The sequence below is a fragment of the Oryzias latipes genome, chromosome 20 (assembly GCF_002234675.1).
Source record: "Oryzias latipes chromosome 20, ASM223467v1".
Lineage (NCBI taxonomy): Eukaryota > Metazoa > Chordata > Actinopteri > Beloniformes > Adrianichthyidae > Oryzias > Oryzias latipes.
Window position 1 is genome coordinate 11,376,226 of NC_019878.2, and position 272,490 is coordinate 11,648,715.

The 272,490-nt window shown below is 40.0% G+C and overlaps 2 protein-coding genes and 2 long non-coding RNA genes across 13 annotated transcripts; all 4 read left to right on the plus strand.

Annotated features, from left to right (window-relative positions):
- Positions 1 to 57,187: 57,187 nt before the first annotated feature.
- LOC111946681 lies at positions 57,188 to 59,792 on the plus strand. The gene is made up of 5 exons (XR_002872416.1): positions 57,188 to 57,489; positions 58,287 to 58,355; positions 58,878 to 58,952; positions 59,262 to 59,315; positions 59,393 to 59,792. It is a non-coding gene; the product is annotated as an uncharacterized LOC111946681 (long non-coding RNA).
- A 7,929-nt stretch (positions 59,793 to 67,721) lies between these two features.
- prmt6 (protein arginine methyltransferase 6) lies at positions 67,722 to 69,037 on the plus strand. Its single transcript, XM_004080931.4, has one exon. The coding sequence runs from the start codon at positions 67,803 to 67,805 to the stop codon at positions 68,850 to 68,852; it is 1,050 nt and encodes a 349-aa protein (XP_004080979.1). The 5' UTR covers positions 67,722 to 67,802; the 3' UTR covers positions 68,853 to 69,037.
- A 17,614-nt stretch (positions 69,038 to 86,651) lies between these two features.
- On the plus strand, positions 86,652 to 235,763 carry ntng1 (netrin G1). 9 transcript variants are annotated; one of them, XM_023950091.1, is made up of 8 exons: positions 86,652 to 87,211; positions 105,888 to 106,519; positions 156,366 to 157,009; positions 188,944 to 189,116; positions 210,809 to 210,835; positions 220,637 to 220,804; positions 224,409 to 224,543; positions 234,061 to 235,763. In XM_023950091.1, the coding sequence occupies exons 2-8, from the start codon at positions 106,271 to 106,273 to the stop codon at positions 234,315 to 234,317; spliced, it is 1,653 nt and encodes a 550-aa protein (XP_023805859.1). In that variant the 5' UTR covers positions 86,652 to 87,211; positions 105,888 to 106,270; the 3' UTR covers positions 234,318 to 235,763. The 9 variants fall into 9 exon arrangements, with proteins under 9 accessions (XP_023805859.1, XP_023805863.1, XP_023805858.1 ...); XM_023950095.1 differs by lacking the exons at positions 86,652 to 87,211; positions 220,637 to 220,804; positions 224,409 to 224,543 and adding exons at positions 88,102 to 89,040; positions 217,302 to 217,346; positions 219,244 to 219,303; XM_023950090.1 differs by lacking the exon at positions 86,652 to 87,211 and adding an exon at positions 88,102 to 89,040.
- A 13,021-nt stretch (positions 235,764 to 248,784) lies between these two features.
- On the plus strand, positions 248,785 to 252,332 carry LOC111946673. 2 transcript variants are annotated; one of them, XR_002872401.1, is made up of 6 exons: positions 248,785 to 249,054; positions 249,789 to 250,014; positions 250,143 to 250,302; positions 250,389 to 250,596; positions 250,694 to 250,850; positions 251,862 to 252,332. It is a non-coding gene; the product is annotated as an uncharacterized LOC111946673 (long non-coding RNA). The 2 variants fall into 2 exon arrangements; XR_002872402.1 differs by lacking the exon at positions 251,862 to 252,332 and adding an exon at positions 250,955 to 250,995.
- The last annotated feature ends 20,158 nt before the right edge of the window (positions 252,333 to 272,490 follow it).

The window sequence follows — 272,490 nt, forward strand, 5'->3', positions numbered from 1 at the left end:
ACTATCTATCCCAGCTGTGATGATTCGGCTTGTGTTATTTAAACTGCAGAGGTGCTGCCACATGCTTGCCCGCTGCAAGACACCAGCAAAGCTGCGCAAGTGGAGGGAATGTTTTTTTTTCTTTTCCTAAATCACCATGCTTCTCCAAAGGCCAAATGCCATGAAAAGGGAGTGACCACTATTGAGATGCTAAATGAATACATACAGTAGAAATCAGTCGTTTTAGCCACGTTTCAGTTGTCCATTATGTGATGTTTGTGGTCAAACATACCAATGTTCTACAAAGTGTAGCAAAGGTTTTAAATTTGATTTTTTTTTATTACAATTAAAACTATTGACCTATGCATTCTGATTTTTTAGATCTGAAAGTATTCAATTATTGATTAACAAATGTGTTTTAAAACACAATTATCTTCTGAGGTCATGGGGTTGTCATTTCCCGTCAGTTTTACCTTATGGGTAACACTTTATATTAAGATTCCTTAACAAGCTTTGTTAACACATTAACAAGCATTATAAATGAATTTATAGGGTGTTAGTAAGACATTTATTAGTACAATAAGTCTAATAAGGTTTATTAAATTACTTAGTTAACACATTTACAAGCATTATTATTAGGATGTTTTTAAGATGCTAATGATGCATTTACTGATATTATAGGTGCCTAACAAATGTGTCAGTGTTAATAAGCTTAATAAGATTTATTAACAACCTTTGTTAACAAATTAAGAAGTATTATTATTGTTTGGGGTTCTAGTAAGATATTTATTAGCATTATAGATGCCTCACACAAGCCTAAGTGTTCATAAGCTTAATACGTTTTATTGACTAACTTAACAAATTAATAGGCTTTATTAATGTGTCAGATGCTAGTAAGATATTTAATAGCATTATAGATGTCTTGCAAATACCTGAAAGTGTTAATAAGATTTATTAACATTTAAAGTCAGACCATTGTCTTCTAAATCCATATTACTAAACTGCTTATAAGCTTTACAAATGTATTAATTAACTTTGTTAATAGTTTATTAATTGTTTTGCAGCACCTCATCTAAAGTGTGGACGTATTTTACCACAAACAACCACAAAGCATAAAGATTGTAAAAAGAACTTTATGACATTAAAACAGACTAAACATACACAAATCGTTCTGTAAAAGATATATAATAATTTAATTCAGACAAATGATTTTTTTTGTTAAAAACATATAAACTGGTGTTGGATGACTAGCATCATAGCTATAAGGATAAAGTATTAGCATCTATCCTGAGTGAAACATTCATTGCAAATCCCATCACCAGGAGACAGTTCTCTGCATTCACTGCAACTGCATCCAACCACTGTTGCCTTGCTTCAAAGTCCACAAGAAAGTTTCACAAGCCAGTCATTTTTGAAGAACGAAGACAATAAACCTACAGGAGCCATGCTAAAGCTAACACGCTAACGACCGACCGGTACAGAATCAAAAATGGGCGGGGCTTTTTCCGTCACCTGTGTGAAAGCAAAGTCTAAGAGGCCATTCAATTGGCTGAAAGCAAGCACGCCTGTTTTGCTGATGAGTTTGATTGACAGATTCATTAGCCAATGGGGACATTAGTTAACCTGCCCATCTTTGATTCCTTTCATAATCAAAGATGGGCAGGTTAGCGTGTTAGCTTTAGCATGGCTCCTGTAGGTTTATTGTCTTCGTTCTTCAAAAATTACTGGCTTGTGCAACTTTCTTGTGGACTTTGAAGCAAGGCAACAGTGGTTGAATGCAGTTGGCATTGAATGCAGAGAACTGTCTCCTGGTGATGGGATTTGCAATGAATGTTTCACTCAGGATAGATGCTAATACTTTATCCTATTACTAGCTATGATGCTAGAGTCATCCAACACCAGCCTATATGTTTTTTAATATTTTTTATTTGTCTAAATTAAATTATTATATATCTTTTACAGAACGATTTGTGTATGTTTAGTCTGTTTTAATGTCATAAAGTTCTTTTTACAATCTTTATGCTTTGTGGTTGTTTGTGGTAAAATACGTCCACACTTTAGATGAGGTGCTGCAAAACAATTAATAAACTATTAACAAAGTTAATTAATACATTTGTAAAGCTTATAAGCAGTTTAGTAATATGGATTTAGAAGACAATGGTCTGACTTTAAATGTTAATAAATCTTATTAACACTTTCAGGTATTTGCAAGACATCTATATTGCTAATAAATATCTTACTAGCATCTGACACATTAATAAAGCCTATTAATTTGTTAAGTTAGTCAATAAAACTTATTAAGCTTATGAACACTTAGGCTTGTGTGAGGCATCTATAATGCTAATAAATATCTTACTAGAACCCCAAACAATAATAATACTTCTTAATTTGTTAACAAAGGTTATTAATACATCTTATTAAGCTTATTAACACTGACACATTTGTTAGGCACCTATAATATCAGTAAAGGCATCATTAGCATCTTGAAAACATCCTAATAATAATGCTTGTAAATGTGTTAACTAAGTAATTTAATAAACCTTATTAGACTTATTGTACTAATAAATGTCTTACTAACACCCTATAAATTCATTTATAATGCTTGTTAATGTGTTAACAAAGCTTGTTAAGGAATCTTAATATAAAGTGTTACCGTTTTATGTTTTGTCCTGAGTTGTGCACTCTTGGTAAATATATGTCACTTGGTGTTGTCTCAAATTGCACTTCCTGATTTATTTTAAAAAACACTAACTCGCCTCTTGTTTCAGGACTCTTTACTTCCTGCCCTGGTGTGTTTCCCTACAGGTGTGATTGTCCTCCCTGATTGTTTCCACCTGTGATTCCCTCATGTCTTAACTAGTCTGAGTCTCCCTTTGTCCTGTGCCAGTGTGTTTGGTCTTATCCCTTGCCACAGCAAAACCTTTAAAAGCTCTGAACTTTGCATCTGAGTCCAGCCCGTTGTTCTGACCTGACATGGGTTGCTGGAGCCTATCCTAGCTACTGTTGTCTAAAACACAATTATCCATACATACATACATCTTTTAAATCCACTGAATCCATTTTGGGGTTGCAGAGCCTATCCTAGCTACTGTAGGGGGCAAGGTGCAGTACAATCTGGACAGGTCGCCAGTCTGTCGCAGGGCAAAATCACAATCAGTAAATGTTTAGTTTCCCTGGCTGACTTCTCAATGCTCTGCTAACACCTTGATAGATATCTAGCTTTGAATTTCTACAACGCAACAGATCTTACAAGAAAAGGCTGGTGTTTATCCACGTTGTGCTTTCAGTTTGCTTCACATTGGCATAGGATTTAGATAGAAAAGATAAAAATAATTAAAGTTGAAAATGTTTCGTAGACAACCTCTTGGTTTTAATCTAACGTATTAGCAGTGCATTTCTTGCTGCAACTGCTGTATTTTTTCTCTTCAGAACTGGCTTTTAAAAATTACAAATAGGCTTTTTTTGAAGCTGTTTTCCTATCAATCCAGATAAACTCTCACAAACCTGTTCTGTGATTCAGCTGTGACTTTGGGTCTGTCAGACCCTCTTCCCCAGTTTCAAAGCCCCTTTAGATGGTGGAGGAAACTGTTCTCACTGACACCTTGGCTTTCTTTGCCATTTTTCTGTAAGCGAAGCATTGACTCTTTAAGTTTCCGTCTGTTTCTCTTCCGTTGTCAGTTGTCTTTTTTTTCCCATTTTTCTCAAACCAACATACAACTTTCAGCTGTACATTACTGCCCAACTATACCCCAGGAGAATTGGGCAAAAATGGTGTGTTCCAGCATTGCTTTTAGGCAGACAAAGCAAGTTGTAAGTACCCTATTTTTGGCATTACAAGGGCACATAAAAGCCTTAATTTTCGTCAGAAAACGACTGCGCTTTATAATTCAGTACGCCCTATATATTGATTAATTCTGGTTGTGTTTACTGATGTCAAAGCGATTTTTAAGAGGTAAACAACACTCTGTCAGCTGTTAATTTTATGAGTTTTAAACCAGGTTGGATGTCATTGTGAATGTGCCAACGTATAGAAGTGTCGGACTGTGTTTTTTTTATGTTGTTTTTTTTATGTTTCCAAAAATGTTGGGAGTTAGTGTAGTCATAGTAACATTTGTTTTAGCTGTACCAGTCTGTTTTTTAACGTGTTGTAAACAAGGTTGGGAGTTACAGGTGAATACACTGATGTGGCTAACATGTAGCGTGTTACAAACAAGTTCTTGAACTACTGTGAATGCAGTTAATAAAATCGGACTGACTGATGGACTTTTCTCTGATTCTTTTGTCTCCCCTAATGCGCTTTATAGTTGGATCTGCCTTATATGTTACATATGTTTGCAAAATAGACCATTCAATGATGGTGTGCCCTAAAGCACGAAAAATACAGATATCAGGAAAAGTTGGAACCCCCATAGGAATGAATTTATAGCCTTGATAAAGCTGTATAGCTGTTTCATGTTTCTGTAAAAATTACCTTTTAGTGGAATTCTGAGAGGTAAACTTTTAGGTAACCTTATTTTATTGTTGAATTTTTAGCTTCGTTTTTTTTTTTTAAATCAATTTTAACTATATTAGACTTGATCTGGAAAATACTGTAAAACCTCAGTCTATTGAGGTGTTCTAAACGTTTGACTGGTACTATGTGACAACTTAAAATGAGGTATATCTTTTTATTTGAATTGAGTGACGCAACATTTTCTTGGACATTTCCATTTTTTTTTTATTTCAGCACATCACCAAAATTAGTCAAGTCAGGAGAGTGCATCATGCTGGAAACATGAATATCTGTTTAAAAATTTATGCCAGTCCATACACTGCATCCATTATCAAACTATTATCTATTTTTACCTCTTTTACTTATTCTGATCACTGCAAAAAGAAAAAAAAAAAAAAACAACAAAAAAACAGGTAAACACCATGTTTATTAATGTTTATCCTAGGGGTGCATATCTGAAAATGAAGCGGTTCAGCTTGGAATTAAATGGTGCTGTTCTTGTAACGTTGCCATAATTGCTGCTTTGAACCTTTTAATGCATCAAAAATTATTTATATCAAATCTAATTGGGATTCCGGTATTGTAAACACTTTATTGTCAGTCACTCATGAAAGTATTGCTCAGAGACACCATTTGGAGTTTCATCAAATGTGTTCGCGTTTGTATTCAAAATTTGAGTTATTAAATGAGCTGAGCCTAAGAGCCACTGGGAGAAAAAAATTCAAATAACCTCGTAATTGGTGGTTCATATCCTTATTGTGCCTCTTTTATCTCCTGTGACATTTTGCACCTGGAGGACAGATGGAGTTAGTTTAAATTTAAAGACCAACCTGTAATTTGGGGGAAAAACTGTTTCCTTTTAGCCCTTTAAAGCTCACTACATCTGAAAATTTACAGAAATTTTTCAGTCTTTCGTATCAAGATTTTTCTTTTAATCCTTTGATTAAATCCAGGAAAAATGTGCAATTTCATGTTTATGAGATAGAGTTTATGATACATTGGGTGATGTGGTAGGTTTCTGCTCACAACTAGGCTAGTTTAAGATGTAAAAAAGCGCCTTATCTGCCCACTGTCTCAAATTTGATTCACACATTTGTAACATGGTGTAAATGTATTATAAATAATAAATTATCAAGAATTTTTGCTTTTTTAAAAATACAGCTAGTAGTCATTTTTTAAATGACTAACAATAGATGAGTCAATCTCACCATAAAGTTTTAAAAACTAAACTATTTTCTGCCAAGCCCCTCTACTGCCCCTAGTGGATTGCAGATTAACTACATGTCGGAAAACATGGACCAAGTTTGGTTTTTAAGGGAAGTTTTGAATTTGCTAATGAGATGTGGTGATGTATTTGATAATGATAATGCCAAAAAGATAATTAAGGGGGGAAAAATCTAACATGTTTTAGGAACAAAGAAGGCAATGGAGCTGGGTCAGATTTGCAAATATAAAATTAAATGCCAAGTTAACAAAGAGTTTGCTGGGTTTCTTTTTTTTTTTTTTTTTTTCTCATGTGACAGATCCAAAATGTGCCTGCACCCAAAACCACACAGTGGAACTGTTCCTGCCACCTGTCCTGTCTAAAATGCAGATGCACAGTGGCACCGTTTGTGACAGCTGTAAAGTTTCTCCGCTTGCTCAGAACTCAGCCAGGCACAGCACCAACTCCATTGATATTTTCTGTGTGAGAAGGATGTGGAGCGAGTTTTTGCAGACTGCACAAATGGCAATTAATATGATAAAAATGTCCATCAGGAAACCACAGTGGGAAATGAGAATTCCATGTCTTTTTTTTTTCTTCCATATTGTAAAATTACACCTAGCAGAGCTTTTAAAGCAATGTTCTAGGCCGTTTCTTTCACACACATACCAGATTTGTGCTGATAGCGAGTTTTGCATTTATCCCTTGACTACCAGAATAAAGAACAGATAATGTGCATGCCAACAGGAAGGGGTTTATTTTAATGCACAACATGAAGCTCCCCCTAATCGCCACCTCGTTAAACTTAAATGTAGGTTTTGATGCCAAGTGTTTATGTGATCCTGTTTTATCACATTTGGAATCTATACAGTCTCTTACTCTTTAAATTAGGATTGGATAAGAATTGCTAACTGTTTTTAATGATTAAAAATGCCCTAGAATCTCTACTTTGAAATTATAAACAGGAAAAAAAGTAAAGATGTTAGATCCCAGCATAAATGTGGGACAAATGTTTGCATGGATTCATCGAGCTATTTCAAAATAAAAGCCTAAAAAAACACAGTTAAATAGTTTGCATTATTTTCAGAAACTGCTTAATGAGTTATATTACATTTTAATAAAACAGCTTTATCTCTAAACAAAGTTTAACCTTAATAGCTTGGCACCACAGCCAAAGGTTTTGAAGTTTTACAATCCTACGTTTTCACCTTCCAGGCCAGATCCCAAAGCTGGAAATGTTTTGAAACCAAAAGGTTACATGAGCCCAAAATGAGGAAGATCACATCCGAAAGAAACCATCTCTTGAAAGCATCTTCTTGTCCACTCTCTTGAGGCGTTTCTTTAGTCACCTAAACCTGCAGTCCATCTTCCTGCAGCGGTGCTTTCATTTATTTATTCCAGCATGACAAGAAGGAAAGACTGTGCCAAAAGACAAGCAGGATTTAGGAAACAAGGACATCTTTTGTTTTTAAATTTTTCACTTCCAGGAAAACCAGTACAGCAGTTAAAAAAAGTAAGATTAATCAACATATTTTTGTGGTTATATATATGTGTGTGTGTGTGTGGTTATATATATATGTGGTAGAAACCATATATGGTTTCTAATATATATATATATATATATATATATATATATATATATATATATATATATATATATATATATATATATATATATATATATATATATATATATATATATATATATATATGGTGTTTGGTTTCAAATCCATGAAAAGATTTATTCTTTCATTTTCTTTAGATAAAAAAGAACTTTCAAATTCTTTATTACAATTCTTTAAACAAATGTTCCACCTAAATTGATTTAATATCTCTCATTATGTAAAAAGTATTCTCCAAAGCCCAGCAAAATTGTTCTTGAATGAATATATTTTTTAAAAATTATATCTAATCAAATCAAACTATAAACTTATTTTTAATCATTCTGTTTTTGTGGCAAGACCCAATTTAACACGCTTTTTGTAATCTGCAAACTGTGTTTGGTATTTAGGGTAATGTTTCTACAGAAGGTCCATATATAGTGAAATCAAACCAAAAAATAAATAAAGATCTCTATTCCCGTGTTTTTGACCGGGAACGATAAACTGCATCCACTGCTGCTTAAATGAAATATTCTTAAGACTGTGATATTGTTAATTTTAGTATAGGCTATTGCATTTTTTCTTTAATTTTATTTTTGTTTGTCTTTTGGCGTTTAGTTTAATCTTCAATTTAGCCTTTCATTCTACATCACATCTTATGGATTGACTTTATGATGGGTATTTTTGTCTCTTATTACCCAAACTATCTTTTTAAGCATCTTACTATACAAAACTATACAACTTACCTTGACCCAGAAGTTAAAGTCCAATTAGTTGTCACCCAACTAGGTGTCTGAAATTTGTTCTCTTCATTTGACCATCCCTCTGGGGACACCCATGCACAGGGCAAACTCAGCTGCTCTTGGGAACCATTTGGTGGTTTGACACCCCCCCCCCCCCCCCCCCAATCCAATCCCTTGATGCGAAATGTCAAGCAAGAAGGCATTGGGTCCAATTTTCAGAGTCATTGATATGACTTGGCCTGGATTTGAACTCATGACCTTCCACTCTCAGGGGCACTTGTTCACAATGCACCTGAGCTCATAAATGAAAAAAAAACTTTTATTAAAGCTTAAAACAGGAAAACCCATGACTGTAAGAGTGGCCAGTTAAAATGAAAAATGTTTTGAGCGATACGGGAAACTTCCGGTTCCGGTCGTTTATGTCTGCAGACAGGTCCTCTTGACTAACTTTGATGCACACAATGCTAACCTGCTTTGTTTCACATGGTATATCATATCTTAAAATCTCCCAACCTTAAAGCAGGAATGGTGCTGTTGTGTCTGTATGACTTCCAGATATTCATGTTCTACTTTTGGCTGATTACTTGGATCAGGTGTGCATGGCCAATTGGGACAAGGCTCCTGAGGGTTATAGGTTGGCGCCTGTCAGAAGTAAGACCTCTGTCTCCCCCTCTGGTCTGGAGCTGTCCCCAGACTTCTTACCACACTACAGCTCCCAGCAGCCCTAGCGCACACTTCCTGGATGCTGCACACCTGACTCATTCATTCATCAACCACATTATACTTAAACACTGCACTGAGTTGAGCTCAGTGCGAGGTATTGTTTGTGCCACTCTGCCTTCCTTACCGAGCGTTGTATTTGGACCTGATCTTCTGTTTCTTGCCCCTGTTTCTGACTCTGTTTGCCTGCTGCCTGCCCCGACTCTCGCCTGGATCTTGACCAACCTGTCCCTCCTCTGATGATCTTATGTCTGTTATAGACCTCCATCTGCCTGACCCTGATTCAGCTTTGTGGACTTTTAGCTGAGCTAATAAACCTGGCTGCATTTGGATCCAGTCGTCTACCTGTTCTTGTGACAGCATCAGTGTGTGAATGTGTGGGTGAAAAGGACTGTGACTTTAAAGCGCTGTGGGCCTTCAAAGAAGACAATAAAACTCTATATCAGTATTTGTCATTTACCATGGCAGAGCAGGTTACGTTGGAAATCTGGTCCTCCTCTACTGGGAGATTCTGAATGTCATAGGAAGGTGAAAACAATGAAACACGGTACATGGATTGTACTCATGCTTTCTTTGATCTTGCCACGATGGCCCATATTTCCATGTATTCCAACTCACCCTTCAAGAATCAGCACTAAAAGAGAAAGTTTGGAAATGAATGTGTTACACTTTTCTGTTGTGAAGTTTGGTATAATTTGCACGTATTTTGAAGTCCCTCCCAGCTTTTAATGCCTTCCACAACATGCAGATTCCTAACATCCTCACCCTCCATCCTTGTGTCAATACAATTTCCTTCCACTTGTCCTGCTCGCCAACTTCTCTCTGCAGTGGCTTAGAAATTTGATTGCTTGTTGCATTGTGACTTTCCCTGCCGCTGCCTCCCAGTCGCTCACACGCACACACACTTTGTTCTATTGTACCCTAAGGTCCCTTGCCTCCGTTGCTTTTTTCCGCCTACACCCCTCTCCCACCCCCTGTGCTTCCTCTTGCTCTTCCTCTCCATCCTCCACTCACTTCAGTGCCTTTGTGATCGGAGTGACAGGCTTTACAATATGTCTGTGTGGATCTACCTCACCTTTAATATTTCAATATAATGCCAATGTGAGGTGGTGTTAGACCTGGGGGATTCACCGGTGTAAGCCTGTTCTGTCTTTTTTCTCACTGTCTGAATTCTATTCTCTCACATCTGCCCTTTTCAGCAAAGACAAAAGGCTAAACAAACAGCCCCAACTGGTAATTATCACGGACAAAAATGAGCAGGGAGGAATCTATTTTTGTCGTTGCCAAAGCTGAGAAAAATCACAACGTCTGCCATCTGAGTCATTGTTGGGAAAATCCAGTAATATGATAAATCAATTAGGAAATTTCTATTTTTTTTTTTTAATTAGTCAGCTCTGGAGGCTTATGGGAACTTTTTTTTAAAGGTTGACTTTCAAGCTACCAATAATTGAGGTGATGAAGGAAATGTGAAAGCAATACCAAATAGCATGAATCACTATTGTGTATGAACATGAGTAAGAAATAACTGGCTTTAGTTGCTAAACCTCCTACGGGTGGATACAGGCTGCCTGCGTACCTGTATCCACCTGTATAAGGTACGCAGGTGGCTCATGAATATTTGCCTCTCGGTAGACTGCTCGGTAAGCCCGTAGACCGATAAATGTTCATGCCCATTACCCCGGTTGTGGCAAACACTTGGACAAACATGGGTGAATAAGAGTGAAGTATGTGAGATACAGGTGTGTCATTTGTATTTTTGCTTTTTGTTTTTCTACATCCCTAACTAACACTCTTCCTGCGTTAGTGCTGTTTATGCTCATTGCAAGCATCGTGCACATTCCTTGTGTGCAGCATGACTGTTAGAAATGAGAATATTAGACAGAGAGTATTTTGTCTGGGCATCGTAGAGCATTTGTGCTGTAACTTACTAACAACAACTGCACTCCAAGACAGCGAAAAAGAATTAAACAAAGCCCTCATAACTGTGTTTTGTAGTTGTGAATAATATAACTGTGTCCATTCTTTTACAACTGTCAAGAAACGATATTGCTATCCTTCAGATCCAAACCTTTTAAGCATTCTGGATAAACCCCAAAAAGTTGTGATGTTTCGTCTGACGCAGTCTGAAAAAATGACCTACTAAAACAATTTAATCTTCAGAGATGTTGTTGCAGAGTTAAAAACACACAATGCATTTTTATTGTATATTTATACCCCAATAGATAGACAATTGGCTTAAAAACGTGCGTTTCTTTTGTTCTTTTAAGGATTTGTGCCTCACATCTGTGAACAGATGATGCCATAAGTTGTTTCTGGAACTACAAATCAATCACTGGACTCTATGAAAATGCCTTTCTTATATTACTCCTGGAAGCCTGTGTTCCTGTTAAACTAAACATGTAGAGCTTCACTAAAGAATGTTGCATTATCTGCACTTTTCTCCCTTTTACCTCTGACAAATCTGCTTTGAAATCCCACTAACGTAGATTCCCTCTGGGATTAATCCAGGCCTCTTGTTTTTGTGGATTAAAAAATGGACATGCCTCAATGCTAACCATCATCTTCGGGCCATGTTCTGGAGCTTTAGCGTGGAGCATTGTGCTGGATTCCTGTTCTGACCCTCATTCTTGTCCTTCTAACGCACAGGCATGCCATGCAACCCTAAAAGGGAAAAGATTTTTCTGCAGAATACTTATTATTATACAGAGTTTAAAAAACTGTTAATATGAAGCAAAGCAAAAAAATGTTTGCAGTGCCAAGACATTAAAACTTTCATAACATAGATTAGTCTTTGTTTTCACAACTTCCTCTGCTTTGTTTCTGAAAACACTTATTTTAGCTACATTATGGTGTTTTGAACATAATAATCATTATTAAAAATACGTTTTTGAATGATTTTGTGAGTGACAAATGCAGCAGGAGTATAACAGTTGAGCAAAAACAGCTTTAAAGGGTAAAACGCTTAAGTCGTTCATCTGGATAGATGGATTTCTCACAACTCAAGCTCCTTTGGTGTATTATACAACATCTAAAAACACTTAAAAATCAATTTTGTTTTTAAAAATTGTTTTAGTCAATCTACTGAGCACATTTTAACTAAGGTTTAAACTGCCTTAGTAAACTGGGTTAGCCTCTTGTATACATACAAATATATATATATATATATATATATATATATATATATATATATATATATATATATATATATATATATATATATATATATATATATATATATATATATATATAAAAAAACGCCCCTCTCACCCTCCGCGGGTGGTTTCTCCTCCAAGCTCGGGTCCTCTACCAGAGGCCTGGGAGCTTGAGGGTCCTGCGCAGTATCTTAGCTGTTCCTAGCACTGCGCTTTTCTGGACTGAGAGGTCTGAGGTCTTTCCAGGTATCTGTTGTAGCCACTCCTCCAGCTTGGGGGTTACTGCCCCGAGTGCTCCAATTACCACAGGCACCACTGTCACCTTCATTTTCCAGGCTTTCTCCAGTTCTTCTCTGAGTCCCTGGTATTTCTCCAGTTTCTCATGTTCCTTCTTCCTGATGTTCCCAACGCTTGGTACTGCCATATCCACCACAACGGCTTTCCTCTGTTCTTTATCCACCACTACAATGTCTGGTTGGTTTGCCATTACCATCCTATCAGTCTGGATCTGGAAGTCCCACAGGATCTTTGCCCTCTCATTCTCTACCACCTTCGGAGGTGTTTCCCATTTTGACCTTGGGGTTTCCAGTTCATATTCTGCACACATGTTCCTGTATATTATTCCAGCCACTTGATTGTGGCGCTCCATGTATGCTTTACCTGCCAGCATCTTACATCCTGCAGTTATGTGCTGGATTGTTTCAGGCGCCTCTTTGCACAGCCTACACCTTGGGTCTTGTCTGGTGTGGTAGATCTGAGCCTCTATCGCTCTGGTGCTCAGGGCTTGTTCCTGAGCTGCCAGGATGAGCGCTTCAGTGCTGTCCTGTAGGCCAGCCCTTTCTAGCCATTTGTAGGACTTCTTGATATCAGCCACTTCAGTTATGGTCCGGTGGTACATCCCATGCAGGAGTTTGTCCTCCCATGAGCATCTGTCCTCCAGCACTGTGTCCTCTGCTCTCCATTGCCTGAGACATTCACTGAGCACACTGTCATTTGGGGCCTTGAGCTTGATGTACTCATGCATCTTGGATGTTTCATCCTGGATAGTGGCTTCTACACTCACTAGTCCCCGGCCTCCTTCCTTGCGGCTAGCATACAGTCTCAGTGTGCTGGATTTGGGATGGAACCCTCCATGCATGGTGAGGAGCTTTCGTGTTTTAACATCCGTGGTCTGTATCTCTTCCTTTGGTCATCTTATTATTCCTGCAGGGTATCTGATAACTGGCAGTGCGTAGCTGTTTATTGCCCGGGTCTTATTTTTGCCATTGAGCTGGCTTCTCAGGACTTGCCTTACTCGTTGGAGGTATTTAGCTGTTGCAGCTTTCCTTGTTGCCTGCTCCAGGTTGCCATTTGCCTGGGGAATTCCAAGGTACTTGTAACTGTCCTCGATGTCTGTTATTGTTCCTTCTGGGAGTGAGACCCCTCCTGTGTGGACTACCTTGCCTCTCTTTGTCACCATCCGGCTGCATTTCTCGAGCCCGAATGACATCCCAATGTCAGTACTGTAGATCCTGGTGGTGTGGATCAGGGAGTCAATGTCACGCTCGCTCTTAGCATATAGCTTGATGTCATCCATGTAGAGGAGGTAACTGATGTTGGCCCCATTTCTGAGTCGGTATCCATAGCCAGTCTTGTTGATTATTTGGCTGAGGGGGTTCAGACCTATGCAGAACAGCAGTGGGGACAGAGCATCACCTTGGTATATCCCACATTTGATGGACACTTGTGCAAGTGGCTTCCCATTGGCTTCAAGGGTGGTTTTCCACAGCTTCATCGAGTTTCCTATGAAGGCTCTTAGAGTCCTGTTGATGTTGTACAGCTCCAAGCATTCAGTGATCCATGTGTGTGGCATTGAGTCATAGGCCTTCATGTAATCAATCCAGGCTGTGCACAGGTTGGTGTGTCGTGACTTGCAGTCTTGGGCGACTGTTCTGTCGACCAGGAGTTGGTGTTTGGCTCCTCTGGAGTCTCTACCAATGCCCTTCTGTGTGTTACTCATGAATTGATCCATGTGCCTGTTTATCTTGGTTGCAATGATGCCTGACATGAGCTTCCATGTTGTGGACAGACAGGTTATTGGCCGGTAGTTGGATGGGATTGCACCCTTTGAGGGATCCTTCTGGATCAGGATCGTTCACCCTTCCGTTAGCCATTCGGGGTGAGTCCCATCCCTAAGCAGCTGGTTCATTTGTGCTGCCAGGTGCTCGTGGAGTGCGGTAAGCTTCTTTAGCCAGTAGGCATGTATCATGTCAGGGCCCGGTGCTGTCCAGTTCTTCATACCTGAGACTCTTTCTTGGACGTCAGCCACTGTGATGGTTACTGGATTCTGTTCAGGGAGGTTGCTATGTTCTTTTCTCAGAGAGACCAGCCACTGGGCATTGCTGTTATGTGCTGTTTATATATATATATATATATATATATATATATATATATATATATATATATATATATATCGCCGGATCTTGACTGCAGAGGTGGTGCGGCGCCTGACTTCTTTTTTTGAGTGATCCAAATAGGGGGGGGGGGGGATTAATTAAGGACTAAAAAGGGGTTAATATTTATTTCTTTTGTAAGTGGTATGGTATGGTATAAGCGGGTTAGTGGTTTTCGAAGTATGCGTAATCACTTTTTAACGCACTTTGCCGAAGCGGGCGGTTCAGGCTTCCACGGCGTGCTTTAAAAAGTGATAATGCATACTTTGTTAGCCATTAACCTTTACTTAATCCACACCCAACAGCCAATCAGAATCGAGTATTTACCCGGACCATGGTATAATAGAAATTAATGGACAGCGTAGAAGTCTGGATCATCCAACACAAACCGTCTGTAAAGTCCATTAATTTCTAATGCACACCTCGTTGGGCATTTTCCCGCTTATACCATGGTCACTTACAAAAGAAATAAATAAATATTATATGAATCTTGTTACCTTTTAGGTATAAATACTCATTTCACTATAAGCTGACTATTTGATACAAAGTCTGCATTGTCATGGTAACCAGAAATTGCATCGAACTCGCACTGCATAAATTGTTGGGCTATGTATTGTAAACAACAAAAGTGATGCAAAGCATGGCTTCAGAGAGAAAGTTCCCGTCTTGCTTTTGTCAAGACGATTTAGTTTCTTTAAAAATTCAGAGTATTTAAGTTTCTCCGATGTTCCCTCCTCGTGATCCATCTCCTCCTTCTTAGATTCTCTTTTCTCTTTCTCTCCAAAATGATCGAATTAAGCAAACAGGTTAAAGCTAACTATGAAATCACTCTAATGCGTTGGTGTTGTGATCAACTATGGAGGAACGTAAAGAAACAACATAGGTTGTCATTGACAACCTATTTGTTTAAAAGATAATAATTGGAATAGAATCTTTATGATACAAATTTATAGAAATTAATATAAGTAATTTTGTGCATTGATATAGAACATTTGTGCTACGTGACTGGAAGTCCTTTTTAGGTGCACATCATTACTATGGATTATCACTTTTAATGGACACCTTGTAGCCAATCAGAATCAAGTATTTTCCTTGGTGTGTCTATCTATCTATCTATCTATCTATCTATCTATCTATCTATCTATCTATCTATCTATCTATCTATCTATCTATCTATCTATCTATCTATCTATCTATCTATCTATCTATCTATCTATCTATCTATCTATCTATCTATCTATCTATCTATCTATCTATCTATCTATCTATCTATAGATAGATAGATATACATACCTCATTCAAATGAATGAGGTGTGTCCAAACTTTTGGTCTGTACTGTACTGTATGTATGTTATGTAATATATATAATAATTTGCTTTATTTGTGTGTCCATATATATATATATATATATAGAGAGAGAGAGAGAGAGAGAGAGAGAGAGAGAGAGAGAGAGAGAGAGAGAGAGAGAGAGAGAGAGAGAGAGAGAGAGAGAGAGAGAGAGAGAGAGAGAGAGCAGCATATTATTGTCTTTCAAAATTACATTAGGGGAAAAAAAATAGTTCAGTGTTTTATTGCTTCACTATAAGATGTTTAATGTACCTAAGACTGAGTCTTTGAGTTGGTTACTATTACAGCAAACTCAGTCTTATATGCTAAGGTATCCTCAGGTAAACATTAACAAACGAATGCTTGAATTTTAAAGTCAAACTTTTCTTTTCAACATCCATTAGCAGCTTGCTCCTGAGCCCTTGCTAATTCAGACATGTAGTGAGTCTACTTTCTGCAGTTAACTCCAAAGAAGAAAGGCGATACCCCTGTCGCCCTTCTTTCACTTCATTTAGAGGAGCCTGATCAATGTTTCGGCTCTGTATGGACTGGCATTGTTGTAGCAAGGCGTCACTGCACTCGTTTGTGTAGACTATCCCTCCCTCCTGCCAGCCCAATCACGCCACAGAGCCTTTTTGAACCGTGGTTAAAAGACTTACCTGCTCCTGATGATGACATCTCCTCTTCCTTTCCTCACTTCTGTTTAGCTCTTTGTTGTTCCTCCCCTGTTTCTTATTCCACAATCAATGTTCGCTGGTGCTTTCTGTTCCACTGTGTCTGACCTTGATGACAAGATAAGTAGCAGCAACATCACTCAATAGTTAGGTGATCAAGCTTTGAGATGACATCATTATCAACTGGAATATTAGCCAAGCTGGACACTATCTGCCCATTCCCACGTCTCTGTCACTTCTCCTTGGTGCCTCTATTGCATATTCATCGCCGATGTAATCTCCTTGACGTGTAGCCAGGGGAATCGAGAGGATAACCTCAAGAGTTCATCTGTGGCGGTGTTTATCTGGGCCACAGCATGGGAGCGGGTGTAAGGGTGCGGCGTGGACGAGCCAGGGCTCAGCCAAGTGTGTGCATCCATGATTTATGTAGCTTATGCATAGAAGGATAGGAGGATGAGGATGACCTTCCTTCAAGTGAAATTTTTTGCTCTTTGCATCTCGGAACACGCAAGCACTGAAGGAACACAACGACAACAATGACGTTTGTTGCAACTTCTCTACCAGTCCAAACAGGAGCAAACCTCTAATCTTGAGCACAGAAAATTAAGGTGGTAACAATTCATTCTCCGATTTGATTCATATCATAATTAGTGGTTGCTGGTACGACTCCTAGTCCATATTGGTTCATTTGAAACGATCCAATTCACTAACCTAAAATCGATCAAAAATAAACCTAAGACTCAATCAAAATGGCATTTTCCAGTCTCGATATAATCAATTTAAAATTGTTTCATCGATCATGAAGGATAGGTGGGTAGGGCCATCAAAGATAAATAAACAAAAGAATTAGTGATATAGTTTTTAAACATCCAGTCAGTGAATAATCAGACTCACAGATAAGTACGTGACTTGATTGACATGCAGATTGGTCAATCAAACATCCTCTGAGACATATGTCACTGCACATGCGTGTTTAGATACATTGAACGCAAATTCTTTCCACCATCAGAAAGCTGCTACCGGCCCTGCTGTCTTGGAACTTTATAATCAGAGCTGCTCCCTTAGAGCCCAATGGAAATGTTTTCCTTTGTTGTTTTAGCCACTTTACTCTATGCTGTAGTCACTTTGAAACTATTTTGTGCAATTTTATCACCCCTGGTGCAATTCTCTCTGTAAGATTTGTAATTATGCGATATATTAATGTCTTCTTTTGAACCTTACATACTTTTCCTGCTCTATTATTTAAATTTTTAATCCTACAACATTGAAATGTCACCATTGTGGGATGAATAAAGGGGTTATCTTATCTTTCAGATTGTGGTCTCCATGCCAAAAAGGGAGTATTGGTTTTTTTTATAAGCGTATTATTTGGAGTATATCTTGTTTTTTTGCAGATCTTTGCCAGGGGTGCGATTTATATTCAAGAACGACTTGTGTGTGATTTTTCTTTTAAAATTGGCTCATACAATTGTAATTTTCCCACTAACAACCACCAGAGGGCACTGTAGTTGGGTGTATCATTATTTGCTACTGACAGCAACGCAGAACAAGAAGCACATGTCCAAAAGAAACATTAAAAAGAATTTGATTGTTCTCCTTCTGAACTTTAATATATTTTTTATCTATTGTTTTATTTTTTCCTTCCTCAGACTAATGCAAACTGGACTACCGAGACACAGAAGTACCACTGAAAGCGCCATCATTCGGACCCAGTCAATGCTTCCATGAAGCGATGAGGCTAAAAACGTAAACGTGGCTTCTTCCACGCGTTCTTAGTTTAGCGAGGAATTTTGGACTAGCATTGAGCATTGACTTTGACATGCATCAAAAAAGAAGCAGGGGATGCAAAATTGACTCGGGAATCCCATTCAGTGTGAACGCAGCATTATGCCAGGCTTGGTGAATTTTATCAAAAGCATCAAACATTTCTCCAAAAAGAGCAACTTATACTCCAGCGCGACTTATATATGGTTCTTTTTTCCATATTGTAAATTTTTTTGCTCCTGTGACTTATACTCCGTAAAATAGTTCAAGCCTACATTTTTGCTATTGTGATGTTTCTTTCTGGTATAAAGACATTTTTCAAGGTTTTGTCCAACGTCTATTGAAAATAAACTCAACACAAGTCCTCTTCTGCAATTGCCATGAAAGCTTAAACCCACACCATGATTAAGTACAAATGTGAATGACATCATCTTGTAGATTAAAGTCCTCCTCCACGCGGATTTCTTCTGTTGAGATAAATACGTGGGGAAAAAAAGACAGTGTTTACCTGCCTTTATTAGGGACAGAAGTAAAAATTCTATTGCTTTTAAAAACCAAATTGGTCACACGGAATGATGTCGCTTTTCATGTGACAGCTCTGTACCGGCTGTCAAACATGGGCAAGCTGAAAGACTGGGAGAAAAAAAAATGAAATCACAGGCGGCCTCTTTTATTTATTTATTTATTTATTTTTTGTGGCCAAGACATGATTGCTGTGCAGAGGTGGTAGGTGACATGTTTGTCCTTAATTTATGTGTGCATGTGTGATCCTTTACAAGCCCTGCTGGGTCACAGCTGGCATTAAAACATTGGGCATCACACACACACCAGACTGACATTTTTATGATGTAGCTATGAATTGTCCAAGGTTTTTGAAGCGGCGATTGCGTGCAGCAAACGGCATCCATGGTTTCAATAATGCATCCTTGGGCTTTCAGTCCAAAGTTTGCTGACTTTCTTTTTTTTGTTGCTTAGATTCTTCTAAAAGCATATGATCGATGGGGAAAAAAGTATTGCATTTCAACTGCATCCTTTTTTTTCTTACATCTGCTGAAACATGCTTTTAATTCCAAATACAGAGTGTGCTTTGTAACACTACATGTGATAAAACAAATCAGCATGGTGTCATAACATCATGAACACCTCTCTAATGCCCTGGTCCCACAGAATGTGGTTTAACAGATTAAAAGTGGCTTGAAGAAGCAATGTTTAGCCCTGTTTGACTGAGCTTTGAGACCTAGAGACTCACATTGAATAGTTTACATCGTAACATCACACTGTAGTAGGGATATAAAAGATTAAGATGCATATTGAAAAATCTATGGAGTTCTGGGAAAAGTATCAGTTAGGAATGTAAAAGTTAGAAAAAGTATCAAAAAACCAATTGAGCAATGGCAGTATCAATTGGAAACAACAAAATAACTTACCAAAGAGAATCAAATCAACTATTAGTACTCAGTTCACATTTCGGCATATCCCTGCAGGGGTCGCCACATGCAATCAGCTTTCGCACATTTTGGCAGAGATTTTTATCCCAGATTCCCTTCTTGGCACAATTATTTATTTTTTCCAGGCTGGGGACCGTCACAGGCAGACCCAGATTTGGGCCTCCTTGTGGCTACATAGTTAGGCAGTAGTGGGAAGGGTCTTAATTAAGGACAAAAAAATATAAAAAATAGTACTTTAATGTTGTTGGGTTTTTTTGTTTTTTTGTTTAAACCCTTTTTTCACAAGAAGCGGACTATTTGATACCAAGTGCAACATTTCATGGGTACCAAGCCAGCACCAACCTTGCTTTTCTGCAGTGGAGGGAATGTGTATAAATACTAAATGTCATGCTAAATGGTACAAAGCATTATTTCATAATGAAATTTTGTTACAAAGAAACAAATTCCACATGCTGGTTCCTAGATCCCTTTTCTAGAAAGAAATATCCACTTTTAACTCTGATCATAAAATGTGTATCAACCAAACAAAATATTCATTTCATTACTTAATACATTTTTTTGCAGATTTAATTTGTATCAATAAAATAGGTACCAGAAAGATAGACAAAAAACTGTATAAAACAACAGGTAACTTTACCGTTGATGGTAAAATTTGATAGCGATACCGGCATGTCATTCATAGAGCCACTTGAAGAACAGAGATCTGTTCTACTGTTTTTGCTGTTGTTATAAAAAATATGTCTACCTATGTTCCAAGCCTCAACATATAATTTTTGTGACTGTTTCATAAGTACGTGAGCAACTTTTACTGTTTACCGTGGTTACTATTTGAAGAGCCTGGTTTTCAATCTGAGCTGCGTCTGCTGTGAAAACACAGTTAGTATCTTGGGTTTAATATTGTGTTGCTAAAACAACCCAATTCTGTTTTAGGCATTCAATTGACCAGATTTCCAAAACAATACCATTTTTACTGCTACTAATAGAGCAAAAAGCTCTTGAAAAGTAGACCTTAAATGAGTATACTAGTTTGTTAAGTACGTCCCACAGATGCTCCACTAGTTCGATACATAAGGAACTTAGATGCCAGGTCAACACTTGTAACTCATTTCAAATTTCCTAGAACCCAAGCTTGATTTTGCTTTTGATGCTGGGCGCTTTGCCCTGCTAAAAGAGCAAAGACACCAGGGTTTAGTGTCTTCACAAAGAGATGTACATCATCTGCAAAAATGCTGATGTAGGCAGTGTGGGTCAAAGGCATACCTGCATGGTTGGCCGGACACCAGGTTTTCCAGCATAACATTACCCATAGCCTTCCTACAGTTGATTCAAGACACTGTGTGTCTTTCGGACATATGAAACACACACACATGTAACTAGGGCTGGGTTTATAAAATTGATTAATCAATATGAATCGATCCGAAATCAATAATGGATCCATTAAAGGAGAGATTAATCTTTTATGCATTTTTATTTCTGAAGACCTAAAGTATGACAGCAGTTAACCCAAAGTCTGCTAGCTTGTTGCTAGCGTATAATGTAATTTCCCATTGGACGGCTAATGCTAACGCTCATTTTACCTAAACATACATTGTTGATTAAATGAACTGCTTTATATAATCACAGACATGAACCTTTTTTTGAAGTAAGATTTTGTGGTCTAAACCTCAGTCTTTTTAACAATTCTTCTAGAATAAAGTGCAATGCTATAACATGAGCTCCACAGTGGTCAAACTGAAACACCCTCCAGGAGAGGCGGAACACAAGGATCTTCACATTTTAGTTAAAACTTCTCTTTTTAAGAAACCAAGTAACACTGTAAGGTATTAACAATCTCAATGGTTTATTATTTCATTCATTAATTTTTACATTATGTGAACTGTATCAGATTAATATGAATATATTCAAAACATGCATAGATTATTAATGTACGTCTATACAAATATGTCCAAATGTTTAAACCGTATAAATTCAAAATTGCATCAAATCGAATCAAATGGATCAAAAGCATCGAAAACCCTAACCTTGAGCCGTAAGGCGAAGGAAGTGCCTACAACTACGTAGGGGGCCAAGAAGGAGAAATTACACGTCCAGAACGAACTGAAGGTTTGTGGATACCCCAAATGATCCGTCACTAAGGCACGTAAGCGACCCACCACCAGCAACAGGGAGGAACCAGAAACAACAGGAAAAAAACACTGTCATCCCACATGTGGCTGGGCTATGAGAGAAACTGAAAAGGATCTTCCACAACCACAACATCCAGGTAGACTTGAAACCAGGAAACACCTTGAGGGAAAGACTGATCCACCCAAAGGACTAAACACCCAGACACAACCTGAGCAGCATGGTTTATACCGTTAAGTGTAGTCAGGAATGTAACAACTTGTTCATCGGGGAAATAAAACACCCACTGCACAAACGCATAGGCCGACACAGGAGACCCAATTCCAGTGGACCAGAGTCAGCCGTCCACAAAGGACTGAAATTTCAGCTATGTACATATTAATTTGTTTATTCATTCCTCCCCTGGTTTCTTGCGTGACAGTCCTGCCAACCTTACCAACACCTTACCTACTGAGCTACCCAGCCGCTACTACCACATATATATATATATATATATATATATATATATATATATATATATATATATATATATATATATATATATATATATATATATATAAAATGGGGTTAATTACCATAACAATGGTAAGGGGGCAATTATCTTAATGCTACTGCGTGAGAGACAATTAACCACATGTCATGCTGGCTCAGACATTGCCTGGCCAAACAAGGCATTAGGTGCTGGGGGACCAGAGCACCTTGATGGAAAGTGGGCTACTGGAACAAGACGGAAATGGACTAGATGTGAGAACAAGGTTCTGTTAGAATGCTACTACTCAAGTGATCCCACCCAGAGGGGTTACATGCAGAGAATGTGGAATCAATGGATGCTTCGAAACCCACAATCAAGGCTAACTCCCAAACACTGGTACACTGGTAGCCCAATGCTCTAACATCTACAAACGGCAATTCATATCACAACTTGAGATTGAAGCGGTACAATACAATTGCAACACCACGGGAGAGCCAGAACAGCAGGTCAGAGAGGAGGCTATACCACACTGTCACCCTGAGCTTGGGTACACAGCCCCAACAACCACAGATACGCTGAGCGAGGCAGCAACTGACCTGAAAGACAAGATCATGTCTAGAATGAACACTAGGCAACCCCGACACCAGCTACAACGGTTAAGTACTGCCTGAAAGTCTCCTGGAAACTATGAATGAGGCATTGAGGGCAATTCCTACCACAACAATCACAGAAACCAATGAACTGGTTTACACTTCAGCAGCAGTGATCCTTCAGATGCTTGTGGATAAGAGCAACCATGGGAGAATACAATACCCACCATGGAGGCAACAGTTAGAGGCCAAAATCAAGGCAACCCGGAGGGATGTGAGTAAGCTGACAGAGGCTCAAAGAGGTACAATGAGAAACCAAGTCCCTAAGAGATACAGCCAGATGCCCATACCTGAAGCACTGGAAACTGCCAAACAAAGGCTCCTAGCCTTGAGCAGCCGCCTAAAGAGGTACACAAGAGATAATGAAGCCAGACAGATAAACAGGCTGTTTGCAACTCAACCTGTGAAAGTGTACACCCAGTGGCAGGGTCAAAACAGCCGAGCAGACCCACCAAGGCTAGAAACTGAACAGTACTGGAAAAGTATATGGGAGAAAGAGACAGCACATAACTGCAATGCCCAGTGGCTGGTCTCTCTGAGAAAAGAAAATAGCAACCTACCTGAATAGAATCCAGTAACCATCACAGTGGCAGACATCCAAGAAAGAGTCTCAGGTATGAAGAACTGGACAGCACCGGGCCCTGACGGAATACATGCCTACTGGCCAAAAAAGCTCACCGCACTCCACGAGCGCCTGGCAGCACAAATGAACCAGCTGCTAAGAGATGGGACTCACTCCGAATGGCTAACGGAAAGGCGAACAATCCTGATCCAGAAGGATCCTTCAAAGGGTGCAGTCCCATCCAACTACCGGCCAATAACCTGTCTCTCCACAACATGGAAGCTCATGTCAGGCGTAATTGCAACCAAGATAAACAGGCACATGGATCAATACATGACCAACACACAGAAGGGCATTGAACAGTCGCTCAAGACTGCAGGTCACGACACTCCAACCTGTGCACAGCCTGGATTGATTACAAGAAAGCCTATGACTCAATGCCACACACGTGGATCACTGAATGCTTGGAGCTGTACAACATCAACAGGACTCTAAGAGTCTTCATAGGAATTTCGATGAAGCTGTGGAAAACCACCCTTAAAGCTAATGGCAAGCCACATGCTCAAGTGTCCATCAAATTTGGGATATACCAAGGTGATGCTCTGTCCCCACCGCTGTTCTGCATAGGTCTGAACCCCCTTAGCCAAAGAATCAAAAAGACTGGCTATGGATTCCGACTCAGAAATGGTGACATTGACTCCCTGATCCACACCACCAGGATTTATAGTACTAACCTTGGGATATCATTCGGGCTCGAAAAATGCAGCCAGATGGTGACAAAGAGAGGCAAGGTAGTTAACACAGGAGGGGACTCACTCCCAGAAGGAACAATAGCAGACATTGAGGACAGTTACAAGTACCTTGGAATTCTGCAGGCAAATGGCAACCTGGAGCAGGCAACAAGGAAAGCTGCAACAGCTAAATACCTCCAACGAGTGAGGCACGTCCTGAGAAGCCAGCTCAACGGCAAGAATAAGACCCGGGCAATAAACAGCTACGCACTGCCAGTTATCAGATACCCTGCAGGAATAATAAGATGACCAAAGGAAGAGATATAGACCAAGGATGTTAAGACACAAAAGCTCTTTACCATGCATGGAGGGTTCCATCCAAATCCAGCACCCTGAGACTGTATGCTAGCCACAAGGAAGGAGGCCGAGGACTAGTGAGCGTAGTAGCCACTATCCAGGATGAAACATCCAAGATGCATGAGTACATCAAGCTCAAGGTCCCAACTGACAGTGTGCTCAGTGAATGTCTCAGACAATGGAGAGTAGAGGATACAGTGCTGGAGGACAGATTCTCATGGGAGGACAAACCCCTGCATGGGATGTACCACCGGACCATAACTGAAGTGGCTGATATCAAGAAGTCCTACCAATGGCTAGAAAAGGCTGGCCTACAGGACAGCTCTTAAGCACTCATCCTGACAGCTCAGGAACAAACCCTGAGCACCAGAGTAACAGAGGCTAAGATCTACCACACCAGACAAGACCCAAGGTGTAGGCTGTGCAAAGAGGCGCCTGAAACAATCCAGCACATAACTGCAGGGTGTAAGATGTTAGCATGTAAAGCATACATGGAGCGCCACAATCAAGTGGCTGGAATAATATACAGGAACCAACCAGACATTGTAGTGGTGGATAAAGAACAGAGGAAAGCTGTTGTGGTGGATGTGGCAGTGCCAAGCGATGGGAACATCAGGAAAAAGGAACATGAGAAACTGGAGAAATACCAAAGACTAAGAGAAGAACTGGAGCACTCGGAGCAGTAACCCCCAAGTTGAAGGAGTGGCTACAACAGATACCTGGAAAGACATCAGACTTCTCAGTCCAGAAAAGCGCAGTGCTAGGAACAGCTAAGATACTGCGCAGGACCCTCAAGCTCCCAGGCCTCTGGTAGAGGACCTGAGCATGTGTGAGTAACCAGGGTGAGAGGGGCGTTTAAAAAAAAATAAATAAATAAAAAATACACACACACACACATATATATATATATATATATATATATATATATATATATATATATATATATATATATATATATATATATATATATATATATATATATATGTGTGTATGTATATATATATATATATATATATATATATATATATATATATATATATATATATATATATATATATATATATATATATATATATATATATATATCAACACCAATTGGACAAAACTGAAGTAGCTGCTCGGATGAAAGGTGAAACATCTTAAACCAGATTTTTGTCCAGCTGAACCTTTTAGAAATTCATTTTTTTTAGAGTAGTTTTTTCAATATGTTGTCGTCCAAAATTAGTTTGGCAAAAAAAGGATTGTTTTCAAATCAGACCACAGTTAGAATTTAAAAATTTTGAAAAGAAGAAACATTTCTCTCAAAGTATAAAGACAAACTACTCCGCTCAAAGAAAAGCCCTTGCTCACATGTCCTGCAGCTAAAAGCTATTATGAGCTGGAGCTCCCCGACAGTGGGGTTTAATGTGATGCTGGGTCATGTTCCTGAGACCTTCCTGCCATTCTAAAAGGGCTCTCATCCCCTATTTATTCACTGCTGTCCCTCTGGCAGCACCTGCCTATGTCCTACACACGCGTCATTTTAATAAGGGGCATAAACAGCCTGCTATTATTCATCCACAAGAGGCTGACTACATGTAATCATGTTTGCGGTTTATATTCACAGTCACACTCGGGTCCACAGGCTTTTCTGCGATTTTTGGTCAAATGGGTCCTGGCAGTGGGAACCTTGAGCTGGAGAACTGAGAGCGCAGCTTTTGATTTTTTTGATTTTTTGTCTTTTGATGCTTCAAATGCAAGAAGTGTCAGCATTACATGCTAGCTTATTATCTTTTTGAATTTCCTTGAAATCTGTCATCTGACTGTGTCATCAGCCGCAGATTCTATTTACTGTAAGTTCACTCGTTGGTTGGAAAAGAAAAATGAATTCAAATAACTTCTCTTTTTTTCCCTTCTAAACTAATTTTCTGTATAAAAGAATGTCGACGGATGCCTTCAGGGGTTTCAAATTAAAGCTTTTATAAAGTGTTGCAGTTTTTTTCCCCGACACAACAAACACATTCAGGGATTTTTCTTTCTGTACTTTCCTGGCATTCTTAAAAAAGCCTCTGAGACAGCATGAAGACCGTGATATGACAGTCAATTCCTTCCCTGAAGCTAATTAGTTCTAGTTTGGATCTTCCTTGATGGACAATTCTGCTCATTTTTAATAGCAAAATCTGCCCCAACATCCTCTGCCACTTAAAGGCAGAACTGTGATCTCAGAGCAGCAGTTAAGCTTGGCTACAAACCCTGGTGGGTTGCTGTACACAGCACGATCCGATCACAATGGCAGCTCCGTGGGCTGTGGGCTCCGGTTTGACTTGTTCCCTGCCAAGGCGCAGGGTGCTCTGGAATAAAGCTGTTCCTTTCAGGAGAAATTCTAAATTCTGTCGCAGGACAAGTAGTTTAGCATTTTGAAGCCACTTTATCACGACCCAGAACTTACTTCTATTGCAGCAGAGAAGGAAAAACTTCATCTGAGGAAGAAAACATGAACATTAATGATTTAGACATGATGCATGTTGTTTAATGGTTCTTGTTTTTTATCTATAGAACTATTAACCAACGTTGCAGGAGTTTTTAAGCATAGATTAAATTATAATATTATATATTTTATATCATCAGTGGATTAACCTGGTTATTTAGTAAATTCAGGTAGTCAAGTAAAGTAATGCAATGTTGCCTCAACCTAGCAACCCCTTCCCACAACACTCCCACCACATGTTGTATGGTGGGCCCTATAGACTAGAGCAGCAATTCCCCAACCCCCGGGGCGCGGACCAGTACCGGTGGGTCATCTGGTACCGGGCCACAGAAAGAAGAAATAACTTACATTACTTCTGTTTTATTTATTTCGGAATCTGAAAGGTGTTTTATTTTGAAAAATTGCCCGATTCTCTGTTACATCCGTCTATGCCACTCTTGACGCAGGCCAAGGCGCTCTTCTCGGTCACGTGATAGGATACCGCTAAAATAAAAACCCAGGAGCTAGCAACATGATTAAAAAACAAACGTCTTTGGAAAGTTTCTTTGCTAAGGGGAAAACGCCCAACGAGGAGACAGAAGAGGAGCCTTCGACTTCCAAAAAAGAGAAAGCTACATTTAATAGACTTTTGAAAGACCGGTCCGTGAAAACTTTGTGTGACGTTATACCAGTCCGTGGCGTTAAAAAGGTTGGGGACCACTGGACTAGAGCATTGCCCTTCTTCTCATCCTTATGTGCTCATCACTTTGGTACAGGGTAATGAGACTAATGTGACTGTCTTCCATAGGGTGGGATTGTAAACATTTAGAACATTTGGAAATTGGACTTTGGGCAAAAACAGCAAACAATTTCGGGTTCTTTTTTTCTTTTCTTTTTTTTTAACTTGTCCTGTCCAACAGCTGGGCAGACAGATGAGAGCTGAAGGCCTCTTGTGTTGGACATATTTTACTTTAACAACAGGGTTTATTAATCTTCAAACAAACCATAGGTATGTGAAATGAATAAACCCCTTTTGTAATCGAGGCCAAGCTTTATTTATTTTAATCATATTTGAAAATCTTGGTGTTGGACCAGACGGAAAAGGAAAGAAAGTTGGAAGAGAGAGGGATGTTAGGGGGGGGATAGGAGGATGATCGTAGGAGGGGGGGGGGGGGGGGATAAAACCATGAAGCAGCATAAAGCAACAAGCTACTGGATGTTTATCATTATGGTAAGGTTCAGATGTAATACAAATCTCAAAGGGTGGGGCCTGTCCACACACACACTCAAATGTTATAAACACACCTGCTAGCAGCAAAAATGTCCACGTCAACATGTACATAAAACAGATAGTGTTCACACACGCATACTTAAGCCTTCAGACCAACTAGTGTGAAATATTTCATTCAATCAATCACGCAAACTATAAGTGCAAAGGTGGGCTAACACCTGTGCTTAAGTGAGTTTTTATGTTCTTCTAAAATGGATGGTTGAAGGTGAAAAGCAGGAGGGAGAATGCCCAGCCACCCCCACACCAAGACCCCCGCCGCAGTAGCCGCGGCAGCCAGAACCCCCAAAGCCCACACGGCAGCAGGCAGAGAACGACCGCCCCCCGGGCGATCTCACCCGCTACCCAGGTCAGGGCCAGCAGGACCGCCGCGAGGCCCCCAGAGCCAGAGAACAAGGAAGCATGGGGGGAAAGAGAGTGCTGCCCCAGCCCAACCAGGAGAGCAGTCCCCCCGCCGCGCCAGGAGGGCCCAACGCCGGGCCCCACCCGAGAAGGGTGTCCACAGCCCCAGACGAGCACCTCATCACCACCCAGGAATTCTGGGCATCCCCCCGCCCCAACCCCAGGTACAAGCCAGGACCCCCAAGGGAGACCCGCTCCGCGCTCCAGGCAGCCACCCCCCCCGGCCCACGGCTGGTCCAGAAAGGAGCAAGTCAGGGGCCAGCCACCCCCACGCAGGAGGGGGGAACCCCGGGGAAAAGGGGGACCCACGAGGGTTGTTGTAAGCATGGCCCGACCAGGCTCGGCCACAGTTGGAAATTTGGCGAGGCCCAGCACCCGGGGGCAAGGACCAGAACCCACTCCTCAGGGACACGGACACCCCCGGCTCAGGTGTGATGTGATTCCCGGCTTCTGGCCTTGCCAGAAAGCTCAGGGAACCCTCTCCCTGCATGGAGAGAGGGCCACCAGGCCTAGGAAACCAGCACCCAGGGGACACGGCCCCATTGCCAAGGGTCCAGTACCCCTACCAGGGATGGGGAACAAATTCGGGTTCTAATACAATCAAAAGTAATAGTTTTGAAATACACTCCCTCCCTCAAAGCTGTCATGAATAGAATAGAAAATTAAGGAGCATATATATATATGTGTGTGTGTGTGTGTGTGTGTGTGTGTGTGTGTGTGTGTGTGTGTGTGTGTGTGTGTGTGTGTGTGTTTTAGCCTTTAAGTTATTTATTAAACCTATGTATTCACAGACTCTGGTCGAGAGAACAAATTCTTTACATTCTGAAGAAAAATATCTATTCCAAATACTTTCTTTGTTTCCACCATTCAGGCTTCAACATTTGAAGCAAATGAAGAGCAGCAGCATAAAGACTACTGTGCTGCATGCAAGCTAGAAATGATTATACATATAACCTTCCTTCTCTGAGCCATATTAAATCACCTGGCATTCTGCAGCCACGTCGCTGAAACCCTTCATAGGCCGGGGCAACTCATAATGCTGCACGCTCTCAGGCTCCAAACCTCCAACCTGACAACACTTTAATAGTCTGCGTGCTGACATTCACAGGGAACTGGAGAGCTCTCTTAGGGGAAAGACACATCACTCTCCCTAAAAAGGTGAGTGAGCGACGCATTTATGAAAAATGAGCCACACGCAGTGGCATTCGCAGGAGGCGAAATCCCATGATTTTCAAAGAGGTGTCAACATTCATGCAGATGACAGCCGAGTTTGGGGAACCAGTGTTGTGTGTTTACATTATACATACTTAGAATTTGAATTGCAAGTGGGTTATTTTGTTAAAGAAAGAGTGTATAGAAAATCTCCTACTTTTCTCTTTTAGGATTCAGAGATAGTTTTGTTTAATAGGAATTCATTACTAATACTCAAGGAAAATATTTCTCCTCCTGTTGAGCATCTGTGCAATCAAAACAAGCAGAGAGTCTTTTGTTGTTAAAATAAATTAAATATAATCTTAAGTAGGATTATTATTATCAGCTGCAAGAAAGAAAACCCAACTAAGCTTTGAAAATAATGTACTTTAAAGCAACTGCTAGGAAGAGTAGAAAATAGAGAAAAGTTCCATACAAATAATTTTTGATTTCATTTCAAGACTGTCAGAGGACAGCCAAAATGTGATGCCAAGTCAGCGGTTGGTAAAATTTTGTCTTAATGTAACACTTCGAACATAACTATATTGTTTTTTTACGTTAAATCTTCAATATTTGTTGTATTAAATAATGATATTGTAATGGCTACTGGTTTCTTTTATGTTTATTTGTTTTCTTGGTTTGGTAAGATAGATAGATAGATAGATAGATAGATAGATAGATAGATAGATAGATAGATAGATAGATAGATAGATAGATAGATAGATAGATAGATAGATAGATAGATAGATAGATAGATAGATAGATAGATAGATAGATAGATAGATAGATAGATAGATAGATAGATAGATAGATAGATAGATAGATAGATAGATAGATAGATAGATAGATAGATAGATAGATAGATAGATAGATAGATAGATAGATGACTTTATTAATCCCACAATGGGGAAATTTCATTTCTGTGGCAGCAACACGACATTCAGAAATAATCTATATAATATAACATCAATAAAGGACATCACAAATGACATTTATATTAGATAATTAAAAATATTACTAAAATTATTATGAAAAATTATTATCAAAAATGAGATTCTTATTAAATAAAGAAATAAATATTAAATAAATAATAATAATGAAAGCGTATTTGCCAATTACCTCTTGTTACGCAGAGAAAGTGGATGTTACAGCTGTGGCCGTATTTAGTTGAGGTTTTTTCTGTTCTGTGTGTTTTGTATTTTCTTTCTGTGTCAGAGTGGGACTTCTGTGTTTTTGCATATCTTTGTGTGTCTGTCGGATTACTTTCAGGTGTGGTGCTGGAAAGGGCGTGGCTCCCATTGGACCAAAGCTGATGGAGGCAGTCTTTTAAAGCACCGTGTGGACCTCCAGCGTGCGAGAAAGGAAGCTTTTATGCAAATTGGTGCTCTTCTCCACCTGTGTTTTAGTTGGTGTTTTGTTATTTAACCCTTGTGCCTTGGAGGCGTGTTAACGTTGGGAGTGGGGTCATCTGGACCCACTAGACAGTGCACTGAACCTCTTTGCTTCAATGTAGGGATGGGAACAGAAGCCCCATGAAGCCTCATTGAGGTTCATGTAATTGTGCCGGAAAAATGAACCACCCATTCAGGGCTTCGAAACCACACAGAACAGCGGCATCTGGTGGCGGACTGGACGTATATCGACATATGTTTCAACAAAGCTCCTTGCAACACTTCAATGTGGAAATGATGATGAAAAAAATTAAAACAGAACAATGATGTTAATGATGATAAAAGAAAACATATAAAACAACACAACATGTGACGTTTTATTTGAGAAGTGCTTGACACAGCAAAATACACATCACATGAAGAAAATAATAAACGCAAAAAATAAAGGTATAAGGCTAGGCTCGAACGTAGGACCTCTAAAATTAAGTACCACTGACTATTCCACTGAGCTATCTGTACTGACATGGCAAACGACATGCCTTTAACATTCATTGCAGTGTTTTTTTTTTTTTTTCAATATACAACCTTCTTAGTGTATTGTTTTATTAGGAAAAACCGAGTTAAAATGATCCTGAGCCACAGAACGTTTTTTACCAGGAGCCATGGTAAAGTGCAATGAACTGACGATTCCAATACAAGCGAAACAATAGAACTGGTTTGGAAACGTTCAGGATTCATTTCGCATTTCTAGAGAATAGCGCTCCCAACTGTTTTAAACGCAAGTGACATCTGAAGCGTGGTTCGACCAAGCGAAGCATTTGGCGCGTCATACGTCATCAACCACGTGATCTGCGCTAGTTGACACACGCCCCGAAACATTGTGCCGAAACACTCTGTTTCATTAAGGTGAACCGCGCGCCGAAGCCCCGTGTCGAACGGGCCATCCCTACTTCAATGATTTGTGATCTTCACTGGTGTCCATGGATTACATGAAATCCTCTTCACCTTTATCCAACTTTGTCATGGTAGGGAGAACACGTCAAAGTAAGGGTGGGGTCATCTGGACCCCATAGGATAGCACGAGAGTTAAAGTTAGGGCAAAAAAACATTACTTTTATGTTATGCTCCTCTAGGTTCCCCTAGACACAAAAAGGGGCACGACGGTTGGTATGTGTGTTAGTCTGGGGGCGGTGCTGGCAGCACAGACTTCCTGGAAGGGGCTGTTCTCGCTCATCTACGTCACAATGTGAGAACCCGCTCGTTTTTGTGCGTTTTGCGGGGCTGGTGTTCAGAGAGACGGTTTTTAGAGGAATACGCAGAAACGCATGAACAGATTAAAATACTGCTTTGGGCTTGTTTTTCGCGAGGAAATAACAGAATTCAACGTAATTTTATTATAAAGCCTGATGTCACAACACAGTTGTCTTAATAGGCTTCACGCCAATAGTTGTACAAAAACATTTAGTCAGTCATAAAATATGAACAAAAACTACACTTAAAAGCTCAAAGTTTGCATGATATAGGCCCTTTAACAGTTGTCAGGTTTGTTTGTTTCTCCTATTTGCCATTTTTCATTAAAGGCCAGGTTCTGGTGAGATTATTATTGTTATTTTTTTTCCCCCCACTATGATTCGGACAAATGCAGACTTAAAATCTGACTTCCAACCTGCTTTGAGTGTTGAACCACAGAAGACACATAATGCTTGAATATGTGCTTCCTCAGAAATCCTCTGGATAAACTTTGAGCTCGAGGTAACTGATCCGTTCTGGGCTGATCCGGCAGCAGCAGGCGACTGGAACCGGACCGTGACTCTTGATCTGACCGATCAACTTTTAGATCAAGATTGAGGAAGCTTTATTCTCATTTCAGTCTTTGCTCTCATGAGACAACATGAGATGCACAACGAAAACTAGAGAGTTAAAGATTGTAAAAAACAAATTAAAAAAATGAAGGTAAAGTCTTAAATACAATATAGAAACTGTATAAAACAGAAGATATGAATCATTTGTTTGGGAAGAGGGACTGAGCCACAGTCCTGCATGTGTAAACCTGCAGACTGGAGGTCATGGCGCCTGCAGAGCATCGCCACTGTTCAGCAGTCCAACAGCTGCAGGACAAGAACTTCTCCTCAGTCGGATGGTTCTGCTTTTTTATGCTGCACAGTCTCCTGGCTGACCAGAGGATGCTCTCCACCTTACATCTGAAGGAAGTAGAGAGCGCTTCTCTGACTCCCATCAGCCCACAGCGTCCTGAGAAAACAAAGGTGCTGATGAGCCTTTTAACACAAGACTTTTGCTTTTTCTAAATATGTATTTTTAAAGTTTAGATCAGGATGACAGTTCAGGGCAAAGCACTCTGGGGAATTCCAGCCACACATGAAATCATGGTACCAGTGACTTCTCTTTCCAGACAAAATTCTTATTTTGTACTAATGTAGTCAATCCCAACATACCTTTTATTTTGCACAAATCACTTGAAGAAAGTGGGACAACATGTAAAAGTCCTACAATCTCATTTCCTGAATGAGTTTGGTGCGTTGGCTCCTAAACTGTGGAATCAGTTGCTCAGTTGCCTTGTTATTTTGCTGCTTTTAATCTCGGTTTTCAATTGGTTTTATGCTTTTCATGCGTTTATGTTCTATGATTATGTATAATGTTGTGTGTTTATGCTGCCTGTGTGCAGCACTTTGGGTGGAAGGTGCTTTATGACTAAAGGAATGACTGAATGAATGAAATATCATCTTTAATCACACAGTTCTAAAAACCCTTCAAACAAATGAGAAAATTTTATTTAAAAATCATCAAATACACACAAATGTTTTTATTTTAATTTTCAACAAGTGTGTGAAGATCGTGCTTCTGGATTTGGTTTTCTTGGTTTTGCTCATGCTTTTGGTTCATGTTAATAATCCTCCATAGCTGTTTTCATGTCTGTTAATGATCCTCTGTGTATTCAAGCGTCTGGTTTTCAGTTCTTCGTTGTTGGGTCGTCTGTTTGTCACTCTTTTTTGTTTCTCCGTGGGTTTTTATCGTGTTTAAGTTCATTGAATGTTTACACTTTTGCCACCAAGCCCAACCTCTTGACATATCATGTCCAAGGACGGCTTAGAGCTGCAAAAAAAAAATGTCCAATCCGTTCAGAAGCTACCGATTATAGTAGAACCACAAGTGAACATTTTCAGTTTCAAATAATTTGGAAAAAAAACAAAGAAAAACGTGTAAACCTTAACAGCCACACCTTTTGAGATTTGAGAAGACATCACAAAGTCCATAAGCACCTGTTGCTGCTTCTTTAGAACAGGGGTGGGCAAACCTTTTGACGTGTGAGCCACAAAGGGTTCTGAAATTTGATTTAAGGGCCGGACCAGGAGCAGATACATGCAGTGGTTTGGTAACCCAACTCATAAGAGGAAGAAATAACTGGACAAAACATGTCTTACTTTTGATTATAAATAGCTAAATACATATATTTTCAAAGCAGAATGTTTTTATTTTATTTGAAAACTGTGATTTTGTTCTTATTTTTTGTGCCAATTCCACCAATGGGTTGATGTCCCCTTTAGAAAAATACAAATTTGAGAAATGCTGCTTTCATGTGGTGTTGGAAAGATCGGAAAACCAAAGTGAATGTCCGACTCACATTGACGTCAGAAAAACAACAAATTTTCCAACAGCTTATGAATACAGACTAACCTTCTGCACCTAGACCAAGATCAATGTTTCTAGAGTGCAGAATCTGTGGGTAGCCACTAAAATGGCACGGAAAATAAACATTATAAATATATTTGATTCCAGTTTGGCCGGCCAGATTAGTAGGTTTAACGGGTCACATGTGGCCACAGCCCCTGCTTTAGAACATCATCTTAAATTCAGAGGATCTCAGCTTTTTTTAATCCAGCAAACACGTTGCCAGTTCCTTATTTCATTGACAACAGTTGAGATGTTTGTAAAGCTGTTCAACAGGCAGCAAAGTCGCCACATTAGTTTCACTGTTCATAACACTTGGTCGTTTTTATCATTTGTTGGTGGTTTTTGTTAATTAATTAATTTTTTTGTGCTTGAGTTGTTTGAATTTTAGTGATCTGTTTGAATAACTTTATTTAAACGACTATCAATTTCAGCAAAATTGACATTTAGTAGTTCTGACATGCTCTTATTCTTTTTAACTGAACTAAATGTGATGCAAAATCAGAGTTAGAGTCAACAAGTGCTGCGCTTTTTTATTTTATTTTTTGTTTTTCAGTATTTAAATGCACAAATAGTGTGATTTAAGACGAGCAATATGTGTTGTTGTTGCTGGCGGTATTGTTTTGAGGGCAACAGATTTCATACTTGGCCACCTGTGTGAGTTTTATTTAATTTTTTCTATACCCACACGTCATTTGAGGTTGGAGGGGGCTTCCTGTGCAGAGCTCTCTTCTTTACATGACTGCTCATGTGAATGCATTCAAACTCTGACAGCAGCCTGACTGCACTGTCACTCACGACTTGTTCAGGCACTCAGTGAACCAGACAGCACAGTGGAAACTAATTATGCATCAAATCAGAGAAGGCTTTTACGTGCGGCGTGGCCTGGTGAACCCGCTCAACGTGGCGCACTTCAACAGAAAAGGAATTCCATGGAATGGGATTCCAGGAAGCTACCTGTGCTGGTGCTTTGGATGGAGGAAGGAAGTGTCCTATAGACGTTCTCAATCTGTTGGTCCAAGGCTTCTCCATTTTTCACATGGGTGGCTTCTTGGACTCCTCTTTGACAGCATCTGCACCTGCCTCATACCAACACATTGCACACAGCACATTTGCAGAATTTTCAATTCAATAAATTACCAACTTTTCCCCAACGTTCTTACATATTTGAGCAAAATTCACTTCAATGGCCACTTTTAGGACGGGGCAACTTTTTATGAGAACTGGACTGAGTGACTCATCCTCCCCCCCCCCTGCTGGTCCAAACAGGAAGTACCTGCTGGCTCCAAGAAAGTAAAATTCCATCGACTTCTATAGAAATTGACCAATCAGACACCTCAAAAGTCTACCTGCTACTGTTTTTAGCCCAATTTCAAGTTCACACCTGATTGGCAAGAATGGTTGCCATAGAAACATTGACTCAGACCATGGCAGCGTCTGTATTAACAAAAAAAAGGCAAATGATTCGGTATCATTATTCATTTGCTATTGATGATGTCATACTCACTCAATGCAGTTCTCATGTACAGTCAATGGCTGCTCTTCTATCGCTGCAGATGAAGGAAAAGTTCACTCATACCTCAACTGCTTTATTTACTACTTCAGCCCTTTTTTTTTGCCTCAGAGTTGCTTTATACTTTTTATTTACTTTCTCTGTCTGGTAATAGTATAAATTACTGCTGGAGTCTACTTTACCAAGACAAGTATGTGGTCATTCCATGATTTAGTGTCATTTTAATGCTCCAGTCGTTTATTGATCAGCATCAACAGGCCGAGCTAACAGCCTAGAAACCAACAAATCTGTGAAAGTGATGAAGAATTAGAAAACAGATGAAGAAAAACCTTTTGAAAGACTTAAATCCAAGTGTCTTCATACCACATTTACATTTTCAAGACTTTCCCCCTAAAAGTTTCTCTTGATCACTGATGCTTTTGTGGATCCGTCACATTTTAGGAAATGGTTGAGAGGTGTTTCTATTGTTCATTTACCCATTAAAACTCCTTTTTTGAAGCATCAACATAAAAGCGTATTGCATAAAAAAAGGGTGATCTTCATTCTAATATTTTATTGAATAAAAAAAAAGAGGATTTTTGTTATTTTTAAGAACTACAAACTAACTAACCTGATCTGCTCATGAAAACTATAAGATGAACTGCAATTAAGAGTTAAAAAGTCCCAATGTGTCCGTGTCGTAGACATGACCCATTTTGTTTATACGTGCTCGTATTCACAAACATGACAGAGCAAATACGTTGGGATAGTATGAAATATTGACCAGCTTGAACTGTTTCGTTTTGTTTGTGAGTCAATCGCGACGACAATATTGGGCACAAAGTAACAAAGTCGGTGGGTCCTGCTGGACGCTCATGTTGTGGGTGTGGTCAACTCTGTGGCTTCCAGTCTGGTTTGCAAGATATTTTTAAGGATTTTTGATGCAATTTTTCATTCTGTTTTTTGAGTTTTTATTTTGTCTTTCAAATATGTGCGTCTACAACTTGCATTACTTTAACGTGCTGGTTCAGTTTTGGAGATTGTTTATGATAAATAACTGAGAAATTGATCATGATTGGGGCGTTTCTGTTTAACTTATCGCCTCTGCAGGTTCACGTGCCGCATTAAGGCAAACTCCAACCTCTTCTTTGTAGTTCAGGTCAAAAAATTCGAATGATCACTCGTTTTTATCTTATTTTAATGCAATGGGCGTCCATAAAATGACGAAAAAATAAAGTATAATACACTGTATGTAAAGTCTGTTAAAACAACTGTTGTAACCTATTCGCGTGTCAGACGTTGAGTTAAATTTCCCCAAAATTTTAAGAATATTTATTTTGCAGTCAGAAAAAGAAAATGATTCTGTAAAGCAACCACTAATAAAAAAAAATGTCTGAAGACTCCCAAACTCATCAACAGGAGTTTTTTTTAAGAGCCTCCATATACTGTTCCAGAAAACAATTTGTGTGTCCCTGAGTTGCACACAGGGATCTCTTTACAGCTCACTTCACATTTAATCTGAGAGGCAGGAACATAAAACAGACTGTTACACTTGCTGTTTGCTGCGGCGACTGAGGCATGGGGACAGGAAATCGTTGCCATCAAAACAGCTCTGGCAAAGGTCAGTCAAATCAGTGAAATTAAATTAGTCACCTTGAAGAAAAGCAGCCTGTCACACATGTGGAGCGGAGAGAGAGCAATCCCTCACATGGGCGGACGGGCCTGTTTGATTGTTTGTGTACTTGCTGATGAAGGTGTGCAACTCGGTCAATCCTGATGTTCAATTAGCTATGACAATAAAAGTGATCCAACATGACTAATATGACAGGAAGTGGCCAAAACAACAGCAGGAATATGAAGCAATGAGTGACTTATCTTATCTTTTTTTGCCTCATTAAACCTGTTTAAACTCACAAATAATCTTTAATAAGAGATTTGCATACAGACTTTGGAAATGGGATCATCAGAACATCCCAATCTACACTTTTTTTTGTCGAATTTTTTTTCTGGAGAACACACAAATATAAAAAAAATGAACAATGCCTCATGCTGGATTTATGCTGGTCTGCTGCATCCCTGTTGAGTTACACCGGGAGTGTTGACTCTGCTGGCATCTCTGGTCCGTCCCACCTCCTCCCCTAACTTTAGCAATCGGGTCCCATGCTCTGTCCTTTCTTAATCAATTTTCTGTTCAGTTAAGAAAATGAAAAAGACGCTTTGTTTTAAGAAAAACAGTCTTATTTTTGGTCTTACAAGAAAAATTACTGTATGAAAAAATGCTTTCGAAAGCAAATTAATCTTAGTTTGAGAACACATATCTTAGTGACTAGAGTTAATTCGAAAAAAAAAAAATTCATTGTGAGAAAAAAAATTTCTTGTCCCATTGACATTTTTTTTTTACTTAAAAAAATCTGCCAATAGGTTAAGAACTTTTGACTAATTTTAAGGGCCCTGTTTTTGTAGTCTAAAACTGCAAAAAAAAGTCAGATAAACTTAGACACATGCTGGGAAATATCACCTTTTTTCAGGAGAAATCTTCATATCCAACTGTGATTTCTCATTATAACTGCCAATATTGGGGGGAAATAATAACACCAGATTGTCCTGTTTACATGGCCAATCTGGAAATCACATGACGACTGGAAATTTGATTTGGGTCAACAGTGAAGGAAACGTGAAGTTCTATGGAGCTAACTCTTATGAATTATTGCAAATAATACACTTACTAAAAAGGTTATTACAATTTATTTTAATTCTTTAATATGTAACATAAATTTAGTCTTGCCAAAATGACTGCCTTTTTATGTTTAATGATTAAATTTAAAGAAAAAAAAGCTTGGGAAGAACAAGGAACATTGAATTTTGGTCATAAATATTCTGGTAATTAATTGGGTTTACATTAAAAACAAAACTAATAGAATGAGAATTTTATTTGACAAAAATGCAAAATATCTAAATTAATTTGTTTAGTCTGATTATTTGGGCTCCCCGGCCATACTTTGGACATGCCCCTTCCTAAGAGTTCCACTTATTTAAGTTTGGTGCTACAAAAAAATTAAAGATCTTTCAATCCCAAGACAGTATCATTTTGAGAATGTTGTTTTACTCGCATGGTTTTGTCAACAATCTTATCCTAGCTATGAAAGAAAAAGAAAGAAAGAGGTGGAAAAGGTCATGGCTAGTAAATGTGTATCTATTGTTAGGAACACACAGGACCTGCAGAATCTTTTCAGCTTGGGGATTCATTAAACTCGCAATTCATTTGGTTACTGCTGGGGTCTCATTATGTGCGGAAACAAAGACCAGTGCATAATTTTGTTGAATTCAAAATTCCCCTTCTTGTTAAACAAGCAGCTGAGAGGAGGTCCAGATTCTGATTTTTATTTTTTATTTTATTTTTTTTATTAAATCTCTGTATTTGTTTTAAACGAACAAAACTACAGGAAGACAGTACCAATGAAGCCTCGTCATTTCACTGGTGTGATATTCTACTGTGTCATCGCATAGATCTGTGACTTCACAGTGCTTTGAGTTGAACTCTGACCCCAGCCTGCTGCAACAATTCCCGCCGATAAACACAGCCGATCTATCCATGCACCGAAGACACTTTAGAAAGCACATGTCACAGTTCTGCCTACAGCTGGTTGAAAAGCAAAACCCAAAGTAAATAAAAATGGATGAGATTGTTTTTTAAAAGTCTATTCAGTATGGAATTGGATGACTTTTTCATCCAATTAAAAAACAACTGTTCATAATGGTCAACAGAACTACACCCAGCATTTTACTTTGTTTTGTTCTTTCTTCTGACTTTATCCACAAACATTACAGACTGGTGATATCATGACAAACACATAAACAAAACGGATCATGTTGTCATGGTGCCTCTGGCAGTCCCCCCCCCTCTTCCCCCATCTGCTCAGCCTTCCAGATTGGACCCAGCTGTCAGCACTCACCTCGTTAGCCTGCCTGCCTACATTACCTTACATTGACGTGTTCTCCCTACCATGACAAAGGTGGAAAGATTTCATGTAATCCATGGACACCAGTGAAGATCACAAATCATTAAAGAAAAAAGGTTCAGCGGGTCTAGATGACCCAACTCCCAATGTTAAAGTGTCTAGGATAGCACAAGGATTACATAGGCTCCTAGGTTCATTTCTCCTCTATGGTGCTTATATCTGGTCACTACGTCATGCTCTCTGGTCTACGCTTTACTGACCTTTTGACTAATCCAAGTTCTATGCCTCATCTACAGGACAGTTTCCCATGTGTGCTGACCTGGGTCCTCCCTGCTCACAAGCCTGTTGAAAATTCTACGCTGTCTCTCACGACTCCAAGCCACGTCAAGTCTCTGAGCTTCGCTAATACTCCAAGCCACGCCACGCAACTCCTTTCTACCGCTCCACACGAGCTGCTACACCTCAGGAAGAAAACAACAACCTGACTTACCTGCCGATCCTGACTCGACCTTGGAGAAATCATTTAAGTCAACTCGATCTCCTGTTATCCTTCCGGGTTCCAGCAATTGGGTCTTCTCACCTCTGCTGACCGTGACACATGTGGCTGTTTGAATTCCATCAGCAGTTCATCTTATAGTTTTCATGAGCAGATGAGGTTGGTTAGTATAGTTCTTTGCTTTGCAGTTATGGAAAAATAAGAATAAAAATCACAGAAAAGATTTAAATGAAGTTCCCCTATTTTTTTTTTTATTGAATCAATAGATTTCCATATTCAAAGGCCAGTGTACTTTTTATTTATTTATTTTTTTCAGCAGATTCTCTTTTTTTTTTTTACTGCATTTTAAACAGACCCTCACCAACAAAATCTAAAAGATCAAATGTCAAAGTTTTTCAGATGACCTTTGGTGGCTGGTTTCCATCCAGCCCCATCCCGTTTCGGGGTCACAGGGTTGATGGAATGTATCCCATCCATCCCATTGTTGGACGACGGCGCCAAATGAAGTGAATTAGTTCATGGCTGAAAGGCTGGTTTCCAAAAGACTCTCAGGTAAAAAATTCAAGCTTGACACTAGAAAAAAGCCAAGTTCAGTCTGATGCCTAAATAGTTTTCTATGTTTATTGCTTAACTTTCCATGACAAATGTGTTTGCGTCTGTTTAGTTTTAGTAGTGTTTTAATTTGTAAAGGTGAAGAGCATGTTAATATGATTGGCAAGTGAATGGACCACCCAACTTTGACTTTGTCCCATTTTTGCCCTTATTTCTGCCTTTTTAAAAACTTTTGGATGACATCAGACATCAATGGTTTAGTTAACATCAGTTTATGTTGGTAAAGAATCAAATGTAAAAAGACAACTTTTTCACAAATGAGAGGATGAATGTATTATAGATGTTTTTTATGCAATATCTGTTGACAAAATCTGCTTATGCAATCACACATTTAACCCTAAATGATAAAAAAGGTTAAAAAATAAGCAAACTGGAGAGCCATCATAGGTGTGGCTTATATCATACCTTATTTAACCTTGTTTTTCTAAGCTGGAAAAAAAAGACAGTTTGCATTAATAAAAAAAAAAAAAAACATGGGAGTTTTCCCAAACCCAGTTTGCAATTCTCACCTTCATGTCATCTTATAGCTGGAAAACAAGGAAGGTTCCACGCTATTCCTGTGCGTTTATGAATATCATTAATCCAACAGAATGTTTCTTCATTACGGTGGAAGGACACAAGAAAAGTGGCGGTGAGGCTCAGCCTCTTATTTACAGCTTATTAGCCAGATACAGTGGGGCATGACTTAGCTGCACGCTGGGTGGTTTGCCATCTTGACGGCACCCGGGGGCCAGAGAGCAGAATCCTGTAATCCACAGCACAGTTTGTATCTTTGCACTTTTCTTGTGACCAACTCCTTACTGGCTCCTCAGGGAAAAAGAAGCTTCAGCTAAATGTCTAGTTCTGTGGGCCGGAGTTGCCTCCTAACGTCCCCTTTGGCACACGGTGTCTCGCCAATTAGGATGGAGGCACCTGTGTGGAGCAAGGCACCTTATAGATGATGTCAGCACCTGAAAGGATCCTTTATATGAAGAAAATGGAATGTCGCAGGCGGGACAATCATACACTGCCGGAGGCTTGTGGGTTTTTTGTTGCCTGAGGGCTCACACATGGACTGCCACATGGACTGCCAATGGAACTTAGGGCTGATGGACAGAGTTGACCTACTGAGCAACAAAACAAACAAAAAGTGGTTCACTTTCCTTGTTAATAGAGATTTTGATGGAGGAGAATCAATTCAATTCAATTTTATTTATAAAGCTCAATATTTACAACAACTGTCATTTCAAGGGGCTTCGTGACGGTAATTGTGTAATAAACCTGAATCATAAAGAACATATAGTCATAGGATTTAATAGCTGATTACTAAAATAAACCAGACAGACTAAACTAAACTGGGCATCCATTTTTTACAAATCCACTCCAATCATCCTTTGAGCTCCCGATTTTTCCTACATAGGGCGTAAGGTGTACCATCAATGAACTGATGTCATGTACTAGACGCACTGAACTATAAAGCGCATTTATTAAGACAAGAGCATGAGAGATAAGTCTGTACATCAGTCAGACTTTATTATCTGCGTTCAAAGCAATGTCAGAACGTGTTTGTAACATGCTACACGTTAGCCATGTTAGCATCTTCACAACAGCTGTAACACCCAGCCCTGTTTGCAACACATGAAAAAAAACAGGCCGATATTTCAAAAACTAAGGTCAATACCGCTACAGGTTAGCCATATTTGTATTTTTACAAATACCTGTAGCTACCAATCTTGTTAGGGTTACGGCTGTGGTCATATTTGGTTTTGTTTGTTCTGTTTATTCTGTGTTTCGTGTATTTTATTTCTATCAGAGTGGGACTTTGTTGTTTTTGTGGATCTTTGTATGTATGTTTGTCTGATTATTTTCAGGTGTGGTGCATGAAGGCGTGGCTCCCATTGGACCCAAACTGATAGAGGCAGCCTTCGAAAGCACCATGTGGACCTCCAGCCTGTGAGAAGGGAGCTTTGACTCAACCTGTCTCCACTGTAGCTTGGCACTCTTCTCCATTTGTTATGTAGTTCTCCACCTGTTTTAGTTTGTTCTGCACTTTGTAATTCTTTGTGGTTTTGTGTTTAGGCCCACTCTGTAGTTTTGTTTGGTCTAGTTGTGCTTAATTTGGCTGTCGGGTTGAACTGCCATTTTCTTTAGTACTTGTGTCCTCCTGTTTATGTTAGTCCAGGAAGGTTAGTGTTTGTCTTTGTTTTCCCTTTCCTTTTAGTTCAGGTAAGATTTCAGATTACAGTTAGGTGGGTTTTGTTTGTTATTTTGGCCTTGGTCTACCCTGAAAGTCTTTTTGCTTCACTTTTAGTTCTTGTTGGTTGTCATGTATGTAAATACTTTTGTCATATTTGTACGGAGTCAACCTTTGGTGTTTTTGTTACAGTCGGGGCAAACACTTTACTTTTATGTTATGCCCCTCTAGGCACCCCTAGACCAAAAAAGGCGCATAACATTAGTAAGGTAAAAAACAAACAAACACCAAACACCAAAACACATTAGCGTGTTAGAGTATTTACATAACCTGTAAGTCCTAATCTTGTTTGCAACACATGTAAAAAACAGACTGATACCACTAAAACAAATGTGACTCTGACTAAAGCTAACTACCAATACTTTTTTTAAATTTATCATTTATTTTATTGTTGCTTTTTCTCTTAAACAGCAGGTAACTAACTTCCCTATAGGTGAAATAATCATATTTGCAGAAGTGTGTGTGTTCAACTCTGTTTCACAAGAAGGTGGAGGTGGAGCCCTTGGGGGAAACCGACTATCTTTGCGTCTTACCAGTAACATCCTCCTGAGAACTTGTGTGTTAGCTGTGTCTAGAATAATTCGAAGGACGCTCTGTGTTTGCAGGTCCGAAGATGATGCGGGAAGGCTGTGAAAAGATAGACATGTCGTAATTAATGTTTTCTAATCGTGCTGCAGCTGTGCGTTCTTGTTCCCCCCTTTAGAGCACAGCGCATGTGTAACTTGTGGAAAACCCAAAACAACTTAATAAAGGCCAGGGCCATTGGTCCAGAATAAGCCCCTCCCCTATTTTCCATCCCCCATCTGTTTTTAGATGCTCATCCGCTCGTTTACAGCCCTTCACAACCTAACATTAGCGGTGCAAAAACAAAATGGCGAGCAATATTGGAGCTATCCAGCTGTACAGTTTTGATCTAGATACCGGCTCAGATGAGGAAAACAAAGACGTACACGGATGTATTTGTCTGCAAGTGGATGCAGCAGAATGGAGTGGAGGAGGTATCTTGTGGCCAGTCCATTGTATTTTCAAAATACGCTTAAAAAAACAACATTTGCCTATTTTAAAGATAATGTCCTCCATTGTCAGAAAATTGCCACAAGGAGTGGCCCTTTAGGGATAAAAAAAAATACCTCCAAATGTGCCATTACTTCCCATTGTTTGTGCATGATTTCCTTTTTTTTCTTTTACTCATGAAGTGTAATGATAGATGCACAAAAATAAAATTGAAAAAAAAAATAGAAAGCAAAACAAGTCTCTGATTTGATTTTGTTTGGGGAGGATCTGTTTGGATTGAAAGGTCATCTTGCTTATCAAACCCAGCCATTTTCATTAGCATGGTGCCCGTCCCTCCTCATCCTCGGAGCGCCGGCAATTGATGTGTCCGGCTCCGAACAATCAAACCGTCATCATGAAGGCTGATTTCACAGTCGTTCTGTTATGCGGCGCCTGACGAGGGCAACTGAGAGGCAAAATAAAAAAACAAGCAGAGGTATAAATCGATGCAGCAAAAACAACTGAAGCACCTCCAAACATATGAAAAACATTTTAAGGGGGTTTCCCATTAAAAATGAATTTTTATAACATTTTTGATCATCCTAGCATGAGTAATTTTTGATTTAGAAGAATCTAGAATTATTATGTATCATAGCAGCTGTGTGACAGCAGATCATATCTGTAGCGAAGTTGTTGTGCTCGTCTTAATCCTATATCAATAGTTGTGCGTGAACATCCTTTAACTGTCCACTTGCGATCTTTAATTTCACAATTCCATCTCTAGCGGGTGGGGAGGTTGTGGATGGATCAATGTGTGCAATTAGACACACAGAGCATTGCAATTAGCAGTTGTGCTAATGTGCTTTAATGGATTTTCTGATTCGGGTGGAGGAAAGCAATACTGTACAGCTAAATCTCTCGCCATAGGCCCCCAGTCAGCTCCTCCCAGACGGAGCAGTCAGGATGGAGAACAGCAAAAAGACCCACTCGTATGAAAATCCTGTTTTTTCTGTTTCTAACATGTTCTTTTGGAATTTTTCTGATGGAGAACATACACTCACCGGCCACTTTATTAGGTCCAAACTGCTAGTACTAGGTTGGACCCCCTGTTGTCTCCAGAACGGCCGTAATCCTTGGTGGCAAACGTTCAACAAAGTACTGGAAACATTCCTCAGAGAGTTTGGTTCATATCGACATGACAGCATCACACATTTGCTGCAGATTTGTCAGCTGCACATCTATGATGCCAATCTCCCGTTCATCCCAAATGTTCTCCATTGGGTTGACATCTGGTGACTGTGGAGGACATTTGAGTCCAGTCATATTCACAACAGACTCATTGTCCTGTTCAAGAAACCAGTCTGAGATGATTCCAGCTTTATGACATGCTATCCTGCTGGAAGTAGCCATCAGGAGATGGTACACTGTGGTCATAAAGTGGTTAACATGGTCAGCAACAATACTCAGGTAGACTGTGGTGTTGTAACCATGATCAATTGGTACTAAGTAGCCCAATGTGTGCCAAGACAACATACCCCACATCATTATACCACCACCACCAACCTGAACCATTGATACAAGGCAGGATGGATCCATGCTTTCACGTTGTAAATTCTGACCCTACCATCTGAATGTCACAACGCAAATAGAGACTCATCAGATCAGGCAACGTTATCCAATTTTCTACTGTCCAGTTTTGGTGAGCCCGTATGATTTTAGCCTCGGTTTTCTGTTCTTATCTCAGTGGAACCCGGTGTGGTCTTCTGCTGCTGCCTCAAGGTTGGACGTGTTGTGCCTTCAGAGATGCTCTTCTGCAGACCTCGGTTGTAACAAGTGGTTATTTGAGTTCCTGTCTTGTCTTTCTATTAGCTAGAACCAGTCTGACCCTTCTCCTCTGACCTCTAGTTTCAACAAGACATTTCCCGCAATATTTTCTCTTTTTGGACCATTCACTGTAAACCCTAGAGATGGTTATGGGTGTAAATCCCAGTAGATCAGAAGTTTCTGAAATACTCAGACCTACAACCATACCATGTCCAAAGTCACTTAAATCATCCTTCTGCTCCATTCTGACGCTTGGTTTGAACTGCAGCAGGTCGTCTTGACAATGTCTACATGTCTAAGTGCATTGAGTTGCTGTCATGTGATTGGCTGATTACAAACTTGTGTTCATGAGCAGTTGGACAGGTGTTCCTAATAAAGTGGCCAGTGAGTGTATAAAGAAAATTAAGCTTCAAACTACATTTTTGAGTAGGTTTTTTTTTCCCAAATCGTAAATCAGAAGCAGACAAGAAAAGATTGTGTTTATAACGTAGAAAATACGCTTGGTGGGCCAGAAGCTCCTTGTGCCACTTCCTTCTGATGCATCCACTTGCAGACTAATAGATCTTTTGTTTTCCTCATCTGAGCTGACATCTGGCTCTAAACTGTACGTCTGGATAGCTTTAATATTGGTCGCCTTTTTTGTCACACCATATATGTTCGGTTGGGGGTGTGAGGGGCTGTAAGCTGGCGGGAGAGAGTGTAAACAGAGAACTCTCAGCTATGGGGAGGGGAAGTGGGGGCGGGGTTGCTTTGCACCAATGGCCCTGCCCACAACTCAGAGAGAAAGTTCTAATGAACTACTGCCACACTGCAGAAACTGTCCTAACAGATTTTTCATTGTTATTGTTAAAACCACAAAATGTAATAATAAATATAAAAGGAAAAACCACATGATCACATTATCGGTATTTATTAAAAAAAATCTGCTATCAAACTCAATCTAAGCAGCTCCGCTGAGACCAGAAATCGTTATGTTCCAAGTTTGTGAAAGCTTGGATAAAGACTGACAAAATACGTTTAAAGATGAACAAGGTCGCCTAAAGGTACAGACAGAAGAGGAAGAAGGTCGACCTTTTTCATTTTTCTCCACATTCCCTCCTCCCCCTCCTTCAGCAGGTAAAGCTTTTTTCAGGTCTGACCTCTTGCTGTGAGCAAATGTACAAAAAAACTCTAAAAGATTGCTGCAAACTAGAACAGATATTCTCAAAAGTGAAGATGATACAGCCCAAAAAAAAAAAAAAAACAGCAGATGTGTTTCATCAGGGAGGAGAGAGAAGGAATAAAAAGCTGTGTGCAGAGAACTCTGGACTTTTGAGGTCTTGTTTTTTTTTTCTTTTTCTTTTTATCTGCCTTGCTGTTGTTGAATTTCTGCTCCTGGACAGAGCACACAGGCATCTCTTTACAGATTCAGATTCATAAGAATAAACCTGAACAGTCCTCCTGGTAGTGAGACGGAGGGAAAAGGAGGAACAAAAGGAGGAACAGAAGGAGTCTATTTGGTTTTCCAAAACGCTCCCTGTCAAAATGTTTCGCCGCATGCAGGTTCATTTTGCTGCAGCTCTGCAAACCTCAAAGATAACTGGTGTTGACAGTGTTATTCAGTAGATGGTATATAGATGTATATACGATATAAGAGGAGTTAAGGATCAACAGGTGTGTAGATAATTCCAAATACATGTGTGAACTTGATTGTGGTTAAATAAACAAAGCTCTTTTAAATACAGTAAATGAGTATTGCATGGTGTAACGTGCAATAATGATTACTGAAATGTTTGAATAACAATCAATAAGCTTTTGCTTTTCTTTACTTGAAATGCAATGTGTAGCAATATTAACTGGTTTGATTTGTTCTAATAATAATGTCATTAAATTGGTTACCGTAACTGATTACTGAAATCATGAATAAATGTTTTCTGAAGATATTCAATCAACAATTAGCACCTGATTTTGTTACCTGAAAAGAATCCGATCCAAACCGGATTACAAAAACTATGTAAAACTATTAAATTAATGAACTCAGTAGGGGATGGATTATATAAACTCGCTTCTTCCCACTCCTTTTCAAGCAATAAATCAAGCCCTACATAAATTTAGTTAATGATCACTTTATTTATTTAAGCAAATGTGATTTAAGTGTGTCCTATTTTGTTTTATTTTCTGTTTCTTTTTTTTGTATCTACGCATGTCATCATTTCTGTAATTAGTTTGATAAATCTGTGTAAATTCTTTATTGACTACAATGCTCAAACAATCAATCAATCAATCACTATGAGTGTCATTTTAAATTATTGAAACACACCTGGCACATTTTAGAAGTTACTTTTTGGTCTTATCCAAAAAACATGGAAACGCCACTTTTGCGAATTCGCCCCACTGACACTGTTAAAAATCTACAAACTTTATAAATAAAATGTTTTCCCTAAAAAGCTTTGCAATGATTCCCAAAGGCGGTAGAGCAAAGTCTATAAGACATTGCACCGTGTAGACTGTCCCTTGGTAGCACAGAGAGCGTCATTCTCCTTAGAAAGAAACAGAAATACTATCTTTTTTTTATTTCGAAACGCTTTTGTAGGTTGTTGTTTTGCCATCTAGTGTCCAGTTCTTTTGCGTTTTATAATAATAAAATGTTGTAAACCATTCATAATATGCAGACTTCTACTGGAGTCTGTAATATTTACCTTGAAGTATGCAGCGCTGAACATAATGAGAATAAAATAAGTGTCTGATCCCTGATTGGGATGTAACATCAGATTTCGATCAAGCCTGAAACCATATGATCAGGCCTGATTTAGGATCTTTTTCAACAAAATATGTGAAGGTATCTTGTCATATACCGTATTTGGCGCAATGGGTTATAGGGCGCGGTCTCAGTTATGGGTGATTTTTCAGTATTTGACACATACACATGGGTGTTAAGGCACGGACACGTTAACACATACCGGTAAAACATGCATGCTAGTGTTGAACCTTTCCTGCGATGACGATTCTGACCGCAGGGGAGATCCGCTCCAGGGGTTCGTCTTCGGGGTTCACTTCCCCAGTTGGACCCTTAGAGCCTCCAGAGCGGGCGGGTTAATAAAAGAACCAGTCTCCGTTCTTTTAGAAGAAACTTTTTTTTAATTACTGTTCTCCGTAACTGAGTAATACAAACTGAATGCGCGCTCAAACACTGCGCTCTGCCCCCCCCCCCCCCCCCCCCCCTTTCCTGCACACGCGCGAGTGCAGACACACCGGCTTCAGCTCATTCTACAACACTAGCGTGTGTTTAAAAAGGCATCGAGAGCAAAACTCAGTTGGTTTTGATGTGGCACCTCATAGGGCGCCCCTTAGATTTTGGAGAAAATATAAGACTCTATGAAGACTCTCATTCATCCAGATTCCTCCAGTTTCAGGTCTGACTCCTCCCCCATGGACGCATATATATACCAGCTCTTAGACCAGCTTATTCAGAATTGACAAAGCCTCTTGGATAAGAGGCGAAACGTCTTCTAACTTTAAAAACCAAGTCCAGATGACATCCCCTAAACCTACTACAATCAACCGTTTATGCAATAAACGTAATTCCAACGGATACTGAAACGTTGTATCGGTGCAAAGCCGATATAAAACGTCACTCTTCTACCCATCAGAATCAGCTGATTCATTCATGTTGGGTGCGGTACATCAAAGAGCGTGTGCTATTTCGGTGTCGCTGGTGACATCTCAGGTGTTCTCAGAGGGTGGATACCTCTTTAACATTCCCAGCTGTGCCGTTGTCGGTTCAGACAAACCCTCCGTCAACCAACAGCTTCTCCAACTGGTAAATAGAGAGCACTTATACAGAAATGGTAACGAAACGTTCTCTGTCCCTGTGAAAAAGACCATTGATTTCTTCTTTTTTTTTAGCTTTGCCTCACTCAAGGTGAACCTGAAGAACAAGACGGCAGGATCTTATCACCTCAAAGGCACAAGCCTTCCTCTCAGTGTGTTTATCAAAAGGGAAAATGAACACAAATGAGGTAGCGAAGACTGCTGTCTGGTTACCTTTGACCTCTACAGGGCATAACAGAATGTTTTAGCTCGACTGCGCTTTCAGCTAAAGAACGTTACGCAACTTACTTTGATGTCACCTCAAGATGGGTTCCTTGAAGCCTTTGGCTTTTTCAGACAAAATGCGTCACAAACCTTTTCTGTGGCAATATTTTCCAGTTACGTCGCACTTGAACGACGATCACAGCCACAAACATCGCCTTTAAGGCACATCTTATGTAGCACTTTTTCTTTTTGAAAATATTTTTTTAAATATTAAGGTATAAAATGATTAAGCAAAAAAATCTTATTTTTTGTTTTTGTGCAAAGTTATTAGTTGGAAATGTAAATTGTTTGTTTTGTAAATTTGTAATGGAAATTTATTTGTCTAATTTCCAGTGTTTTTATTGCCACAAAACGTGTTGGCTCCATCTCACTGCAGATTCTCTTGCCTCTTTAGGAAAAAGAAAAAGAATTTGCATCTACAATTTCATTTCAAGTGGATTTTGAATGGTTTAAAATCAAATCAGGGATGATCCAGACCCACTGTCGAGCTTTTAACTATTCAAGTTATGTTTCAATTATTAGAAATTCCCCCCAAAATTCAATTTTCCATCTAAATATAAAATCATATAAAGTCTGCACACTCCCTGCTCATTAAAAAATGTTTCATTATAAAAGAAACCAGGAAAAGTGTTGTACTGTATGTTAATTGAAAAACCTTTTATTTTTGCAAATTAAGGGAAAGTATGCCCATTTTTTACATTAAGAGTTACACTTTCTTTCCTGATGCCAGAAACCAAACCCTGAAAAAATAAAAAATATATAACATTTTCTGTCCGTCATTTTTTTGCCTAAATCGTCCCTTTATCTATCCACAAATAGGCTATATAATAATCCCTTAACGATAATTATGTCCAGTGTTGTGAGTAGTCCCATTCAAAATCATGATTGGTTGAGAAGTCAAGTGGGCGGGTGAATGTTGACGCCTATTCAAACCTAATGAAACGCAGAACCCCCGAAACTGCCAAAGTACGCCTGAGTGGATTTACAGCCCAGTAACTCACACAGAACTGAACATGATTAATGTAAACAGTCCTGTGGAAGACCTGCTCCCACTGTCCAGTCCAGTCATTCAGGGATCCTGGAACAAAGATCCAGCAGAGCCGGACTTTCCCCTCAGTGCTGAAAAACTTTCATGAAGTACACTGATGTCGAGAACACACAAATGAATAAGCGGTAAAAGACGTCATGAATTTCATCTCATTATTCTCATTTTTTAGTGTAAAAATATAACATTTTTCTTGTAAAATATAAACTCTGGTACTCATAATTCCACAAGTTTATTCTTGTAAAATACTGACTTTTGTTCTCACATTTTACTACTATTTTTTGTAAAAATTGACTGTTTCTCATAATGCAATAATTTTATTCTAGTAATAGTTTCACTTTTTTCCTATAATTTTACTACTTTATTTTCTTAAAAATCACGACTATTTCGTAAAACGTTGACTTTTTTTCTCATAATTTTTACAACTTTATTCTTATAAAATGATGACCTGTTCTCTAAATTTTACGATTTTACTCTCCTAAAATAGCAATTATTTTTTAACTTATTTCTCATAATTTTGACTATATTCGTATAAAATTATGATCATTTCTCATAATTTTTTACTTTATTCTCAGAATTTTACGACTTAACTCTTGTAAAATTACAATTATTTCTCACAGTTTTATGATTTCTTTTCTCATAAAATATTGACTTTTTCACATAATTTTATGACGTCATTAATGTAAAATTACGATCATTTCTCATAGTTTTATGAATTTTTTCCTCACAATTCTTTAGAGTTTATTCCCGTAGATTTTAGACTTTTTTGTACCGCTTTATAATTGTACTATTGTACATAAATGTATTATTTCTCTTTCATGGTGGCCGTAGTTCTTTGCTAAAAATGTGAGGTATAATTTAAATAAAGTTTTACTTTTGCCTTTTTTTTTCCTAAATGCCAGAAAACAAATATCTTGCTTACAAATGTTCTCTCCTCTTTCTTTCCCTGCATTCTCTCCACAAACTAGCTTTATAGTAATCCTTAAACAAACACAGATAGATATCTTGAGGCCGCCGATCAATCGTACTGCAGCAAAAATCTAAATAACATTGGGCCAAAACGAAATAATGAAAAAAAACTTGTAATGAGCTCGTCCTCCGTCTGATTTTCAGCTGTTAGCAGAATGTCTATCAGATGAGATTAATGTCAGGATTTCTCACTCGGGACTTGTTTTGTTTTGGGGTTTTTTTTTTCGAACATTTCGAAAAAATCAAACAACCAGAAGAACCTGCATAACAATCTATAGATTCACAATACAGTTACCTCCAATAGCCGTTCAGATGAATCCACTGGGGCGTTTCTGCAATGTCAGTGCAATTTTCTCATTTAAGTCTCGGTTAGATGAAGCAGAGGTGTGCTTTTCAGTAAATGTCAAGTATCCCTCTGAAGGCTGGCTGATCAATGAATGTTTTTCAGCTGTTTTACTCTTTACTCTTCTTAAAACAGTATTTCCAGATTGTTCAATTCTTCACTTTTTAAGTTTTGGGAGGATATTTATTAAAAAGAAAAGTAAAAACCTTTTGTTTAGTTGAGGAAACTATTAATGGAGTCAGTCATCCCTCACTCCTGCTGTCGCATACAGGGTGTACTTAGTAATTTAATCTAATTGCAGTGTAATATTACTGAAACTGTCAATGCATGAGAGAAGTGAGCAAACAGGGAAAGGGGGTGTAATTATTAAGTAGATTACAAGCACTCAAGGATGACAGGCCGGGATCATGTGCAGAAACGGGCTCAAAGTAAAAAGCTTTGGAAAAGAAAAAAGGTGTGTGAAAAGAAAAGAAAGAAAGAGAAATCAGTTGTGGGTTTCCCGTTAGAACTTTTCCAGTGATAAGCACAGTGTGTCTATATAGGGAGATGTCAGCGCATGAAACCAGATAGCACACACTCAGAAAAGGCATCCGAATGGATCCATGCGTGAAAACGAATTTTTTGGATGAGATGAGTCGTCCTTGCTTAAAAAAAAAGAGGGGGTATAAAAAAAAAAATCGAACGGGTCTTATGACAAACCATCATTTACAGATGAGGAGCTGTTTCTTGAGGAGGGAGATATCAAAGTATCCTGGTATTGATCCCTGAGACGAGGGATCAATAGGAGGCCATTGCAGCTTGGTATTTGTTGCTCAGCCTGCCTTCCTCTGGAATGGCTGATCATGACATCAAAACGGATGGTCTGCTGTGTGAATGTGTTTCTGCAGAATCTCCGTTAGATTCAAAAAGTAAAGTCGAACCCTATTTGGGGTGTTTTCAGACTGAACTGTAAAAGTGCTGATTTCTTACCACTATATAGGATAGCATGAGTTGCATGCACTTATAAGGGACGTCCTATGACCTTATGCCTTCAAAAATGCCCTGAATGTGGGATCTTGAACGCGGTGTCACACTGGACTGTTTCTACCCAATACTAGCCCATGTACGTACAATTGGAAGAGGCTTGATGCGAAACGTCAAAGCGGTGTAAATCTTTTCCTTTCACAGGTCTATTCCAAAATACGAACGACTTGGGGTCATGGAATTGCACCCGGGCACAAGCCACAAACATTTGTCCTTTTATGATCAAGTTTTTAAACGGTTGGTAGTTCCATTAATTGAAAAAACGCCCCTATCCATATGTCACTACCAAATCCACGTCCCTGAAAGGTTAAAGTTCAACTGCTTAAACTTTCAACGTGTGTTCGATGGCCAAATGTTTGTACATAGAGCCCCTAAACGGTCCCAAAAAACATGTGTAGCTACACGAGAGTTTTGAATTAAAAAATACACAACGTGTGTTTACGTAGACTTTCTTTTTTGGAAGTACGCGCTTTGCTGAGCCCGGTGTGAACATAGCATTATGCCACACTGTAGTCATTAGGAACTGCTTTAGTAACTAGTGACTGCATGCAAATGTTACAAGTTGTGTGAAGTGCTCTAAAAAAGAGAAACACTGTAATCACGCAGGGTAATAGCCTTACCACATTTTCATCCTCCGTCCCCAGCTGACCATGGCCAGCCAGCTAGAGACCATGCTCGTAGGATTTCCACGCAAACCACACTTCAATAAGGAGAGATCTTAGGATAATTAAGATTAATTTGTGATACAAAATGAGTCTTTTGGCAGTTAGACTCTGGGCAGATGATGTCTTTATTCTAAGCTTGGACCATAGATGGATAAACCCTAGAGTCTAGACTCTGATGGCGGTTGCGGCCAATCCATGACAGTATTGGTCCAGGTGGAGAACAGCGTGGAGGAGGACCAGCAAAACCATCTGAAATGTAGAGAGATAAACGTCCATAAAGGGAAATAGCACCAATGGGCTCCTTGCTTAGTGAGGCAGTTTCAGAGGAGGTTAGAAAAAGGAATAATCTGTATGACACGCCTGCATGTCACCTAGCGTGTCCGTTACAGCCCTTGGCCGTGTGGGTGTGTTCCTGGCGCCAGCCCTTTTCCTCCTCCTCCTCCTGTCACAGGTGCATGGGATGATGAGGGGGGGGTAAAGGTGCTCTTCACGCTTTCTCCCCCGGGTCCCTCCACAGGCGCTCATGCACCACCACACCTTCATGTTTCGTGTTATTTTGTGGATGATTGTTCTTTATTCTTTTGTGCATGATAGAATCAGTTTGGTCTCCCTTCTTCCTTGTTATGGTTACGAGCCAACCATAAGGTCGTAGCGAACACTAGCACAACGTTCTGTTGCCTGCAGCACGCCCATCGAGAAAACATTTTCGCTCTACAGGCTCGATTTGCCAATCGAGTAAGTGTCGATACACACATTCTGCAGAGACTTCTGGGAAAAATTCTAGTATTTTGGATTTGTAGACGATGCTCCCACTGTGGTTGATGGATAAGGCAGATAACTTTTTCACTCCTATGGAATGCCTTTTTCATACATTTCTTGTGTATTTTTGCCATTTTTGTTTTGTATCTGAGTGAAAATGCAGTCATGGCTATTAAAGTTTGATCTTTTTTAGGTTTATTACGTATTAACCACCAACCAGCTGTTTCAATATGCAAATGTTTCAAGTTAAAGAGAGGTTTTGGGTTTTCTGGTTGCGTTTTTTCCAAGCGCTTTTGTAAACTCTGCTGCGTTACTGTCTGTTGGTACGTCTGTTTGTATTTGTCTGTAAAAGCTGACAGGACGCAGCCAGCTCCCATCAGGCACTGCATGCTGACAGAGCCTGGCCAAGAAAAAGAACAGCTGCTGATTTGCTTCCAGGACAGAAAGCTCACACAGCACTTCCTCCCCCGTCTCTTCATCCCAACGTACATGTTCTAATTTCTTTAAATGCCCAGAGGAGCACAGAGTAAAACCGCTATGTTGAGAGAAGCCAGCTGAGGTGGCTTGGGGGTCTCTTCCGGATGCTTCCTGGATATCTCCTTAAGAAAATGTTCCTGGGAAGACCTTGGATGTGCTGGAAGGACTGTGGCCGGGCAGAACCAGAGGAAGTTTCTTTGCAGCAGGAAGTTTGGACATCTCGAATGAGACTGCCGCCTCTGCGACCCGGCTGCAGATCCGAGGGATAAGATGGATGGATATATTTTTATTTTATTTCTGTTTTACAACAATGTTAGTTTGCAATAAATGTTAGAAAGCTGGTTTATTTCTTTTTGAATGACGTTGATATGATAAAACATTTGTGAGGAACATGCACTTTGTGGCACAAGCAGCTGAGTATTGGAGTTATTGGTTTAAAAAATATGCCTAATCTTCTCAGCTTATCAACGGTTGTTTGATAAATTAGATGATTAAAGATTGAAGTAACAAAACAAAATGCCAATTGAATAATAGATCCATCCATGGAGGGATGGGACCGCCTCCTCATCCAGGTTCAGCTGCTGAAGGTCAGTCAGCTTGAACACAGGCAACACACCCAAGATGGTAAATGGCCTGTACCTGTATAGAGCTTCACTGTGTTCCTTGAATGTCCAAAGTCTGTACAGTCACAGTCCCATCCACACACATTCACACCCTGCCAAACACAACCAGGAACTACCAGAACCAATGTGGGGCTCAGTGTCTTGACCACTTCAACACATAGGTGGGTAAGGCGGGAACCTAACCTGTAATCTTCAACTGGCCTACCTCTTCACCACAGCCACCCCACTGACAGCACCTGGTATTCCCAGGCGGTCTCCCATCCAAGTACTACCTAGGACCCCAAGATCAGATGAGACAGGATGTGTTCAGGGTGGTAAATAAGATGACGTCACTGGTGTCAAATAGCGTTGGGGTCAGGACCCCTGGCAAGTCATGTCACCCTCCCCTCTCTCCCAAAATCTGGATGGTCTCTGAAAGACACCACCGTGTGATGGTGGAGGTGTGCATCAGTTATGGTGAGGTTTGTGGAATTGTCAGAATCAGGGGTGTTTAATCCAGACCTCCAGGGCAACTCTCCTGCTTTTCATTGGTGGAGCACACCTGATCCAGGTCCAATCAGTAGCAGGTGGAGCCAGGATGAATAAAAGAAAAAAGCTAGACTGTATATGAGAACTGGACCGAGTAAGTGTGACGTCACTTATGGAAAATGCCTTACTTCCGGCTCCAACAAAATAGTCACTTTAGTTGCCATTTTTTCGCGATACGGACGCCGCCAGGTTGGAACAAGAAATTGTTAAGAAGCAGTCAATGTTTCTACACTGAAAAAACGGGAAAAGTGGGGTTGTTCAATTTACAAATACTAAACATGTTTGTTTAATATGAACAAATTATGTTTACCTTCGAAACATAATATAATCTTGAAAATCACACATAATTTCTTGCTGTGTTACTTTTATATATTTAAATCATGTTGACAAAACATGAAATAGTTATGCTTGATCCTTTGCCCCTTAATTTTGGATAAGTAAACCCCATCGGTGAAGAAGCATTCCAGGAGGAGAAACATTGCAGTCAGCCATTTTAGAGAAGCTGCAAGCACCTGCTGGCCGGAGGAGCTTAAAAAAGGTAAATTAATTTAATCTAACAAATTGATTTAAGGAAATGAACGGCGTTCATTTATCATTACTGTTATTTTTTCACGGGGAAGAGCTTTGTAACCCACTTTTGTCGTAGTTATCAAAGTTAAGGCTCTGCGCGCCACTTTTGTCGCTGGCGGCCGCAGCCCTCTGACGGCAGGTAGGGGGAGGTGAGCGCGGTAAATTCTTTCACGTCGAAGACAGATTCAGCGGTAAACACGGTGATTTCAAACGATGTGCGGGGAAGAGTGGCGAGTAGTTATGCCGTAGGAATTCGCTTTCGACAAAGGGGCAGTGGGCGCTCGCGGGCATGGCGGTTTATTTTTTTCCCACAGGCGAAAACCTTTGCCATGGGGGTTCATCGTCACTAAGTGGATTTCTTTTTGCTAAATTCTGCGTTGAGACCGAAATTGAAGGAAAATGTGAGAAGCTATCATTACTATCATTATTTCGTTTTTCCATACCGTTCCACCATGAGCTAGCTTAAGGACGGCATTATTTGACCAGCAAACAGCACCGCACTTCTGTCTCAGTCAGCTGTCAATCATTCTCCGTGCGCGTCTCGTGCACAGAATGCGTTCGGTTTGTCCAGTTTACATAGATCTTTGGTTTCAATCAGAGCTTTGTTTTCATTCTATGATGCTGAACATATTTTTCTATGGAGATTTTAGCTTTGAGAGTTTAAAATGGAGTGAAAATATTTATGTCCTTTTGGAACAAGTGTATAATGTGTAGTAAAAAGTTTACAGCCTTGGTTATAATAATGTCTGTAATACTACTTCACAGATTCCCCCTATTTGATAAATTAATATGGTGTGACGGGGTCCCGCCGAGAAAGGATGCAGAGGAGCCAAGGTGAGGAGGATCTGTTCTTTATTGCCGACACTGATGACACTGATGACGCAGGGCCACGCAGCATACAGCACACACTGTCACTCCTCTCCTTCACCACCTGCAGTGCTCACCTTTAAGTGGGATGCCACGCCCACGGGGCGTTGCTCTCAATCCCAGCCAGGCGGCACCACAGGTGGTAATCATAGCATACAAAATACAAACAATAAAACCCGGTGTGGCCCCCCCTCGGCATCTGACGGTGCCACACCGTCACATATGGGAATCCTTTATGGGTGGGGGGATTAGCTACTCCCGATCTGCTAGTTTAGTTTTGCAGTTTCCATCTCAAAATTCGCGGGTTCTCATTAAGCGTGGTTTGAATCCTGTGGTGGGAGGGGGGTGTCAAATGTTCTTTCTGGTCTAATTTCTTCAGAATATTTTTGCAGCTATTGATTTCAAACCAATGCATGTTTAGTTAGTAAAATTACACAACAAAGCTGTGGAAGTGTCACTCTCTATATTTATTTCCTGATTAATTTACAGTGCTCCTCACACAACACTTCCAACTGCTCCTCCCTGATCATGCTGGGGTCCATGCTCCAGTCTTCACTGAGTCAGGTGGGTCACCATGCATTTACCATATATTATTGGAATTATTGTCTCCTGGATTGTCATCGAATCCTGAGGTAATCAAGATTGCCAGCCCTACTCTTTACACACAACTTTTATGCAGAAAGATACATACATAATAAATAATGAAATTGATGATTGATCAGTTATCCCACTACCTCTGTTAACATGACACTAAGGATATAATGATTTTGTTAACCCAGTAACTATAACATTTATTGATGAGCCAAGGGTAAGAATTGTATTTTTCTGAAGTTTTCATGTGAATTTAAAATTTGTTGTCTCTTTGTATTTCAGACTGCTGACCTTCTCGCCAATATAAGCAAGTTCAGAGGTTTATTCAAAGTACAGGTGAGTTGTGTAATCTAGACGTTTTAACTAAACTTCAAATGTAAACTGTGCACACAAATATTTTCTGTTTTCTTTAGAATGAAGACCATGCAGCACTCCAGGAGGCAATCGAGGACACCACGGTGGGAATTTCCCTCCTAATGGAAAGTGGCGAGGAAGAGGACATTCTCATGGTCCACATCTCCCAGGCTGTGGTGGTCGACCCACCAAGTGTCAAGAGTGGCAGTTGCCAAGGCTTTTTTGACCTTATTTACAGCACAAATCTGATTACCATCCTCATCTCAGAAACACCTTTGAGGTAATTCAAAGAAAAACTGTAATAGAGTTGTAGGGCAAAGTTGTGTCTAAGGTTTCAGGCTTAAAGAGCCGACTCTTTTAATAAAAATGACCTTTAAAAAGTTTTTCCTAAGAAGGGATTCCAGCTGTCTGCTTTGGCTCTGTTATCTTCTGTTTAATAAAAATAGCAAGCCCAATTTATATTGATTTGTACTTTTTGCTACACTGTAAACATATTTTTCAAGTTTAGATAATAAAAAAGTTATATCTGAAATTTGTGTTCAGTGTCATATGTTCATTGGACTGTAATAATGCACAAGAAAGTATTTGCTTTAAATAATAATCTGCAATTGCAATTTTATTTTTCAATTTAAATTTTATTAAAATAATTTATAAATTAAAATGAACTATGTAGGTAATTTCAAAATAATAGTTTTGCTAAATTTTTATTGTCTTTTAAATTTTTGAAAAAATTATGGTAAATGACATAATAAAATCTTGTTTGTTTCTGTAAAATTATTAGGTGCAGAAACAAAGAAGCATTCATTACGGTAGAACATGATTTTATTATGTGCAATAATTATATTGGTTCAACATGATCTTTTTGCGCGCAACCGATGTCCATGATTTTTTTATGTCAATCCAACAGGTCTTTTTTTTCAGTGTATGGAAACAACTCTCACCAATTAGGGGTGAGCTTGTTGGAAGTCCACGTCCCTACCACTTGAAAGCAGTCAACACAAACTCTATCAAAAGTTTCAAACATTTAACGCAAAACTAAACACTTATTATGGCATCTAATTGGCCAGTTTATAATGTAAATGACTTAAAAAAAAAATATCACGAAAAAAATTTGGATTATCAAGAACATGTAAAAAATATGTTATTATAAAAAGAATAGTTATTCTGACAAATAGAATGACTTAACAATGGCTGTTTAGAAATCTATGGGATTTTGGCTGCTTGGAACCAGTGGGTACTTTCTGTTTGGAAAGCGAGGGGCAGGAGTAACTCAGTCCACTTCTTTTATACAGTCAATGGTTTAGACACCCCTGATCCAAATCCTTTGTTATGGTGGATGTCACTTTTCACAAAGCAAGTTCCTCAGAACGCCTTCAGTAAAAAAAAAAAAAAATGAAAAGAAAAAATGATTTCCTGGCTGCAGTTCAGTCATGTTAGTCCTGCAAAACCAAGCATACTGAAGCACAACTTGTTTCCCACAAATCCATCTTTGGAGATTATAGTGAGCCGAGCTGCTATTTTGGGATTTTTTTATATTTTTTTTGTTAATATGACCTCGCTGTGTTCACTGGATGGCCTAAACCTGCATCACTCAGGCCTAACCAGGACCAGACACACACTCAGCTGATGGATAAAGGGAAGTCCTGGCAGACATCTACTAAGGGGCGGGTGGGGGGGGGGGGGGGGGGGTGTGCTGGCTGTGTCTGGGGTTGGCACTGCGACTGCCTCAAGCTTGTGTCTAACAGAGCACAACCAACAGCTGCTTGTCTGTCTGTTCTGCCTACCGAATACAGCACCTGCAAACCTTCCTGCCAAGTGCATGAAATCCGCAATCCCTCCGTCTGCATTAACACTAATTTCCTCCATTGTATGTTTCTCCTTAGTCCTTTTTCCAACTTGGATTTTTACCAGTCAATTATGAAAGACAAACTCTAAACTTTTGGCCCGAGTACAGATCGAACTGCATATTCAGACGTTGAGTTTTTTGACTGTCAAAAAACAAATAAATAAATCAAATCCAACAAAAAAAGGGAAAAGCTGGAGATTTAAAAAAAATTGTCTGGGTTTAACACAAAACTTCAGTGCAGTCAGAAAACAGGAGTTTTTGCAAAACTATTATTTTTCTTCCACGAGGCAGATGAACGAGCAATGCTTTGAATCTGAATGTGATGATCAGACATCCAGTCAAGCTCCTGGCAAATTTCTCACATTTTCAAATGTGAATAAAAGCTCCAAATTACTTTCACAGAGTAGCCTCTTGTTTTTCTCGTCTTATATTCTTATTACCTGACACCTGAGCCATTTCCAATCAAAAAAAGACTTTGCTGGTTGAACAAAAGTAACTTTAAGTCAAAACATTTGCCAGCAACAAGAAAGAATTTTGCCTTTTGTGCCTCATCTTAGTCCTCAGCAGGTCAGTGATTGGAGCAGCGATGAAATGATTGTACAGATCCGCCTATAAATAACCCACCATTATAGATAGATAGATAGATAGATAGATAGATAGATAGATAGATAGATAGATAGATAGATAGATAGATAGATAGATAGATAGATAGATAGATAGATAGATAGATAGATAGATAGATAGATAGATAGATAGATAGATAGATAGATAGATAGATAGATAGATAGATAGATGATTGCCCAAAATCTGGACAATGTCCATTGTTCGGCCACCTCTTCCACTGAGACCAGCTTCAGTCCCACTACAGAGCTCGCCCTCCTGATGATCTTCTTTAACCCTTGTGCTATCCTATGACCCCACCCTTAAGGCCCGGACACACCGGGACGAATATTCGCCAGGCGTTATTCACTAGCGTTTTTAACCACGTTTTTTGTGTTCACACCCAGGCGATTTTCGCTGACGATGAGCCCAGCGAACATGCAATTTCATTCCCTGACATTAGATGGCGCTTAATGTAAACAGAAATACTCCTGTACACAAGGTGGCGCTGCGCAACTTTACGCTTCTTAAAGTCGCTTTTCACTCAGAACAAGAGAGCAAGTATTTAGGCGCTTGTCAGAATCATACAAAGAAAACATGAATATTTCAAGCACCAGTTGCTCCAACTGGTGCTTGGTTCGGGGATATTTTAGAATGTCCGTCATTATTTCTTCGCGGCAGTGTAGATGCTACTTGGCATCTATCTTCTTCGCTGGTATGTGTGCTCAGAAAGGCAGTTTTGTGTTTGAGCGCCCCCAAGTTGTGTTTTACTAACTTGGGGGCGTAACTGTAACTTCAGAAGCTCCAGACACGTGTGCAAAAGCGCCATTCTTATTGGTCGAATAGATTTTGACGCCGCGCGTCAAACCCAAAAAACGAACCCGAGGCATTTTATAAAAAGTGACGCTTTGACGCGTGGCGTTTTTTCGCGTCGGTGTGCACACTCACATTGGTGCCCTTTGTTTAGTCACGAGGCGTTAAACGTCGGCGAATATCGCGAGCGAAATTCGTCCCGGTGTGAACAGGCCTTTACATTGACGTGTTATCCCTACCATGACAAGGGTGGATAAAGGTGGAAAGATTTCATGTAATCCATGGACACCAGTGACCATCAAAAATCATTGAAGAAAAAAGGTTCAGCGCACTGTCTTGTGGGGTCCAGATGACCCCACTCCCAATGTTAAAGTCCCCTTGGACGGCACAAGGGTTAAGGTTTCTCTTGCTTGTCCCGCACCAGCACACCACAGCGTACAGCAGGGCCCTCTTGATGCCTGTATGATACTGAGAAGCTGCATGCACCTCAGAAGAAGCATAAAGAAAAAATCTCCTCATAGCATGTGTGGACAATGGGTTGTGTGCTGCAAAATGATCAGCAGATTGCATAATGGGGGCTGTATGGTAACCAGATCTTTCTGTCAGGAAAGGGGTTTGTAGGACCAAAATGCAGAAGAGTAGAAAACTGAAATTTCAATTTATTTGTTTAGAGGATAAGCCCCTTGAGATGTGTCATCTCGTTTTCAAGGGGGTCCTCAAATCATTTGAAAGAAACTAAAAAATGTCTTGGAATTCAAATGAATGCACCCCAGGGGGAAAACTGGAGTGAGGTGAGTTTAAAGGGTAATAAAACCGGAGGATCTGACATGAAATTTAGGGGGGGGGGGGGGGGGGGGGGGGGGGGGGTTGGAGCTAATTGAAGGGAAATCAAAGCCAAAAAAGTCAATTACTTTTAACACATATAATTATGTATTTTCTGCACCAGATTACAGGGCGCACCGTCAATAAATGGTCTATTTTTGAACTTATGTCATATTAGGCGAGCTATAAGGCACATTAAATGAAACAAGAGATAGGGGTAAGTACATCAGTCAGTAATAACTGCAATCACAGTAATTCTAGGACTTATTTGTGACAATTTATACGTTAGCCGTGTTACCGTAACATATGTTCAAAAAAACAGACCGATACTGCTAAAACAAACGTTACTGTGGCTATGCTAACTCACAACTTTGAAACATGTGAAAAGAAACATAGTCCGACACCCAACACATTAGCTGCGTTTGCGTATTTCCAATACATGTCACTCCAAAAAAGGTACACTAAGACCTCTTAAACAAATGTTACTGTGGATGCATAAACTCCCAACCTTGTTAGTAACATGTAAAAAAAATAAAATAAAAAATCCAATACAGCCACGCGTTAGCTGCATTAGCATCGTTTGCAACACATAAAAACACAGACTGATACTGGTAAAACAAATGTTACGTGTCTACGCTAACTCTCAATCTTATTAGCAACACCTAAAAAAACAGTCTAAATACGCAAACCATTAGCCGCGTTTACCACATTAGCTTACTCCCAACCCTGTTTGCAATTGCAGAACATGAAGAAAAAAGAAAAAAAAAACGCTAAAACAAATGTTACTGACTACGCTAACTTCCAACCAACGCACTGTCGTTTTTTAAAAAACATTACGATTTTTAAGTGCGCCTTATAGTGCGTAAAATACGGTCAACTAAATCAATAAGAAATGAAGCAAAGACACTGGTTCCTGACAGAAACACAAACATTGACCTACATGTTTACACATTTTCCTTTTCTGTCAATAATGCTGCTCTTCCATTTCAGTGTGGAATTGCGCTGTCTTGAAAACAGAAAACAAACCAGTCGGCATCTCACTTCTTCTTTCGACACAACTGCTTCCTCCGCTCACTTCTCATCTTCATGAAATGGGATACAGTTCCCTCTCATTTGTCAGAGATCTCTGAAACAGAGTGCAGAGCGTCCCACAGGGGCTGAGTCGAGAAACAAACAGCTGTGCTCTGCCTGATGTGTCGCCGAGGAAGGCTCGGAAATGATAATGACCGTGTTGTGTTGTGCAGTTGCAAAATAGGAGCTGTAAATTGTGCTTTAAGTGCTCAGTGCTTCTTTCTTTTATTTTAAATGAAGACTGAAATCCTCCAGATGATGTTTCCCTTTTTTATCAGCAAAATAAGGGCATACACAATTCCAAGAAAATGTAGAAAGGAAGGATCTGATAATGACTTTTTGGTATTATGTAACAGCCGGATTTCTTTTCTGCAACCTTTGAGTTCTCTACCAAGAAGTCCTTCAGCCTGAGACGGTGGGACCTGCTTGCCGGTGCAGTCACAGAAAAAGAATAAAAAATAAATTGGCAGCAGACTGATTGTGACTGAACAAATCATCCAAAGGAAATTAGATTTGCTTCAAGAAACAACAAAACCCTTATTGAGAGAAACCAGAAGCAGAAGAAAACAAGGTTACAGTGGGCTAATGAGAGGCAGTCATAACCTGCATGAAAGTGGTATTGAGCATTAGATGTGAATATGGAGAGAAGGTGATGTTAAAGAAAATGTATTGCGGGTCTAGTAAAAGATACTCAGAAAAGACATTTCAGGTTTTAGTCATGTTTGTTTGGTTAGATGCACACAGGTCCCAGTTTGCAAATTAAAGTCAAGTCCAGAGTCTTTCTAGTTCAAGTCTGCATACCATAAAGTTTTTTCATTGGCACAAATGATCATTTATCAGGTTGGACATTATAACAGGCAGTTAAGGTTTCCACATTCTCAAAGTAAAAGCTTCGTGAAGAAAAACATCGTTTAGACATGAAAGCCAAGCAGTCTGTTTTATTCTTATGTTGAAAACAATGTTGGGAGTTACCGGTTTTATGAAAACGCTAACGCAGCTAATGTGTAACAGTGTTGAATTGTGTTTTCTGTAAGAGTTACTAACAAGGTTAGGAGTTAGTGTAGTCACAGTAACGTTTGTTTTTGTGTGGTTAGTCGGTTTTACATGTTAACGCTTGAATAGTGAAGTAGAAATGTTTACCGTGTACAAACAAGTTCTAGAGTTACTGTGAACACAGTTAATAGAGTCAGACCGATTGGTGGACTTATCTGTAACTCTTCTGTCTCGATTAATGTGCCTTATGAAAATGAGAAAAGTTCAAAAATAGACAATTCATTGACGATGCGCCCTATAGTGAGGAAAATATGGTACCAAGACTTTTTTAACACTTTATTTCATTTATTTATTTATATAAGTATTTATTTGTTAATTATGATGGAAAAGATGTATTTGGTCAATAACAAAAGTTTAAATAAATACTTTGTTATATACCCTTTGCTGGCAATTACAGCAATCAAACGTTTTCTGTAAGTCTTCACAAACTGTTGCTAGTATTTTGGCCCATTCCTCCATGCAGATCTCCTCTAGAGCAGTGATGTTTTGGTTGTCGCTGGGTAACACAGACTTTCAACTCCTTCCTTGGAGGGACTTTGGAAAGATTTTCTATGGCGTTGAGATCTGGAGACTGGCTAGGCCACTCCAGGATCTTGAAATGCTTCTTACGAAGCCACTCCTTCGTTACTCGGGCAGAGTGTTTGGGATCGTTGTCTTGCTTAAAGACCCAGCTGCATTTCACCTTCAATGATGTAAGGTGGTTTTCACTCCAAATCTGACGATACATGGCTCCATTTATTCTTTCCTTTACACGGATCAGTTGTCTTAGTCCCTTTGCTGAAAAACAGCCCCAAATGGTTATGTTTCCACCTCCGTGCTTTACAGTAGGTATGGTGTTCTTTGGATGCAACTCTGCATTCTTTCTCCTCCAAACACGATGAGTAGAGTTCTTACCAGAAGGTTCTATTTTTCTTTCGTCTGACCATAGAATATTCTCCCAATCCTCTTTTGGATCATCCAAATGCTCTCTAGCAAACTTTAGACGGGCCTGTATATGTCCTGTCTTAGCAGGGGGACATGACTGGCACTGCAGGATTTGAGTCACTGGTGGCATAGTGTGTTACTGATGGTAGTCCTTGTTATTTTGGTCCCAGCTCACTGCAGGTCATTCACCAGGTCCCCCAGTGTGGTTCTGGGACACCGTTCCTGTGATCATTTTGACCCCATAAGGTGAAATCTTGGAGGGAGGGAGATTATCAGTAGTCTTGTAAGTCTTCCATTTACAAATAATTGCTCCTGCAGTTGATTTCTTGACACCAAGCTGCTTACCCATAGCAGATTCAGTCTTCCCAGCCTGGTGCAGGTCAACAATTTGGTTCCTGGTGTCCTTAGACAGCTCTTTGGTCTTGGCAACAGTGGAGTTTAGAGTGTGACTGTTTGAGGTTGTGGACAGGTGTCTTTTATATAAATAAGAAGTTCAAACAGGTGCCATTATTATATTATTACAGGACAGATGATCCTCTTACAGAAAAGGTTACAGGTCTGTGAGAACCAGAAATCTTGCTTGTTTGTAGCTGACCAAAGCCTTGTTTTTTACCACAAGTTACAAATTAAGTCTTTTAAAGTCAGACAATGTGATTTTATTTTTCCTGACTTGGTCTCTAAATACCCCCCACACACACACACTCACACACACACAAATAAGAGTGCTATAAACAGATGGCTCAAGCAACATTTAAAAACAATAAATTGGAAGAAAATATTTAAAAACATGTCTCAGTTTAAAAGAATAAATCTATTAAAAAAAAAACAATGTAATATTACCTAACACAACACTTTCCTAAACTCTGTTTAAAGAAATGATGGTGATATTCCCCACTTAACCACTTGGAAATTTAAAGTAATACAAATAACAGGATAAAAATGAATATTTTAAAAAAAAGTGACCCAATTGTATGCAATACACTGAAGAAACAAATATTTGTCAAATAATTTAGTGTTTGTGCTGTCAATGTGAGTGGCTTTGACACCTGGAAATAGTTTTAGAGAAATTACGATTTTTTTTTTCTTTAAGTCCCCCTTTTCCATTATTATCCCTATTTTTTAGTCAATCCCAACATTCCACAAACATTTTGAAAGAAAAATGTGTAAACTCAAATTCTCAAATGTCAGAATTGTCCCGTTGGTTTGTGGGTATTGTAGTAGCTTGTCGTGAATATTAACTTCAAAGTCTCTCCTCTGCACTACAAATCCCAGATTCACCAACGCGGAAGTAGCAAACAAAAACACCGCCAGCTCGTAGCACGCTGCAGGAGAGGAAAAAGATGTCTTACGCAGGAAAAAAGAGAAAACTGGATAAAACCCGCCAGGATAGACTTTATTTTGACAGCTACGCGGATGTCACCATTCACGAAGAAATGATAGCGGACCACGTCCGGACCAACACTTATCGGACGGCGATTCTTTTGAACACCGAGTGCATTCGGGGTAAAGTGGTGCTGGATGTCGGCGCAGGAACGGGCGTGTTAAGCATCTTCTGTGCCCAGGCGGGAGCCAGGAAAGTCTACGCCGTGGAGGCCTGCTCTATATCCGAGCAGGCTGAGAAAATAGTCCGACAAAACAACATGGACGATCGAATTGAGGTCATTCGGGGGACCGTGGAAAGCGTGGAGCTCCCCGAGAAGGTGGACGTGATTGTGAGTGAGTGGATGGGTTACGCTCTGCTTCACGAGTCCATGCTCAACTCGGTGCTCTGTGCCCGGGATAGGTGGCTTCGGCCCGGCGGCATCATCCTGCCGAGCAGAGCCGAACTCTACATCGCGCCCATCTGTGACCCGGTGGTCGAAGACCGCCTACACTTCTGGTACACCGTCAAAGAGCAGTACGGCGTCGATATGTCGTGTATGTCCGACTTTGCCCGGAAGTGCATTATGAACTCTGACATCACGGTGAACACCGTGACCGTGGAGGACGTGCTTTCCCACCCGGCGCGCTTCGCGGAGCTGGACCTATATTCTGTGACGGCGGAGGAACTCCGCTCGGTGAAGGGCCGGTTCAGCTGCGGCTCGTTCGGCTCGGCGGCAGTCAATGGCTTCTGCGTGTACTTCACGGTCAGCTTCCCGTGTTCGGACAAACCGCAGACGCTCGTGCTCTCCACGTCGCCGTTCAAACCCGAGACCCACTGGAAGCAGGCGGTGCTGTACCTCGACTCCCCGGCGGAGGTGAAGCAGGACACGCTGGTCTCCGGGGAGGTGTGCATGTATCCCTCAGAGGAAAGCGACAGACATATATGTATCCACCTGGAGTATGCTATAGGAGAAGAGAAAAGACAGTCCAAGACTTTCTCCATGCCTGACTGGAGCTCTGACGCCTAGACTTAGAATTACTAAATGACCCTAAACATCACACAGAAGTAGTGTTATGATAAATAATTCAGATGATCAATTAATAGCACTTTAGTAGGAAAAAAACACCTGGTCTCTACATCTGCACTTATTTGATCAAGTTTTACTGCTTTTAAATTGGTATTTAAAAATAAAAGTTTAAATTCACTCTAAAATTGAGTTTGCTGTGTTTTTTCTTGTTTGTGAATCTAATACATCTTTTTTTATGTTTAGGAATAACCATAAAAATTCTTAAGTTACATTTGTTTCAGTGTATTTTTTCAATGTAAATGCTTCTTTACTCTAGTGAACAATGTTTTTTTATTTTATTTTCAATTTTATATTTAAATATTTATTTTTATAGACTGCAACAATATAAAATGGTATAATCATAAATTTCATTCATCCATGTAAAAAACAAAAATGGATTCTCACACCAGATATTTTAGGTTTTTGTTAATAATAAAAAGCAAACTTCTAAATTTACTAATTGTTCTTAGGTATTTGTTGTTCATAATGTCTTTCTTACCTTTTTTTTTTTAAAGCCGAGCTTAGATTTATAGATATATTGCTAACAAAAGAAAGTAGTACAAAAAAATTGACAACTAAGAACTTTTATGTTTTCTGAGAAAAACTGCTAAATAAGATCATTTTATATAACATTTTCCAGAATAAAAAAGTAATGTAAAAACTGATACAAGGATACTGTGAGGCATAAAGTGGCATTTTATGGTTTCTCTGAAAGCTGACAATGCTCTGTAAAAACGTGGAAAAAACAAACTTAGTAGTCAAAAATGATTTAGTTTTACAAAAGAAAAATGTTTTTTCTCTACTGGATCAGACAGAATTGGAAAGAATTTATTAAGCAGTAGATAAAAAAACAAAAACATATTCCATATTTATTTGAATTTTGGGGATAACATATAAACCAATGTATGCATTTGTGGACCACCTTTCATCAACATGCGTAGAATACGAGGTGCATGACATAAAAATATATATAGAAAAACATGGGTTAAAACAATAAGAAGTCATAAAACTCAACTGAAAACATAAGATGGTAGCTCTGGCTAATCGTTTAAGAACATTTGTAATATTAAGGGGATTCAAATGTACAAAAATACAATCAAATTAAAAACAGAGTAAGCCAATTTGTATTATTTTAACATAGATTTGATTAAAAAAAAACAGTTTTCCATTTTTTTTTTGCATACTAAAACACTTGCAACCCTTGTGCTATCCTAACGTTGGGAGTTGGGTCATCTAGACCCACTAGACAGGACTCTGAACCTTTTTTCTTCAATGATTTGTGATCTTCACTGGTGTCCATGGATTACATGAAATCTTTCCGCCTTTATTTCACCTTTGTCATGGTAGGGAGAACACGTCAATGTCACGGTAGGGTCATCTGGACCCCACAAGATAGCACAAACTTCTAAGTCGCGAGCAGCGTTGTAAGGCTTGCAAGCGCCACCTGCCCCGCCACCCCCTTTGACCTGCCTACACTGCTAATTTTGGTGACTTTGAGCATGTGCAAGGGGCCAAATGGTTGCTCAAAAACGCAGTACCAAAGAAGAATTCTGGTTCAAGACCGTTAATACCAGGACTGATTGCAAGTTACATTTTTCCGTCTAAAAACTGGCATTTTTCCACACAGGGACTTGACTTTAACAAGACTACAACCTAAAGAAATGTTTTGCATTCCAGTATATGAAATGTTCTTCCAATAATAACGTGCGTTGGCGCTTTGATACCGAAGCGTGCTCGACGAGTTCGGATCAAACCCAGAACTCCAGAGTCCAGATACCGATGGTGGCCTGATCCTTCCTGCTGGAAAGCATCGAATTATAAGCAGTGAGCTTGGACATTCTAAATCTACACATCTAATCATCGGTTTGGACCATTTCTTCCTCTATTTCATAGGTTTTTGTTATTTTTAGTTAAAGGTCTGAGTGGGCTCAATTAAACATTAAAACTCTACATTTTGTGTTTGCGGAGGATCTGAAATTAAATGTTCATTTTCTTTGTTCAACTACAAAATTCAACACCAGTTCCACTCCGATTATCTTTTGATCTATTTTCAAAGTGTTCCCAGTGGTCTTTTTAGCTAAAATCCCCAAATATGTTGTTGCAGAGCAACAGGAATTCAACAGAAATTTAACTCTGAGTTGTGGCCGGGACCATTGAAGTGGAGGAATCCCACCCCCTTTACTCGTTGCTGCGAGCTCTCTGTTTACAGCAGTGACCCAGAAAAGGGTTTCAGAAGATTGATGGACGGATAGAAAGACATGATTGGTTGAGGCCTAAAATGTCCTTCTTTCCCACTACAAAGATCCAACAGGGATGTTTTTAGCCATCCTGAGAAATATCTGTAGAAAAATGGACTTGAATCACTTTTTTCAATCCTCTTTTCTCTGACGTCGATGAAAAACTGTGACGACGGGGGAGAAATGATTCTAAAAAGATCACAAGGAAACATCCAATTCTTCTTCTAGGAAGTTTACTTTCTCATTACAGTAAAGCAGTTTGACTGAAAAGGATGTGAAGTGCTGAAAAGTGCTGAAAAGTTTCCCACTATTGTGTTAGCTTCCTTTACTTTGCCGGACCAAGACACCTGGTAACGTCGGACTTAAGGGACACGACAGCACTCCAAGATGGCGGCTTATGTTTGTCCTTAAAGAAAAACAACATCAAGTCGGGTTTTACCTCCACTTTGTTTGACTTTTTCAATTATTAATTGAGAAGATAGAAGAAAATGACGACAGTCTGAAGAGAAACTTGCTATTACGTCTTGCATTGTTTTGCCTTTTTTTTTTCTTGCTGTGCGTTTGCGCAAAAAATTTCCAGAAAAATAATTTTTTTGTGTCTAAAACCCCAACTTAAGGTTCGTTGACCTTTGAACTCAGCAAGAAGCTGCCATCTTGAATAAAAAAAAAAACACATAAAAAACACCTTTAGTACCAGTTCTATATATATATATATATATATATATATATTTTTTTTTTTTTTTTTTTTAACTTGTCCTGTCCAACAGCTGGGCAGTCAGATGAGAGCTGAGGGCCTCTTGGGTTGGACATATTTTACTTTAACAAGAGGGGTTATTAATCTTCAGACAAACCAAAGGTATGTCTGAATAAACCCCTTTTGTAATTGAGGCCAAACTTTATTAATTTCAAACATGTCTGAAAATCTTTGGTGTTGGACCGGACGGAAAAGGAAAGAGGGGAAGAAGAGAGAGGGACGTTAGAGAGAGGGGGGGTAGGGGGTGATAATAGGAGGGGAAGGGGGATAAGACCATGAAGCAGCATAAAGCAACAAGTTTACTGGTTGTTAATCATTATGGTAAGGTTTAAATGTAAAAAAAGAAAAAAAAAAAAAAAGGGCGGAGCCTGTCCACACTCACACTCAAATGTTATAAACACACCTGTTAGTTGCAAAAATGTCCACCTGTCGACATGTACACAAAACAGATAGTGTTCACACGCATACTTATGCCTTAAAACCAACTAGTGTGAAATATTTCAGTCATTCAGTCTGTTGAGCTAACACCTGTGCTCAGGTGAGTGTTTATGTTCTTCTAAAATGGATGGTGGAACGTGAAAAGAAGGAGGGAGAGTGCCCAGCCATCCCCACCCCAAGACCCCCACCTCACCAGCAGCGGCAGCCGGAATCCCCCCAACGCCACATGGGAACCGGCAGGGAACAACCGCCGCCCGGGCGACCAAGCCCGCCACCCAGGCCAGGGCCAGCAGGGCCGCCGCAAGGCCCCCAGAGCCAGAGAGCAGGGAGGCACGGAGGGAAAGAGAGTGCCGCCCCAGCCCAACCAGGAGAGCAGCCCCCCCACCGCGCCGGGAGAACCCAACGCAGGGCCCCACCGGAGAAGGACGCCCACAGCCCCAGACGAGCACCCCACCACCACCCAGGAGTTCCGGGCATCCCCCCGCCCCAACCCCAGGTACGAGCCAGGACCCCCCAAGGGAGACCCGCTCCGCACTCCAGGCAGCCATCCGCCCGGCCCACGGTTGGTCCAGGGAGGAGCGAGGCAGGGGCCCGCCGCCCCCGCCCAGGAGGGGGGAACCCCGGGGAAAAAAGAGGGCCCACAAGGGGTGTTGTAAATATGGCCCGACCAGGCTCGGCCACAGTTGGAAATTTGGCGGGGCCCAGCACTCAGGAGCAAGGACCAGAACCCACCCCCCAGGGACACGAACACCCCCGGCTCAGATGTAATGTGAACCCCCCCACCGTGCGGAGAGAGCACCGCCAGGCCCAGGAAGCCGGCACCCCGGGGACACGGCCGCCGTTGCAAAGGGGCCCGTACCCCCCACCAGGGAAGAGGCAGGGGTCAGATGGTCCTAGGTCCCACCTTCCTTGCAAAATGTGTGTGCGTGTATGTGTGTTTGAGAGAGTGTGTGTGTGCATGTGTGTGTGTTTATGTTGGGATGTATATATTGAGGGGGGGAGGGGTGTATGTACTAAGGGGGGTGCAGTTAAAATTGGCGGGTAGGGCACTAAGGGGACATCTCCTGATTACTCACAGTGAAGTCCCCTCACCCTCCCCACCAAGGGGCCCTAAATGTCTAAGGTGCGGTTAAAATTGGCGGGTAGGGTGCTAGGAGGACATCTGCTGCTTGCTGGCAGTGATGTCCAAGCACCCCCCCTACCAAGGGCCCTACATGTTTAAGGTGCAAATAAAACCGAAAGAGGGGGGGCCCACTCCATACGGCAACCATAGGAGGGGGGCCACTGCCTAGTAAACCCCCCCCCAAGGCTCATCGCAGGCTAAGCCCCCCACCCCCTCACCCTATTATGAGGTTATATGAGGAAGGGGGCAAGTTGGGGACAGCTGATAGACTGTCCCCCGGTGGTCAAACAGCTGTCCCCCGCCCCCCCCCCAACAAGGGGGCCAGGCCCAAACAGCCCAGGGGCCCCACCCCCGGAGGCGCCGACACCCCAGGCCCAGCACCACCCCCCCCCCACACAGAGAGAGAGGAGCCAGAAAGCGTTGGCCCCCCCCGGAGCAAGCCCAGGCCCCCACCCCCAAACGCCGGCCCTAGAAGAGCTCTGGTCAGGCCTCGACGGGACCGAGGCAGCCAACCAGCCGGGGAAACCGCCGATGGCCTCAGCGGAGACCCCGAACCGTCAACCCCCCCTGCCCCGTTCCAATAGTGCCCCCCCCCCCCCCTCCCCCAGAATGCCCCCCCACAGGACAGGGCCGACAAGCCCCCCCCCCCCAGACCCCGCAGCCGAAGCGGATGACACCCAGAGCGACCGGGGGCCCCAAGAGGGTTGTCCCGTCCCGTCCCGCCCCAGAGCCAGGGAAGGGCCGATCCCAGCCAGTTCTATATATTTAAACGCCGCCTAGAAATTTCAACTCCTCGCCTTCTAACTCTTCAAACGTCATTGGGAAGCTACTGAGAGCTCGCAATTCCACTACTCACACAATTTAACCAGAATTTGGGGAAAATATATTATATGAATCTCCCGTTCAAGCTGGTCAAAACGATATGAAATACAATATGAACATTTTAGGAATGCGGGCGTTGTTAACGAATACTGCCGTTGCCAAGGATATTCAATATTTTACTTTTCCTGATTTGTCTAAAATTTACATTGTTGTGTTCGTGTCCCCGAGGCGACCAAAACATTTAATGGTTGCCATGGAGATAAGATTTACAGAAAGTTGCCTTATTGAAAAAAAGAAAGTGGTTGTTTTACTCAAATTGACAGGAGCAGGTCTGTCCATAGGGGGAGGGGGGCAGGTATGCCTGTAAGTCATACAACCCCACACGCAGCTTAAATGTGTAGTTTATTCTTTCTTTTATTTTTGCATTTTCTTCTACTTCTTTTGAGGGTGGAAGGGATTTTTGATCCACATTTCTTCACATATTTACTTCACTATTGAAGTGAATCCATTCAACTCTGAGACTTCCAGTGTCCTAGAGTTTTGTCCAAACTTGTGGTTAGTGAAGTAACCACCCTTTTCCCCGTGTAAGTGGGCTAATGTGCATCAGCTCAATATCTTCACTCCATCCACAGGTGCCTGAAAACACAGGCGGGAGGAGAACCGGCGTCTAGAGAACGCCAGGAATGTCAAATGCACCCCGGAATGCCGCATGCACGGCCATTCTCCGCGGGCTAGATTCCAAACTAATTGTGATCGGTTTCTGCCCGGAATGATCTGGAAAGCCACAGAAACAAGCGCCGCGAGTTGAAATGGGATTATTTGTGTTGTTTCACACAGCAATTTGGGAGCCAATCAATAAGCCGGTGTGCTTAATCTAACTGATTTGAAGAGTCTTTGTTCAGGGGAGGCTGGCGGGCAGGCGGGAGGAAAGCGGGATGCAGCGAGGAGCTCTCTTTAGATTTCAGCCTCCGTGACTTGAAGCAATGCGTTCACCTCTGCTGTTCTCGCCGGTGTTGCATTGTAGAAGTGACGGGCCACAGAATGACACTTAGAATACACTTTCTAATTTGTCAGTGAACCACAAACAAACAAAAGTCTTCTGATACTTCATTTCCTCATGATTCAATCATTTTTATTTTACTTTTCTTTTATCAGATAAGGATGTAGACGTACCAATTATAGTATTTTGTTATTATTTTGCAAGTATTTTTCTCATTTTTTCCAAACAAGCATTATTTTGTACTGTTTTACTATAAAAATAATCTTTTTTTTTCATTATTTAACAATTTCTAAAATTATTTTCCCATATTTTTACCACGCAGCTCTCCAACAAATGGCTGGCTGACAGATTTAGAGGAAAACGAAATAATGTTAATTTTTTTATTTACATTAAACCAGATATGTTCACCAATTTATCCTTTTTGAGCATCCATATAAGGCAACCTTTTGATTTTTTTCTGCAGCCTATCATAATAAACTTTTCATACGTAACCCTTTGCTTTTTATTGGCCCGTTCTGAGAGCTTGTGGCCAGTCCAGCATATTTTCCACATCACAAGTACAACCTGGATTCTCTCACCTGTTCCTGATTTTCAAACAATTTGAATACATAAATAAACATAAATGCAATTTAAAGCGTAATTTTTTTCATATATATCCTCCATCATCAGAAAAATGTTAAAACCACCATTATCATCAGAGTGGGTCTTTTAGGCCGTTTTGGAGCTCCAGATGCAATATCACTTGCCAATCAAAAGACCAAACCCTCACTTCAATGTCATATTTAAACTAAATTAATGAGCTGTATAAAGATATACTAGAGACTAACATACTATAGAAACTTTACTGTGTGTATGTTTATTTTTCTTATAAAGTTTTCACAGAAGCTGTAAACCTATTTGTTCTCCTGAACATAATTGCACTACTTTAATAATATGAGCATTAGATGAAAATAGAAGTGTTTGTTTATGGCCTCATTGGGACTTTAACAGTCAATATTTTTAGGCTTTTCTTTCAATAATGGTGAGTTTTTCTCAGAATCAACAACAAATTCTTGATCTGTGCTGAAGTGAATCCAGAGTTCTCCTTTTTTTTATTAAGTCATACATTGGTCAAGTATTTATGCTCCAATTTTCTCTTAAGGATAGATTTCGTCCTCCATTCTTGTGACGATCGCATCAGATTTCAATCATGCCAGCTGAGTTCATCATGTGCAGCACATTTAGGCTGATGGTTCCAGGTATAAGGGCGGCCCGGTGGTGCTCAGGTTCAAATCCCAGCTGAGACTTTGCTGTGTGGATTTTCTTTGAGCGCTCCAGCTTCCTCCCACAGACATGCTGCATAGGTAATTGAAGATTCGAACTTGTCCCTCGTGTGGCCCTTGGAGAAACTGGCAACCCGAGGAGGACACGTCCCGCCTTTACCCAGCAGTAACTGGGACAGGCTTCAGCAAATGGATTCAGGGGGTTCAGGAGATGGATGGATGGTTCCAGGTAAGCTCATTCAAGTTGGCTTGATTGTCTGTGTTGTGTCTTTACTCCACAGTCAGAATATTTAAGTTAGTGCAAATGTATTTCACTGAAGTTGTTTTGTTTTAAGGATTAGTATTTTCTAGATATTTTTTTCTAAATCACATATACTAGGAATTGTAATAAACTAGTATGGATTTTTTCATTTTCATTCATTCATTGAAAAAACCCAAATACACCTGGGGCTACAGAGCCTCATGCATCTCTTTTATCTCTCCATTGTGACTCTCTGGATTTGAAAAAAAAAACAGTTTGAGTCAATAATGGGTTTGTAATTTTAGTAAATTAAACTTCCACTCTGGGGGCTGCACGGTGGCGCAGTGGTTAGCGCTCTTGCCTCACAGCAAGAAGGCCCCCGGTTCAAGTCCCGGCTGGGGGACATGAAAAACAGAACATCAGTGGGGGACCTTTCTGTGTGGAGTTTGCATGTTCTCCCCGTGCATGCGTGGGTTTTCTCCGGGATCTCCGGCTTCCTCCCACCATCCAAAAACATGCTTCATAGGTTAATTGGCAACTCAAAATTGACCATAGGTGTGAGTGCGGGAGTGAATGGGTGTGTGAGTGAGGACATTCTACCCTGCAACAAACTGGCGACTTGTTCAGGGTGTCCCCCCTGCCTTCGCCCACAAGTGGCCGGGATAGGCTCCGGCAGCCCCGTGACCCCGAAAGGGATAAAACGGTTAAGAAAATGAATGAATGAATGAATGAATAAACTTCCACTCCAATCATCTCTTGATCTATTTTTTTAAATGGTTCCTAGCGCTCTTTTGATTATGACAATGCTGTTTTTAGTCATTTTCGAGGACATACAGTAGTTTCTGCAGAGCGGCAGGAGTTCATTAAAAAGTTGGTGCAGAGCAACCCCGCCCCCCTTTCCCCTTCATGTTACTGAGAGCTCTCTGTTTACATCATCTCCTGATGGTTTATAATTCCATTTTTAGCATGTCAGCTAACTGAGCAAAAATGATTGCCCAATGTTTAATCTGCTGTTTGTAATTAAAATCAATGTCTCAAAGTCTGTGTTTAGCTGCAGTTCAGAGTAAGTTTTTAAAGTATGTAAATGTATTTACATGTATAGATTTTTTAAAAATTAGATTTGACACCCGTGTTAGATTTTTTATATATTTTTTTTAATAGTAAAGGATGACGGTACATCAAAGTCATAATGATGGCTGTGACTTTCTTGCACTCTTTTTAAAGTAAATCTGCTGTTTGTTTAACACAGGGTGTACTTTATTTTGGAAGGAACTTGTATGTGCACTATTAAAAGTAAAATAAGTTAAATTTGTTGTATATAGAAAAATTTAACAATGTTAGAATTCAATTCTTGTACATATTAAATATTTAAAAGCTACATTTTATAAATTAATGAGCACAAAAACATCCATTTTTCCAAATGGTAAAGTAGGACTTCTTTGGTCTGTAAGAAACTGGACCAAATGCCTCTTGAAGAGTTAAAGGTTGCCGACCTTTGAGTGAAATCCTCATATAAAAGTCCTTCCTTTCCTTAGTGATTGTGTGTTTTGCTCCTTAAGCCTGAATGGCTGCTGCATTCAGCATCTAATCATAGCTTCTCATTCATCCTTTGCATGCTAATGATGCCCCAACGGACCAATAGGATTCAATTCCCACTGTCGGTTACAGTAACCAATATTTCTGTCAGCATATCCTGAGAGGACAAATTGGGAACGTGTTATTGACAAAAGTTAATTTGGTGGAACAGCAGGTCAGAGCATTTGTCATCGTTATCATTAGCAACAGGATCTGACTCCCAGGGCCACTGATAAACCACCGAATCCTTCCATCCCAGTGTGCCGTTTGTCCTCACATGGTCGTTCCTGGGCAGCGGCGGAAGGAAACGTAAACCAGAAGCGGCATTTATTCTGGCTTTCATCTGAAAAATCCTGGGTCGAGACGGCTAAATGATTCCATCTGAAAGCTTTGAGGCGCCACGCTCGCGTGCACCAACGCAAACAGCGCAACAAGGACGATTCTCGGTGGCGTAAATCCCAAAACGCTCACAGGAGCAGGGAAATATGAACGGGATGGCCCTGATTCACCAGAGGGACTCTCAGCCTTTAAGCAGAGTACAACCCCCTCCCAAACATCCTATACCCCCCCTCCTCCACCCCACTAATCCATTTTCAATCATGCACTTTTGGATTATACCTCAGTGTTTTTTCTTCTCAGGTATTGTTTCATAACTTAATATTATATTTCAATTTTGGTGTGATGGGTAATGGCTTTAGGAGGCGGTGCGGGGATTGGATAAGCAGAGGTCTGCGTGGAGCAGATTGGAGCGGGGGGTGTTAGTGGCAGGCTGAGATAAACCTTTGACTCAAAGTCCAAACTGAACAGGTGCACAAAGTTAGCGCGGCTGACCTGGATCCGTCTCTCAGAGGCATCGCGATATGAAGCCCGGCTTCTGTCCTGACGCCCCTGAAGGATCTCACCTTCAGAAAGAAGTCTGAATGTTTTGCAGAGTTCACTTCCTTTGGATATGATGTTCCGTATTTTCCACACTATAAGACTGACTTAAAAGCCAAAATAAAAAAAAAGACAGTGCACTTTTCATAAATGAATTCTGGTGGTGTTTACTGATGCCAAAGCGATAAACGCTGACATGGCTAGCCCTTGTGATGTCCAGATGACCCCACCCTTACATTGACTTGTTCTTCCTACCATGACAAAGGTGGAAAGATTTCATGTAATCCATGGACACCAGTGAGGATCACAAATCATTGAAGAAAAAAGGTTCTGAGCACTGTCTAGTGGGTCTAGATGACCCACAAGACAGCACAAGGGTTAATGTGTGTTCGCCATTTCGTCATGGTGGATATAACACGTCAATGTAAGGGTGGGGTCATCTGGACCCCACAAGATAGCACAAGGGTTAAATCCGATTGAGCAACAGTATGAACCACTTTGATTAAAAGCAAATGATAATTAGTTTTCAGTAAATATAGTTATAAGGAATAATGACAAATGTAATTGAGTTATACAGGTTGCTGTTTGTGTAGGTGCTAGTTTATATGAATGAGTTACTATGTTGTTTGAATTGTTTATTATTGGTGAGGATGACAGGGTTAGGTGTCGAGGTCCCAGTGGAAAGAAGGCATGGATAGGGAAAGTATACAAATGGTAAATCTGGTATGCATGTAAACACGTGTGTGTTTGTGTGTAGATCTTTGTGTGTTTATGTTGATGTGGTCAGATGTTGACGACAATGAAAGATATGTAATGCTGATGTAGATTATACTGTATAAACTTTTGGTACATTGTTTGGGGTAGGGGGTGGAACTATATATTGATGTTTTTAATTTAAATTTATAATCTATATAAACTTTTCCTCTGCTGTTTTCTTTTGTTTTCTATTTATTGTTCGAAATAAATGTACACACACAAAAAAGATGTTTCTCCCTAAAATGCTTGTAAATGGTATCTTTTTTCTTTTTTTGCATTTTTTAAATTTTTTTTATTTATTTTTTTGCTGGTTATTACGACGGAGTATTAGGGCCACCAAAAAAAAAAAAAAAAAAGCCACCAAAAAAAAAAGTGAAATTATGAGTTTTTATCTCGAAAATTTAGGAGATAAAAACTCGTAAATTTATGAGAAAAAACTTGTAATTTTACAAGATTTTAAGTCGTAAATTTATGAGAAAAAAACTCGTAAATTTACGATATTAAGTGGAAGTGAGCATGCAGAGCAGCAGGTGAACGCCGTGCAGCAACAGAGCAGACCGACTAAACTTTGTTGAACAGGTGATCTGAATGAGCTTGAACGTTCCAAATATCTGCAAGCTCATTTGTTTGATTTAAAATTTATTAAAGTTTTATTTATTGATGGTTGGTTTGCAGGATCCCTGCAGCCCGATGAAACCATCGGTGTCCCTGCAGCTTTCCACTTAGATCCTTTCTTCCTCCTTCCTTTGTGTGACGCTTCCGTCTGAGGAGGAGGATCACTTTTTTTGGCATTTTCAACGTTCTAATGCTAATATAATAGACTATTTTCATTCATCTTTGTTGTTTGATGATATAACGGGACGTTTACTTCCGCATTGGTGTTCGGATCTGATGACAGGTTCATGACGTAAGGTGACAGATGAACTTCAGGGTTTGTGAATGAAAAGGAGAATAAAGGCTGCAGCGATCCTCTGCACGAAAACGTGTCTCTGAGCTCCTTATTTCACAGATGAAACTCCGCTTTACCGACACTGAACCCCGGAAAACCGGCTCCACTGACAATAATCTGATTTTGAGTCGCCAAAGGTTCAGAATCTCTTTGTTTTAAACCTATAATAAACCTGGAAATAAAGTTTCACAAAAGGCTCCAAATCTTTCATCTTCAAGCGATGCTCCGATGAACGGACAACTTCTGTGTTTTTTCCTTGTTAATCTATGACTTTTTTCTCGTAAATTTACGAGATAAAATGTCGTAATTTTACTTTTTTATTTTTTATTTTTTGGTGGCCCTAATACTCCGTTGTAGGTTATACTCCGTAGCAACGTATATAGTTCCAAAACTACAGTACTCCCTGATTTTTGAGATTCTTTTTTGAATACCCTGGAAAAAAAAAAAACTGGAACAAAGAATCATGCTCCCCAAAGGCTTGGCATTGTTTTGCTCAGCAGTACCACCTGGGTCCCACATGTGTTGGGAAGCATGCTTAAATGCCACTGCAGCTCAGAAACTGACACACAATTATCTGCCTGTAAGAACCTAGTTTGCAGTTTTTCCAGCAAGCTGTCATGAGCCAGTGATCATTGACCTCCGTCGGATGAAAAAAAAACAAAAAAACAGTCATGCTTGGTGGTGAAAACACACAGTGCATGAACGATAAATATATAATATGTTACATTTTAAATCCAGTCACTTTGCATTACTGAAAAGCCCCCTCTTTTGCAGGTTGATAAGCTTTATGTAATGAAACCGTCAGTTACTGCATGATTAGAAAAAAAGTGCCCTGTAGGTATGCGTCACCAAGGCAACTGATAACGGGGGGGAAAAATCGGCGGCTTACTGCCAGTCTCCATTAGTTATTTGAAAATTTCATCTCTAGACTATTGGGTTTTGTGACCATCTAATATACATGCAGCTGCTGGGCGATGTCTGTAGGGGAAAATAAAAGACCTCCAATATGAAAGATTCATGTCGCGGAAAGAAAAATAATAATGGAAGTCGACGTGATAAAATGTCCATTTGTAAGCTAGGACCACACAACAGCAACAGTTGAAAAGTTTCCCGATTGAATGCAAATTGGGAATGACGACTGGGAATTCTACCGGACTGTCTGCATGTGTTGGTCTGGAGAGCCAGTGTGTGGGTTCGATGTCCCGTCTTGAGGAATTTGCTCTGACAGCTGACCCAGACTGGGGAGGGAATGGCGGGATCAAGAGATCATAGGGGGAAGGGAAGATGGATAAAAGGATGAATATAGAAAGAGTACTTTATTAATCCCGAGGGAACTCGCATATCCATCCATTGCTCCTCAAATACACAAACATTCAATAGAAATTTAAAAAGTAGTTGAGTAATAAATAGTCATAAAATAATCAAACTCACTAAAAACAGAGTAAAAAGAAATAGGGGTAGATTCCCGTTTAGTGACTCCTCTTCATGCTCTCTCCCCTCCCAGCGGTATTTAACCGTCTAATTGCACTCGGTGCAAAGGACTTCCTGAGTCTTTCTTGGTCAGTGTAGAGTCCGTGTTGGGGATGATCAGTGTTCTTCATGATGCTGTCCAGTTTGGACCGCATCCTCCGCTCTGCCACCACCTCCACTGTCTCCAGGTTCCGCCCTCCTGATCAGACGATTCAGCTTTTTTATGTCCTTTTAGTTTGCGCACCCAACCCAAACACACCACCGCATAAGACAGGGCACCTAAAACAACATGAATATGGATAATAAATGAATGATACGATGGTGACAATATACTGACAGGAAAAATGGTTGGATGGAGGGGCGTGTTCATGAGAAAAAATATTGATTAAAAACCCCATTTTTGAAAGAAAAGATGGAATAAAAAGATAAAGAGTGAGTGAATCGGTTAATGAATAACAAGAGCAGACTGTTTCTATTCCTGAACTTAAATAACAAACATTAACCTGTAGATTTGATAAGGGTTTGATCAACCATCTACCTACTTCATTATGTATCCACACAGAGCAGCTGTGCCAAAGTGACCAGTCTGAGTCCTTTTGGAGTTCAAAGGGTTTTATTTTCACCAGCCAGTGTTTCCGATAGTCAGCTCCATTCACAACCACCGTCCTTCTACTGGACAAACACTATTAGGGCTTTCCATGTATTGGTCCACAGGGTTGGTTTTTTTTTTTTTTTTTTGGTTTAATTAAACATTAACCAAACAACCAGAGGAAAAACACCCCTGTCAATCAAAATGGTTCCATCTGATTATCCAAAATGGCTACCAAGCAGGTTGACAAACATTTGTCCAATCTTGACCGGAGCAGGAAGTACGTAAGTAGAACATAAATAAAAAAATGTAAGTCGACACAAAAGTAACAAACTTTCCTTTTTGTCAGTTGAAATAATTTATCTCTACATTCATGATTTTTTTATGACATTCAATTGATTTTGTTTTTTCTACCATCACTTGTTTTAAACAATAGTAAACAGAAAAATAACTTGGAATTCAGGACTTGGACTAGAGTTAAATGCATTATTATTATGTTTCTGTCATGCAGAAAACACTGAATTCCCGTTTAGGGTCAGTTCGGAAAAACAGACATATTTGGAACCAGATCAGTTTACTATGCGGCCACTAGGTGTCCATGTTAAATCTAAAATGAAAAGCGTCCTTTCTGCGTTACAGGTGACCATTGGACCTTCACCCCTAAAAGCTTTAATATAACTATTTTGTTTTAATCTTTTGTTATGGTGTTTGATAAGAATTCATAAAACATCATAAAAATAAGTTGTTGCTTGTATAAAAATATTTTTAACTGCAACTATAATAAAAATAAACCTAGATTAGGCTAAAAAAAAAGTTGTACTTTTATAGTTCTAGAACTCTTCTGTAGTACTGATACTTTTTTCCTGTCATTGCAGCATTAGTTTGGATTTGAATGCTTTGTACATTGCCATTTGTATGCCTTGTATGGGTTTCCTTGAATTAGCAGAGCCTGTTCTGCATTCCACCACTTAAAAAGCCTATTGAGCTCCCTTCCGTCTGATTAATCCAGCCTCCGCTTATTCTCCCACCTCCTTGACTAACAAACTCCTTCCTTCGAATAAAGGTGGCATTAGCCTTTGCTGAACAGGTGGAGGAAACTCTACACCCCATGTCTGGTGTTTGGCTCGTTTTCCGATCGCCGTCAAAAATAACAAGACTGGGGGAAAAAAATGTGACGAAGGAGGTGAGAACTTTCAGAGAAATTGCCCTGGAATGGTGGTTTCAGCGGGTCGCTCTGCATTCAGGTGCATAAAGGCGCTTTCATTCACCTTGCTGACCTCCAGGACGTCTCCTCCTTCACATTTTAATACGTTGGTTATCTAACTGTGCTCAAGTGCTTTAGCCTTTTTATTGCTCCCTTCATTTCAGTAACCTCTGTGTGAGGGCACGATCTAGCATTTTGGAGGGGTTTTTCCATTTTCCACAAAAAAAAAGCTTAACGGACGGAGGACGAGCTTCAGTCGCATATTGTGAGGGAACTTTTTATTCCGGCTCTTTTTGTGGAGTTCATAAAAGGGAATTAAATGTGCTCTTTGGCAGCTTTCAACCGGGCGCTCCTCTTTCTTGTCTCTCGAGTGAGTTGGCAGGAGAGAAAAAAACAAAAAAAAAGGCGTTCATGTCAAAGGAGTTGCCCTTGGGCCTCAAAAAGGAGAGGCAGCTGTCTCCACTGAACTCTGTCCTTAACCTTTCCACCAAACACAGGTAGAATGGAATCAATCAGATGTCACCTCTTTCACAGAATTGGGCGGGGTTTGGGCCACTTGGAGCCTCATGGGCTTTATCCAGTTTTAAAGATTGATACCAACGACACCATCCAACCATCCAACCGTTAGGGGGACTTTTGCCTCCCAGTCTGGATGCTTACTAAACCCATTATCAGTTCTCTAACAGCTCAGATACTAAATGAGTCAATGAGCGACACCATACTGCAAGCTCTAGTACTGTATTTTCTGGACTAAAGCGCGCCACAGACGTGCACCGAACTATTACCCCCAGATTTATAATGATCCGCCTCCACTGCGTCTCCCTTAATTGCGTGAGGAGTCCGTCTCCCGACCGTCAGTGAAGCTGTGTCCGAAGTCCCACACTAATCCCTAACTACTAAAAAACTACGTAGTGTGTGATTATCGAGTGCCCTGGATTTTAACAGCGAATATGAAATTACTGATTTCACAAAGTGGAAATCTAATCAATGTGACTGTTTTATGGCAACTATTTATGAATCTATTGTGTTCTAATGATGAAAAGGTAGATGGTTTAAAAAAATATATGTTTTTTTGTCCTGCAAAAATTGTTAAAATGCAATGCATTCTGGTCTATATTCACCAATCTAGTGAGCATTTGATGCATACTGATTTTTTTTTTTTTGCAGAGACTAGTGGGAAATTCTAGCACTGGATATTGGAATTGTGGATTCAGACAGCACTGCAAAATGGCGAACGCACTTTAACCCAAGGCACGTTAGCATTGGGAGTGGGGTCATCTGGACCTTTTTTCTTCAATGATTTGTGATCTTCACTGGTGTCCATGGATGACATAAAATCCTCTCCACCTTTATCATGGTAGGGATAACACGTCGATGTGAGGGTGGGGTCATTTTGATCCCACAAGATAGCACAAGGGATATAGTGCACTGCGTAGTGAGTAGTGAAAGAATTTGGACATAGCCATTGTTTCCTCATCTCCGTTGCCTCTCCAGTCCGTCGCCCCCCCCTCCTCCCCGGCTCCCAGAGGAGTGGTTTGTCCGCTCCTCGCTCATCCGAAACCTCAGCACGCAATTTAGCCGCATTAGCGTCATTGCAATACCTCTAACTTCCAACCTTGTTTGCAACTCATGAAAAACCTACTGATGCCGCTAAAGCAAACATTACTGGGACTACGCTGACTCCCGGCCTTGTTGGCAACACGTGAAATAAATAAATAAATAAATAGATAAAACAGTTCGACACCGCTACTGTTAGCAGCATTAGCGTATTCTCAGTAACGGCTAACCTTGTTTGAAGAAGAAAGAATCCAGATATGAGGTGATGTTTTTTTTTTGTTTAAATTACGGTTTTTAGGTGCACTTTATAGTGAGGAAAATCCAGCAATCCCATAAAGGATGTTTTAACACTACGTATATAAAAGGAGGAACACCTTTTTAAAAATAATAGTATGCATTTCCCAGTAAAAAATAAAAAAACCCAACAAAGTTTCTTAGTTGATACTTGGAGCGTCTTCCTTCCGAGAAAGTGTTTGGGGACTTTAAAGACCCACTCCAATGAAATCACGGTGTTTTTAAACATCTGCTTGTGGCATTTACTGATGATGGAGGACATTTATAAAAAAAAATAAAAAAAACACAGCTTAAAATTCTATTTCTGACTATTTCTTTATTTAAATGGTCTTGAATCAGAAACAAACAAAATGTTGGGAGAGAACAGAGAACTAACTCTCAGCAATTGGGAGGGGATGGGGGGGGGGGGGGGGGGGTTGCTGTGCACTAACAGTTCTGCCCACAACTAAGAGGTGAATTTCTAATGAACTACTGCCGCTCTGCAGCAACTATGTCCTAGAAAACGGCATAGATTAAATAAAAAAATAAAATGAAATAAAAACATCTATTTGGAATGTATGTCTACCAGATAAATTACCTCAGGAAAAAGGTTTCCGATCGTGTTTGTGATAGATTTATGTTAAATTAGTGTTAAAGTATACCTGAGAAATATTTGTCTGTGAGAACTGCCTCTAACTGCAAAATAATACCCTTAATCTAATTTTATGGTTCCTTTATGATTATCTATTCTTTTTACCTCATAATTTTGGGTTAAAAAAAGATGTTTAACTGTTTTTGGTCATTGTTGTCCTCAGCTCGGGGGAAAAAATAATCTAACTTTACTTGAAAGTCAATGGTGGAAGTCTCTCCGCCTCATTGCGCCCCAGAGCAGCGCGCCTGTGGTCACTCTCTAGTCTAGTGTCTTTCAGCAGATTCCCAATTGTTTAACACATTTCCCCCCTCCAGTCCTTCCTGGGAGGATTTTGAGGCACCTGCAACAGTCTCCACCCGTGCGTTCTGGATGAGGTGACGTGGCGCTGGCGCCGGTGACCGGGAGCTTTCCTCCATTCCCCGGGAGCGACCAAGACGAGGAGCGAGGATGTCCCGTTTCAAAGCGGATGGATTCGGCTGCACCACGCTTCCACTTCCAGTTGGAGGGTCCCCCTCTCCCGGAGAGACGCACTAAAACTCAAGGTGAGAGCTTAAGCGCGCAAAAAAAAAAAAAAAAAAAAAAACGGTCTTGAGGTTTCATTCATCCACAGCTGGAGGGCGCGGCGCGTAAACTTTTGAAGATTCCCCGCGACGCGCGCCGATTGGGCGGGAAAAATCGTCGTGATTAGAGTGGAAAAGTACGTGGTGTGTGAACAAGTGGTATTTTAGGCACCGTCGTGTGTCCTGTAAGTTGCGCGCTTCCCGCTGTCACGGCACAGTTCCACGCGCACTCAATTTGGAGAATTGTGCGCGTTAAAAACCACAAAAAGAGGTTTGCAGCGAATCCCACCATTGTGAAAACAAAAACATTTCATTAAAAAAATGCGGTTTTTTCTATTTTATTTTATGCATAAATATTGCAAAAATTCTTGCGCATCTGATCGCGGTGCCCTCCCCTCCCCTCCATACACACAACCTCTTGTTTTCTCGCCTCTGTGCTCTTTAGCTCAGGTGTGAGTACATCCAAACGCTCCTTCTCTGAAAGAAAAAGGGGACAAACTCTTCGCTTCCTGAGAATTTCGAGGGCGCGCGTCGGTTTGACTCGAGAAAACACGTTGGCTCATGTGAGAAGGTGGTTGTTCAACACACACATTAACCACACAAACACCCATTTACCAAACACACAACACACATTTTCAGAGCGCATGTCTTTTCTGCCCAATTATAGGAGTGAACTTTGGAGCGCCACTGTTGGCACATCATAAGGCGCCTTTACGCTTTTCCCCGATCAAATCTCCTGAAAAATGAAAGTATTTTTAAAAATACTTAAAATATATAATTGTTTATGGACATCTAAAGTTTAATTGACTTTAAAAAAAGGGGGGTGTGGAGAACTCCTCCCTCCGGACTCTCCTCCAGCGTGTCCCGACAGAGGATGAGGAGGCTGCGCGCGTGTGGGTGGGTGTGTTTGAGCTAGAGCTGAAGGGGTGGGGAGGGTAACAAAATAAGAAGAAAAAGAGAGATAGAGAGGGAGAGTGGGAGTGAGCATAGGTGTGCGCGCCCGTGTGGGTGTGTGCGTGTCATCTAATAGCGCCTCGGAGCGCATTATCTTCCCTGTCATCTGCGCGGTTGGTGCTGCGCGCCGTGCCACGGAGACGGGTCCAGGAGAGAGGATGCGTCGATGCAGGCGGATATTCCCGGCATTCGAGACTAATTGGCGTGAATCGTGTCACCACTGAGTGGCTAACACCAAAAAAACAGAAGAGGAGAGTGAAGAAGAAGAGGAGGAGGAGGAGGAGAGCCGCGCGCCGGATTCCAAGGAAATGACGGACTTATAACAAAAATTCAAAGGAGGAGAACGCACGGGTGGCGGGTCAAAGTTAGGCTTCAAGACAACTCCGACGCGCACGCTGACGCCGTGATGGGACGCCACTTAGACAGAGATGATGATGGACACTTTGGCACGGCGGCTCTAGTCCAGAAATCCCCCCGTCTCCCGCAGGAGCGCTGCTGACTGAGCCCCCAGGTCGACGATCAGTCATTTGTTTTGAAGTGGCAGGAACCCCCCCCCCCCCCCCCCCCCCACCGCCTCTCCTAACCCCCCACCTCTCTTGATTGGAACTGGAGTGAGAGAGGATGGTGCGCGCAGCGATTCCTGAGAGACCGGCGTGCGTACTCATCACATTCCCGTTAAGGAGTGCATCTTAAAGAGCTTCGCTCTCCTTTGCCACTTCATTCCGCTGCTTTGAGCCTGTCTGGGTGGCTTGAAAGAGCACCAAAAAATAAAAAAAAGGAAAAAAGAAAAGAGAAAAAAATTGGGGGAGGGGGTTGCTCAAAGGAATATTCGACCCAAGAGGGACGTCCGAAGAAATGTAAGTTTTCTCCTTGTTTGAAAAGTTGGCGTTAAAGTTTTGGAAGTTTCTCCTCAAACTCTGCCAGACTTGAATGGATGAGTGTGAAGAACCTGTTATCATTAAGCAATAATTGAGATGTATCCCAAACCATGACTTGAGGGAGGGTCTGAAAAGGCGCCCCCTTGTGGTTGTGTCAACTTCAATCTGCGTAAAAGCGCGGTGGGAAGGCTCTCCTGGCAGATCCAGCTTCAGATTAAGGCGCTTCATCCAGCTCAGAAGTAGCAATTATTACACCTCAGGCTGATATTTGGCCTTTAATCTTGCTTGGCCCCAGCGGCGGCGGCGTTGGTGGGGGGTCTGTTAATAGCTCCCAACTGCTTCTGGTTTCTTCACTGAATGAGATCAATCTGGAGATTAAAGCGAAAACCAGAGAGGTCTACGCTTACAGTTGTGTGGCGAACCGCCAAAACACGCCACCGAGGTCACAGAATAATGTGGCTAAAGGCCTTTTTTTTTTTTTTTTTAAGGAAAAGTGGCGTTAATAATGCAGAAGGCGTCCCCCTCCCCTGCGTCGCGCAGAGGAGCAACACTTTGGCGGTGAAGGAGAGTAGGGGGATGCTCCCCTGCTGCAACTGACAAGTGCAGGGGTGGTGGTGATGGTGTTTGGCTGGGGTTGAGGGCATCGCCGTCACCCCGTCAGGGTGGACGCAGCTCAAACGAGGAGGTTGTGGTAGTTGGTGGAGGCCTCTCACATGTGAGACTTCTGAATTTGGGGGGGGGGGGGGGGGGGTTATCACCAATTTGCTGTCTGTCCCTGTTTTCCAAAGATCACACGCCTTCCAGGGAAAGAAAACAGTGGAGATAGTCCGAGGAAAACCCCTTGGGATGCATTAAATCTGTTCCCCGACAGCTACGGTCTGTCATGCTCCCCATCTATATTCATGAAAACACCAAGAAGCCATATTGGCAGGCTGTTAACGGACAAATCCTACAGAGACAATCAGTTGATTGAAGCAGTCAGGAAGCCCCCTTTTTTTAAGGTTTCTGAAACTAGATTCTATCTATATTTCCCTTTTATTTCTTGTCTGACTGTCTGGCCTCCTGTCTCCCTCCTTGCGGTCTTGTTCTCGCCTTCACCGAGGCGCTGGTGGGGAATACGAAACAGCCGGAGTCAGGGAAGATGAAAGTAGGAATAGACAGGACAGAGGCAGGTTCGCATGCTGCCCTTGAAAGAGCATAAAATGCATGAAATTCGGAATGAAAAGCGAGAAAACAGTCCGGATCCTAAGCTTGCAATTATCCAACCTCGCTCTGCCCGGAGCAAAAAGGTTAAATTTAGGGGGCACTTTTCATTTTTTGGTACTGCTATGCAAACTAGAAGATGGGCCCCATCATTTTAGAGATTAGGATGTGACTTTTATTTATTTATTGATTTATTTTTTAGTGGGGTAAAAATAGTTTTTTGTTGACAAATGCACCAAAAAGCCCTCAGCATGGTAAGGCGCTGAGTCCACAACATCAAGAAAAACAATCAATGTGGGTAAAACTTTGACTGAATAGGACAGAAAATCAAAATCAAAACTTTGGTAAAAAGTACAAATGAAGCAGAAAAAAAAGGATTTGATCCGTTTCTTTGATACGGTGAAAGTCTGTTGGAAAGAAGTCTCTTTGGAGAAACACTAAGTCATGCTCGAGTGGCCTTAGGGATGAAATGGAAGCGGACGCCGGGGGTTTCTCAGCCCCGGAGGCGTGTGAGCGGTCTGATGCGGAGTCTGGCTGCCTGAGTGAGTGGTGACCTCAGCAGTCCCTGTTCCAGCGCCCCCCCCCCTTAAAAGATTCATGCGTTTAAACATAGAAGCTCGCAGGTTGCAGCGCCGGCAGGTTGATACCTGCGGTGGGTCGACTGTCGTTCCACTCTGTTTGGTCTTTTCAAGCATTAACACAATGGCAGCGCATTTCACCTGAATCTACTGGAGGTTTTCTTTTTTTCCCCTTTTTGTTGATTAGCAATATAAAAAAACACTGTAATGATCTATGCTTAAAACCATTTTGGGCATGAAAACACTAAGACTGAACTCAAATGCACGACACAAAACTTTTTAGCTAGCTTGTATGTCGATATTTTTACATGACACCATCCTTCTGTAGCTAGCTAGTTAGCAAAATTAAAGGAAATCCCTCAAATAGTCAATTTTAAAAAACTAAGAATTAACTCAAATGTATGTTACATTATTTTAACTAGCTTGCATGTCGATATTTTTCATGACACCTTTTTTTTTTTCTTTTTGCTAGTCTGCTGAATAAATAGAAAACACTCAAATAGTCGATGGCTGAATCCAAACTGCTTCCCTGCTACAGCTTTCCCCATCACTATTTATCCCTCCAAGCTGAGATGGAAAGCAAAAACAGTGGTTGGGTCCGAATTCCCACCCTACTCCCCAACTACTAAAAAAACCGATATAGTGTGGGACTATGTAGTGCCCTGGATTTTACACAGCATCTATTACTATTAGGTTGTGTTCAAATTCCTTTCCTACTCACTACATAGTGCACTATATAGTGAGTTGGCTATTTTGTAGTGCTGTCCGAATCTACAATTCCAAAATCCAGTGCCCTGGAAATTTCCCAGATGTCTCTGCGAAACACCAGTGCGCATCGATGCTCACCAGATTGGTGGATATAGACCACAATGCATTGCGTCGGAACAATTTCTGCCAAATAAAGTATTAAAATGTATTTTTCCAATAAACCATCAACCTTTTTATCTTCACAAGATATTGGACTCATAAATAATCGCCGCAAAACGCTCATATCAACTAGAAAGAGCTGCATTTCCAGAAGAAAATGCAGGGTTGAATGCTGTACTGCTGAAAGAAAGCTAAATTTGCTGAAGAAATGGCTGAACTGTACTGGAAAAACCTTGAAAAGTTAAAGGATCAGAAGTCCTAGCAGGAATAAGCTGAAAAGGTGGAAAATTGTAATAGTAGAATAGCTAAAATAGGTCAAAATTTGTAGAAGGAGTTAAGCATTAAAGCTGAAATTGTTGAAAAAATGCCTGAACTGTTGAAAATTTGAAGATGCTAAATTGGCTAAAAGTGCGAGCATTGGAATCAGCATCATCAAATGACTCAAAAAAACACATTGTTTGAGAGTATCATATTGGTAAAAGCTACATGTTCTAAGTTGATAGAAAATCCACTTTTTTTCAAAATGGCGGCTTTTCTATTAATTTTATCTCCATAGCAACCATTTTATGTTTGGGTCGCCTGGGGATGACGAACAAATCGACGTCAGTTTCAGACAAATCGGAAAAAGTAAACCTTTGGACGTCCTTAGCAACAAAGTTTGTTTGCTAACCACGCCCACATTCCTTATATGTCCAGATCCATTGAATTTCAATATGTTCAGTTCCAGCCATGGATGAAGTTTATTGCAATATTTGCTTCAGATTTTGTCAAAAAATGGCTACCAAACAGTAGGTTGTGTCGACATCCCATAATGATTTCTAAACCTATTTTATAGTCCAAAGCCTTGTGATCAATTAAACGTTTGAACGGTGTCTCTAGCTAAAGGCATGTTGAAGTTACAATGGTTGAAAAAACCAAAGGTTTTCAAGGATTCTCAATGTATTTAAATGGAGCGAAAATCTTGGAAAATCCTGGAATATCTTGAAAAGTTCAAAGATTTGAAAGACTAAAAGTCGTAGCTGAAAGGAATAAGCTGAAAGGGTTGAACATTTTAATAGTGGAATGGTTACAATAGGTGAAAGTTTGAAGAAGTTTAAAATTGCCTCACATTTTGGGACAAAATGGCCACCAAACTGTAGGTGGTGTTGCCATCCCATAATAATTTTGAGCCTTATATTGAAGTCCAAAGCCTTGTGAACATTTCAATGTTTGAACGGTGTCTCTAGCCAAAAGAATGTTAAAGTTACAATTGTTTAAAGAAGCAAAGGTTTGGCCAATGGAGCAAAAATATTGGAAAATCCGGGAATATCCGGGAATCTCTGGAAAAGTTCAAGGATTTGAAAGACAAAATGTCATAGCTGAATAAGATGAAAGAGCTGAACATTTTAATAGTTGAATGGTTAAAATAGGTTAAAAATTGTAGAAGAAGTTTAACTGTAAACTTCTGAACGAAAAATTCTCCATGTATTTCAATGGAGAAAAAATCCTGGAAAATCCTGGAATATCTTAAAAAGTACAAGGATTTGAAAAACCAAAAGTCATAGCTGGAATAAGCTGAAGGAGCTGAACATTTTAAAAGTTGAATGGTTAAAATAGGTTAAAAATTGTAGAAGTAGTTAAGTGTCAAAAAACGGCGGAAGATAGTGTAAATAATAAAGAAATAAAGAGAAACAGGAAAACAAAGGGTTGAATGCTTTACAGCATTCAACCAATTAGATTTTAACTTAGTGAAATCGATGACGTCATATCCACCATTTAAAAAAAAAAAAGTAGTGAGCATGATGTCTAAATTGCTTTTAAAATCCAGGGCACTACATGGATTCAGATAGCACTACAAAATAGAGAACGCACTAGTGGCCTCTATATTGCACTAAATAGTGAGAAGGAAGGAATTCGGACATAGCCAGTGTCTTCAAATTTGGACGTTACTACCACTTGATGATGTCATCACTAGTCGCCGGTCATCTACGATCAGCCAGCACTCAAAAAATATATAGCAACATCAGTTTTATAACTTTAAATACCTCATACAAAAACAAAAAGTCAACATTTACATTTAAGTGTACACTTCTATGCTTCAGAGCACACCCATGAGTGCTCTGAAGCACACATGGGTGTTCAGTAGGGAGGAACCAGGGAGGAGCCAGAGGGGCTGGGAATGAATTCAGATTCGGCCTAAATTTCAAAAACATTTTGGTATGAAAAAAGCTCTAAAACTGAACTCAGATGTATGATACACAACTTTTTAGGTGGCCTGCGTGTTGCTATTTTACATGATGACTCCTTACTTTAGCTAGCTATAAAGCTAATGCTAATTTAGGAAATAGCATCCACAAGCCAATTTATATCTTAGTAATAATCCTGCTTTTTATTTTTATAACGTGCAATTCTATACGTTTCTACTATGCCTCAGATTAGGTTAACAATGGGTTAGGAGAAAAAAAGTATTCCGGTATAATAAAAGTACCGTAATTTCTGCATCATATGGCGCACCAGATTACAAGGTGAATTAAGCGAGACAAGAGTCGGAGATGAGTCAGTCAGTCCGACTATTTTCCCAGTAATTCCAGAACTTGTTTGTAGCATTTTAGCCATGTTATAAACATTAGCATTTTCACAATACCTGTAACTCCCCCAAAAAACTGATACCGCTAAAACAAATGTTACTATGAAGACGCTAACTCCCAACCTGGTTGGTAAAAAATAAAATAAAAAGCATATGGCATTGCCACGTAATCCATGTTAGTGTATTAGCAATAACACCCAACCTAACATTTTGACAGAGCGGCTTGTACCTCTTAAAATTGCTTTGACATCAGTAAACACAAGCAGAATTAATCCATACACAAGGCGCTGTGGATTATAATGCGCTATGTGGTTTTTTGAATAATAGGCTTTTACGTGCGCCTTATAGTGTAGAAAATGCGTTAGGTTGCTTTTAAAATCAACTTTATTTCAGAAAATGTTCTCCAGAATATACGAACAAAATACCTAATGGCTAAAAGTGCAAAAGCTTGTGTAGTCCAACAAACAGCTGTGTTCTCTCCCTTCTTTCAATAATTCATTTGGCTTGAAAAAAAAAAGGAGAGAATCTGCTGAAGTTGCCTCATTGATTCGTGAGATTCAACTCGCTGACAGTCATTGGTTATTTAAGTGTCACTATGAAATGCTCTTGGCCATAAGTGGGGTTAGGAGTTCAACCAAACTGTACAGAAGTGCATCATCTATATTGCAGTAATCTTTTCTGATGAGTTCAAAGGAACGCTGTATTTTTGTTTGTTTTTTCAGATGGACCACACGTCTGACCTAATTGCTAAGGCAACCTGTGCTGGCTAAGCAGTTGACTAAAATGTTTTTGGAACGATTGCTGTGGGATCAGCACAGAAAAGCTGCTCGACTGTGTGGACACTTTTTTAAGGAAGTATGTGTTAACCTACTTTGGCTAGTTCTTCACAGAGTTTGAGGTAGAATTTATTCAGACTTTCTAGACTTGGGTGAAGTTTCATTAATGTCGAATCATATTTACATTAATATTCTTGTATTCTTTACTGTATAATGCCAGTTCTGAGATTTAGGTGACAGTGGTGGATTATTTGCTGTAGCTGGAGCTGATGTAACATATTAGTGTATAGTCAACTGGAATAGTCTACTGCAAAATGACTTGGTTTGAGGAAGGACAGTAACGATACATGATTGGGTGTCTGTCATTTGACAGTTGTGTCCAAATTTAGTGCACAATTACGCTCTCCTGGATCAATACAGTTTTGTCTGAAAGGTCTTCAAAACCTGGATGTTTGATTTTCTTTAAATATTTCATTAAGATTTCTTGCAGCCAAACTATTCTATTTCTTTTCACAAGTTCACAAACTGATCCAAAATCTGAATCAATTTATTCAAATTGATTAATTCAAATATTGTCAACTTTTACTTTTAAAACTACTATTTAATAAAAATGAGCGTTAACACAATCAATGATTTAGAAAGGGAATTTTTCATGAATAAGACAACAATTATAAATAATTCAACCAAATAACGGATAGATTTCACAAGTCAATATTGCATTTTCAAAGTGAATTTTCTTCCTCTTTCGGCTTCTCCCATCAGGGGTCGCCACAGCGAACAAGTCGCATGGTAAACTTGGCAATGTTTTACGCCGGCAACCTTCTCAAACCGGGCTTGGGACCGGCAAAGAGGTAGAGAAGGGAACAGGGAGCAGCCCGGGGTCAAACCATGGTTTCACGGATGGAAGGCGCCACAAACCAGCACGAGCTAAACCGGCTCCCTACATTTTCCACAGTGAATATGGGTTGAATTTGATTAGTTTGATCGTTGAGATGAATACTGCTTAATTCTGCTTGCATAAGGGCAGAGTTGTTGGATGTTTTTTTCATAAAACAGATCAGATCAGAAGTACAACACACATTTACTAAATGTGTTTTGAACTTTTTATTCAGAAAATGATTACAATCTTGTTAAAAGATACTAGATAATGAAAGTAGTTTCCTCTTTGTGCTCATCAGTTCCACCAAATGCTGTGGCAGTCGCTCCTACTGACCCATGCCAAAGGCCTTAGCTCACCTGTGGTGTAATATCGTCTTTTGTTTTCCAATTATTCTCCTCGTTCCCATCTTTAGCACTGTGTTGCGTGTTGCTGTGTCTTTAGAAGTTTTGATTCCGTATCTCGCCTGCTTATCCGCACAGCGGGGAGGGGCCTTTCTGTTCTGAGGACTGGTACATGTTTGCGGGTTATGGAGAATCCTCGCAGGCTCCTCTCCCTGACTTTTCTCTTGACTGTTGACAAGCAGACGTTCAGCAAAAATCCTTGACTTAACGGGACGTTGAAAAGGGGATTTTCCTCACCGTCAACAAAACCCATGGTTATGAAATCCAGCCAGCTCCTTATTACGCTTTTTTTTCTCAGAAAAGTCCCATCTGTTGGTTTGATTAAACCTTCACATTTTGTTTTATCATTTTAGTTCTACAGCTTCAAATTTGACATAAGAAAGGAAAAAGAAAAACAAGAATGATCAATTTATTATTGTCTCACTGAAAATAAGAAAAATATCATAACATTTAGGATGCCCAAGCTTGTGCTTTGCCATACCGCAGTGACTCTCCGGATAGCTCCTAGCTCAGCCGCAGAGCTCTTTTGCTTGTCATGCCGGCATTCAGGCAGCTGGCTGGCCGGTTGACAGACCGCCAGCTGATATGGTATTTTAGGGTCGAATAGGAATAATAATATTCAGGACTTGTCTTTTATTAACAAACTCTTTAGCAGACGCTTTACATTCAAAGGCTATTAGGCTACATGCTAACTAGCCGATCATTTATCCTGTTACTCACGTCATAGATTTACAGCAGATACCTTCACATTTCTGTCTGTGTGTGTCTCATTACATTGCATTGAAGACACGGAGGATGTTTAGAGATCAGATTTATTTATTTTAAAAAGCACAAAAGCATCGGTAATCACGTTCATTTAAATACTGGTGGTACGCTCCCGGTCCATCTTGCTGCAAAAGCCGCTTTCTTCCGTTACTTCCGTGTTTCTGTGAGCATTCAATAGGGGTAAAAATAAAACCAAGAATGATCGATCTAGTATTGTCTTGATGAAAATCAGAAAAATGTCGCCTACCGGACTTAGCACTTAGCTAAGTGTGTGCAACATTTGAGCAATGTCTCGACGTCATGCATCACGCATACCCAAGATGCAATTCGACCAGCCAATCATTGGTCTTGTTGTTTCACTTCAGTTACAGGGACACAGTGATTGATCAAAATGCAGCTTGGATAAGTGTAATGCATGACTGGATGTTGCTCACATCCATGTTTGTAATGCTAGGAGCTGCGTCCAGTGAATCGTAATGGCAAAGCAGCAAGCCTAGGTATCATAAATCTTATGTTATTTTTCCTATATTCATTGAGACAATAATAAATTGATCATTCTTGTTTTTCTTTCTTGTACAAATGTGGGTCACAGAGACACAGAAGTTACTGCTGAAAGCGGCTTTTGCGGCCAGATGGAGAGCATATCCGTGTTTATGAATGACTTATGACGTGAATAATTATTTGGTTCGCACTAATTAATTATTTCGAGGGAACGAGATAGTATTTTTAGGGAACAGAATATTATCTTGTGGGAATGAAATATTAATTTGTGGTTAGAAGATATTAATTTGTGGGAACGAGATGTATTTTAGTGTTTTAATGTCAGGACACGGGCTCCGTACATTCTCATATATGACATACTTTCAAAAAAGACCATTTATTGACATTGCGCCTTATAGCGCGAAAAATATGTAAGTTTTATGGGACCAGGACACTACTTTTTTTCTAATCATTGATAATCCAATCTAAGATGTAGATATGGAAAAAAAATTGTATGTTGTAAAATTAAGCAAGGTATAATTACCAAGGTCTAAACTACCTTGTGTATGCTTGAATTAGCATTCATTCACTAGCCAGCTAAAGAAAGAAGGCTTTGTATAAAATGTCAACATTCAAATTAGCGAAGGTTTGTTTTAGGGTTATCATTCTGTTTTTGTTTGTTTTTTCTCGCGTTACTAACGAGTTTAGGAATTAGCGTAGTCACTAACTGCGTTTCCATTCCACATGTGCGCAAAACTTTATCAAAATTCTAGAAATGTAAAAAAAACCACAATGTCGCAATTACAAACTTTCCGTTAAATCCTATTTTTGCAAATAAACACAAACCAATTCTTACGATACGTTATTCAGAAACAAGGATGTGTACAATACTTGGATTTAAAGCATAGATTCATAGTTCTGCCACGACACGAGCGCTCATCATCATCTATCAAAGGAGACATCTGCGTCTTATCCAGGCCATGGAGCGGTGAGCTCCTTACATGTGGGAGCGGCTACGGATGAAGCGATTCAGGGAAATCCTGACACGTTCAACTTTTCATGAGCTGTGTGACACTGTGGTCCTCTCCAAGGTTGTTGGTCACGTGACCCAATTAAAAAAAAGTGTTTCCATTGCACTTTTGGTAAATATGTTCATTTCAAAGATCACCTCCTCCAAGTGCAAAAACCTTTTTTTTGATAAATACGATTTTGTTTGAAATTGTGGTGTTTCCATTAGGCCTATTTATTAATGCAAATTCAATTTGCGAAATCTTATGGTAAACGGAAATGGAAACATAGCTACAGTAACCCTTTAAAAAAATTATATATATATATATATATATATATATATATATATATATATATATAAACACACACACACACACACACACACACACACACACACACACACACACACACACACACACACACACACATATATATATTTTGAATATGCTAACATAGCTATATTCTAACAGGCTTATTGGCATTACTGTTTGGTGCACCTTTTACTTGTCATAAGTTTGAAAATAGACCATTCATTGACGATGCGCCCTTCTTAACTTTATCTGACCTCTTTCTATAATCTCTTCCTATTACTGAACCTGTTTACTGCTCTTTGCCGACAAAGTGATATATATTTTTGTGCGTTAGAGAACTTTCGACTTCCCGCAAACCCACCTCGTCTGATTTCCTCAGACCTTGATCGATGCTTGGAGCGAGCAGCCTGCCCTAAAATAAACCTCTTTCTCACTTAAAATGCACCTCCGCACTCCATCCATCTGCTCCCCTTTACTCTCCCCTCACCTCGTCTCCTCGGGGCGACAGAGGGTTATGAGCAGGGAGTAATGAGAGGAAGGGGCGGCGGTGTCCGGGGTAGCGGAGCAGCGACGGCCCGGCTTTTGTGATCGCACCGCTTGTTATGGAAGCCCTCGCACGAGCTTGTTGTCTCATTACCCGTGACTTCAGCCGTTTTTTAACCACCCGCTTGCGTGTGTGGAATGCACACAGACGCACGCCGCCACCCACTCTTTCGTGTCCTCCTCAACGTGCCGATATTATGTCCGTTAATGGGAACAGGGAGCTCTGTGCCAAGAGTTCCTCTGGATAATTGGCATCTTCCTCACCTGGTGACTTCTCCCCCCCATTGACATTCTTACATTTTACATTTAAGGTGCTTCATTCGCTCTTCCCACCTGAACTGCTTCTTCCTCTTTCTGTCTTTTCTCATAAAACAGATATTTGCCTATTTTTCCCCACTGATTTCGGAAACTTTATTTCATGGATTTAATAAGTCGAAACTACGGTGGCCCTGAAGTGCAAAACACATCACCAGATCACTCAATGCAGAAACATATTGAGGACAACTATTTAAAAAAGCAAAACAAACTATTCAAAAACGCAAAATTACATGAAACCGAAACATAATTCCACAAAAAACAAAACTAAACTCCAAAGAATAAAACTACATATTTCAGAAGGCAAAAATAATTTCCAGTAATCAAATTAAAACATTAAAATTCAAACAATATATGAAACAGGAAAAGGTTGGTATTATGGGATGTCACTGATTGATTAATTTCTGAAAATTAATTTTTGCTTATCAAAATGTTTTTTTTTATGTTTGGAATTTTGTTTTTGTATTTTTAAAATGTAATTTTGTTTTTTGTTATGATCCTTTGTTTTTGCATTAGTTGATGTGATTTGGACTTCAGGGTCTCCGTAGCTAACAGAGGAATTTGCTGATTCATGCAATACTTTGTATTTTGCTGTGTGGCTGAAACAATTGTATTAAATCGTCCTTTTTTCTATTAGTGTGAATTATTTAACAAGTTGGCAAAGATAAGGATTGAACTTTTTCCCTTTTTTTGCGTTCTTTTCCCATCAGACCCTAAAAGTTGCCCTCCAATTTTTGTCAAATCTATTGTAAAAGCTTCCCAGTGGCCTTTTAATTATGGTTACGCTGTTTTTAGCTGTTTTCTTGGACATAGTCGCACATCTGACTTTTTTGCAGAACTGTTGGGACAAAGCAACCCTGCCCCCTCTTCCCTAATAATAAGAGATCTTTGTTTCCACTCTCTCCCACTAGGTTACAGCATCAAACAGCCCCAACCTAACATTACCGGTGCATGTGGATGCATCAGAATTGAGCGGAGCAGGGAGCTTGAGGCCCGCTGAGCATTATTTTCTACATCACAAATACGTTATTTTTTCAAACCGCATTTTTTTGTCTGCTCCTTATTCACAAAAATTGAATAGAGAAATACTCAGAAATGCAATTTTGAGCTTAATTTTCTGAATTTATGTCCTCCATCATCAGAATAATGCCACAAGAACAAAATAAAACACAATTATTATCAGAGGGCGTCATAAAAGCTCTATTTGACCTCAGTAGATCTGTAAAGGAGGCTTTAAATTACACCAAATTGAAGTTAAGGCCAAATAAAAACACTGAAATCCTATAAATAACCTATAAATTGTTTGACTCTGTCACAATACTTCTGATTAGCATAAGGCAAGGCAAACAAAAATAGCAATCTTTCTTCAGAGGTCCCCTATGTGCATCACAGCTCGTCATCTGCATACATTCTCTCTCTTTCTATTACAAGGCTTTGGCTTTATTGTTTGGAGCTCTCATTAGGACTCAGGTAGATCATATGTAAATGCAAAGCTACAGCAGGTTTACAGTTGTCAGTCTCACACTCATGTTGCACATTTGTCATCCGGCAGCTTGTGCTCGGCAGCTTTTCATCACACGCTTTCACCTCGGAGGGTATTTGAACCGCTCTCTGCATAATAAACGGGAAGTGTTTCGTGAATATGATCTCATTTTATTTGAACGCGGCTGCACACGCCACCAATCTGATCCCAACGGATCAAAGTTTGGAGATTTGAAGGCGATCCGCGGCGTAAAACCCCCAACAGATGTGTGGAGGTGTCGGTCAGACTTTCATCTGGAGCAGGAAATTTCCCATCATCCCTCTGGCTCACTGTTGGGACATCATTGTTAAGTCATCTGATCACACATGTCTGTGTTAAAACTAATCAAAAGCAAGCATGTGTCACTGTTGATGACAGGTAAAAATGGTGATTAGAGATCATCAAACTGAGGCCGAATCCAAATGAAATACAAAGTGAAGAAAATATTAGATTATTTTCTTACAGCTTTGATGTTGCTGAAAAACATTTAGTCACAGCTTTACTGAAATATTTATAGGTTTGTTTTAACTGATTTAAAAATCATTCTTTAAAGACCAATTTATCAATAACAAACTCACTTAAACCTGTATGATGCTTTATATAATAATTTGATATAAAATGTGCCTTTTTTTGTTTCTTGTAATCAAAATGACCAAAAAAGAAAATACACCTTTTCATATTTTAAATTTGAAATTTATCATCAACAACAACAATTTATAAAGTTTATACATATCTTATTTACATTCTTTTACTTATTTATTACAAGCTCTTTATGCTTCATTAAGCAGATAATCTGAAAATATCATTTTACAGAGTAAAAGTTTTGCAAACTTTGACTCTGGAGTGACCGGAATTTTCTTTCTTTGTTATGCATTTTTTTGCAGCTGCAATTTCTAAGCCAGAGCGACTTTTACAGTCTGAAAAGTACAGTTCTGTTTGCCAATCAAAGGTCATTGCCTTTATGAATTTATGTGAAAAATAAACAAATGACTGATTATTATTTATCAGTTTAAGTTTTCTCACAGTCTTCTTACAAAATGTTGTTTATTAACATTCCAAAATCTGACAAAAATGAATGTTTTATTGTTTTAAATGTTGCTCATTTAAAGGAATTAATTTAAAGATTATAAACTGATCTAAAAGAAGAGTCTGTAAACATTACTTTGGGTGTTTTCATTTATAAAATATATTTTAATATCAATTTATTTCATGGAAACTAGGCCTGCACAATAAACCGAAAGTATACAGCATAGAAATCGGCGTATAACAAAGACGATGTATACTGCGATAAATGGTTATCTTGTTTTTAAAAAGCCCAAGTAAACACTCTACCTACATTGTTCGTAATGTAGGTCAGCACTACCAAAATGGTAAATAGTTGTTGTTTGACGCGTTTCTCCAACACACAAGTTCCTACCTGTTTCCTATTGAAATAACCTGAGCCTTGTTTCCACCAAGCAGTCGTGTCTGGTTTAGCATGGTCCAGGCAATGCAGGTCAGCCTTTTCAATCACAGTTGGACTGTCATGGCCAATGTGAGCTGTACACCCATTTTGTAGCTTGCGTCATAGTAGTGCGACTTCAGTAAAAGCGAAGCTATTAGGAACAACAATGGAGGCCATCCAGCAGCTCTTTTTTTCCCCCGCTAGTTTTTCGGTACTTCGTATAAACAAGTCATTTTATCTTGTTTGAGAGAAGATTGCGGGCGGCAACGACGAATACATCCGGAGATGTTTGGCACTTTTTCTTTGTCATAATGACCTTACGCTGATCAACGGGTTTCATCATGTGACAACAGTTGCTCTGCCCTAAGTTTGGGGGCAGCCGTGGTGCAGCGGTAGGGCGGTCGACCCATGACCGTGAGATTGCAGGTTCAATTCCCTCCTTGCACACCCATGTGTCAAAGTGTCCTTGGGCAAGACACTGAACCTTATTGTTCTGTTCCATTTTTCTATGGATCTACAGCCAACAGGGAACAAAAATTGAATGCTTTCGTACAGTTTAATAGGTCAATTTTAAAATGAAAACACTCAAAATACTGGACCACAGTGTACCGCAACATACTGTATCATACCGTACTTTGCACTATTATTTAAGTTGACTTTTATTGAAATGAGAGTGTTGCAGGGAATTAGAAGGGATGTCTTAGCTGTGCTTCTTTTTGTTCATCTACAACAAGTCATATCATCAACGCAATATTGATCACTTATATCGCAAGTTCTCCTCATATCGCATAACCCTAATGGAAACTTAATCGGAAAACCTTTTTTTTTTTAAACTCATTTTCTGGCTTTTGTCTTGCTTCCATCACCTGATTCTGCTGCACAGATTTTTCCTCAACTGTCTGGACCCTTCTGTGGCGTAACACTTAATGTTTGAATAGATTGGAAGACGGAACAGTTAATGATCTTAAAGACGTGGAGGTATCTTATAGCAAATTACCAGCGAATGTAATGAATATTGCATAGGGGCTTGTCTACGTTCAGTCACAGAGAGCGTTGGATGCTGCCTCATGCTCTCTGTCTCTGCTGCAGAACTCTGGACCGCACTCTCAGAGAGCACCGCCGTATTTCACGGCTGAACAAGTTTCAGCGTTTGATTTGGTCGAGCAACTTGACTCATAAAAGTCTGTTGGATCCATAACGCTTCAATTTTGGCACTTTAAAGAAAATGTCTTCGATCTCACAGACGAGCATCAGAGAATCTATTTGAGCCGCCCTCCCGCCTCAGCTTGGCCTTTACTTAAAAAACATTAGCTGTGAGAGTTTCTAACGATATCTGGACGCTTTTTTAATTGTGGTGGACAGGTCAGATTACAGGGCTGCTGATAGAATTTGGGGCACTTCTGTGAAATTAAGATATGTAATCAAAAGGAATGCTTTTTTGTGCAAGATAAGAGTAAATATTTATAGGCAAGATATAAAAATGACACACTGGTAAAAAACATTTGCATAATAAGTAATGGGATATGTTGCTGTAAACATAATATATATTTTAAAAATCTGTTTCCTTACATTTTGCTACACATGCAAAAGAAATAAATCCTACCTGTAATAATAAATTATTAACAGACTGCTGTGAAAGAGGACTTGGTGTTTCTACTTTGACTTTTATATCCATTGTTTAAAGAAAATCCCAATAGTTATTGCTGAATTGTTTGTAACATTGTTGACTTTGTGGATTGTGAAATAGCTAATAAGAAAACTTAATCACTGAAAGCAAAAAAAAAACAATTTGCATTATTTATTAGAAAATCCGAGGCAATAATTGGACAAATCTGTCATAAATGCAGTTTTTGGGGGGGCCTAAGTGCAGAAAAACTGGAGGGAAATCATCTATTTCCTGTACCCAATTAATCCCTTTCAAGGTAACTGGGTTGCTGGAGCCTATCCCAACCACAGTTTGGTGAAGGCAGCATATACTTTAGATCAGCGGTCCCCAACCTTGTTTGTGCCACGGACCGGTTTGACGTCAGAAAAAGTTTTCACGGACCAGCCTTTGAACATGAACCCAGGCAGAGAGACGTGACAAGACAAATCCTGAGCTTTTATTTTGACACGCATAACATTGTACAGGTGTCATCATCCTCTCCCCTTCCCACACTCATGGTACAAATGTAGCTTTCTTGTTTTTGGAAGTCAAAGGCTCCTCTTCTGTCTCCTGTCTCTTTTCCCCTTGACAAAGAAACTTTCCAAAGACGTTTGCTTCTTACTCATTTTGCTAGCTCCTGGGTTTTATTTTTGCGGTAACCTATCACATGACCGAGAAGAGCGCCTTGGCCTGCGTCAAGAGTGACATAGACGGATGTAACAGAGATTCTGGCAATTTTTCAAAATAAAACATCTTTCAGATTCCAAAATAAAAAAAAACAGAAGTAATGTCAGTTATTTCTTCTTTCTGTGTGGCCCGGTACCAAATGACCCACCGGTACCGGTCCGCGCCCCGGGGGTTTTGGATCGGTGATCTAGTCTGTAGGGCCCACCATACAACATAAAAAAATTTCTTTCAGATTCCGAAATAAATGAAACGGAAACGGTCCGGGTTGGGGACCGCTGCTCTAGATGGTCCAGTCCATCAGACCCCTTGTCTCCTTTAAAATACGGTTTACTCTTCAGTGCAGAAAATACAATGAAAGGAATCTTAAAGAAAGAAACCTAGCTTAAAAAACGCTACACTCAAGAAAACTGGTCCTAAACCATGCATCTCCACAAACTAAGAGTTTAAGACTTCAGCATAATGCTAAAAATAGCGGTGTCTGTACCAAATATTGGATTTGGTAAATAGAATATCAGAGCAGTCGGGGTGCGAGAGAAAGCTGTAAGAAAGAGAACCTGATATCCTTGAGTGCCCTGGTGTTGTGTCAAAGCTGCAGGATGCAGCTCACACTGATGGCTTCACTCACTGACTTTTTCTTTTTTATACTGTTTTGATGGACAACAAATACCAACACGGCACCTCTCTCTCGCATCCATCCCACTTTCTGTTCACGAACGCAGCTCCTCCTGACGCAGTAAACTCAAGCTAATGTGTTCCTTGTGTCAGTTTATCTTCCCATAAGGGAGGTTTTCTCACCACCACCGCTCCCCCCCCTTCTTCTTCTGTTTCTCCGCAGTGCCGGATCACCAAGCGGGACGATGACCGTGATTGACAGCCGGGCAAGCTGAGGAGGCCTGCCACTCATCTTCCCATCAGCTTGTCAGAGGGTTATCTCTTTGTTGCCCCCACCCCCATACCACCACCTTTTCCTCCGCCATCCTCTTATCTTCTCAGTGGACCAGTAACCTCGCTGTCTCTCAGAGTTACCTACCTTTTAGGATAACTTGGAAGTGACAGGGAAAGCCAACAGCAGCCCGCTTGGAAAAACCGCCTTTTGCCTCACTTGAAGGGACATGCCTCTTCACCTCATTTAGGTGAATAACAGGAAGAGCGAACTCTTATTTGACCCCCCTGTCAGGAGGAGACGGCTCCATTAGAGGGAGCTACGCAGGAACAGCCATGCATTTCCAGCTCGCGTTAACGCTGCAAGCGATATGGACCGCCGTTTGCCACGCAGCCATGCAGCACTACCCCGCGGCTTGGGGCCACTACGACGTGTGCAAGTCCCAGGTTTACTCAGAAGACGGTCTAACCTGGGACTACATGGCTTGCCAACCAGAGGCAGCGGACATGACCCAGTACTTGAAGGTTAGCCTGGATCCGCCCAACATCACCTGTGGAGACCCTCCAGAGACCTACTGTGCACTGGTGAGTACAAAACCTGTCAAGAAAAAATCTGTTGTCTTATCTGTTGGTGAGTGTTGACTCGCTCTGACCTCAGAGGCGTGAGAGACTAAGCCTCTGTGACTCAGATAGGAGTCGCCGTGGCAGCAGAAGCAGGTTTGTGACCGTTGACGTCACATTGTGCCGTCTAAGGGGCTGGCTTGGTGTGTATGTGTGTCCTGCAAAGACTGATGTAGACGTCCCAAACAACACACAACGATGAGACGCTACATTGTGCGCTCATCAGTCACTTTGAACAGCTGTTTCTCAGTTGTTGGGTTTCAAAAGTAGAGGTAGTCCCAGCGCAGCTTCCCTGTTGAGCCAGTGTTTGTCTTTGGACGAGTCAGCGGCCTATAAATAGGATAAGTAGTGCACAGGTCAACTGAAAATACTGCAGCTCCTATAAAACCTCACCTGAAGCCTTTTCTTTTACCTCATAGTTACGGCCCGCAGAAATCTAGAACTGTAAGAACCGTTTATGCAATTTTTTTTCTTAGCAAAGATTTGGCCCCCACCACTTTCTCAAAAAATAAGCAAAATTTGCACGCACTCAGTATCAGGCCAAATGAATTTTACTCATGATGTCATTGACAAAATATCTTATGGGGCTCAAAAAAGTATTTCAAAATCCACTAATGAAACCAAAACACCAGAATCCAAAGGAAGTTTTGAAGCTGTTGGTATGGCCACAGGACCTACCGCTTGGCAGCCATTGTGTGGCAAAGTGTGAAATCAGCAGATTTTCACATTTTCGCACAATATGGGATAAAACTTTTATCTGAGGCAATTTCACACAAACGCCACCAGCTGAAGTCTACAACCATAACCAATGTTTCATTGACCTTTGACCTACAAAAGAGGCAGCCGTCTTTCCAATAATATTACCTTTAGTAACAAATGTAAACTCCTCCTAGCGATTTTGATCTATGGCGTCCTAACTACTTGGACATCATTGGGAAGCTACATGGGAAAAAATGTGGGAAAAAATGTGGGAATCTTGAATGGCGTTAATGTGGCGAGCTCGCAATGTGGCGTCACCCTGTTGCTCGTTCATTTTTCGAACTGTCGTGAAAACTTTATATATAAATCGCTGGCTCAAACTGAACAATATGATACAAATTGGGAACGTGGGCGTGGTTAACAAAAAAAAACTCAGTCCAAAAACCAGAAGTCCAAAAGGTTACTTTCGCCGATTCTGCTACAATTTACATAGACTGGTTTGTCAGCCCCAGGCGACCCAGGTGGCACAGGTGTAGAGTGAGGGGCGTGTAGTAGCTGCTAAGCCAGTGGGGGGGGAGGGTCGAAAGGAAGGGGGTGATGGGGTGGTAGCAAGGGCAATTGCGGCCCACACACTGCTTTAATTTATGTCTGTGCAATCAGCCTTAATCAGTCAACATTATTACAGTTTTCTAATCTAATTTTCTTACTTCAACAATATTTATTATTAATTGGCATGTATTTCTGCCTTTTTTTTACCGAAAAAATACCAAAAATGTACCAATTGAGGTTTTAGTGTACCGTTACACACCTAGTTAAAAGCCTCTTCTTTGCGTTGGAATCAGCTGATTCACGTTGATCGCATAAACAGTCCAAAATTTACGGTAGGTCAAAGGGCGTGTGTTATTTAGATGTCACTGCCGACGGCTCAGATGCTGAATGGTTAAAGTTGACCTTTTCTATGTTGTTGAAAATCTTTAGCACTTTAGCTAAAAATAAGAGGTCCAAATTATTGTGACAGAAAAAGAAAGTTACATTTTTCCTATTCTGCCTTGTTAGAAGGCTCCATTGTTTCTGGATTTGTTTGGGTTCAAATGATGCTTTTGACTGGAAACCAATCGAGCAAATGATTCAGATTAGGTCAAGTGTGTCATTATCACCCCCCCACCCCCCTTCACTCGTTTGTCTTTTGTTTCTCCTTCAAATTCACAGCCGCTTTAGCCTCAGATTATCGGTAAATGATGAATTCATTTGGAGGCGCCGTGGGTTCATGAGTCATCAAAGATTCTCTCAGAACAAACGCGCTCCTCACAATCTTCCAGAGCTCTTTAGATAAATACTGAGATATCTCGGGGAACAAAAAAAAAAAAAAGTGACTTGAGAAGTATAAATAGACAGTTGCCATCAGCGGAAAGTCAGCTGAGAGGAGATTCAGAGGGAACAGAGAGGGATTAACAAAACACAGATGACAAAAACAGTGAGCTGATGATCAGAGCAGCGAGACGGAGCGTACATGAGGGAGACGGAGGCTCTGAGGAGTCTGTGCGAACGCCTCTGATCACTGAAGAACTAATGTCGGGGGGGGAGGGAGGCTCTGAAATGTGAATAATTCAACGTGTTTGTAGCTAATGTGTTTTATTCATAGGACGCATTATTCAGCATGACATCTCTCAGGCTCTCCTGAAAAGTGCTGACTCCTCGGATCGGTTGACTCCGAGGTTGGTTGGAGGCAGAGGAGCGTGGGGGGTCCCACCACTGACCGAGTGAGAAAAGGGCTTACTTCTGCCTCCAACGAAATATGGACGCCGCCATGTTGGAGCCAGATGTCGTCAATAAGCAGTGATTGGTCAGAATCGTTTGGAGTCATTGCCTGTATATGAAAACTGGAAGTAGCCCCTCCCCCTTTGCATTCCAAATGTAAAGTACCCAACCGGCTCCCAGACGCCAAAATCCCAAAGACTTCTGTTGAAATATATGTAAATATAATCATATGTTGAATATGTTTTCTATATTGCCAGTTATTCAAGTTATAAACTGACCAATCAGATGCCTCACTAAACATAGGTGGTGTCCCGTTTAGCGTTCTAAATGTTTGATATAAAATAGTTAAATAGTTGCCATAGAAACAATGGCTCACACTAAATCGGACCAATCACTGCTTACTGACCTTGTCTGGTCTGACTTAAATTTTTTTGGAGCCAGAAGTGAGCGTTCCAAATGTTTGACAGATTTAGTCTAGTCTGTTTTTAATGGAATGTGTGTGGACTTCCAACAAGGTCACTCCTGATTTGCAAGAGTGGTTGCTATAGAAACGATGACTCAGACTGACTTGGACCAATCACTGTTCATTACTCTTGCCAATCAGGAGTGAGCATGTCCGAAGACCACACCCCTACCACTTGAAATTAGGCTACACGAAATCTGTCAAGTGTTTTGAACGTTTAACAGAAGACTACATTTGATTGGGGCTTCTGATTGGTCAGTTTACAACTTTAATAAATTGCACTACGGAAAAAATATGAAAAGAATTAGGATTATCAAGAACATGTTGAAACAATAAATTGACTGAGTAATTGCTGTTTATTTCTCTAAGGGATTTTAGCAGGTACTTCCTGTATGGAATGCAGTGGGGGGGGGGGGGGGCACTCAGTCCAGTTCTCATATACAGTCAATTGTCCCACATGTGTGCGTTAGTGGTGGGAGGGTCCTAATCTGTGCGGCCTTGCTTGATTGACAGTTGTCTTGCTGCCCCGACTCTGGAGGGGACGACTGCCGTCCGTGACCAATTCACCACAGGACGAGTGGGTGTGTGTTCGTGTGTGTTTGTGTATTTTAGCAACCTGAGACCAAACGGAGCTTTAATTTTTATTGCCAGCATTTGATGAACGCTCATTAAATTGGCCAAAGTTTGTGCTGCACCGCTGCCCCTGCGTCTGCTGCAGCCGTTGTGCTGGGGAGGGCCTCAATGAAACAGGAAGTGGGCGGGCCCCCACAAGAGTGTCGGTGCGATTGCGCAATCATGAGCGAAGGATGGCACCCATGCGAGCTCCTTCGTTGTCCAACCGCTCTGCAGCTTCATTCTCACCTTGGGCGAAGATGCATCTCCAAATAAACATCAAAGCGACTCTGAATCATGTTGCAGCTGCGGTGCCAGGAGCTGTTTGTACCAGGAGTCAGATTTATTCCGATTTGGGGGGGGGCAATTATCATTAGCCCTCGTTATCGTTGGGATTTATTCCTCTCACGATTGATTTTCGCGCTCAGGTGGGTTTTAAAGCGTCGCCCTCCTGGTGTTGCTGAAGGTAACACACCCCAAGTGTGACAGGAGCAGGGAGAGGCACAGTTGGGGGCAGCGGATGGCAGCCAGCGCCGCTCCTTTGAGCACGGCAGATAAAGAAAGACAGCATCAAATACAATGGAGACACACACACACAAAAACTGCTAAAGATTTTTTTTATTCTCCTTCTAGCTCAGTGACCTTTTCAGGAGCAATAAGCTGGCATTCTCTGAACTCTGGCACATGAGTTTGCCATCATGAGATTTCACCCCCCCAGTTAGAATCACACTGGCCTTTTAAAAAAGATTGGACTGTTCCCACCGCCACAACCAGCTGATGGCTGAGGTGTGCAGAACCACCCATTTCCTCCCTCGTTGCTTGAACGTTGAAACAAAAAAAACACGATGGTCTCCAATTCTGTGTTTTAATCTATGCTGCTTCAACGAAGCAATGTCCAAGCACTTACAGTCATTTGTTTGCTTTCTATCAGGAATTACTATAATATTTCATGCTAACTTATTGTAAATCCACCTTTTTTGTCTGATGCTTTGTTCATTCAAAAACGGGTTATACCCATTGACTGTACATGAGACCTGGACTGATTGGACGTTCCAAACAGGAAGTACCCACTGGTTCCAACAAGCCAACATAATGAAAATTGTTTTTTGCACAGTGTGGAGTTTTGTATTTGGTATTTTGTATTTGCAGTGTTTGTTAATAAAAAAAAAAAGAACCCAACATAAACAGCTTTCTGTTTGTCAGAATAACCATTCTTACTTTTTGTTTAACGTGCTCTTGTTAATACTAAATTTTTATATATTTTTTCTCTGGTGCAACTTATTTATGTTTTACACCATGGTTCGAGTAAATACTCAATTCCGATTGGCTGTATGGTTAAAAATGATCATCCTCACAGAAAAAAGGAGTTCCTGTCATTTATCCTGAACGGTCTATATTTTTGTGCTGGTTTAAACACCAGTTAATTATTGGAGCAATAGAAACTTTCAATATAGGTACATATCGATACCTTATTCCACAGTTTATCACAACAGTTAGAAAGTAGAAAAGACATGAGGGACTTTATATTTCCTTCAAGCTGTCTGGTGAATTTGATCACTTTGAAGCAGCAGAATGAGACACGACTAGGAACTGAAACATTTAGATTTTGTTTTATTGTTGTGACTAGACACAAACAAAAGGTAAGAGGGGAACTTTCCGTCGGAAATTATGCTTTCTTTAACTTATCATGATGTATAGAATACAGTATATTCCTCTTTCCTCTACTACTGCAGAGCGAGGTCGTGCAGGCTCAGTAATGGTTGAAATAGTCCACTTTTTGTGAAAAACAATTTAAAATTGTGATTGAATATTTATTTCTTTTGTAGGTGACCATGGTGTACACGGGATAATGCCTGACGAGGAGTGCGTGATCAGAAATGAACGAGCAGAAGTAATCAGACAATTCAGACTTCCGCCTCATCTATCAATTTCTGATCATGCAGACCTCGTAGGGTGTCATCCCTTACGTAAACTGACCAATCAGATGCCTCCATTACAATAAAGTGGTCTCACATTGAGTGTTCGAAACTTCATAAATGGCAACTTAATTGGAATCATTTTGTTGGAGCCGGTAGTAAACAATATTCTATGGGTGACATCACACTCACTCGGTCCAGCTCTCATAAACAGTCAATGATTAAAGACAAGCATTGATGTCAGTGAGTACACATATTGGTATGGGTCGGATGAGCTTTTATATAAATATAACCTGTAAAAACATTTAAGTCAAAATACATCATTATAAGGTTTATTCACTTTTTAAAAAATGTAATTAAAAAAAATAAAATAAAATAATACCTGATGTGGGTCACAGCCTCGCATTGGGCGCCAAAATGACTTCCTTTCACCATCTTTTACTCTAATATTCTGCATTATTTTGATAGTAATTAGCTGGTATTTTTATTAAAAAAAAAAAAAAAACGGTTTGCACCTTAAACAGAATCCAGCAAATTACATTACTCAATAAATGAGATGACAGTTTTTTCATTAATTGACAACATTAAAACTTTAAATATTAAGTATCCTAGCTCCATCTACAAGGAAAGTTGAAATATTTAAATAAATAAATCAATTTCTAAGCCTTCAGACTTTATCTTTTGTGTTTTGGGATACTTGGTTGCACACAAAAAACAAATCAAACATATGTGGCTAAGATTAGAAAGTCATATTTGAGGCCTGTGTATATATATATAAAGGATTTATATTACCCTGGTGTTTCTTAAAGACGACACTGTAGTTTATATTGATGCTATTGTGCTCCGACACATCAAATAAAGCCAACATGTGTTGCTTTTTCCGCCCTTTGATGTTACTTAAGGCTTTTATTTCAATAATATTTAAAAAAGTATTTATTAAAATGAATGTTTGTCTGTTTTCTTGTAATTAGCTCTCAGTTGTTGCAGTTATTAACAGGAATCAAAGTCTGAGGTGTAAAGAAAGAAAAGACTTTGTGTATTTTTAGGTCATTTTTCTGAGTCACAAAGTCAGTATGAGATATTACAGTCCAATTCTTTGTTTTTTAAATTTGTTTTTGTTAAATGAAATTGGCTCCTTAGTCAGATAGTCATTTCATATTCTGAAAGTCAGTTTTTTTTTAGCTTTGGATACTGCAATAAAATTTTCGGAGTCCCCAAAAAATCCTTTATTTTTACTCCTGGGACCTTTTTAATAGGTAGTCTGGAATACAATGAAAAAAACTGCTGCTACTAATGGATTTAATGATTGTCATAGTACTGAAAAAAATACTTGAAACCAGTACAACTAAGTCTAAATTTACATGTCTGTAAGTTTTGACTTGACCTTTTTCAATCGGGGCTATTTTAATTTCTATTTTAATTTTCATCTTTACAAGACCTCCTCACATTAACATGTCTAAAGCATGACCGGACCAAACACTCGATCCACTGTAACTTTGGTAGTACTTCATTCATTTACTAACGTTTTCCAGACAAACAAATCTAGATATTATCTAATATTATAAGCATGTGTGAAAAAAAAGTGGTTCCAGTGTAGAACCCTGTGGAACACCAAAATTAATAAAACACAAGGCGAAGATTCAAGCATTTTATGCTTATTATCTAAACTCGACAAAGCAGAATGCTTAAACTCATGTACATGTGTATGTCTTTGAGAACCTGCTAAGGGCAGTGAGATAAAATACAGCTGTGAGTTTTAATGCCGGTAACTTAACCTTAGCTCGTAGATCATCAATCATGCCCTGCTGACTGACTGTCATGTTACTTCAGCATTCCCATCTGGGACGTGTTTCTCTTCCAACCATAGAAAGTTCAAGGCAGGAAGATGTTGCCTAAGGGAGGTACAAGCACGTGGCAGAACTGCAGATTTTACGTCTTTAAAACCAAAAAAAAAAAAAAGGAGTCGTTCAGGTCTGGGCTCATTGTAAGCCTTTTGTGAATGTGTGCTCCAAGGCAGGGTACTGTAAAATCCCCCATATGGGATTTCAAGGTAATTAATTTTTTCAGAATTGTGTCTGTCTGCATCGCCGTGACACACTTTCTGTCTGCCACACGGTGTGAGATCCTCGTTAGAAGTTTCGAGGAAGTTTGACGTTCGGGTGTTTTGAACTTCCGTACCTTTTCGCGGCTCTGCTTTTACGACGAGGTGCCACCTTTTGGATGAACTCCGTGCCGACGTTTCCATGAGGGTGCTGTCAACGGCAATATGTCTGGTTCCATGCAGCACTCAGGGCACGGGGGAGAGGCAAGTGGTGCAGTTTTACAGTAAGGCTCCGAAATAAATTGTGTTTCTCCATTCCCAAAACAGTCACTCATTATTTTTGATCAGATGTTTGAGGAAAAAAATGGTTCATTTTTACAAAAATGTAAACATTGAACTGTGTTTTAATCTGTTCTCAGACTGAAGCGGAAGGTTTGCTTTGGGATTGAGGGAAACCATGAAACCAGGAAGAGTAATTTATTAAGTCACAGCTGCTTTGCTTGATAGATTACCGCTATCTGTAGTCCCAAATAAAAGGTGCACTTATTATTTCTGCATAATTCACCATCGTGCATTGTTTGAGACTCGGCTTCATTTGTCACGCAAGATTTTAATCTTTGCTCCAGGGAATTCTGTCTCTTTTTCGTGTGATTTAATTAGGCTAATCAACTCTCGGCAAGCATTTAAAGTTGAGGTTAAACACACCGGAGTGTACGTCCCTGATTATTCCTGACTTGATGGATCGCGCACTCCGCTTTATGGGTTAGGGCTCGTTTCATCATCTAAGAGCCGTTAAAAAGACGTGCCGCGGCATCTCATTAACCTTAAGGCTGTGGATGCATCATCACTGCCGGTAAATATGCCTTTCATTTGCCATCAGAAAGAAAATTTGCAGCACTTTACTGTACGTTTTTCCCTACTGTAACAACTGAAAACAAATCACTTATCCAACTAGATAATTGGCAAAAATATAACACGGTAATTGCAAGAGTTGGCTGCAACCAAAACAGTTGTCACCTTTAAAAAAAATAAGAAAAACGGTCTGTTGTGAGTTTAGTGTATTACACGACAATTAGCGTTCAATTATCGGAACAGAGTGGAGCAGAAGATCTCTTTGGCTCCCATCTTTTAAACAGCTGTTGTATGCAGTCGGGTCAAGAAGCCGGTTCATGTATACAGTTAGAGTGCATTGACACGCTTGTGTTTGTTTGTGTGAGTAGGAATAAAAATATAAAAAAAAGGCTTTCCAGGTCCTGATTTAGTGATTATTCGTGCCTCATTTGCTTCACTTCTCACTTTTTATTTGGCTCCATACTGAAATGACTTCTGCTCTCAGTTGCATCTGTTGCTGTGCTGCTCATTTCAGAGCAAACTCATGAAAACTTGACGAGGTTTCAAGAAATGTGTGCAGTAGAATTTCTCCAGCACACATACTAATTGCCAGGCTGTTTTCGTAAATGCAAGCAGGGAAATCCAATCGGACATTTGTACTAAAATAGAACGTCTCATTTGGAAAACAGCAGATAAAAGACGCTGATGTTGTCGTTGTTTTTTCCCATTTTTTATTTAGCTGGAGCTGCCTAAATGGAATTTTGGTCACATTTTTATCAAGGCTATCCTTGGTCTGAATCTGTCCTTGATCCAAGGTTTTTACTCCACACTTGCAAAAATCTCTTCTACCAAAATACCCGTCTACCAGACTCTCCAACCCTGATAAAATTACAGCATTTGTCAGTAATTTCAGATGAGAGTGCACAGGTTGACACATAAATTTGGCTGTTAGCCTTTGTGGGGGTCATTTCTGACACTGATCAACTCAGTAATGGTGTCAGGTGTTTTTAAACACAAGTCAGGGCTGTCTTTACGGGTGGATACCGTTGAAAAACCAGCAAACTTGTCTGGGGCAGGAAAAATCAGGAAAGCTGTTGACCGTCCGGTGAGTCTGTAGAGCCAAAACGTCAGATTGTAGTTTGTGTGGTCATCCTACAGGTGTCCTACAGGTACTTCCGTATTATCTGCATATGCCATGCATGCAGCATTTGTGCGTGGTCAGAAGGAAGCCAGTTCGTGTACCTCACCAACGAGTAGAGTCACGACACGGTACGACAACATCACTCCTACGTCATAAGCGAGTGCAACTTCTATTAGCCTATCGAACACTTCACGATACACTTACCATACATACGACAATCCTACGTTCCATTTTCATGATGTCCCTTAAGGTGGCCGTATGAGCATCAACTCAACTGCAAGATGCAGTTAAGATGAGGCCACTGCTATCTACGACCCCCGAACAACCCAAAAACCCACAGCACCCACAGGGGTCAACCTCCCTACCAGTACATGTGACTAAGGCCTTAGAGTGACGATTGCAGCTGGTTGACTTGTTAGCAAACAATCAGGTTAGTAAGTAACAATGATGTCACTAAGCAGGGATTGGTCCAAATCAGTCGGCATTATTGTTTCTATAGCAACCACTCTGCAGTCAGGAGTGAGCTTGTTGGAAAGCCACACCCCTACCACTTGAAAGCAGGCTACAGAAAAACCTGTCACACGTTACGAGCATTCGACGTGAGACCACAAACTTTTTTGAAGCATCTGATTGGCCGTTTTATAACATTAACACAAACTATACAGTTTTTAAAAAAAAAATTTCCTTTATATTTTGACAAATAGAACAACTAACTAACAGCTGTTTATTTCTCAATCAAAATCTATGGGATTTCGGCTTCTTGGAGCAGCAGCTACTTCCTGTTTGGAATGCCAATGGGATGGGTGGGGCCACTACAGACAAAAATCAAAACACACATTTCTCATCTGAAAATCAGAGATAGCGACACTGATTAATAATTAAATTAGGCGGAAAAGTTTCTTTACCCCCTTTTTACCAATTGGTTTTTAAGGAATCGTGCAAAAACTCTGCGTCATTTATCACCACAGACGTTTATCACCCCATCATTATCACGTGATTATTTCTAGTTTAGGCCCGAGTGCAAAGGAGCGACTTTAAAAGGGGAAGCAGGAGGGAGTGCTTCCTTGCAGGAAAGAAAAAGAGAAAAAAGTTTTTTGAAAGAAAAGTCAGAGAAAAGTTGGTGTGCGAGCGGCGCGAGGAGCTGCCGTGTGATGTAGCGTGTCAGTGTGACTCGTCTATCTGGGCTCCCATCAAGGCTGTCGGTGCCGCCTCACGTTTACACTGTCAAAACAAGATAACAAGAAGCCCCCTTGACTCCAGTCTCCTACAGGCTTTGCTCTTTTTTTTCTCTCTAAAAAATGGAAGAGAAAGTTTCCCCATTTCCCATAAACACAGATGAGCAACAAAAAAAAGGAAAATTCTAAGTTTTTTAAAGTTTAAAGTCGTTTTGGACTAAGAAAGAGAGTCTTTGAATGCAGCCAGCAGGAGAGACGGTTTCACTTCCAGCATCCTAAATATTGTAGCTCACTTTTCTCTAGATGCAGATGCAAAAAAGATTAATTCTCTGGAAATTAATATTGAGAATAAGTAATCAAAGGAAGAATCTCTCATAGCTCAGGTTTAGTCTGGGCCTCTAAGAGATGTTCGCTCTTGTCACACAATGCTCTCTGGAACCGAGGCGACATATGTGTTATGAACACGTATGACAGTCAGGGTCTGACTTCTGCATCCACGAGAGCCATCACTGATGACTTGGCGGCGGTGGAGCAGCTGGAGACTTCCGCCGTCTTTTATGTGCTCTTTGAACCTCCGAGGTGGATTTCCCCTCAGAGCTCACAAAGTTTAACACAGATTTTTGCGATAACCAACATCCGTCTTTGGCACATGAGTGACAAATGTCGAGGGTTCAGCTCAGAGCAGAAGACGTTTGTTTTGACTGTTATCATGTATTTGTGTTAAGGGCTTGTAATGCCGATGGGAAGGTTGCCCTGCGATGAAGACTTACTCCTAGCTAGGGGGTGCGACTTATACTTGGGTGTGACTTATACAGTACAGACCAAAAGTAGATTATTTTTGTTTTTAAATAACAGGATGAAGGATTTAGTGATGTGAAGTGATAGAGTTTTGCTGACTTGAATGTTTTTTTTGAATGTTTTTTATCGTTATTTGAATAATTCTTCGTTTGTTAGACTCATATACTAGATTTCTCCAACGAAGCTAAACAAAGCATCAATTTGTTACGGTGGTGAAGCGTGCAGATCTCCTGATTTTGTTGTCATCTCTTCCATTATCATGATTAGCCTTTTGAGATGGAATATGTGTTTTGAGGAAAATGTTTCTCCCAAAAGTGCGACTTAAACATGATTTATTTTCTTCTTTATTATAGATTTCTGCAAAGTTTCCTTAATATATGTCCTCATTCCAAAGCAGGATATAAAGTTCCCAGGTCGTTATTGTAAATAAGAACATTACCTGGTTAAATAAAGGTTAAAATAAATGACAAAAAATGAAGGGTAGATGGAAAAAACAGATGGACGAATAGACAGAGAAATCAAATGAAAAATATCAGCAGAGCAGGAAGCGTGTTGTATTTTCTACGTAACAAATGTAATATTTTTCAAACTGCATTTTTTTTGGTCTCCTCCTGATCCCACAACGATATGAATGAATAACTTCAAGATGAATTGTCTTTATGAATGTCCTCCATCATCAGAAAAAAGAACTTGATGAAATCACAAAAAACACTATTTTTTTTATTTTTTATCAGAGTGGCTCTTTAAGTAATCTTAGTGATTTATTATATATATATATATTATTTTACCATGGTGGAAGGTCAGATGTGGCGGCTGATGTTCTACGCAGGATTTCAAAGTCTCATAAGGAATACTGGACCTGCTTGGAGTGGCGTTTAGTGTGTGTGTATGTGTGTGTGGGTGTGGGTGTGTGTGTGTGTGTGTGTAGCTGTTTCTGCCACACCATCAGCTTCTATTTGTGTCTTTTTGCCACACCACAGGCTTTTATGAAACTTGAACCGGCGTACGTATCTTATTATTACAGGTGACTGTTCGCATCTATTTTCGGATCTGAGTTGCATTATAAGCCATATTAATATCTTGGGGGTTGTGTGTGTTTTTATTTTTTTTAAGTTGCACATTACAGAGCAGCATGTCTGCAACGTGTCGGAATCGATTCCATCGAACCCGTTTGGGTCTCCACTCACCATTAGATGTGTCAGTCAAACTACAGAGCTGCAGATACAATAGGCCCTTCATCTGGGATTAACATAATTTGCTCTCCTCCTCTCCCTCCTCCATCAGGAGGCTGTTCAAACATGTGTGCACATTCTAAAGAAATGCTGCGGCGGTGCAACAATTATGTTTATGGAAAGCATAATCACTGGCTGGATTCGGTTCAGAGGCAGAGCTTTTCCGACTGAATTAAGAGCTGCGTTTGTTTTTTATTTGACTAGAAATGGTCTCAGTCAGATGGAGGTGGATGCAGATCCTGCTGCATGACTGACTCATGCTCCTTTTTTTCTTACGCAAATGTTTCAGGAAAGTGTTCTGAAAGAAATTGCAAATCAAGAGGGAAAACAACACAAATGCAGGCCAGAGTGTTGCAAAAGTGCCTTTTTCCCCCCCCTATCCTCGTACAGTGTTCATTTATCACCGAGGTTACGTCCTAAAAATAACTCGCAATAGGTGAAATAAGTAGGATTGCAGATGTTTAAGGCTGCAGGACTCCTCACTACACACTTTGTACATTTTTCTTTCTTGTTTAAACTCTAAAACTTTCAAACCTTCACCGGAAAATAAGTCCAGGATCATAAAATAAAAAGAAAGATCTGATTGCGATCAAAGACTTGGCAAACGCGTTCTGTGCAGAAGAGACAGTTTGGAGGAAGTTGACTGACAATGTGTACAGCCAATCAGGATGGAGAACACAATGCGCTGTAAAAAAGTGCAAACAGCAAGAGAGAGCTCTCTGCAGAGCTCAAATGCAAATGATTTATCTCACAAACCACCTGCTTTTGTGTCTAAACTAAATCACAACCACGCATTGTTTTTGTGTAGCTGTAATGAACTCTAAGCCTTTGTTGGAAAATATGTTAATTTTACTGACTGATGTATAGAAAATCAATACAATTTTTGAGGCACAAGTCCTTAAATACCCACTCTAATGGTGTTGTTAACATGTTCTTGTGGAATTTTTCTCATGATGGAGGAAATTTACAGAGAAAATAAAGTTTAGGAATGTATGTTGGATGAGCCACAAACTCCCTGGTCTGCTCCATTCATCCACTTGCAGACGACTAGATCCATGTACATCTTTGTTTTCCTCGTCTGAGCTGACATCTCCATGCCAACAGTTCTACTTGATTTTGTCTAAAAACAGCATAATCGGAGTGGGACTTGAGTAAATCTTTTCTCGTTTGCAAAGAAATGATCACAAAACAGGAAGAAATACGAAGAATTTGAGGACGTTTTGATTGATTTTGATTTTGTTTGGGAAATAGTCATAGACCAGCAGGAAAGATAAGGCTGACCAAATATTAGATCATTGGAAGAAAAGTTCAGCATAAAAACTCAAGTCAAAGAACTTCCTTTTTGTGAAGAAATTTGTTATTTAGATCAATTTTCAGCAAATACTATTTTTCGAGTGTGCATGTTGGGCCCCTGTTACTATGCTTGTAAAATGCTTTCTAAATAAAGTTGGATGGAACCGAACGGCAGCCTCCGACTGAGAGTCCCAGATTACTTTGAACGACAACCTCTGCATTACATCTCTTCTGTCTGCCCTGCTCAGAGCGCGGGGCAATCAATAGGCATGCTAACAGTGATGGAATGGAATGTGTAATGTGAATGGAAAATCACCCACGTATGAACTGTGCCAGAGCGTCTCACTGCTGCTCCTCTCAGACGAGAGCTACAGTAAAGGGGAAAAAGAAGTCACATTTATAACAGAAAAAAGAAAAAGAACGTAGCCTAGAAAACAGCCGGAGATGAGAAACACGGAGACTGTGGAGGAGTAGTGATGAAATTGTCCTTGAAGTATAATGTTGGCAGTCTGTCAAAACGATATTCCCCATTAACGAGTAGATCTTAACTTTCCCTTTCATTTGGATTGAAACCCTAACGAAGAACCAAGATTATATTCCAGACCCAAAATAGGTGATTTCTCTTCAAAAATTTCAATTTGTTTTTGCCACACCTAGCAAATTCTATTGAAAAAAGACGATTTGTTTTACTTCTTTTACTGTAGAATACAACATGTTTCCTTCTGAAGTTCCAATGTTATTCTTCTTGGTTGGTGCTCTTGCCTCACAGCAAAAAAGGTCCCCGGTTCAAGTCCTGGGGGACCTGAAACAGAACATCAATGGGGGACCTTCCTGTGTGGAGTTTGCGTGTTCTCCCCGTGCATGCGTGGGTCTTCTCTGGGGACACCGGCTTCCTCCCACCGTCCAAAAACAGGCTTTATAGGTTAATTGTTGACTCTAAATTTTCCCTAGGTGTGCTTGGGTGTCTGATTGTGGCCTTGGGACATACTGGCAACCTCTCCGGGATGTGTCCTACCTTTGCCCACGAGTGGCCAGGATAGGCTCCAGCAGCCCTGTGACCCCGAAAGGGACAAAACGGGTTTATAAGATGAATGAAGGAATGTGGATTAATACTTCATGACGATTTGTTTTGTTTTAGTGTAAAGCACTTTGTGTTGTGTTTTATATGAAAAGTGCTATATAAGCAAAGATTGATTTGATTTGTAATCGCTCGGGTCACATTGGTCGCAAGGCCATCGGAACGGAATCGCCCCAATCATTTTAAGATGAGACACAAGATGATGATATCATCTGTGATTGGAATTTGTCTCCCACAGTACAATTGTGTGCGGATCACGGCATTTAACCTGCACTTATCTGGACTGATGAGACTACACAATGGCGGAGAAAATTTGATCCAGAAAAAAGTAGTTTTTACATCCCAGGATTTCAGAGACGAGGCTGAAATCACTGGATTCTAAATAGACGAGGGGTTGGATTTCAGTCAGACTTAGTTCTTAAAAAAACGATGGTCATAATTAGGCGTCAGTGCCCCTGTAGAGACACAATATGATTGAAGCGGTGGATGGTCACTGAAGTATAAAATTCCTTTTATCGGACACTGGGAAGTCGTTTGAGGTCTACTGCCATCGTTGCCTCCACCAACTTTTTGTCGATGGTTAAAAAAAGGCGTCAGTGCCCCTGTAGGGATACAATATGATTAATGCTATTGCCGATTGCCATAAAATATAAACAAGCCTTTAATTCAACGCTGGGAAGTCGTTTGACGTCCGCTGCCATGTGTCGCCTCCACCAACTCCTTGTCGATGGTTAGAAAAACAGGCGTCAGTGACAATGCTGCTGTGATCTTCTATTAACTCAACACAGGAGGGTGCACAGACTGAAACAAAACCCTGCCGATTTTAATGATTCCTACGTGCACCGTCCCACACACGGCCGACTTGCCTTGTAAGCTAAGCGTCCGTCCCGCCGGGGGATCTGGAGAGGTCGGCGCACAAGACAAAGACCCGTAAAAAAAAAGTGCTGGCTTAATTAAAGAAGCCAAACAACCAGTTCAGCTATTTACACCTAACTCTGACATAAATCTGCAGTTATCGCACAGGCGAGACTGTCCTCACACCAATTTGGGAAGCACCCGAGAGCTTTTCCTTAATAAGCAGACCTCCTGATTAAGCAGAGAAGTCTCTTTCCGTAAGGGAACAACAGGACATGAGAAGCAGGCTCTAACTAGAGGGAAGATAGTTAGTAAAATGCCATCATGGACACAGAAAATGGTTAAACTTTTTTATCTTCCTGATTTAGGACGGAAAGAGCAACTAGCAAATTGGGTTCAGGGTTGTGGTGTCTGATGGGCATTGGCCTAAAGGTGCAAGGACACGGACATTTGGCATTTGGAGTTCTCCATCTGCCTCCGCCTCATTGCTCCTCCAATTAGTAAATTGTTTTATTTCCTTTGGCTGCAGACGTGTTTTTCAGGCCTTTATTTAGCTCTTTCTGTCTGGGTTGTAGGGAAATCTCTCCTGAGAGGCGCCTGGCTCTCGATCCAGACATGTGATGTGACCAGTGTGCTAAGAGTTATCTGCTCATTACATTTGCCAACGAGCGATTAGAAAAGCATCACTGTGAACGTGTGGGACTTAAAAGCGACGCTGTTAAGTGTTAAAGAAAAACATAAACTGATATTTTAGGGGTATAAACTACTGTTACGTTGAAGGCCCCCTCGTAATCTTCAGGGCTTAAAAAAATTGTCCCACTTGGGCAATAATTCAACCCGTTAACATTGGAGTTGTAGCTCCAATGTTAACGTTCTTTGAGTTACCTGAAACGCTTCAAACCTTTACAGAACCAACATAACTGTAACAGATTCTGAAAGCTAAGAAAAGTAGCTCTGCGTTGATATGCGACACTCTAAGATTCTTTTCGCATATTTTAGAATTCGTAAAATTTTTCATTAGTTGCGCAAAAGGTCGAAGAGTTACGATAATTAAACGAGCGTGTGTTATTTCCTGTCGTCAACAGCCCACAGGTTAAAGGTCTAAAAACAGAATTGGACGGTGGGAGCACTGACGTGACCCTGCTGTTTTGTTTTTGTCTTAATGCCTTAAACAAAGCCTAGCTATGCCAGCATCGCTCATCACAAGACGACTTTGTAAAGAGCTACTATCAGCATCAACACTTATCCATCCTGGAAATGTGGTGGAGGGTTTACTGCTTGTTGTCCCCAAATACTTTACCATTCCCACCCTGGCACAGTTACCATGTAGTCCGGTACGGTTGCTGATGGCTGAGAGTCATGCCTTAGCTTTCTTTGTTGTCTTTGTCTTATTCTGTACCCACAACATAACCAGATTAGTGATTTCACAATTTGTGGTATAAAACCGAACCGTATGTTACATAATTGAACCGTATCATGGGGAAAGTAACTCGTTGAATCGGTGCTGCATACCAATATGTTTACATTGAAACTGTCAAACACGTGGTGTGCTAAGAAGAATTCAGTATTTATTGATTTATTACATTACATTAGGATTTGCATAAAACAACTGGGGGTTCTATCTTCATTTTTACTCGCTTATAATCGAATAAAAAAGAAGATTTTGATCTTTTATTCATTTATTTATTTTTTGTTTTGCAATTCATAAATCGCATAGTAAACCAAAAACAAAACCGTGACCCAAATTCGAGGTTTGAACCAAATCCTGGGGAAAGTGAATCGCTGAATTGTGCAATTACTGCAACCGAACGACCTGTACCTAAAGGTTAAATGTACTAGAACCAGGGGTGTGAAAAGACACAAAGACGTCAGGATTGTTTGACCCCGATCATAGTTTGTTGGTGAAAATGTCATCTGCAGTCTGTTGTGGACTCTGGTCCATCTGTAAACGAGGGTCTCCGTTTCCTATGAATTTGCCTGCTGTGGATCCCTGCAGTAAACCAGACCAAGGAGTGAAGGTAAGCTAGGAATCCGAGGGAGCACGATTCAAGAACAAGTGGTCCAGCAGATTTGGTGAAAACTGCCCAAAAAGTGGACATTCTGCAATAGGGTTGTAAATCATGCGTCCATTTTGGTTTTCTTACCCGTTTGCCTTTTTGCATGTGAACTAAAGGATCAATTGAAAATCCTAAAGTACTTTGGTAACACTTTATATTAAGATTCCTTAACAAGCTTTGCTAACACATTAACAAGCATTATAAATGAATTTATAGGGTGCTAGTAAGACATTTATTAGGACAATAAGTCTAATAAGGTTTATTAAATTACTTAGTTAACACATTTACAAGCATTATTATTAGGATGTTTTCAAGATGCTAATGATGCATTTATTGATATTATAGGTGCCTAACAAATGTGTCAGTGTTCATAAGCTTAATAAGTTTTATTAACTAACTTAACAAATTAATAGGCTTTATTAATGTGTCAAATGCTAGTAAGATATTTAATAGCATTATAGATGTCTTGCAAATACCTGAAAGTGTTAATAAGATTTATTAACATCTAAAGTCAGACCATTGTCTTCTAAATCCATATTACTAAACTGCTTATAAGCTTTACAAATGTATTAATTAACTTTGTTAATAGTTTATTAATTGTTTTGCAGCACCTCATCTAAAGTGTGGACATATTTTTACCACAAACAACCACAAAGCATAAAGATTGTAAAAAGAAATTTATGACATTAAAACAGATTAAACATACACAAATCGTTCTGTAAAAGATATAATTTAATTCAGACAAATGAATTTTTAAAAAAAAACATATAGACTGGTGTTGGATGACTAGCATCATAGCTAATAGGATAAAGTATTAGCATCTATCCTGAGTGAAACATTCATTGCAAATCCCATCACCAGGAGACAGTTCTCTGCATTCAATGCCAACTGCATTCAACCACTGTTGCCTTGCTTCAAAGTCCACAAGAAAGTTGCACAAGCCAGTGATTTTTGAAGAACGAAGACAATAAACCTACAGGAGCCATGCTAAAGCTAGCATGCTAACGACCGACCGGTAAAGAATCAAAAATGGGCGGGGCTTTTTTCGTCACCTGTGTGAAAGCAAAGTCCAAGAGGCCATTCAATTGGCTGAAAGCGAGCACGCCTGTTTTGCTGATGAGTTTGATTGACAGATTTATTAGCCAATGGGGACATTAGTTAACCTGCCCATCTTTGATTCCTTTCATAATCAAAGGTGGGCAGGTTAGCGTGTTAGCTTTAGCACGGCTCCTGTAGGTTTATTGTCTTCGTTCTTCAAAAATCACTGGCTTGTGCAACTTTCTTGTGGACTTTGAAGCAAGGCAACAGTGGTTGAATGCAGTTGGCATTGAATGCAGAGAACTGTCTCCTGGTGATGGGATTTGCAATGAATGTTTCACTCAGGATAGATGCTAATACTTTATCCTATTAGCTATGATGCTAGTCATCCAACACCAGTCTATATGTTTTTTTTTAAAAATTCATTTGTGTTAATAAATCTTATTAACACTTTCAGGTATTTGCAAGACATCTATAATGCTAATAAATATCTTACTAGCATTTGACACATTAATAAAGCCTATTAATTTGTTAAGTTAGTTAATAAAACTTATTAAGCTTATGAACACTTAGGCTTGTGTGAGACATCTATAATGCTAATAAATATCTTACTTGAACCCCAAACAATAATAATACTTCTTAATTTGTTAACAAAGGTTGTTAATAAATCTTATTAAGCTTATTAACACTGACACATTTGTTAGGCACCTATAATATCAATAAATGCATCATTAGCATCTTGAAAACATCCTAATAATAATGCTTGTAAATGTGTTAACTAAGTAATTTAATAAACCTTATTAGACTTATTGTCCTAATAAATGTCTTACTAGGGGAGCCAGTTTAGCTCGTGCTGGTTTGCGGCGCCTTCCGTCCGTGAAACCCAGGTTCGACTCCAGGCTGCTCCCTGTTCCCTTCTCTACCTCTGCCGGTTCCAAGCTCGGTTAGAGAAGGTTGCGTCAGGAAGGGCATCCGGCGTAAAACATTGCCAAATTTACCATGCGACTTGTTCGCTGTGGCGACCCCTGATGGGAGAAGCCGAAAGTGGAAGAAGAAGAAATGTCTTACTAGCACCCTATAAATTCATTTATAATGCTTGTTAATGTGTTAACAAAGCTTGTTAAGGAATCTTAATATAAAGTGTTACCAGTACTTTGAGCTCAGCAGATGAAGCAGAGACCCCCATTTGTCAAAAACGGCTGTCAAACTTGAGGGAGCCTTTTGTTATAATAATAATCCATTTTATTTAAAAGCGCCTTTCAAGAAACTCAAGGACACTGTACAATTTAGAGGTCTATAGTTTAAAAAATACTCAATTAAAAACACAATGAATAATGAATTAAAATCAAAAGTGAAGCTCAAAGATACTGTACAAAACTTTGGTCAATAAATTCAAAAAGTCATTAAAAACACAGTAAGCAATAACTGACAGAGAATCAAAAGTGAATCAGACCTGAAGTGTATCAATCTCCAGCTAAATGAGTCTGGAAGGATTGATTGTGGAAGTGAAATGTTTTGCACTGTTTCTGTGTTTTCTTTTCTTTTTTATAACCGCAAGTTTTTTTTGTAAATCAACTAAGAATGAGACTACACTGCTGGTTGAGCAGTCGACTCGCGGGTCAAATCGCCCATTTGCTGAAGTGTCTTTGGGCAAGACACTGACCCCCATGTTGCTATTGATGGTTACAGGTTGGTGCCAGTGTGTGAGTGTGTGTGTGAATGGGACTGTAAGTGCTTTCTAAAAAGGTAGTAAAGCGCAATAGAAATAAACATTATTTAAGAATGGTATAAATGAATAGCTATTGGGTGGCAAAATATAACTCTAAAGCACAGAGGTGGACTAATTATGGTGCGTGGTTGTTAGACTAAAGACAGAGAAGTGATCAAAAGACTGATGACGTCAACAATAATGTGAGTTGTAAACAAAAACAAATATCAGAAACACTGCACATCTATTGTGTTTTAAAACAAAAAGCACATTTTTTTTAGAGATTTTTTTTGCAAATTGTTGGATCGTGCATCTTTTCAATTATGGAATAAACCTGTAGATTGAATTACTTTTTTTTTTAAATTTAGACCCATTCTCTGTAATCATCCATGCTAGAACTGTTCTAACCTTCACAGTCATACAAACTATTTAATGAAATGCATCTGACACAAGCCCCCGCACGCCGACCCATTTCCTTTAGATGTTAAGGAAAAAACAAGGGAAGCGGGTTTACTGAACAAAATCACACACAGAGGGGAGCAGAAAGCAAATAACAAAAGCAGAAGAACATATTCAGACTCCCAGCATTTTATATGTTCATGGTATAAATGAACACAATTTGGCTTAAGCCCTTGATTATTTTTGTTTTCTTTTTTTCGTGGCTGACTCTTTTGAACCTCTGCGATTGCTTTAGGAAATATGTCAAAAAAAAGAGAAATAAAAAAAAGAAAAGCCAATGTTTCTGTGTTTGTTGTTGTGCGACTGTGTCTGGCTGTGTATCCAGGATGCCGTGTGGCACAGAGCAACTCAGCTTTGCACTGCCAAGAGATAAGAACACAGGGTAAGCTGTTCGCTGCGCCCGCCTACTGGATTGCACGGCGCAATCGTCTTTGCTGGGAGTAGTTAGTGCACTTTTCTTTTTTTTTTTTCTAATGTGACATTTTTAACTGATGCTATTTGCTAACAATATTTACCCATTTAAACTATTCTGTTTTAGTCGATTTACAGCAACAACAAAAAGCAGATTTTTATAATCCCTGGAATTATCTTTTATGATCATTCCAAACCGATTATCTGTCATTATGCGCTCGATCGGCATCTTCGATCGGGTTAAGATGCTCTAAAATAAAGGTGGTCTGCCTCCTGAAGCTAGACTGTTGTGCTGACTGGACGCATTTTTGGAGGGAGATTAGTGCCAGGAAATGTTGGCTGCAGACGGCAAACAGGTCTGCAACAATGGGGCAATGCCTGCTGGGAAGTGTAGGTGGATGCTGGCAAATGGCAGTGGTGTTCACAGGCTTCTGCTTAGCCTTGTTTATCAGCGCTATTCAAGTGTGCACAACTGAGATAATTCCATCCCATAGTGGTAATTCGGGTTCTGGTGCTGTGGGGCTAAAGGGGTCAGAATCCATACAGAGTTGAGTCGGATTCTTTCCAATAAACTTTGATCATTAACTCCTCTTGCTAATGCTCAGATTAATCCCTAAGTAAAGGCTATGGGCCACATTAGATTCAATAACCGCCATATTTGGAGTCTTTTATAATCAATAATCCCCGTTTTGTCTTTGTGCTTCCGTTAGCTCTTTTTCTGCTTTAACATTTTCAGTAATGGCTCCATAAAAGCTGAAATTAATACCGAGAAGAACCCGACTTACAGCTTTTAAAGGAGCGCTGCCATTAGTCCTGCCCTATTTACTGCTCTCGCAAAGCACAACAATACGTGCTGCTATAGGATGACACGTCCTGGCAGTGCTGCCTTTACTGTACATTTCTGTTTCGTGTGCAGGAGGTCAGAACTAAACCAGAACTCTCTGACTTATTTGGTCAATTTATACAAAAAGGTGTGACTTCTGAATTTTGTTACTCAAACTAAAGGCTTTGATGTTTTATGTTAAGCTAAAACCGTAAAAACTGTGAAAAAAAGCAGCCAAAGAAGTCTGTCCAAGCAGTCGCTGACTGTATATGTGACATCATCCGGACCAAATCCAACTGCAACAAAATCAAGTCATTTCAGTCAATTCGAATACCGACATCACTACGTTGGACGTCAGTGACTGATGGATTATAAAAGCAATTCAGTCACCATCCTCACTACTTTTTTTTGGTTTGTTTTCAACGGCGAATATGACATTATTGATTTCACGAAATTAAAATCTAATTCATATGAGTGTATTGTGTTCTGAAGAGGAAATTGTTGATTATTAAAAAAAAAATTCGCAAAAATTGGTTAAACACAATGCATTGTGGTCTATATTCCCCCAATCTAGTGACCATAGACTGCACACTGATTTTTCGCAGAGACTTCTGGGAAATATCCAGAGCACTGGATTTTGGAATTGTAGATTTGGACAGCACTGAGGGAATTCGGACACAGTTATCGTTTCTATGGCAACCGGACCAAAAGCTAGCTTGTTCTTTTTCCCGTTGGCCAAAACACAGAGGTGAATTTCTCATGAACCCCTGCCGCCCTGCAGAGACTTTCTCCTAGAAAACGACATAGGGTTTTTGGATTTTGGCAAAAAATGGCATAATCATAATAAAAAGACCACTGGGAATGTTTTTCAAAATAGGACGAGGGTGGGTCTTTAACATCAACCACTTGGTCCTCTTCTCTGCTTCCCCCTTAAAGCAACGAGCGTTCATCGGGGTATTCAACTCTTTTCTGCAACTAAACAAACATCCTGGATTCAGCCCTACTGGCTTTGTTTTTTACATTCGTGGTATTTAGTTTTAGCTATGAATATTATATGTATTTATTTATATTCCTTTTCTAATATTTTTGTGCCGTTTTTGAGTGGCAGCCACTAACCCCCCCCCCCCCCCCCATTAATCCCCTCTGGACAATGGCCGACTGCCTGGAGCAGGAAAAAGGTCAATCCCACCTGATAATACGTCCCGTCACTGACAGCTGTCGTCCACATCAGCTGCGTTCACTGCTTTCCTTTGTTTGTCAAATTAGCCTGTGGATCCTTCCCAATAAACATAAAAAAAAAATAAGGAAAAGCCCCCTGATGGGGATTGAAAAAAACAAAACAAAAAACAAGGCGTTGACATTTGCAGCAATAGTGACAGAAGTTGTGTCGCGGTTGTGGCTTCGTCTGCTGGACGTTGGACGTACCTATAATCTCTTTCACAGCACGCCGTCCGAACTCGCTGCTGTTGTGCGCAATAATCTGTTGGATGCAAAAGCTTTCAGTCTCATAAACAGAAACAAAATCCAGTGAAAGATGACCGTCTGATCTCCTTCTATACCTTCATATTTTCTGCGAGTAGGAATTTCCCACACCTTGTTTAACTATGAGATGTGTTTTGATTTATGCAAAACAGATGCAACTTTGCTTTCAAATAAATAAATAAATAAACAATAAACTTGGCTGTTAAATTAGCTGCATGATGGCATGTCGGCGTCTATTAAGCATGGGGATGTTAGCGCGTCTCAGCTGCATGTGAAATGGCAGAACAATTAGGTGAAATTGGACAGCATTATGGCGATGATTTAGATTATTGTCTGCAATAAAACAAGGCTTAACTGAAGCCCGCGGAGTAATCAGCTAATGCTCCGAAAACAACAAACCATCATTTTAAATCGGCTGACAGAGCTGCAGGGGGTTAGAGGCCCGCCCAGCCGGGAGTGGCTCCCCCGGTTCCATGTGGAAAACGGCGTCCTGGACCGGTGGGCTTTTGTGGGGCTAATGAAGGGCCTAAGGAGTCCAGCTTTTTGCAAAGCTGAGATGCTGCTTTGAGCTGGTTTGTGTGGAGCAGGCTGAGGTGAGGAACAGACCAGCCTGAATTATTGAGAACCACGCTGGCTGCAGATCCCACCCTTTTTCCTTCCCTGCTGTAAGGATTCTGCAGCGATCTGCTTTTGGTTCTTGTTAAAAATGTTGCTGCCATTTTGAGCCAAAAAAAACAAAAAAAAATGTTTTGATCTGAAAAGCTTGAACAAATGGACTAAAACACAGTTTTTACCCAAAACTATTGTCAAAATAAAAGCATATTTTTTGCTGAATATTTATGCCGCAATAAGTCGAGGCTTTTAACGCAGAAACCTGCGCCTGACTGTCGTCTCTCACGACAGATGTTTACCCTCCTTGTGTTTCTACATCACAATTCCTCCTGAGCACTGTAGTCGCTTTTTTTTTTTTTTTTTCAATTATTGTGCAGTCGGGGGGGGGGGGGGGTGCAAACTCTATGAGATTTAAAAAAGAAATAGGATTACGTGCTCATTATTTTCCCACCAACAACCACTAGAGGGCACTGCAGGTGCGCGTATCAGTAGTTGCTACTGACAACAATACAAAGGAAGCAGCGCCGTCCTCAGTGGAGTGGTTTTAAAGCGATACAAACGATGAAGAATTCAAAGTATTTAGTGATTTAAAGTGATATAAGGCGTTTCGTTGACTTGTTAACATGTTTTCCATGCTATCAGAATAATTCTTCATATGTTGCGCTAGTATGCTAGATTTCTGCGATGATTCATAAGCTAAATGTGTTTGCATACATATATTCACTCTATTGTCTATTCCGTTTATTTGATTTGCGTTCACGAGTTGAAATGTCCATTTTTGGTCCTGTATTTTGTATCTTTTTCATCTTTATTATGCATTTTTTGGCATCTGTGACTTGAAGATGTATTCAGACTGGAAAAGTCTGTTGGTCCGGACCGAGTACGCTTAATTTAGGCCTGAATCTTGCGTTTGGTCTGTATTCAGACTGGACATTTCTGATTCAAACCCAAGCTAGTAAACAAAATCATGCGATTAAAGATCTCTTCAGTCATTGGTCAGGAATTAAGAGGGCGGGCCAAAGCAACTAGAGACAGAAAGTCCTGCGCTTTGCAGTCCTTGTCTGGACAGTTTATTCATTCAAACTTTATAGTTTGCTGACCAATTCTGAACATCTGTATCAACGGCAGGTACAACACTCTTTACTGCTGCTTTGGTCCAGCGGAGATATTCTGGAGGCCGGTTACTGATGATGATGGCTGGTTACTGAAGATGATGGCTAAGACAATACGCTGAGAAGTGTTTATGACACATAGATTGTTGGCAAAACAGTGTGAAAAGCAATGTGTATTATGTTAAATGTTGTTTTAATGAGCCTGCCTTCATCCGACCACATTTCAATCAGTTGTTGTGTCTCATCGTTGCTCCACTACGGTTTTTACATCCCGTAAAGGCAATGGCCATTTTGGTTCAGTTGTTCCGACTGACGAAACGCAGTCCAATTGTAATCGAACTCAGACCACCTTGAAAAAGGGTCTGAGAGTGGTTACTGGTCCCTCACCAGGGTCCCTGATTGTCGAGGGAAACCAAATCTTGGTTTACAAATGTGTCCAGCCTGATTGCACCCTTGTACTCCGAAGCGACTTATATACAGAAAAATTGGGTAGTCCATCCAAGGACTCTCCTGCTTGAAGAGGAGCTTAGGATTCATATCATGCCTCCAAAAGGCTTTTTTTTTCACAACTTTAGTTATTGCTGCTTTGTCTCGCAGAGACAGAATTAGACTGCATATGGTTTTTAAAAAAAGTGTAAAAGGATTCACACTTTTCGATCATCCCTGAACGAAGAATAGAACTTTCAAAATAGATGCCTGCATGTTAATAAAAATGACGGGTAATTATATAGTTTACATTTATGGCTCCATCTGCTTTGTTGGTTCATGTTAACTGGCTGCCATGGTTCTATTGTGACGTTAGATGAAGGTTAGGCGCCATGTTTGCCACCAGGCTCTCTGAGGGGTTTTGCTCTGCAGCAGCAGAAACACACAGACAGACTCACACAGCAGAGGCAGCGGAACGAGACGGCTTAACAATGCATGGAAATGACTGTAATCATGTGCTGAGACTTCATTTAGTACAATATGTTATTAATAACACAACCTCACAATTTTGTTAAACTGTCGATAATTGTTAATTTGACGTAGTATTGATCCCTCTGGGGTATGACTAATTTCTGGACGCACTGTTAGCGTCTAGAGAATAAACCTAGTATTTACATATTGGAGCTACAAGGTTTTCATTTTTTCTTAAAGCTGAGTTCATAAGTTTAAACATGTAATTTCCATCCAACATAATGTGACAAAATTTTGTATATTACCATATTTTGCCCACCAAAATGTGCTTAAAAGCCTTTAAAAAAAGCTTTAAAAATCGACCTTTTGTGTGCACCTTATATATAGGTTAGTTCTGGTTGTGTTTACCGATGTTAAAGTGATTTTGAGAAGTAAACGGCGCTCTGTCTAAATGTCCATCAGTTTTGCCAGCACGGTTTGGTAATGTTGTGAGTATGCTAATGCAGCTAATATATAGTGGTATTTCTTGTGTGTTGGTAACAAGATTGGGAGTTAGTGTGGTCACAGTAATATTTGTTTTAGCAATATTAGTTTATTTTTTACGTGTTGCAAAAAAAGGTTGGTAGACACAGGTATTGGGAATTTGCTAATGCATATAATGCGTAGCGGTGTCGGACTGTGTTTTTTGTTTTTATATTACGTGTCACTAGTAAGGGTGGGAGTTTGCGTAGTCACAATAGTATTTGTTTTAGTGTTATTAGTCGGTTTTTACATGTTACAAAGGAATTGCGTATACAGTTAAATAATCTATCAGTGACTGGCTTGTCTCTTTGTAAATAAATAAAGTAATAAATAAATTAAGTCAATTTGAACAAATGCAGATTTACATTTTGAAAGAAACCTCTGCAAAGCTCTTTTACTTTCATTAATGATATACAAACCTGTAAAGATTTATTTCTAATGTCACCTTTTCCAAAAGGTAAAAAGGGGCAATGTTACGCAAAATCCACTTTTTGAGCTTGTAAGAGTATAATAATGTTAACTTGTCATGAAAAGCAACCCTAAAGCGGTATTTTGATCTGTTCATTTCTGAGTATTCCTCTAAAAACCCTCCAGATCCACAAAAATGAGCGGATTCTCACGTTGTGACATCACAAAGTGGGGGACAGCCTCTTCCAGGAAGAGTCTGCACTGCCAACCCCGCCTCTGGGCTAACACACACACACACTTTCTCTTTGGAGCTAGTGATGATCAGCTAAACACTTGTATTTTATAAATACAACCTTCACATCCATCTTTGCAAAAGTTCGGATGTTGTCCGTTTTCGTGGGACAATGGCAGACATGCTGCCAATGCCCGCTCTAGGATGACGCAATAAAATGGGCGGCACCCACAAGAAAGGCGGAGCCTCAGAAATCGAGTCGTCTTACTTCTGGGTAGGAAAATGAACTGGGAAAATAACTTGTATTTCATTACAAAACTTGTTCTTTAGTGTACCAATTGTTATAATATATTATAATTTCTTGTTATAATATTTATTGATATAATTCACTCTTAAAGGCTTAAGAACACATGATATAGACCCTTTAAGAATCAGACGAGCCTGTTTTAGTGGCTGCAACTTATTCAGACAGTCAGGTCTGACTTGGACCAGTGTTCTGTCACTTGGCTGCAGGGATCCTATCAGCTTTTAATGATATATTGAGTTTGCCAGCAGAAACACAACAATCTCAATGAGCTGCAGAAAAAAAGGTCCAGCATGTTTCATTACCATGTTTAATCCATTATCACACAGCAATGCCTCAAGTTCTGCTTTTGATTTTGCATCCAGAGCAAGTATTGCATTTCCAATGAGATGGTGTCTTAAGGCTTGAATGTGCGAGCGCTGGTCATGTTGTTCTGCATTAAATTCCCATTGAAATGCCTATATGGAATTTAAATCAAGCACATACTAGATGGGGTAATGCTGCTATCAAACACTATCAATATTAAATTGACATTAAATGAGCTTTTTTACATTGCAGTAGTCCAGAAAAAAAGATCCTTGAAGGTTATTTTTTATATTAAATACAAACACATTAAAACACAATATTTATTATTCTTAACCAACCCTGTAAAGACCAGTACATCAAATAATTTATGGAAAATGACATTTTTTATCTATCCATCTATCTATCTTTGGCATATTTATGGTCACAACAATGTTAGTTTAGAATATTGACATAAGCATTGAAGAAAAAAGCACCTTATTTACCCATTGTCACCAATATGATCCACACATTTTTAACATGTAATGTATTATACAACCATACTTATTAACAAATTCAGCATTTTTAACACAGAAAGTAGTAGTAAAAAAGAATAACAAAAGATGAGTTATCCTTACCGTGAAGATTAGAAAATTAGCTTAACTTTTTCCCGCAAAAAGTGTTTTTGAGATTTACTTTAGGAAGCTGATTGAAATGAGCAGGTAAACCCTTTCTGTTGCCCCTAGTGGAGTGATGATGAACTGCAGGGCAGACAAAATGAACCAAAGCAATTACAATTGATTTTTTTAGGAGATTTTTAATCACGCTAATAGGCTAAAGGGTCTCACAAATGCATGTACCAAGCATGATACAGGTTAATACTCCTAAAATGATCAAAGATTAGCTTGACGCTATATGTGGTTTTAAAACATAAAGATTACCTCATGTCTGTTTCCCTTTCGGCTTTTCCCATCAGGGGTCGCCACAGCGAACGAGTCGCACGGTAAACTTGGCAATGTTTTACGCCGGATGCCCTTCCTGACGCAACCTTCTCAAAGCAACCGGGCTTGGGACCGGCACAGAAGTAGAGAAGGGAACAGGGAGAAGCCCGGAGTCGAACCCTGGTTTCACGGACGGAAGGCGCCGCAAACCAGCACAAGCTAAACCAGCTCCCACTATAAAGATTACCTCATAAAAAATATTTTTTAATGAAAAAATCTTTATTTTTGGAGAGAAGTTTGATGGTTTTCATTGACATTTAGTCAACTAATTTCTGCTTTTGGATCTGAATGAAATGTCTGCGGCTTTGTAATCCAAAAGAAAATCCTGCAATTTGCCTCCAGCCTGATAGCTTCTAATGCTAATGTTTCACTGCATTATGTCACACACACAAACAGTCTCTTCCGACTGTTGGAACAATGAACTACTTCTGCTTTGTGTGCGCTTTACTCCAACCAAGAATGATCCCCATCAGCATCAATTACCTCGCCTCTTTCTATACCGCCATTTTTTCTGACAGAAGTTTCTCCGTCGTCTGGGTAAAACTAGGCTAACTGAACAGAGAACACGCTGAGCACTTTTTATTTTTTTGGTGCTATAGTTGAAATAAAACATAAAGGGTAAAGTCAAACAGGCCAAAGCTAGGCAGTCGTCACTGGTTTCCCGGGCCGCATCCAAGACCTGTCGAGGCGTTAGCTTCCTGCCATGTTCAGGGTTGTGACAGAGCATTTGTAACACCTCTTCTCTTGGCTTCCACAACTCTGTCATGTCAGATGAAATCAACTTTCAGAGAAAAGAAGCTGGTGAGAGGAAGACGAGGGAAGGGGCGCTGCTGATGGAGCAGTAGGAGCAATATCTTTTTTTTTTTTTTGCTTTGTAAGGCAGGATTTGAAATGTACCCCATGCTGAAAACACAAGCATTGCACTGTAGTTTGAAGTATTGTTACCGCTGTCAGTCACAAGGAAACCATTCCAGTCTTGGCTGGCCCAATGTGCGAGCAAAGACGCAGGGGTAACAAATACGCAGAGAACCGGCCCGACTGTTGGGAAAAAAAAATGACCCTGAACTGAGTGGGGATTAAAAATGAATGGTGTTAATTTATATTTCCTTATGTGGTAGAGCTCTGACTTTTAAAAAGCAGCTGTGACATATTGTTGTGGTGGAAAAGTTCTAGTTTTTAAATTAGTTATGTGGTTAAAAACAGACAGAAAGTTGTTGTTGTTTTTTTTATATGGGGGACAGGACTGGGGCAGAAGACTTGGAAGGGTGGCAAATGAGAAGAGTAGAGTGTAAAGACAAATGAAAGGATCGAAAAACTGTTTTATTGTTGCTCTTAATAAGAAAACAGGTTAATTTTTTTTTTAGTTGAAGTGCTATTTCTAATGCTTGAAAAAACTTGTATTGATGATTTATTTGCTTTTTTATTTTTTGTTGGAGGGGCAGCTGCCCCCCCTTGTCCCCCTGTAGCTCCGCCCCTCACCAAACCTTAAGGTAAATTTGGGAAATGTTCCCAAAATAATAAAAAAACAGTGTAAATGATTTTTGAACTCACAGTGGTAGTCAAAACTCTATTATTAACCCTAGTTGAATAAGAATCCAACATGGTAGCAACCTGCAGAGAAGCTGTATCAGTGTGGTATCATCTACATCAGGGGTCGGGAACCTTTTTGGCCGAGAGAGCCATAAACGCCACATATTCTAAATGTAATTTTGAAAGAGCCATACAATAATGTGGTGTCCCTTTCCCACACTGAGGCACGGAGACTTAACCTCTTTTAAGGTTCTTTATTCTGGTGACTGCAGACCGCAACGAACGCCGTACAATTAATTCATCAACTCCTGAATCTCTGCCGCCGGGACGAGAGCGCTTCTCCAAACTTTATATTCGCTCCTGCCGCGTCAGCCCTCCCATTTCCCTTATTCGGCCCATAGCTGAACCCCATTGGTCCAAACTACCTAACGACAGGCTGACCGACAGAACTGAGGGCCAATCAGATCTCTGCTTGATGCGTTCATGAACTCCAGAACTTTTAACGCGGCCCAACAGCCATCCAACTCAGTCCGCAACAATATGTTTAAAACTAAATATACAAGTGAATGAGTGCATTTGATGTAATTTCAACATTTTTAAAGTACAATAAGTCTGTGGATTCTTTTTATTAACATTTTTATGCTGTTGCTGATAAATGATGAGTATTTCTCGTGGTAGTTTTTTGCTGATGGTCTAGACTAGTCTGGTTGATACGTGGTGAGTTTCTGCTTCATGCAGGCGTTGAGAATTTAAACGTGATCGTAGGTTAGTATGAATGTTCTGTAGATGTGAGAAAGACTGATCACATGCAGACGTGGAGCCAAACACACACACCCACGCTGCAGTGAGTGACGGGCGGCGGGTTTTACGTTTTTATAATCCCTGCGCGATTCACCTGCTGCCTGTCCCCACAACCCCCCCACCCCCACCCCCTGTTTTCTTCCTCACACATCCCGTCCCCGCAGCTGCGCGCTCTTTCTCAGAGACGGGAGCGCGCAGTTTTAGGCACGGCAATTCACAGGTTTCAGGCTGTTACAAACTCTGTGAAATAATAGATAATATTAAACTGAAAGTGCTGGCGCACATTTTTCTCTCCAAGCACCGCTACTACTGCGCGCCTCTGGCATCGCATCGCGCCCGAGAAGGACTGGTCTAATGAAAAAAAAAGTATAATTAAAGATTTGTCTGCGAGCCACATGTGACCATCAAAAGAGCCATATATGGCTCGCGAGCCATAGGTTCCCGACCCCTGGTCTACATGTTTGCTAGCCTGTTGTTTGATGTTTTACTATTTGTTCATGTGTCGCAAGTTATATCTTCATCCCAATATTCATCACTGATATTGTTAATTACAAGTTTTCCTCATATCTTGTAACCCTAGCATGATCCTTACAATTACGTGTCACTAAAATTGAACACTTAAAATTCTTCCTGATAACTTAAACCACGTGTGAAAATGGTACGTTCCATTTTCACGATGTCCCAAGCCTCAATGGAACTGCAAGACACAGGTGTCTTTGTTAAAACATTTAAAAGCAAAATGTATCATTTATTTCTTAGTAAAGTAAACTTTTTTCTTATCAAATTAAATTTTTTTTCCTGTAAATTGTTGATTTTTTTTTTTCAAAATTGCAGGATTTTTCTTGAAACTTCTTAATTCTTTTCTCATACAACTTTTTCACATAATTTTCGATTTTATTCTTGTACAATTTTGATGTTTTTCTCATAATTGTACAAGATTTTCTCAAAATTGTTTGAATATTCTTGTAGAATTTGATTCTAAATAATTGTATAGCATTTCTTCCATATTTGTATGAATTTTTTCATTTTTTTACGACTATTTTTGTAGTATTTTAACTTTTATTATAATAATTTTACAACTTTTTTTCTCATACATATTTGTTTTTTTTCTCTTGTTCGACTTTTTTCTATGGATCTATGACTTTATTCTTGTAAATGTTTTACTGTTTTCTCGTAAATGTGCGACTTTTTTTCAATAACTGTACAAATCTTTTCTTGTAAATTTACAACTTTTTTTATTGTAAAACCTTATTCTTATAATTTTATGACTTCTTTATAGGTGGAAATACTGATTTTACCCAATAACACCGTAAAAAAAAAACCTTCTGCAGCTGCCAGAAAGCAAGAAAAGTTCCGTGCAGGTGGAACAATTCCTCTGTGACCTACATCCCATTCTGCACTGTCAGAAGACATTTCAGCAGTTTGTTTGTGCTATAAATTCTCTTATGATGGAGTGGTGACCTATTCAAAGTGTAGCCTGCCTCTCGCTCGCTGACAGCCGTGATAGGCAACAGCCCCTCGCAACCACACAATTGCAGTTTTTTTCTGAAAACAGAGCAAAGCTCCGTGCGTGTGGCATGTTTCTCAAATGACGACAACATATTTAACTTTTAGATGGCGCTCAATAATAAAGAGGAAGACGTTTGCTCAGGTCATGAGGAGAATAAGGATGCTGGTTATTTATTGGCTGTCTCATTGAAAGTAGGCAAAAGCTATTTTTGAAAAACAAAATAGTGCTACCCGCCAGTAAAGTATTACTTGCTGGTCAGTAGGGATGGGTACCGAGCCCCGATATTGAACGAGCCCCGGGGCAACATTCTTGAAGACTCCTAGACTAAGACCACCCATTTCCGCGTAATATGAATTAAATTTGCGTCAGGGCGCCCCCACTATCCTGTCACCTTGCTGCTACGATGACCATATGATGCGGGAGAGAGGCGGGGGCGGGGCTTAGACTCACCGCTTATGATTCCAGACCCGAAACAAACTAACAGCTGCTTCCTAATAAAAATACTTGTCATCCATAAAATTAATATAATGTATTGGGTTTAATGGATTTAAAGAAAAAAAATAGAAAGGTGCATCAGAGTGAATTTGTTTCCATCATATCATTCATCTGAACTCTGGTGTTTGTCAGACGGAAAAGTCTATTCAAGGTTGTGGAAAGTGGACAAAAGATCAAAGGAAACATCACACTCATGAAGAATACAAATAACTAAATAAATACGAATCAATACAAACAAGTATAGCCAAATGAACTATCACGATATATCGGCAAAAACATTTTTTGTAGTGTTGCAGCTCCCTGTGCTTTCATCTCAGTGGGAAACTGATCCAAATGGCTCTTTGAGAGGTTCAGGTTAGCGACCCCTAGTCTAGCACATCCACGTGCATTCCAGGTTTGTACTGTAACATTATCATGTATAAAGTAAAATGTATTGTTAAAAAAACAATGCTGTTGTGTAATGAGGAAATAAGACACTTTATGTTCCTAATTTGTTATTTATTTATTTTTCTTTCTCAAAAAGTATCGATAAGAGTACCGTTAAAATACCGGATCGATAAGCAGTATCAAGAGTAGTAGTACCGTTAAAACCTTAACAATACCCATCCCTACAGAGTGTAAATCATTTATGAAATTGTGAATCCTGTAAAAATACATGTTTTTCAAAGACAAAATTAAGTTTAGTGGCAAAAGAACTCAAGACAATAGGAGCGTTGAAACAAATCCATATTTTTTTATTTTAGCCATAGTGAGCAGCTTACTTGTTGCTAATTTACATTGATTACGTTGTTTAGAAAATGTAGCCAATTAACCCAGTTGTTCTGAGCCAAAAATATATGCTTTTGTTTGGAAAAAACACTAAACAACAGTAAACTGTGTGACATGCCAAGAGATTGACAGCAAATTCCATTTTGTAAAAATTAATATATTTTTTTAATTTTAATATATGAAAGCTAGAAAAAATGTTTGGAATATCATTTTTTAATATATATATATATACATATATATGTATGTATATATATACATACACGCACACACAGAGTTTGTGATTTGGTACATTTTTGCTCATACCAATGTTAGTTTAAAATATTTACATGAATGTTCACGAAAAAACACTTTAACTCCTTTTTAAATAACTGATTCTCAACTTGTTTTTTTCTTTTCAAAACAACAGTCATTAAAAAAAGAGAATAACAATAGATAAGTTTAGAAAACGTTTAGAAAATTGGCTCAACTTTTTCCCGCCAAAAGTGTTTTTGAGGTTTCCCGGAGGCAGCCATTTTGAAATGTGCAGGAAAAGTCCTTCTACTGCCCCTAGTGGGAGGATAATGAACTACAGGGTAGATGACATGGACCAAGTTGTACACCAACAAAGCGCTTACTTTTACGATTCAGGCTTCATTCATTTAAGTCCAACGGGGGTAGCATCAGCGATGCCTGCATGTCTATTGTTTCCTGCTCCACTTTTAGCTCGACAAATTGTTGCTAAATTAAATCAACTGCTAAATAAAAAAGAGAATCTTTAAACCATAATTCACTGTATTTTGATCAAGTATTTGCGTGCTAGCCTGCAGAACAAAGATGCGCCCATGCACATTACTCTGTGTGGTGTCATTAGTTTGAATCCCTTGCTTCAATTAATCACTTGTAGAGAGCTTAATTCATCTATCATTTTAGCTGAGTGCAGTTGATTAGTGTAGCAATTCCCTTTGGCCCTGTTAAAGTTTTTGATTTCCTTTTCTGTAGGATTTTTTTTTTATCCCCTCCTCCCTTCAGTTTGTCTCTCATCTTTTCTAACAGCACCTCATCAGGAGCTCAACAAGCAGAGCACCCTTGACTCCCTTCTGAGAGCCGTGATTACAGCGGCAGCAGATGCTTGACGCTATTGTTGTTGAATAAAGTGGATCCACTTGTGTTTTCCTGTTGCCAACTGTGTGTTACTAGTCCTTAATCTGGTTTCGTTTTGGTGCCAACTATTTTGAGGAATGATGGGGAAGAGCGAGACAAGTTTCCTCTTGCCACTTGCTTTGTATTTTATTGAGTGTTGAAGCTTATTTGTTTCTCCTTATTTCCCTGAGTTTGATTTTCAAATCTGATTAAGTCATAACGGAAGCAACTAAAGGCCGTGTCACAAAACCATGACGAACATTTTGCGCATATTGCACAGACGTGAATATACCTGGAAAAAGTGAGAAAAGAATAACGAATAAACCTCGGAAAGAACACGTTAATCAACGTAGAACATGATCCATGCATGATTTTAACATTTTTTGTATGCATTTCATTAGTGATTTGGGCATCAGTTATGTAATTTTTACATGATATGTGTGCCTTATGCGCAATAAGGCGCACATATGATGTTTCATAATCCAGTGTTTCCTCTTGGGGATCCATTGTTCTGGGGCACTACCAGCTCCGCCTGTAGAGGGTGCTGTTTCTGCGGTGCTCGTTCTCATTGGGCTGGCTGGGGTCCAGTTCTCGGGTCTAATAGCAATGGAGTGGGCCCTAGGCTGCTCTGTGTTGGGCGGGCGCTTGGGTAATGACCCACGGGGTCGGGCTGGGCCTTTGAATAAACGGATCCTCATTATAACGTTTCCTCACAGCAGTACTAAGCCAGACCCTTTCTTTGTGCTGCAGTTCTCTGTTTTTGTTCAGGATTCTACTGGGGGAACTGGGTGGGTGGGGGGAGGAATCTGGCGAGGGAGGGGTCCCATCTGTGTGTGATTGTCCTGTGTTTTCAATTTGAAATAATTGTCATATTTATGACTATTTTATCTGCTTGTACGTTGAGCGCTTTGTGTTTTTCACCAAACTGAAAGGCGCTTTATAAATAAGTAAAGTTTGACTATAAAAGTGGTGGTACATGCATAAAAAGGTCCGTTTCACATATGTGGGATGGTCTTGGAAAGCCGCAAATTTGCGTGAATATCTCGCAAAAGTTCCAGCTGCGTAAATTTTACGTCATAATTGCGTACAATACGCATAAACTGCGTAATTCTCAACTGGCCCAAAATTTTGAACAGCTCAAAACCAAATTCAAGTAAAGACCTGTCGACCGAAACCCTTGATGGAAATCTGCACACATCGACGAACGGAGGAAACACTTCTGAATTACGTAGATCATGCACGTATCACGAAAGACCAAAATTTCATATGTGGAAATTGTGCAAAATTTATGTAGAGACTGTGTGACACAGTCTTAAGGTTGTACCATCATACATTTGTAAGGATAATGGGAGTTCCACGCATGGGTGATGCCACATACTTCCAAAAAACAATTATATTGTTTCTAGAAGAATAACAATAAGTGCTATTCCTCGCACATGCATTAAAAACTGTCAGCATTAAAAAGCAAAATATATGTAAATAAACACTTTTGAGTGATTTTCTATTTGATCAAAAAACATTTGAAGCTTCGAGGCTTCAGTCCAACAAGCAAGAACAGCGACATCTGGTGGACAAATGAACTCACAGCAACCCTGTTGTTTTCTAGGACATAGTTTCTGCAGATCGCCAGGAGTTCATAAGAACATCATGAGTTGTGGGCGGGACTGAAGTAAGGCTGTCCCCTTTTCCTAATCAATCTGTTTACATGCTCTCCCGCAAGCTAACATCCCCCGCAAAACCCCAAACCTAATATTAGCGGTGCAACAAAATTGCTGAGCAAAATTGTAGCTATCAAGCAATAAGGTTTTGAGTCAGATGCCAGATGAGGAAAACAAAAGCGTTCATGGATCTATTTATCTGCAAGAGCATGCCTCAGAATGGAACGGAGCAAAGAGCCTTTATAGTAGCTTCTATGTCGCAACTACAAGCTTTTTCCACCTGTATTTTTTTGTCTGCTCCCGATTCACAACGATTTGAATGAAGAAATACTTAGAAATACAGTTTACAGCTTAATTTTCAATATATCTGCAATCCATCATGAGAAAAATGCCAAATTTTCCTCACAGTGGGTCTTTAACTCTCCATCTTAGGCTCAGATCTTGATCATAAGATACTGATGATTTAGTTGACTTGTACAAAGTCATTCCTAAAGCTACTTAAAAGGAATTATACGTTTGTTGTTGGAGAGTTGTATTGATGGCCTTAGAGAGGTGTGTTTCAAAACTGGACTAAAAAGTTAGATCAGATACTCTTTTTATTGCAGTTTAGTAACTGATACTTTCAGGATAAAAAAAAGACAATTTGTTTTTTTTGTTTTGAATCAAAAACGGGCTCACAAGGTAATCACAAGTATTCAACCAGTCCAGTTCCATTGTGTTATAGTGATTTCTTACTTTTTTTCCTCCTATATCCACAGTGACCTGCCTTTAAAAAGAACTGGTGTTTGTGTGGGTTTGAGTGTGTGTGTGTGTTTGTGTGTGTGTGTGCATCCACTTGGCCTGTCAGTGTGTTTGAGTGTCGTGATCTTGTGAGCTGTGAAGAAGGAAAAGGCCTGAGCTCTTTTCCCAGGAGTCATCTGCCAATCATCTTCTCAGAGTCGGTATTAAGAAAAAAAAGACGGGGAAAAAAAATGGGGAGGGAAGCAGACAGAGAGAGGAGAAAAAAAAGAGAAGAAGAAAGAGGGAAAAAGAAGAAAGGCTCCCTGTAGAATGACTAAATAGACCTTCAGTCCTAACAGAAAAGCCTGGAGCAGCATCCAAACTACCATTGTGCACTATTAAATATCCACAATAGGAGAGACGCACTATTGCTTCAAATGGTCCTTTGACCTTAATCAAATTAATACAATAAGTTTTTACTGAGAAAAAGATCAAAACTAAAGTAAAACTTTCATTTCAAATGCTAAAAAATGAATTCATCTTTTGACATCTAAACCAATCTAAGACCCTTTTTTTTGAGACGATTATTAATTTCTAAATTTAAACCGCTGCTGACCGAGAGGCGCTCATTAACAAGAATAGAGCCTCCGCCGTTCTCTTGGCGGTCTGCAGAGCCTCTAATGAGGGATGAAGTTTGATGACAGGAGATTGATTGAAAAGTCTCGTCTTGGACTGAAACCTAAAGGCAATTTAGGGAGCAGGAAAAAAAATCCCAAAAATCCCGACTCCACGCCGGGCTCATTATTCTGCAGCAGAACGCCATATGAGAAGTAATTTGTTGGGATAACGTTTCTTTTAATTACTGCTTGTTTTCACACGTCTGTTCCACTATTAAAGTCCATCGGGGCTTCAAAAAGCAATCAGTATTTCCAAAGTTGTCTCATCCAACCTACAGATGAAGCATTATTTATGCTGTCATCCTAGAACATCAATCATATTTATTCAGTTTGATGTGGAAATGCAGACTTTCTTTGTCTCCCTGTAAGATTTTTTGCTTAGAAATCTCCGGATTTGCAACTTCGGTGGCCCTGAAGGGGAAAATCACAGAAATCACTCAATGGTAAATCGTGATAAAGGTCACTATAAAAAAAAGCTAAAGAAATTCGAAAAATATTACATTTTCAGAAATCAAAACACAATTCCCAAAAACTAAAACAAAAGTAAATTTCCAGAAATGAAAATAGGATGTTAAAATACAAAACGCAACAGAAATCGGAATAGGAAGGTACTCTGGGACATCACTGATTGGATGGTGACGATTGATGTTTGACGTTACGTTTTTTCATGTGCGTCTTCAATTTTTAGCTAGTAATGAACGGTTTCAGATTAGTATGGAGCATATCCAGTATCGGTTTGGGTTGAAATGATGGACAAACATCGTCATCCAATCAGCAATGTCCCAAAATATCTGAAAAAAGAAAAAGAAAAAGAAAAAAAACTTTTGGAAAACAAAAACTAATTTTCAGGAATCAAAGTGATCCAAACGCAAAATGACGTGCTTTTTGTTGACTATTCTCAGGTAAAATATATTTCTATTAAACTCTGATTTATGTAAAACAAATTTCTGTCTTTACAAAAACATACTTTTGTTGTTTAACATATAGTTTGCATTTGTGAGGAATTTAAACTTTTGATTACAAAAAATAAATCACATGAATTTTACATGAAAGCCAGATGGGATGGGTTCTGGTTCTGACAGCCAATGGATAGTGACTGATGATGACATTTATCTCACACCCAAAATCCATTGATTTTCAGCAATCCTATTTATCTGGAAATATTTTTTATTCAAATATATCGAGGTACTTTATTTTGAAAATACAAATAAATTTAGGTCGACTTAGAAAAACGTTAAAGGTAAAATAAAAAAGATTTAATGCAAATGGGGGGAAAAATGATGGGGAACACGGGGGTTTTGTGCTCATAGCACATTTTCATTTATCCTGTGTCGAAAATATTATCACAAAATATCATGAAAACTAAAGACTTTCAGCACCAAGCTAATGAATGAACATGCGACTTAGCGAAAGCTGTTAGAGCGTAAACAAGACATCGTACAGATGGATGCAAAGGTGCCTGAACAGAAGAAAGTAGCAGAGCTTCCACAAGCTTTCTGCAACTATGAAGTCAATCAATAGCAAGCAGATGGCTCAGTAGCAGCTCCACACCTTTTTACCGTATGTTGTGAAGCTTAAATATCGCTCAGATAGAAACTGTTTATCTAAAAGCCTCAAACATCGCTGTTACTTTTGATCTTCAGGGTGTCTGACTCCTCGAAATGAAATCAGTTGATGGAATCGTTCAAAAAGTCCACATTTCGGAAGTTAAAAAGCAAGTTGTCTGTGCTGTAACAGGCTCAAATATGTCTTCATGTTTTACCTTGACAGCCTAGCTTTTTTTTTTTTTTTTTAAGGTAGACCGATGTTATTTGTGGTTTCAATCCATCAGGAAGAAGCAGCGAGCAAAGGTTGGAGTCACCTCTGCAGCTTGGGCAAGGTGACGGCGATCCTAGTTTCTTAGCGGAGCTTCTACGCCAAAGATTTGACAGAGCAAAGATCGGCGATGAACCTTGAGTTTCTCTGAAGATAAAGGGAGAATTGTTGGCTCATTTGACTTCTTAAATGTCTTCATTTTGTTTAAAGAAAAAAAGAAAATAGAAAACTTCTTAAGACAGGATAGCTTGATTGAGGGATGTAGCTCAGGGGCAGGCAGCAGATCGATTGAGCCCCAGTGTATTAGCTCACTGCTGAAATGTCATCCTAATAAAAGATGAATGACACTTGCCAAGAGTGTGAAAATAAAGGTGATCCATTCCTGCTTTGGTCGCTGGCAGCCTCTAAAATATTGCTGGTAAACGCGAGCACAAAGCACATAAGGGCTTTACTGGAATCTGCCGCGATGTATGTAAGGAAGCCAAGCTGTTTCTCCCTGCATGACTGACGGTCAGAACATAAACCAAATGGATCGGTTAGTACAAAAGGGGCCCAAGTCCACAATTTTTCAAAATAGAGATATTGTATGTTCTATGGTCTCCCAGGGAAAAGCTATCTGATTATGTGCAAAAAATTCCAAAGTCTTTTGTAATATATTGACTATACTTGACGTTTAAAATGCATTAAGTGCAAAATTCCTGGACTTGGGCCTTTCTTGCATGGATTTAGCTTTATCCCATAGATGGCAGCAATAGTTATCCAATATGGCAGCCCCCCTGTTTAATTCAAGAAGGGCCCAAGTCCAGAGACTTTAGTTTGCGAATCCTCTGAAATGATAAAAGTGAGATGCTTCGTATTACAGCATTTGTAAGCTAGGACCTGATGCTAAATCTGGGTAAAGTATTAATCATTTGGTGTAGCCTCCCTTTAAGCTATGCAATTAAAATCATTTCCTGGAAAAACAAACCTCTTGGACTTGGGCCCCTTTTGAACTAACTGATTCAATTGCACCTTGTCTCTTGCCTTCTATTTTATTTTAAGGTTTGTTTCACCTGTTTGATGTCTTTATATCTGATCCCAAATCATCATGAATTTATTTTCTTTTTGTTTGTCTTTTAGTGTGATTCCTTACTATTTTTTCACCATCCACATTTATCCACAATGACATTCCTTTACGGTACTTTAAGCTTCAATATTGCTCAGTTAGAAACGGTTTATATGGACTCAGAAGAACCTAAAGTGTACTATAATATTTACATTAAATAGATTCTGCAAAATGAAAATGGTTGCTTTTATTGTGAAACAAATCTCTTTAATATTAAAAAGTAACAAACCTGTTAAAGTTAACCATCTGTGCTAAAAGATCCTCTTGCAGGTCTCTATCGCTGCACTTAACTTAACCCCAAGAGATAAATCACAGCCTAAGCTGGTGACATTGCGCCGTCCACCAAACCGTGTTGAAGCGGTGCCCAGTGGCTCCTGCATAGGCATTTAAAAGACAATGGAATGTAAAATAGTTTTTATGTCCGCTGGATGTGCAGCGGCTGTGTGCCGTGGTCTTTCGCTGCTATTGTTTTAAGGCTCATGAATCCTCCTAATGGACGCCAGCGATGGAGATGAGTGCAACACGAGGACGTCTACACCTCATACCCCCCCCCCCCCCCCCCCAACACCCTCCCCCGAGTTGAATGGACGACTCACACTGTGGTGCTTAAAGGGGTTTAATGGTCCAGCTCTCTATTTTCTTTCTTTTCCCAGGTAAAATGTTGTGGTTGGAGCCTTTTGAGTTTTTGTGTGTTTTTCTCAACAGTAGAACTTTGGAACTTTTCACACAATGTTTACATTCTATTAGACGTTTTTAGAGGGTATCGTCTTCCAATTATACTTAGCTGAAATAATGAGGTCTCTATTCTTAAAGATCAACACCACATAAATGTAAATAGTATACTTACCTTGATGGTAGACTTACCAGATGTTTGGACAATGAAACCATTAATTGATAAAGGATTGCCAAAGAGTTTGGTCAGGAGATCCACTGTTTTCTATAGAACAGACTCAAAGCCTGTTATCCAGCAATTTGGTCGTCACCATCTTGACGGAATGGGACACCAATTGTGTTTCTTTTCAAAAGTTTGCACAAAATTAAGGGAAAACCAAACATGGCAACTAATGGAAGCAACAGTCAGTAGCTCCTGCATGGGATGATAATACTAGATGAGAAAAAGCTTATGTAGGAAGTCCATAAATGGTCACAAACACACCGAACATGTGTCATGCGTTCAACCTGTGTTTTCTTGAACACCAGGATAGCCCATTGTGTTCACACTGGACAAGTAAGGAGGGGCTTCTTCTACAAGTTTTTACACGCGCATACAGTTTAAAGAGGCTTGGTGCAAAACCTCAAAGTGGTGCAAATCTTGTGAATCTTGCGCTAGGTTTTTTGTTTTTAATAGTTCCTTTCAATTACATGAAAGACTTGGTGTCATATAATCCCGGCCGAGCGCAAACCCCTATTATTAATTTCTCCTCAATGATCAATTTTCAAATGGTCGGCACTTCCGTGTTTTAAATGGACGTCCATTCGTCACTACCAAATCCAAGTCCCTGACTGGTCAAAGTGCAATTGGTTTGACTTGAAACGTCTGTTCAATGGCCAGGCGTTTTGTGTATAGAGTCCAAAAACAGTCATAGAAACTTGCGTAGCTACAAACGAAGGCAAGAGTTTTTAAAGTAGAAGGCCAAAACATGGATTTACATAGACTTTTCGTTGAAAGTAGCTGCTTTGATGAGGACGATGTGAACGTGGCTTTACAGATAAATGACACCTTTCCTCCTTCAAAATAATAACTAAAAGATAAGAATGTATAGCATTCTTCCATCAGTCTTTTGGTAAAGGGGGCATATTTCCCATTGGAGTGCATGGATACTGACAAGCTTGTGCAGCAAGCCCCCTAGCTTCTGTTTGGTGAACTGCACCTGGTTCTTAGTACTTTATTTTGAAAAGAGCTTCAATCCGGAAATGCAATACAAAGAGTGCTGCTTGAACAAACTTAGATATTTGATTTAGGTTTTCATTACTGTGTACAAAAAAAATCCAAATATAACCTGAGTAACGGGGTTCAAATTTCAATTTTAGGCCCTAATTTGGGTCTTTTTTTAGGAAATACAGAGTGGGCAACCTCTGAACGTTTGAAAATACGATGGTAATCCTTGTCTGGATTTGGCCAAGATTACCATTGTAATCTGTCAGACTGGAACGCAGAATTCCTTCTATTTCCAGGTTAAGCTCATTTGACCGTCTGCACCAACACGGGGGGGAGGGTCCAGGAACGACTGCCATGACTGTAGACAGTGAGGTGAGAGATGTGGAAGGCAGCAGAGCAATCCCTCAATCAAACTCCTGGAATGGGAAGAAAAAACCTGTGGGGGTGGGGGGCACAAAGTCTTATTAATTCTGTAACCCCCCCTGCTCTGATACAAACACACAAAACAAACCTTTCTATGGACAAAAACCCGAAAATGACGCCTTTCTGTGCGGAAGAGAATAATTCTATCCCTTTGACGCAACAACAGGGTGCCTAACTGTGATGAGTTCCAACACAGGGCTGACAGAACGCTGGGTTCTGCTCAGACGAGCGATGAAATGAGGATTTATGATGCCCGGACTTGTGAAGGACGGCTGACACGTGCCGGTTTTAGCAGAAGTCGCCGTTTTGCAGGTGAAGAATGCGCACGAGTGAAACTGAACAAAGACAAAGAAACCTCTGATATTTCAGAAACTGCTGCCTGCTGGGGTCACATGTTCTCAATAGTTAGGTCTGATTAAAAAAAAAAAAAAAAGAGTGTGTCTGGTTATAAATAAGGCTTTTGGAGGGTTTTGGGCAGCAAAAGAAAAATAAATTACATCAAATCTTTAATCTGCACCTTTTTTTATGAGTTAAAGCCAGAAAAACGCAGCGTTTTGGTTAAAGCAGCGTTGGCCAACACATCATTCGTGTAATTCTTGGTAGTTTGGGGTCTTTTAGAGCATTTGTTTTCACTACTTTACATCTGACAATTTAACTGAAATGTGTAAAGACATAATATAAATATATAAATCCAAATACAAAGCAAAGATGAGCTCTAAACTTCTGAAACAATACAAGGCAAAGCTCCACTAAATATACTGTATTTATGGATTTATGTCAAATATGTGTATCAGAATTATTTGTCACAACTTTTTTATGTTTGTTTCAAGCCAAAACTTTCAAAGCTACATATTTTTGAAACCTTTACGTTCAATCTTGAATGAAATATTTACTATCAACCAACATCATTGGAAAACTACCAACTATGAGTTTACCCCAAATATCAATTATAGCCCCAGGAACTGTTTTATTGTGAAAAGTGTTTCTCAAATCTGCTTTTTAAACAATATTGTGTATTTATTTTCACACATATACATTTTCTTGACACCCCGTGAAGTCCCAAGAGTTTGTATTTATTTACTACTGTCAGACAGGATCAGTGTACTTTATCATTAAGTTCAAATAATGTGGTCACACCGTAGAGAAATTTGTATTTAATGCATAATATAAGCTAGCAGAATGCCAAAAAAAACAACAACAAATAAATACCTTGTACCGTGTACAATAAAGTCTCTTTTTGTTGGTGAGTTTGATTCTTTTGACCTAGACAACTATTTTTCCAAAATACATTTTATAGAAGTTATGCTCAATAAATGACTTTATTTCAAACTTTTTGTGAAGAAGAATGCATTTAAAGTTAAAAAAACAAAAAATGTACAAAAACAAGGGTCCTAAAGTTCATTAAACTGTGGTCACATGAAGGATAATTGAAAGACTTTTATCGCTAAAGGAATAAATGAGTAAAATGTTGCCTTTTATTGTTGCGGTGCTCTGTGCTCAGCCACTTTCCCCCTGCATCAAAACGAGAAAAGGCTGGGGAGGAAGGAAGGAAGGAAGGAAGGAAGGAAGGAAGGAAGGAAGGAAGGAAGGAAGGAAGGAAGGAAGGAAGGAAGGAAGGAAGGAAGGAAGGAAGGAAGGAAGGAAGGAAGGAAGGAAGGAAGGAAGGAAGGAAGGAAGGAAGGAAGGAAGGAAGGAAGGAAGGTGTGGATTCCACCTCCAGGCCACACAAACAGAGTGCTCTGATTGGTGTGAGCTTATCTATCAGGAGGCTGTGTCCGCATTTGGTAAATTTATGTCTCTCCTCCGTTAGTGCTAATAGTGCGGCGCGGCCGGCGCTGTCAGTCGCCATGGTCATATCTTATTTCAGAACGAGACACAGTCAGAACTTCAATAAGTCACCAGTTCTCCTCTTTTTTTATTTTTTTATCTCTCCATGCCTCCTCATTTTCCGTAACTAGAAGTGCACGAGCGGCTGATATAATCTACTTTAAATAAAGATTTTATTTATTTCAGTTGGAGCTCAAACAAACAAACGTGATTTCCATACGGGCGGGAAGGATGTTAGCTTTCCGTGTGGGGGTACGGTGGCCCTCAAGGGCAAATCACTCCAATAAATCACTCAATGCCAAAACATAATAAGGCCAGGATTTAGCCAGCTCCACTTTGGCGTACAGGTACAACATAAAGGGGGTGTCGTTTCCCTTTGAGCCCCAACTACGGTGTAATTATTTCAGTTCAGCTATCTATATCTATATATCTACCTTCTCCTCTTATCTATTTGTTTTATAGGTTTTTTGTTGAATGCTCCTCCTGACACTAGCCTCTGTATTTACCGGGCTTGGGACAGGCAAAAGCAGGACACTGGTTTTTGACATGTTAAGGCTGCTTTTTTTTCATATTATTTGTATTTTTTATTGTTTCATGTGTTTTTTGTTTGTGAGATTGTGTTACTTTCGTGGATTTTCACATGTCATCACATTTGGGAGGCCAGGCACCACATTTTTTTTCTTTTTTTTTCTTCTTGTAATTGTGTTTTGGTTTCTGGAATTTTGTTTTTAGACTTCTCAAATGTAATGTTTTATTATTTGTTTTGCTTTTTTTAATTTAGTGTCTATGAGAGATTTGCTGTTGTGATTTGCACTTCTGGGCCACCGTAGTGAGGCCATGAGGAAATAAGTTTTAATATGTGACCTCAACCCAAGAGATAATGCAGGTATGCCGAGTGCAGCTCAACCAGATTAGCCTAATTCAATATCCGCGGCACTGCAGGCCGGCTTATATTTTTCCCCCTGGTTGCTTCCTGCAAAGAACTGGAGCGTTTTTGGACAATAACAGCCAGTACTTGACATCCGCCCACGAGCCTCGTGTGACTTCTCACTACATCGCAGTGCTAATAATCGGATTACTTCGGGTGGGTCGGCGTGTCTCTATTAGCACTGATTTAGCATGACCTATCTGCTTCAGCGACCTCGGTCCTGGCTTTGTGGTACCCCCCCCATACACACACCACCACCACCTCCATCCCCCACCCAGCCAGCCCTTTATCATCACTCTGGGATTAGCACCAACATCTTTAGTAATTACAGAAATGCTGCCGTTGTCGAGCCGTCCGTTGTTTTAAATGCGTGCCAAAGTCCTAATTCGCCCGCCGCGGCCTCTGCGGTGGCCCCCGCAGTAAAACACGGCAACCTGCCATCGATTTTCCACGTGGGCCATACACTCTGCTTTTTATCTCTTCTCCGGGCAGACAGTTGAGGTTATTGATCTTCATAAAGGCGGCGTTTCGCCGTTAAGCGAAAGCGGAGGGAACGCTAATGAAAGGTTTTAACCTGCGTGTTCGGGGCTGGGAGGCGCAGGGAGGGGGGCAGAGGAAGCACTGGACCGGCGATTGGTGGCTGCCAGGTGCTGCATGCAGCAGATTTCCAGCAGCTCAGCTTCAGAGATCGATCGGGGATATGTCTTTGTCTGATTACAGAAATGTGTCAGGGGGTGTGGGAGGGGGGGGGGGGGTGACAGTTGCTGCTGGGGTAGCCTGTGCGTGTACATTCTGCGGCAGTAATGGCTGATCAATGGACGCTCCTCTCCGAGACATAAAAGAGCCATCAGTTTGACCTCCGGTACAGGAAACTAGCTGGAATTCTCAGGTTAAAATAAAAGTATTGAGAGGTCTGCAGAAAACTAAACTCCTCGCCGTTTTTCTGACATAGATGCTTCTTTTCACTCTATTATCGATATTGAGGCTTGAAAGTTCTATTTGTGTAAAGGTAGACTGGATGCCAGTCCTAGTTGGACTAAATCTTGCAGGATCTGCAGTTTCAGGCAGGCCTTGCTCTTATGCCTTGGGCACATCCACCTGTATGGGGGTTGACCCGTTCGTGGGGTGTGGGATTTGGGTCGTCCAGGCCCCTGGAGGGTCGTAGAGGGGTCAGTGCAGGTGTGTCTTGCAGTTTTCCTGTGGCGCTGACCTCAAGGGTCATCATGAGAGTCGTAGGTATGGGTGATGCTGTTGTACGGTGTCTTTCCTCCACACATTAGGAAAGTGCACGCACTGTTCACATCGGACAAGCAGGAAGAGGCTTTTTCTCCTTTTCCCTTTTCAGGTGAAAGGGGTTTTCTTTCACAGCTTTATTCCAATAGATGAAAGACTTGGTGTCATAGACTTCCGGCTGGGCACAAACCAAAATTATTCATGGCTCCTCCATGATTAATTTTCAAATGGTTGGCACTTCCGTTAAATTGAAGTTTTACCCATTTTTCAGCCACAGCTAGCCAGTATCCACTCGTAATGGCAGTCGGGACTAAGGCTTTGGGTTGAAAAGTCAGCTCTAAACATGGTTCAATAATTGACAGATCCAATAGGTCTTGATGGGCTCCACCCTCTTCTTCGTGCCACCACTTCAACAAATGTGTTTCGCCCTCACACCCTTCTGTTAGTTTTGCCTATATAACATTTCATCCTATAGGCTGCAGAATTTCAAACTTCATCTGCAGATCCCACAGGGTCCCTCTTTGTGCGATCATAGCAGACCTTGACAGTGTGCATCGCCTGTTGCGCCGCCATTCTTCACTCAGTAAAATCAATCCAGCAAAGAATGGTAAAATCAATACGATAGGAGAGTATTTTACCAGGGAAAATGCAGATCTGAAAGTGCACTCTAAACAATAGATCAATCTGATGCACTTTGAGTAGATTTCCTGTATCGATAACAGAAGATTTTCTCCTGATAGAGATTATCTAGAGTGTAATTACAGAAGAGAAGTTTGCACCATTTCAGCATGGTCTCAATTTGAATTTTTGAGTTTTTTTCCACGCTTTTTTGTCTCCTATCGGCGCATGATTTAGAAAGCGTCCCCCCTCCTGAATGCAGATTCCCAACATTTAGCCCACTGGCATGCCAAGTGGGCTTCTTGTGACCGCCTACAGCATCAAAGCGCACATTACTGTCAGCCGTGAGTTATTGCACATCTGTCTGCGTATTTTAGGATTCACCAGATGCTGCCGTGTTAATGGCACACCTAACCTCACACCCCGTCCGCTTCAAAAGAATCAAGGTGGAATTTTCCACCGCTAGCCTCCTGCACCGTCTCCTTCCACGTCTCTGCCCGTCTGGCGTTGGGGGACGCCTGCAGGTGATGACCTGCGCAGGATATTAATGGATCTATCCGAATGTCAAAAGGCCTGTCAGAAACCTGTTTCATTGTCACTTTGACTTGGAAGACGAGGAGAAAGTGGCTTATTAGCTCCACAGAGCTGGATCTCCACCTCCCCGCCTCATTAGACTGTCTTACACGAGTCCACCTCCTCCCAGTGTTTCCTTAACGCACAGCCAAACCCGTGCGCTGAGGGTGACATCTACCACCTAATCAGGGAGTGGATTATATTGTCCTGATGAATTGGCGCTTGTAGCACTTGAAAGGCCCTCTTGGAGGAGCGCCTCCTCCCCCCACAGACTGCCAGATCAGGCCCTCCTCCTCCTCCCCAGGGGGGGAGACAGAACATCGCTGAGTACTGATTTGTGCTAAATCAGACAAATGTTTCTAGAAAGAGGCAAGCTGTCTGATGGTTTCAAGCTGGTGAGGAAACTTGCAGAAAAACTGATTGACGTTCACACGCAAGTCCAAAACAATGTAGTCAGCTCTTTCTCTGAACGGAGGTGGAGAGGATGACTTATCCTTCGCTTGGTACGGGCTTTGATGAAACAAGCTCTCTGTATGACTCTCTGACTCCCATCGGAAAACTGAGGTCTTCGTTTAAGTCTGGAGACTGACATGACACAAATTTGGTAGCGGCCTAATGTGACGATGATACGAACGGGAGGAAAGCCGCAGTAACGTCAAGAGTCAACTGAACTGTCGGTAGAAATAAATCCACTGTGCAGAATAAGTGGCTTCAAAGATTCATATGTGGATGTTCTCTGTGCAAATTACAGGTTCACTGGGACTCAGATCCACTTCAGAATCTTCACCCACATTCCTGCATCCGTGATGATATTACTGTGTCTGATGGCGTCCTCAAAAATAGCATATTGAGTAACTTGTCACTCCTGTCTCCTTCTATTCCTTCTTGCAGGAGAACCCTTACATGTGCAACAACGAATGCGATGCCAGCACCGAGGAGCTTGCACACCCTCCAGAGCTCATGTTCGACATCGAGGGCCGCAACCCCACAACCTTCTGGCAGTCTTCCTCCTGGAAGAAGTACCCAAAGCCCCTTTTGGTCAACATCACCCTATCGTGGCACAAGACAATCGAGTTGACCGACGACATCGTCCTCACCTTTGAGTCGGGCCGGCCCGAGCAGATGGTCTTGGAGAAGTCGCTCGATTACGGCCGAACCTGGCAGCCCTACCAGTTTTACGCCACCGACTGCCTGGACGCCTTCACCATGGAGCCCAAGACGGTGCAGGATCTGACGCAACACACTCTGCTGGACATCATCTGCACCGAGGACTACTCGCGAGGCTACGTTTGGAAGTACGACAAAACCGTGCGCTTCGAGATCAAAGACCGGTTCGCGCTCTTCGCTGGACCCCGTCTCCACAACATGGCTTCGCTTTACGGACAGCTGGATACAACCAAGAAGCTGAGGGACTTTTTCACCATCACCGACCTGAGAATCCGCCTGCTCCGCCCCGCCACGGGGGCCACCATGGTGGACGAGAACAACCTGTCCAGATACTTCTACGCCATTTCCGACATCAAAGTCCATGGCAGGTAAGGCGGTCCTGTATATCACAGAAAAAAGTATGTAAAATAAACCCCGTCATCGATTTTATTCTATCTAGTGATCAATTTTCTTGTAAAATAATTTATTTTTAAGGCAAAAAAACTGCTTTCAATTGTGCTTTTAGGGCTGGACCATGTGGCGAAAAGCCTAAAATCTGAGATTTTTCATACCAAATTCAATTTCCGATTTTGATCCCTCTATTTGCTTTCTTTCAACAAAAAATTCAAACGACACAATAACTGCACTAAAAACTAATTTTGGACATTGGCCTAAACACAAAGTACAACTAAATAAAAGCTGTAAAAATGTTTGTAAAACAGTGCAGCAGGTGTTTTGTGAGCAACCGCTAGCTTGAGCGTCTTGCAACAAAAAAAAACCTGAAGGTCTCTGTTTCAGGTGATTCAAATTGTATTGGAAAATAAGTCCCAGATTTCTCACAAAATTAGTTTTCTTAAACAACAAATTTGAGTTAATTGATAAAACCAATGTCTCCCAAAGCCTTAATGCTTTTATCATAAAATCTCTTAATTTTACTAAATAAAGTTCCACTTTTTTTCAGCTTAACCATGTAAAGCACACTACATCAAAGAATACATAGAATCTTTTTATGAAATTAAGATGTTTTCTAAAATATTCACAACAATGTTAGTTAAAAATATTGACATGCATGTTCAGGGGAAAAAGTACCTTATTTCCCAACTGTTTCAAATTTGTTACTTACTTTTTTAACATGGTGTAAATGGATTATAAACATTAATTATCAACAAATTTATCTTTATTTCAATGCATCAGTTAGTTATTTTACAATGAAAAACAATACATGAGTAATCTCACCAGAAAGTTTAGAAGATTATCTGAACTTTTTACTATTAGCTAATCCTCTACTGCCCCTAGTGGAAAGAAAATGAACTCTAGGGCAGAAACTATGGATCAAGTTATTTCCAATCAGTTGTTAAGGAAGGTTTTTAACATGCTAAAGAAAGAAATGGATGTTTCAAAGATGATACGAATGGTTATATGGGGTTGGGTCATGAGTGATGCAAAAATTCTCTCCCTAAATGAAAAAAAAAGATTTTGGATTGAAAATTTTCAAAATTTATTTGAATTGTGAACTGTATCTACTGATTTCTTTCTTATTTGTCTGTTATTTCAGAATTCATAACATTCATCCCTCTGGTTCCATCTGTGATTCTCCTGCAAATGTAGCACAGCTTCCCATTTGTAAGAAAAGCGTGTTCACCATTAACCATTCGCTCCAATTAGGCAGCAGATCCATAATGCTGCGTGGAGTATAACAGTTGTCAGCGTGTCTTAATTAACCAAGCTGCTTACAGTTTACTGAAGAGCCAGCTTTTTTTTTGTGTTTTTTTGTTTTTTCTGGACTAGAAATTCACTTACAGTAGCTGTCCGCTGGCCTGTGCGAAAAACCATCAGATGTTGCATTTCAACCATCCGGTCACCGCGCTTCGTAATTACGGCCGGATTTACACAACCCACACAAGGTCACGGGAACATGGAAACAAGATGCTGTTATCTTGTTAGCCTAAATATGAGTGGCAAAAGCTGCTGCTTCCTGATGCTACGGCGGGAGTCACTGGGGCATGGGCCTAAGTGGATCTGTTTTACACTGTGTGGTTTGTTTGGTTTTTTTCTTTTCAATCTCCCCGAGGTTTGTGTGGTTGCGGCGTTGAAGTGGAGAACATTTAATTACTCTTGTTTTACTCTTCACACACGAGAGACTCGCCGTACAGACTGGCGGAACGTCACAACAACTCAAAAGAGTGGGTAGAAGGGGGGGGGGGGGGGGGGAGTGAAGCTGCCAGACGGCGGCTGTGTGGCGGCGGGCCTCAGCTGGAAGATAAGAAGGAGTGTCTGCTGTAGTGGCTTCAAACTGGAGCACAGACACGTGGGAGAGCAAAATGGTGGGGAAATTTCAAACAGGGTGAGGCGTCTGTCGCTTCGTTGACATTAATAATTATGAGGGCACTCTAGGCTCAAGAAGAGAAATCTAATTTGTTGATGTTCTTAACCCTTTGACACTGGAGATTTAGCTCCAGTGTTGACGTTCTTTCGACAACCGTAACTCAGCTGATTCTGTTGTAGAGCAAAGCGGCTTAACCTCATTAGGCAACCTTTTACTAATGTGTTGAATGTGGTGCCAAGGCATTATGAAAAGTATCTTTTGTCACTTAAGAGTCAGATGATTTCCATTGATTGTGTAAATGGTCGAAGAGTTACTGTGTGTTAAAAGCTTTGGAAAAACCTGCCATTTGAAATACGTTCAAGAACACTCCAGACGGTGTGACACTGGTGTTCACACTGAACAACCAGGGAGGGGCTTCTTTTTGTACTGTTTACTAAATTCAAATTCATTCAACTTTATTTATATAGCGCTTTTCATGCTACAGAGCACCTCAAAGTGCTTCCCAGAAAAATAAAAAACAATAAGATAATAAACCTAACACACATATACATCCCACCATTACAATCAAAACAAATCAAATTAGTTGTTAAAATTTTATAAGCTGAAACAAAAACGTTTGAACAAGTAAAAACTATGTAAAAGCTTTACTAAAAAGATGTGTCTTAAGTTTTTTCTTTAAAACCTCCACAGTGGCTGAAGCCCTCACGTCCTCAGGCGGGCTGTTATTTAGATGTCCCCGGCAACATTTCTGGTGTTAAACGGTTAATGTAGCATTGACTCGAGTGCTCAAGTTCCATCACGGGTGTGGGGTGAGGTTTCTGGCTGAAAATACAAGCAAGCAATATAAGCAACAAAAAAAAAAAATACTCAAACTTTAGGGATTTTTTTATAAAAATGTTAAAAATGATCAGAATCAAACATAAATTGGAGAGTCTCCACGAATTGGTTATCACTTTTTAATGCACACCCAGCAGCTAATCAGAATCAAGTATTCACCCGGACCATGGTATAAAAAGTGATAATGCACAAGGATAAAGCACACCTAAAAAAGTAGTTCCAGTCACATAGCTTAAATGTTCTATATCACTGCGCTGGTTTCTTTAAAACAAATATTTGCTTCATCATCTGGACAAAAACAAACATTAAAGAGGAGAACTTTCTCTCTGAACTGATGCTTTATTTAATCTGTCACGATGATCAGGATAGACATTGCTTTCCTTGCCACTGAAGCTTTTGCGAAGCAACCGGATCCCAGATTTTGTCCAGATGATGAAGCTAAAGGTTGATGAAGCTAAAAGTTGTTTTAAAGAAGCAGGCGCAGTGATACAGAACATTTAACCTAGGTGCCTGGAACTTCTTTTTTCGCCGTGTGGTTATCCTGTGGTATATCACTTTTTAACGCACACCCAGCAGCCAATCAGAATCGAGTATTCACCCGGACCATGGTATAACAGAAATTATCGCACTTCACAAAAGCATCGCACTATTCGAGCTTCCGCGTCGTCTGTTATTTTCTGATAATGAACACCTCGTCAGGCATTATCCCTTGCATAAAATAATATTAACATATGACTTTACTGTCGTACAAGGTCTACGTTTCGGTTCAATGGTGTTGCTAACGGTTTGCCTTTCAATTGAGAACTGTGGCATACCTAATATAAATGGCATATATAGCACAGATTAGTGGGCACATGTTTATTTTATTAGTAGTCTACACTTTATGATGGCAGGTGAGGATGGTGGCTGTCCTGACCACACGTCCCTGACTTCCACCTGGACTAAATGGACAGGTACCCCAAAGCACAACAGGCTATGATAATGAATTCCTCGTGTAAAAATCGAGGTTTTTTTTGTGATTGAGAAGGTCATTGAGCTAAAATAACTGGAGGGAATTTACTCACATAGGAGTTGGACAGGACATCTATTCAGCACACGTTGGAATAAAGAGGCCTGTCATAAACGCAGATTATTTATTCCGTCTGACTAATCATGACCCGACTCATGCCTCCCTGTGGGGCTGTAAGACTTGAGCAATGGCTTCGCCGTGCCATCGGGGCCGCGGTCGTTTAGCAGCCTGCTGCTTTTAGACCGACGCTCGGCTGAGAAATGTTTCTCACTGTTTACTGAAGGTAACGCACAGTTCAGCGGTAATGAGATTCCGTCTGCGCAGTAGAGCTCTGCTCCGCTTTCTCCTCGCCTCCCATGGCGAATCACTGTTCACCCCCTTTTGTCCGTGCGTCGAATACAAGACGTAAGCTCCTTATCCCCCCCACCCCCTCCAGAACAGAGACTCTCTGGGAGAGGTTTTACAGGGCCAGGAAGGTCGAATTTTCCGTGTTTTGCTCTTCTTTTGATTTTGCCAACATCCGCCCGGATCGAGAGCGCGACTGGATAGAAGTACAGTATCCCAGCGTGTAGATTATACCACCTCGGTAGTGCGGAAAACACTATTTCCCACAACTTTTTTTACCGAAAAGGTCGAACATCAGAGAGCACTTCAGTCATCTTTGCTTCTTTCACGCCATGCATGACCATGCTGTTGTTGTTTATCACATGTATGGAGCAAATCCAATTCACTTGAGGCGATATAAATCAATGCCTGGAATTTCAAATGAAAGGCGCAGAGCGGCTGTAAGATGGGTGCCAATACCAAACAGGCAGCAGTTTGACACCTCAATGTTGGGCTAAACGGTGTGCAGAGACTTTAAACTTTAGCAGGATTATTTTCCAATAATTCTCTAATAATCTACACTTCCTCAACATGCATTACTTTTTTTTACGCCCTACTGTATCAACAAATATTTCCCCTTTACTTCCCTTCCCATCCTGTCTGTGATCAATATTATGTAGTTAAAGCTGCAGGAGATTCTGAATGCTAAAAGACATCGTCCCCCACCCCCCCCTCCCACCTCTGTCTTTTTCTGTATATTCATCTCTCTGAGAGAGGCTCCAAGTCTCTACCCTATTATTATCAAAATAAAGCATACAAGTTACAGGCGTGTTAACGTAGGTTAAGGTAAAGGGAATGTGGGACAGCATTCCTTCATCTTCTCTCCAAGCTTTCCTTTCTTTGATCTCCAGCTCTTGACATTTCACTTAGAGTGAAAATCATTTTTGAACTTTACTCCATTTTCAGATGAGTCCCCATACATTCGTTGCAATGGAAGTTGATCATTTTTGGCGTTATTGCACGCTCTCATCTTTTTTAACTCCCGTTAGCCTCTAGCAAACAGTGATTTGTTCCATAAATCCCAAAATGTTGTTGTTTTTATTGAAATGGTCACATTTTTATTTATTTTTTATTTTTTTACTTGTCCTGTCCAACAGCTGAGCAAACAGATGAGAGCTGAAAGCCTCTTGTGTTGGACATATTTTACTTTTACAATATGGGTTATGAATCTTTGGACACAGTAGGCGTATATTTGAATTAACCCATTCAATTGGTCAAAATATGGTTATATTTTTTCTAACAGTGTTTTTTGTGTGCAATTTAAATCTATTGGAAGACTTTTTAATCCTTTAACACTGGAACTTTGAATAACCGTAACTGTCCAACCATTTACGAAATGAATATAATTCCAATGGGAATCTGAATCGGAGAAAAGCAGCCTTGTGCTGACATCCAACACTTTAAAGTAATAAATTTTTTACCCAATCAACGTAAGTCTACTCATTCTGCATCTATGCGCCAATGTAAATTAATGATTTAATTAACACAATCCAAACGGATTCTGTAAGTTACTAACACAATTACCATAGCTCCAATGGAGAAAAGCGGCTTTCGCAATTTTATGAAGCACTTCGTTAACAGAAATGATTGATTTAATTCAAACGGATTCTGTGGGAGAGAAAAGCCGCTTTTCACATTATGATTTCGTAAACAAATAGTTTACAAATTGTTTACATAATTAAGGAAACTGCAATGTATTCTGACACGGAGAAAAGCATCTTTGCGCCGTCTTGCTGAATTTTATTTACTAACGTAAATTATTTAGGCAATACATGGACCTGCAACAAAGCTGCTTTGCACCATAATGCAACACTTTGCAAACCTAAATTATTAATACAATGAACAGAATTCCAACGGATCCTTACATAGAAAAAAAGCACTGTTATGCAACATTTTACTAGTACAAATTATTTACGCAATTGATAGAAATCCAATTGATTCTGAAGTGGAGCAAAGTAGCTTTGCGCCGTTTTGCAACACTTAACTAATGTAAATTATTAACGCAATTAGTAGAATTCCAGCGGATGCTGACACAAAACAAAACAGCTTTGCCCTGTTTTGCAGTCATTAACACAATTGACGTGATTCCAATGGATTCTGACCCGGAGAAAAGCCACTTTGTACAATTATGCAACACTTTGCAAACAAATTATTAACGCAATTAACTGGACTCCAACAATTCTGACAGGGAGAAAAGCACCACATTTGAATCTGTTGGAACTACGTTAATTTCGTAAAGTCAGTTACGGTAGTTATGGTAGTTCAAAGAGCTTGTGCTCTAAGAGTTCTGGCTCGTCGCCTGTCCATCCGGTCCAAGAGAAGAAACCTCAGGGGTGCCCACATGAAGGAGGGATTCATGTGGGCACCCCTAAGGTTTCTTCTTTTATTTTTCGGAATCTGTTTTTTTTAGTATTTTTATTACCAAGAAGGAGGGTTTAAGGGCAGGGATACCCACTTGAGTTTAGCCATTACCTATTGAATTCTATGACTACAAGTTCTTCATGATTTCATGTTTATTACACAACTACTGGTATGACGCCCATTGCAACTAGACCTATGCATGGTATCCATGACATGTGCATTGTGCTTTATAGAAGATCAATTGTCAGCACTGTGCAACAATGCAGGATCAAACCCACTCTAACACATTCCTTTAACAAACAAAGATAAACAAAAGCGTTCCATCTGCAGAAATCTCCCATCTGCAGGAGACGAGGCGCTCCATCACTGTGCACAGGGTCACGTGATTGGAGGACTGTAATTGCTGTGGAGTTCGGTGCCACGCGTGCTTTGAATACAGCTGCTCCAGCCACAGATCAGCAGTTTGGTGAGTGATGGCTCCATAAGAACTCCCCTCCGGGAGGAACAAACAAGAGGTCGATCCACTTTTTTTTTTGCCTCCTTCCACACTGCTTGGCTTGCTTTTCGGCCTGCCTGTGCCCGACAGATAATCTATTTGTGCTAATTTCATGTTTCTTGCTGCCCACTTCCCCCCTTGAATAAGTCATTCTACTTGTCCACCCTCCTTAGTCTCTGTTTTTCTCAGCTCTTTCTGACTATTTGCCACCGTCAGCATTTGCTTACCTCATGCTGTGCTTCAAGCTAATGTTTTGGAATCGGCCTCCTGCAGGATGGGAAGTGCTAATAAAGATGCTCCATGTGAAAATAAAATTCCTAATTTGTCTTTCCTTTGATTATATATGTCATTAAAAGTTAGGATATTATTGGATTCTAGCCACTTTGGCTAGGATTGTGGTTCCAGCCGAACAGGATTTGAATGAAACACACAAGGAGGACAAGTACGGGGCTGTTCTTACAATTTTGTTTAACAGTTCAAACTTAAAGTCAACACATGTAATTAGGTTTTTGCGTGTGCAAATGGGTTTGTGTTTTTGGGCAACACACTGAATTGCTCCTGGTGGGTATAGATTAGCCTAAGTGTTTGCCAGCCGCCATCAGTGTGTGAATGTGTTAAAAAGTTGTATATATTTACCATATAGACAAACGTAAGACACAACCTTGACCTTGTTATGAATTTGGCTTCAAAGTTAGACAAACTCTGGTCGGCAGACATGAACCAGTTATCCCTACAGTGATAAAGTGGTTAGTCAATCCGCACAATAAGGCGCACCATCAATGGCGGTTTTCATTTTCAAACTCATGTCAAAAATAAGGCGCACCAAACTATATGGTGCATTTAGTGAAACAAAAGAGTCAGAGATAAGTCCTTATTCACTTAGCGTTCATAGTAATTCTTTAATTTGATTGTAGCGCGCTACATCTTTGCCACGTCACAAGCGTTAGCCGCATTAGTGTATTCACAATACCTATAAAACTTCCAACCTTCTTCGTAGCACGTACAAAAACAGACTGAAATCACTAAAACAAATGATATTGTGACTATGCAATGCTTGCTGGTAACACGTAAACAATACCACATATTGACACCGCTACACTCGTTAGCATAATTGCAATAATATCAATTCTTGTTTGCGACACGTAAAAACAAACTAATACAAATAAAGCAAACGTTACTGTGACAACGCTAACTACTTGTAAGCAACACGTGAAAAAAAAGAGCTAACGTTACAAATTAGCTGCGTTTGCAATAACACACAGCCTGACATTTTGACAGAGCTTCGTGTACCTTTTTGACATCAGTAAACATAAACAGAACTTATCCATCTTTATATCATGGTCCGGGTGAATCCTCCATTCTGATTGGCTGCTGGGTGTGGATTAAAAAGCGATAATTCCCAGTGATAATTGCTTTATTGAACCCACCATGACGGCCAGCATATATATAGCTTTCCTTTGCCCCCGCAGTCCAGGTCGGTAAGCAGCGTGTTGTCATGTTACCGGGACAATGCACTATGTAACAAATTGTCCGATTTTTTGTTGAAAAAATTGATCTAAACCGAAAAAATAACAAGAATAAAATACTGAAAACCGGTGGCTTGTTGGATTTTATTATATGCTTGTTTGATTTTATTATATTACAATGTTATCTTTACTACTTTTCCCTTCCTTACTGTTCTTGCACTGATGGTGATGCTTAAATCTCATTGTACTATGCACAATGACAATAAAGCCATTCTATTCTATTCTAATATTTCTATGTTTTGTGAGTGACTATGGTAGAAGCGACATAATGGTCAAGGAAGTGTGCATTATCAGAATTAACTGCAATTCAGGGGCAACAGAATATTGCATTATCGTGCATTATCAGCTGAAGCAACCGCTGATGATGCACACTTTGTTGGCCTTTTACGGTAAATGTAGGTAAGAAGTAAAGCTGAAAATGAGATATTCAGAAGTATAAATTGCGACTTCTATGTACTTTTTTTTCCTCTGTCATGCCAGTCTTTTGATTCATCCTCCTAAAAAGGAACGTCTTTTCTGTGTAATCTGTGTAATCTGTAATCTGTGCAATTAGTGCAATTTTGAAGAAAAGAAAATTGTGAAAATCTGATGTCCTATTAACCCAATTGATCTGTTGGTTTTAGCTTAATCATTAAACCAAGCCTATAAAAAGTTTAAGGTTTTGTCCTCCACAGTATAAAAACGAACCTACAATTCATTTAAACATATTTTTGAATGGGAGTTGTCATCTTGAGCCACACCTCTTGCTGATCTTTATTTATTCTGCTGCGCCTTTATTTGTTTCTTTTCCAGCTGGTAATCACACAGTCTTGGCTGTCATCTCTCTTCTCTTCTTAGGCGCTTCAGTGAGCACAAACATCGCCTGTCGCCCGTGACATCCGTCCACTCTGTTCCCCCACCTATCTTTGATCCTACTCCCTTGTTTGTCGGCGACGCCCTTCCCCTGCTTGACTCTGACAGATTGAGAAACTCCAAAGATGCTTTTATCAGTTGGACCAGACGCTTTTCGCTTGCCCTAATCCACCTGCTGAAAAATCCTGCTTTCGGGGAACTTTCAGAAGTTTGTAAAGTGTGGATTCAAATCTGTTTGGACAACGGGCGATCTGACAGCTTTCCAAACCCGCATAGTACACAAACAAATTGACAACCTTTTGTGTGCACTGTTGAATTTAAAAAAATCGAGCTCAAATGAATTAATCTTCTTTAAACTTTTTACATAAAATATTTATTAATTTCTGAAGGTTAGTGATGTGATCATGTTCCAAATTCCGTCAAATATTACTTTATGAGTATTGTTTCAATCAAACCTGGCAACTCCATTATATGAAACGTCTATTCCAGCTGCAAAAACCTCAGAGAAAAACGCAGCAACAGAACTAATAGAATTTGAGGCGTGTTGTGGAGCTGCAGAAACCATGGAGCCCAGCTGCCTGCGCAGGGTCACCCGGCGGCAAACATCTGCCAGCTACGTCAGCCCCTGTCAGCAGGGCAGTTGTTCTCCAAGGCAACGGACGAGCGTTGAGCAGATTAACGTAAAGAAGGGCAGAAACCACTTGTGAGGCGATGCTTCTGCTTTCAATCAAACACTTGTTCAAACAAATTGGTTGTGTCTGAATTCCTTCACTAGTCACTACATAGTGCACTATATAGTGCGTTCACCATTTTGTAGTGCTGTCTGAATCTACAATTCCAAAATTCAGTGCCCTAGAAATTTCCCAGAAGTCTCTACGTAAAAGCAATGCGTCACTGGATAGACGAATGTAGACCACAATGCATTGCGTTGCAACAATTTTTGCCAAAAAAATGGATATAATGTATTTTTTTAATAAACCATCAATGTTTTTATCTTCAGAACACAGTGGATTCATAAATGATCGACGCAAAACGCTCATATCGATTAGATGTCTGTGAAATCAATGACATCATATGCACAATTAAAAGAAAAAAAAAGCAATGAGCATGGCGTCCAAATTGTTTTAAAATCCAGGGCACTACACAGTCCAACACTATGTAGTTTTTTAGTATTTAGGGGTTAGGGAGGGATTTCGGACCTAGCCATTGTGTCCTACAATAAGGCATAGAAGCATTTTAGTTATGTGAAGTTATTAGCCATGTTGCTAATATTAGCTCGGATTAAAACCATGAAAATAACAACTGTTTATCCTTAAATTTAATTGTGTGCTGTTGTTGTTTTTTTCTAAATAAAGTGCAGTTTTAATTTTTATATTGAAATTTACTCTTTGAAATATTTAAGAGTAAATTTTACCTTTATTTTTGGCTAATGTTCGCTTTCTGAATCAGTTTTTACACCTGACATACCAATTTATTCTGTGTCTGATTTTATTGATATATATAATTTTTACTTTTTTGTCACCTAAAAGGACTTGAATCTAGGAATATTTACATTTTTACACAAAAAAATAGGATTAAAAATAGAATAGAATTATTGGATTTTAACTGTATACATATTTAATGTATAATATTTAATGTCAACCAAAGTCTTAGAGTCTTGGACCACAGTTTACTCTATCCAACTCAACAATGTGCCAATAATAACCGGTTAGACAGAACAAACTTTAAGCTTAATTTCCCGACAAAGTTTTTTAAAAATCCTGTTATAATGTCTAAATTTCAACTCTAAAAAAAAATACTCACGGATAGGACAAAGAGAATAAATATCTAATAAGCTTTTGACACTAAACTGTATTTGTTTAATCTAAAATCAGACTTTTACTTTGGGATTCTGGGAAACTGCCTCTAGAGGTCATCTATGGAACTGCTACATTTGGTACCCACTTCCTCCACGTATCTAGAGGCGATCGGCAGAAACGCTTTCCTTTTATATGAACAAAATGCACATCCATCTTTGCAAAAGTGTTGTTTGTTTTTTTTGGGCAGGACGCAGGATGATATCAAGAAATGGGCGCCACCCACAAAGAGCGAAAGGTGGTGCCTCAGAGAACGAGATCTCGTACTCCTGGGTTGGAAAAAAACTCAGGAAAATAACTAATTCCACAAAAAAGATGTTATTTCGTGTCCTAAAGGTAATATATTATCATATGTATGGATATGGTTTACTTTGAAAGACTTTGGAAAAGTATGATATAGGCCCTTCAAGCAAAAACCTTTTAAGCGAGCAATCTGCAGAATATTAGGACTTAAGGCTAACTATTTCAGAGCTACGTGTTTTACGATCGGAGAACATAAAAACAAAACAAAATTTCTATGTAAAAGGTACTAAAAGAAAATTTAGTTGTGGCAGTGAAATTGGGTTGTTTGTGAAAAGTTGTCTAACTAACCTTCCCTCACTTAAGGCATTTTGGTGAAATATCATCAAAAAACACATCCAACGCCGCCTTCAAATGGCTCTGACAAAGATAAAAAATTGAGTTAATGTTTGTTGTCTGGCGCAATGAGTAGGGTGCAAAAATTGTTTCAGTTTAGATGAATTTTTCCAAATTAGAGAATTGCTGTATTTGCATTAACACGTGTACCAAGAGAGCAAACTAATGAAAAAAATAATAAATTCCACAACCAAAATATGTAAAAAAAAAAAAATTCTAGCTAAGTTCCTTATATTTCTTTTTGAGGATGCATTTTTTTGTGCATAAAATGTGCATTCCAATTATTAAAGATCAAACAAAAAAGTTCTACATTGTTTATTAACTTAATCTACTGTTTGTTAAATGAAAGAATTGTTAATATTTTACTAATAAGCTTGAAAGGCATTTGAATGGTGTGCACACTGACTTATCCAAACATCCAAACAGGGTTGACTTTCCATCCATTTTTATACAAACTAGTTCTCTTAGTTCCCCCCCACTGTCTTTTGAAAAACCTCCGCCTTGTTTTCCCACTTTGACCACCGCTCTCACATACAAATGACGCCATGAAAGAAGACTCGGATTTCGGCTGCTTAGTCCCTCCATGCTGAATCACTTTTTTCTCAGGACAATCCAGCTTATATGTATCTGGGCTTTAATTTCAGAAATCCACCGCTGTTTATACTTTAACCCAAATATTCGCAGCATCGGCACAATGTTGGCTTTTTCTCTGGTTTCCTGAAAGGTGTGGTGGTAGGTGCAGCACAAACCTTAAAAAGGTGTTTTTGTGAGGGGAAATAAAGCCAGGTGACAGCAGCGGCTCTTGCCTTTGAAACACCTCATTTTATTTTTCAAAGAGAAGGAAAAAAATTATATTCTCCTTTTGAAACTGCACAAAATAACTTAGATAGTTATATATTTAAAGAAATCTTAGTCTGACCCTGGTTAGAAAATAAATATAGTTTAATAGGATACCATAGGAACAGACATCTTTAGCATGCCTACCAGGGGCGATCATTTTTATTATTTATAGAAATTGGCATGAGAGGTAATGTTGTCAACTCAATGCCCAGCAACATTATGGCTTATGCTACGTTCAAACCAGTTTGACAACGTGCAACTACTTCCATTGAAAAGTCTTTGTAAACACGCATGCATGTACATTTCAGACTTCCTCCCGTGTCCAAAACTCCCAAGTTCTCGCATAGCTAAAATGTTTTTGTACAAAAGTACATGAAAAGTAAAGTTTATGTACAAAAAGCCATAATCCATGGACACCAGTGAATATCACATATTGAAGAAAAAAGGTTTAGCGCACTGTCCAGTGGGTCTAGATGACCCCACTTGTGCTAGGTAGTACAAGTACCTAGGACTTGTGCTGTCCTAGGTACTTAAAGTACCTAGGACAGCACAAGGGTTACGATTTGCACTGCTTCGACATTTCGCCCCTCTTCCATGCGCTATAGAATAGCGACAGGCCAGTGCGAATACCATATGCTAACGTTCAAGAACCAGCGTTCAGCTAGTTTTCAAACGTGCAACAGCTAGCTAAATATGGGCTGTCTGCAGGTGAAAAACGGGTAAACCTATTTTGGGGGCCGAAGTGTCTAACAGGAAATATCAAAGTGGAAGACCACTCAGTGAACATATACAATAGAGGTAAATGCACATTTATTTTTATGTTATTTATTTTGTTTTGTTTTAATATAAAGGACTTTGTGCTGTGCTTTTAAATAAAGTGCTTTATAAATAAAGTTTAATTTGATTTGTATTTTTCTTTTCATGCATGCTGCAGGTGACAGGTCGTAGTTAACACTAAGTAAGTGGCACATGGACGTGGACTTGTCCTTTGAGCCTGCGCAGTGGGATTTTAAGGTGAAGTGCAGTGTGCGCAGTCCTGGCCCCACCCTTTACAACCATGGTTTATCTGTCATGGCCTAGCAAGCTGGGACGGTGACAGCGAGGTCCACGGATCGTAGGTTTTATATCTGACTGTTCCGTGTCCTAGCTTCTGGCTCAAAAACCTTGCTCGGAGGCGCGAGAAATATGTTGGCCGGTGACCTCAGGATCAGGTTCATACGCCCAGTAGCACATGCCACAGAAACATGATGCCGACCAGAAATCGATGGATCCCATGCAGACATTTCTGGGTTTAACACTAAGTAGTTAATGTCTTATAACAACAGAACAAGCTGCTTCTCACTGAGATCTTGTTGTTTCGGCCGATGTAGAGCTGCTCAAAGAGGCTCTGTGTGCTCTGCTGCCAACTAGCGGTTGGAGGTTTAGGTGGAAAACAAGAGTCAGACGCTGTAGGACGCTCAAAATTAATTAAAATAAATATCGTCCTGGCAGCATTTTGAATCGATACAAATATCGGCAAATCGATTTTTTTCCAACACCTCTACCCACAAACGTATGCTTCATACGTCCCTTGAGGTGGCTATATGAGTCTCAAGGGAACTCCAAAACACTTCCTATGAAGACTCCCTATGATCATCCTTTGATCTATTTTCCCAGCGTGTCGTTTTCTAGGACAGTTTCTCCAGGGCAGCAGAAGAGAAACTTCTGAGTTGTTGGTGGGACTGTTGCCGCGTCACCCATAACTGAAAGCTCACTGTCTACACACTCTCTCATACACAAAAATGCCACAAAAAAACACGTTAAAAACACCAAAAAACACGGTTTTCATCAGAGTGGACCTTTAAGATGCAGCCGCTCCTTTCTACAGCCTTCCACTTACCTGGACAAACCAAAACCCGCTGCACCCTAACAGATCAAACCCCAAACGGGGTACATGTGCTTAGACTTATAATAAAATCCCTAGTGGTTCACAAAAACCGATTCCTGGTGTTTTGGAAAGAGGTGTGTTTCTCCTCTGCGTTACAATCACCCCACCGGCAGAGGGATAGCGTGCCCAATAAGTCACTATGGCTCCTCCTTAATACAACACTTTCAGACACCACTACAGCTCCAAACGCCCCTACAATTGGAGCAGTATAGGCAGGAGCCAAAAAGATAAGGAAGTAATTTGAATTGAGTGGTATCTTTGTTTTCTTGAATGTTTTGTCATATGCTGGCATGTTTCACACCAAATCTGACACCTCTCTACATCAAAAGCCAGTCATTTGTAACGCATGTGCCACAATAAACATGTTGAAGTCCAGTTTGATTGAATTGCTGAGTTCAGAGACAAGACTTCTATCACAGCAAATATTTTTGTTTAACTGATGCACTCAGATATAAATAAATACATACATACATACATACATACATACATGCATACATACATACATACATACATACATACATACATACATACATACATACATACATACATACATACATACATACATACATACATACATACATACATACATACATACATACATACATACATACATACATACATACATACATACATACATACATACATACATACATACATACATACATACATAAAAAGAGCCACAACAATGGTTATCATTGCTCTTACTACCATAGATGATGGTTGGATGTTTAGGGCTTTTTATTTCAAGTTCATAGTAAGCCAAGTAGCCAGTAGGTAGCTTCTTACACAAGTAAGTCCATTTCTGTTCACTTCAATGTAAAATAGCTTAATCTTACTTACAGTCTCTTTCCATGAGATTTTGTTTTGCCTTTTAGTCCTTCAACTTCATAAGACTATTTTAAATTTAAGTTGAAACTAAAACTAAACCTGGTAGATGCATGGTTGGTTAAAAAAAAAAAAAGCTACATACCAGCACGTCAGTATAAACAAATACTGCAAACTGGTTGATAGAGACTTTGCTAATTGGCTGCATCTGCAGACTCTGCTCTTGAAAATAGAAAGTATCCTGTGAGAACAACTTGTCAACTTCTTGCTACCCCAAACTGGGTACTTGAAAGTAGCGGTGACAGACTGCAGTATCAGCCAAGTCCACAGTTGGTGTTAAAGAAGTTCCGAGGAGGAAAAAAGAAAGGCATATAGAAATACTTTCTAGAATTCACTGGAAAGAGAAATGCATTATTGCTGGGGGTTAAACAACGCTTCATTGTAAAAGCCAATGCAATATTAATGACTTGGGTAAAAAAAAATCAGACGGGATGAACCCTGCAGCGAACCAGTATTTTCACAGCCATAATCAGTTACACTCCCTTCCCCCTCAACAAATGAAATAAATGCGTAAAAAACAACAGCAGTGAAGGTGTGTTTTTTGCAGTGACGTATTAGCAGTTAATTCAAAGCTTGTGGTGGCAACTGCAGCCAAAAATCTACAGTGTTCAGGAAAATGTGTCCTTAAATATGAATGAAGATGCATTGAAGTCACAGAAGGAGCTGCTCAAATTTGACAGCCTTGGTCACGGCGTAAAAGCAGCCGCAGATGTTAATGTTTAAGAGTTGAGCTCTTGAATTAAGACTGTGCTTTAGTGGTGTGCCTGGTCTTTTTGTGCTAACGTCCGACCAAAGTAACAGATGACAGATGGAGTAGATGTACAAGATTCAAAGGTTACTGCTTAGGTGCTGTTTTCCACTGTCGGGTCTTAATAACAACTGCCCTCTCTGGCAGCGAAAAATGACATTTTGTGCTGGCCCAAAGACCACTCGGTGAGTCTTTAGGGGTGAAAACAGCCATGCAGGCATGTTGCAGGTGACAGGTCATACCAAACACTTATTCAATATGCAATAAGTATTGGTGAAGTAGACATATCATACGGATTTTTCTTTTTCTCAACCCCTAAACCCATTGGCCCATTGGTGCTGTTTACGTAATAAATACACGCCCCTTGTGCCTTAAATGCAGCCTGACTGTAAGAAATTGTAATGTAGTGTGTGTGGACATATTACGGAAACGGGCACTTTTGTATCACCTGCACACCCAGTGCGTGCAGCAATTTTGCGAGTAAGGAGCCAGTACACGCACCTTACTAACGACTACAGTGTGGCGTAACGGCACCAGACAACAGCATCACTCTTAGGTCAATGGTGCGTGTGAATAACGTTATTCTTACAAATACTTCACAATACACAGCGCACGTATGAGAATCGTATATTCCATTTTCATGATGTATGTTAAAGCGGCCATACGAGCCTTAAGGGAAGACACACCTGCACTCCCCTAAGATGCAGCCACTCCTCTCTACCACACTAAAACCCAAAAAACCGGCAGCACCCAGACAGGTCAACCCCTATACCCATCTAAGCGGTTTAGTTAGTTTAGTTTAAACTTAGTTAGCAAGTTTAACTTATAGCAAGGTCAGAAGGTGTTTTTTGGAGGAACATAGGGTTAAAAAAAAAACAATTTATCTTGATTCTTCTGTTATCTGAGTCTATTGGCTGGATGGCTGAGTTGGTGGAGTGTAGGACTGGCGCATGAGAAACCAGGGTTTGTTTCCCAGGGGGTGAGATGAGCTTCATCAAGTGTGAGTCTTTAGGCAAGATCCTTCAAGCTGCTGCTTAACTGTGTAGCTACAAGAGGACCATAGTCTCAGTCCCCCTGTGCTGGTCCGCATCTCGGATGAAATACAAGGTTGTGTTTGGGGTTCTTGCTTTCTAGCTTTTTCTGCTAGATGACACAGCTAAAACATGGCTAACAAAGAGATGCTATACAGCGATGTCTCGCCATTTTGCGGAAACCCTTTGCGTTCTCGTAGTTTTACAGGTTATTTTTAAAAGCTTTTTTTTTTTCTTCTTTTTTTTTATAGTGTATTGTGGTTTGCATCCTGATTGGCTGTAGACCAGGGGTCCCCAAATCCAGGCCTCGTGGGCCAGTGTCCTTCATGTTTTCCAACCAACCTGCCATTGAAGCTCCTTATTGACTAAACACACCTGATCAAGGTAATCAGCAGCAAATACGACAGGAATCTGGAAAACCAGCAGGACACCGGCTCTCACGGCCTGGATTTTGGGACCTCTACTGTAGACCAATTGTTAACTCTTGCCTAAAAAAGGGTATAGAAAAAGGTATGCAGTATAATTATTGCGTAAAAAATTAAGATCTCTACTTCACAGATTTTATCCATAGCCTGTCATTTTTAGAACGTATCTCCCGCAAAACTAGAACTACTAGAATCTCAAAGATGCAATAGTTTGCGTTTTGATCTGAACAACATTTTTAAATACTTAAATGACAAATATCTATCAATAAATCTTTACATTGAGGGTTTAACATTTCATAACTATTGGATTGTCACAGGGTCCATTAGCTGTTTCTACGTGTTTTTTTTATCATTGGAGCCCCTTTTATTTTTATCTTTCAGCTCGAGTTACAAATTTCCTCTACAACTGGTTCCAGGCGCTGAAAGTCTGCTATAGAGGAGACATTTTTCTCCTACTCGCTGTCAACAGAGAACATTCAACATTCATGCGGTGACCCATTTCATTAATGGAGAGGCCCTTTTTCGAGGTGCCTCCTCGCCGTCTTCCGCGGCCGCTGCCACCTCTGTAATGGGCCCTGCTGTCAGGGTTTCATGACTTATCCCCTCATTGACCTCTCATTCGCTCGCAGCTCCAACTGCATTGATGTTTCAGTCTAGGCTCGAAGGTAGAGGGGGATAACACCCAAAGAAGCATTAAGCTCCCTTCCCCGAACACGTTTTAACATGGTTTTATGCTATGTTCTACATTTTGATGTGTTAGAAGCTTGCAAATAGGATTTTTGGCAGTTTGAATGGATATTTATCTGCATGTACAAGTTATGTTGACGCTTTGCAGCAGTTTCTTTATATTTTCTGGTGGATGCTCATTAAACAGCTAACGTTTTTTGTTATCCTTTTACCGTCTGCCAGCAACTCTGCAAAAATTTGTGTTTATTTGCACTGAATTTAATTATCTCTTCTTCCTTTTTTTTACACCTCTATCTTTAGAAAAGCACATCCACATCTGATGACTTTGTTAGATTCAGCAAATCGAGTGTCCAACACTAATATATAATACTAAAATGGCAGCAGCAACATTCAAAAAGTTTATTGGCATATAGACAATAAATCCTTAAGATATATGTGCCAAAACTCCAAACGGGATATGATGATATTCAGAGATTTGTTGTGAATTTACTGGACTCCCTAAGATCTATCTGGAAGACTGTTCTCACACAGACTCAACATTTTAAATCCAGCAAAACTATAAAACTCACATCAAATTTCTCATAGTGAGTCAATAAATCTGTGGTGGAAAAAAAATGATAAAAATACACTTGCAATGTTGCATCAGATGTACTGATTTCGGGCTGAGAGTGGTGTACATGCCCATTGGAATAATTGACAAAACTCTTACATTTTACCTTGTCTCAACCAACTATTACCCATTTTTGCTATGTTGTGTAGTTGGACAGAGTAAACTCTAGTCAATATGGCGGCACAACTTGGGCTTTATTGCTTCAGATCTTTAGATATCTATGGCTGAACTGCAGTGATCCATTTGGTGGCTTCAACCCCAAATCCAACCTTTAAAGTCAAGAGTCTAACCAAGTGTCAATCAAGGATTTGAAGTCATAAACTGGGAGCCAGCAGGTTCAAACCTAGAATCTAAAAATATTAGTCTGAGTCTTGGCAGCCCTGAGCAACAATCAGTATACTTGCAGCTTATTTCAATTACTTTCAAGTATTCTATATACCATGTACGTGTCTTTAGGATGTTTAAACTAACTGGCTGATCACTAAGTAGTTCTTCAAATTAAATTGGAACGTATATAGTTTATATTTAGATAATATGTAAAAAGTAAACTTCAAGGGCATTATACGTTTAGTATACACTAAGCATACTTGTAGTACACCTAAAAAGACTACTTTTTACTAGGAGCAGCAATAAAATAAAACTTGATGATTTATACTTTTCTAATTTGCTAAAGCAGTGGGCTAGTTAAGTTTTACACCCAGCAAATGTATTGCCTTGAATTTATTTAACAATTTGTATGTAAGTATGAAACAGTAGTTGCTTTTTCTGCCACAATCATTCCCATAAAAAAGAGAGTAAAACATTGTAATGGTTTAATTGGTGAGGGATGTACCAAAAATGTTCTCCAAAGAACAAAAGAAAAGAACCATTCATTTTTATAAATGTATGTCAGGATGGTTCTCCATACATATACATATGTATATATAAACACAAATTTGAACAATGTGAGAATTAGGTATTATAATTCTGTTTTTTTGGTTTCATTTCTGTCATGATTGAAATATGATAGTTTTTCTTTTTTCTTAGTTAATATCAGTTTTTCAGGTTCTCTTGCTTCTCTGCTCATTCATCACCATCACACCTGCTTTTGGTTGCTAATCACAACAGCTGTGTCTGTTTCAGGTAATTACTCGCTCAAAATATTTAAGTCAATGGTTTCAATTGCTTCAGATTAGATCTTTGTTTTCTTTCCTCTGCTTGTCACTTTAGATTTTTTCTGTGCTATATTTGAATTTGTATCAAGTTTTTTGCATATTTTCCCATTAGTTTCTGTTTATTAGGGACTTTTTGTCCACATGTGCCTGTATTTGTAGCCTTCAACTAGTGATGGGTAGACAAAGCCTCATGAAGCGTTTCGGCACATTGCCCAAACTGAATTGATACTGTGTTACTCTGTTAAACTCGTCACTGGACTCATTTAGTGCCCAAGTGACCGAAATGTAACCGATAAGATCTGGTGATTTTTCAAATTAAAATGTTTGTCACAATAAAAAATAGTTTAGACTCAGAAGAAAACCAACTAAAACCCACCAAATTGACGCGAAACCCACCCAAAGCAAATTTTCAACACAATATCAAAATCAAAAACCACCCAATTGGGCGGAAAACTGCAGAACCGGGCAACACAGCTGGTAGATGTGCTTCCTTATTTGGATTCTCTGTGACACACACATGCAGTGACTGTATTGGTCATGTGACTTTACCTGAAGCGATACACTTTAGGTTTCACTTTATGAATTCAACACGTCATTTTTCATTACAAAATTTAAGCAACAAAAAAAGTTATTATATTTATTATATTATATAGTTATTATAATTTTTTTATAGTAGTTTTTATTTTGTTGGGATGTAGAGCAACACATTGAAAAAGTGCTTTGCTGCCATATTGAAGCTTAAGATACTACGACTTTACAGATAAAAATGCAAGAATGGCAGTCAGTCGTAGTGTTTAGCCTGACACATTTGCATGTAATCTGAAATTCTAAAAAGGGCTGACCATCCAGTCATCAGTCAGACTTCCAACTGCACCAGTCATATCTGCATGGATGATGTGTGAAAAAGAGCGTCGTCTGTGAAGAAAACACCATATGGCTGTTTTCCCTTTTACAAGCCAAAGCAGATCTAAGATTTTCAAACAGGCGGCGATGTGCTGACAGTTTCATCGTGGTGTCTTTTTTTCCTATTCACCTTGAAACGCACACATTGACAGCATTAGTGTGGAAAATAACCTAGAACTCAGACCCAAGCTCTTGTTTGATATGCTTTTTTTATTATTTTGTAGTTACTGGACCTCACGTAATCAGAATCAACTGAAGTGAAAATAAAACCCTCAATGTGATGTCCTCATTTGTAGACGCCAGGTCTCAAGAGTTAAAGGAGCCAGATTTGTGATTTCGTAGAAATTCGTAGAAGCTGGAGTTTAGTAGGCATTAGCATCTGAGGGGTTTTAGATGGAATTTCACAGTAAATCAAACAAATAAAAAATAATATATAGTTGTTTGTTTTTTTACAACTTCTTGTTTTATCAAGGTAACCAACTCATGTACTATAATTCAGTTGCTATAATGGAGTTGTGGTGATGATGACAGTGATAAATGAGAACTGAGCAAAGTTCATGGTTAAAACTTTCTTGGCTACAAATTAAAATGTTTCTAAAATACAATTTTGTTTCCCCTTTTTCTGTTTTTTAAAATCCTAAAAGTAAAAAAGTAGGTAAATTATTCTGAAACATATAAACACAAACAAATATTTTTTGGTGTTTTATTATGTGTTGATTTAGTATGTTTTATGCATCAGGCTGTCCACCGTTGATGATGCAACAAAATACACTTGACTTTTGCTGAAATATCTGAAAGAAGTAGTGCGTACAACTTTCTGTTTTTTATTCATGTTTTTTTTTAATTATATTTCCTAACACATACAAAAAGAACACGAAGAAGAGAGAAATACCTCAAGTTTTTGGTGGAAACACATTTCATGACTGCTATCAAAGTATAAAGGCTAGTTTAAATTAATATAGGATTGAAGGATTCATTTAATTTATGGGTCAACTTTTCATTTGACTTGTTGTGATTGCATCATTACTGTATTTGCCACACTAAAGGGCGCACCAAACTATGAGGCACATCGTTTTTGTACTTGTCATTTCTAAGCCGAATTAAACGAGACAAGAGTCAAAGATAAGTCCGTTCATCAGTCTTAATTAACTGCGTTCAGTCATTTTAGAAACTATTTGTACATGGCTACGTTTGTAGCATTAGCCACTTTAGAGTATAGACAACTCCGAACCTTGTTTTCAACTCGTGAAAAAAAAAACCATAGCATTCTGAACCTCTCAAATCCCTTGACATCCCTGTAGATTGTAAGGCGCCCTGTCATTAAAAAAAAAAAGGCTTTTTAAGTGTGCCTTATAGAGTGGAAAATATTATCACTCTATAGCCACTAACCTATAATTTCTTGGTTTTTTTGCTTTTTTTTGCACTTAAAGCAAACTTTTTTTAATGGATACATTTCTTTCACAAATCCCAACTCCAGAACATTTCTTTGTGAATTTACATTTCGATGCTTTAAAAACTAAAGTCTATATTCGCATCATGATGGAAGAAAAAAGAAAAACAGAAACATTTTTTTAATCCCTTTGTACCATAAAATCCAGGACTCACACTTTGGTTGGATTTTCTGCACTAACAGGGTGGTAGTTACAGATATTGTGAATCTGCTAACGTTTTTAATGTGTAGCGTGTTACAAACACATATGCCTTCACATAAGACATAAATAACAAAAATAGACAATTTATTGACGGTGTGCCTTGTAATCCGGTGCGCCCTTTAGTGCGGAAAATACAATAACTTGGCACCAATTTGAAAACATTGAAAAATACTTCATAACTTCTATTACCAAAAAAGCCATCAAGGAGTTAAATCTTATATAAAACGTAGGTTGAGAAAAGGAAATATTTGTAAATGAAAAACATCTATAATTTGTGTAACGATTGGGATTTCTTCTTCAGAACAAGTGTTGATTGAGGGCAAGTAGTTAGTCATCTGCAAATTTGTTCACTCTTAGATTCCTTCTTCATCTTCCTGACCAGTTGAGTAATTACAGTTATGCTTTCTTTTGAAATCACTACCATAAGGACATGACCTCCATTGTTTTTAAGATCATTTAAATGTTTGTGTGTTTATTTTATGCCAAACCGGAATGATGTGTTCAGATGTTAAATCCAGTTTTCCATGTCTTTGCCGAGACTTCTGGATCTGATCTCCCCCTTAAGTCTGCGTGACCCCGGTCCTAAAGTCGAGGGCTGCCTTCCGCCTCTGCACTGCCTCCTGTCACCGCGTCCGCAGCCAGCAGTCTTTCGCTGAGGGCAGTATCAGTGAATCCCAACCTGTCAATTCTATTGAACTGCCTTGGCATGTCACAGGCAGTAAAGACCTCTTGATTGACTCCTGCTTGGATAGCATGTCCAACTGCATACATTAGTAATGCTGAGGGGTTCAATAGACAGATGGCTGGGGCTGATTGATGGAGGCAGGCAGCGCATTTACCTCTCTGCTTGGAACTGGAGAGCTCAACTCAAGGTGGGGGTGATGAGGATTACAAAATGTACTGGCATGATCCCTTCTTTTTTTTTGGATTAATGAGGTGGCAGCTAGGACTGCAGACTCTGTAAACCCCCTTGTGTAAGGCTGTTTTTTTTTTTTTTTAAACACGTAAAAGTTTGGGAAGCAGTTTAAAAACTGCTGTTTGCTAGCTGTTTAAGCCTCAAATCCCTGCATTTAACCCTTTAACACCATAGATGTTGTCAGCGACTACTGCCAAATACTGTAACTATATGACACTTGAAACAGATTCTGACGCAGAGAATATTTGAACAAAGCTGTTTTTTTTTGTTTGCAAAAGGAATCAGCACATTTAAGTTGATTGCATAAGCACCTAACAACTGTAAAGGGTTGCAGATCGCAATAAAGCCACATTTTGTCTATGACAGAATTAGGTAAATGACATTGATTGCGTAAACATTTTGCTACTGTGTATTGTTACACATTAACACAAAGCTGCTTTTCTCGGAATGGGCTCATTTAAGTCGATTGCATAATCACTTTACGACTGTAAAGTGTTGCAGATCGGCATAAAGCTTTTAGTAAAAAATTTTGTTTTTACGTTGATTGCGTAAAAACACTTCACTACTGGGAAGTGTTGCATATTGGCACAAAGCTACTTTTCCCTGCGTCAGAATGGGCTAACTTACGCTGATTGCGTATGCACTTTAAGACTGTAAAGTGTTGCATAATGGCCGCTTTTTGTCTGTGACAGAGTCAGCTAGGTTCTATTGATTGTGTGAACACTACTGTAAAGTGTTGCACATGTGTGAAAGGCTGCTTTTCTCCAGTTTAGAATCCACTTGAATTATGTTAATTACGTAAACGGTTAAAGGGTTACGATGGTTCAAAGATTGTCAACACTGGAGCTAAGTCTCCGGTGTTCAAGGGTTATTCCACTGTAATTCCTTCCAAGAAGCCAACAGGGCAGAGTAATCCACCAAACCTGGAGATGATGCTGATAAATATTTACAGTTGATCACACAACCAAGACTAAAAGCAGGAAAACCTTTATGCTAGTCTCAGTTCCAGGATTCCTGACACTCATTGTATTTTCTGAACAGGTCTGTGTTTTTTTTGTCCCATTCTCATGCTGACTAATTGGACCAAAAAACCTTGAGGAAGGAGTAATAGAGGAAACTTGCCATGATTTTTTTCTCACACCCTCTGCTGTTCTCCAACTGTCGACTTCCAAGTCAGACTGGAGCGCGGGGATGGGGCGGTTGGATTTAATTAGGAGAAGGTTGGGGCTGAGGTTCATCCCTGGAGGGCTGGTTCTGAAATCTCACTCCTTCCTCTTCCCAGGGCAGGTGAAAGGGAAGTGGAGGAGGCAATTAGCAGGTAACATGTAACACGGTCTGGCTGGTGAATTATAAGCCACTGCAGACGGGTCGACTCCAACAGATAAATGTAAATGTTTGATTCTATCAAACATTTACATTTATCTGATAGAATCAAAAGGTTAAAATATTTGCATTTGATTATTTAGTTTACATTTATCCACTGACTATATGAAAACTAGACTGAGTGACCCTTCCAATCCTTCAGACCAAAATCACATAGATTCAGTCATAATTAATACTAATAATAATTAATGATAATCTAATACTTTTTCATTATATTTTTTTATGTAGTTGAAATTATAAACTGACCAGTCAGAAGCCCCTATTGAAGTATGTGGTCTCACGTTGAACATTTGTCAGATTTTCTGCGTCCCACTTTCAGTGGTAGGGGTGTGGACTTCCAACAAGGTCACTCTTAAATGGCAAGAGGGGTTGCCATAGAAACATTGGCTCTGAACGACTTGGACCAATCACTGCACAAGCCTTAGTAGCACGAAATGGGAAGGTCGTAGATTACTCAGTAAACTTGTTGAGCAATATGTTCTGCAGGCATGCCGTGGGCAACAGGTCGTAGTGAACACTTGAATATATATATATATATATATATATATATATATATATATATATATATATATATATACTTTGTATTGCTGCACATTAACTTCAGGCTGCTATTGACTACAATCTCTGTGTACATTGAAGGTCTTATTTTGTTTAGTCTTGCTGTGTTTTTGTACTGATGTTGGTTAGTCACTCATTGGGTATTTCTTTGGAAAATGGAAGCTTTTTTTCACACTTTGGAAATAACTAAGGTAATTGTTGATTCTCTAAACGCAATTTCAATGTTCAGAATGACAATGACAAATGAATAAATCTTCAAATATCACACAAGGACGCAGGCATGTCATACGGATATGCCCTTTTTTTTAACTCCTACCATAAACGGTGCAAAGGGCCAGTTAGTGCTGTTGAGGTGGGGGCAACTTACTGACTGATAGAAATGAAGAAATGAGACAATCGTAGCACAGTTTGTGTGGGTGACCTGTTGGCACCTCTGTATCAGCTGCACAGGAGACCAGTACTCACACCTTACTGACAGACAACGTGAGTGGCGTAAGGGCACCGTACGACAGCATCACCCGGACATCATCAGTGCGTGGAATTTGAAATCTTTTTCAGATCGTTTTATAGATACTTTGTGTGTTTTCATTTTTTAGCTAAAAAGGAAAGTGTGCATGAGCTGTGCATTTGACCCATTTGGCTTGTGAATGAAAACAGCAGGTTGTTATATTGAAATCTAATTGCTTCACTTAGTTAACCCCCTTAAGGAGTGTGTAGAGCTGGGTCTGTTTGTTTGGATCAGCACATTTCCACTCTAGGAGACATTACCGTCTCAGATTGAGGATCATTTCTATTAATTAGAGCTTGATGGTTTTGGCTCCGAAACAAGTCTGGAACAAATTTTCCGTCTTATTGCAGCTGAGTGGAGCTGACTCCGTCAGACTCCCAAACTTGAGTATTTCTCTTGGGAACACGCCTGCTGAGGCTTAAACCAAAGAATCCACAAGATTGCCATCGTTACCAAAGGTGCTGAGACATAGAGTGACTCATCACTTTTTAACGCAGGCAGAATGATGGAATCAGGAAGCAGTTGTTCGAAAAAAGCTTGACTTCATAATTACAGGCTTCAATTAGCCTCAAGCTCTGAGGATTTCCGCTTCAATTGAAAGTGAACTTTTTAGTTTGAATGAAGACGAAGTGAAAGAAATCGGTTTCCTAAATGAAACCATCTCTGATTTCTTCCAACCCTCCAGAGGTCAGATTTTTTGTTCAGTCATGGTAAAGATTTGTGGAAAACTTTAAGAATCCATAAGTTTGAAGGCTTTCTGCCAGCGCCGTCGGAGAAGAGGATGATGCACAAGGGGAAGTGTGTGTTTTCCTGTTTGTGTGCTTTTTCTCCTCCTCTCAAATCAGTGACGAGAGCGTCGGCGTGCGCTCGTGGTGTCAATCAGAATCCCATTACTGGAGAGGTCATAGACAAACTGCTGCGGGGAAGTTGGAGTCTCAGCGGGCTGCCCCGCTCCACCCGCACAAAAACAAATAATACATTTGCACCCAACAATATCATCTCTGCCCCCCCACCCCCTCTATACACACACACACAAAATTCAAGAAGAATTTTAAATCCTCTCAGATATGAGAAGCTGTTCGCTTCTCACAAAATAAATCCAAACTTTCCTATTATCTTTCTGCCAGTCTTGCAATTTAAGCTCTTTTTTTTTTTTTTTGGTTAGGGGGATTGTTGTGAATGCATATCAGGACCTTTAGCTCGGCGGCTGGCGCACTCAGCAGTGCCTTGAGCAATATCACTTGGAGAACACCACCCAAACACAAAGCGGCTTCACCGCCATGAATATTCATTGGCGGGAGACGCCGGAGCGGAGTTTAAAAAAACAACAAAAAAGAAAACGGCTAATAGGTGGATTTAAAAAAAACCCACACAGAATAACGTAAAAGAATCCGGGGAAAACAAATCGAGCTTTCACAAAAAATAAAATAAAAAAAACAGCTCATGGGAAAAGGAACAACGGCGCCAGAAGCCCAAGAGGAAATTTGGCCATTAAAACGGTGCTAAACGCCGTTTCCTGGATGATGCTGCATTCGAATCAGGAGGAGGGGGTGGGGGGTGGAGGCATCCCCCTGGTATCAGCTGACACTGATTGGAAGCACAACATGGCTGGTGGCTGAAAGACCCCGCAGGCCTATAGCTGGCGGTCTCCATCATTATGCCGACGGCGCTATCCTTTCTGGATGCTGATTAAAATGTTTCCGATGTTTAAAGAAGCTGAAGGTTAAACTACAAAGGGTCCGTGCGAAGTCTGACGCACACACACACACACACACACACGTGCGTAACACACTACAAGTCTGGCATCTAGAACAAAGCAGATTGAAAGCCCGCTGAGTAAGCCGGGTGGGAACTGAGTCTGATCCTGCAGCGACTGTCTCTGCACAAACCTTTGCAACATTTCTCCCCCAATTCCTCCCATTGCTGCTCCCAAGCAGATCTTATTAGTGTTCTACAGTCAGAGTAATGCATTACTGTTGTAGTAGTGCAGGGTGGTAATAGATTACTGTTATGAAGTAGTTTAGCCATTCAGTTTTTTAGGACTTAAATGACTGAAGTGGCTCAAAACTAACACCACTGTGTTCATTTTGTGCACGACAGCATCTGAAACATGGGAGGGGCTAAAGGGGGGCAGCAATGAGCTTTGCCCCCCAACCTTTGAGCCAATATTAATATCATTATTGAGAAAGAAATGATCAATACAAGCTTGTTTAAACATTGCAAAAATAACAATTAATATAAAATAAAATTCAATTTAATTAAGATGTATTTATTTGCCACTCTTCCAAAGTCCTCATACCCCCCCCAAATAAAACATTCTAACTTTCCCACTGCCCGAATGGCAAAGTAATCAAAAATATTTATCGTGAATAGGATTATCAGAATCATTTTTGGTAGAAATAGACCACAAATTTTGCGATATTATAACTTTACATCTATTTTATTGGAAGGCTTGCATAACTAAAGTTATTTTGCTAATGTGGTGTGAGTACTCTGGAACTCCGATACCTTTTGGGGTCTCAGGGTTGCAGAAGCCTATCCCAGCTACTGTTAGAGGGCAGTACAATGTTTTCATTCTGTATCCATATTGTATCCATATTGTTCAAAGGAAACCAGTATTCAAGGACAGTGGTCACCGCCACAATACGCTTTACCTTTTGTAGCAACACAGTTTTGCTAATTGTTTTTGTTCAATTTCGATTCATGTTTTTTTTTACAGCCTATTCCGTTCTTTGTCCTGATTGTCTGTAGAACATTATCAATGAATCTCCTCTATGTCGTGTCTACATACATAATACTATTACTCTTTTACCGTTTGCGCGATTAACATGAATCAGATGAATTTATCCGCTTCCAAATCTGCTGGAATTACTTGAATTACTTAAACGGTTGAAGAGTTTTGGTAGTCGAAAGAATGCAAACACTTGAGCAAAAGCCCCATTTTTAAATGCGTTCAACAGCTACCATTATTGTAAAAAAAAAAAGGATTTCACAGATTTCACCAATCAATGGTTATTTTTGTAAGATAACTCATCCATTAAATGAAGGACCACAGTAGTTAGTTTCAAAGAACCGTAAAGGGTCCTCTTCAATCACCTACAGTTTAAAAGTAGCTTGGAAAAAAGTGTTTATAGTCTAAACTTCCTAAATAGAGTCCTTTAAAAATTCCTAAAGGCAGGTTGTGCCCAGAAAAAGGACTTCCAGCGTTTTTGTCAATTTTTTAAAACACATAAAAGGGTTGGATTTTTACTATTAATTCTTTATTTGTTTGTTTTACTTGCCCCAGCAGCAGCTGAACAAATTCAATTCAATCCAATTTTATTTGTATAGCCCAAATTCACAAAAACAGTCATCTTGATGGGCTTCGTATAGGTAATTGAAAAAGTAAAGCACAAAATCAAAAGGATAATTAGTACATAGAATATAATAGGAAAATACTAAATTGAAGTAACAAAACAGACTAAACTAATCTGGACATCCCTGCCCTTAGACCCTCCTTCGCGGTAAGGAAAAACTCCTGAAATAAACGGATTCTGGAAAAACGAAGAAACCTTAGGGGTGCCCACATGTAGGAGGGATCCTCCCCCAGAACTCATCGAGAAGAATTGACTTATTTAACTCTAGATCAGGGGTCGGGAACCTTTTTGGCCAAGAGAGCCATAAATGCCACATATTTTGAAATGTAATTTCGAAAGAGCCATACAATTATGTAGTGTCCCTTTCCCACACTGAGGCACGGAGACTTAACCTCTTTTAAAGTTCTTTATTCCGATTACTGCAGACCGCAACAAACGCCGTTCAATTAATTCAGCAACTCCTGAATCTCTCCCGCCGACACGAGAGCGCTTCTCCCAACTTTATATTCCCCTGCTCCCGCTGCAGCCCTCCCATTTCCCTTATTCGGCCCATAGCTGAACCCCATTGGTCCAAACTACCTAACAACAGGCTGAGCGACAGAACTGAGGGCCAATCAGATCTCTGCTTGATCGATGCGTTCAATGAACTCCAGAACTTTTAACGCGGCCCAACAGCCATCCAACTCAGTCCGCGACAATTTGTTTAAAACTAAATATACAAATGAATGTGTGCATTTGATTTAATTTCAACATTTTTAAAGTACAATAAGTCTGTGGATTCTTTTTTAATAACATTGTTATTCTGTTGCTAATAAATGATGAGTATTTCTCGTGGTAGTTTTGCTGATGGTCTAGTCCGGTTGATACGTGGTGAGTTTCTGCTTCACGCAGGCGTTGAGACTTTAACGTGATCTTAGGTCTGAATGTACTGTAGATGTGACAAAGACTGCTCACATGCAGACGGGGAGCCAAACACACACTCACACGCTGCAGTGAGTGACGGGAAGCGGGTTTTACGTTTTTACAATCCCTGCGCGATTCACCTGCTGCCTGTCCCCACAACACCTCAGCCCCACCCTCTGCTTTCTCCCTCACACATCCCGTCCCCGCATCTGCGCGCTCTTTCTCAGAGACGGGAGCGCGTAGTTTTAGGCACGGCAATTCACAGGTTTCCAGCTGGTACAAACTCTGTGAAATAATAGATAATAGTAACTGATAGCGCTGGCGCAGATTTCTCTCTCTAAGCACTGCTACTACTACGCGCCTCTGACATCGCATCGCGCCCGAGAACTGGTCTAATGAAAAAAAAAAACTATAATTAAAGATTTGTCTGCGAGCCACATGTGACCATCAAAAGAGCCATATATGGCTCGCGAGCCATAGGTTCCCGACCCCTGCTCTAGATGATCTTACCGTTACTATAGGGGTTTTTATAGCTTCAGACACACAAGGAGTATATTTGCATAAACCCCCACTGTGTTGGACATCTTAACATAAAATTACGTGCAATCACACCTAGATATGGTTAGTTCAACTCTGTAGCGCAACAATCTGTGCAACCTTCCCCTAAATAAAAGCTTCAAAAAACTATTGTCCTCTTTTGATTTCTTATTATCACTTGGACTCATTTTCTGTGTTTGGCAACCCTTCCCCCTTATGTTTGTGAGGAGGATTTTTCCAGCGCTCATCCTTGTTGATTCTTTGCTGCAGTTTGGAAATTCTCTGTATTTCTCAAAGTGCTCCATGCACCGCGAGGCTCATAAATTCATTTAACAGATCGAGACCCCCTCAAACTCGTCTAGCCAGGGGAGAAAATGAATTTGCTGAGTTCATTGTTAAATGGGGGGGGGGGGGGGGGGGGGGCTCTGCCGTGAGGATTTAGTGCACCTTAGGGGAGTCCCTCTTTTCCAAAACCGAATGTGTGCCTCAGAGATCTCATCTCATTTTAATTTGTCACGGAGAAGGTGCTGCGTCCCCCCTCCACCACCACCTCTGGCTAACTCTGAGCAGCTATTCATCGTCTTGCAGAGCTACAAGCCTTCTTGAAGTCTTCATTCTCCAAGAGCTTGTTCGCAATTTGGCTGAACTTGTTTTCTTCGGCTTTCGCCTCACGCGCCTGGACCCTTTCTTTTTTTCCTTGTCGGGTGACTGTGACTGTACCACAATCACGCGTTTTCCCGGGGGACAATTAAATCTGAAGTGCTTTCCCAGGAGTAGAGAGGCGGGGACGGAACGGAGGAAGTAAAGATGTTTAGATTTGTTTGTGCAACCGAGTGTCTCCTTTGAACTAGGAGAGATGCTCTCAAGGACAGCCCGCCTTTCAGACACTTTTGTCTAACCAAATTAAAGAACTTGTCTGTTTTTCATCCTGGAGCAATAAAAAATAAAAACATATTAAAAAAATGACCAGTGTTGATGTGTTTTCCTCTTTCATCCCAGTTTCTGTTTCCTCGACAGGTGCAAGTGCAATCTCCACGCCAACAGCTGTGTGTATGACAAAGAGAAGCTGAGCTGCGAGTGCGAGCACAACACCACCGGGCCTGACTGCGGCCGCTGCAAGATAAACTACCAAGGGCGAGCGTGGAGCGCCGGCTCCTACCTACCCATCCCCAAAGGCACCGCTAATATCTGTGAGTGCACCCGTGCAAACACACTCATGCACACCCGCACGACAAGTAAGAGCTCAAAGACGACCTTAAGTTGACATGGGTATTTCAAAATAAAAGTCAAACCTTTGATTCTGGTCATACTGAACTGTTGATTTTGATGCATGATACTAGAAAAAACAGGTGTGATAAAATGCAAATATAGATTCTTCAAATTTAGGGATTTCGCATTTTGTGTGCAAATATTTGGATTTTATGGCCACAAATTAACACTTTCCTAGTATTTTGTGGCTGCAAATTGGCAGTTAATAAACACAAATTTACAGTCTGTGCACATAAATTAGTATTTTGTAGTATTAGTATTTTGTATTAGTATTTGTATTAGTATTTTGTGTAAATAAGTAAATTAACATTTTCAAAGCACTTTGTGCGCTCAAGCTAGCCAAAAATTAGTATTTTAGTATCATCAGTTCCTACAACTAATTTGTGACCACAACATTTTATTAAGTAACCACAAAATGCTAATTTATGCATACAAGATACAAAACTCTTGGCTCCAAAAAATAAAATAATTCGAGTGAACAATGTTTTGTTTTTTGGGTCATATTCAGGCTTCCATACAGAGGAGTCTCCATTCATGACCCTGTTGTAACCAAAGTGTCAGCAGCAGCTGCAGATAACCTATTCTATTCTTGTCGCCCCACCCTTTACAAAACTCCCACCATATAAAGCCAGCACTTTAACCCCCTTCCACAAAGAGGTTTTCTTCTTTTTTTCAATTCTTTTTTTCACTGAACTGGTCAGTCCACAACTAAATTATTTTCCTAGCGGTCTGCTGGGTTAGGTAAGAAGGATCATCTGCTGCGGATCAGAGTTTGACGTTCAATCCTGTAAATGAGAGTGTAGGTCAGCTGGTGTGGTTCTGTGATGGTGGAGGTAAACTAAAGAGAATTAAGGTTAAAGAAAAGTTCATTTCAAGTTTAAACCAAAAAAAAGGCCTTTTTTAAATTTCCCTTCCCAAATCGAGTATGTTTGGTTACAAAAATCTTGATCCAACTACAGATTTTGATGAAACAAACGAAAGTTTGCTTTAGAAAATTTGATCCAATGACCTCATGAAGTGTGTTTTATTGTTGTTAGTGATGAATGATTCCTACAGGTAAATTTTTAGTTGTGTTTATCCATTTTTTCCCTCTTTTAGTCATTTTACAAATATTCTCTAAGCTGTCCAACATCTGACATTTTTACGTTTATTGGACAAATTTAGGGGTCTAGGACAATGCGTTGGATATCAGCGGGGTTGAACGTATTAATCCACCACTCACTTTTATCAAATATGACAACTTGACCAACATGTCTTCCACTTTTACCCCTCAAAATATCTAATTTTCAAACTAAATTAATATTTTCACTTTTAACCGCTAAAATTAAAAAATAATGATTTTATTTGAGGCATAACTAATGTTTTAAGTGTTGTGTCGATTAGTGGATGAGGTTTGGATTGAGGCAGATGACTGGTGTCCCCTAAAGTGGCCCTTTCCCCCTGGAGTACCGAACAGGAAGTAGCTGCTGGCTCTAAAGAGCCAAAATCTTCTAAATCTACAAATCACAACTATTACTATTGTATTTGTCAGAATAACAGTTCTTGGTCTGATACTTTTTTTTTTTTAACATGTTCTTGCTAATCTGAATTTTTGACCTACTGACCAATCAGAGGCCTCAAAGTAGGTGGTCTCACATCAACTTTTTAATAGATTTTGTGTAGCCTCATTTTAAGCAGTACAGGTGAGGCTTTCCAACGAACTCACTCCTGATTGGTGACAGTGGTAGCCATAGTTTCAGCATGGCTACGTCGGTATCGTGAAAAAATGGCGACTAAATTGACTTGATTTGGAAGTAAGGCATTTTCTATCAGTGAATTTCGCTCAATCCAGTTCTCGATTACAGTCAATGGGAAAAGCTGAAAATCAAAGAGGGTGTGTCTAAAAAAAATGTCCAGAGTGTCTACTAAAGCTATGTTCACAGCACCCTCAGCAACACAGTTCAAGTGGCCACTTTCCATGATACGTCTATGTAAAAGTGCGTTTCATGCTTCCGTATGACCTTTTTAGGCTATATGTACAAAACGCGTGGCCATTGAATGCACGTCGCCAGTTAAACCAAGTAAAACTTTGACCAATCAGGGACTCAGATGTGGTAGCGATGCATGAATTTGGATTATCTGGGGAAGCCAGACACACGACGAGCCTTACAACGTCTCAATGGTAATCCAACATATCCACCATTGGACTGACGCCAGCAATGGACCGCACCATTTGCTATTGCAAACCGTGAGATTTGCACCACTTCGACATATCGCACCAAAGCCTCTCCAAAAAGAAGAACAACATCCATTGTGTTGTCCAGTGTGAACAACATTCGCTAAACGCACGTTCAAGAAGACGCATCAAATGTGACTGTAGCTTAAAAATTTGATGTAGGAACGCTTTTTTTAATAGTTTTTTTTTCTCTTCCTGCTCTGAAAAAAAAACAATCTTTGTTGGAATGTCATACATGTTGGGAACGTTACAAATTAGCTGGCACTTAGCAGTTGTCTGCACCTATGACACAAAGTCTGAATCCCGGCTGCACGATGTTGCAGCAGTTTATTTAGAAGCGTCTTTAAAAGTCTGAGCTAAGATGCAGAAGGTGTGAAAGTCTTGTAGGCGTGTGACTTTGTGCAGCTGTAGCAGGAATGTCGTGTTCATTTCCTTTTTTTTTTTTATGTCTTTTTTTATTATTTTTGTTCTACGTATGCAGTTATGTGAATAAATTAAATCTTTGTACCGGTACGTCTGCTTTTGCAAAATTCAGGTAGATGGATGACGTTTTGGAGTTGAACAGAAAGGAAGGAGAAACAAAGACCCCCTTTTTTTTCTTTTTACCAGAATAAAAAAAATTGGAGTATGGCCTATAATAATCTCAACTTCTTCCCGTTTTTTTTTTCTCAGAAACTCTCGCTGTCTGTTCTCTTTTTTTGTTTCCCAGGAGGAAAGTAACATCTGCTCTTCCTGCGGTGCAAACTAAACAAGGACACAGTGTCAGACAGAGCTCAGCACATGCAGCAGCTTAACTGCTGGGAGTACAGGAGCGGGGAAAGCTTTGCTATTTACAGTACGCAGCACCTATATGCACACGCCATGATATACAGGTGCATCTCAAACACAATGGAACAGCAACCCAAACTTTTGTTTTGGGAGTTTAGTTCTAACGTGAACTTGGGTTTTTGGAGCACGGAGGCGATCGGTTTATGGTGCGGGCCTCAACGTTTGGGAGTCTGATGCTCCTCGTCTTCATCTTCATAGATTCCTGATGGAGTTTAGAAGTCAGGAGAGATGCGGACCAAGAAATCTGAGAGATTTCCGACGATAAACCGAGGAATTCTGGGAGCTTAGACCTGAAGGGGAAATAAAAAAAGGTATCTGGGTGGGTGAGGATGTTCCTCCTTTAGCAAAAAGTGCTACACCTAAAGTTTATTTCATATACTTGAGTATTTATAACAAGTATACCACAGTCCATGTCTATGTGCATAGAAAATATACTAACTGAATATTCTTCAGAGTAAATTGGAACGTTATAGGTTTACAAATATATAGATATGAAAAGTAAGCTTCAAGTATATATTTAAGTATACTTGTAGTACACTTAAATAGAATCAGAATCCTTTATCTTCATTGTACATGGGAATACAATAAAATTGTAGCAGCCTTGGAGTGGTGAAAATAAAATAAAAATATTGTAAATCACATCTAATCAAAAGTATGTTCAAATATGTACAGAAACAATTAAGTACAGTATGAAAGAAATAGAATAACCTGAGTTGCAATGAGCGCAGCATTATAAATATTGTGTTATTGCACCGAGACTACTACTTTTTGCTAAGCGTTGCTGTTTTTTGGTCTCTTAGTTTTTTGTGTAGATGTTGTGTAGCAGTGTTGGCATCACACTAGTCTCCCCAGGTTTTTTGGTTTGTAATTTTCTCTCTCGTGTCTGTGTAACCCTTGTGTTATCCTAGTTTTAGCGCCACCATTGAGATTCTTTCAACTATTAGTACTTTTTACCGTGTAACCCTTGTGTTATCCTAGGCACTTTAACATTGGGAGTGGGGTCATCTAGACCCACTAGACAGTGCTCTGAACCTTTTTTTTTCAATGATTTGTGATCTTCACTGGTGTCCATGGATTACATGAAATCTTTCCACCTTTATCCACCTTTGTCATGGTAGGGAGAACACGTCAATGTAAGGGTGGGGTCATCTAAGATAGCACAAGGGTTATAAACGTAACTGCAGCAGATACTGAGGCGGAGAAAAGCACCTTTTGAGTTGATGTGCAACACTTTGCGTTACTAACTTTACTTTGTTTCACATTGGTTCAAAGCTGATATGAAAAGCCACTTTTGTGAGAACCACATAAAAGGTTGAAAGTTGACAGTGTGTCAAAGAGCGTTTGCTGTTTATCTCCAGTGTTAAAGGGTCATGGGGTGGACGTGGATCAGAGGTAGCACAGTCGACCTCTCGGTTCCTGCCTTGCCCGCCCATGTGTCCGCCACACTGCCTCTGGTGGTTACATATGTCGGCGCCATTATTCATGCAGAGAAGCCGCTATTGGTGTGTGAATGTGAGTGTAGGGTTGTGACTGTAAAGCTCTTTGGGCCATTAAGACATGTAGAAAGGCATTTACAAGTACACGCCATTTACGATTATTTATATAACATGTATTTTATTATAACTATGTAATAAGAACCAATATTATCAGGTCTCATTTAAAGTTTATGACTGGTATTTCTGCTTTTTTCTTTCTTTTATTAGACGTTTTGTCGGTTAGCACAGCTTTCATTCATGCTTGGATGTCGTTGCATCAGGCGGATTCATTAAAAAGATGAGAGGAGACAAGGATTCTGACGCCAGTCAACCTATTTAAAGACAGATACAAATGGTGTTTTTGACATGTTCGTGTTGGAATTTTTCTCATGATGGAGATAATTGCATTTCTGAGAATTTCTTCATTCAAACTGTTGTGAATCAGGAGCAGACTGAATAATGCCGTAAGAAAAAGATTGTATTTCTGACGTAGAAAATACGCTGGGCGCGCCACAAGCTCCCTACTGCCTAGGGTTTCTCCACACCAATGAACTCCAGCCACTCTGCAGAAACTATGTTCTAGAAAACAACACAGTTTTTTTTTTTTTGGTTTGTTTTTTGGCTAAAAATTGTATAATTATAAAGTAAGACCACTGGGAACGCTTGCAAAGGAAATCAAAAGATCTGATAAAAATGCGTTTTTAAAAAATATTTTCACTTTCTAAGATGCCAATATTTAGGTTTAATTAGCTGCAACTGAGAATTCAAACAAGAAAAAATGTATTCAAAAATGTTTTAGTGAGTTATTCAGAAAAAAATAACTTTTTTGACAATATTCTTATTTATTGTGCTGCAAATATAAGTTTTATCATCTAAGTTTCTCTCAGATTGAAGCAAACACTCTTTAAAGCTAAAAGGGGGTCAAAGTGAGTACGTTTAACTTTAGCAGGGACTATTTTCTCATCGTATTCATCCTCCTACATCCCTTGATTAGTAGCCACCTTTTGGTGGTTGCTGTTTCCATCAGTTTGACGTAGCAGCGAGACTTTAAGTTCGACAAAGCTGGCATTCTTCTTCAAAAAAAACCAACAAAAAAACAATCTTTGGTTTTTCTCCCGCTCTGGCGTCTTATTGCTGTGATTTCTGGCGGTCTCGGCGCGGCTTGAGGACTCTCTAAGACTTGCTAGCCACTGATGACTTATTCTGCCTCCCTGAGGATGTGCGTTATGAGACTCGGGGAGGGTTAGTGAAATAGCCATTCTCAGAGCCCAGATTGACAGCACATTATTAAAAACGGTGACACACACACACACACACACAGAGGTGCTCACCCTGGCTGCCGAACACACATCCTCTCTGTGCACAAGGACACACACTCTTTCTGACCTGCAAGTGATGAAAAACAGTCCCACTCTAAAATGCATTATTATAGTTTGTCTTGAAGGAGAAAAAAAATCTATAACGTAATAACGCAGCAAAAAAAAAAAAAATCTATAGGGATGTAAGGTTCCGGTGCAGAAACGAAACGGTTCCTCAAAACTCTCCGGATACTTCACTAGGCGAACATATGGCATCGCTGCACAGACAAATTTGTCAAAGATGGAAATGTAATTAAGATTTAATTTCTTTTTACTGTGCCCATCAAGTCGTCTTGACGGGATAAGGAGGTAAATGAATCATCATCTGGAGGGGGGGCGGGCTCACCGTGACGCCGCGTTCGGATCAAGAGCGACAAAGGAGCCAAATGGATGGCAGAGATTGAAGGAGGAGAAGTGGGCATCGCTCTTTGTCACAGCTAACTCTTCCTCCTCCTCCTCCTCCTCCTCCTCTCATCCTCGCTCAGTCTTGTTTCCGTCCTCTGTGGAGGCAGAAGGAGAGGGATCAGTCTGAGAATTAAGCGTGGCAGCTCATCTCGCTGTGGAGCTGGGAAAAAACTGGCGATGTGAGGAAGGGCAGGAAGATCTCGCTTCCAAAAACTTTATTCCAGATTGCAAAAATGTGTCAGAATTGTTCTAAAAATGACGACGCTGAATATTTAATGCTTTGCGGAGAACATCCTGATTCTTGTTTAAACTTCTGGAGAAGGTTTCCTTTTAAAACCTGTTTGTGAAACCATCAACTTCTGAATTTCAACAAACTCACTGCCAGGATTTTCATCGGGAAAATCTTTAGCTTAAAGTCCCACTCCGATCATCTTTTAATCACCCTTAAAAGTGTCTTTTAATTATAATTATGCCTTTTTTAGCTAAGATCCAAAAAGTTGTGTCATAGTTTCTGCAGAGCGGCAGGAATTCAACAGAAATTTGCCTTTGAATTGTAGGCGGGACTGCTGGTGTGGGGCAACCCGGCCCCCACTTCCCGTCATCCATCTATTTACACACTATCCTGCTAGCTTACAGCCCCTCACAATCCCAAGCTAACATTAGCGGTGCAACAGCTTGGAGGCAGATGCCAGGAAAAAGTAAGACATACGTGGATCTAGCCCTGGCGTGTCAAACTCATTTTCACTGAGGGCCACATCAGCATAGTGGTTGTCTTCAAAGGGCCAGATATAACTTATACATGTAACTAAAAATAAATGTAACTACTCCTTAATGTTAAATAACTCATTTTTTTTATTTATTATAATTTTTTAAAGTGACGACAACAGTTGCATAGAAAACATATGTTTCCTTGTTACTCTAACATAAATTCTTTTACATTTGATTCTGTCAGGTTAGGTTATATGGACAGTGTTTTAAGGCCTAATGTATAGTTGCCAAATCCGATATTTCAAGTCTGATTGTCCCTAGATATGAATAAATACACACCAATTTTTATTTTTTATTTTAAGAAATTAAAAACTTTTATGCTCTCGAGCGCCACATAAAATGACATGGCGGGCCACATTTGGCCTTGAGTTTGACACATGTGATCTGGCCGAATGAAGCGAAGCAGAGAGCTTATACTATCCTTTTTTTTATCTTAGATTTTATTTTAACGCCAAAATAAAAAGATGACAAACAGAGGATATTACGTTTAACACCCTATCCAAAGCTCAGTAGTTACGTCTTTGTCGTACCAGAAAAAAAAAAGGCTGGCAGGTCAAATAAAATGTTTCTAGTCTTCCTCTTATGAGGAATTCAGTTTATTTTCCTATTTTAAATGTCTCTTTGTGTCTTGTATTAACATTAATGTTGAGTTGTTTCCTACTCAACTGAATAAACCAAAACAACAGAAAACGTATTACAGCACTTTGGGCGTCTACTGGTTTCATAGCAACCGGCCTTCCTCCGAACAAGCAGCGAGTGGATCCGGTTTGAGGAGTTTCTTTACATTTTTTTTTAGAAAAAGCTTTTTTTTCCAACTGCAAATTTTCAGCTGCTCCTGAGACTCCACAGGTTCAACAAAAATGCTCAGAAATGCAAATGTATTCTTAATTTTCTATACATATGTCCTCCAACATGTTAAACACCCAAAAAACATTTGATTTCCATCAGATTGGGTCTTTAGACAATATCAACATCTCTTTTTTTATCTTTGTGATATAAAAGCAAAAAAAGAGAAATAATTTAAATCTAAACTGTAAAAAATCTCAGAAACTATAGTAAGAAAAATAATGTGTATCGGCTATATCGGTTTGGATTGTTCACATTTTTTATTGATCACAGTTTAACTTCAACAAAACCATAAAGCTTCAATTTTCCAATAAAGATGGTCAATGATATAAACTTTTGGGATTTTTTTTTTTAAATAAAAAGCTATATTATGTTATATGATAATGTAAAGGACATTAAATGGAATTGACAACCCTTAGAAAAAATTACTACGCTTAAAATTTATATGGACCATAAGTATAGCAGCTAAATACATGTAGTCTAAGAAGTACACTAATTGAATACTTCTTCCGACTAAATTGGAGCATTTTAAGTTTACAGATACATAGACAGTATATAAAAAGTATACTTCAAGTATACTGTCTCACTTTTAGTATGGACAAGTATTCTTGTTGTACATGTAAATAGACTTCATTTTGCTAAGCGTAGGTATATGACTTTAAAGAATGAATAATTTTAGTAAGAATTAGAAGCAGGACCTCAAAACTATACCGTGTGCTTCCAGCATTTTTGCTTATTAGGCAATAGTTGAAATAAAGGTAGACGTCACTATCAAAGTCAATGGGATGAGGAGTTTGAGGTTAATTTACTTTGCAACCATAAAACTTTTGGTTATATGGAAAAAAACTGGGAGATGTGATGGATGAACAGCAAGACGGAGCGGGAATTACTCGCTGGAAAGTGCGTGCGCTCAGAGAATGCTGGGTAATAATCTTTGAGATGGCATGGAGGTTGAGTCAATACAAACATGTGTCTGTCTGTCAGTGGCACAGGATAAACACGTCGTTCTCTCTGACGCAGAACAATTCCTTTCTTGCCAGAGTGAACATGAGAAATCCGAGGTTTTCTCAGCCTTTAGAAAATTTTGCTAAACTTCTGTCATAATCCATAATCCATAACCCAAATTGCATCACTTTAAGACCAAGATGTCTAACATTATGTAAAAAAATGCTTTACATCAGCATGGTTGTTCCTATTGGTTCAAGAAAAGTACATATTGCAAACTAACATTTTATACTTTTCATCTTGAGTTGTTATAATGGATGCCCCGCCCAGTTTAACACTCAGCCTAATTGGTTAACTCAATTAAGTAAAGCTTCTTGCCTCAAGCTAGCTGTATTCCTGTTGTTGCTTCACACCCATTTTTCCAGTTTTTTATTTGTTAAACAAGTTTGAATTATCCAAAAAATGTCATTCCACTTCATGATTGTGTCCCACTTGTTGATTCTCCACAAAAAAATTACAGTTTTATATCTTTATGTTTGAAGCCTGAAATGTGGTAAAAGGCTGAAAAGTTCAAGGGGGGGGGGGGCGGATACTTTCGCTAGACACTGAATCTTCATGCTAGCTGGATGAACAAATGGAACATTTAAAGTTGCATGTCTCTTTATAAAAAATAATAAACTGCATCCACTGCTGCCTCTTTTAAAAACTTTTATTTTCACAGACAAAAACATCTAAAAACAACAAATTCAGTGGGATGAAAGGAAGAACAAACTCATTATGACCTTCATACCATTTATTTTTATACGGTAGCATGATAGAATAAAACACAGAAAAATAATAATTTCTTTTAATGAATAAATGCAGACCTTTCTATTGGTTTCAGTTTTTCTTTGAAGAATAAGTATTCAAACCATGCTCCTGACATTACGTGTGAGCTTCAAAAGGAATCAAATTCATTTTAAATGTTTATTGCAAGTTTTGTGAAGGTTAAAGAACAGCCGTTCAGCATTATGCAAGTAAAATTTCGCTTTAGAAAAAAATGCCCTTTCTTGATTTTGAATCATCTTTTCAGTCATGACCTTGCTGCCGACTGCAAACCTGCCCTGTCCAAAAATCTTCATTACCACAGGTATTTCTGATGATTCTGAAAGCCCTTGTTTTTGAACATTCCCATAAAACGAGTAATTACCGCGTCCACGTGGGATTAACAGACACTTGTTAGATTAGGCTCCAGCCGGCCTCACAGTTCACGTATTCTTCAGATCAAAGCGGGAAAGGCTTGAACATGAAGTGGATTTCTCCAGCATAGTTCCTCCCCGGAATACGAAAAGAGGATGAGCGTGGCAGCAGGCTTTGCCATGGCCAGAGCTGACGGATGGAAATACATTATTTCATGTCACACACTGGACTCTGGTCAGGGTGGATGTAAGGCTGCAACAGCCTTCCTGAGAGAAAATACTCGTGAACATATTCCCAAAGGCGTTGAAACTTTTTGAAAAAGACAAACGGTTTGAAAAACATGGAAAAGAAATGAATTATTTCATTAAATAAATCATATTTGTTTAAACACCTTCTCCAATCATAGTACAGTTTTGAGCAGGATACCAGCTCAGACGAGGAAAACAAAGAAGAAATTCTCAGAAAGGCAGATTTAACCTTAATTTTCTCTATATGTCATCCACCATCAGAATTACGGCACAAGAACATATTAAAAACACCATTGTCATTTGAGTGGGGGGTACGTCTGTATTGAAGCATTCTTGAAAGCAGAAATCAGTTGAATTAGACGCAATAAGCAAAAATCACCACTAGGGGGTGGTACCACAATCGAGCCTCCATCCATTTAAATATAAACAAGCCATGTTTTATTGATAATAATTTACACTTTTAATCCACAACTTGTTTACTTTTTCCTTTTATATTTAAGTATATCTGTAAACACCTTTTTATTAGTTGTAGTTTTTGAATACTATCATGATATCATGCATTTGGCCTTGAAGTGTTGCACAATCACATGTATGGTCTTTTGAATGACAGCTAACTGTTAACTCTCTAGCAATTTATTAAATGCATACAAAATACTACCGTAAACTGCAACTGTTTATGAAATAAACGTTATTCCAGTGGAATCTGAGGCAGAGAAAAGCAGCTTTGTGCTGAATGCAACACTTTAGAGTAGTAGAGTATTAGATGCTATTTTGCGCCGTTGAGCAACACGTTTGTAACGTCTATGTGAAAAGCTGCTTCTTCTGTGTCAGAATCAACTGACGCACGTTAATCGCATAGATGGATTTACAGAATTGACGGTTTAATAGATTTACGGTGTGACAAAGAGCGTGTGTTAGTTTGTTGTCGCTGGTGATAACTCCAGGATTAAAGGGTTAAATCAACCTTTTTAGACTTTTAAATGTATTATAATGTTAATTCCTCACGAAATATAACCCCAAAGCGGTATTTCGATCCGTTCACGCATTTCTGAGTATTCCTCTAAAAACCAGCACTCTGAACACCAGCCCCTCCCAACCCAGGAAAATGAGCGGGTTTTCACGTTGTGACATCACACATTGAGGAACCGCCCCTTTCATGAAGAATCTGTGCTGCCAGCACCGCCCCCTGGCTAACACACAAACTCACGTTCTCTATGTAGCTAGTGACAATCGGCAAAACCCTTTTCATTTTATATACACTGTATGCACATCCATCTTTGCAAAATTCCAGATGTTGTTTGTTTTCCTTGGCGTGATGCAGACACGCTGCCAAAGCCGGCTCCAGGATGACGTCATGAAATGGGTGGCACCCATAAGGAGCGAAAGGCAGAGCCTCAGAGATCGAGATGTTTTACTTCCAGTTTTGGAAAATGAACAGTCAAAATAACTTTCACGATTTGTTCTATCACAAGTGATATACTATCATAAATACAGACACAGTTTACTTTAAAAGGCTAAAGAATAGCATGATATGGGCCCTTTAATGGCGTGTTCCATGAAATGCCTTCTATGTAACCAAGTTGAGATGTATCCTGGTGTAGTAACATCTTTTCCTGTCAGGATCAGGGGCTCAAAATTGGTCCAAAAAAAACCATTAGTTGAAACAAACCCCTAAAGACTAAAAAAGTATTACAAAATATTAATGTTCAAATACAAAAAAAAAATCATAATTTTGAAAATAAAAATTGATGTGTGTTGTATCCTTTAAGTTTTAAGGAAAACTTTTCTCCTCATATTACCAGCAGCGCCGTGTCTTTTGTTGATGCCATATGTTCCTGCTTCCACGCTCACGCTTGCTGTGTGCACATGGCTCCTCTCCCTCACACTCAACACCCACTCAAAATATGCTTTTACTTGTTTTGCCTCCATTATTTGAATCTTAATTTTATCCCTCGCTCTCCTGAGCCGCACAGCTCTTGTTGTGCTCGCTGTCATCCCGCTGCTTCTTCCCTTCCGCCCGTCTTCCTCACTGCCTTTCCCCCCTTCGTCTTCCACAGCCTTTCTCCGCTCCGCCACCATTTCTTGTTTTGTGTTGCTCGCATTTCCTCCTGCTCTTCCCCCGCACCTCCACCTCCTCCTCCTTCCCCCCCTACCAAACCACCCCAGAGACCAAGCTTGTTTACTCTTTCTTTTCCACATCTCAGCTCTGTGCAGCTGTGACGGTAATCTTTCTTTCAAATATTTGTTTTCTTCCATCTTCAGATATTTTTTTTTCTTCCGTCCTCCACCTCCTCCCCGCCTTGTGCTGCCACTACTGATGTACACCTCATTCTCTCCCTGAAATCCTGAACTCTGCTTCTTCCAACTTCGCTTCTGGGCACTTTAAGACTTGCCACCTTCAATTCCGATCTACACTTTGAGAAAAACGAGCGAAGCGGGCGCTCCCACGACGCAAACTGTAATTTTGCTCCCGAGGATTTCAATCGGCTTGTGCGCCGGTCGCTCGTGTTTTTTGGCCTCTAATCAGTTAGGCGTGCCCGTCACCGTCACGAGGCCCCCATGATGCCGAAGAGCTTCAGATGATGATGGATTGCTGCGAAACAATGGCAGCCACAGAAAGTAATTACCAAGTTTGCCTGGGGTTGGAAACTCAACAGATAAGTTCTTTCCCCAGCGCAGTCCAGCCAAGCGCCAAAGCAAACAGGTGAGCTGTGCTGAAGGTCAGAGCGGCGGTGGAAGCTGACAGAAAAAAATGATCTGACGCTCGCCATCATCCGGCTGCAGGCTTTGGTCCATGACGATGGCTGAATCCTAATAGGAGGTCGACCGGATATCTGTTCATTCTGCTCAGTTTGGACAAAATACATGACGAATGAGCCTACTAGGGAAATAAACGTAAATATCCTAAACAAGGAAATCTTCGGTGTTCAAAAGAAAACATGGAAAAAGGTTTTCAACCTGTTAACTCCTTAAGATTGGAGATGTTGCCTAAATAACACACGACCCTTGACATACTGTAACTCCTCAATCGTTCAAAGCAGCTTTTCGTTTCCGCTTTGCACTGATATGCCACACATTACTGATGTAAAGAGTCGCATATCAATTCAAGGCTGCTTTTCTACTTTTTCAGAATTGGCTGGAATTAGGTTAGTTTCATAAACAGTTGACGGTAAATGGTAAATGGCGTATACTTATATAGCGCCCTCTACCCTCTTTCGAAGGCCCAAAGCGCTTTACAGTCACAGACCCATTCACCCATTCACACACACATTCACACACTGATGGCGGCTCCGCTGCAAAACACTGGCGCCCACCAGAGGCAAGGTGGGGTTCAGTGTCTTGCCCAAGGACAGTTCGACACATGGGTGTGCAAGGCGGGAATCCAACCTGCAATCTTGCGATCATGAATCGACCGCCCTACCGCTGCATCATGACCGCCCCGGTAGGCGAAAGACTGTAAACACTGCGATTATAATATAAGCTTCACACCAAACACAATTTTTCGAACATGGGGCATCCAGTCAATAAACAGATGCAATGAGAGGTCCTGCAGCGCAACGCGGCGGTCTGCCAGCAGTGCGTTTTGAGCATTGCCGAATGTTTTGGACAGTGCAAAGTTTTCAGAGTTAAGTCATTTGAACTCAGGCGAAGATGACTCATCACACCAACCATTCAGAGTTTCAGTTGATGATGCCATCAGTGGGTGGAGTCCAAAATAAACAAGAGCATTTGATCATTCTATTCCTTAACTTCTTAATTATATGGAGACACTAATAAAAAGGTGGTTAATTTTTTTTTTCTCTTCGGACTATTGGCGGACAGCAAGTCCTCAAACTAGAACATAGAGCGACCACTAGAAGGATCTTCTGCAGTAGATGGTGAACTTCACCGTACTGAGAGAATCTCTGAATGATCTCATGACCCTAGACATGAAGACGTGTTTAACAGATGCTTTTGTAGGGCTCTTCAAAAATAAATAGACCTGATCTCTCAATATCATCCGTGTCTTTCATGGATTGTAAATAAGATATACAGTTAATACTTCCATGTAGCGATGAGGGTAAAACCTTTTGACAGTCGCTACTTCCAAATGCGTCAGTAGCATCATGTTTATGAACACATTTGTGGACCAGGGTCAAGTATCAAATTGGACGTGCGTCAAAAGAAAGGTGGTTGATGTAACCCTTGTGTTGTGCATTGACGTGTTCTCTCTACCATGATAAAGGTGGAAAGATGTAATCCATGGACACCAGTAATGTTCACAAATCATTGAAGAAAAAAGGTTCATTGCACTGTCTAGTGGGTCTAGATGACCCGACTCCCAATGGTAAAATGCCTAGGATAGCACAAGGGTTAAATTCGACGTGCGAATCGCATTCTGTGTGAGAACAGCATTAATCACCTGCCCCTTTACGGGGAGTTGACCTATACAGGAAGTTCCGAAAATGGAACGTACTATTGTCATGTGCATAAGTCTACTGTGAAGTATTTGGGAGGATAACGTAAGCTACACATACTTATGATGTTGAGTGATGATGTTGTACGCTATCTTTACGCCACAGACTAGTCGTTAGTAAGATGCACGTACTGGCCATGTGTAATGTGTTGTAGGTCTGTGGGATCAACACACACAACTACATTCTGTCTGATTTCCTGCATTCTAACAGTCAGGTTGTGCAAGGAACACACACTTATCACCCTTACTTTATCTTTACATGTAGCATAGGTATTTGCTATGACCTGCTGGCCCTACCGACTAGTCCAGGGGTCGGGAACCTATGGCTCGCGAGCCATATATGGCTCTTTTGATGGTCACATGTGGCTCGCAGACAAATCTTTAATTACACTTTTTTTTTTTTTTCATTAGACTGGTCCTTCCTGAGCGCGATGCGATGCCAGAGGCACGGAGTAGTATCGGTGCTTTGAGAGAAAAATGTGCGCCAGCACTGTCAGTTTACTATTATCTATTATTTCACAGAGTTTGTACCAACTGGAAACCTGTGAATTGCCGTGCCTGTAACTGCGCGCTCCCGTCTCTGAGAAAGAGCGCGCAGTTGTGGGGACGGGATGTTTGAGGAAGAAAGCAGAGGGTGGGGGTTGGGGGGGGGTTCACAGGCAGCAGGTGTATCGCGCAGGGATTGTAAAAATGTAAAACTCGCTGCCCATCACTCACTGCAGCGTGTGAGTGTACGTTTGGCTCCGCGTCTGCATGTGAGCAGTCTTTCCCACATCTAAAGAACATTCATACTAACCTATGATCACGTTTAAAATCTCAACGCCTGCATGAAGCAGAAACTCACCACGTATAAACCAGACTAGACCACCAGCAAAACTACTACGAGGAATACTCATCATTTATCAGCAACAGCATAACAATGTTATTAAAAAGAATCCACAGACTTATTGTACTTTAAAAATGTTGAAATTACATCAAATGCACACATTCATTTGTACATTTAGTTTTAAACATTTTGTCGTGGACTGAGTTGGACTGGGTGGCTGTTGGGCCGTGTTATAAGTTCTGGAATTCATTGAACGCATCATGCAGCGATCTGATTGGCTCTCAGTTCTGTCGCTCAACCTGTTGTTAGGTAGTTTGGACCAATGGGGTTCAGCTATGGGCCGAATAAGGGAAATGGGAGGGCTGGAGCGGGAGCAGGGGAATATAAAGTTGGGAGAAGCGCTCTCGTCTCGGCAGGAGAGATTCAAGAGTTGCTGAATTACTTGTACGGCGTTTGTTAGGGGTCTACAGTAACCAGAATAAAGAACCTTAAAAGAGGTTAAGTCTCCGTGCCTCAGTGTGGGAAAGGGACAATACAGTGTTGTATGGCTCTTTTGAAATTACATTTTAAAATATGTGGCATTTATGGCTCTCTTGGCCAAAAAGGTTCCCGCCCCCTGGACTAGACTATGACCTTGATATCTCATGTGGGCCACCTGCGTGCCCTGTACGAAGGGTTGCCCATTTTTCGCCTGCAGACGGCCCATGTCCACTCGTTGGGGCATTTGTGACTTCGCCTTTACTAACCCAAACGGCAAGACCTTTAAAAATGTATTTCCGTTGAGTGATCAGTGGCTGCCCCACTCCGACTCGCGCTCCAACATCCCCACATTTGTACGTATGTGTCACATCTGCTGACCCCACATGAGCACATATCATATTCAGTGACTCACAGCCCCTCGGAGATCGTGTTCACTATCCAGCAGCCAACGCATAAAAATCAATGGAGCGTGCCGTGGAACGCGCGCAGCTCCAAATGCTCTTCCTGTGCGATAGGACAAAATTAGATTGCAGCCGTGGCCCGTAATGGCACGGCCAGGCAGGTGGAGAGGATTGAAATTGACAGTGATTGAAAATTAATCGAATGACCCTACATGGATCTGCTTGTAAGCCACAGTTTGTTCATAAAGCAGAGTTATGGTGCGGACAGAGCTCTGGCTCTCCAGAACACGACCTGGAAGTGAAGGTTAAGCTCTGCCTAATGACAAAAAATTGACAAAGAGTCATTTTGACAAACAGTTTTTCCAGCACTAAACAGGATTAATGCAATGTAATTACTTCAAACACACAAGAGAGACGCTTTGAATCGTCACTGCGTCGCATGAAAAGTATCATACAAATCCAAAAAACTCAAATACTAGCAGCAAAAATGACTTATTAATGACAGATTAAAACTATTTTGAGTTTAGCTCTTTCCATTTACGTGCAGCATGCAGCTGTGTATCTGTAACACAGTTCTGAAGAACATCTCTACTTAAAGAGCAGAAATTGTTTTTTGATGGGGGAAAAAAAATCACTTTTCACTTTTTCTGCTATCATATTAAGATCCCCTTCCGTTAAATGCAGCAGGGTCGATGCTAATCTTCCAACAGGATGTAAAAAGCGCTGGTGTGTTATTGCTCTGTCAGCGACTTCAGCGGACACTTTTCATGTGACGTCTTCTTATCTATTTGTCGTTTTTTTCTTCAAGCTTCTAATCTGTAAATGATAAGTAATGCAACAATCTGTTGAAACGTGGAAGAATAAACGAGATTTAGAAGAAACCTCTACATCAAAAAGGATAATGACGATCATCGCCGCTAAGTAGGAAGCCCTGAGTGCGAGACACATGGGCTTTTCGACATGAAAAATGGCCCCCACCTGTACACCATTCATTCCAAGGGTTGTTCCCAGACGAGTCAGTGGGATTGCAGCATAAATGGGGCCACAGCTGCCCAAAAACAGAGCCCAGTGGATCAAGGGACATGCAGTTTGAGTGCTGGGATACACATTCTATCTTTTTTTTTCTTGCTTACCATTTGATACATTAATTTCCTAATTAAAACAACATCTTTGCACAACAAAATATGTCAAATCACTTTTCTTTATATGGTAGCTTAACATGGCTTCAGTCAAACAAGTCAATCAACAATGAGGATTTTCTGACAGATAAAAAAAATAAAATACAGACATACATTATGCTAATGATTCCTGATACCCGATATCTAAACTTAACTAATTAGTTTATCTTTAATATAGATCAAACACAAGTGTTTAGGATTAAATGTAGCATTTTATAGCATTGATTGCTAAGTTGCTATATGCTACCGGCAAAACAAACGGCCAGTTTGTTCTATCCGACTTTTGAAACAAGCTCAACACGTTCCAAAAATGTAAAAAAATACCACCTGCTTTTGATCGCAAAACAGGTCTTTAATGTTTGTAATAATTTAGAGACACCCTAAATTTTATGACAGTCTGTAACAGGCATTAGCTTGTGCGTAATGCTTATGTGCGTCAAGCTATATGATGCTAACAGCTTCGTCTGCAGCTGCTGCAAATAAAAAAAACCAGGACATTCAGTGCGCTGCAGTTGTGATACGCCACAATGGTTTAGCTGTTCCGGTTTCAAATTGTGTTGTTTTTTGCGTAACAATGCGTGACTGTGATTATCCTTGTCCCGTCCTTCCTGTCCCCCGGTTAGCATCTGCTCTCCAACCCCCCTGGAGGTTTCAGATCTATTACTCTGCATGTCAGCAAAGCCACCTGCACTTCACAGCTCTCAGTTCATGGGTTCAGACCCTAAAACCACCGGCGGGGCAAAGATCAGAGCAGGGTGGTGGTACTTTAATCAAGAAGGCGTTCAATCATTAGCTCAATTTTTTTTAAGTATCTCTTTTTTTCCGGGGAAACCAAGAAGTATTCATACTTTTTTTTAAAACAGTAATATGACATGCGAAAAATGATTTTCGGAAATGATCTAATCATATCTCGGGGAAAAATGTGGGGAAAAGCGCCTCCTATTTCCCAGCATGCTTTCTTTCCTACGGAGAGTCGGATGTTTGCAAACAAAGAGGAAAGGAACGAGGGCGTCCATCCAAAAGGGATGATCAGGAACACTAGAGCTGCTGTTGATACACTGACAGCAAGCTCATCTGAAGCCTCCATTCTGTGGAGAAAAGACATGGAACATTCAAGAAAGAAAAGTGTTGTCACCACAACTGTGAATGTACCGTCCTAATTAAAAACGGAGATGTCTGCAGTCAGTTCAGATGAAGGAATGTTCAGAGTGGAAAGCCCGCTAAAGTTTCCTTAGATCCACGGCTAGCCGGCGTCCTGGTGTGGGAAAAAGATCTGGTCGCCATGGGGATGAGACAGACAGTATTATCTGCTCAGTGGCCGCCTGGCTCATGAGATTACACAATGCAGGGATGGACAAGCGGGCGGAAGAGACGAGTTGTCATTTGGTGTCTGAAACTAGTTTGTCATGAAAGGCTCTGCTGGAATTTTCCAATTTTTCAATGAAACAGAGTTTTAAAAGAGACTAAATCTATTAATTCTTGACATTTGCAGTAAAACCTTAAGCTATGCACACAATAGGGTATCTGATACGCGCATAACACGCATGCTTGAACATGTGTTTAGCCCATAGTGTTCACATTGGTCAAGCAGGAAAGGGTTTTTTCTTCTTTTTTACTGTTTAAAAGCACATCTCCACCACCTACAGTTGAAAGAGACTATTTGTTAAGTCTTTTCCAACTGTAAAAAGGCCTTTTCTTCCTATTCCAATATATGAAAGACTTGGTGTCAAATCCTTCTGGCCATACACAAACATTTTTAAACTGTTGACACTATTGTGAATTATAAAGGACGCCATCCATGCTGCCCTTAATTGGTCAAAGTTCGACCTGGTTTAACTTCAACGTCCGTTCAATGGATACCAGTTTGCCCACATGAGCTCCTTGCCCACTGTGCAAGGAGCCCCTTTAGTGCTTTTTCATGTGACAACTTACATAGTCCTTACAAATGCATCACAATACATTGTTGATGACATTACAAAAGAGGACCTTTCCATCTACATTGAGTATTATCTTGACAAGAGGTGTCACACATGGCTGAGATGGTGTACACTCAGTAAACATGCACAACAGTTGTATGTTCCATTTTCATGGTCATACGACCATCAAGGGAGCAGAAAGACTCGCCAGCGCTTCCTTTAAAATGCGGCTCATCCTCTGTACGACCATCCATGCGCACAGACAACCCAAAAACCCACAGCCCTCGTACAGGGGTGGGCAACCACGGCCCGCAGGCTGGATCCGGCCCGCCTCCATGTTTGGTCTGGCCCACTGAACAATATCAGAGACCCATGTTTTTTTAATTTTTTTAATCTGGCCACACGATTAAGACCCGCATAGAATGTCAAGTTTTAGTCCACCCTTCTGCAGTGAGACGTTTGAGGAGCTGCAGCCCTCAAAGTCTCAGCGGGACAAAGACGGGAGGAGATCCACCTTTCATTGGTTTTTCTTTTTAATATATCAGCATATTTATTCCTGACTTTTGGCCTTTGAAAATCACAGAGAGATATATTTGGTCATTTTTTATTTAATAAATAGAGTTATTTATTTTAATAAAAGGATCATGAATTATATAAAACTTTATTATAAGGCTTTACAATAAAAGAAAGATAAAAGAAGTTTAAAGTTTTAAAGAAAAAGAGTTATTGTGGCCCTCACAAAAAAAAAGTTTGGGGACTTGCTCTAGCATCCATGTGGTGTTGGAAGATTTGTTGTTTTTCATTTTCACGATCATTCAATTGGCTCTAAAATTAGAACAAAAGTTTTAACCCTAAAAATATTCTGTTTTAAAATATAATTTTCAACCCAAATGTTTACATCCAGATTCCATGTTATTTCTTTCTCACTCCACACATCTGCTCCTGGTCCGACCGGCCCTTCTATCAGATTTTAGAACCCAATGTGGCCCGCGAGCCCGCTTTACCAGCCGTTGCACTACAAACAGACTAATGGTGTCATGCTACGTTGACACCACCCTAAGTGGCCAAATCCAATGACTTCTATGTTAATGTGTACATGTGAACATTTCAGACTTCCGCGTTACAAATTCTTGCGTTTACATGTTGACAAGCACATTTTTGAGTTCTCTTTTGGGCTCTACATACAAAAGACGAGGCCTTGAACGTGCATTGAGAGTTTAACCAGGTTGAACTTTGACCAATCAGGCACTCTGATTTGGTAGTGATGTATGTTTGGAGTCCTATTTATTTCTCTAAAGTGCCAACTGTTTGAAAATTGATCAAGGAAGAGAAAATAATAATTGCGGTTTGTACTTGGTCGGAATTCGATGATACCGAGTATTTCATAAATCGGAATAGAGCTGTGAAAGAAAAAGCCTGGAGCAAGATTTACGAGATCTGCACCACTTCAACATTTCACACCAAGACTCCTCCAACTGTAGGTACATGAGCTAGTACTGTCAGTAAACAACACATCCTAAGAGCGTGTTCAAGAACCTGCATTTAGCCCGTTCTTAAACTAACATCACATGATTAGAGTGAACAGAACTTTAGAATTCAGCCAAAAGACAAATTCAGCCCTCAGTTTGTCTGGTATTTACTAAAAGGCTTTAAAAAAATAGATATTTCTTTTGACTTTGGGCCCAAAAGATGGCTTTTGTTTGCTGCAATACACTGGATCTTTTAGGAATAACAACTACATTATGGTTTATCAGGCTTTACCACTCTACACCCTGACAAATTAAGAGAAAAGCATAACAATGTACAGATTCTTTGTTTTGAACTGTAACTTCATTCTAAACATTTTTTTTTGTCAGTGCCATTCTTTTTTAGTTTTTTGTTACCAACAAAGCGCTCTAACATTTAAAACATTTGTGAAACATGGACTCCAGATGGACTAAACTGCCTTTTGTGCTGCATCCTGTGTCCTGTAAAAATCAAAAAAAAAAATTGAGTAAACTTAATGGAGCAGAGACTAATAACCACAAATGTGCTTGAAGAACGAGCAGTTGTCCCTAAACAAACGTGTCTTTTTCTTCTTCTCTTGCAGGTATTCCTAATAGCATCGGTCCCGTTAGTAAGTAAATGTCCTCCAAAAAGTGGATGAAGCCTCCAACTGCCTGCTGCTTCGCTTGTGCTCCACCCTTCATTGCACATTCAAGCCCCGTGTTCATTTCTGATTCAGCAACGACTTTTTCCTCCAAACAGGATGGACGGGGGGGGGGGGGGGGGGGGGGGTGTTTAGCTACTGTAATAATGTGGACATATTGTTTTTCTTTATATCCAGACTCAATTCAGTCAGATAGCTCTCAACTGGCTCTGCATGCCAAATGTCATTTGGTTTTTTTTTGTTGTTTTTTTATTTGTTTTAGCCCCCCCCATGCATTATAAATAAATGGCATCTAGACTTTATTAAAGTGCCAAGACCTCTCTGGCAGTATAATGTCACAGGGGGTCATTTTAATATAAGCCGCAAGCACCTCAGCTGGTATTATCTTCGTCAACCAGTAGCCCCTGAGGAGGGGGAGGAGGCGGAGGAGGAGGAGGAGAAAGAGGAGAGGTGCCGTGTGTCGGGTTACCGCTGCCTGGAAGACAGGCAGGAACCACGAGACGGTATTGAACAAGCCAAAGTGCATTCGCAGCCGGGCTCGAGTCTCCCTAATCTTTCTCGTTCTGCACTCCTTCCTGGGTGTCCTCCATTCCCAGGGCGGTAGATTGATTAGTAAGCTGACCCCCCCCTCCCATACCAGCACCACCTCCCTGCTTCGTCTCGACTGCTCGGCAGAAGGAGTTCTTTATTAAACGGGCCTGATTGATCCATTTAAAACCCCCCAATTGGAGTAAATATCAGCTGTTTCCATTTCGGAAGCCACTCCTGGGAGGAGCGTTCTCCTCAGATCTTGATTAAAGCTCAAGTGTCAAGCAAGCTGGGATGAATGACTAATGTGGGAAGGTTTCCCAAAAAGCGGGTTTGGAGTGATTTTCCCTGCCGGAGCAGATTGTCACCAGGTGGCTTTTAATCAGGCTTCGGCTTAAAACGGAGAGGCTGCTTTAAAGTCCGATGCTGACTCAGAAATGGACATATGGCTCAAACCCCCACCACCCTAACATGACAACCCTCCACCGCTCATCACCTATGTAGAAGGAAACCTCTGTGTGCTCAGGTTTGGAGTGTGTGTGCGCATGCTCTCCACACATGCTCCGTGTACAACGCCCGGCCACAACGCTGTCCTCAAAATCCCTCACTGGATGAGCGAGCATGCTGATGTGACTGTGTGAGGGAGTGTGTGTGTGTGTGTTTGTAGGGTTGGCTTAATTCTTTATTTTATTCTATTTTATTCTATTTTATTCTATTTTATTCTATTTTATTCTATTTGAAAACAGACCAAAAGTCTTCACTTCTCATCCAGTTTGACAGTTGACTGTATGATGCTACGTTCACACCGCCCCTGGCAATCCACTTCCAATGAAAAGTCTATGTAGCTTTGCGTTTTGATCTTGCGCATTTCAAACTTTCACATTCATGTGCAGCTAAGTCCATTTTTGGGCTCGATGTAAAAATTACATGACCACTGAAAACGTATTGAGAGTTAAACCAGGTTGAACTTTGACCAATCAGGGACTTGGGTTTTGTAGTGACGTATGGTTGGAGTTTACAGAAGTGCCATTTGAAAACTGATCATGGAGGAGAAAATGATAATTGCGGTCGGTATTTGGCCGGAATTCTATGACACCGAGTATTTCATATATCGGAATAGAGCTGTGACAGCAAAAGCCTGGAGCGAGAAATGCAGAATTTGCACCGCTTCAACATTTCGCTCCAAGCCTCTTTCAACTGTAGGTTCATGCACTAATACTGGGTAGCTACAGTCCAGTGTGAACACCAGATGTTTAAAGTGTGTTCAAGAATCGGTGTGAATGTAGCATGAGATGACCAAGTGAGTATGACATCCTCCATAGAAAAAACGAATAACTTCCAGTTTCAAGCAAATGACGTTAATTGAGGAGCCAGAAATTGTCAGTAAGCTGTGATTGGTTTGAGATGGTCTGAGTCAGCGTCTCTCTGTCAACTACTCGCACCAACCAGGTGTGAGCTTCTTGGAAGGCCATACCCCTAATTCTTGAAAGAGTGCTTTAGAGAATCTATCAATCCAACGAGAACTACATACTTTCAATCAGGCATCTGATTGGCCAGTTTATGACTTGAATAACCTGCCTTAAGGAAAAATATCATGGAAAAAATTCAGAACAAGAACATGAACATGTTAAGAACATGGTAAAAAAAATGTAGCGGGGTATGAATAGTTATTCTGACAAATAGAATTACTGAGTAATAGCTGTTGATTTCTCTATAGAAGTCTATGGGATTTTGGCTTCTTGGAGCAAGTAGGTACTTCCTCTTTGGAACACAATGGGGGGGGGGGGGGGGGGGGGTACTCATTCCAGTCCAGTACAGTCCATGAGTTTAACCAACGAGGGGAGAATCTTCCAAACCCAGAAAGCAGCATAAAAGCAAAACATGCTTTTATTTCGTAAAGAGTATAATTTTCAGAGCAGATCAATTTCCTGCCGGTGTTATTACTAAAATAAAAGCAGATCAGAAAAGAAAAAGAAACAAGGTGATGAAGTCCTTGTTTGTAAAAGATGAGAACTCTCACACAAATTCTGCAGGGGTTTAAAGAAAACACTCTCCCGTTGTTGTTTGAAGGTAAATTAATTCCGTATTGACTTTTTCTTCAATTATATTTGAAGTTTATTTAGCCAGGCAAAATTGCCTAATGCGGACTGTTGAGGTGACATTAATATTTAAAAAAAAATTTAAAAAGCAACAACAATTCGGCCTCTGCTAGATCTCATTTCATTATAATAGGAATGGAATTGATTAAAATCCGTCACCACTCATTTTCCTTGCCTTACCTGAATATCCCCAGTAACAAAATAATTAATGGTACCTAGATGTGCATAACATCCAATTAATTACCTTTTAGGAATAATTAAGTTTGTTTTGTCAGGATTTTAGAAACTGGGTTTTTTATTTGTTTTCCTACAATTGGAGCCACTTCCAGTTCTCCTCTCTCAAGCACAAAGTGCTGATCAGAGAAATGGATGACATGACTCTAGTTTGGACGGTTTTAAAATAAAGTAGAAATGAGGTGTTCCTTTTGAATTAGGCTGCTTGTTTGTTAATCTGTCACTTCAGAGAGCCTCTTACCTTGTAGATCGTTCCATTTTCAAAGCCTCTACCACTCCTCTCGCAGTCATCAAACATCCCAAAAATGAAAGAAATTATCTGACAGATATGCATAATGGTGTTAAGATCAAGCTTAAAGGCAGCTGTCACAATGTAAGGCTGAAAAAATGATAGTCATGGTCAAAAATGTCACACTTTTTACTGTTATTTAGAAATTGTATTGATTTTTTTATACACAGTACAGACCAAAGGTTTGGACACACCTTCCCATTCATTCGAATTGGAAAGGTGTGACCAAACTTTTGGTCTGTACTGTACATAAAACAGTTCACGTGTGAGGATGACTTTGATGGTGAGGAAAATGAACAAAACCAGACCAAAGCAGATATCAAGTGGTAGAAGTTAAAAAAGGACGAATGTTGTGTGGTCGGGACCTGTTGGAACAGATTTTGGAAACTTGGAGGAAGGTACTTCGTGTGTCATCTGGAATGAGGAAGACTTGGTGATACAACCGGTGTCTGAAAGGTTGGACAGAAAGGACGCGGAGGCGGATCTGTACAGGTCAAGTAGAGAGACACAGATTTAGTCGGTTTGATCAAGGACAGGCATGGAAGTGTGTTGACCGGTTCCACCAGTGACGGTAAGTTCACAACCCTCTTAGCAACGCGCAATCAAGCAACCAACACGAAGTCTTTGTATACACACATATATGTGCGTTTTCTGCTTTTGCGTATGTACATAGCTATGCACATTTTAGACTGTTTTTGGGCTCTATGTAGCAAGCATTTACTTCCAGTTAAAAAGTCTATGTAAACACACGTTCAAGAACGTCATGTTCACACATTTCCACACACGTTTTTAAGAACATTTTCGGGCTCTACGTTTAAAACGCCCGACCATTGAATGTCACGTTAAAAGTTAAACCTGGTTGAACTTTACACAAATTGGATTTGGTCGTGACTATGGATGGCATCTCTTCCTATTATCGGAAATGCCAACAGTTGAAAAATTTACTTTTGAGAAAAACCTGATCTTAAGAAGCCATATCATGGGGCAAACATAACCTCCTGCAAACAACATGATTGTTTTTACTGAGAAACACAGAAGGTTCAAACATGGCAGAGACAATTTGTTTTACACAGCTTAGAACTCTATCTTTGGCAACAATTTCCTGTGTTTCTTCTTTCTTTGCGCTCTTCCCATCCTTTCCACCATTTGCTGTCTTTAAGTCAATATTTTTGATTGGATTGAAGCCTTACATTTGGATTGGACAACTCAAAAAGCTTTATCATTAGATTATTCAGCCACAAAAGCAGATTTGGTTCTTTACTTATCCCATTTCATAGTCCAATTTTATCTAAACAATCTATAACAAAACATTTCATTTTCAGCTTAGTTACTCTGACCTGGGATGGTCCAAATCCTCATTCCTCCACTGCTGTGCTTAACAATTGATCTGAATCTACTGACACACCGGGCATACGCCATAAGTTCAAGAAAGTGCTACACACGGATTCCTGAATGCACAGTTAGCCTGTTTTCAAACTGGACAAGCAGGAAAAGGAATTTTTCTTTTTCTGATGTTTACTAGCACATGTCCGCCATCTACAATTAGAAGAGGCTTTGTGCGAAATGTTAAAGCGGGGCAAATCTCATAAATCTTGCTCCAGGCTTTTTCTTTCACAGCTGTAATCCAATAAAAGAAAGACTTGGTGTCATAGAATTCCGTCCGCGTGAATGAATGGGGGACGCCATCCACATGTCTATAATAAATCAGAGTCCCTGATTGCTCAAAGTCTTACCCAGTTTGACTTTTAACACACGTTCAATGAGCATGAGTTTCGTACCTAGAGCCCGGATACAGACTTAGTGCATATAGCTACACCTGAACATAAGAGTTTTGAACGCGACAAGCGCATTTACACATGTTTATACAGACTTTTTCTTGGAATTGACCGCTTGAATGCACGTTGCCGAGGGCGCTGTGAACATAGCTTTAAAGATTTCTAGCTTAGCAAAAACAGGAACTTACTAGCAAAGAGCATTGGTTCAAATTAAGCATTAAAGATACTGGAAAAAGCTGCTTTTACACTGTCAAGATCACTTTTTACTTTTTTATTATTTTTCGGATCTCTGTTCCGCTGGAAAACACATTTGATGAAAAAAATTGATGAAACAACGCTGGCGTGGTTGCACTTTTGTAGAGACCGACATCTATCCTTGAGGAGATTTGCTGGAACATCCTTTCGTGGTGGTACTACCTTTAACCTTTTGTACTTGGGAGGGGGGCATCCTCATTGCTCAACAATGGATCCAAAATCCTTTTCCCCTGTTTACATATGCATTAAGGTTATAGACAAAGAGTATTGCTTCCAGAGGTTAGCCATATTCATAAGCCTCTTTATAATGTAATTTCCTCCTTGCACTTTTTTGATTAAAACAAAGAAAAAGGCCAAAGAAAACTAATCGAGGTAGTGGGAATTGCCAATTTATGCCCAAAGACAACCGCAGTAAATTTGCATTCTTTGTCCACACACGCAGTTAAAGTAATAGGCTTCTCACCAACACCCTTCTGAATGCTAACTGGCCGGGATTGCATGATTCATGGAGTCGATAGCAAAAGGACACAAAGATCAAGTGATGAGATGGTGGGCCATAAGGAAGAATTTCATCTGTATGTGCCCCCCCAACCCCGGTTTTTGGCCCAGCGCTCTCCATTTCCAACCGCAAAGTATTTCCCTGACACGGAAATACGGACTTGTATGTAATTATGAGGTTATGCTACCCACAGCAGTCTGTCATTCCAAGTACCAACACCTGCCATTATTTATTCATTGTTATTCCTCCACCAGAAATAGACTGTAATTAGATATTGATTACATAGTCAATGTGATGAATTAAACAAAATACCCCTTAACGCCTTCATTTACTATACATAGTTTCCACTCTCTAGCATAAGTCATGACTGAAATATAAAGTTTTAGTGTTTTATGGGGATTTTTTTTTTGAGGGGGGGTTGTTTGTAGGTTGTCCACTACTCCACACACCCAACACTACAAGTCCATGGGCGTCAAGCAAATTACATACAATGTCTCCTTGATGTCCTTCTAGGGGGTCTTTGGATGCATTTTCTTTGCTCGTTCATGTCAGCCCCTCCCCATTGTATTTGCTGTTCCCCGATTGTGTTTTATATTTTTTATTTTTGACCGATCCGAGTCATGCCAGACATGTTTGTCTCTTCAGATGTCTGTGTCAACGACCACTGTAGTCTACCCCCCCCTCTCCTTTAGGCTGTTAAGTGCATCTCACAAGCACAAGTGAATAACCCCTGATTTCTTTCAATTGCACGCAGTTCGGCCGAATGCCTCGTCCCTAGGTGTCATTAACCGAAAAGAAGGTAGGCATCTAATAATACGCAACAGCTGTCTGTTTATTTTTGCCGCAGATCTACCTCAGGTGTTTGTACCCTGACCACAAACTGGCTCCTTGGTAGCCAAATACTTTCGGATTCGTCTTTGTTTTTCCAGCTTTTGATGACGTCCTTTAGGTTTGGGTGTTTACTGCTGCCCTGACACGGCGCAGTGTGGCACCTTGTGCTGTCCAACACTGGATCTGTGCATGCGTACATGCTATTTTCATTGCAGCTTGTATGGAGATCCCTTGATTTAGTGAAAGGCAGGAGATGTGGACCTTATCTGAGCTGAATCCATCATGCCAACATTATCTCCATCCATCACAAGTAGAGAATCTTTAAAACTTATAAATAGCACAAGTTGGAATAGCACAGGTTGGGGTAACCTGTTGGAAGAGGCTTAGTGTGAAATGTCAAATATCCTGAATCTTGCTCCAGGTTTGTTCTTTCACAGCTCTATTACCGATACATATCATACAATATAATTTCACCGGGCAAAAACCGCAATTATTAATTTCTCCTCCATGATCAGTTATCATATGGTTGACACTTACGTTAATTAAAAGGGGGCGTCATCAATATGTCACTACCAAATACAAGTCCCCCATCTTGTCAGGGTTTGACCTGGTTTAACTTGCAATCCATGTTCAATGGCTGTATTTTTTACATACAGGCCGAAAACAGTGATAGAAATGTATGTAGATTCATGTGAAAGTGTGAGTTTTGAATGCAAAAGCCCATAACAGGATTAAACAAGTTGACCAAAAACTTTCATTGGTAGGGGCCGTTTCAATGCACCTTGAACATATATGTAGGGGTAAAACGTACTTTTCATAAAGTGGACAATAGTAGATCAAGGATTGCATTCTATGCTGACGATTCTGAACTATACTGTTAAACCATAATATCTGACATTTGTAGCTGTTGCTGGTATGAATAGCCAGCTTCACTTAAGTCTTAGTCACAACTGTCCTTACGAATAGATACAAGCTGTCTGCAGGCGAAAAATTGACAAACTGATACACCTGTACACATGGGTGGCTTGAACAAACCAGCAAAGTCGTAGACCACTTGGTGAGCCTTTAGAGTTAAAATGTTTATTAGTATTTTTTTTCAATGGGCATGCTGTGGTCCTAGTGAATACTTATGCAACACGTAGGGTTAACTTTAGGGGGAAGAAGTTTAGTCGAAAAAGTGTCGTTCGGATTTGTTTATTTTTTGATTGCCTCTACATCCTGTACTTCTGTTCATGGGTCAAGTGGGTACGCTTTGTGGTGTACTGTGACTGCTAGAAATGAGAACATTAGAACTTGTAGATTGTGTGGACGAGCGTCCGACAGACACTTATGCATCACCTGCAAACACTGTGCGTTCAACAATCTCAAACATCAGTAAGGGGCCAGTACTCGCACCTTACTAACAACTAGAGTGTGGCATAAAGGCACCATATGTGACAGAATCATCTATATGTCACAAGGGTGTGTCACTTACATTATCCTTACAAATAATTCTTGATGCACTTGCCTCACAATACACGACAATGGTATGTTCCATTCTCATGGCATTCCTTAAGGTGGTCATATGAGCCTCAAGACACCTACGCTCATTTTATGATGCAGCCACTCCCCTCTACAACCCTCCACAAGCCTGGAAAACCCAAAAGCCCAGGGCACATGTACGGGTCAACCCCCAAGTGGGTGCATGTGACTAAGCCTCTAGCAATGTTCTTTTTTTCCATCATTCATCATTATCTAAAGTTTCTTTTAGATAGATCTTTAAGAACATGGTGCTTCTTTATTTCTTTATCATCACATGTTATATTTGATTGCAATATCATGTTTTTTTTATTCATTTGTTTTTTTTCTTCTTTTAATTTGTCCAGTCGCGCCTCAAATAGCATTCTCCACTGCCCCTTCTGTCTACGTTGCAAACAGCAAGCGAGGTAGGAGCTCCGAAATTCTTTTATTTCTCCCCCCCAGACGCCACCTGAGTCTCCCTTTATAAACTATTGTTTTTGTTTACCTGTAATCCCCCCCCCCCCCCCCCCTACACACACACACCTAACCTCTGCCACCCCCAACAGCACTGAGGCTCCCTTTATCTCAATCTTCAGATCTGATGGCTTTCACTGCAGAGGGCACATTAAAGTCCCACTCTTCAATTGGATCATTTCCAAACCCCGTAAACGGCCCGTGGAATCATTTCTGTGTCTGTGCAAACAAAGCGGTTGTTTTGGCTATGACTATTTTTGGGGAACAATGTTCATGAGACGTTTTTATTCCCCATGCGTGCATGATTTATGGCCGTAGCCTATTTGTGGAAAGGAGCCATTTATTTGTCTTGTGAGAGCACGCGTTTGTTCCAGTGTGGCTTTGGTGGAACGTGCCGATGCCGGTGGAAGGCAGAGTGGAGTGGACGTTTCATGTCCGTTCTTTCCCATCCTTGTCAGGTTGATTGTGGATGAACAGAGAGAGCTGACCTCAATAGAGGGTTCTTAACAGCAGAAATCCCTGGGACAAAAGCCCCATCTGGTAGCCGCCCTATTCTGGATCCTTGAGTGTGCTGTCACTCGGCTTGGCTGCCAACGGGGCTTAAGGGTCACATCTGTCTGCGCCGTGACACATGGTGCCAGTGGTCACTATATGTGGCAGGCTTGCATGGTGACCGCCGAACTGCGGCTACGGGTGTACTGATAGTTCTGCCTTTGGGCAGCACCACTGCTGAGCATCGCAGGCAGTGCAGTTCCTTGTTCCTAATTAGGTTTGGCTCATCACTACAGAAAATATTAGCTTGTTTTAATTCATTTATTGTTTCTTGAGCTTTCAAAATGCTGATTGTGTTTATTAAAGTACAAACCCTAAATTTAAAGTTCCCCCATCATCAGGTTGCTGTTAGGACCCATTTCATTCTTGTTCTTTTTGTGGTGCTTTTACTGTGATCTTGTTGAAGCTTTTCTTGCTTCATGTTGTGGTGTGTTTAAAGTGATGTGAGCTCTCTAAATCCTACTAACAATGCGCTCTTTTTTGTTTGTGATGTCTGTATTTAACTCGGACTGTGCCTTTGTCAGACTAATCATAACCAACCCTACCAGCATCCCCTCCACCATGCAGCATCGCCATTTTTAAAACCTTGCATGCCATAGCGCCTCACTCAAACTTTTGGTAACCCCTCGCTGTGACATTTGCAACACTGACATCACTCCTGCGCCTCCTTCTTCTTCCTCCTTCCTACCTTCCTTCTTCCTCCTCCATTCACATTTCCTCTCTCTTTGCAAGACTGCGAGTGCTTCGGCCATTCCAACCGATGCAGCTACATCGAGGTGCTAAACACCGTCATTTGCGTGAGCTGTAAGCACAACACTAGAGGCCAGCACTGCCATCTTTGCAAGATGGGCTACTACCGCAATGTCTCAGCAGAACTGGACGATGAAAATGTGTGCATAGGTTAGTCCCCCCCACTTCACTTGCCACCCCCTGTCACATTTTCCTCACCACACCCCTTGTCCTTTTGAGGAATGTCATGTTTTGCAACCACATTTTCCATACACTGCCCTTTCTAGATGTTTCTGAGTGTCTCTTTCTGTGTCCCAGGCAGCTGTGCGAAATGATTCACATAAAAAATATTAAATGCCAAAAATTAAATGCCAAAAATCTAAATGCTAGCTTCTGTTTTATACTAGCTTTTGCTAGTATAAAACAGCTTTATACTAGCTTTTGCTAGTATAAAACAAAAAAAACGATTTTTCTTTTTTAGCTCTTAATATGTCTACCAGCTAGCTAGCTTGCATCTTCAAGTAAGCTAATAACTTTAATAGTTGTAAACTAAACAACACTGCTAAACACCAAATGTAGAAAAAAAGCCTACCAGGAAAAAAATATTCTGATACTAAACAACAAAAGAATAGAACTGGAAAAGGTGTTGATAAATGCAACAAATTTTGGAGAATTTAATAAATTGAAGTCTAAGAATAAAATAAAAAACAATGAAAGATAACTAACGTTAAAAAAGATTTTTAAAAAGATAAAATAATTTTACAGTGAACAGAAATGATCATATTTAAAACCACCCAGAATACATTGATTTGTTCGCCTCGTGCATTTTATAGATTTGCGGTTTGAAATAAAGTCCAAAGTCAAAGTAAACTTTATTGTCAATCTCTATAATATTTTCGCATACATAGAAATTGAAATTTTGTTTCTCTTCAAACTCCAGTCTAAACGGGGAATCTGACTTCAAATAACAGAATAAAATAGAATAAGACAAGCAAAATAACTTTTTAACAAAATAAAAGGAAATTTAAAATATTAAAATAAAAAACAAAATGACAAATTAACATTCAATTTAACATTAAGCTAATGTTTAATTCCCCCTAGCTAACGTTTATTAAGTTCTTTGTTTCACAAACAATAATAATGCTAATGTGCTAGTTTAAGGGTGCTAGTTCTGCAGTCCTTCATGAATTTTAAGGCCGTGTCACACAACTGCCCCGTATTTTTTGAGCATTTTCCACATATGAAGTTTATGTCTTTCGTGAAACATGTGTTATTATACATAATTTGTAAGTGTTTCCTTAGTTCATCATTCCTTGATATGCGCAGATTTCCATCAAGGGTTTTGACCAACGGGTCTTTACATGAATTTCAGTTTAGAGCTGTTCAAAATTATTGGTCAGATAAGAAGTACGCAGTTTATGTCAATTTTACGTAGTTTATACACAATGATTACGTAACCCTTACAAAGTTGTAAGTGATTTTAGCTAGTTTTTCATACAAATTTGTGGCTTTCCGCAACCAATCCACGTATGTCTGACAGACTTTAAATGCATGTAAAACCGATGTTTAACTTTTAAATCGCGTATATGTCGCTTATAGCACATGAGAATTACGTAATTGATGCATGAATCAGTAATAAAGTCAATATATAGAACAGAATATACACACATGTTCTACGTTGATTTATGTGTTCTTTGCGTGGTATATTCGTACTTCTTCCAGGGTTTTAACGTGGTTCATTTGTGACACATTTGGGAAATTTTCACATTCAGACCACAACTTTTCTAACTTTTTTCATGTATATTTACGTGTGACCAATTTATATGTAGTGGCTGTGTGACATGACTTACAGTAAATTTTTTGACCAAGCTATCCTACTTGCACATTTTCATCTTTAATGTTGTCAAATGGTACATATTTCGCTGATTTCATATTCTTGGTTCATTTTTGATTTTTTTTTTTTACAATTTTTATTGTTTTTTTTTCGGGGGGAAATTCAGCTATCTTGGTAGAAAATAGTTTAGTTGTTCAAACCCGTACAGTTAAAGATTTTATATATATATAAATAATTTCAGAGGTTCAATTAAAAAAAAGGGTTTTGGTGACTAGATATGAACATTCATACATTAAGAACAAATGTCTAATTCAAGCAAATGTCGCATATTAAAGTATATATATGTCCGTGTATACATACACCCACGGACGGGTGTGAGGGGCGTTAAAAAAAATAGTATATATATATATATATATATATATATATATATATATATATATATATATATATAGTATATAGGGAGTTATCTGAATTTTAAAAGGAATTTGGAAATGCAATGCATTGTGGTCTATATTCGCCAATCTAGTGAGGATCGATGCTCAGTGGTTTTTTCGCAGAGACATCTGGGAAATTTCCAGGGCTCTGAATTTTGGAATTGTGGATTTGGACAGCACCACAAAATGGCCAACTCATTGTGTAGGGCATAATGTAGCGAAGGAATTGGACACAACCTCTGACATTTTGGTGAAAAAATAATAAAATTGTAAAAAATTTAAATTAAATCGAAATAAAATATGAACTAATTTAAATGACTTTACTAAAGCTCTGTTCATTTTTTTATTGACATAAAATATCAAATTAAAGTACACAAATAACGAAATTGCAGCTATATTTTATTGAAAAGCTTCTATATTTACCTGTTTGTGTTGTTTTGCTCTTGACTTGTGTGCAGGCATTCATAAACAGCATCATCTATTTTGTTTATTCCAGCTAGCACAGCTCCCAGAGAAACAGCTGGCTATTGAAATCTTTAGCTACTATATGTGGTGTGAATTCACAGCGCTCAGTGTCAGCCACATTTGTGAGTCCAGGGGGGCAAATCTGACAGGCAACAAGGCTTCTGAGAGAAATGTTTCAGGGAAGTCACACCGCCACTGAGAGGTGCCAGGCAAGTGCATATGTCATATACATGAAGGGGCCTCAGGAGCAACAGCTGAAACGCGTCAGTTAGCATTAGGAGCCACAGAGGCATTACTGAGTGTTAGGCTGACCTCACCCACGCCCCCCACTCCTCCCCTCCAGTTTGTCCACATGCCATCACCTCTTTCCTCTGGCCTGACCCCTGGATGTAGCCGGGGTGCAGCCGCAGCCACACAAGGTGCAATCTGTTGGTCAGGAGCTGTCAGATCAGGAGTCATTTTGACTGCAAAGTGTTTTGGTGACTGGAGAGCTGGTAGGTCAATTAGGCGTAGCACACCAGTGTAGTAATCTACATACAGATATTTAATTTTAGAAATGATAAAAACCATTTTAAAAATATGCAAATAAGTCTAAAATAAAATAAAAATGTAGAAGAAGGCTCATTTAAGTGTGCTTGTCTCTCATTTCTTTATGTGTCAGACCTTTGTTTTCACAAGTCGTGTCTTCTCTTTTCTCTGTCCATCATGTCTGTGTGATTGATTTTCTGAAAGCATGTTTGCAGTCCATCTGAAATCAGCGCCACAGATCTTGCTTTGCATATTTGCTCATTGCACGATGTGATGATGTACAACAGCAAATCTGTTAAATATCAATGTTCAACCATTCCCCTTTTTTTCCCCACCACTCCACCCTCAAACTCATTTCTTTGAGCCTTTTAGGTAACTTTTTCTATCGAGTACGTCTAATCTTGACGCAGTTTGAGCTCAAGGACTCGAGCTGTCAGAGTTAACCGCCAATGCGGCGGGAAGTCGAAGCACAACCCTGTTCTCCAGCCTGTGTTTGTGTGTCTTGTTTTTCCAGAGTGTAATTGTAATCCCTTTGGCTCAGTCAGAGATCACTGTAATGGCACAGGATTTTGTATATGTAAGGAGGGCACTACAGGGCCCAAGTGTCAGGAGTGTCTACCCGGCTATTTGTGGGACAATGGCTGCAAATGTAAGTAGAACCGTTCCTGTGCAGCTGCCCCCCACCCCCAAACCCCTCTACCCTCAGCTCTGTCTTCCTCCGCTGTGTTCTTGTCACTGTTGGACCCCTCCCGAGCTTTCGCTTGTGCCCTACCCTAGCCTTTAACAGACGCAGGAAACCCTAATCGCTGCGCATTGCCCACCCCTGCCTGAGTTCCAGACCTGCACCACCCCTCTCCCTCTACTCGCTGTGGCCGTGTTTGCGCCGTCCCACCGTCAAGTTGACCCGCAAACGGAGAAGAAGCTACGGCATGGCGGGATGCATGCCGCTCACTAACTCAATTATCCAGGCGTGTCGCAGCCCAGCAACACAACAGCTGAGTCAATATTGACAAGCTGCCTGTGATCGTCGGCGCCAGAACACAACACGCCCGCAGAGTCCAACACCAACAATGTTAACGGAGAATGCTGGTCGTTGTCCAGGCCAACTCATTCCTCGCTCTTTCAGCCAATCCTTGCTAAATATAAACTCAGGCCGGGCCAGAATTCTGTCGCTACTCCCTGGTCAGTGCACTACATTGGGCATCTACCATGTCATTGAGGTGTCCGAATCTACAATTCAAAACTTCAGTGCCCTGCAAATTTCCCAGAAGTCTCTGCAAAAAACCAGTAGGCATCAATGTTCACTACATTAACAAAGATAGACCACAATGCATTGCGTTTCAATGACATGTTGTTAGAAAAAAAGGTACTTCTATTCTTTCTTTTTTTACAAATTATCCAAAATGTCATCATTACAAGGACAGTGGCTATATAAATAATATTTACATTGGATTTAGCACCGGTGTTGACGTTTATTCGACTATCGCAGCTCTTCAACTGTTTATGCAATTAACGTATTTTCAACAGAATCAACGGAAGCTTTGCGCTGATATGCAACACTTTACATTAGTGACGTGTTTACGCAATGAACGTCTTATTAATATTGTTTAAAAAGCGGCACCAATATGCCACACTTTTCGAACGTAAAGTAAGTGACATTTCCGGTGTTAAATGGTTAAATAGCAAAGATGATGTCCCCCATTATGCTAACCTAAAAAACCAACACATTTTGATAGGGACATCCCGCGTTACATAACTCGTCATTTTTTAACGTGCTACCTCTTCCTCTTTCGGCTTCTCCCATCAGGGGTCGCCACAGCGAACAAGTCGCATGGTGAATTTGGCAATGTTTTACGCCGGATGCCCTTCCTGACGCAACCTTCTCAAACCGGGCTTGGAACCGGCACAGAGGTAGAGAAGGGAACAGGGAGCAGCCCGGAGTCGAACCCTGGTTTCACGGACGGAAGGCGCCGCAAACCAGCACGAGCTAAACCGTCTCCCTTTTAACGTGCTACCTGCTTCAATTTAATTCATTTGGTAAAGTTTCACAAATTCTGACTTCAGCCTTTTAAATTATTATTAATAATAAAAATAAAATAACATGAAAAGTATTTTTTTCCCCCTCTTAGTCTGAAAGCAGCACTCGATGCGTTGCTTTCACTGAACTACCCTTCTTTTTTTTAATTTAATAAAACATTAAATGAAAGTAAAATTATTTTTACAGTTAAAATCGTGAATCCATCACCAGCGTTTGGGGATCTCTTATTTTAAGGACCTCAAAAACATGAGTTGGGCTCACCCAAAGCAGGGGGGGGGGGGTACTCTATACCCATTCGTCGATATATGACGAGTTGGGGCACGCACGTGTTGGTTTATTAGGTTTTTGTTACTTTTTAAATTTGTGACGTCGTCTTTGCCATTAACACTTTGCCATTGCCTTTAACACTGAATATGTCACCAACTTTACGCTAGAAAAGTGCCGCTTTTCTCTGCGTTAGAATTTAGCTGATTTGCGTCGTTTGCGCAAACACGCCACTACTGTAAAGTGTTGCATATCAGCTCAAGGCAGCTTCCGTTGAATTCGATGAAATTACGTTAATTGCGTAAATGGTAAAGAGTAAAGCTCCAATTTTAAAGGATGAAAAGGAAAAATAGTTGGCATTCACTCGAATGACGTTAAAATTGAGGGCACAAGGCCACACTATATGGTATTTCAGGGGTTAGGGAGTAGTGAGAGAATTCGAACATAGCCTCAGTTTTATCTACATTCAACTGTTTTTTGCACACAAAGGGATTTGAACACCTCCAAAAAATCCTATTTGAACTAATTTGAACTATTTGTCTAAATCCTATTTTAACCAAGAAGCTTTAATCACGATCACGCTCCGGGCACCAAACTTATTTATACGGGACATACGATGGTGGTTTTTCAGATGTATCCAACGGGGGCTCCATATTTTATTCCAGTGAAGAGAGTTTTCCTCTGTCTTATAAATATTAATCGCAGAACTTGAAATATAGGTTCAATAAGAAGTACGTTAATGCTGTTCGTCAGATGGAAAGGTCCAGAGAAAGAGCTGTTTCATGCAAAAAAGGCCACATCTTGGTCATCTAACAAAACCAACTGGCTAAATAAACCAAAGCAGTTTTGAAACTTGTAAAATGTTAGAATGGAGAAATATTTATTGCATATGTGCAAAAAATTATCTGATTTAAACAGTTAGGTTCGTGTAGTCTTCTGTCTTTTCATTTAAAGTAGTTTAGACTTTACGTAGAAATGAACAAAAATAATTACAAAGATTGCTTCTGTTTTCTTTTTGCAGGGAAATGCATGACCTACAGCTGTGTTTAAAGCATAAATACTTGGATATTTATGATTTGAAATGCAATGTAAAAAGTGCGAAGAGTTTTTTTCTCACAGATCCTGACACAGATGGATCGTCATTAAAATTCACAGTTTTTTTGGACTGCAACGTCTCGTCGCGCGCTAATGTATTCAGCGCGTGGAGCTTCGACAAACGCTGTCAATATACACATCTGTTTTTACTGTACACAAAAAGACGCGTGAAGGGCATGGCTCGAATCCCACGTCCTCTGAAGAGAAAATGCAGGTGCAGATTCTGAAGCGTATGCTTGGCAGGTTGAGGACAGAAAATCAATTTGCACATAATAGAAAAAAAAAAGCTCTTATTTGGCAATAATAGACAAAAAAGGCTTGTAGAACCCGAAAAAATAAGAAAACAAACAATTAATTTCAGCTGATAGGTCTAAAACGCCCAACAATTCTTTTAGGGGCAAACAGGCGTAGCATCCCCACCCAATCCCTCACTGAAATATTCACAATCTATGAATATTTAAATATTTTTCATATCAAGAGTTTAACTTCTGGACCCAATATGTCTCCTCCATGACTGAGCAAACTTTGAAGGTGCACAGGACTCTGAGAGACCGCAAACTGCCTGGAGTCAAATTATGAGCAGAACACGTCTACCATCCAGATGGATAAATGGATTCAAACTGTAGGTTAGACATAAAAAGATCCAAACACACTCTGTAGTGGCGAATACTACAACAACAATGCAATTGAAATGTTTTTTGGTAGTGAGGAACAATCAACTGTCACAATCCACAACAACAATCAACTGTCACAATCCACAAATAGACATTAAAAAATAATGATGCTGATAATGATACATATTTCCACCCTGTAGACTGCACCAGATCATACTGTACACTGTCAATGAATGGTCTATTTTGGAAATTGTGTCAAAAGACACACAGAACTATGAGGCACTCAAAAGTATAAATTAATCTGTATTTTAAAGTATTTTAAAGTGACTAATTGTTCAACTACAAGATTAGATGTTGGTCTGTGAGGACAGAATAGATGTGAATCCTAATTTCTCACAAACGTCTTAGCTTTGTTTGCATTTTTAAGCTGTTTAGCAAATTTAGCAATTACATAATTCAGAAACTTCATTAGCAGCTAATCTGTGAACAAAAGAAAGCAAATTAACACAGTGTCATCTGCATAAACATTACATTGTAACATTTGTAGATCATTACCACTTTACAAATAAATACTAAATGCTATTAGGAACAGTGGGCCTAGACTAGAGCCCTGGCGTATTATGATAATAGGTCAAACAATAAAGTTATGTTTGAGTTGTTGTATGTAGATTAGGATACATGCATTCAAAAACAGAAACATCTATGCTCATTTATGAGCGGTCATGAGGGCCTGAATGTTTTTTTTGGAAATGTGCTAAACACTTTCGCTGTGAATGTTTACTCAATTTTGTTCAAACTTTTTTTTTTTAACACAAACGACAATTTGATACTGGGGGAAAAAAACACAAAATAATACAGTTTGTTTTTTGGGCAGATCCAAAGCCATTTTAGTGTGTGATCACTTCACTACAGCAAAATATTTATGAAAGGAATCTAACTCCATAGGCCTCCATTTAGGATAAACTACTAACCACTAATCCTTTTATATTTATCATGAAACTTCTTCAGCTCAAGTTACACCAAAAATGACAAATAGACTGCATTTATCAAGTAAGAATGAAGTGAAAACGTTTCGTAAATCAATTGTAGGCTACAGGTTTACTCATGGGTAATGATCAGCTATTTCCTTACAAGATAAGCAACGTTTGTTGCAGATTTTAACCATTGACTGGACATGGACCAAGTGTGGACTAAGTGTGATGTCAGCAATAGAAAACGGTTTACTTCTGGGGTTTAACAAAATGAAGTCAATATAGTCACCGCCAAGTTTGAGCTGGACATCAGTAAGTAGATTGGTTGTTCTGAGTCAACGTTTCTATGGCAACCACTCTCCCCAATCAGATGTGAGATTGTTGGAAGTCCACACCTATACAATTAAAAAGTGAGCTACATAAAATCACCCAAACGAATCGAACATTGTACGTGAGACCACATACGTTTAACAGAGGCATCTAATTGGTCAGTTTATAACTTGAATAACTTGCAATAAAGACAAATGAATTAGTTATAGCTGTTTATATCTCAATAGAAGCCTTCTTGGGACTAACGGGTACTTCCTGTTTGGAACGCGAGGGGGGAGGGGTTACTCAGTCCAGTTCTCAGATACAATGACTGTAACCCAAAACAAAATGTCCTCTGTTTTTTTCACTATTCCATTTCTCAGTCCAGCGAGGCCATTTGGATGATAAACCGGCATTTCACTTTTATTTTGAAAATATTTTTGATCATCGTTCCAAAAAATACAAACTTTAGTCAATTTTAAGGTAATATATTACTAGCAAACCTTTGTGTTCCTTAACCTGCGGTGTTTCAATAAACCAAATCTCGAGGAGTGTTTGCATTGTCTCTGTTGGCTGCACAAAGTTTGAAGTCGTACTTTCTTAAGCTCCAAGTCATTATTCAAGCACAAACCTTCCGTCTTGACCTTCCCTCCTGCACAATTTATGCTCATGACCGTGGCCTAATCTGCATGCAGACTGAAAAATGCAATTAAAACTTAAATCTCTCTCCAAACACTAGTCTCCCACACAGGCACACCTAGCTCATCGGCCTTCCTCTCTAAATATTATCATTCATATCAAAAGCAAACGCAACAAATCTTGTCATTTACTCTCAGTTCCAGCTCTGTTTACACGTGGTAATGCAGGAGACTTGATGTTGGGGGGGGGGGTGAAGTTAGAAGAAGGTGCAAGGCACCCGAAGGAATTTCTAAGAGAAACTTTTCAGGCTGCACCAGTGTAAATCCTACCCGCCTTACATCACTGCCACAGCTTGTTACTGAGGCTTGTTTTTAAATAATCAATACCTGTGTTTTATGCTGGGCTTTAAGCTTAGCCTAATTGGCAGCCGATGGGGCCCTGCACCTGCGGGGATGGCTATTCAACTTGTAAAAAATCAGCTAAACTTGTCAGTCCTTAATTCATTTTTAATGGGACGGCTCTTCGAAAAAAAAAAAAAAATCTTAACATATACAGTAATAACAAATTCATAACCCTGAGTTGGGAGGAATGCTGCTATCATTTCAATTCCACTATAAAGCTCCATAATTGCACAAATCTACGGAGCCCGTGACCTGACATAAGTAAAAAAAAAAAAATTGTTCCTACGAAATAAAAATTTGTTCCCACGAAATAATATTTCGTTTCCACTAATGAAGTAATTTGTTACCATGAAATAATAATTCACGTGATAAGTCATTTAAAAACACGGATGTGAGCAATACTTGAATTTACAGCAGATAAACAAGAATCAAACTAGGGGATCTATTTATTATTATCTCGGTGAAAATGAAAAAAGATATGAGAATTAGGATGCCCGAGCTTGCTGCTTCCCCATATATTATTATATATATTATGTATTATTATTTCTGTTCGATCCTAAAGCACAACATCCCATAACGGAGCGGCTGTCGGTCTGCTGGCCGGCCATCTGCCCGCATGACAAGCTTTGCCCGGCCGCGGAGCTCGTTTGCTGGTCATGCTGGCATTCAAGACGGGCTGAGGTAACTTGTCTTTCATTAACATACTTGTTAGCAGTCACTTTATATCCAAAGGCTGAATGCTACGTATCCCATCATGCATCACACGTATCCCATGATGCAATCTCGACCAATCAGCATGTCACTGTAACTAAGGTGCATTCAAACACAACAGGATATGATGTACTTGAATGGATGTATATCAGAATATTATCTTGTGGGAACGAAAGATTATTTCGTGGGAACAAATTTTTTTTTCTCCCAATGTCATGTCACTGGTTCTATACATATCAAAGTGAAAACTTTACAAAATGTTAGCATTTTGTCACTTTTATGGTAAAAATGTATCTGATTGTATAATTTTTTTGCCTCATTGATAATATTGAAGTCTAAATGCCTCACAGTTGATGCATTTCTAAAGTGAATTATTTACATGAGTTGAGCAGAGCCTCCCTCCTCACAGTTGATTGAGCATCAATTTACAGTGTCATCATTGTTCTGCTGGTTGCCTTTCGACCGCTTTTACTTTGAAAGCGTGAGCACGCATGACCTGCATTTCCATGGAAGAAAACAGAAACACGCAATAGCATCTCCTCTGGAGGTGAAAGATGAGCAAAATGAAAGGTCATTGTTTAATTAAAGACACTGCTCCTCTTTAAAAAAATATAATAAAGCATTGAAGGGTTCTTTTGGAGGATAAATTATATTCAACGAGTGAAGAAAATGAAATTAAACCAAAGCATGACAAAGCCTTATAGACAGCAGCTTCTAAAGTGAGTCAAAAGGTTTCCTATTTCTTTTTTTTCATAAGTTAAAACAGGTGATGTCACTCTTTAGGGCTAAACTCATCTTTCTATAAAAAAAAAAAAAAAATCAACAAAAAAAAACCTCTGAAATAGGAATCGTGCAGGTAATGTTTCTGAGCAAGACTCCATCAAAGATCTATTTGGCTCTTCCCCGGGAGGCGGCATGCATCCGAGCCTCCGCATTAAGGAGGAGGCCTTATATTTGTTTTTTGTGATATTTATGTCCCGTTGAGTCCGTCGAGTGCTCACCACGTTGTTTTCCTCTCCCATGAAGGACGGATCCGGACAGAAGTGGGCCCCGTGTTTATCACTGTTTATTTGTCTGTGTGGGTTTATTAGTTTGTGCCGTGCTGCTTTGTTTGCCTCCAGCTTGCTTGACAGCTTGCCTCCGCTGGGAATAGTGTGGCCTCAGCGCCCCAGCTCTAAATATACACCGAATTTTTGCCTGATGTTGAGTTTGTCTAAAGTCAGGGGTGTTCGGGGAAAAACAGTGAAGGTATTGAAGAGCGGAAAGTTTTTTGTGTTAATGACTAAACCAGTCCTTTAATGCGTTTGCTGTTGTTTTAGCTCGTCTCAGCTGTCTACTCTCATATATCACATGTTAATCTGCATGTCCTGCCAATAAATAATGAAATAAAATTGTATGAAGGTTACATTGTGTTAAAATTTGTTATTTTTTAGCCACCACTAGGGGATGCCAAACTTAAATCTTTGAGATTTTAACATAAGTGTTTGTTTTATTCAAAGGTAGATAGGTAATAAAATTAATATTTAATTTTTCGGTGAGGTCTGATGACAATATTAATAAATCCATGTTACTAAATATGGACAACTGAATAGTTCATCTAACCACCTGCTAGAGGTGGTGCAACCAATTTAGCATAGATTTATAAAAAAAATTAACATTTCTTCACACGTAATATCTTGCCTGCCATATTGGCTTCACTAATATTCCTTAACACCAGTTCTTTGAATGATTAGTGTAGCCTAAAATTAAATAAATATGTTTTTTAAGTAATGTTCCTTTAAATTTTTTGGCCAGATGTTCTTTTTATGCTGTCGTAGTCTGTAGAAAGTTGTTAATCAGGGAGAATCTCACAAGATAGAAAAAAAGAATTTTAAAAATCACAAGCTACGTCCAAATTCCTTCATTCATTCAATACCTTCATCCTACATAGTGCACACTAGTGCGTTCACCATTTTGTAGTGCTGTCCAAATCTACGGCTATGTCCGAATTCTCACCCTAACCCCTAACTACTAAAAAACTATATAGTGCAGCACTATGTAGTGCCCTGAATTTAAAAAGTAATTCAGACACCATGCTCACTACTTTTTAAATTTTTTTAAACGGCGGATATGACGTCAGCGACTTCGCAAAGTTAAAATCTAATTATTATGAGCGTTTTGGGACAATCATTTATGAATTCAATGTCTTCTGAAGATAGTTTATTAAAAGAAATACATGGTTTTGGTCAAAATTGTCCTAACGCAAAGCATTGTGGTATATATTCGCCGATCTAGTGTGCAGCGATACACACTGGTCTTTCGCAAAGACTTCTGGGAAATTTCTAGGGCACTGGATTTTGGAATTGCAGATTCGGACAGCACTACAAAATGGCCAACGCACTATAGTGCACTATGTAGTGAGTAGTGATGGAATTCGGACATGGCCTCTAATTCCAAAATCGAGTCCCCTAGAAATTCAGTCTAGTCACCATAAAACACTCACACCAATGAGATTTTCACTTCCTGAAATCGCTGATTTCATATTCGCTGTTTAAAAAAAAAAGAAAAAAAATTGAGCATGGTGTCCTAATTGCTTTTAAAATTCCAGGGCACTACATAGTCCAGCACTGTACAGTTTTTTAGTATTTAGGGAGTAGGGAGGGAATTTGGACATAACAAGGAAGTGAAAATTTTACAAAACAGGAAGTGACAATTTAACAAAAAAAAGGGGGTGGAGTTTTTAAATAAAAAAGAAAGTGAAATGTTTTACAAAACAAGAAGTGAGAGGTTTATAAAAACAGGAAGTTATTACCTCCCTTAACACGTAATGACATTTTTTCTAAAAAGAAAGGAGACTTTCACAAAAAACTTTAATTAATTTTGAAAATTTCTGACTTTTTTAGAATACGATTATTTTTCCTTAATTTTTATATCCTGACAAGAGTTTATCTGTTGTTTCGTCTTTAACATGATTGGATTAAATTTTTTTTTTTTAAAATTAAGAAATGACTTCATAGTCTAATTATGTGGTGCGATCTTACTTTAAGGCAAATGATTATATTTGTAAACCAACTGTAAGTGTAGAAGCTCACTTACAGTGAACCAATTATTTGTGTCTCCTCTCTCCCCACTTCTCCTGCTGCAGCCCCGGTGTGCGACGACGAGCTCCTGCGCTGCCAGAATGGGGGTGTGTGCGTCAATAATGCCCGCTGCAACTGCCCCCCAGAGTACTCGGGCCTGCTGTGTGAAAAGAGCCGCTGCGACTCGGAGGCAGCGGGCTGCGGAAGCCGGGAGTCGGGCCAGCCGCCCCTGACACCCCCGTCCCCCTGTGGTTTGCTGACCCTGCTGCTGCTGGGCTCTGCGCTGCTGAGAGAGGCCCCCTGCTGGCCCGCCGCACTCTGAAGAGACCTGTTAGTGGGAGTGACGCTCCTCATGCCGCCTCCACCTTACCCCTTCCTATGCCCCCCCCCCTCCTTTCAAATAACCAACAACCTTTAAAAAAAATAATAATAACACCACCATGAGTTCTCTGGACTGTGATCTGCTCAGCTTTTCAGCTGCCGGCCTCCTCTGGCGCAGGCTGAGGATGACGGGAATGTGCCAGGGTGCAAAAACTTTCCATTTAAGTTCAAAGAATATATAGAATTAAAAAAAACATATACTTCTAAAAGAAAAAAATTAAAAATATGACAAACTGAGCATTTGCCTGAAAAGACTAAACTGTGCAAAAACAAGTGACCCCCCCGTCCCACACACACCTCTACCACCAAACCCAGACACTTACCCCCCCTCTAAGCCATACCAGGTACATGAACTCCTTCCAGTTTGAGGAGGAATTACTCCAGATGACAGACTAGTTCACTTCCTTTTGCATCGCCACGGCAACAACAGCTGCAGCCAATCAGCACAGGCCATGAGCTGACGGCGGCCCAGGAGCCCTGAGGGATGCTTCTGCAACTTGCTGGACGACTGACGTTAAAAAAAAGACACCCAAAAAAACTTAAAACAAAAAAAAAAAGAACAACTTTCTCAATCGGCCTCTGAGACAGATAAGAAAAAAACTGTCTCTAAAAACAGAAAGAGGTGACGACGCAGGAGGAATTCTTTGCTGTCAGTGCATTGTGGATAGAAGGAAATCCGTCCAGAACGCCACGTTGTGACACAAAACCCCGCCCACTTTAATCCCTCTCAATCTTTGTGTCTCTTCTGTCACCCTCCCTTCCTGCACTGACCTGTGCTTTCGTGAACTCTGTAAGCCCCTGTTGGTTGAAAGATTCTTTTGTCCGATGTTAGTGATGCACACGTGTAAGAAGCTCCTGACCCTCCCCTGCTTCCTCCTCCTCCAGCTTTTCTTTCTCTTCTTTTCTTTTCTTTTTTTTTTCCACCTTTGAGTCACCTCGCTCCCTTCGATCATGGCCAGAGGATAGTTTTCACCTGAGCAGACGAGAAGAGCATAGAAAATCCATCGCTGTAATTGCAATTTTTTTTTTTTGACAGCAAACCGGAAAAAGAACAAAAAAAACCCCCAGACATATAGTCTTTTTGTATCTCTGAGAAGCTGTGATGGAAGAAAAGAAAACATTAATGTATCTATTTAAGACCTCCAGATGCTTGGGTTTCTGTTTTTCTTTGAACTCCTCTCATTCGTTGCTTCATTTACACATTATTTTTTGTTGTGCAGTGGATTTTTCCTTTGTATTGGCAACGTGCTGACATCAAAGAATATCAGTTTACATATGCCGTATTAATAAAGTGTATTCAAATCCCACCAAAGGACATTATAAATGTTTTGTTCTTGCTTTAACACTTTATATCTTAAGTGAATAAAAGTCTGAAAGCCTAAAACGTGTTGATGGTGTGTTGGCTGTGTATTAAGATTGATTTTTTCCCCCCACATATTTCTATTTATGTGAATGGATTTTTTTACTTTTGACCATTTAAGTGGATCAATGTGTGGATGCTGCAAAGAGAAAGGTATTATAGCTCATATGGTTCATATTTAGCATAGAAGTTTGTTTTATGTGCTCTATAATGTTCCGTTTATCCCTGAAATAGTATTGGTGAATGCAAAAATAGATGTTAGCTTATCACTAATCCTGGTGCATGAAACTAGGTACAAGTTATCGCTCTTTAAAAACTTTATTTACAAAGCTTCCAAATTGAAGGGCTCATGAATTCTGTACCATTAACTTTAGATGAGAACTGGACTGATTGGCCCATTGAAAGGGGTTTACTGTTGACTCCAGCGAAAGAAAATCTATTCAGTCACCATTGTTTGAAAAGCTGCCATGTTGAAACCCCACAACGTCGGTAAAAAGGCGTGTCACACAGCCTACATTTTTGCACATTTTTCACATATGAAATATTGTTTTATTCGTGATACATGTGTGATGTACGTATTACATGTGTTTCCTGTGTTGGTCGTTCGTCGATGTGTGCAGATGTCCATCGAGGCCGACGGGTCTTTACGTGGATTCGGTTTTTGTAGCTGTTCAATTAAAGTTTGTGTATTCTACATAGTTTATGCCGTACACAATGGTTACGTAAATCTTATGCAATTGGGCTTGATTTTTGTGAGATGCATACACAAATTTGTGGCTCTCCACGACTGTTCCACATATGTCCACCGATGTCTAACGGACTTTTCACACACAAGTACCAAGATGTATAACTTTTATATTGCGTACACGCCGCAAATATCCCGTTAGAAATTCTGTAATAAATATAAACAGCAGAAAATAAATAAGCACAGTTCATGTTCTATGTTAATTAACATGTTCTTAGCGTGGTTTCTATGTACTTCTTCTGTGGTTTTATTGTGGTTCATCAGTGAAAATTTCATGTACAGACCACAACTTTTCTCACTTATTCCCTCTCTTTTACTTTTATATTCATGTATGACATTTTTTCATCCCTGCAAGATGTGCAAAATGTACATCATGGCTGTGTGACACGACCTTAAGCAGTCCGAGTTGGTTTCAGTTGACGTTTCTATGGCAACCCCAATCAGAAATGAGCATGTTGAAAGGTCACATACCCCTATCACTTGAAAGCGAACTACCAAGATCTGACGAACGTTTTAAACGTTTAACTTAAGACTACATTATGGAATTCTGTGACATACAATGTGATTTACACTGCTTTGACATTTCGCACTAATACTCCTCCAACTGTGGGCAAATGCTGAAGCGTTGGGTAGCAATAGTCTAGAGTGAACACGTATGCTTAAAGTCCGGTGTGTCCGTCGCATCATGTTGTCTCCTAGCAGTGAAAGCGCCTGCAGGGGAAACATTTCCACTGATGCCTCAGTGATGGCCAATCTACAAACCTTTATTTTCCAAATTCGTGGTGAGTATCCAAAAACATTGGATCAGATTTATATATTACTCTTGTTTGTCTCTGAGCCCAAACTGCCGAATCCTAATGCATCTTCAAATCGATTGAAAACATCTAATTCCCAGCATTCCCTTTGGGTTCTGCTGCAGACCATGAATCTGAAATCTACAAACTTCACAGATTTACCTCAAAACTTAATGAAGGAGGATTTTTTTACTGTGTCACAATAAAAATTACATTGTTGTATAAATTGGTTGAAGTTGCAATTAAAGTGTCTTATGTGTAACCAGCACAAACCAAAGTTTTACAGACTGCTCTGAGTCCGGATGAGTTTCTGACTCTGGGGACAATTTGGTATTTCCAGCCAAAGTCACGGGTCTGTTCAGGTCCCCCACGGTGGCCCTAATTTTAACCATGTGTTCGGCCCCGGTGTTGGCGCCCCACGCTGAGCGGAGGATTTCAGACGAGGGAAGGCTTCATCCTGGAGATCTCACCTCCAGCAGCTGCAGACTCTCACCGGAGAGCCAGAATGCCTCGGGGGGGGCACGCACTATGCAACAGACTCTGGCTGTGTGGATGCACAGAAATTATGATTGAGGATTAATGCTGACTTCATATACATTTGTCCCATGATCCCGTGCGTGGAAAACAAGCCCACCTGCGTCAGGAGCTTTTGACCACACTGGAGCTCTGTTGTTCCTGCCCGTGGCGGCGACCTCTTTGTTTGTGCGATGATCAATGTTCTCATTGAGCCTCGCGCGGCACTTATCGATCCCAGTTTCTTTTTCTTTGGAGCGGGCGCTAAGTGGTCGAGCTGGTGTTTCCAGTTTCCCTCAGATTGAAACCAGAAATTCAGTTTTGTCCGTTAATGGAGACTGAGCCGCTACTCAGCCAGAAGTCTGCTCTATTTCACCCTTTTATTTTTGAAAAAAATGGTTTATTTTTCTTTTTTATTTCAATTTTCAGGTTTTAAGTGATGCTGCCATTATTAGATGATCATTTCGCAAGACTGAATACTTTAAATTAGCATATTCTATCTACAGCGGTGGAGCTACAGCATTTTACTGGGTGGGCAGGAGAAGACTCTGGAAGGGTGGAATTTTTAATTTTATGTTATTTCAATTTTTGCAAGGCTAAAAAAAGATTGTATTGATTATTTCTTAATCTTTGTCAATAATGACACTAATAGTGACACAAAAGGGGGGGGGGACTTTTTGCTGTCAAGGCCGCTGCCCCCCTTGCTCACCTCTGGCTATTTCTTCATAGAATCCCTAATAAAATGTATATTTCCTGAAACAAGTTGTTGATCTTTTGATCTATTTTAAAATCGTTCCCTGTGGTCGTGTCAGGGTTTGGGTTTCTTGCCTTGGTTTTTGCTTCTATTTTGTTCTGTCGTGATTTGAGTTCTGTTTCCTGTTTCATTGTGAAGGTTTCCTGTGTGTAGTAGTTTTGAGTTTTTACTTCCCTGACCGTTTTCACCTGTGACTTGTCAGATCTGCTTGTATTTAAGTCTTTTCTCTGCCTTCCTCTTGTTTTGGTCCATACCATCATTTCCCTGGTTGTCTGATTCCCTGTCTACCTGGTCACCGTGAGCTGAGAGCTCTCTGTTTACAGGCTCTGCTGCTAGCTTACAGCCCCTCACAACCCAAGCCCAACTTTAGCTCATTTAGTTCTGGACGGTCTCCTCGGCCATCTTCTCCAGCTGAAGCCTGCAAAGATATTTATCCTCAGAGGGGCTCTGACTCGCCTTTGATGCCTCTTTCCAGTGGAAAATGGGGAAATATCTCACTTTGGGTAGAAAAAAGAAACAGATAGTAAGGCATCTCATCCCGCCATTGATGACAGGAAACGTCAGTAAGTCTCATCGCCCACTTCAGTTTTTCAATGTCAAGTTTTTTTTGCTTTAGCACAAAAATCTTTAGCATAATAAAGCCTGTGAGGTGGATCAGATCTCCTTATCCCAGACTAAAGTTGGTATTATGATCCATTTCATCTGGATCAGAGATCCCTCCAACCACCAGCTCCCCGTTTTGGCAGACAGATGGTACAGACAGAAGGCCGCCAACCAACCTATATCCAGTTTTATTGATACAGTTAAAGGACGTTTTATTTTGAAAAATCACTGGATTCTGCAACTTCCTCTGAAATTCCAGCAGCACCTTCCTCAGATGCAAAGGTCTTGAGTTGTCTGAGTTTTTGTGGTGAACCAAAGGAGACATGTGACTGAAAAAATCTGCGAATATTGAACCGCGGAACACTGTGTCCCGAATGAATCACGTTAAAACTAAGGAATCATTTTTGCGCTGTTTATATGCAATTTATGAGCAATTCGTGTGTCAATTAAGTATTTTTAGCGTAATATGTGTGCCGTATACGTGATATAAAAGTTATACATTGATGGTATATTCCTGAAAGGTCCGTTAGACCAGGGGTCTGCAACCTTTACCCCTCAAAGAGCCAATTGGATCAGAAAGAAAAGCACAGGGAGCCGCAACACTAGGGGTGTCAGAAAAAATCCTTTCGCCAACATTTTGCGATTGTTCATATGGCGATACTTATATTGATTCAAAATGCTGTCAGGATATTTATTTAACTATTTATTTTAATTATTTATGAGTGTGATGTTTCCTTTTGATTTTTTTTGTCTGTTTTCCACAGCCTTAAATAGACTTTTCCATCTCTAGTGAGATGATGGAAACAAATTCACTTTGCTGCAGACTCCTTTCTATTTTTTTTTCTTTAAATCCAGTAAACCCAATAAATTATATTCATTTTATGGTTGACAAATTTTTTAATTAGGACGCAGCGGTTAGTTTATTGCGGGGTCTGGAATTGTAAGCGGTGAGTCTAAGCCCCGCCCCCGCTTCTCTACCTGTTCTCATCCTCTGCAGTTCCGAGTTGTTTTCCCACCCGTGTGCAACGCCCCCCTCCAGCGTGTTCTACACTGACAGCACAACATACGGTCATCGTGGCAGCAAGCTGACAGGATAGTAGGGGCGCCCTGACGCTAAAGTAATTCATTTAAGCAGAAATGGGTGGTTTTAGGCTAGGAAAATAAAAGCTGCTGCGAGATTACCACTCACTGTCTTTTTAGAAGAACTTTCCATCCCAAAAACAGACTCTGGTCGGCGTTCACAGCTGCAGACACGCCCCCTCCGCATTCACGCTGCTCTCTTCCTCCTGCCTGCCCGCAGTACCCCACGGTGTTAAAGGCACCACGACAATATTAGAACATGATAGTTATTTTACTAAACCACAGAGAGCCGCAGCACAGGGAGGAAAGAGCCGCATGGGGCTCCAGAGCCACTGGTTGCCGACCCCTGCGTTAGACATACATAGAACAAACATAGCCAGATATTTGTGAGTGCATCTCACAAAAATTACACATAATTCGGTAAGATTTACGTAGTAACTGTCTATAAACTACGAACAATGTGCATAAACTGCATAATATTCTCTGACAAACGCAAAAAACACGAATTTATCACAACAGACTGAAATGTCATAGATGGAAAATATGCTAAATTTATTTAGTGGTTGTGTGACACAACCTTAACCCTTGTGCTATTTTAGATGTCCCCACCCTTACATTGACTTGTTCTCCCTACCATGACAAAGGTGGATAAAGGTGGAAAGATTTCATGTAATCCATGGACACCAGTGAAGATCACAAATCATTTAAGAAAAAAGGTTCAGAGCACTGTCTAGTGGGTCTAGATGACCCAACTCCCAATGGTAAAGTGCCTAGGATAGCACAAGGGTTACAACCAATGATACCGACACTATGTTAACTGATGCTTCGGCATCAGTTAACACAACCAAAATAATCCAAATAAAAGGTGCAACGGTTTATAAGCCACACTTATGTTTTTTTGTTTTGTTTTTTTTGTTGGTTTTTTTTTTTGGGGGGGGGGGGGATTAAAGCTTTTCAGTGCGCTTAAAGTGTGGAAAATTCCGTAAATGAATCAAAAACCAGTCTTTAGAATGTGTGTAGATGTGTCTGCGTATTAGGATTTATTGTTCTATCAAATGTCCTGGCACGTTTCACAAAGAATTTCTCTCATAGGATCTTATTTCATGCATTTTTGATGCAGATGTTAATTTTTTTATCTCTGGATAACGTAGAAAAACATGAGCATGACTTTTACTTTAATAGAAAAGCAGCTCTGATCTTGCCTAAAATGTTGTCAACGAGTGACTACAACCACTGTTTCCCCACTAAAGAGCTTCAGATCTTAATGACAAACACTCAGAAGAAATAAAAGGATTCTGTTGACATTCATGATCTCTGCAGGAGCTGACAGGAAACATGGGGATGAATAATGAATATTTTAGGTTTTCACCTTGACAGAAATAGCTGGAATTAGAATTTTTGATGATTTCTGTACAGTAAAAAGCAGCACGCCGATTCAAGTTTCCTCGAAACCACTCAACAAAATTGGTGTTTGCTTTTTTATAATTTCAAATCTCCTAGAATTCATCAGCAAGAGGTTTTCTTTGTCGTCTCCTTCTCTATTTTATCCACAGATGAAGCACCTTGCATTATTGTCATTGGAAATTTCAAATATGGATTTAATGTTTAAGAAACTATGAAATTACCCCTCTTTCTCATTTTACCTCAAACTAACAGCATGAATAATAAAGATGGGAGATTCATAAACGGTGTGTTTCTTTCCTTCCAGCCTTCAAGGACAAAATTTAGATGAAAAGCCTTCTGCCTGAACTCAACTGAAGTAACACTTCAAAACGTAACCTTTTGTAAAAATGCATCTGAAGAGAATTTTTCTTCAAAAATATGACTATTGGATTATTTTAGAACTCGTCCATAAACCAGAGTGGCCTTTCGGGTTTCCTATGTCAGGATTATCTTTAGACATATGCAGTCACTGAGTTCTACTTATCATTATTTACTTATTATTACTCATCATTTTGTCATAAATGCCCAGACTAGAACAAATGATCAAACTGTTTTCATAAAAGAATAGAACTCTGTGCGGATGATGTTTCATGGAGCCAGGACTTCCAGCATGCATTGGGGCGGGTTGCGGCTGAGTGGGAAGCAGCTGGGATGAAGGTCAGCACTGCTGAATCTGAGTACAGACCGGAGAAAGTTAGTTTGCCCTTTCTCGGTGGGTGGAGTGTTCCTGCCCCAGGTGGAGGAGTTTAAATATCTTGGGGGTAATGTTTACGAGTGAGGGACGATCGGAGCGTGAGATTGACAGGCGGATCGGTGTTTCGCCGTCGCTGTTCCCGTCCGTTGTGGCGAGGAGGGAGCCGAGCCAGAAAGCAAAGTTCTCAATTTACCGGTTGATCTTGGTTCCAAAACTCACCTGTGGTCACAAGCTCAGAAAAATACCGAAAAACCTGTATAAAATCAGTAACATTCATTCATCCATTCATCTTCTAAGCCATTTTTGTCCCTTTTGGGGTCACGGGGCTGCTGGACCCTATCCCAGCCACTTGTAGGCGAAGACACCCTGAACAGGTCGCCAGTCTGTTACAGCATCTGTTTCATTAAATATGTTAAAAGATCTCTCCTAATCAAAAAAAAAAATCACTATTGCGTCTCTTAAGTTACTTAACCAAAATGACCACAAAAAAATTACATCACACAAAACTCACAATATAAAGCAATATTTATAAATTATTTGATAAAATTGATAAATTATAGAAATGCCTCAGCTGAACTAAACGCCAATGCTTGAACTGAACCAATGCTGGTTTCTACAAGTGGTCATTTTAAAGTGCTTCCATCTTCAACTCATTCTTCCCGCTGTGGCCCACAGCAGTGTTTAATTAAAAACGCCTCTCAGGGTAAAGTTGGATACTGATCACAGTATCATCCAGAGTTATTAATAAGGTTCAGAGTCTGTAATTGTAGAGGGAAAGGTAATATTTGGATTTCTCTACTCCTGTTTTTTCATTCACATATTAGTTTTGTAACCTTAAGTGATATTAAAGCTTTTTTTTTTTTAGTTTAACTGTCAGTTTATGAGCTAAAATGGTCAGAAAAGTGGACGTAACAGAACCAGAACTGAGCTGCAGAAACTAAAGTTGAAGTCTTGCAGCTTTAGTAAGGCATTGGGTGTCATGGGTGCAGGGAAACAAGTGCAGCCGACTGAATACATTTGTCTCTTATCTCCACTCGCTAAAGGCCTGGAGCCTTTCCTCCTCACTAACAAGTTGGGGGAAAAGGAAGAGAAAACACTTTTGGCAAAACCTCCACTAATGACCGTGCTCTTCCCAAAGGTGCAGGCAGGAGCAGGTTTTGCACGCTGCACCTCTGCACAGAGCAGCTGCGTGTCTGGAGGTTGGCTTCAGTTTTTTCCCTAACAGTCGATTCATGGAAGATGAAGGTCAGGGCGGCTGTTGATGAACTCAAATGTGGTCCAAAAACTCTCAAAGAATCCAGTAAACGGTCTGATAAATACGACGTTCTCTGTTTTCTAAAATACAAGTGTCTCAACGTGGATTACTGAAGGGATTAAACGACAAGACAAGATCAAAATGTCCATCAATACATAACTGAGACAACCATGAAAACATCTGATTTTAGGTATTCAGTTTAGTTCTAAAGAACTTTATGAAATCAGAGGATGTAATACGTTGTTGCTCTTTATTTCAGTCATTTTAGGCTTTTTGTGGGCAGCAAGACTCTTCTGTAGCAGTCAGATATGGGAAAACTTCTGGCTGAACACTGGCCTGTTTAGTTAATTTCAAGCAATTTCAAAAAAACAATAATAAAAAAAAATGACAGCATCAAATCAACTAGATATGTCAATATGTTATTTGATTAGAAAATTCCTTCTTGACATAATTATCACTTCTAGTCATAAATGAACATATTTGCACCTAGGACAAACAAATCACATTGAATCAAACAAATATGATTGTCAAATAGAGTTTGAATAACGAAATAAGGTTTGAATAATTCCTTGTCAATGTAAAGAAGCAACTTTGAAGAAAACCACCCCTTTTATGTTAATGTTTTTGTCTTGTTTTCTTAGTTGCCATAATCTGGTTCTTAAGATATTAAGTAAATGTTTCTTCAATCTGAGTGCAGATTTTTTTATAAGCTGTTCAAAATTTTTGGTCGGTTGAGAATTGCTCAGTTTATTCGTATTTTACGCAATTATTTAATCAATTATTACGTAAATCTTACACAATTGTGTGTGATTTTTGTGAGATGCAAACATACATTTTTGGCTTTCCATGACCATTCCATGTATGTCTAATGGACTTGTCACGCATGTACCAGCGATGTTTAACTTTTATATTGCGTATATAGGTCACGTATTTTATGTTAAAATTACATAACTGACGCACGAATCACTAATGAATTGCATATAAACAGTACAATAATCACACATGGTTAATGCACGATTCCCATATTGTGTGGCTTCTCCATTGATTTACGCACAAACTGTACAGTACATGGTGGCTGTGTGACAGTCTTTAATGGCGAGTGACTTTCAGATTTATACTGTTCTACTTTTTGGGTGTTCGTGTATCCGTGTATTCCGATGCCTGATCGTTTACCTCTGTCATGACCACGTGCTGCTTTCTCTTCACCATCTTTTTTTTTTTTTCCAGAAGTAAATCAAATGACCGAACACAGCATAACAGATTTGAAGTTGAGCCTGTTTGCCGTCTGTGTCATGCTCCTCTTTGCGGTGTGTGTCGTATCAGCCTGAGTACACACTGGCCGCTTCCCACAGATGTGCTGTGTGCTGTGAACAAACAGCATTTGTAATCACAGTGCGGCCACTCTATACCGACAGAGCGAACAAATGCAGGGTCAAACAAAAAGAGACACAGCTCACATGCCAGAAGAAGAAAAAAAAACAGGTAAAAAAATCTACAAATGGACAGTATTTGGTCCAATCTTTTTTTTGTCCTCTTGATAATTCTAAAAGCTCATTATCAGCAGCATTGTACATATTAGACAGCTAATTAAGTAAATTAATGTTGGTAGGGAAAAGTCATTTGTCATGCTGCTGTCACTGGGAGTGGATTTGTTTTTGGAGTAATTTGCAGGCGCAGAAGCTCTTTGTGTAAGCTTCTGTTCACATGGTTATGTATGAAGCCCTGTTAGCATGTCTGTGGGTCACTAAAAAGACCAAACACACTCGTTTTTAGCAAGGGGGCTAATTCTGTGTCACACCTTTGACAAAAACTACTGTTCCTACATGTGAGACCCACAGTCCAAACTGGAGTTTTAGCTTTTAAACTAACATAGCTGAACAACAATCAAACCTAAATTTGCGTTTTAACATTGAATCTTATATGGCTAAACATTGAAAGCTTAAAGGGCCTGTTTCATGCTTTTGTCAACCCTTTCAAGGTAAACTATATCCATGTATATGATAAGATATTACCTTTGGTACACTAAAAAAATCATATTTTTACTATATATTAGTTCTTTTTACAGCTCATTTCCTACCAGGAAGTAACAGGACTCGATCTCTGAGGCACTGCCTTTCACTCCTCATGGGTGTCGCCCATTTCATGACGTCAACCTAGAGCCAGCCTCAGCAGTGTGTCTGCGTTTTACTCACTAAAAAAAAACAAAAACGTCCAAACTTTTGCTAAGAAGGATGTGAAGATTGTGGAGCCTTGAACTCCTGACCGAGCCGATCACCTCCACAGAGAAAGTGGATGTGCTTGTGATCTTGTGCATGAAGCGTAGACCCCTTCTAGAAGGGGCTGTTCCTCACTTATCTACGTCACGATAAACCCGCTCATTTTTGTGGATTTTGGTGGTCAGAGCGCAGGTTTGTAAAGGAATATGCATGAACGGTTCAAATTGGCACTTTAGGGTTGTTTATAGTGAGTAAGTATAATTGTTTGATAAAGGTCCTTTAAGTAGTGTTTTGGCTTTGAAGCTAACATAGCTAAACAATAATCACGGCTAAACTAGTGTTTTATCTTTTCAACTAATCACTTGTTGTTTTTTTAGCTTCACCTGAGCTTCAGATATGTACAAGTCAACATGATTTTACATTCAATTCATACAAGAACTAGTTACAGATGTATGCTTGAATGTAAAATGTGTTTCTGTTTTTGTTATTTTTTTTAGGTTAGTTGACGGACATTGCAGTCTAGACCACAAATTGAGCCCATTGGAAATCCTAAGGCTAAACACTGCTTCCCATGCAACCCAGAGTAATACCAAAGAAAATAAACTGTTTCCTCCTATTCCGTTGAAAACATATTGTACAGGAATTTCAGGCAAGGTCATAAACTTTGAGTCCTGCCTGTTTACATGTTAAAATTGCTCACATACTTTAGGGAAAACACTTGCAAAAGCCTTCTAAAACAAGTTCCTAAAATGAAACAATAGGTTTGTGCATAAAGCAGGCTATTATCATCACACACACACACAAACTTTTCTAAAGTCAAATTTGATCAATTTTAAGGTTCTATTGGGGGAAAAAAAAGTGTATAAAACCAAAATAATTTTGGAGCACTACAGAAACTATTTTTGACGATAGAGAAGAAAAATAACCTAAACTAACGTCATCGTCACCCTAAGTTTAAGAGCATGCAGGTTTCTGAGGGTGGGTTTTTCAAGTGACTTATCTGAAAATAAATTAAAATGTTGCACCACCTTAAAACAAATATTAACCAAAAGATAATATAGCCTGGAGCTCATGTGTCAAATTTTATGTGGCCCAGCAAGAGCATAAAAGTTTTGAATTTCTTAAAAAAAAAAATGTCTTTAGTTGATTCATATTATTTATGTGTAGCTGCTGTTGTAATTATTCAATGTTTGCAGCTCTTATGTGTGTTTGCAGACAAATTGTTGTCATCAAACCATCAGTTGGGTGCAAAGCTGTGTGCAGCCTTTTTTTGTCAAATGTTACACGTGTAATACATGTTCTTGGTGGAAAGCCACAAATTTGCGTGTGCATCTTACCAAAACCATGTACAATTGCATACAATTTATGTAATAATTGCATATAAACTATGTAAAACATCTGTAAACTGCATAATTCTCAAGTGACTAAAAATCACATAAAAACCCGTCTGCACACATCGACAAATGAAAAATGCAAGAAACACTTATGAATTACGTATATCACGCGTGTATCCTGAAATAAATGTTATACAAGGAAAATGCACAAAATGTATGTAGCGGCTGTTTGACATGGCCTCAAAATCAACCAGCTGAGATTAGCAACATGCTACCACATTTACAGCAAACGTCATAGATAAAACAAAGTGAAAAATAGAATATTAAACAGAAGGCGGTATTGTGGAACATGATCTAAGTTTTACAGCTTTTAGCCAGGAGTACAAAGATACAGAATAGGAAATAACTTCTGCTGTTGCTGTGTAGATTATCGACTGTGGTGATCTTTAATGCATGAATGCTAGTTTTGGGAATCAGAGAAGGACTATGAGTTCTCTAAAAATAATAAAACTTGTAGTGACTAATATAAACCAACACAACTTTCCTATCCCATAGCAAAGCAAAACTGAAGATGAGATCTCGTTTCTGTCACATTTACGTCTCCTAGACATAAATGAGAACTGTTTGAGACTAAACTGCTTTTCTCATTCTTCTCAAACATTTCTCCTGAGAAATAAGTCTCACAGTGAGCACTGTTTGAGATCTCAAAATTCTCTCACAACTGTCTCTTCTCCAGATCTCAATTGAGAGAAAAATGAGCCATATTATGTTGCGCTCAAGTATGTCTCAATTTGATATCCTTACTTCAAATTCCTATCTCAGTTATGTCTCAGTGAAAGACATCAATGGTTCTGTCTCTCGTTGCTCAATAATTTAGATCTTGTTTTAGCCTTTTTTTTTTATTGTCTCAGCAAAAAGAAAAATTAGAGTAGTACAAGCCCTAAAATGAGTCTCATGATGACACCATTACAGTTCATCTCTAGAAAATAATATTTTTTATTTTATTTATGTTCAACTAAGAAAAGTTGTTTATTGCTTACATATTTATATAACTTAATTACAATTTCAAGAAAAAAAAGTTAAATCATTAAGACGGTCATGTCCTCAAAAGACATATTTTTGAAACTTTTTAAAAAACATGAAATTTCAAGACAACGTTGCAGTGTCGATTTAATAAACTTTTTTTTTGACTGCTTAGATAAACATAAATGAACAAGAATGTATGTTGGGTTAATGATGCTAGGTTTAGTTAAACACAAACACACGCATGCACTGGCACACATGCATACACGCACAAGTGCATATACGCACACTTATATGTTGGTGGGTATAAAACATTTAACACATTGATGTCTGAACTAAATAAAGGACATTTGGGATCATATTTGGATCACCTTAAAGTGAACAAAAAATAGATTTTACATTTGAAACAAACAAATAAAATACACAAATAAAAATAATCAAATTAATAAATCAACTTTAGGGCGGTACAGATTTATGGGGTTCAGTTTGAGTTAATTTATCTTTGTCTTTAAAAATCACCCTTCATGCAGCCTTACAAGCTGAAAATATTTTCTGTTTTCTTGATTTTAGTCTGCATCATATTGAACTAACAGAAGCCTGGAGTAACCCGATTTGAATTTTAAACTGTATCACAGCCTCACTTGACACAGATTTCTGATTGGCTGATCACGGTGGGAGGGAAAACTCTGTGGTTGACGTCACCAACGGGCCGGAATCTGCAAGCGGGAGAAGTGCAGAGAACGAGAGACTTTTGACGACCGTTTGTCGTATTTTTTCTGCGTTTTAACAATCCGTGTGATGAATCTCCAACATTTTTTTTGCTTGTCTGGAAAAGATTCAAGTAAAATCTTTGAAGTTTGCACGGTAAGTTTGCGATTTCTTCCCTCCAACTCTGAACTCAGTTGAATGCTAAAGGTGTTTTAAGCTAGCTCCGCCAGTAATGCAGACGTCTGGGCTACTCGCGGTGGCTTTGGCTGTATAAGTAATTATTACTTTTTACAAAGGTTTACTTGTGCTTTTTGTAATAAAAAATAGAGACATTGAAGAGTTATTTGCAGTGCAGAGTTTACAGAATGAGCCTCGATATTTTTCCAAACGCGTGAGTGCTAAGTAACTGTTGGAAGACATTTTGCTCTTCAGTTAAGGGTCTGCAGGGTTCATCCCATTCACAGTGGGACGACACCACAGTCCATTATTCCAAACTTCAAAATGTGCAGTTTCACTGTATGTTCAATTTTTACGCTGTAAAAAGCTTTTATCTTGTTTAAAAGATCATCTTGCAGACGTTTGGCCTGGCATGCCATCTTTTGAAACTGGTTATGGACAAGTGTTTAAGTAAAGTCATCATTAACTGCTCACATGTCTAGAAAGCATAATCTAAAAATGTAAGTATGCATATTAGGGAAACATGTTCTCAGCCCTCTGTCAGTGGTGGAGATGTTTAGAGAGCACAGATGTAGCTAAGCCAACAAATGTCAACACTGATATGTACGAGGATTTTAGTGAATCATAAATCATATTTAAAAACCTTTCCAGATCTTACTTTGTGCTGTATAAAATGTGTGTACATGATGTTTTTTTCCCCTCTCTGATTCAAGGTGATCTAAATACACGTGAAAATGAGTGAATCAGAACCCATGTTCCTCCACACTGCCATTATGGAGGTCCTACCAGAGCCACAAAAGACATCCTGGAAGAACACTTGCAGTCCATTGGAATAAATGGAGTTGTATGAGGATCTATGATTCATAGAAGAGGCTGACTTGCTGCCAGCTTTGAGACCTGTTCAAGCCCGGAAACGTCTTGCTCTTTGGAAATTGAAATGTGAGTCTCAAACATTACAAATGAGTTTTTGTAATGCACAGAAGTGGATATGAATATGAATGGGTAACACACTGACAGTACAGTGTAAACTTAATACACTTATACTGTTTGTTTGTTTTTTGTTGCAGACCAAACGCCAGAGAACAGCACATCATCATCTGTTGAGACCTCACCAACACAATCATCATCACTTTTGTTATAGTCACCGAGGAGTTCGTCATCCACATCTTCCAGAAGCCGAGGACTGTACATACATTGACTGGGAGGACAGCTTTGAAATTCCATGGAGTAAGTTTTCTGAGGAATTTGTGGAGTCTTTGGAAAGAGACCTGGCCCAAGACTAAGGAAGGAAATGGTTTGCACTCTTGTTGCAGAAATGATGAAAGCAAGACGTTTTTCCAGACTCTAAAAGGCTGCAGATGATGCGGGGAGAGCAGAGTGGCTGCTCAGAAGAGATGAGATGTTAAAGAGATGCTCTTTCTTCTGCTCTGCTACTTTGAGGAGGATGCCATGTTCTTGTAGAAGATGCAGACGAGGTCCAGCTGCAGCAGGTGCCGTTGACTCCAACTGTTATTGTATGTGGTAAGTAAAGTTTCCAGTGTTAAATTATTCTAAAGGTTTTGTCTTTGTACACTGTACATGAGTGACATGTTTACTTTATCCATTGTTCTGTCTTTAGGACAGTCTTGCTTTTCCCCAAGGAGGCTCATGCTCAGTTGGAACCGCTCCATCGTACACAACAACATTGCAGCACTGTGCCTGATGTTCAGAAGCTACTTCTGCTTTAACCGTCATTATCCAACTGAGCTGGCTTCAACCCTGGAGTTTCTGCAAAGGTACATATTTATGAGTGCTGTCATGCGATTCATTTTTGGGTGTGGTTAGTTAATCATGACCTGCAGTTAATTATTCTTATTAATCTTGTATTAATCTAACTCAGGGCTGCTCATCCCTGGTCCTTGAGATCTACCAGCCTGCCTGATTTCCAGCTGATTACCTGGACCAGGTGTGTTCATTCAATCAGTATGTGGAGACATCTGGTTGAGCTGATCAACAGCTAGCAGGGCTTGGGGATCTGGAAAACAGTCAGGGTGATGGATCCCAAGGACCAGGAATGAGCAGCCCTGGCTAACCTAAAATTTAGCTTTGAAAATCCTTATTTTGGGGTAATTTGATTTAAATAGTAAGATTGTGTCACATTAAAAGAAATAAAATACAATTTAAAGGGTGGCTTTATGAAGTTTTCCAAGTATAACAGACTTTTTTCCAATCTTTACTTTTGTACCACTAAGGGATAATTCTTCAGTCTCAAACAGAACAAAGACCTAAGCCAAAGTGCTCTAATTTAAAAAACTAATGGAAATATTCTGAACAATCCAAAAAATATTGACCACAAAATTCTTAATGATACCATAATATATATTCGTTGAAATATCTTATTCCACAGTTTGCCGTCTGACACGATCAGCCCTCAGCGTCCCAATTATGACATGGTTATTATTTTTCCCTTGTTAAGAGCCAACCATGCAAAATGTGACTTGATCATTTCTTAAATGTTTGATCTGGACTGTATCATGGAAAATGAAATGAAACAGATTTGAACCTTATTTGTTAAATAGTTAATGCCCATAGAATGCTGCATTTCAATTCTTTTAACTGAAACAGATGTCCTCTCTAGCGACGTGTGGCTGCTTTTAGGGATGACAGAAACGTAATCTTATGGTAGCATTATGCAGCTGCTTTTATAAAACTACAGTTTGCTTCTAGCTTGAAGTGTTATCTTTGTTTGTTATGTGCGGTCTATTATCAATTTGTTCATGCCAGATTTTAATGTTCTTGTCTTACAGCTGATGTCCTGAGATGTGCCACTCTACCTGGTTGGGAACAAATTGAAGAGGCCAAGCTCAAGAAAGCCGTTGTCAACAAATGTAGGGCAGAGCAGGTTCTAAGGCCACTGCTATGATCTACAGTATGCGGACTGGTTTCTCTTCCATCTTTTTTCTTATTTTTTATCTTAATTTGGTTCTCAAATTGGTCCATGGATTTGGTAGGCTGCAAGTTTAGGAGAATGTTTTTATCAGGTACTTTTTTATGTGGTTACATAATCTTGTTTTTTTCCTTGTACCTCAGCAGTGATGTCAGTGTGTTTGTTGTTTAAAATATGGAAGTTTTCTTTACCATCATGTCAGCCACATTTAGTACGCCACAGTTCATGTACTTAATGCATTTAATATTTTAAAAAGTGTTTAATACTGCTACCACAATTCAAATGCTGTACTGATGATGGTGCTGCCCAAATAAAGTGTAAAGCATTTACATTTCTAGTATTGTTTTTACTGTTACTGTATATCAGTGGTCTCCCATCCTGGTCCTTGAAGGTCACTGTTATGGATGTTTTAGCTGTTTTCCTGCTCCAACAGATCTGCTGCAGTGGTTGAATTGCCTCCTCAAGTTCTGCGGGAGGTGGTTAATCACCTGTTGATTCACATCTGGGGAGCAAAGAAACTTCTAAACCCTACTGGATGGTGGCCCTTGAGGACCAGGATTGGATACCACTGCTATAAAAATAACTTCTCTTTTCTTTCTCAAATACATCTCATATCATTCTCATTAACGGCTTTGGTAAGACATTTAAGAGAAATGATTAAGACATGATAGAGATATCAGACAGACAATGATGAGATCTCTTTTAGGACTCATTCTTCTCAGATTTGTCTCATGAACGTCTTAGGTTCGTCTCTCCCACTTCTTAATTATTGCTCTAACAGTTGTCTCAACTCAACCTCATTTGTCTCAGTGATGTCTTTTCTCATTATAGCTTAACTCTTGCTCCTAAGGGACCCTTAGGAGCAAGAGTTAAGAAGCAAATGATCACAGAATGATACGAATATGAGACGCTCAAACTGATCTCAAGAGACGAGATCAAGCAACATATGAGCAACAGATTTTTCCTATGGGATGTGTCACAGATGGATTTGTGAAAATCAGCACAACACAAGCTAGAAACCTTATTTGTTATTAATCATTTTCCTTACTTTTTTATTAAAGTAAGGCCTTTCTCGTGAAATTCTGTGATCCATTTATTCTTCTTCACACAGAGTAGATGAATTGTCGTCTCCATCAAAGAGGACGCTAATTCCTGCTCTTTCATTGATGTACCCGCAGCTACACCGTGAAGAGGGAGCTGGGTGTAGCAAAGTAAGGGGATCTGAGGAAGAGCATGATGCCTCATGCAGCCTCCTCCATACAAACGAGGGCCAAGATGGTCATCTGTGCCTCCATTAGCCAACATTCCTGCATCATCGCCTTGCTGGGAAAACAAAAGGGCCTTTTTTTTTACTGTGCTGTAAATGTGGTTTACTCAGCTGCTGGCATCTCAGTGGCTTTAATAGGGATGGGATAATCAGCTGTATTTTCATCCAGCATGAACAGATATACTTCTGCAAAAGCTTTGGCAGGGACTTTAACAAAAAGCTGTTTATTGGATCGCAAAGGCACAAACACGGCTAAAAAGTCCCCCGGCTTGGCAACTGGACCAATGGGCAGCCTCCGGGGTTTAGATAGCACAGTGTGCTGTTTGGCAGGCGAGCTGTGAAAACCACAGAAAGTAAATATAAACCGTCCTCCCTGGTTCTCATTTTCCATCATTAAAATGCCCTTCAGAAAGTGGTGTGTATCTGATCCGTGTTGTCTGACCACGAACACTTCGATACTTTTGCATGACAATGCTGAAACATGACAGTGTTAAAAACATAAACAGTGGGAAAAGAGTGAAAGAGAAAATGAGTGGCGCCATCTTTAACCCTTTTGCCATCCTAGGCACTTTAACATTGGGAGTTAGGTCATCTAGATCATTGTTTTTCAACCAGTGTGCCACGGCACACTATGTCAAGTGTGCCGTGGGAAATAAATTACCCTCATTAACTGATCTAAAAACATTTTCCATCTCCAGGATATCAGCTCTTTGTTCATCCAAACAGGCCCTGATAAAACACTGAGAAGTTAGGAATATGAAAGATCATAAATACTTTTTTCTTTGTTTATTTGATTCTATTAAAGACATTTTGATAAGAATGACGGTACCGCGATTTGGCTGCAACTAAAGCCCTTTTCTGAATAGTCCCGCCCCTTTAACTGTCTCCGCTAATCATTCTTGGAATCTTAATCACATGTCATCAGTCTGACCAATCAGAAGTGGTTAAAGTATTCACTTCCTTGTTCTGAATGCTGCTCCTAAAGTCTCTCAGTTCCAACAAAACTACAAGCTAAAGCTCATCTTTAGTGGTGTAGCTTTCCACAGAATGCGGTGTCAGACTATGGAAAAAGTGAACAAAACAATGAAGCTCAGAGAGGCTAGTCTTTTTGCGTTCGGCGGATTATTTAACTACATCTCCCATGATGCATTGGTTTAAAGTGACAGCGTGAGTCTCTCCTCTTAACGTCTTGAAACCACAACGAACACACATCAGTTTCAAATCTTTTAACTTAACTTTTATTACATCTTTTAGAAAAAACAGCTGCAGCTTCCAGCTTTTTCTGCCACAATTATCTCAAAAATGCACGCGAGATTGCAGAGGGGCTGTAGATAAATACTGACTAGGAGTTTCTCCTTTTTTTTAATTTTTGGATGCTGGTGTGCCGCGGGATTTTTGTCAAGGTTAAAGTGTGCAGTGGCTCAAAAAAGGTTAAAAAACACTGATCTAGACCCACCAGACAGTGCTCTGAACCTTTTTTCTTCAATGATTTGTGATCTTCACTGGTGTCCATGGATTACATGAAATCTTTCCACCTTTATCCACCTTTGTCATGGTAGGGAGAACATGTCAATGCAAGGGTGGGGTTATCTAAGATAGCACAAGGGTTACACCTGAAACCTGTAGTCTCGGCTGATGATTTTGTGTTTCGTAGATCTTCACGGACGCAGACTTTGCCTTTCAGCTCCTTCTTCACCACAACAGACAGAAAAAGCGACAGCATTACTGCAGCTGATGTACCTAGCTGCTTGTCAATCTTGCGCTCCATCCTTCCCTCACTCATGAACAACATCCCAAAATACTTGAACTGCTGCACTTAAGGCAGGAGTTCTCCACCTACCAACTTTTTCATGGCTTTAGACTTTGAGATTTAAGCCCCTTCAAGGTCAACTGCACACCAAAGATTATGGTTCAATGAATCTGAACATTATCTACAAAAAAGCAGAAATGATATCCTGCAGTCCTTGGACCACAGTCCCTTTGGTCCTTGGCTGGGTCTATTGATATGTATAGAACCAGGACAAGAGATATCCAACATGAAATGAAAACAGGTTAGACTTACTACCAATAATACGAACAAAGCTTCTTCTCTGATTGTATAGAGACCAGACGGCCCATAAGAAGGGACCAAGGATTCCATATTTCCAAAACATCTATCACAGATCAACAACAAGGTCAAGAACTTTCTCCATATCCACAAAGTAAGTGGATTGAATGGGGAACCCTCAAGCACTTTGTGTAAATGTACCTACACCCCGTCTGCGTCTGCTTTATAATGCGTATAGCGCATTCTTGAAACGCGTCAAAGGCCTGTGTGAAGGTATCCACATTGACCTCTCCAGCACTCTGAAGTAGACCTTCCCAGGAAGGCTGAGTAGTTGGTAGTCTTGTGGCTATAGCACACCCTCCAGTCCACCACCCCAGTCTACCAATGCAGAGGCACTGTCCTTGACTGTCACCCAAAGGCATTTCATCCAGTACAGCCCCTCAAGATCCAGAGACTTCAGGGACACTGGGCAGAACTCCTCCATGCCTAGTGTGATAAAGTCTGGCAATGCATGTACCTACGATGACATGTATTCTTTGTGACAGTCTGCCCTGCAGCGCTGCATCTCTGTTTTCACACCCGCAGAGGTAAACGCGTATTTCATCGATCTTTTGACCACATCTGCTTTTTTATTTTTTCATGGCATTGTACACGTCGCTTTTGTCCATTAGGTTGTTGAATTAAAATCTTTTGCTGTGAAGTACAGCCAAACTTTCGTTGCTTCACCTTCTGTATTTTGACTTAAGTTCCGCCCAACGTCACACCAATGCCCAGTCTTTTATGAGCCTGCCCACAATCGCTGGAAAGGTAAAATGATTGGCTAGAAATGTACAGCAAAACTGAATAGAATAGACGTAACTGACGTGTCTGAAATGAGGCACCAAAATACACAGTTTTATACGGTAACGGTACCAATTTGGGACTGAGTTTTGATTACCATTCATTAAAAAAGTACAGCCTGGACCTTTTGGGCCACAATGCCCTCATGTGGTTCAAATAGTCAACATGTTGCTCATTTCAACACATTGATCTGCTCAGACATTAAAAAAGCATTTAGTTTAGATGAAAATGTATCTTTTTAAGAGACTTATTTTCATTAAATTTCTAAAAATCCAAGTTGTTTTATTTATTGTCAGGATTTATTGAGAATGCATTTTGCTTTCATTTTAATATCTTGCTGGATGCTAGGTTGTGGTCCTTTCTTTTGAAGGTGTCGTAGGGCACATACAGATGCTCCACAGTCTGGATGTGGCCTCTGGCAGTTTAGTGTCCATGTGTGCCAGAGAAAATATGAATAAAATACTTCTCTTATTTTCTTATTAAGGCTGACTGTTATCAAGTGCCTGAGGGTTCTGTGAATATTTTTAAAACCACAGCAGTAAAGACGGTGGGGGAAGCTGTTCTTTTGTATTTCGGAAGTTTTTAGGAATATACTTTTATACAAATATATTTTACAATGTAGAATTTTCTTTTTTTTTGTAATTATAACATAAATACAGAGGCGAAGCTAGAACATTGTAGGGGGTGGGAGGGGGCAGACAAATTTGAAAGGGTGGCAAATGAGAACAGTTCTTTTAGCTGAGGTGCTATTTCTAATGCTTAGAGAAGCTTATATTGGTGATTTCTTAATCTTTTCCAATAATGATTCTAGCATTGACTCAACATTTGGGGGCGTGTAATGCTTTTGGCTAAGGGGGCACATGGCCCCCTCTAGCTCCGGCCCTGAAGAAACAGTTTTCCAGTTATTTATGATGATATTCAGATGAAATATTCTTTATTTAACATTCAGATCTCATTAAAATGATACCAACCTAAGACACCAAAGGTGCTACCAAAGCTGGAATTAACCCAGCTTTCACACAGTATAGAGTTTAAATCAATCAACATCCAGAAATAATCAATAATGTAATAAAAATAAACAAAATCCTTTAGAAATGTCAGTTCCTCACTGACAAAAGCAAAAAGCAAAATAATAAAGCTCAATGTAAATACAGAGTGGAGGCAGGCTGAGCTCCATGTAGTCCAACCCATCCGTTCATATTTTAACAGTAACATCTGCTATGTGCTAAAAATGTAAATCTGTAAGGACAGCTTGGAGGACAGTTTGTCCCAGCATGTGTCCTGGGGAAAAAAAATAAGAGCCTTCATCATTTTACCTTGATGAAGACTCTCTATATGCTTTAATGAAGAAAAACTGAAGGTGTTACTGGCGGCACAAAAACAACCTTGAACGCAACGAGGCTCTGAAATGAAAGCAGAACCGCTTTATTCAGGAAAATCTGCCTTAAATAAAAACATATGCATTTCTTACATTACCACTTAAAAAGACGCAATAAAGAAGACAAAACGATGAGGGAATAAATTTGCATATGACCTTCTGGAGTGTTGTCGAAATGTGACCGAAAGGTGTATCTTGGTGCAGGCATCTCATCAGACGGCTTGATTAAAGTGTGAAGACCCCCCGTTTGCATACTGGCGTTCACGTGTGTGAGCGAGCACTCATTTAAAAATCACTTCTCACAGTAAATGAGCATCAGTCAAGGTCTGGGATGCACTACAGAGGTATCTGTCACGGTGAGTGAGCATTAATTCCCCCCCCAGCTGGCCTGTCCTCCCTGTCCTCCCTGTCTCAGTGGACATTAACAATGTTTTAAGGCGTCCTAAACACTTAGCGTCATCGCTTTATCTCTTTATAGTATAGAAAAGGGGTGGTGAAGGGCTAAGACCACCCTGAGTCTTTATGCGGTCATTAAACGCATCGCTAAATGCGTCAGGATTGGTGCAGAAAAATACTGTTTGGGGTTTAAGGTCTCATGTGAGCAAGCGTTCCCTACAGTTTTCCTGCTTCTGGACCTTCCAAACTCTTCTCTACTGCTACCCCATTTCCCCCTCGTTTTCCATCTTTGGTAATTTGGCCCAAGTTCATCTTGACACCAAATGGATTCATCTGCAAAGTGAAAAATGACATTTTGGGTCGGAGACTTCAAGGATGGTCAAGTTAATGAATGGCCACCAGATGGCCCTTATTAGGCTAATGTGTTTCCCCTCTCTGCAGCCCCAGTTCTCGCCTGGGGACTTCACTTGCTGGCAGCTATTACCTGTGTGTGTGTTTGTGTGTGTGTGTGTGTGTGTGCACGTGCCTGTGTGTTGCTGAGTTAAATCAGATTAACCCGAGAAGATGTAAAGACGCCGCATCTCCACTTTAACACTCAAAGTTTTCTGATGGGGTCAAATGTCCGCCGCGGCCCCCAGCTGACCCAGGGCCCTCCCCACCTGACAGCCCGACACCATCCCACATCCGCTCTGCCGTTTACACCCCCACCCCAAAAAAAAAAAAACACACACACACAAAAAAACGGTGGATTCTAAGAGCGAGCTGTAAAGCCCTTTCCCCTCCAGCCTGACAGCGTGTTAATTGCCTAATTTATTATCCCTGCTCATCAAAATGAGTAATTGGTGTCATGCATACGTCTGCGACAAAACCCCGCTAAACTCCAGTATTATGCAAAACATGGTAATAAATTGAGTTTAATTTATTAGATAAGTGTCAGTGTGTGCCGAGGCTGCTCCTTTGTGTTTCTGTAGGTGGCTGCAGAAGCTACGCAGGCGTGAGAGCAGAGCTGTCAGCTGTTTCAAATGAGGGTTGTCGTTAGCTGCTCAACAAGTTACCGCCGCCCTCTACATCTTGTCTCACCTGCAGCTATAATTTACTACAGGAAAAAAATCCTTTTATTCATTCTCCCTTCCATCTTTATGATTACCAATTATTATTCTTTTTTGTTTGGACAATCAATTCAACAAAGCTAGAAAAAAGTTTCTCTTCTGTAAATGTTACTTTGTGGAATGTTTTCTTCCATCCCTTGAAAGTTTTTTTTTCTATCTAAATGTGTAATCAGAGTGTTTTAGAGACTCGGACGGGTAACATCTATTTATTATAGGTGCATATTTATTAATAATACTTTTCTGCACGATAAGGCACTACAACGGAGTTTTGAGGCCACCAAAAAAACAAAAAAAAAAGATAAAATTACGAGATTTAAAGTCGTTAATTAACGAGGATTTTTTTTGTAAATTATAGTTGAAGTGAGCATACACAGTGCAGCAAGTGAACGCCACGCAGCAGCAGAGCAGACCGACTAAACTTTTGTTCGATTTATGGATTATTCATTTTTTATTTATTGATGGGTGGCTTGCAGGATCTCTGCATCCGTTGATGAAGACATCAGTATCCCTGCAGCTGTCCACTTCAATCCTTTATTCTTTCACAAAAGACAAGATCTCTACGTTTGTGTGATGCTTCCCTATAAGGAGACGCAATGGACCAATAGTTTTTTTTCATGTTGCAAACAAAGTTGAAACGATAATTGATGATAAAGTCTTCATAATTGGATATTGAATGTTAAATATCAGCTACATGTGGCTAACTGTGTGTGTCCACTACAACTTTAAAAGTATTTGCTCAACCATCCAAATAATTGACGTCAGGTTTTTCAATCGACTCCATGAGTAGAAAAATCCTGAGGGTTTGCATGCAGACTGGACTGTAAACATTTGTGAAAGTACTGTGATGGACGTCTGTGTAATTTCCACTCTGCTTAATATTCCAGTCAACTGTCTGGATTTTTTTTTTATCAAAAAGTGGAAGTGATTGGGAACTAAAGCAATTTAGCCTCCAAGTGGAAGGCCATATAAAATGACAGCTGGGATCAGTGGATACTGAGGCTAATATAGCGTAGAGGTCACCGATTTTCTGCCGAGTCAATCACTGCGGACTTCCAAATTTCATGTGGCCTTTAGATTAGCCCAGGATCAGAGTGCAGCTTCGTCAATTGAGTTTCCATGCTGGACAAATCTGGGTTTGGTGCTTACAAACAAAACGGTTTGATTTTCGTTGAGAGGAGTCATTATGTGTGGCTATTATCTGTGAACATGGGGCTGATGTGCCTTTCCAAAAAGTTCCTTTTTTGTCTCATCTGTCCATAAGACGTTCTCCCAGTAGCTTTGTGGCTTGTCAGCATGTAGTTTGGTAAATTCCAGTCTTCCTTTTTTATGATTAGTTTTCAATAATGGTGTCCTCCTTAATCGTCTTCCATTAAGTCCAGTTTGTGTCAAACAACGACGGATGGTGTGAACGGACACTGATGGTCCTTGAGCTTGTGGTTCAGCTTTAATCTCTTTAGAGGTTTTTCTGGGCTCTTTTGTTATGTCCTTCTCTTTGATTTGTCGTCAATTTTGCTCTTGCGCCCTCGGCCAGGGAGGTTGGCTACAGTCCCCTGGATCCTAAATTTTGGAATAATATGTGCAACTAGTGATGGGTCTGGCAACACCGACTCGTCGGCTCACGTGTCGAGCTCATAAAGTGAAACCCTGTGGCAGTGGGCGTGTTGCTCCAGGAAAAGTCAACGATACAGCCACTTGTGTTGCCAGATTCTTCAGTTTTCCACCCAAATGGGTGATTTTTTGATATTGCGGAGAAAATTTGCTTTAGGTGAGTTTATGCGTCCATTTGGCGGGTATATGTTGGTTTTCTTGAGAGTCAAAGCTATCTCTTATTTTGAATAATTATATATATATTTTGAAAGAATACCGGACCTTCTCGGTTTTATTTCGGTCACTTGGGTGCTTAATCAGTCCAGCAGCGAGTTTAACAGTGTAGGAGAAAAAACATTTTGTGATGCGCTCAACTTCTAGCTGTTGAACGAATGTTTGACGCTTTATTTTACCGTCTTTCCCAAAGGTGTTGAATGTGGTCTTTTAATGAGGTTTGTGGAATTATTTAATAGTTTTAATAGCATCGGGGGGGGGGGGGGGGGGGGGGGGTGTTGTCCCACGTTCCTCTTGGTTTCCGCTCGATCTAGCAGAATACAATTCCACTTTAAAATGAGTCTTGCTTGAAATAAATGAGTTTCTGTTTTGGAGGTTAAATGTCGCGTGATTTCAGCAGAACTGAAATGCTGGGGCATTATAGAGCAAGACACCGGAACGAGGAACTACAAGTAGAATGACAAATACTGTGTTTAGATTAAATTTAATAAGTAGATCAGTGGAGTTTCTTAACTTGGTTGTCTGCAATGATGTTTTTGGTCCAGCAGGAGTCAGTATTGAGTGACACAGTATCAATACAGTTTGGGCAATGTGCCGAAATGCTTCACGAGGCTTCATCTACCCATCACTATTCGCAACTATTGTAAGAGGAACATCAAGCTGCTTGGAGATGATCTTGTAGCCTTTTCCTTGAACAGACTTGTCTAACATTTTCTTTCTTATGTCCTGAGACAGCTCTTTCCTTTCCTTCCTCTGGTCCATGTTTAGTGTGATACACACCATGTAACCAAACCGCACACTGGTTGGAATCACACACTGAGTGATTGGAGGATTGTACACGCTTATTATGCCGGTTAGTGGACACACGTTGGATTAACACATCCCTTTGGTCACATTATTTTCTGTCTTCTCTAGGGTTATCGTCATTTTTTGTCCAGACCTGTTTCATGATTTTATTTTTGTAAATATTTCTGTTGAAGCGTGGTTGCTTGAAAAGCAATGTCTAACCTTCAATGGTGACATTTTCGATGAATGTTTATTTATTATTACTTTTGTCAGATTCAAGTTATTTCTCTCCCCATTGTGAGTTTTAATTTTGCCAACCGCACAAAAACCTTCTTACCAACAATTTTGTCCACATGTGTATAACCTAAATGTTTGAAATAAAACAAAATACAATAGAAAAAATAAAATAAATTTAAAAAATCAATCATAATAATAATAACAATGATAAATATTTATTAAAAAAAATAGAAAAAAATAGGAAAAGAGGAGTACCTGTAAACACTCTTTAATTTGCAACACTGTTTTTTGGTGCGTGTCTTTGCCACCGTACTAAAGTTTTCGATTTATTTCATTTACCTAAATTAAGTTCTGTTTTCCATTCCAATGCTATTCTATCAGATACATTTCATCCTGTTGCTTCAGATTCCAGGACTCATAAAATTCTAACAAGTTCAGTTCATTAGTTTTGAGGAGAAGCCGCTATGTTGTTGTGTTGTTAAGGTCAATTCTGCATGTAGTCCTAACACAGTTGGTGCGCTTGGAGTGAATACATTCAAGCACAGCATTACGTGTACAGTGCAGGTAAAATGTCTTTAAGCAGTGAGGCAACACACAAGTGAAACGCATGTAGCAAGTTGCCTCAGCAGAGTAAATAGGGCAACAACATCATCATTATCCATCACTGAAGATGTAAAACTGTAATAAGGGAGTGGAGTGACCTCAGGCTGAGCTGAAATTCTCTTAGCGGTGGTGTGCTGCCATCGGTGGAGGTTGGAACATAACTGCTGACGCCACCACATTCCCAGCAATGACAAATGGGAGCTGAATACATCTGTAGGTGCTTCAGGGGACGCTGGGGAACGGACGCATTGCAAATGGCACGATTGCCAGTTGCAGTTTGAAGAGAAAAAGAGGCAAAGACGATGGAACGACACTCAAAGACCCTAAAATAGAAGCTGTGCCTCCCACATCTCCATCATCCTCTGACAGCGTGAAGAGAAGCGGGGATCAGTGGAAACAGTTTCTTGCAGACAGCTCCAGGTGCTTTCTGTCCACGTCCTGCAGCCAAAGTTGTGTATTGAGCTGTGTTAGTGAAAGACAGAATGTATATTTGGTTTTACTATTTAAACACTTAATCTGTCCAATATTTCAGGTATAAATTACAAATGATGCATTGATTTCAACTATCTATATGAGCACAGCCATTAAATGCAACCACGACCACAATGTGGCACAATCCAGCGGTCCCAAATCCAGGGAAATGCGGAAAGTTGTGTCAGGAGAGGAGTCAGATGTAAAACCAAAGCCGAATTAGTCGTGTCAATCACGAACAGAACTTTCATACTTGATCGGCCGTTGCCCGGGTCAAAAGTGACCACAACGTGTGCTGGTGACCTACAGGCTGTTGGTGGAAATTGGACTCCCGTTAGTAAAAGAAGGATGAAAAGAGGAACAGAGGAGGAAAGATGTTAAAGGAATCGTTTTTAAGACTGTTCTGGAAGTGGAGAGCATGTAAGATAGGGGGATGAGTCTGTGGCTGGAAGTAGAAGGTGTGACGTTGTCTATGGTTATGATGCTCTTGGAGATGAATGAGGAGATCCAGGGTGTCCCTCAGGGGGAGAGATTGGTGATTGGACAAACACATGGGTGAGGGAAAACAATGTGGCAAGGTAGTGATGGGTCATTTCAGGACTGTGTGGACGCAGTAAGATGTACACAAATGAGAAAAGATCAAATGTTGGAGCAATTATTAAAAATGGAACAAAAAAATACAAGATGACCTTCCACCTGGAACTCTATGTAGGACCTCACCTGATAGAGAACAAATGATCTTGAATGGTGAGGAAAAAGCCTAAAGCTGGTTGGGAAACTGATCAATGACCTGCGGGGGGCTGTGACCACAGTAACAAAGTTTACTATGGTAAAGCCTCGCCATGAAGTCAGATGAAACCAACATGAAAGTTTTTGGCGTAAACGCCACCCGCCTTGTTTGTACGGAGCCCGTGTCCTGACATTAAGATATAAAAATATATCTTGTTCCCACAGATTATTATCTCGTTCGCACGAAATACTATTCCGTTCCCACAAGATACTATTGCGTTCCCTCAAAATACTATTCCGTTCCCTCGAAATGATTAACTCGTGCGAACGCAATAATTAATCCGTTCGAATGCAATAATTATTGCGTTCGCACGAGTTAATCATTTCGAGGAAACGGAATAGTATTTTGAGGGAACGCAATAGTATCTTGTGGGAACGCAATAGTATCTTGTGGGAACGGAATAGTATTTTGTGCGAACGAGAAAATTATCTGTGGGAACAAGATATATTTTTATATCTTAATGTCAGGACACGGGCTCCGTATGTGTGGAGGGGGAAGAATGCCCAAAAAACCACAATATTCACGGTGACATTTTTGTGACCGATTCTTTTTTCCCACATCTGAACACCTGTGATATTATCAAAAAAACTAGTTTCACTTAGTAATAGTGCTTTGTCAACAAATATCTCTTATTTTGTTCCTTTTTTGGTCATCTAAGAGTTATATTTCAGATCTGCTGCAATTTACTTTTTTCATATTTTGGCTTTTTTCAGCTTTTTTCCCTCATCTTTTTCAGTTTGTTCAAAAAAAAAAAAACCAGGAGTGTCGACGCAATGGAATTTGAAAAATCAGGTCACTCAAAAATAATGAGCTTCACTGTTCTTGTCATGAGCCTGCTCCTTTAAAATGGTATCAAACTCCAGTCGTGTAAATCAAGTGAAGACGTCAGCAAAACAAGATCCTCACAGTCAGGCGGATTCATCTGAGTTGGTCTAAAGACGACAGATTTCAAACTGTACTTCTGAAGTCCAGTTCAGACATATTTGCTAAAAAGGTAAAGTCCCTGTAACTGTCACGCACCTATAGGCGTTTGAAAATTGTTCTGTACATTTGACCCATCCATTGGCGGAGCGGTACGTCGCAGACCCAGCTGTGCTGGTTCAATCCCCCACCAAACCGACCACGTAATGCAGAGAGTCCCATTTTTAGGGGTCTGGTAGGACTCATGGATTTGAACTCACAACCTTCTAATCTCAGGGGGGGGACCCTACCGCAAGATCCCTGAATTTGCAATGACTTTGCAGTTGTTTTATTTCAAGAATTGATCTGCAGGAGCCAGAGATGAGTCCAGCTGAGTGAAATTGGTGAGGGGCCGTTTCCAGAAACCAGATTTCTTTCCAGTCCCATTCCAGGTGCAAATGAAATGTAACAAAGACGGAGGCTTATCACGCAGAGAGACGTTTGCCTCACCTCCTCAGTTAAATTGGAGTGGATTTGTGTGATCTGCAGCCTCCTGCACCAACCCAATCTCATCTCTCCTGGACATGTTAAATTACCTCTGCTGTTCACTTCAGTGGGGGGAAAAAAGAACCTTCATTTAAAATGTAAATCTGATGAGATAAAAATAAAAGGCTAATTGAAGTTAAGTTGCTGAAAACTTAATGTTCCCAAAATGTCTTTCAAAAACGTCCCCAAGTTTTTTTTTTTTAGTTAAATAACACGTTGGCATTGGTAACTACAGTAATATCACACATACATTATGTTCTCACTTGGTCCCAGTTTTGTTTGGAGGCAACATCACATTGAGAATATTTAAAAGTAGCCGTCTGTGTTTTTCCGTCTGTGCCAGTAAATTCAACACAATACTCTTTGTGCCGTTTTAAGACAGAGTTCCAGTTATGTGAAAGGGGTTTAAAAGCACCAAATGTTTTACCTTTTGTTGTTTCGTGCTGGTAATCCCAGTTTATGTGTTAATGTGATAAAATAATTTTAATAATCACAATAAATAAAATAAATGGAATTCCTTGAACCTTCCCTGCTCTCCAAAACTGAAGAGTTAAGAAATAAATTCCTGTAAGGAGAAATGTTACGAGCATGGGTCCAAAAATGCAAAAAGAAATAGTCAAGAAATAGTTAAAACAAACTAAATACTTCTTTATCACAACAAAGAAGTAAACAGAGCTATGGAAAAAACAAAGAAATATTTCTTTATGGCAACAAACTAGTGAAAAGTTCAAATGAACTCATTTTGGCCACAAAATCATTTCATTTGCATGTTTTCACTATTTAAACATGCAAATGAAACATGTAAATCAAATAGTTCAATTTATTCACTTAAAGACATGTGAACAGAATAGTAATTTGTGGGCACGAAACAGTAATAACACCTAAACGAAACTGGTTATATAAGCCCATGAAATGGCAAAAATGCAAATGAAATAGTATTTGTGGCCACAAAACGGCAAAAACGCCAACGGAAGAGTAATTTGTGCCCACGAAATACTGACAACACCCAAAAAAAAAAAATGATTTAAGACCACAAAATACCAAATACAGCAACGAAAAAGTAATTTGTCGTCACAAAATAGTAATACTGACCACAAAATTGTATTTGTGGCCACAAAATAGCAAAAACACGTAAAAAAATAGTAATGTGTGACAATGAAATACTGAAAATGTATGAACAAAATAGTAATTTAAGGCCATGAAATAGTAAAAACAAGCAAATTAAATATTGAGTTGTGGTGAAAGGATGCAAATGAAATAGTAATTTCAGATCATGAACTGCCAAAAACACACAAACAAAATACTACTCTGTGGCCACAAAATCGTGAAACTTTCAAACAAAAAAGTCATTTACCACAAAATATTGGAAATGTACAGATGCAAACATAATTTAAAGCCAAAAAAAGGGTGAAAGCATGAACTAAATGTTTAATTATGGCAGCAAAATAGTAAAAAAAAGTGTGAACAAAACAATCATTCATGGCCAAAATTAGACAAAGTTTGTGAATGAAGGTATACAAATACAAAAAAATAAATTTTTGATTGAGTAATATTTTAACCTTTTTTAACATTTAGAGGCTATAATTTATTAAAATTTTAGACAATGTCATCAGGGGGGCTCCGTAGAAATTCATTTAGGAAATGTCCAAATATAAAATTCTAATGAACTTTGACTGATCACCTTAAAATGGTAAATTACAGTTAATAAAGACCAAAAAGAGTCTTCACTTTTACCAAAAGTCATTCAATTTGAGAGGCATCATTTTGATAAGAACATGTTTAAAAAATACTATCATGGAGCTCACCTAAGACTTTTAAAAAGCCAGAATAGTGTATCGTATTGTGTGACATTAAAGTGAGAATCTTTATTTCTGTAATCCTTAAATTCACAAAAATAAACAGAGTTTATAATCTTCACATTAGTGCCTGTTTTTGATGGCAATTTACCAGCATTTCATGATCCTATAGAGACGTGACCCTAATGCACTTTAGGGGCTGGAAGAGGGAGCAGCAGCTGGCAGTGAAGCACAAAGGCAGACTAATGCTTTTATTTTAGCAGACAGTTTTTGGTGCAGATGCAACTTTGATCTACATTTTAAAAAATCTTTGACAGACTCGCATTTCTGCTGATTCACTTTAAAGCTATGTTCACACACCCTCGGTGACAGCTTCCAATGAAAAATCCATTTAAACGCATGTTTTGGGCTTCTGCGATCAAAACTGTTGCGTCCACACATTTTTATGACCATTCTCAGGGTCTACATACAAAACGTGCAGCCATGTGTTGAAAATGAAACCAGGTTGACCTTTGACCAACTGGGGACTAGGATTTGGTAGTGACGTATCAACGGAGGCTCCAGCCGTTGGAAAATTGATCATGGAGGAGAAATTAATAATTGAGGTTTGTGCCCGACCAAAATTCTATGACACTAGCTGCGTTTTCATGGACAAAAGTAATCAGAAAGAATGCCTGATCGGAATAAAAATGCGTTATGTAAACACACCGTTCGGAATAGTCTGCCCCGATCAGACTCGTTCGGATCAAAATTTCTTTACGATCGAGATAGGTGGGTTATGCCGATTGTTGAGCCGATCGTTGTTCATGTAAACGGTTCATTCCGATCGTGTGTCACTTCTGCTGTGGTTTTACGTCATGCATAGACGGTGTTTCGCTCCACAGTAGGCTTTGGAGCTCAAACAGGACCGACCGGCTGCTCTGCGGATGCCCAGTGCAAAGCGGCGCTCCTCCCTCGCCCTGCTGGCTCTTCGCCTCTCCCCTCTCTTACGCCCCTCATGAGGGGGGTGCGGGGGGATAGAGCTTCGTGCCCCGTGATGTCTGGACCCTGTGCAGTCCAGCCCCAGATCCCGGTGGACCGAGCGAACTGTGTCTCTGAGCAGAGCAGCCGGGTTTATAACTTGTGTTTGAGGGAAGGGAGGATGCTTTGTTACGTGTGCGTTTTGTTGTTTTGTTATGTGTGGGAGACTTCGGACTGCGATCCGTCCTGCTGCTCTGGGTTAGCATCTGGCGGACTGTCCGGGCAGCGGTTTTGTGGCTTTGGGGCAGCGTGTGAGCTTTTCAAAGCAGAAATGTCGCTCAGTCCTTAGAAACTGTTCAAAAAAGGACGTGGAATTGTGTTTCCAGTTGTATCCCGACAAAATAAAGGCTGATGTTATTCCCACATATTTACTTGCAGCCAAGATGCAGATTGCAGCATTTTTATGGATTTTATGTTAATCAAACAAGGCTAATGTTGTTAGCGCATGTTAGCCGTCTCCTAACCCTGGCTTCTTCCAGCTCCGTTCTTCCACAAAAAAAGAAGCACTGACCAAACGGATTAAAAATAAAATGATGAGCAAACAGGCGCTTCATAATATTCATAACAGTAATAAAAGCACGTTTAGAAGATCATCTCGTATATTACCGAGCAGCTGCATAAATGTATATGGCAACTCAGTTTGTTTACAACACTACTGCGCATGGCCAAATGATTTATTCCGACTGAAAGTTTGACCTGTAAACGTTTGTTCTAATTGGAAAAAGTTTTTCTAAACCCGTGTGCGCGGTTGAATTTTAATCCGACCATTGATCCGATCAAGATATTTTGCAAATGTAACCGCGGCTACTAAGGCTTTCATACTGTAAATATCGGAATAGAGCTGTGAGAGAAATATCCTGGAGCAAGAACAACGACATTTGCACCACTTCAACATTTCGCACCAGGCCTCTTCCAACAGTAGGGGGCGGACACGCGCTGATATAAATAAGAAAAAGCCCCTTGCTGCTCGTCAAGTGTGAAAAACGTGGGCTATACTCATATTTAACCCTTGTGCTATCTTAGATGACCCCACCCTTACATTGATGTGTTCTCCCTACCATGACAAAGGTGGATAAAGGTGGAAAGATTTCATGTAATCCATGGACACCAGTGAAGATCACAAATCATGGAAGAAAAAAGGTTCAGAGCACTGTCTAGTGGGTCTAGATGACCCAACTCCCAATGTTAAAGTGACTATGATAGCACAAGGGTTACTAAAACATGTTTAGCTTGAATTCGCCCAGTGAGTCCATAGTCGATTTGATTTGATTTGATTTGATTTGATTTGATTTGCAGAAAAAGGAAAACTTAAACTCATCAGGAGCTGCACTGCTTATAGCTTTGATATTGTTCTTCTAAGTATCTGTTCCTCCAGACGAGTGAACTTCAGCTAAAGCCTGAGTGGGTCACAGGTGTGATGTCGACACTCTCAGTTCTTTCTACTTTTTCTTCCCGTCCTTGCAGAGAAGGAGGTGAGATCACACCTTCATGTTTATGAGCCGCATTAGACACATACATACAACGTTCACCATGTCTGCTGGTTTTTTAAGCCTCGACGACGCAAGAATACAGCAGTAAGTTTATGCCTTTCAACGCTTTTATAGTTCGTTTCTGCACCACCATCTGTCAAGTTCATTTCTGTGCAGAGAGAGACGGCAAAAATTCACAAACGCCACAGTGGGGCGGAATCTGAGTCATGAGCATTACCATGAATCAAAGCTTAAAGAGAACAAACAAAAGGATTTGGCTTCTGCCTGCAGTAAAGAACCGTTCCCTCACCAGTTCCTAAATGGAGCTGCGTTTTGGAGGTTTTCAGAGGAGTAACCGCGTTTCCTCGACGGCCCCTCAATGCTGGCGCGGCGCTGACCGTCTCCAGGAAAAACAAGCCGGAAAGAGCACCGCTTGATATTTACACACAGCAGCCTCTCCGTCTGGCAGTGATGATGGCTCCCTCACGGCCCAAACAGACAGCAATAAACCCAGGGAAAACACAAACGGCGCAGAGCAGAGAGAAATAGAGCGGGATATATGGGGCGCCGTCGAAGAAATCACAACTTGGCAGCTTTTATGAAAGATTCTGAGGAAATAAAACATGATGCAGAAGGGAAAGCGGATAATTGGCAAATGGAGCGAAACCGAAACATATTCTGATAAATGTAGAACGTGAAGACGACTATTTAAAGTCATTTTTCTGTACTTCTGTAGACTGTTAGTGTCAATATTCTAGTCATCAGGGCTTGCATGCAGTCATTCTTTTAGTTTTTAATTTAAAATCTGATTGGTTTTTCTAGATTTTTTGTAACCTGTTGTTTTTTCTCCTTTGGACTATGTAACTGCTGTAGCAATTGGCGTAAGTCCAGCGCACTCTAAAGCGGAGAAAAGCAGCTTTATGCCAATGTGCCAAACTTACAGTAGTGAAACATTTAAGCTACCAGCGTATATCAACTGATACTGAAGCAGAGCAAAGCCGCCTTTCTTTGTGTCAGAATCTGCTGATTGTGTGAACAGTAATTAAGAGAGATTGTTTAAATGTTTAAATTTGAGGGCTACGTTTACATATCAGTATACCAATTATTTTGGCTTGTGTGACGGGAAAAGGTAGTATTTGTGGAGTTAAACAGATTCGTTGTTGATGGGTGAAGAAAGGAAAATTACAACAGCTGCTCAGATGGCGGCGACGTTGGGCAAATAAGCGCTGATCGGAACAAAATAAACAAGCATGAAGAAGAAAACAGTCGTGCTATTTATTCAACTACATATGTGCATTTTTTTTTTTTTTTACTTTTTTTGTATTAGTCTAGCTCTAAACTGGGGTATATTTTGTTATTTTGTATTGTGAATTTTAAATGCTTTACTTTTCTATTTTCTCCCTTTTGGGCGCTGGATTGTCTGTTTGTGTTTCCATGGTTACTGAACTTGATCACAGTTTAGTTGAATGGAAATTGGGACCCTGTTTGGGCCAATCCAACTTTATCTGTTTGGTGTGTCTTGCAGTTCCCTTTGAGGCTCGTGAGGCCACCTCAAGGGAGGTCATGAAAATGGAACGTACCACTGCGTACCTGTGCTAAGGGTATCGTCTATTTGTAAGTATTTGTAAGGATACGTTTTACGCACGAATCAAATACTGGTGATGCTGTCATATGGCGCCCTTGTTAGTATGGCGCAGATGCTGCATGCAATTGTCCAATTTTAGGCTCCTTGCACAGTCCTCAAGGCTTGGAAGGGATTGAAAAAGTGACAAACACAACATCTAACCTTCTTCACTCTTAACTATTACTTGTGTGGCATAAGTGTTCGCTACGTCCTATCGCCCCTGTAAAAAAAATGTGCATGAGTATTTTTCTCTCAGGCAGCACCAAGGAGTCTACGATCTTAAAATTTCGTCCAGGCTCCTGTGTGCCCTGTACAGGATTGCAGATTTCTCACTTGCAGGCAGCCTGTGTTCACCCGTAAGGACAGTTGTGACTACAGCCTAACATTTTCTCCTATAGTAGAGAAAAAAAGACCAATGATTCCAATTTACAGCATTGATTATTATTCCTGGCATTTTTCCATCAGAGCAGAGAATGCAAGAATCAGTAATTATTTTTTTGGGGTCCAAAATAGAATAATGCTGTCAAAATTACTTAATGTCTTTCACTTGATTTGGATTTCAAATACTGGCTATAATAACAATAGTTGGCTAAATCATGAATTTTTGTGTTTTTAGAGGAAAAAAATGTCAATTTCTTTAAATATGTTCATGTCAGTTACCTGGGCCATCAGGTAAAATGGGCCACATAAGGTCAGAGGATCCCAGCTCCCTAAACAGTCAATGAATGCAAATAAATCGCAACTTTTGCCACGACAGTCATGACAAGAAACAACTGATTTGATATTTAATCTTTATTTTAAAAGTAACAATGCTGAGACAAGACCTTTAGTTATCAAACTTGAACGTCAGTGGACGGAGCTGTGTGATCACGGGCAGCACCTGCACTCCTGTTAGGAAAGTCTTCCATACGGTTTGATGTGACTGTGCAGGAGCAGAGAGTTCAAACTGTGCAGGAGGCTGATGCAACCGGGCCATCTGTCGCAGCCGCGGTCCAGCCTCAGCTGGAACCGGAGCGCTGTAATTCAGAGCCACCGGGCTGAAAACAAAGCCCGCCCGGTGGGGCTTTCAGGACAGCACTTCTTCTTCCAGCCCTCCCCAACGGCGCTGGGGGCCCTGGCCCCAAACCCACCAGCCCCCCTGGAGCCCGAGCGGTGTAACTTCAGCAGGTAACACGGAACCAGATGGTTGGGGAAGCCACCACCCACACATGAGCCCCCGCACAAACACAAAAGACCTGATTCAGACGCTTTTGCGACGTGGTCAGTAACCCCTCCACAGCTTGTGAGCCTAAAAAACCAGAAATTCTGCAGAGTGATGGTTCAGGGTTTTCACACACAACCGTTCAGGAAGTACTTCAACAAGGCAGGTTAACTGGGTTTATTATCAGC

Bases quoted from the DNA above. Each gene is read 5' to 3' on its own strand.
- prmt6 (XM_004080931.4), top strand. From the start codon at position 67,803: ATGTCTTACGCAGGAAAAAAGAGAAAACTGGATAAAACCCGCCAGGAT.
- ntng1 (XM_023950091.1), top strand. From the start codon at position 106,271: ATGCATTTCCAGCTCGCGTTAACGCTGCAAGCGATATGGACCGCCGTT. The intron at 157,010-188,943 runs GTAAGGCGGTCC...TTTCCTCGACAG, and splicing joins GACATCAAAGTCCATGGCAG to GTGCAAGTGCAATCTCCACG. The intron at 189,117-210,808 runs GTGAGTGCACCC...CTTCTCTTGCAG, and splicing joins CAAAGGCACCGCTAATATCT to GTATTCCTAATAGCATCGGT.